The sequence below is a fragment of the Ylistrum balloti genome, unplaced genomic scaffold (assembly GCF_031769215.1).
Source record: "Ylistrum balloti isolate Yb309-2 unplaced genomic scaffold, AGI_CSIRO_Ybal_v1 Utg370248, whole genome shotgun sequence".
Classification (NCBI taxonomy): Eukaryota; Metazoa; Mollusca; class Bivalvia; order Pectinida; family Pectinidae; genus Ylistrum; species Ylistrum balloti.
In genome coordinates, this window is record NW_026782199.1 from 1,342,964 (window position 1) to 1,579,823 (window position 236,860).

A 236,860-nucleotide genomic window follows, 5' to 3' on the forward strand; every position below is an offset into this window, starting at 1 on the left:
AATGTACTGATACAGATCGTCCATCTCGTCCATAAGGACATCCTCGCGACTCTTCGAACGTTTCACGAGTGATTTGGCATTGTTTTTTCTGTTAATGGTGTTGTTTTGTTGTGTGAGAGAGTTGAGATCTTGGGTCTTCTTCCGTTTGACAGAGTCAGGTACAGCTACAATCAAGTGTATCGTGTTGTTGTAATTTGCAATCATTTTGTTACACTTTGTCATCATGTCCTTGAAAGACTGACTCTCCTTAATTTCTTCCATGTTTTGGACTGAGTTGAGTTTGAGGGGAACCTCTGTAGGTACCGGAGTGATTCGTATATTGTGTTTATCTAAAGGACACAGGAATGCCGTTTCGTCGGTATAAGCCCAATTCAGTCTCATGTACCCTGTGAACTTTGACGTGTCCACTTTCGGCCACACGCCCATGACAAGTTTCACTGTTAATGGAAGACGGAACATTTTAACGATGTCTTTGAACATGAACACACCTGACACATCACCGGGGTTGGCTATTGGTGTAAAAGTCCCTTGTTGGTCAAAACTAAGGTACAGAACTACGCCCTTTGAGTCCGTACACCGGAGAAACTTTGTCCGATCTCCTGGGCCGTTGACTGTTCCCGAGAGAGAGAGTTGTTCACCAGCTGGAATCACTTTAGATTTATCGAAAGTTAATTTACCATCTTCATTAGTCATATAACCTTTAAGATTTTGTCTGACTAAACACTTACTTGGAAACTCCCTGGCTAGTCTATAAACACTGTCTATTGGCCTCGCGGACCGTCCGTCCTCGGACAGCAGCTCGAACCATCCGTTGTAGGTGATGGGGATGCTGAGTCGTTGGTCAAGGGGTACAACCTTACTCGTTCTGCCGTCTCGAGCCTCGAAGCGAGTCAGACTATGCGCTAGCACTTTCACGCCTGTCTTTATAGAATGAACAACAACCTCCTGGTGAAATTTTCTCAGTGGTATTTTAGATACGCCTAAATTGTGGAATTGTCCCTTTGTAATTTTCGCTACCACCGGTACATCACACTGCATAAGTACATCCTTGAGAGGAACTTGGGTGGAGTCCCAAACAGGGGCCGGGAACCCCGCCATGTCCGTCGCCGTAGCCATCTCCAGCGTACTCTGGTAGATCGATTTGTCCACCTCGTACGTGTTGCCGTGTCTATACTTAGACGTTTTCAGTTTACCTGTATGCATGGCGCTGTCAGTCAGTGTGTTTACGTGTCGGTGTACTGCCCAGATATTTGCATACCTGTTGGACGGGTTTGTGTCAGACAGCGTGTGGTAATAGAACTAAGAACGGGACTTTGGCTTTAAGGCTTTTATAGTGAGCCGACATTGGTTCCCTCAACCGTATCGTGTAAACTTACGTATATGAGTCATTGTGTATTGTAACGCCTCTGTAAATGTTTGAAAACGTGTGGGGTGTATTTTATTCCTTACATTGAGTCAGGTAATTGGACAAATTAGGGCACATATGACAATAATAGTTTGCGCCACGCGGTTTTTCCTGAAGAATTAAGCTCTTACAAATGGTTGAAGTTACGATGTGGTTTGTCGATCGTTGTAATATTTCAGTCTAATACCATAATATAACGAGTTTTTTTATTTTGCTTATTGTTTGTGGCCCACCCCATTGTGTAATTTGATGTGTATATCTTATCATAAATCAAAACATTGTCGTCTTCATGTCTAAAAATATCACCCGAGTCTGGTGAAGAGTATAAAGGGCCATATACAAGAAAAACTATCATTGAATTTTATTAAATAAAGACAAGTGATATGACGACACACTGAGAAATCGTAATCATAGACACTATAGAACCATACAGATACATAATATTGATACATGCTACGATAAATTAGAAAATCTGTTACCACATACATAGATAACACGTGTTATATACGTATCTAATGTTACTCAGCGCATTGAAAACAAACTTTGCTTTTCTCCCTGTAAATGTCAGTTGATGCCTTTTCTGTTTTTCTCATAAAACAAACAAAACACAGCGACTTAAAGCGTAAACATGTTTTAGCTTGCGTAGTATTAATCCGTAAGTACGGGACATCTACTAATTGATGATTAGAATTTACTAATTAGTTCTTTATAACTGTCGTTTGTACAGTCTGGCCTTTACCACGTGATCTGGTGTCCTACACTGACCTACTTTATTATCGAATTAGCATGACTGTTCAACATTGTTCTACTGAACCATGTCATGGTGATCTGTTAGGACCTATATCTGCTCAAGCCTGCATGAGTTCTGACCTTTGTGATCCGACCTGTGGTAGCTCGAACCTCTGTATTAACTCAAATCTACACGCGTTTTGACCTTTGTGATCCGACCTGTAGTAGCTCGAGCTTCTTTATTGACTCAAATCTACATGAGTTCTGACCTTTGTGATACGACCTGTAGTATCTCCAGCCCCTGTACTGACTCAAATCTACACACGTACTGACCTTTGTGTGTTCGGACCTTCAATGTTTATGTGATATGACTTGTAATTTTGAACTTTCATGAGTTATGATCTATGAGTTTCGACCTATATCAGTTATTTCTGACCTATGACCATGACCTGTGGCCCATGACCTATTGAACTTGGATGAATTATGACAGGCTATGCAAGCTATGACCTACGAGTGAAGAATTATATTAGTTTTGATGTGTAGTTGGAGTCTGTGAAGGGTTTTACTGACTATTGATATAATTTGAGATGGAAGCTCTATAAAAATATATGTAAAGACATTACATAGTGAGTGAAAAAGAAAATATATCATGATACAACATACAAGTTAGATTTTCAAAACGTTATTTTAAAACAGTTGATACATCGCATATACAATTTTACAGAAATTAAGCAATTCGTTTTTTAACTTAAAAGGAAGATGTCCCACGTTCTAAGTGCAAATCGCCAGAGGGGAGAGATTTGGTCGTAAAACTTTGTGACAGTCTGACCTCACACCTCCACAAAGATCGATCAGTGGCTCGCGTGATGTTATAACGGCCCGGGGGGAAGGGGTATATCGTCAACGAACGTCTTTATATCTAGAATCTGGATCTGAGATACGACCAAGATGGTTTCCATATCGTGTTTTCCGTGTTATTGTTGTTTTTTAATCCTGTTGGAGCCCGAAGTGATACATGATTTGGTTAATATGTTACAAATCATTGTTGTCTCGGGAAGGTGACACTGTTCTTCCTGTTCAAATCACGTGTTCTCCGGACCGCCATTTACTTATAGGTAAAGTTAAAGAGGGGTTTGAAATAATATATGTATACAAATTTATCATCGACCGCCAGTGGTGATATAAGAGAGTTTTCTCATTTACAATAGCAGCTGTAAAACAACTCATAAAAGCAATGAACACTTCGTTTATTTTGCCAAACAGCTAAAATTGATTTTGTAATTTGTTTCCAGGCGTGTTTCTATCTAAAAGTGCTCTCGGATTTGTCGATATACTCAAAACTTCGATACCGAGATCGTTGATGTCCATTTGTGACCAGCACGTATTGTTTGTTACGGTTAAAACGACCATTCGTCGGTATTCTGAACGGTTCGATGTTAGGACTGTAAAGATAAAGTGTTTTGGTGTGATAAATTACTCTCGCTTTGTCGTATGGTGTTTTGGATACCAAACGGGTTCAACAGAGAACCGCGCAATATTCTGATATATGTACAGTACAGTAAAATCTTTGAATGCATACACTATGGTTCATTACGTGCCTGGACACATAACCTGTCTAGAGCATGTCAGGGTCCTACAACCGCGTGCGAAACTGCCAAGGCACAACATGTGGTCTTAATACTGTAAGGGTCCCAGTAAAACAAGTGTGACCACAACGTCCTATCAACAGTCACGAGAATGCAAGAACTGATGGACTGTCTCTAGAGATTGAAGATTTTTACAAATGTAAAAAAGTGCAAGATCCTATAATTGATTCTACAGACAGTAGCAAGATTGAAAAGGTATCGGCCTGTAAGGATCGCTTAAGCGGCCTCGTGTCTGCAAGGGCACCACAGGCGACCGCGAGTCTGCAAGGGCACCACAAGCGATCGCGGGTCTACAAGGGCACCACAAGCGATCACGAGTCTGCAAGGGCACTACAGGCGATCGCGAGTCTGCAAGGGCACTACAGGCGATCGCGAGTCTGCAAGGGCACCACAAGCGATCACGAGTCTGCAAGGGTACCACAGGCGATCGCAAGTCTGCAAGGGCACCACAGGCGACCGCGAGTCTGCAAGGGCACCACAAGCGATCGCGGGTCTGCAAGGGCACCACAAGCGATCACGAGTCTGCAAGGGCACTACAGGCGATCGCGAGTCTGCAAGGGCACTACAGGCGATCGCGAGTCTGCAAGGGCACCACAAGCGATCACGAGTCTGCAAGGGTACCACAGGCGATCGCAAGTCTGCAAGGGCACTACAGGCGATCGCGAGTCTGCAAGGGCACCACAAGCAGCCGCGAGTCTGCAAGGGCACCACAGGCGATCGCGAGTCTGCAAGGGCACCACAAGCGGCCGCGAGTCTGAAAGGGCACCACAGGCGATCGCGAGTCTGGAAGGGCGCCACAAGCGGCCGCGTGTCTGCAAGGGCACCACAGGCGATCGCGAGTCTGGAAGGGCGCCACAGGCGATCGCGAGTCTGGAAGGGCGCCACAAGCGGCCGCGAGTCTGCAAGGGCACCGCCACAAGCGGCCGCGAGTCTGCAAGGGCACCGCAAACAACCAAGACTACAGGGGTGCCAATCCGCATGAGTACTACATAAGTTGCCTTATATAATGCGAATGAACATGGACATATTGTTAGTGTATTACAATACTACAAAGAGTAAGGAATGTAGTAAGATTGTTATCACATATAATGTACAGGTAACTGTATTGTTGATATGTAATAATTATCATATCTCATGTACAATTAATAATTAAGTAATGAATGTAGATATCGTTTATTATGGTCAAATTCTCCATCCTACGTAACGTTACGCCTCGTATTGTCCGAAGTGGTCAGTCCGGAGGCCCTGTCTGACTGGACATTATTCTTAGGTATTGGAAAGTCCCTTGCTGATCTAAATGTGATAATTCAAATACTTGCTTTCATTCGGTATTGATAAAGATCATTAACGCGCCGCCTTCGTCTGTAGACTGTTTATACAGGGCTACAGGGTCTGACGCTCTCCCAGCAACAAATCATACATATTTAATACGACATCTATGAGACGAGGTTACGTGACTCCCTACGGAAAACAAACCATCAAACATTACGGTTTAGTGTCTCTGGTATATAATCACGACAAGGATTACAATTACAGACAATAACACATGTCTACAAGCACACTGTATCTTCCTGGACGCCACAATGTCGGGCAGACGCATGCTCAACTAGGTTGACGGCAATTTATATTTTTAACGCTACTTTTATAATGGAATTATAATTAATTTAGACAGATACATGACTCGGTATATATAGAAGTCAGTACCAACAAAACTAAGGATGGTGACAAAGATAACCTGCTCACACTTAAACATGTATGAAGTTATATCAAATTGTCTGTCAGAATGGCATCAACAAGGGAACTTCGTTAAACAGGCTTAAACATGTCTAAGCAAACACATCCTTCATGTATGTGTTACTTCGGGATCACATTATTCTAACTAATCTTTGTTCTCAATGCCTTGTTGTCGTCTGTTGGTGTTAACACTTTAAATGGCCTGTGCACCCTTTGATGTTTATTAGCAATGAAATCTTTTCTGCATGTCGTCGCTATTTTGCATGCAGTTTTAATGCTGTCGTGATGCTTGGGTCTGACACAGTGATATCAACCCTATGTATCCATAATAATACGGTCATATACCTTGTACGATGAGGCTTGTGATAGGTACGCTATATCTATACATGTATGTTAGGAACACTGTCGCACTAAAGCAATATTTCAGTGATGTTTTCCTAGAAAATGTTGATGTACGACACGCATGAGTGGTGTTTGTAACCCGTCATGTGACCTTTGTATCAATGTGTGAAATGTGTGTTGATATGTGACTTTGTTTTGGTAACTTACCTGTATGACAGTATGTGACCTGTATTTTGGTATGTTACCTGTTTGACAGCATGTGACCTGTAATTTGGTATGTTACCTGTATGACAGAATGTGACCTGTATTCTGGTATGTTACCTGTATGACAGTATGTGACGTGTATTTTGGTTTGTTACCTGTATGGCAGAATGTGACCTGTATTTTGGTATGTTACCTGTATGGCAGCATATGACATGTATGCCAATATCTGACCTGTATGTCAGTATGTGACCTGTTTGTCAGTATGTGACCTGTATGTCGGTATATTACCTGTATGTCAGTATATGAGCTGTATGTCGGTATATGACCTGTATGTCGGTATACGAGTTGTATGTCGGTATATGACCTGTATGTCGGTATATGACCTGTATGTCGGTATATGACCTGTATGTCGGTATATGACCTGTATGTCGGTATGTGACCTGTATGTCAGTATGTGACCTGTATGTCAGTATGTGACCTGTATGACAGTATTTGACCTGTATTTTGGTATGTTACCTGTTTGACAGCATGTGACCTGTAATTTGGTATGTTACCTGTATGACAGAATATGACCTGTATTTTGGTATGTTACCTGTATGACAGCATGTGACCTGTAATTTGGTATGTTACCTGTATGGCAGTAGGTGACCTGTATTTTGGTTTGTTACCTGTATGGCAGAATGTGACCTGTATTTTGGTATGTTACCTGTATGGCAGCATATGACGTGTATGTCAATATGTGACCTGTATGTCAGTATGTGACCTGTATGTCGGTATATTACCTGTATGTCAGTATATGAGCTGTATGTCGGTATATGACCTGTATGTCGGTATATGAGTTGTATGTCGGTATATGACCTGTATGTCAGTATATGACTTGTATGTCAGTATGTGAGCTGTATGTCGGTATATGAGCTGTATGTCAGTATATGACCTGTATGTCAGTATGTGACCTGTATATCAGTATATGAGCTGTATGTCAGTATGTGACCTGTATGTCAGTATGTGAGCTGTATGTCGGTATATGAGCTGTATGTCGGTATATGACCTGTATGTCAGTATGTGACCTGCATATCAGTATATGAGCTGTATGTCAGTATGTGACCTGTATGTCAGTATGTGAGCTGTATGTCGGTATATGAGCTGTATGTCAGTATGTGACCTGTATATCAGTATATGAGCTGTATGTCGGTATATGAGCTGTATGTCAGTATGTGACCTGTATATAAGTATATGACCTGTATATCAGTATATGAGCTGTATGTCGGTATATGACCTGTATGTCAGTATGTGACCTGTATGTCGGTATATGACCTGTATGTCAGTATGTGACCTGTCTGTCGGTATATGACCTGTATGTCAGTATGTGACCTGTATGTCGGTATATGACCTGTATGTCAGTATGTGAGCTGTATGTCGGTATATGACCTGTAGGTCAGTATGTGACCTGTATGTCAGTATGTGACCTGTATGTCGGTATATGACCTGTATGTCAGTATGTGACCTGTATGTCAGTGTGTGACCTGTATGTCGGTATATGACCTGTATGTCGGTATATGACCTGTAGGTCAGTATGTGACCTGTATGTCAGTATGTGACCTGTATGTCGGTATATGAGCTGTATGTCAGTATATGACCTGTATGTCGGTATATGACCTGTAGGTCAGTATGTGACCTGTATGTCAGTATATGAGCTGTATGTCGGTATATGACCTGTATGTCGGTATATGAGTTGTATGTCGGTATATGACCTGTATGTCAGTATGTGACCTGTATGTCGGTATATGACCTGTATGTCAGTATGTGACCTGTATGTCAGTATGTGACCTGTATGTCGGTATATGACCTGTATGTCGGTATATGACCTGTAGGTCAGTATGTGACCTGTATGTCAGTATATGAGCTGTATGTCGGTATATGAGCTGTATGTCGGTATATGAGCTGTATGTCGGTCGGGATGTGTATGAGATCTGTGTGTCGGTATATGACGTGTATTTTGGAATATATCGTTACTGAACGTGGATGTTGATGGAAGATAATTAAAGGCTTATTTATCATCATTATTTACAACAAATACAACACTCTTAAAAAATCCAAAGTTTCAATAATTTGTTGAACACAGAACACAATCGTTTTCTCTCTCATATTTAGGCTTTGCTTTTCATTCATATTTTAATATAGAACAGTAATTTGTCAGGACAAGTTTCTCCCTAACCTACAGCGGACAAAGTGTCTAATACCCATTTACACGTCTGGTATAACTCTACCCAGGGTTTATAAAATACCATCACTGCTAATGGGCCTCACTTAGTCGATAAGTGTGATGTTAGAAGTAGAGTTGAAGCATGGCTGAGGGCAGTATACTTCATAAGGCAGACACAAACGAAACAGAATCAGCTAGATCTGTTTAAACAAGAAACGTTCCATTTTACTGCGTAACATTAAACAGCTAACCTGAGGTAAACTCGATTGGTTTGTGACATTTCCAAAATATTCGTCATCAAACAGAGTAATATTAACATACGGGTTCACCCTATAGTTAGTTTGTCTGGAGAAAAGTTTGACTTTATTACTTAACGGAAGTTCTTTTAAATCGCCTTTTAGTGATTACCGTGGTTGATTGAGGTTATTTGATTAATCTTAAAGTCACCCTAGAGGGCATGTTTTAATTGATTCTTTTCACACAGATTTTCTAAATAGTAGTAATATTTACTATTGAAAACACTGTTCTAACTTAACATGATCGGCGGAAATCCTTACCAGAGCGGTTCAGCAGTGGTTTTGAGGATAGTGTATAATATAGACTTGAGATTATTGTCGCTTGTTATTTTTCAGTGTAATACGTATTAATGGTAGTTGAACGAAGGCACACCTTAATGGTAGACTTACAACAGAACAACAACATATACATTTATTGTTTACTATCAATACACAGTTATTTATCTCTGATAAAGTTACGTCAGCTTTATACACTACAACCTTTGTTTAAGGTATGTAGTTTAAGGATAATTGATACTTTTTTGTTAGAATTAAATGCTAATTAAGATCGTAAGCATGTGTATGAATGTGTGTGAATAAATGGTTTGAAAACAAAAACCCGGGAAAAAGACTGTAGAACTATGAATGCGATGGTTAGACTTAACAGTCTTGTCTAAACCTGCTTCCTACAATGACAAAGTACTAACTGTCACGGTTCTAACCTCACTTGCGCCTGGTCAGCTTATCGTGAATAAATTTTGTGAAGTCTTATTGGCAATTTGCTATGATTTGTAGATTACAGCTTATGGCTGTTTGATAATCGACATACTTGTTTGAATTAGCCATATATATATATAGATACACAAGTTTACAACTGGTCATCGAGACCTAGTGAATGGTTTCATATCGTCTCCCACGTCCTCACCCAGATAGCTGTCCCCATTGTTATCATCTGTTGTTGTACACTTTACAAGTGTCAGGTAGTGGGTGGAGGTTATAACAATGTCTATTGTCTGTTGTTTTGGAACATTAACAAACACATACTAAAGGGATTTCAGTAAGATTATCTTAAATTGTAACAGCATCATATCCTTACTAAGTCGTGGATTCTAAATTTATTACATAATATTTTACAACAACAATATAATATTCACCTTTTTATACAAAATATATTTCTTATCACATACACAATAGCAGCGGTACGACAGACTTCCCTACACGGACAGTAATTTCACTACCTTGAGACTGTAGGTTACCGATATGCTCAGATCATTACTGACTACATTGCGGTACTTCATTCTAGTCAAAAACGCGTTCTTTCTAGAAAATATTAACTAAGCAGGATACTTGTTACTAGTTTGTACTATTTCCTTATTGTTGTCTTCCTTTTAAGTATAACGCAAAATTTAAGAGTTTATTTATCACGAAGTGTTAAATATATCGAGGCGAAAATGTCATTTATTCTGCTTTGTCGTTTTTCATCAATATCATTTATTGTTTTTTCTTACACATATGTTAACAAGGGAAAAAGAATCTAATTATAACAATATAATACGATAAGATACGGTACGATGCGATGCGATACGACACGATATAATACATGTATTTTCAGGAACATATTTAGGTCCATATGGAGCAACAAAGTCTACATGTACACATTAATATAGAGAAGGGTAGCGAAAAAGAGAGGTGGACGGAGACATGGTTACTGAAAATTATATATATATCACAAACACGTGTACATTCTTTACCACAAACACGTGTGCATTCTTTACCACAAACACGTGTACATTCTTTACCACAAACACGTGTACATTCTTTACCACTAACACGTGTACATCCGTTACCACAAACACGTGTACATTCTTTACCACTAACACGTGTGCATTCTTTACCACAAACACATGTACATTCTTTACCACAAACACATGTACATTCTTTATACTAAAACTGACTGCATTAGTTATGTCGGCGAATTTGTACATGCATTTGTTTTTTTTTCAAAAATGAAACAGCTTTATAGTATCTGAGTTAGGTTACATGTGTCGTTGTTGTGATTGCAAATAAAACACAAGGCATCAAAATAACCGAATCATGCTAAATCATCAAATCACTGTCTGGTCCATTAAAACCAGATGTTATTGTAATCCTCACTTCAGGCAGACATCGCCTCAGATTTCATCATTTCTGAATCAAATAAATGCATGTATCAAAATATTTACTGATTAGATCGATTGGTCATTGTTACATTGTTTAAACTCACCTATTTTTACAAAACGATTCTAATCATATCGGGATATGGTTTTTGATGTAAACGTATTATTATTTATTTCACACAATACTTTGGACCAATATATAAAACTAATTGTCATCGTGTAATGAAATGTGTATAGACCTGACACAGATATATCACATTAACTTGTATATTGCTGAACCTTGTCACGGACAATGGAGGACTCCACCCCGCTTTGTGGAGTATATCTACCTGGTGGCAGATCCGATCACCCTTCCGATGTTATCAGCCTCGCCCCTTAGTGTCCATGTCGGTATTAAATACTACGGACACACGACATAGGCTATCATCAGAATCCGATACCTATAACGTACCTGGTAGGGTAGGGTCAGCAGCCGTCACGCGCTCTCTAAAACAGGTACAAGTGTACTTACATAACGTTTTATTCATGTTAACAAATTTCCAAACAAAGTAAATGTATTGGACAATCTGACGATTCCTGGATCATAGTTCATACAAAAAACCCTGGGTCATAGTTCATACAAAAAACCCTGGGTCATAGTTCATACAAAAAACCCTGGGTCATAGTTCACACAAAAAACCCTGGGTTATAGTTCACACAAAAACCTATCTGAATGAAATTATAACGATGGCCAATCGTGTTTTCTGATTGGAATTTAATGACATTAATGATGATAATAATAATAATAATAAATTTACAATCATACGTTATCAACTTTTTGGTTGGCAGTTAAGCTATTGAACTATTTCTAATTTTCCGATTCTCATCATTAGCACATCAAATTCGAACCAATACCCACCAACCCAATGTTGCAAACGTAAAACAAGTCCTGCATTGAATGTTTCACGGCACGACATTTGTATGTGTTATTGGCTTATTATCTTCCATAGTTTGACTTACAGTCTTGTGTCTCCATTAGACAATGAATGTCAGTCTAAAATACTGAAATTTTCACTACACGTTTTCAGCGTTGATGTTTTTAACTTCGGTCTTTCTGACAGGTATAACCGCACATCCCCTCGTTATTTAAGTCAATGTCGCGCGCTTTGTTCTGTTGCACATGACAGCGTTGAGATCTACTATGGTATAAACAGATGTATATGAAAATTATTTGTCGTAACATATCCTTGTATACCTCTATAGTTACATGTCCCTGTATACCTCTATAGTTACATGTCCCTGTATACCTCTATAGTTACATGTCCTTGTATACCTCTATAGTTACATGTCCCTGTATACCTCTATAGTTACATGTCCCTGTATACCTCTATAGTTCCATGTCCCTGTATACCTCTATAGTTACATGTCCCTGTATACCTCTATAGTTACATGTCCCTGTATACCTCTATAGTTACATGTCCTTGTATACCTCTATAGTTACATGTCCTTGTATACCTCTATAGTTACATGTCCTTGTATACCTCTATAGTTACATGTCCCTGTATACCTCTATAGTTCCATGTCCTTGTATACCTCTATAGTTACATGTCCCTGTATACCTCTATAGTTCCATGTCCTTGTATACCTCTATAGTTCCTTGTCTTTGTATACCTCTATAGTTCCATGTCCTTGTATACCTCTATAGTTCCGTGTCCCTGTATACCTCTATAGTTCCTTGTCTCAGTGTTCCTCTATAGTTTCATGTCCTTGTATACCTCTATAGTTCCATGTCTTTGTATACCTCTATAGTTCCATGTCCTTGTATACCTCTATAGTTCCATGTCATTGTATACCTCTATAGTTCCACGTCCTTGTATACCTCAATAGTTCCATGTCCTTGTATACCTCTATAGTTCCATGTCCTTGTATACCTCTATAGTTCCACGTCCTTGTATACCTCTATAGTTCCATGTCTTTGTATACCTCTATAGTTCCACGTCCTTGTATACCTCTATAGTTCCACGTCCTTGTATACCTCAATAGTTCCATGTCCTTGTATACCTCTATAGTTCCATGTCCTTGTATACCTCTATAGTTCCACGTCCTTGTATACCTCTATAGTTCCATGTCTTTGTATACCTCTATAGTTCCATGTCCTTGTATACCTCTATAGTTCCATGTCCTTGTATACCTCTATAGTTCCACGTCCTTGTATACCTCAATAGTTCCATGTTCTTGTATACCTCTATAGTTCCATGTCCTTGTATACCTCTATAATTTCATGTCATTGTATACCTCTATAATTTCATGTCATTGTACACCTCTATAGTTCCATGTCCCTGTGTACCTCTATAGTTCCATGTCCTTGTATACCTCAATAGTTCCATGTTCTTGTATACCTCTATAGTTCCATGTCCTTGTATACCTCTATAATTTCATGTCATTGTATACCTCTATAATTTCATGTCATTGTACACCTCTATAGTTCCACGTCCTTGTATACCTCTATAGTTCCATGTCCTTGTATACCTCTATAGTTCCATGTCCTTGTATACCTCTATAGTTCCATGTCCTTGTATACCTCTATAGTTCCATGTCCTTGTATACCTCTGTAGTTCCATGTCCCTGTATACTTGTAATCGACATTGATCGACATGACCGTTGTCTATGAAGCCCAAGATGCTTAACACTGTACCTAGTTCTCCTGGTCTTTTTCTGTGATCTTTGCGTGCATATTTCTTTTTAATTTTCATATTTGGCGTTGAATGAATCTATGTTGAGTTAGACTGTTGCCTCTCTTTACACTTCACTATTCTTTGTTTTTTTTCATCTTTCCATCCCGTAGAATCACTTCATGATAAATAACTATGCCATTACTTCGTTTCTGAGTGACATTACACGCGTTACATTTGACCTGACTACAGGAATGCTCAGAAAACACAATGTAAAAACTGCAAACATTTGACCTGACTACAGGAATGCTCAGAAAACACAATGTAAAAACTGCAAACATTTGACCTGACTACAGGAATGCTCAGAAAACACAATGTAAAAACTGCAAACATTTGACCTGACTACAGGAATGCTCAGAAAACACAATGAAAAAACTGCAAACATTTGACCTGACTACAGGAATGCTCAGAAAACACAATGTAAAAACTGCAAACATTTGACCTGACTACAGGAATGCTCAGAAAACACAATGTAAAAACTGCAAACATTTGACCTGACTACAGGAATGCTCAGAAAACACAATGAAAAAACTGCAAACATTTGACCTGACTACAGGAATGCTCAGAAAACACAATGTAAAAACTGCAAACATTTGACCTGACTACAGGAATGCTCAGAAAACACAATGTAAAAACTGCAAACATTTGACCTGACTACAGGAATGCTCAGAAAACACAATGTAAAAACTGCAAACATTTGACCTGACTACAGGAATGCTCAGAAAACACAATGAAAAAACTGCAAACATTTGACCTGACTACAGGAATGCTCAGAAAACACAATGAAAAAACTGCAAACATTTGACCTGACTACAGGAATGCTCAGAAAACACAATGTAAAAACTGCAAACATTTGACCTGACTACAGGAATGCTCAGAAAACACAATGTAAAAACTGCAAACATTTGACCTGACTACAGGAATGCTCAGAAAACACAATGTAAAAACTGCAAACATTTGACCTGACTACAGGAATGCTCAGAAAACACAATGAAAAAATTGCAAACATTTGACCTGACTACAGGAATGCTCAGAAAACACAATGTAAAAACTGCAAACATTTGACCTGACTACAGGAATGCTCAGAAAACACAATGTAAAAACTGCAAACATTTGACCTGACTACAGGAATGCTCAGAAAACACAATGAAAAAACTGCAAACATTTGACCTGACTACAGGAATGCTCAGAAAACACAATGTAAAAACTGCAAACATTTGACCTGACTACAGGAATGCTCAGAAAACACAATGTAAAAACTGCAAACATTTGACCTGACTACAGGAATGCTCAGAAAACACAATGTAAAAACTGCAAACATTTGACCTGACTACAGGAATGCTCAGAAAACACAATGAAAAAACTGCAAACATTTGACCTGACTACAGGAATGCTCAGAAAACACAATGAAAAAACTGCAAACATTTGACCTGACTACAGGAATGCTCAGAAAACACAATGAAAAAACTGCAAACATTTGACCTGACTACAGGAATGCTCAGAAAACACAATGTAAAAACTGCAAACATTTGACCTGACTACAGGAATGCTCAGAAAACACAATGAAAAAACTGCAAACATTTGACCTGACTACAGGAATGCTCAGAAAACACAATGAAAAAACTGCAAACATTTGACCTGACTACAGGAATGCTCAGAAAACACAATGAAAAAACTGCAAACATTTGACCTGACTACAGGAATGCTCAGAAAACACAATGTAAAAACTGCAAACATTTGACCTGACTACAGGAATGCTCAGAAAACACAATGTAAAAACTGCAAACATTTGACCTGACTACAGGAATGCTCAGAAAACACAATGTAAAAACTGCAAACATTTGACCTGACTACAGGAATGCTCAGAAAACACAATGTAAAAACTGCAAACATTTGACCTGACTACAGGAATGCTCAGAAAACACAATGTAAAAACTGCAAACATTTGACCTGACTACAGGAATGCTCAGAAAACACAATGTAAAAACTGCAAACATTTGACCTGACTACAGGAATGCTCAGAAAACACAATGTAAAAACTGCAAACATTTGACCTGACTACAGGAATGCTCAGAAAACACAATGTAAAAACTGCAAACATTTGAAAGGCGGAATAAGTTTATTTAACTTTTGCAAAGTAGAGGAATATCCTGGTAGTGATACAGCAATGTTACCACCAGGTAAACCATTCACTGCAGGGACGGTTGTTACATTATTGCTAGTTGAAATTGGAACCCTTGAACAGATGTGATGTTTGGGGGGGACAAAGAGAACGTTGTCCTGAAGTAGATAATATCGTTACTGTGGTTTGTACTTACTTCAGATCATTATACGGTAACAGGTCTTATCTGTAGATATAATATTACTTACTTTGAAATGCAGAAGAACATTTTGGTAACAGGAGATGTTATGTTTCGGCATGGCTGCATAATTTCTCTAGCTACAATATTGGATGGAGAGGTTGTAATGAATATGTTCTGTATTTTGATCGGCAAAAATTTGATACACCAAATAGATTTTTCTGAACCTCTACCAAACGGAAATGTTTAAAACTGGGCGTAATGTCACTCAGAATCGAAGTAATGCCAGTTATTTATCATGAAGTGATCCTACGAGATGGAAATATAAAAAAAAAAATAATGAAGTGTTTTAATCTTAATTGCAGATAGGTTAGTGATGTTGAGGTGATGCTGAATTGGGATCTATAACCTGTATTGATCGACATTTTTTTATATTGATTAACGTTTTGGCGTAATGCAACCGATACATCTATTGATAATCACCATAGGTTTAGCAGTTTCTTATTTTTCACAAGTGAGACCTTCTCCACGGTTAAATTGATAAAACATGTGCTTGTAATTTGAATTGCCTCGTGCTAAAATGTGGATTGAAACATCACAGTAAGACATAAGGTTCTCGTGTATTGTTATGGACTGGAGGGTTAATGTAAGCAGTTGACGACAAAAATAACTATTATGACACATAATTATATACAAACAAAATCAGAAATTGCAAATTAACTGGTATTAAATGTAGATTGACCCTCCCTGTCTTTCCTGTAATACATATATAGGGTTATACACAGATCAAGGTAAATGCCCGCTTGGTAATGGCTGTGTTACGGCCGTAACAGTGGAATACATTACTTGACAACTAGTTGTTAGTCATTGATGTTGTATAATTAAGCTATTGGCCGATCAAATGATGACCTGCTCGTCACTCACGCCCCCCTCCCGTCTCCTTCCCCCTCCACAACCCTGTTGTGATATTACAATACACTCACTTTGGCTTTAAACATCAAGTTTGAATTTTATTGTTTAAGCGGATAAGTGTCTTTTGTCCATACTAACATTAAGTTACTTCCTCTAGGGTACAATACTTTAACATACCTGTGAACCAGCTAAGTAGGTCACCTGACCAGGTTACCCTATAAAGGTGTGTCAGTGAATGGGTATCTATTTAAATGAAGATGAAATTGACACTACATTATGTGGTAATGTATGTAAATAGTCCGTGCTAGTAAACCTCTTACTTACGTAACGACATTGTGACTTTTCACCTCGTTTATAACAAAAGTTTGTTAATTGTTGTAACGATGTAATATGTAGACAAGATAAGTAAAGATAACAAGACGTACCATTCAGCCAGTGGTACATGGTCAAGGAATTAATGCCAAGATTAACACTGTTTTATGTTACTGACAGTGTAATGACAAGCGATACAATGACGAACCTTTCTGGAGACTTGATGTTCCTGTTCGCACGTCTTACAACTTGCGTCATTTGGTTTTTGCCCAAAGTGGCTTTCTTGTGCTTGTAAAAAATGTTATTTCAATAATTATGTCCATCAGCCTGGCTTTTCTACCACTCTACCCCATGTGTTTTTTCTGTCCCTTGTGGACCGAAATTTGTTAATAAAGAAAATGAAAAGAATAGAGTATAATGGAGAATCTGTAACAAATACGCATTACCTCAGTACAACAGAAACACAATATAGACCACGATGTTTGTCAGTTCGACAGGATGAAAACACTAAACATACCCACCAAGTACACAATCACGTGGTCTAATACACCACAATAAAGAAATTCTGTGGGTATATGTTTACTTTAATTGGATGTGTAAAATTTCTTGTTAGATATGACAGTTCACTATTCTGTTTAAACATTTCTACATAAAGGTGTGGAGTTGGACGGTGACATCGGTAGTAGCTAGTCATTGTTGGGTACTGTATCGACCTTAGTACAAGTTATACCAGGTAGCACCGTTCTAATGCTAGACAAGTCGTAATTACTTCCCGATGACGACCAGTCTAAAAACAGCTTCAATGGGAATTCCAGACATTTTGGAAAGCCCGTAATTTGTATTTAATTACGAGACAAAAGTAATTGTTGAAATAACAATAGGGTATACTATATTGTATAAGAGTTGATTTCAGACCAAGTATGATGTCCATGTGAGGCGGACAGGTTCTCTATAGTGTTCAGTGTGCAGACTGGGTTTACAATAGGACGGGCGACATAAGAGACAATGCATGTGGTCACATATCAATACGTTATGGCCTTCGATCTATAGGTAAATAATCGATTACTGATCATTGTCCAATCAATAACTAATCTACAGGTAGCGTGCTTTTGGTATGTGAAACATTCAGTGGGAGTTATATTTGTGTCAGTGTGAACACGCTTTAGTAGGTACTACGCTGGACTGTTAATACCGCTGAGTATGCTATACTTAACTGTGATGTTTGTACATTATTTGTCAATAACAGGTTTATCTTGATCAGAATTACTTCGACTTTACAGTGATTGTAGAAAACGCGAACTGTTTTGTATGAATAGACACAAAAACATAATAATGTAAACAGAAAATAAACTACTTTCAAGCTTGGTGCCGTATTTTTCAAAACAAAAAAATATTAACAATACTTTAATACATGTATTACGATAAACTATTACACACCTGTATACTGTATATGACGTTCAAATGATACTTATTTATTATTTACATCACGGTAAATTTATTTATTATTTACACCACTGTAAATGTTGGGAACTATTTATTATTTACACTACTGTAAATGTTGGGAGTTATTTATTATTTACACCACTGTAAATGTTGGGTGTTCTTTATTATTTACACCACTGTAAATGTTGGGAGTTATTTATCGTTTACACTACCATAAATGTTGGGAGTTATTTATTATTTACAACACTGTAAATGATGGGAATTATTTATCGTTTACACTACCATAAATGTTGGGAGCTATTTATTATTTACAACACTGTAAATGATGGGAATTATTAATTGTTTACACCACTGTAAATGTTGGAGTTATTTATTATTTACACCACTGTAAATGTTGGGAGTTATTTATCGTTTACACTACCATAAATGTTGGGAGTTATTTATTATTTACACCACTGTAAATTATGGGAATTATTTATTATTTACACTACTGTAAATGTTGGGAGTTATTTATTATTTACACCACTGTAAATGACGGGAATTATTTATTATTTACACTACTGTAAATGATGTGAATTATTTATTATTTACACTACTGTAAATGTTGAGAGTTATTTATTATTTACAACACTGTAAATGATGGGAGTTATTTATTATTTACAACACTGTAAATGATGGGAGTTATTTATTATTTACAACACTGTAAATGTTGGGAGTTATTTATTATTTACACCACTGTAAATGTTGGGAGTTATTTATTATTTACACCACTGTAAATGTTGGGAGCTATTTATTATTTACAACACTGTAAATGATGGGAATTATTTATTATTTACACTACTGTAAATGTTGGGAGTTCTTCGTTATTTACACCACTGTAAATGTTGGGAGTTCTTCGTTATTTACACCACTGTAAATGTTTACATCTCATACTTCCTTATATTGATGTCACAAGTCTGCATCATCTAACTAGTGAATTATTAACAACATCAATTTATGAACATCGCATGCACGCGCAGATTATTAGCTAGGCTGGTCTTCTTAATTCAATAAGAGGTAATTTTACAAAAGATGTCGAGCAATTAAGTTAACTTTTTATTTTAATTCTTGCTGATTGAGAAAAAAAGTGTATTTCTTTGAAGTGGAAGATGATCGATTCTGTCGAATATTTCTTCTCTGTAGAATATATCGAAGAAATATTAAGGAAACAGTAATAGATACGTTTCGGTTCCTTACAAATTCGTCCTTGTTTGCGCAAATGTTTCTTTTGAACTCTTTGGTTCGATATCGCCAATAGACATTGTGACTTATCAGTGTTATAAGCTGTCATTGATTGTCTTGAGATGCGCTGGTCTGGATGAGGCACTGACGATAATAGAATTGATTTACAATTAGTGCATATATAGTTCTGGAATAGCATGGAGCATGCTCGGATCCAGCATGACTTTGAGTATGCCAATTAATTTTGGATAATCTTTGTGAACACAGGCTGGCACTACATACAACTTATACTCGTCAAACAATATCGGATTTTCATAATACCACAATCCTATAATAATAATTGACTAAATTGTTTGTAATTCACACGCTCGACCACTCTAACAAGCTGTTGACCAGATATGTATTGACCCAACTAGCCACAAAAGTGGCGAATAGTTTTGATCAATGAATGGATGCCAAGAATGAGCGTGAGAGAGCTTACAATGGTGTCACGTGATAAGGTTTAGTATGAGACTTCCATCGATTGTGGATTTGTACGATTTCACGAAGAAGACAACGGAAGAAAGCAATATTTTGTTTACATGTATTTTCCTGTTACCATGGTAACTGAACCTGATTTATAGCTACAACCATTATACGGTACTTAGGACCGTACAGAACCTGAACAGGTTTTGATTATGTTATGGTGAATGAAAGACGTAATTTCCTATCGTATCTGTCCCGTATTTATTTTGTTTTAAATGTATAAGATTAGTATCCAGATCTCCGATATGAAATACAACCCGTGAGTTATGTAATTCTTTTATGTGTTATATCGTTTTTCACTTCGATTACGTCGAGCTGTTTCACCACGACATTTAGACATCTCATTAGCGGATTGTTTTGACGCAATAAGCAACATTGTAAATATATTTTCTTGACGTGTTTGTGCCATATATAGCGAATACCAGACTAGTACAGGTCAAAAGTCAATATAACCCGTTGCACATCCAGATCTCATCACGAGGTATCATATTAAATAGTGTATATACAGTTGTCAGATTTCAACTATTTGTTATAATTGTACTTTGTCATATATATATATATATACACATATATATTGGTACATTTTTCAGACTTACTAATTCCGAGTGATAAAACATCCAGTGTTTGTAAAATAAAAGTTCTGTTAAAATAGGTTTAATACTACAGTATAGTATAGGTAGGAAGAAATTCCTCAAGGTATTTATCATACTGTAGCTATACGTTTGTAACCGGTGCATCATGTATCCGAATTTAATAACTTAATCGACAAGTAGCGTTCAGATATTCTGGGTATTTGTTATAAAATTATAGGACGCATGTTGCAAAGTATTTCTGTAAATGGTTTTCTGTCAAGAGTCTTACAAACACGGCCTACGCATTACTCCACCTACAGCCGAGACCGAGATTCTGGAATACAATGGCTCATTTGGCCGCGGACGTATGGGAACCAGTTCGGTGCCAAATCTAGATAACTGGTGTGACTAATGCATTCAGTATTATACCCTTTGTTAATACGATTAAAAATAATAATAGACAATACGTAAAATATGTCCTTAAATGGCTAAGATACTTAAAACGTACGAGCAGTGATATCATGATGGCCCTAATACACAAAAGCAGGAAATTTGATTCGTAGTCAAACATCTCTCTTCCAATTATCGCAACAATTTCCAGCTTGACAAAAATGTCCAGGTGTAAATGTTTAATGATCGTTAATTATATTTAAAATGATTTGTGAAAAACCGTTTATTTCATGCTTAAATAAATCGAGAATTACTTTAATAACTGGACAAATGGATCGTTAACCTTCTGGGGTTGTTTCATAGCATAGATTATAATCAGAGGCGTTTACTCGTAAATTTCCTATTTTAGAAACAAATACAACGAAGTAATACTTAAACACCTTTTGTCGATGATAAAACATTTGATACTTTACATCATATCTTCATCTTGTTCACAGTGTAACACACAACAATAAGGAGAGAAAGATGGGTTAGATTTACACGTTACCTCATTAAGTCACTAAATTTATATCAACTTAACTTAAAAGTTTAAATTAGAAGGTATGCTATGTGTTTATGAATCAATTGCTGATATTACAAATAATGTTAAGTATACGGGTTGAATTTACCAATAAGAAAACACACCCTATCACCATACACAAGTTAGAATCAATTTACTGCCGATCACCGGATGTTAATGTTCTGCAAGGAAATACTAAAACTTATGACAATTGATAAGTTATTCTTTAAAAATGTCCTTTTTATTCGCCTCTATGAATTGGCATCCTTTAACAACATATGTCAATAGGACACTAACCAATATAAAACCAAACTTCTATAAATTATACCCCACTTATATATATATACTGACTGGGGGTCTATATCACATCTACTCAAAGAGTACAATCATTTTCGTCTATTGGCAGCAGTATCGAGGATGTTTTGGTGAGACACAAGATAAACGTGGGTTTTGTGAGAGACTAAAATACTGAATAGGATTCACAGTGTTTCAATCGATCAGCTGCATGGTTCCGTGGTAATTAACACCTTGAAGTACAAATGAATGCATTCTTTAATCCAGTGTCTACACCAGTCTCAATTACCTGTTATTAGATGTATCCTTGACGAAGTGTGCTTGATAACCAAAGATAATATCCCTAACTTAAAATTTCAGAATTTTAGTAGAAAAGACACCCCTAAACTCGCTTCTATTTACAAGTAAATAACAGCTAAACATGATAATCAAGATCTACAGTTGTGTCATATTTCAGTCCTATTTCACTAATATCCTGTTATCCACAATTTTGTCAATTGCCTTTTTCCAAAGCTCTTACAACATTAATCACGGCACTATCACCTGACAAAATGGAATTATCATATAAAAGGATTTCTGAAGTTAAAACCCCTCTTTTTTGTTAATTTAAACATTTCTCTTTTTCTTTTATTACAAGACCTGTTTTTTTAAAGTTGGCTTTCTTATCAAAACAGGATGAATGATGGTACAAGTCTGTGATTACTAAGCTCTTGTATTGTCGTAACACAGAATGTTTAATACTTTTTTGCCGTTTCCCGATATGTATGTTGATAATAAATTATCCTATTATGCGAAGTCAATTATTTACCAAGTCTACCACATGTAGTCGGCCTAACTTGTACCTAATTATATAGGGACATACCCTTCTACAAAATGTTTATCAGTCTCTAATCAAAAGCGAGCATTTTTTTTTTCAAATCGTTAACTTTCTCTTTATCAACAGTAACATGCCTGATTTCATGTCTAAGTTACAACATGATGCGGCTAAATTGGTATTCAAATTCATGCGTTGTATATCTCTGTTTAATATATATAAATAAATTGCCGACAAATCCTTGTGATAATTCGTATGATGCACACTAAATATAATTCTAGCTGATCCAAGATCAGAATTGATTGAAGTTTACACGTGTTTTTCATTATATCTTATCTGTAGAATAAAATACAACTCATAACCTAGTTTCTGAAAACTCTAGATCTGCCCTACCAAAATCCTCCACTTTTATCGAATTTAACATTATCAACCATTGTTTCAGTGACTAGTTGTGTATTTACATGTATTTCAGATCACGTTTTATCACATATCAAGTTTAAATCTAGGGTGTAAGGAAACATCCTAGACGAAACACGACTTTGCTTCACAAAGGGGTAAAGTATCCGTATTTCAATTTGCTCAAAGTTGTCACCTGTAATGAAAGTTCGCAAATGAGACTTGTGTTAGAAGACAATGGAACTGACGAGGCATGAAAATCATTGAACCGTGCATCTGAACTACATCCGTCAGAAGACAGTAACATAACTTTCGCACTTGTATTGTTATTAAATAAAAACTTGAACGTTTCTCAAATCAATTTCATCCACCACGTTTCAAAGATTTTTTTTTCAAAGTGAACTGCACAAAAATATACAATTCGTCACGACAATGTTTAAATAAGTTTATGTGATATTTCATGTTGTTTCTGACAGTAACAGTCCCGTAGTGACGACAGCATTTGTCTATTCGTATTCGTTATTACTAGACATGTAAAGATGCCCAATTCAAGTATTTTTATTACATCAGAAATGTATATATGCGATACACGAACAAGGTTTCCTCCGTTAATTGGACATAAAAAATGATGGTAATAGAAAGAAAGGAAATGGATAAAGGCGTCACATTGGAAGGAGTTGATACATAAATTGTAACTGTGTTAAAAAATCTTCATCACCAGAATACCAACCTATCTACATGTAACCAGTGACATTCGTTAATGTTTTACCACTGTTTAGAACAGATAGGCTTTTGTGTATTGGCCACCCACAGTTGTTCTGCGAAGAGACTTAATGATATCTTATTAGTAACATCAATCAGTAAATCTGCCATTAACAACATAATTTTCTGAGCCAGTGCCCTCATAATGAATATCATTGTATTGTGGTTATGTAACGATATCAATTTTAGCTATAAATAACTAGTCATTATCCTAATGTCTTCTTTTTTCAATAAGATTTAATTAAATAGTTTAAACAAGAAAAATCAATATATTTTAACCTCATTTTCTGCGCGACTGCCCTCACAATGAATATCATAGGATTGTGGTAACAATGTCATTTTTAGCCATAAATAACAAGTCATTATCCTATTTTCTTTTTTGCAGTAAAATTTAATTAGTTAGAACAAGAAAAAATAACTTAATAGATAAGTATAATAGAAAATTGTCCTGTTCTCACGACTGAATCATTTCCATCACCACTGCATCAACAAGTGATTGGACCCTAACCTAATCGGCTAAAAACCACTTTCCTTATATGTTGTTATGTAAGCTGTCTTAATTCCAGGTAGACAGATTCAGTATACCTGCTGTTCGTGACGCAAATGAAGAGTACCAAAAGCACATCCTATAAATAAAACTGTTCTCGAGACGGCGAACCTTACCGAAACATGTGTTAATATATGTATATCTTTGCTTTAACTGACGCACTTCGTGCCTCTGGTGTCACCTGTAACACCCAGTCTAATCTAAACCGCGAGTTATATAGACACACATCCTAAAACGTGTTTACTACTCATCTTTTATTGAATAGCCTTTGGTCACACTGGCGCATTTTTTTTCATTCTGTGGCAAGAAATATACTTGCACAGTGAAAATTTCGTGATTTAAAAGTTATGACTAACAGTATGCACTAAAAGTTGGTGTATGAAATGTAACTCCCAAGTTTTATTTTTTTTTTTCATAATTTTTGAATTGACAACATTAACAAAGCATACACATTGATATGAGTCATACCGGCAACTTAATTGAGACTTAGAATTCATAAAACTAATTAGATTTTATTTTTTTTTGATAATGGACGCTTCGTCGTGATTTTGATTTAGGTTACGTGCTTTGATCTACTTACGATAAATTCAGAGAACTATCTATATAGTTTGAATTGATCATGGCAAGGGTCTTAACGCAGAACTACTTTTAAATAATTGCACCAATTTGACTGACGATTGGAAATAGGTCAACCGTAAACTCGTTATATATGTCACTATGCGTATCGCCTTCTCACATAAAATCGATTCCCTGACAAGTCTGTTGTAGTAAGTGTAGTAAGTGGCAAGACAGCTGTGATACTGCACACATTATTATCATAAAATTTAACGAGGTACGTCTCCACGTTTCAAATAAACAAGATGTTCACATGTCCGTATCAAAATTGGTAAATATCAGATAAGAATTTAAAAATTTATAGGTACATATATTTCATCTGGCTAATTTGATGATTAATGAGAGAGGAATAATGACAGAGAATATGTTTTGAACACAAAGAAAATTACGTCTGAATGTCACATGTCTGTTTCTCTGTGTGTCTATACATCTGTATTAAACACGATCACAATAAGTTGTGCGTATATGATATAGTTATCCAAGTAAAAACCACGAAACCTTGTGCTTTACATATAGTCAGAATTACGAAACTCAATCGTGCTGATCACTGGACATCAGCAATATATACTTTATTATGCTAGTTACACTTTGAAAAATTCTTATAGTACGATTGTGGATCATGTCCGCCTTGATCAGTAGACAGCTATGAACAAGTATGATTGTAAACAGTCCTCGTAAATAATGAAGCATTATTTCCCTGTCCTTTCTCTACTCTTTGATCTTTCGTCTTGTTTTTCCTTTTGACAAGGCCATATTTCCACGAAATTATAAGGTATTCTACTATTTAAATTCCGAATGTTATTCTGAACGACTATCTTGTACTTAAAACGTTTTCTACAATGCCTATTCAAACTATAAATTAAAAAGGTAAGTCAAGACTTTCCAGGTCGACCGATCTTATCAATACTAGTTCTTGTCAGCACTTCGTATAAATCGTTCTAAATTCCTGGTCATCTTCCACGCCAGCTGTTGAAGTTGGAAGAATGTAATTCAGTCAGGTTACAACATAAAAGAACGTCTAAATCCCTACTGTGAATTTTGCATTCCTGGATAGCAACATCCCTGCATCCCTAACCTATGGTGTTTACATATCGCAGTTGATTCGATATTTAAGGGCATGTTCCCATTAGCAAGATTTCCGTGCACAAAGTCGTCAACTTACAGACATACTCGAAACATAGGGTTTCGAAAAATGTAGGTTGATGAAATTATGGAGAAGTTTTGCGGTCGTCATAGCGATCTCTTTGTGAAATATTCTGTTTATTTATGCGATATCAATATGGACGTGTTCGATGCTCTTTAGTTTGCCAGTTGGTTCCGTTGTTGTATAGCTTGCTCTCATTTCAGAACGTGACTTTACTTACTTTGATTGACCAAAGTTTACATGGTGGATGTCTTCGATGAAGCAGAAGACGCTTACTCCTCCGAAACACCTGGTCATATTCTCCTTGTAATTTTCATAAGTGCCAATGCAAATCTTTCTATTGTTCATGACTTGCCTTAGTTTAATGGTATTTTTATCTTGGGTTGTAATGATGTTGACATATTGGAATTTTCTTGTAACACACCTGGTTCTAGTCTAAACAAGTGAACAAACTGTTTTGCCATCAGAAGTGAATTAAGTTTTGAATGTTGTCCACTACCCCCTGTCGTACAGGGCATACGATACTATTTAATACAGTGTTACCAAGGGACCCACACATACTGACCGTTGCAATTCCTTGTTCTCGTGGAAAGAACGTTAGTTAATATTACCAGCAAAGAAACAAAACCTCGGAACGTAAACTCACAAAGAACATTGAAAGTATGAGACATATGTTTGGAGACAGAAGTAACGGAAAACAAACTGTAGACTAAGCAAGGTATATAACACTTGTTAAGGCTGGAAGCCAATAATTTCGGTTTCATCAAGCAATGACTTGGAGTACAGCTTACCCAGATCTTAACATGTCGGATCTCATTTGTACATTATTTGAAGTGCTTACGCACAGTTCACAACACCAGACTAAACACGCGCATAAATATTCACCACTTAATGAGTTCATTCATTGATTTCTTGTTCAGTTGCATAATTAATAATCTGGCTTGTCATCAGTTACATTGCTTTGTCATCAAGCCATATAGGTGTAGATAATTCTGTCATCATGTTGCCCCGCCTTCTCACCAGGAAATTTAAGATGGTCACTTTTTGTGATTGCGGCTAGTATTTTTATAAGAGGATTAAAAAAAAAATTCGTTGGAATTCGACAACCGCTCCTCTTATCGTGTATTCTTGCCTGGTTACAGATAGCCGTGAGAAAATGTTTTAGGTAGTAATGGTCACTGAATATTTACAGAAAACTATTACAACATGTTTTCTCAAAAGTGTGCTAATCTTTGTCGAAATAGAGATAAAGACGGTTTATTTTTTCCTGTCTAGTTTACAGAATTATTGTAGGAAATGATTTAAAATGTCTAAAAATACACAATTTGATGTAGGAGGTCACAACTTGCTGATGATCCCAGTTTCTTTTTGACAAGATGTTCTCATACAATGTACCTTCACAAAGCTCGACATCAAATGCAATAGTGAAACAAAGCGTGTTCAATTACTTATATACAAAGGATTTTTTCAGACAAAATGATTCTGCTCTTATCTGGAAGGGCATGAACAGATCTCGTCTCTTTCTCACGTTTGTCAATGTGTAGTCTCGGCTTGAAGTTTCAGTATCCTTAAAAATTGTATGTCTCCGTCATGAGTATACACATTTGTTTTCTTGTTAATTAAATCACTTTATGAAGTCGTCAAGATTTTTTTAATACGCATCATTACACAATATGTGCTTACGCATCATTACACAATATGTGCCTGTTGAACAAGTGTTTTTGAATGATGTAGCAGTATTATTTGTCTGTTGGTGTTCGGTATTGTCGCTAAGGTGTTTGTTATCTATGTATCTTGTAACACCACACAAAAGAAATATCTATAATTAGGGACGTTACCGCGTGTTGTTTAGATAAGTACAGTTCTAATTATGTACAGGTAAGGTAAAAAGTGCACCTCACTGACTGACTCGTGGAAACAAAGTGAAAAGTCAGTCACAGATACGGGTGTTTGTTCAGATTTTTTCAGTTGTACGTGTATTTTTGTATATTTAGTATCAGTATGACTAGATGTGTTAGTTCTGGCTCCTGTGCTTGTGTAAAGTGGCGGGGTGACTAGCTTACCTGTTCTGTGCATCAAAGTCTTCATAAGCTACCCACTAACGCAGTCTCATTCTTTCTTGTCCACCGTTGGGCTATCAAATTAAGCTGGCTGATGAACAATACAAACCTTTACGTCAGGCAAATGGTATGCTTTTCTTATTTCAACCGGATTGTGACATGTAAAATATCTTAATTCATATACAGAAGTAACAGACTTAATATAGACTGTAGGCTGGTTGCATTGTCTGTATACAATAAACATCTTTTTGCCAAAAATCAAACTGAGTTTGACAAAACTTGTAAATGTACTAGGTTCTGAACCTATGGACCTTTTCGGATTGCATTTTATAAGGTCGTCCGTCCCACAAAAGTTAGGAGTCTAGTGTACAGTATCCTGCGTGAACCCAATATATATGTTTTCAACAACAGTTGTCACAATGGTCGTGAATTCTTGGGGGAAATAATAGCAGAATCGTAACACTCTCGTGTACACACCTTATACAAAATGTTTATCTATGGGTTTTAAGTTTACAGCCTAAATCAGTACTCGTGGGTCAGAGTGACAGGTCACAATCTGGCTTAGAGAAGAATAGTAAACCGTCTTGTTATAAAGGAGCGCCACACAAGACCAAACATTCAGATTATAACGGACACTAATACACAAAAATACCGTTTATTCTTGTCTTTATCCTGTGTTCTTTTGTCCTTTATAGATACTTAAGGGTGAGATTAATTTGTTTTCTTTTTGGATGCGCAGAACCACATTATGACAGGAAGTTACTTGTTTACTTTAAAATTTTATTATCAGTACACAATGTCGAAATAGGAACCAGTTTGACAGGCGCTATTTTTTTCTTAAATTGACCAGGAATTTAAAACGATTAACTTAGTACCATTTACAGTACAAACCCTAATTATATCATATTCTTTGTGTTCAAAAATACGAAAAAAAATTGTATCAACTTGCTATTAATACGTTTGTGTTAAGTTACAAAAGTTACCATTCATGCATTAGCCCTGAAAAACCAAGCCTATGTAACCCATATACGTTTCTATTGTTTTTTTCTCTCTAAAATTCAAGTATTAAAAACAAGATTAAAATAGTTAACATTGTTCAGTTGTCGTGAAACGACCTGATTTTGCTGTCAATCACAATTTTGATTGTCTGAGAATACGACGTCATTTGAAGTCTGTTGCACTAGAATACCCAGCTGTATAAACAATATTCGACTGTACCCGAGAGTTCCGCATCAGTCTTCACTACCCGTGTCAGTGTCACTATGACCATAGATATATTTATATATACATTATTGTATATATATATATATATATACCCGGGCGGTGTGTACTGTCAATGTTGACATCTCACCTGTAAACAAATTGTAAACAATACCTGTGATATGTATCAGGTAATGTTTTAGATACACACCTGTTGACCCCTTTCCGGGTTACGACACAGAAGAATATATATATGAACAATAAGTATAGCATCGATCTGTTTTCACCAGTACTACACTGTATAGAGGAGTGTGTTAAGGACACAGGGGGTTGGGCCCAGGAACAACAGATTGCGTGACCATAACTGCGTACCTGAATTTAATCTCTTAAACTTTAAAGTAACTCCAATATCACTTGGACTTAACGTGTTATTTCAAATAAAAAAACAATGTTACGAAACTATGGCAACAGGATTCTCAATTCACCTTTGTACTTCCGGCCATTGTTGTAAACGTTCCATGGGGTACTGAGAAAGTCAATCCTTCTCTGTTCTATCACTTTTTAATGTGGGTTTGGGAACGATAGAAATTTTAATGGGAAATTGACATTTATTCATGGAAGTAATGCTGCCCCAGTGAGATTTTATCATTTATCAAACAGGTTTTAACTGATATAACATTGAATTTCTTTGGATATTATTATGTCGCAAAATGGCCGATAACCTGGGATAACTATGTCAGACGAGACATGTGTCCACAGCGGTCAGAGAATATTGTCCGGAACTCAACTGTCTATACTGCGTCCAAATACATGTTATAAAAGGACATCTTTTTCTTTATCATTCGACGCTGAAACAAACATGATACCTGTTCATCGAACTCTTTCATAAAGCACTAGGTTTGCTATATAACAACCAAAGAACTTTTACTAATAAATCATGATATGTTTCTGTTTTGATAAAAAAAATACATTCTTGACAATGTTGTAATGACTTAAATAATTCTTCTTCGAGTTAAGTGACTCACGTTGCTGACGACAACACTCGTGCTGATCACAAACAGCACCACGTATTTTTAAAGCTGGTTGCAAAAAGTAATAATGTGAAATGATACGCCTGTGAAAAATTCGTTGTTTGTATTTAGCGTTTTGGTGTGTAATCGACCTGGGTAGATACATCTATCTCTCCATACCCGTGTTAAAATTTCAAAGCCGTACTTTTAACCCCCATGGATGCACGTGTTTAGGAACCGTCAGTAACAGGTGCAAACCTCTTTGTAAATCACGTTTGTTAGTAAAATCTAGGAAACATGACTCAGAAATCCGTTTATGTCTCACGGAACAAATTCAATGTTTTTATTCTATCTCTATTCCACCTACTCGAAACCTGTCCATGTATCTGTGTGAATAGTTGTATAACCGGTAAAAATAATATTGACATTCAATTAAATATTGTCAAGACAGAAGACGTTTCAACAAGTTTATGAGAAACAGATAAAAGACAAAAATGTGTCAGTTACAGATAAACCGAAATGTTCAACACAAATCGTTATATCCGTCCTCGTGTTTACTATCTCTACTTCTCAACAATAATCTCCGAGCTATTTATCAGTGAGGAACATACCTCTTTACATATCGTTTTAATATGGGGCTAACTCAGTTCTCTGTCTTTTCAAATTTCTGACCACGCCTCACTGCTGTCCGGAAACACTGACACCACCTCACTACTTATCTGAACTATTGTCTGTATTAACTGTTTAAGTTATCAACTTAAAATTGTTTCTTTATACACAGTTGATCAATGTAATCACAATTCTGACTTGTTTCTCCAAACGCAATTTTCACATCGAAAAGTTTACATCCAATTTCAATGTACTAGGAGTAAATCGTATCTATTTATTATATAAATTGCCAGATAATTATATATATATTTATATATGTATGTATATTGTAAATTTTGGCCCTTGTTACCTTTTATGTGTTGATGGGCCATTAAGAGAGTTATGATAATAATATTGTAAATTAAATGAACCAGTTGCCAATGACTATATAGGAGGATCTTTCTCGGAAACAGCAATGTTTTATACATTTATCATGTGGAGGTACTATGTGTATTTTGTAGAGTTTTTTTGCCACGATCAATAGAATTAAACAGGATGTTTGGGCTCCGACTAGTAAACATCCATTATCCGTCTCTGTTGATACACCAACTTGACTCCTCGGTGGCCCGGACACACTTCCTGTTGATAGTGTCCTACCTTACCTTGACATACAATAACTATTCAACTCGAAGAAATGATATTTCAAAATATTATCTAAATTTCACAAATATATTCAGATCACAGATAAGGGTTTAAAAGTCCAGGTTCGAGGAGAGTGTAGGTAATCCCTTTACCCGTACGAAACCCCACAGCTGATTTCCACATTAGTTTACCATTAGAGGCATTGGCCCGTTAACTCAACATTCAATGTTTCGTTCTCTATTCTTGAAATAAAGATGTTGGATTATGTAGACCGGAGTGTTTGAATAGGCCGACTGGTTTCTTTGGGAGAGAGATTTAACAGCCTAAATTGTTGCACACGAATCCGTTTTTGCGCCGATAAAATCACATGCAAAAATATTACGCTTGATAAGTCCAAGATGAACGAAACAACCGTATGACGCAGAATAATTCACTTGTTTAACCCTACTGTATATAACTTATACAGAATGTATTGAAAGGTGTCTTTTTTACAATATTTTTATAAAGTAATCATTGCAGTATGAATATCAATGACAGTCATGGTATCTTAACATCCGGAAACAAGTAATCCTGGCAATTGTAATCTGAACCACAATGCAGGAGAAAAGCTGTATGTAGAATTATTGATGTCTTACCAAGTATGTTACTACTAAAGCTTTTACAATTGTGATCCTATATGTCACACACTGGCACTAGTAGATCCTTGTTCAAATTCATTTTCTGTAAATCTGAACTCTCACTTTCCTAAAATGTAAAAGTATGCATGTTTATAAAAGATCATAATAATAATAACCACAAGTGATTTAAAGGACTTGTATATATAATCCGTGGTATTGTCGAACAGTTAAGCTTAAATGTACAAATGTGCTTCTAAAAGAAAACAAATCAAATAAATTTTATTTAATAAATTTATTTAATAAAATAACCATAAAAATATTAATATTGCATAATTCAAATTTTTTCTACTTTAATTCTATAACATGAAATAGTTATAAACTAAGGTGACACTTCTACAATAACTAGGGATAATATCTTTAAACTTCATACTCGTAGATATCAAATTATTTTGAAATGTACAAAAAACATTGATATTAAACATTAGAAGAGCCACGCCCCCTACAGCATCTGCCACTTTTTGAAAGTCTTTGTGTTGTGAAGAACATTCTTTGTGCAATAGCTGATATATAAAAAATGAAAGTTTCGAATGTTCCCTATCTAAAATCAATCATTACCCGTCCTACCTGTTACATGAAGTTCCCGTGGAAGCGGTATATAGTAGGAAGTAAAATGAGTGTTCTCTGGGTATGAAAAACGACACCTCTACAAAAAGCTAATACGAAATAAAGCTGACGTAAACATGGTCATTTGGTCAATGTAAAGTGTTCATTAAAAAAGGTTCATACTTGGGCCTAGCAATATTATTACGATATCATACTTCTCACGTGTATTTGTCGGCACACGGCATTTTGCCTTTGCTATCAAATCGTTAGTTCTTGTTATATTTAAAGAACTGAAGCATTAAAAAATGATTTTTTTTATAACAAAACCATTTCTGTATAACATTTTACTACAATAGAGACAAGGAATTAGATATGCAGCATCAACAGCCGATATCCAGATCAAGTGGGTAAAAGAATAGTGGTAACTCTGGAATGTTGATTGTATCACTAACAACAAGACTGCCTCTAAACTGACAACTTAAGGTTGTCAGAGTTACGCCCCTTACCGAATCAAAAATTCTCTGGACTAGCGCTGACTAGAACCCTGCAATCCACTTTCTTAAAAGAAACCAATTTTGTGGCAAGATTATCCTGCAGTTAAAATCTAATCTAAACATGTTTTCATCTTAATCTTAATTAAATCACAAATATAAAAGCATTCATAGTTTAATTTCATGAAAGAAATTAACAGAAATTTCACAAAAGAACAGAATTACCACATTATCAAGCTTGACTGACAATAAAAATATTTCAATAAAATCTTGATTCTGGAGGAAAGATTATACATATCTGGTAAAAAATGCTGAACTAAAACATACTAGGTATTAACACAGCCATTCTTTATTTCTGTATTCTTTTTTTTTAATTTCTTTTGATAATTGAAAATAAATCTGACCCATCTTCATTTCTATACTTACTTTAACCGTGTTTAACATACATCTAATAAACCCCATAATTCTGTTATGAACTGCCAGAGCAATAATATCACATATCATTTACATCATATTTTGATTTTCATATTGCGCGTAAAAGTTGCATAGATTCACAAAATAAAAAACGGCTCCATGTAATTTCTATTTCACAAATTAGTGTTATTTGTTGTGTTCTGATGTATTGTACCAGTACTGTTGAGTTGTATACATGATATGTCTTTGAGGCCTCATACAACAATATCATACACATAGAAAAAAAAATTACAAAGAAAAGACATGCAAAGTCCAAACCATGTGACAATGCCAATAACACAAATATTACACAACCAGGACAATTCACATTTAACTTTGACAATTACAACATATATATTTCACCATGGGAACAATGTCATCACTGTTGGCAGAAAGGACTAACACACATCTTATTGTTAGTTGTGACCAGATTACTAAAAACAGATCCAGATATAAACGTCTACAAAATAACAGTTAACTTTCCAGGCACCTTCTTTGATTTTAAAATTCTTTCGTTAAGTCAGGAGCAAGAAATTTAACCGAGGACACGGGGCCCTGACATTAATGTGTACACAGGATATTTTTTACAGAGGCATTCATTAGTACAGAGTAGAAAGAAGGCACTTTTTGTAAATCCTAACCTATCTATAATCATGTTTTGTGTGGCTGACTTGTAAAGTTACTACCACTAACCTTACCTGTATGTTATCAATGTTAAAGGGGCCCTTAATTTTCTACCTTCTGTTAATATCCAATCAGAATAACCTGTAACATTCACCTTTTGTTATCATACTGGGTACAGAAAAGTCTACACACCAATACCATGTGGGCGTGTTTTTTAACTCTGGTACAAGTATACTTAAACAAAATACATTCAACTAGGGAGACATTACTAGTTTCTATCGAGAAACATTTTATGCCTTTACAATATGAAAGATACAAATAATGTAACCAAAACATTTACAATATTAAAATAATTAAGTGACAAAATCTTCAGTGATTTATGAAATCAATTATATGTTTATGTAAATATTGCACAGTATATTTAGGACAACTGCTACACAAAACATTAAATGTATGAGGTCAATGAAGTGAAAAAGTAAAATCAAACTTATATCTTCTAATGATAATTATGATCTGCCCAATTTTCCTACCCAAGTTCCCAAAAAGTTATTTGTCCTGCCCCATCTTTGATGCTGGGTTAAATACATGCTAGAAATATAAAGTTATTGAAAATTAATTCATTTAAAACGTAAGTATAAAATACAGTATGATAGGAGGAACATCAAAAGGTTAATTATTTTATCTGCATGAGATAAACTATTTTACAGTCATAATAACCTACCTTATTCTCTACTAATAGGTAGCTAATAGACCTAACCCAGGGAAATCCAAAAAAGGCAATGACATAGACGTCTGTGGTAGTGAATATCTATGTTAGTTACTTCCTAAGCACTTAACAGAGCATGCATCACGCCAGCAGATTTTCATATATCATTTTTTGATGGAAGAAACAAATTCAAGATATTGGCGTTCAACTTTCTGAAAATAATTTTTACAAATAAATCAACTAAATGGCACAAGCAAAACTAACCTTATTGTGATTGTATACTTCAGTGCCCTGTGATCATATCACTGAGATCAGGTTGTTAGAAAAGTGGTGAATTTTCGAACAGTTATTGACAGATGCGTAATGGGAACATTTTGATTACCCTGATAGGGATGAATCTGATGAAAAATTGAGCCTTTCAATGTTATCCTTTTCTTCATGCAAGTCTTCCAATCGACTTAGAAATGAAGTTCTTATAACACAACCAGTAGAAGATTAGAGTGTGACATTTAAATGACTACACAGTCACCTTCATTAGAAAATGACCAGTGTGGAGCATACTAGAACTGATGTAACAGTGTATTTGATGGTAAAGAATTGACAACAGTTTTTGGCACCAGTTCGAAGCTTTGATAACCTGGTTCAGCAACAAAACTTCACCAGACAAAAACAGTACACAAACTTATATTAAGTAACCTGTCACTTCAGTGAATATTCAAATAGACAAAACATATGGCACTGATTTTATCTACAAATACATATCTCCAGACCATATGGAGTTTTGATTGAAGCATGTCTCCTGATTATATCGATTTTTAAACATGTATGTAACACTTGTTACATGTTATGAGATTCACTATAAAGTCTGTACTTGTTTTGGGGACTAAAACAAGGAGAGAAAAGAGATTAATATAATGATAAACTACTATAGCAGGACTATTCAAGCTTGTAACGTAAGGGATTGGAAGCAGAGAGATGCAGTGGGTCTCCTACAAACAGAACACTGCAATACATAGTTGCTAAATATACATCACGATAAATATGTTTTACTACACACGGGAACAAAAATAAGAGAAAAGTGAATAAACGCAAGGTATGTGTTTATAACTTCAGTGAAAAAGAGTTGAAAACATGGAGTTATGCTCAACACTTCTGCACTCAAATACCGATCTTAAGTTTCATCAGTAATCCCTAAACACACCAACACCAAATTAATTACATAGTTACATAAAAACAAGGGTCTACCTGAGAACCATGTAGTCTTATATAAATAACATAAATGTGACTATACGTTATCCGTAACAGGTATTCTCTGAAACATTCAACAACATCAGGCCTACCAGATGCACTCCAAATTTCCATTCAGTGATATCACACATGACAGATAAGCTCATAACTTTTGTTTGCTGACATAACATCTACCATGTAAACTCAAAACTATGTCTTCAGTTTCCATTCTCTGACAACACCTAGCAGTGACTCTCAACTGATATCTTACTTACTGGTATTTACATAACTTACTGAAGAATAGCCCTAATACTTTCTGAAAAAGCTACCTTTCATGTGTTGTAAAGTAAGTATCCCAAATCTAACCTTAACACACACACTTTTTCAAATCACCAATGACAGCCATCCCCACGCTGAGAGCAGCTTTACTTAACACACTAACAGAGTATTGGGTCCCAGAAACTCAGCACAGATTAGCATTTAACTGTCAAGTTAGGAATCTACACCAATAATATCTCAAGTAAAATGTATCCTTTTAAGGATATACAACAAAAATATGTTTGATCCTTGGAATGTTCCTGACTTTGATGATGAGATTGCCAAGATATATGACTCTTTTCAACCCAAAACTATGACTTCCTCATTGATAAACTGTACAATGATTTTCATACACGATTACAATTTTAAAGTAAAAGACTGAATGACTATCAAAATACAAAACTTTAAACTTATTCATCATTAAAACCTATTACAGACAAAACACAATATGTTATATATAATCTTTTAAATCGGATATAAGAAAGCTTCTGAACATAATGGCTAGATATTGAACATAAGCACAAACCTATTCCAGATAGGCAGACAGTATCTACATCTGTACATAAAACAGTGTAAATGCAAGTAACTATTCGAGCTAGGTAACCAGGTATTTATTCAGGTAACTATTCGAGCTAGGTAACCGGGTATTTATTCAGGTAACTATTCCAGCTAGGTAACCAGGTATTTATTCAGGTAACTATTTGAGCTAGGTAACCAGGAATTTATTCAGGTAACTATTTGAGCTAGGTAACCAGGTATTTATTCAGGTAACTATGTTAGCTAGGTAACCAGGAATTTATTTAGGTAACTATACCAGTTAGGTAACCAGGAATTTATTCAGGTAACTATTTGAGCTAGGTAACCAGGTATTTATTCAGGTAACTATGTTAGCTAGGTAACCAGGAATTTATTTAGGTAACTATACCAGTTAGGTAACCAGGAATTTATTCAGGTAACTATACCAGTTAGGTAACCAGGTATTTATTCAGGTAACTATTTCAGCTAGGTTACAATGTATTTATTCAGGTAACTCTTTCAGCTAGGTAACCAGGTATTTATTCATGTAACTATTCTAGCTAGGCAACCAAGTATTTATTCCAAATACACAGACAAAATTTGTTTACAGTACCTAAATGTCATCCACACCCTTTAGGTCCCCTTTTGTTTTGTACAGTATGAAGAAATATCCACACAGATCTTAATTCATCACTGACATCCCAAACAAAATCTTTATGTATAAAAGATCTTCTACTCCAAAATCTTTTGGAGCCATAGTTTCAAAATTGTAATTACTTAAAACTTTCATAGCAATTTCTCCAGAATTTTTCATGAATATTCAACCTCACCATCAATATTAACTATGTTTTCTTGGGCGGTTCTGGAATGTAGAGAGGCTTTAAAGCTGCAGGCTTCAAGTGTCTGAAACAGAAAAAGAAACCAGTCATTACAATCTCTGTCCCACAAGTTAACAATCTATAAAGTTACAATACTGTACACAATATATGAATTTGTGTAAGGATAGCATAGATAATTTGTGCATTACAATACATGTTTATATAGGACCAATGGAGAATATGATGTGAGAGATTGTGTTAAAATCTAACCTAAGATGTTATATGGGAAGTCCATATTTCACTGTTATTTTCCTCCACCTGTCAATTTTCACCAAGAACAGCTTATTTTTTGTATGCTGATTTACTAACCTTAGATCATCAAACTGACTTAACCTAGTTCATCACAACTAGTTATAATCCAGTCATACAGGAGTAATACTCACGAATACGCTGATGCAGGAACTCCCACCACTATCACATGACTTCCCTTGATAAAAAGTCGCCACATACTCTGGAAAAACCCAACATGTTTATTGTAATTAGAAATATAGTAGTAAACTTACTTTCCTCTACCCTAAGAAAGTGCAGATTTTCTGACAAAAAACCCAGCAATATTTCAATAAATATTACTAAATAATTCAGAATTGATTACTAATTGGATAGCATCATTAACCATTTCTGTTCCCTTTCACCTGTAACATTAGACAAGTTAAACTGTTGACTTAATTATACTTGTGTACTGTTTTACTGTTTTTTCTTTATCACCAATAGATATATCCTACTACTACATCAATCCCTATGGATTACAGCTCTCACTGTATTTTCATTCATCACTTCTTGATGTGATTTCCTGATGTAATGGAAGGTAAACGCAGAGCAAACCTGTGTAACTTACTTTATGGAAGCCTCGTACATCCAAGTCCCATAAATGGTAGCACTGGAAAAGGTTGATAATTAATTTAGCTGCTGTTGAAAGGTTTTCAACTAAGAATACTGTGTTTATAATGCAGAGCCTTTTTCTTCCCTTAAACATGATTTCTTTATTTAAACACTTTTTGTTACTTACATAGAATATACAATCATTGTTTGAAAAGATATTTCTTAATCTTAACAACTTACATGTATGTACACAATATCTAAATAATCTGTAGTGCATGTTTATTAAGCGTTTCAGTGTAATAATACCTTAGCAAGTTGTTTCCAGGTAACAAAATCTGTCGTAGTGTTCATGGTTATATACATCACAAATGTTTCATCCTGAAAAGATATCAATCATAATAACGCTGATTATCTAATAAAAGCTGAAAATTCAGAGATTTCATTCAAATGTACTAACAGGTCTTTCAACATCAACTGCATCAAATAGAATTTTACTCACGCTGACTTTGGGTATAAAGTCTTCGGAACAAGGATCTTTGGAATGATCTAATGTCTTTGCAGACTTTATGATGTTTTTCACTAAATCTTCATATTCATCTCTTTTCATTCTGAAATTAATAACAATAGATTAAAAAAGACAGAATTATCAATTTTACTAGTTATTGGTGAAAGTTTGATCATGTGGAATTGTTCAAGTTTCAATATCAAACTTAAAACTGGAATAATCTGTAAGTTCTTATATCAACAATAAAATGCAGTAAGAAATCTTTATGACAAATATTCATTGCTATGTCTCAGTTTTACATTCTAAGCTGTAGAAAACTTTTTCAAATTTATTGGAAATACTTAAGAATGATGTAGCCAGCTGATTATATATATTAGTTTACTACCATGACAGGCACTCAGCAACAGAATACCATGAATGAAAGAAATAGCAAAGTTCTAGAAAATATAACTTACTTGTCTAAATCTTTTAACTTGACATTTGGGGTTTTTAAAAGTGAATGATTTTTGAAGTAAACATCCTGAAAGTATGGATTCATGTTGAGCCCTTTTGAGCCAAAGTGGTATGTCCGAGAGATGTCCGGTATGATGCATTCACGGTTCTTCCTTATATGGTTAGTCCTCAGCCACATGTCCCAGTCCCATAACTGAAATGATTAGAGTTTTATGTCCAGAGTTACTTCCCTTCATTTGACTGTGGAGAGTTGGGTGATAAGTCTGATGTAGCATATTTACTTCCCTTTGTTTGACTCTGGAACCTTAGGTGATAAGTCTGATGAACCATAATTACTTCCCTTCAGTACACTCTAGAGCCTGAGGTGATAATTATAATGTACCAGAGTTAATTCCCTTTGTTTGACTCTGGAACCTTAGGTGATAAGTCTGATGAACCATAATTACTTCCCTTCAGTACACTCTAGAGCCTGAGGTGATAATTATAATGTACCAGAGTTAATTCCCTTTGTTGGAATCTGGAACCTTAGGTGATAAGTCTGATGAACCATAATTACTTCCCTTCAGTACACTCTAGAGCCTGAGGTGATAATTATAATGTACCAGAGTTAATTCCCTTTGTTTGACTCTGGAACCTTAGGTGATAAGTCTGATGAACCATAATTACTTCCCTTCAGTACACTCTAGAGCCTGAGGTGATAATTATAATGTACCAGAGTTAATTCCCTTTGTTTGACTCTGGATCCTTAGGTGATAAGTCTGATGAACTATAATTACTTCCCTTCAGTACACTCTAGAGCCTGAGGTGATAATTATAATGTACCAGAGTTAATTCCCTTTGTTTGAATCTGGAACCTTAGGTGATAAGTCTGATGAACCATAATTACTTCCCTTCAGTACACTCTAGAGCATGAGGTGATAATTTTAATGTACCAGAGTTACATCCCTTTGTTTAGTTCTGGAACCATCTGAACATCAATAGCTTATGTAATCATAGTGTACATAATGCATATGGACCACTAACACCAGCCAATTTATGCAACCTGATAACTGCATTACATGCTTGCTAATGATGGACAAGTAGTAGAAAATTTAACAGTTTTTGGGTTTTTATTTTGTTTTGTTTTTTGTTTTTATTTGCAGGTTTAGTTAAATAGAACAACATGTATTCCTGAAGTTAGAAACATTTTCATAGTCCTTCCTAACCTCCCTGAACTTTTAATGCTCATTCAATACAGACTACACTAGACAATGAAGATACATGTAACTAAAATATAGAAACATTTCTTTCAATCTCCACTACTAAACCTCACCTTTTCTGGTGTCGGCCACTGGGATTCTAACTCTCCCTTGTATAGTTTTCGCTTCAGCAACCATCCAAGCCCAGGCATAGTCTCCACCCGGTACAATAGTGACGGGTCTTTACAGGAATGTTGATACCCCTTAAAATGATAAAGATTTGTTACAGATTCTATCACTACATACAACCAGGATGTGAATATTTTTACACAATATTGTAGGGCAGGACCTTACAGGGATGGTTATACCCTTCCTACAACAAGGATATCTACAGACACAGTACAGGTGGGAAGGTCCTTACAGGACTGGTTATACCCTACCTACAACAAGGATATCGACAGACACAGTACAGGTGGACAGGTCCTTACAGGACTGGTTATACCCTACCTACAACAAGGATATCTACAGACACAGTACAGGTGGGCAGGTCCTTACAGGACTGGTTATACCCTACCTACAACAAGGATATCTACACACACAGTACAGGTCCTTACAGGACTGGTTATACCCTACCTACAACAAGGATATCTACAGACACAGTACAGGTGGGCAGGTCCTTACAGGACTGGTTATACCCTACCTACAACAAGGATATCTACAGACACAGTACAGGTGGGCAGGTCCTTACAGACTGGTTATACCCTACCTACAACAAGGATATCTACAGACACAGTACAGGTCCTTACAGGACTGGTTATACCCTACCTACAACAAGGATATCTACATACACAGTACAGGTGGGCAGGTCCTTACAGGACTGGTTATACCCTACCTACAACAAGGATATCTACAGACACAGTACAGGTGGGCAGGTCCTTACAGGACTGGTTATACCCTACCTACAACAAGGATATCTACAGACACAGTACAGGTGGGCAGGTCCTTACAGGACTGGTTATACCCTACCTACAACAAGGATATCTCTACACACCCAGTACAGGTCCTTACAGGACTGGTTATACCCTACCTACAACAAGGATATCTACAGACACAGTACAGGTGGGCAGGTCCTTACAGGACTGGTTATACCCTACCTACAACAAGGATATCTACACACACAGTACAGGTGGGCAGGTCCTTACAGGACTGGTTATACCCTACCTACAACAAGGATATCTACACACACAGTACAGGTGGGCAGGTCCTTACAGGACTGGTTATACCCTACCTACAACAAGGATATCTACAGACACAGTACAGGTGGGCAGGTCCTTACAGGACTGGTTATACCCTACCTACAACAAGGATATCTACAGACACAGTACAGGTGGGCAGGTCCTTACAGGACTGGTTATACCCTACCTACAACAAGGATATCTACACACACAGTACAGGTGGGCAGGTCCTTACAGGACTGGTTATACCCTACCTACAACAAGGATATCTACACACACAGTACAGGTGGGCAGGTCCTTACAGGACTGGTTATACCCTACCTACAACAAGGATATCTACAGACACAGTACAGGTGGGCAGGTCCTTAAACAATAAGTACAACAAGGATATCTACACACACAGGTGGGCACAGGTATACCCTACCTACAACAAGGATATCTACAGACACAGTACAGGTGGGCAGGTCCTTACAGGATATACAACCTACACACACTACAACAAGGATATCTACACACACAGTACAGGTGGGCAGGTCCTTACAGGACTGGTTATACCCTACCTACAACAAGGATATCTACAGACACAGTACAGGTGGGCAGGTCCTTACAGGACTGGTTATACCCTACCTACAACAAGGATATCTACAGACTCAGTACAGGTGGGCAGGTCCTTACAGGACTGGTTATACCCTACCTACAACAAGGATATCTACACACACAGTACAGGTGGGCAGGTCCTTACAGGACTGGTTATACCCTACCTACAACAAGGATATCTACAGACACAGTACAGGTGGGTCCTTACAGGACTGGTACAACAAGGATATCTACACACACAGGACTGGTTATACCCTACCTACAACAAGGATATCTACACACACAGTACAGGTGGGCAGGTACACACCTTACAGGACTGGTTATACCCTACCTACAACAGGTGGGCAGGTCCTTAAGGATATCTACAGATATCTACACACACAGTACAGGTGACTGGTTATACCCTACCTACAACAAGGATATCTACACACACAGTATAGGTCCTTACAGGACTGGTTATACCCTACCTACAACAAGGATATCTACACACACAGTACAGGTGGGCAGGTCCTTACAGGACTGGTTATACCCTACCTACAACAAGGATATCTACAGACACAGTACAGGTGGGCAGGTCCTTACAGGACTGGTTATACCCTACCTACAACAAGGATATCTACAGACACAGTACAGGTGGGCAGGTCCTTACAGGACTGGTTATACCCTACCTACAACAAGGATATCTACAGACTCAGTACAGGTCCTTACAGGACTGGTTATACCATACTTACAACAAGGATATCTACACACACAGTACAGGTGGGCAGGTCCTTACAGGACTGGTTATACCCTACCTACAACAAGGATATCTACACACACAGTACAGGTGGGCAGGTCCTTACAGGACTGGTTATACCCTACCTACAACAAGGATATCTACAGACACAGTACAGGTGGGCAGGTCCTTACAGGACTGGTTATACCCTACCTACAACAAGGATATCTACACACACAGTACAGGTGGGCAGGTCCTTACAGGACTGGTTATACCCTACCTACAACAAGGATATCTACACACACAGTACAGGTGGGCAGGTCCTTACAGGACTGGTTATACCCTACCTACAACAAGGATATCTACACACACAGTACAGGTCCTTACAGGACTGGTTATACCATACTTACAACAAGGATATCTACACACACAGTACAGGTGGGCAGGTCCTTACAGGACTGGTTATACCCTACCTACAACAAGGATATCTACACACACAGTATAGGTCCTTACAGGACTGGTTATACCCTACCTACAACAAGGATATCTACACACACAGTACAGGTGGGCAGGTCCTTACAGGACTGGTTATACCCTACCTACAACAAGGATATCTACACACACAGTACAGGTGGGCAGGTCCTTACAGGACTGGTTATACCCTACCTACAACAAGGATATCTACAGACACAGTACAGGTGGGCAGGTCCTTACAGGACTGGTTATACCATACTTACAACAAGGATATCTACACACACAGTACAGGTGGGCAGGTCCTTACAGGACTGGTTATACCCTACCTACAATAAGGATATCTACAGACACAGTACAGGTGGGCAGGTCCTTACAGGACTGGTTATACCCTACCTACAACAAGGATATCTACACACACAGTACACACACAGGTGGGCAGGTCCTTACAGGACTGGTTATACCCTACCTACAACAAGGATATCTACAGACACAGTACAGGTGGGCAGGTCCTTACAGGACTGGTTATACCCTACCTACAACAAGGATATCTACAGACACAGTACAGGTGGGCAGGTCCTTACAGGACTGGTTATACCCTACCTACAACAAGGATATCTACACACACAGTACAGGTGGGCAGGTCCTTACAGGACTGGTTATACCCTACCTACAACAAGGATATCTACACACACAGTACAGGTGGGCAGGTCCTTACAGGACTGGTTATACCCTACCTACAACAAGGATATCTACAGACACAGTACAGGTGGGCAGGTCCTTACAGGACTGGTTATACCCTACCTACAACAAGGATATCTACACACACAGTACAGGTGGGCAGGTCCTTACAGGACTGGTTATACCCTACCTACAACAAGGATATCTACAGACACAGTACAGGTGGGCAGGTCCTTACAGGACTGGTTATACCCTACCTACAACAAGGATATCTACACACACAGTACAGGTGGGCAGGTCCTTACAGGACTGGTTATACCCTACCTACAACAAGGATATCTACAGACACAGTACAGGTGGGCAGGTCCTTACAGGACTGGTTATACCCTACCTACAACAAGGATATCTACACACACAGTACAGGTGGGCAGGTCCTTACAGGACTGGTTATACCCTACCTACAACAAGGATATCTACACACACAGTACAGGTGGGCAGGTCCTTACAGGACTGGTTATACCCTACCTACAACAAGGATATCTACAGACACAGTACAGGTGGGCAGGTCCTTACAGGACTGGTTATACCCTACCTACAACAAGGATATCTACACACACAGTACAGGTGGGCAGGTCCTTACAGGACTGGTTATACCCTACCTACAACAAGGATATCTACAGACACAGTACAGGTGGGCAGGTCCTTACAGGACTGGTTATACCCTACCTACAACAAGGATATCTACACACACAGTACAGGTGGGCAGGTCCTTACAGGACTGGTTATACCCTACCTACAACAAGGATATCTACAGACACAGTACAGGTGGGCAGGTCCTTACAGGACTGGTTATACCCTACCTACAACAAGGATATCTACACACACAGTACAGGTGGGCAGGTCCTTACAGGACTGGTTATACCCTACCTACAACAAGGATATCTACAGACACAGTACAGGTCCTTACAGGACTGGTTATACCCTACCTACAACAACAAGGATATCTACAGTACAGGTGGGCAGGTCCTTACAGGACTGGTTATACCCTACCTACAACAAGGATATCTAAAGACACAGAACATGTGGGCAGGACCAAACATGACAGGTAATACCCTACCTACAACAAGGATATCTACAGACACAGTACAGGTGGGCAGGTCCTTACAGGACTGGTTATACCCTACCTACAACAAGGATATCTACAGACACAGTACAGGTCCTTACAGGACTGGTTATACCCTACCTACAACAAGGATATCTACAGACACAGTACAGGTGGGCAGGTCCTTACAGGACTGGTTATACCCTACCTACAACAAGGATATCTACACACACAGTACTGGTCCTTACAGGATTGGTTATACCCTACCTACAACAAGGATATCTACAGACACAGTACAGGTGGGCAGGTCCTTACAGGACTGGTTATACCCTACCTACCTATTTTTTTATAATGTGTAGTGTATTTGTACCTTATGTCATGAGATTTATGAAGTCTTACCAATATTATTATTACTATCTAATATGCTTTACTGCCATACATTGTTCTCATTTTTTCCCATTCGTTTTTGTGAATATTTTGATTTTTCAATATAAAATCATGCCAATTCTATGAGAAACATTTGTACAGAGCCATATGTGTGACCATCCAACTAGGTTTGAAGAAGCAAATTCCCATCCTGTATTAATGATTCAATATTATTGAGAATCATTTGAGACTTAAAATGAAATCATTTGAGAAGGGAGCCTTTGTAAAATAAAAGTATATCAAACACAAATATTTGTATCACAGACAATTATCTTTTGTCTAAACCACACAGGTGTATCTCTATAGACTTGTCATGTATCTTATTGTATCTAATGGTCATTTGTAAATGTTTGTCATGTTTTAGTTGTATTTTATAGTCATTTGTACATGTTAACCCATTTTTTACTGATTTAGCAACAAGACAGCATCACACAGAATAGGAACCATCACCCTAACTTGAACATTGTGCTCAAAATCATAGATTTCAAAGCATTTTCATACAGTATCCTTAACAACAGTAGCACACTGCTTGAAAGTGAAAGTAGATTAAAATGTCTTTTACTCATATCAAATTATATCTAAAATAATCTAAGAACTGTATACTGTAAATTGTCTTTAATGAGGTAATAACTTTACTAAGCTCTGTTGTTTAATTTGTCATAGAAATATAAAAAAGATTAGTAGAATCTGTTGCTCATTTCCAGCACCTGCTGATTCCAGAAGGACAAGAGATGTATCAACACTGTGTTATATGTAAATACATTTGGAAACACCCCCTGGACTTACCTTGAATGAAATACATCCTTACCATTGGAAGAATATAATCACACCATAAGGCAGTGCAAACCTAGTGTTTTTACAATTTCATGTGTGTACTTTCAACCAGTGGCAAAAGACATATTTCAACGATCTACTTGTCAAAACAGCTCAGACGACAACATACCTGACTCCTTTAGTATATTGTAGACACACAAATGGATAGCACCTTGCAATAAAAAATTAGTTTGCTACAGAAGGACCAAATAATGAGTTAGTCTACATCATACAGATGTTTCATCTTTCTAGGACTTTTGATCACAAGGACCTAACGTGTTAAAGAGTAACTAGTTCAGAGGACTGTCTTCATAAAAAGTCAGGAACAGCTTTATAGACAGGGACTCAGTGTAATGAAGATGCTGATACCAGACAAGTAAGGAGCTGTTTATGGACTAATAATGTTAAGAAACCTTCATGACAATGAGAAGGATAACCAACAACATTTAACACCAACATAACCTGGGTCATACAAATTACCCATCTACCTGAATCAGATTTCGTAATGGATTTACCATAAGTGAATGGTTACCATATGGAGTCACAGATTGAGAACATTGAAACCGCATGTATAGCCTGGTAAGCATTAAATAAACTCAAAGTAACATGTAATATACTAAGTCATCTGTCCTGTAATAAAAGTAATAAATGTTAATTTAACTGCTGAGCATAATATCATATAAGTAAACATAGTTACAGCTACTTTCACTTTCAAACTACTGTGCTGCTGCTTAGTAAACTAGTTAAGTACTTTTAAGTACACATATCAGCTTAGATAACAAAAAAATTAGGACATGAAAAAAAAACATATTTTCCAAATACTTTCAGGTCTCTTGGTTGCATGTATGCAGACATATTATATATTATTCATATGGGCCTTTAAGCCTTCATGTTTATACATCCTTACTTTCTTTCCATATTCTTTTATTGGATTTTCTGTCTGTACTTCTATACAGTGTATTGCTATACTGTACTCACCATGATGATGCCACACCTAACACAAGCTATACTGTACTCACCATGATGATGCCACACCTAACACAAGCTATACTGTACTCACCATGATGATGCCACACCTAACACAAGCTATACTGTACTCACCATGATGATGCCACACCTAACACAAGCTATACTGTACTCACCATGATGATGTCACACCTAACACAAGCTATACTGTACTCACCATGATGATGCCACACCTAACACAAGCTATACTGTACTCACCATGATGATGCCACACCTAACACAAGCTATACTGTACTCACCATGATGATGCCACACCTAACACAAGCTATACTGTACTCATCATGATGATGCCACACCTAACACAAGCTATACTGTACTCACCATGATGATGCCACACCTAACACAAGCTATACTGTACTCACCATGATGATGCCACACCTAACACAAGCTATACTGTACTCACCATAATGATGCCACACCTAACACAAGCTATACTGTACTCACCATGACATATCACACCTTGTTACCTATCTTGACTTACCTGGTCATTCCATGCTGATATACAGTACACTGTGGGGTCCTACTTCTAACAGAAACTATACTGTTCTCACCATGATTATGCCACACCTTGTTACCTATCTTGGCTTACCTGGTCATTCCATGCTGATATACAGTACACTGTGGGGTCCTACTTCTAACAGAAACTATATTGTTCTCACCATGATGATGCCACACCTTGTTACCTATCTTGACTTACCTGGTCATTCCATGCTGATATACAGTACACTGTGGGGTCCTACTTCTAACAGAAACTATACTGTTCTCACCATGATGATGCCACACCTTGTTACCTATCTTGACTTACCTGGTCATTCCATGCTGATATACAGTACACTGTGGGGTCCTACTTCTAACAGAAACTATACTGTTCTCACCATGATGATGCCACACCTTGTTACCTATCTTGACTTACCTGGTCATTCCATGCTGATATACAGTACACTGTGGGGTCCTACTTCTAACAGAAACTATACTGTTCTCACCATGATGATGCCACACCTTGTTACCTATCTTGACTTACCTGGTCATTCCATGCTGATATACAGTACACTGTGGGGTCCTACTTCTAACAGAAACTATACTGTACTCACCATGATGATGCCACACCTTGTTACCTATCTTGACTTACCTGGTCATTCCATGCTGATATACAGTACACTGTGGGGTCCTACTTCTAACAGAAACTATACTGTACTCACCATGATGATGCTACACCTTGTTACCTATCTTGACTTACCTGGTCATTCCATGCTGATATACAGTACACTGTGGGGTCCTACTTCTAACAGAAACTATACTGTACTCACCATGATGATGCCACACCTTGTTACCTATCTTGACTTACCTGGTCATTCCATGCTGATATACAGTACACTGTGGGGTCCTCCTCCAGCAGAAACTTTGTCTGGCTGAAGTAACTGTAACAGTAACACATCAACAATTAGCTCTTCCTGTTTACTATAAGTAAAGTTTCATCCTGGTAATACATCATACTACCTTTCCCAAATCTCATATTGATATTGCTTCAGAAGTCTGTGCTGTAAATCTGACCTTTGTATTACAACAGGGACCACCACTGCTTGAAATTTTACTATGTAACAAATGTGTTAGAAGGATGAAGTTTCATAAAAGTGTACCAGAACTCAAATAAATATATGTGTATGTATGCAACAAGCCATCAGCTTATATTAATCACTTTCATTGTCCAAGATGAAAACACACGAGGATCTTACTGTGAGAGGAAACCAGAGTACCTACAGAAAACACACATGGTTGTGCAGGTGACCTCTATACCTTTGTCAGCTCAGAGAATCAAACCCCAGACCTATAGGTGAAAGGCATGCCTGTTATCACTATGCCATCTGTGGTTAAGTCAGAGGTCACTAAGGATTGATAACATGATCTCTTATTAGTGATCTGACACACACTTGCTTTATTACAGTTTTTGTCAACACATTTCTTCACAAATAACTTACTTGACTGGCTTTTTGAAAAATACCTACTTAAAGAAATCAGGGCTGACATCTAAATCTTCTTCTAAGACAATGGCATACTTTGAATCCTGAAAATAAAAGCATAGTTTTATAAATTATACAAAGAAACAAATTGTATTGCATTGATTTATTCTAAAACTAAAGCAGGTAGTCAGAAAGTGTACAGGTAATATTTTAAAGAGTTTCAAAAATTTCTGTACACTTGAAACATATGATTTTAAGATGTCTGTGTCCTTAAGAAGTAGAAGTTAACTTGGCTGTAGACTTACCATATAGAGGTTGAAGATTGCTGTGAGACTAGCTTTGTAGTGCTGTGATATCCTAGCTGCCTTTATACCTAAAGGTGTGTGTTGTATTCCTTTGAGGCCCAGCAGTGTGGTTACAGCCAATGGTTCCTGTGATAAAGTAAACAGAGGTGTATATCATTGAAAAGGTAACTAGTAACATAGTGACAGTGTAATTACAGCCAATGGTTCCTGTGATAAACAGAGGTGTATCTCACTGAAAAGGTAACTAGTAACATAGTGACAGTGTGGTTACAGCCAATGGTTCCTGTGATAAACAGAGGTGTATCTCACTGAAAAGGTAACTAGTAACATAGTGACAGTGTGGTTACAGCCAATGGTTCCTGTGATAAATTAAACAGAGGTGTATATCACTGAAAAGGTAACTAGTAACATAGTGACAGTGTGGTTACAGCCAATGGTTCCTGTGATAAATTAAACAGAGGTGTATATCACTGAAAAGGTAACTAGTAACATAGTGACAGTGTGGTTATAGTCAATGGTTCCTGTGATAAATTAAACAGAGGTGTATCTCACTGAAAAGGTAACTAGTAACATAGTGACAGTGTGGTTATAGTCAATGGTTCCTGTGATAAATTAAACAGAGGTGTATCTCACTGAAAAGGTAACTAGTAACATAGTGACAGTGTGGTTACAGCCAATGGTTCCTGTGATAAACAGAGGTGTATCTCACTGAAAAGGTAACTAGTAACATAGTGACAGTGTGGTTACAGCTAATGGTTCCTGTGATAAATTAAACAGAGGTGTACAATGGTTCCTGTGATAAATTAAACAGAGGTGTATCTCACTGAAAAGGTAACTAGTAACATAGTGACAGTGTGGTTACAGCCAATGGTTCCTGTGATAAATTAAACAGAGGTGTATATCACTGAAAAGGTAACTAGTAACATAGTGACAGTGTGGTTAAATGATAAACAGAGGTGTATCTCACTGAAAAGGTAACTAGTAACATAGTGACAGTGTGGTTACAGCTAATGGTTCCTGTGTGAAAAGGTAACTAGTAACATAGTGACAGTGTGGTTACAGCTAATGGTTCCTGTGATAAATTAAACAGAGGTGTATCTCACTGAAAAGGTAACTAGTAACATAGTGACAGTGTGGTTACAGCTAATGGTTCCTGTGATAAATTAAACAGAGGTGTATCTCACTGAAAAGGTAACTAGTAACATAGTGACAGTGTGGTTACAGCTAATGGTTCCTGTGATAAATTAAACAGAGGTGTATATCACTGAAAAGGTAACTAGTAACATAGTGACAGTGTGGTTACAGCTAATGGTTCCTGTGATAAATTAAACAGAGGTGTATCTCACTGAAAAGGTAACTAGTAACATAGTGACAGTGTGGTTATAGTAAGTTCCTGTGATAAATTGGTTCCTGTGATAAATTAAACAGAGGTGTATCTCACTGAAAAGGTAACTAGTAACATAGTGACAGTGTGGTTACAGCTAATGGTTCCTGTGATAAATTAAACAGAGGTGTATATCACTGAAAAGGTAACTAGTAACATAGTGACAGTGTGGTTACAGCTAATGGTTCCTGTGATAAATTAAACAGAGGTGTATCTCACTGAAAAGGTAACTAGTAACATAGTGACAGTGTGGTTACAGCTAATGGTTCCTGTGATAAATTAAACAGAGGTGTATCTCACTGAAAAGGTAACTAGTAACATAGTGACAGTGTGGTTACAGCTAATGGTTCCTGTGATAAATTAATGAAAAGGTAACTAGTCATAGTGACAGTGTGTTGATAAATTAAACAGAGGTGTATATCACTGAAAAGGTAACTAGTAACATAGTGACAGTGTGGTTACAGCTAATGGTTCCTGTGATAAATTAAACAGAGGTGTATCTCACTGAAAAGGTAACTAGTAACATAGTGACATTCAATGGTTTGTTATCAATTGTTTGTAACATTGACAGTGTGGAATTACTTATCAGGGTATATTGAAAAGGTAACTAGTAACATAGTGACAGTGTGGTTTCTCTCCTGTGATAAATTAAACAGAGGTGTATCTCACTGAAAAGGTAACTAGTAACATAGTGACAGTGTGGTTACAGCCAATGGTTCCTGTGATAAACAGAGGTGTATATCACTGAAAAGGTGACTGGTAACATAGTGACAGCTACCATTAGATGATGTCTGTTGTTGATATACATTATCATGTATTCTTGAATTCTAAATTATTTCTTTTCGACAGGATTTCCATTAATGTCATTCTTGTTATCAATTGTTTGTTTTGGAATTACTTATCAGGGTTTGTATACAGGATTGTTCTCTCCTTACAGCTTTTCCATCCTAACTTTCAAGCTTGTTTATAAATAAACAACAACATCAATTTCAGCTAGGAGAGCTGGAAAATCATCTGTCATTTTGTAACTAATCTAAATTTTGCTACGATGAATTCAAATGTCTTGTATATTTTGTCATGCTGTTTTCATATTATTTCAAATAACTCATACTATAACAAGTATGAAATACATAACCAGAATCTGTTGATATTATTGGTCTGTACTTGTCCTTCATTGATATATTGCACTACAAGATGAGAACATGATATCATGATCATATAAGAATAAGCTTTGGGTAAGTAGTATGTGTTTTCCTTAAAATCATCATATTTAGATTGATGAACAGTATGATTTTCTCCTTTGGTTGATAGTACAACAAATATTAACAGATTGACAATATAGTTAATTATAAAAGTATCATCATTAACCTGCTTTCTTCACATTTGACCATTTTTACGACGGGGCTCACACTGAAATATTCTTTTGAAAATAAAATTGTTTTCTGTTTTTTCTCAAATGTGCAAATAAAACATCAAACTATAGATGTGATATTTTCATCTAGGATTTCTTTTTATTGCGCTCCTCAAAACTTTTTTTCATTTTTGAAAGGAGTTACTTCCCTTCCACCACTAACCTTTTTTTGCCTGTCAATTTTATTTGATATTTAATAGATGGACAATTCACTATGATATGCAGAATGAAGGAAATTATCTGAATGTACCAAAATATGAATGTAAAAGTAAAAAAAAACAGTATTATGAACAACAGATTTTTGAAGCATTACACTACTCAAACATTGATTTAAAGCTGTATTGTTAACCTAATCACCACCAATAAAACAAGGCAGAGTCTCAAACATATGTTTTATATCACTGATAACAAATTGTCTGTAACATGGCCAGAAACTTAAAGCTGCACTTTATCAAATCATTGTAGAATTTAATGCCTATGAGTTTAATACTGAAAACAACTAACAGAAGATAAACAGCACACTATTAACACAGAATTAGGAGCCCAGGTGGCACAGAGTTTGGGAGATGAATCATGGAAAATTAAAAGAGTTATTTCCTCAAATTATCGAATATACATACTGTTACAACTAGTGCAATGCTAATATCTTAGACTGATTTCACACTATAAATATCACATCTAATCCATACATTACTAACGATAATATGTGAAAAAAAATGATTAAGTAACTCAGGTTTCCTTCCTTTATATCAGCGTGAGCCCTGGCACGGTTCTCGATACGGGAGGCCTCCTCGTGGCGAGAACTGGACAGTCACATTAATCATCTAATGGTGATGTGACTGACTAACATCCCGACTCATTTACACTTTCAGTTGTTTTAAGTGTATCAGGTATTTAAAAGTGGTCTTACATGTAAATTTTACCCTTGAATCCTATTTACATCTACTGATAATTCTCAATCTTTGAAAAATTTGAAAAACTGTACATGAAATTCTTACATCACATTTTACCTCTCAGTCTTGTTTATTTCTCAATCCTTGAAATATTTTTCTCTGTTCCAATACTATTTTGAGCTTACAGTTTGCTGTACATCAAATACCTAATATCACATTTTACCTCATAGTATCCATCGATGAACACAGTCACCATATTAGGATCAGCACCAGGAGTAGACAGCAGGGTGCGTAGCATTCTGAGGGAAAAAAGTTTTAACATATATAAGGTGGTTCATGAAATTTCTCATAACACATGACAAACCAGGTATTTATACAGTAAAACATTTCTACATGCAGTTTACCAACGATCCTATATGTAGGTACTTGTGTGTAAGAAATATGTATTTTTCCTTTTCACTTGAGACAGATTAAAGACTGAATGTTAAATTTTATACCTGTATATAAATTACTATGATGTACTTGTTTATTTTAATATCTTACCTGTACAAGTAATATGGTTGATAATATACCTGACAAGTAATATGGTTGATAATATACCTGACAAGTAATATGGTTGATAATTAACCTGTACAAGTAATATGGTTGATAATTAACCTGTACAAGTAATATGGTTGATAAAATACCTGTACAAATAATGTGGTTGAAAACTTACCTGTACAATTAATATGTTGGATTACTTACCTGTACAAATAATTTGGTCGATTGCTGGCGATCACCACCACAGGCACATCAGCTATATTGTTGTTTTCCAACTAAAAAGTTTGAAGTGAGTTTATTATAATGATATTTTTAGAAAAAATCTCGATTTTTCAATCAATGAACAAAGAGCAACTTAAAATCCAATCATTTTTTTTTAATACATGTACAAATGTATTCAATAACAGTGATTTTCATGTTAAGTTAACAAATCATTCTCTGTGCCATCAAATAGATTCACACATCGTTATCAAATCCATTTGCTCATATACTAACATGGTAAGGTAAGAAGGAGATGGACTCCGGGTCTGTACAGCTACAGGTAGGTCCATAGCCCTCAAACTTGTTACAAAATGTCTGCCTTCTCTTGTTTTCTGGAGTGTCTGGCCAAGGGCATTCACTTTCTGTAAACATGTAAATCACATACCATATCAGGTGTCTACTTTCTGTTTACATATACAGTTCATTATGTAGCACTTACTTTTTGTTTACATATAAAATACACGAGCATACATACCGAGGTTTTCTAAATGCTTCTACCAATTTATTGGACATCATGTACTGAATACAGGGTAGATTTAATGCAGTTTAAATTGTGCCTGTTTTGCTCCATACAAAGCATATACAAGTGAAATTACACCCAAAGAGCAAATATTTTGTTTGGTAAAATTGTCAGTGTATGCAGTATAAATGCTGCCTGTTTCAGTGTAGAAATTGTTCACACTGTAGATGTCTTCATTTACCATTTTCTTAACAAACTTTATACAATTGTAAAGCTTTGGTTAAAATTGTTTATTTCTATCTATATCACCATACCTTTCAATGCCACCAGAGGGATCTTGGTTTGGATAGAGACTTTTTCTGCCCAGGTAGAAAAGTCTGGAGCCTTAGCATGTGTCTCACCTATCACTTTTCCTGTAATACAAATATAACAAGTAAAATCTGCCCACAAATGTGTCAACAAAACCAAACATATTTACCTTTTTTTTCTCATTTTAAACATAGAGTAAAACACAGATAAGTCAAAGTCGATGGGACCAAATGAGATGTTTGACTTATCCAATGGTTCTCTGAATGGAGATGTTGTACATCGAAGATTGGTCCTATTTTCATTGTTTGTTTACCGGATTGTGTCTCAGAGCATGTAGTGACAGTAATGAATAAGTTATAAATAAATAAAAACATTTTGTAATTTTATACACTAACAATATCCTTTATTTCAATAAACAGATATAAGTATGAATATCAAATGATAAATGTAATGTAAAACGCGTGGATACCACTCTCACACATATAACTTACCAAGTATGGTTTTTTTTCATGAATGAAAATATTTTAAGATAAAAATGCATCCTTTCATTTAAACTTGTGTTTTGGTATTTGTTGTGTTTGTTCAGGTAGAAATATTGTGTCAACAACATTACATAGTCAATATAACCCACCACGCATGATTTGAAGTCTTAATGTATCCAAGTTTATTTGGTAGTCCCTTGAACTTCGAAACATATAAGTTTGACTGTATATACAAAATGTATGAATGAATACATGTGTTGATAAGTAGTAATTGTTTAACTGAATCATAAAATTAATTAGTAACAGCTTATTATTTTCAGGAGTGACAAAACTGGTCCTTGACCTTCTTAAAGAAATGGAAAAGACCTTGACCTTTGACAAGAGTTTTTTTCACCCCTGCTGCTTGACTTCACTAGACATACTTAACCTTTGTCCATAACAAAACATCACACTGAATTTTGTCTCCTGCAGAAATCTTCATCCTACATTTGCAAATCCTAATTTTACTGGACCTTACCTTTGCCCTTGACTGTTACAAAGCACCAGGTATCCCTGTAGCCTAAGAACTCTATCTTCTCACTCCCCATAGCACCCAGGTATTCACGGGCAGGTTTTTTCAGGGACAGAGACCCCTCATCCTAAGCAAGGGAAGAGAGCATTGATTCATGATTTGTTTCTGAATATTTTAAATAAATAAGCACATAATGAATACAAGGATTTGTAATTATTGCTATAAAAAATGTAATAATAACATAAAAAACTGTAATTAGCACAATCATATTTTAGTACAATACCTTCATCACAAAAGTGCTAAAATAAGATTATTCCTAATTCATGTTTGCTGAGTTTTAGTGTAACAATTATGGGAGTGGCCCTACACTTCAAATCTCATCAGAAAGAGCTATTTACATAGACTTATAACAAGACAGTTGTTAAAAATTAAAGACAGCATTGTAATTACTACAATGTATTCATTGAAAGTCTGCTCAAGTACCTTGATTGTAAATATTAAGATGCGCCCTTTTCTGATGCTGGTCAAGTAATTGATCATTGCCACATCCTCATGAGCACTGTATGTATCAAAAAATGTCCTGGACATCACACTTCCCTTTAAATAAAACATCAGTAAGGTATTCAATATTTCTAGGTGCCAAAACAAAAAGTATGAAAACATTTGCATCCTGCTTTAAAATGAAATATTTATTTCGGTCACAGTTTTCTCTACTTCATAACATTTTGGGATTATCACTATCAGAGTTGCTAAAAAACAAGTGATATGTGTATTTTAAGTTTTCAAATTCATGGATTCATTCAAATATATGAGAATAAGGTTTACAGTTTCACAGGTGACACTTTTGTTCAGAAGCATCTGTGATCTTTTTGAAAAATAAACTTTACCGTAGCCTGGTTAAGGACAGCAATGTGGATTCCCCGAGACTTGTCAGGTTCATCATCCTGTAAAACCTAAAACACAAAATATAACACTGTACAGGTTCTCTTATCACTGATATGTTCTCTAACTAATAAGATGTTCTTTAATTAACTACAAGTTCACTTATTGATGACAAGTTTTCTTATTAATGACATACAGGTATTCTGTTATCAAGAACATGTTCTCTCATAGATAACATAATCAGACCTTGGTAGGGTAATGCTAAGTTATGAATATGAACTAAATCTGCCCCCAGGTTAATGAGATATCTTAATCACAACATTATCATGGATGTATACACAAAGGACGTATAGACATACAGACAAAGTTATTACTATAGAGACCCGCCCTTCACCTTACCTAAGTAGGGAGCGGTATAATTAATAGCAGGTCCTCGTGCATCATACTAAGTGCTTGCCTCTTTATTATGCTGATGGTAGTGACTCTATACAGAGTCACATTGATACTTAACAACATGTATTTGGATGAGTAAGAGTAGATTGTTTTGTGGGTACTGTAGCCATGGCGATATTTTTAAGAATGTTTTTAAATAGTTTCGACAACTAATCATCATTGTCCAAAGAAAGTATAAATATACTGTGTCTGGGGAACTGTAACTAGGGTGATATCATGGGGTCACATGATCACATTATTCATAGAGTATTGCAATATATGTGACGAAAATACATCAGAAAAAATTCAGATAACACATATTACATGTTTTTTTCTGAGTACACATTTTCTCAGTAGTTATTCAACAGATATAATGACAAAACAGTACAGAACAAAAACTTGATAAAAGGCCTTACGGTTATAATACAAATTGTGTACAAATGTAGAGTGGAAAAATCTGCGAATATCAACATACTAACATCCAGTTGGCTGAAGAGATAAAATATGTCTACATTTATTGCAATCAACTGACCGTTGTGCCATCCACCGAGATGAAGGCCGAAGTCTTGCTGGACATAACCTCAATGGTCAGAGTACTTGGCACGGACGTCTCCACCACTTTTTCCTTATTCCCAACAGCAACCTCATCATAGTCATTTGTGCCAATTTGATCTGTTAAAATCAAATTCTTTGTATAATACTAAAACCACACATAACAGGCTGAGCTGTCTATAAATCATAAATGAAACACTATACAAGGAAACGTTTGGCCACGCTTGTTCTGCCCTCGCATAAAACTATCCGTTTCTTCCCCTAAAGAATATGTGAAAACATATATTTTAATTTTGACTTTAACCTTTGAACACAATTTTATATACCCTCTATTAGCAAAAGTTTACAGCTGACGAAAGTTTAACTACAACAAATGTTTCTCTGAATACAGTATGTATAATACATATATACATAGCTCTCTATATATTGGTAATTGAAACTCCTAAAACGTTTTTAACCGTCATACTGTATAATCTCATTATATGTTGATGTTTTTAATTCTTTTGTTAGCAAAGCAATACTAGTCTTAAGCTGATAGTGTAAATAAGTTTTAGGTAAGTACAAGTATGGTTCATCCTGTGTGGCTGTGTCTAGCTGTACAATAAACAGATGCCATTATAACATGCAACATCAGCTTTCAATATCATGTGCAGTGTTACTTAGATAAATATACCTACAAATATGCTTTTACATGCATGTTTCATTCCCCAAGAATTTTAAATGATCACCATTATCCTATTTTCATATTTTTTAAATTGTCTTCATGAACACCTAAGTAACTCCAGAATCCAACTGGTTTCATATAAACATACAGTAGGTGAGGTCAGGCCTTTACAGAAAGATTCATGTACTTTTCATTAAATATCTACAGATGAAGAAGGCCAGTATGTCACTAGATATATATAGAAGCCTGTATGCCACAGAATACCTACACGAGGCCTGTATGCCACAGGACTGGTCTAAACAGTACTGTTGAAACCCTTTCACTTCTCCAGGTTGGACAAGCAGGCAGACCAGGATACATACCACCAGTACAACACACATCCTCATAAGACATTTCCATGCTCCCTCATTACTGAATCCTTGATTTTTTCTAAATAACAGGTGTTTTTCTTTTTGTTTTTTTGCAGTAGCTATCCTATCAAGTCTACATATCTCATCCAGTACATCAGTAAATCCTATGGCATCAAGCTGTAATTTGTTACTGATGATGAAATTCCTTTCGGCAAAGTCACATCTTTACAAAATATATTTATTTAAATATCTATCAGTTATTGATCAGGATAATTTCATCTTCTTGATGCAGAGGTTAAATAGAATTCCTGACCTTTGACCCTAATGCAGGAATATTTATAAAAATAAACCAGTCATGAATAAGAACTTCACTTCACTGATGTAATCAATATCTTCCACTTATGTTTGATGTTGAAGACCATCACTGAGAATTTGCCACATCATCAACATCTGCCAAGGTGTGAGCAGCATTGCCATAGAATATACATCCGCAACATGACAGACATGCCAACAAACTCAGAATGACATCCCAGAAAATTTAGCTGGTTTACAGCCTAACACTATCATAAGAAGTTCACATGTGGTACAGCATATATTTCCTGAGGACACAGTCTCCTCAGCACCCCCCTAACATGTATATATTTAGTCTGTAGGAGGTCACTATATTAGCCTGGTAGACACATTTACTGGTAAACTGCTTTCTCCACAGCAGGCCTTGAACCTATCAGCAGCAATTTTGTAAACACAACAGATTGATATGAATTTAAAGATTCATATGTAGATACAAATGTATTACATGGATGGTCATTTTACACTTTGCTGTCTCTCATCTCAACCTCACAAATTAATCTTTATACTATATACACAGCTGCAAATCGATACCCAAATCCTCCATCTGACTTGTAGGTAAACTTCCTATCTAATTTCAGGGTGAACTGAATCTACACCAGTGAGATATTGTATATATAAGTGTCTGAAGCTTTAAAGTCCAGAAATCTACTCTATGATAAGTTCTGCACAATAAACTTAACAACCTGTTACCACTCATTTGTATGAAAGATTAAATGTGTGGCCTGTCTTTTGTGCCACGTGGCCATACTGTTATATTGATAAATCAGTAAAGTGATATCAGTGAACTGCCTACCCAATCTAACATCCACTGGTACAGTCAAGGTCTGCTTACATCTTTTATTATGGCCACAATTTGTTTGAAACTAATAATTCAATCAAAATCACATCATTTTATTTTGTTTTTCACAAGGTGGTCATTATACACAGGCATGTTTTCACAGATGGTCTTTATATATAATGTAATCACCAGACATCTGACAGGCAGCTGACAAGAGAGAGAGAATAAAGACGATGTAAAGAATCAATGCTGTATATAGCACATAATATTGTGGCAGATGACACAGTCATCAATACCTGTTGTCCTATTGACAATACTTATGATTTTTGTGGAAAAACCCGAGGCATTGCAGTTGATTAGCATGAAATTAACTGGACATCACTTTTGTTTTTCACCTCATGCTACACAAAATATGTTTTCCTTTTTAGTTGAGTATTCACTTGGGAAAAACACTGCTGCTAGGTAGAAATCTAGAAATTATAGATAATGTTCAGGTCACACAATCCCTTCCTTTTTCTTCTTTCATCTAACTTGGTTTTTCTACGAAATTTGAGAATACCTCTGAAGATATAGTGATGTTAAATCAAACCCAAAATGGACAATGTACCATCAAATTAGCTAGAAGGGCCAGGTGAATTATACAAACCCCCAAAATGACAATTAAAATACAAGAAACCAGGGAGACCTACGTATAAAATCAGAGAATGATCTACTGACTACTTCTCGAGAATTAGTGATAACAAACTTCAATTATCATATCAAGGATGGTCACGGTCAACCATTTTGTTTATCTGATCATTCTCAAAACTGAAAGTACACAATTAGTGACCTAGGAGAACATACATATAAAATTTGTGAAAGATTGCCACTTTTCAGTCATTTTGTTGTTTCTAATCCACCCTAAACTCAACAGAGCATAACTAAAGGTACCAAATGGAACCTTTACATGAAATTTCAGAAAGATCCATCCAAGTCTTCTCAAGAAATAGCAAAATAAAACTTGCTAAACGACAGACAATGGACAATACATTCCACCATCTGACGACAATACACTTACAAAAAATATTAGTGTCTAAGGTATTGAGATCAGAACAATGTTATTTCTGCCTTCTTGTGGAACAAGTTATCAATTCTGAAGATAATACAATCCCACAGGCAACCTGGCTATACTGATTGAACATGCCAAGGCTAGGTAAATTGGGGGAAATCCTAAGTACTGCAGCACTAAGTATGAACTAAGGAGAAACGCTGCCAACAGAGGGAATGAGTTAGAGACTTAAAGACAAAATGTTTTAACAGTGAAATGTAGGAAAGAGGCCCTATAAGGGGGATACATGAGTTCAGAGAAACATCATAACATTTGTATGTAACAAAGAGGCCTAAAAGGGGAAATAGTAGAGTAAGGCACCAGGAGACAATACTGTTTATTATAGAAGTCATAAGTAACAAAGAGGCCAAATAGGGGGAATACACATACATGTATGTAAGGCATCATAGAGAGGGCATTAAAACAGTCATGTGAAACAAAGAGGCCTTATATGGAGGAAGGGGAGTGAGGGTCTCTAGACAGGATATTGTAACAGTCACATGTAACAATGCGACCCTATAGGGGGAATTCAGGAGAGGGGGTCTCTAGACAGGATATTGTAACAGTCACATGTAACAAAGAGACCATATAGGGGAATACAGGAGTGGGGGTCTCTAGACAGGGTGTTGTAACAGTCACATGTAACATAGAGGTCCAACAGGGGGAATACAGGAGTGGGGGTCTCTAGACAGGATATTATAACAGTCACATGTAACAATGCAACCCTATAGGGGGAATTCAGGAGTGGGTGTCTCTAGAAAGGCTATTGTAACAGTCACATGTAACAAAGAGACCATATAGGGGAATACAGGAGTGGGGGTCTCTAGACAGGATATTACAACAGTCAAATGTAACAATGCGACCCTATAGGGGGAATTCAGGAGTGGGGGGTCTCTAGACAGGATATTGTAGCAGTCACATGTAACAATGCGACCCTATAGAGAAAATTCAGGAGTGGGAGTCTCTAGACAGGATACTGTAACAGTCACATGTAACAATGTGACCCTATAGGTAGAATACAGGAGTGGGGGTCTCTAGACAGGATATTGTAACAGTCACATGTAACAATGCGACCCTATAGGTAAAATAGAGGAGTGGGGGTCTCTAGACAGGATATTGTAAAAGTCACATGTAACAATGCGACCCTATAGGTAGAATACAGGGGTGGGGGTCTCTAGACAGGATATTGTGACAGTCACATATAACAATGAGGTCCTATAGGGGAATAGAGGAGTGGGGGTCTCTAGGCAGGATACTGTAAAAGTCACATGTAACAAAGAGACCATATAGGTAGAATACAGGACTTGGGGTCTCTAGACAGGATATTATAACAGTCACATGTAACAATGCAACCCTATAGGGGAATACAGAAGTGGGGGTCTCTAGACAGGATATTGTTACAGTCACATGTAACAAAGAGACCATATTGGGGAATACAGGAGTGGGGGTCTCTAGACAGGATATTGTTACAGTCACATGTAACAAAGAGACCATATTGGGGAATACAGGAGTGGGGGTCTCTAGACAGGATATTATAACAGTCACATGTAACAATGCGACCATATAGGGGAATACAGGAGTGGGGGTCTCTAAACAGGATATTGTAACAGTCACAGGTAACAAAGAGGTCCAACAGGGGGAATACAGGAGTGGGGGTCTCTAGACAGGATATTGTAACAGTCACAGGTAACAATGCGACCCTATAGGGGGATTCAGGAGTGGGGGTCTCTAGACAGGATATTGTAACAGTCACATGTAACAATACGACCCTATAGGGGGAATTCAGGAGTGGGGGTCTCTAGACAGGATATTGTAACAGTCACATGTATCAATGCGACCCTATAGGTAGAATACAGGGGTGGGGGTCTCTAGACAGGATATTATAACAGTCACATGTAACAATGCAGCCCTATAGGGGGAATTCAGGAGTGGGGGTCTCTAGACAGGATATTGTAAAAGTCACATGTAACAATGCGACCCTATAGGTAGAATACAGGGGTGGGGGTCTCTAGACAGGATATTATAACAGTCACATGTAACAATGCGGCCCTATAGGGGGAATTCAGGAGTGGGGGTCTCTAGACAGGATATTGTAAAAGTCACATGTAACAATGCGACCCTATAGGTAGAATACAGGGGTGGGGGTCTCTAGACAGGATATTATAACAGTCACATGTAACAATGCGGCCCTATAGGGGGAATTCAGGAGTGGGGGTCTCTAGACAGGATATTGTAACAGTCACATGTAACAATGCGACCCTATAGGTAGAATACAGGGGTGGGGGTCTCTAGACAGGATACTGTAACAGTCACATGTAACAAAAAGACTCTATAGGTAGAATACAGGAGTGTGGGTCTCTAGACAGGATATTGTGACAGTCACATATAACAATGAGGTCCTATAGGGGAATACAGGAGTGGGGGTCTCTAGACAGGATACTGTAACAGTCACATGTAACAAAGAGGTCCAACAGGGGGAATACAGGAATGGGGGTCTCTAGACAGGATATTGTAATGAGTCAAATATTACAAAGAGGTCCTACAGGCGGAATACAGGAGGTGGGATATACTGATAGGATATTGTAACAGGCCAATATGCAGAATACATGCACATGAGTTAGGCATCATAGAAAGGGCATCATAACTTTCACATGTTACAAAGTGGCCTAAGAGAGGAATACAGGAACTGAGAACATATCACCAGGATGTTATATGTCATAAGTAACAAAGAAGCCCAACAGGAGAAATGCATGAGTAATGGGTCAAAAGTGCAGATATTCATTAAGTTTGTAATAAATACATGTAATAATGCCAGGTAAACAATGTATGTGTCATGTCATTTGTCTGGTAAAAGTGACCATGTTGTCATCAAAATGTCATAATCAAATCTTCTACTGGTTGTGTTTTAAGAATTTTATACATATGTATATAAATTTTTATTTACAAGCTGACCTTTGACACTTTAGCCACTAAAGACATCTTAATGAAACACATTACAAAAACAAATTAAGATTAAAAATGTGTATTTTTTAACATGTTGTGTTGTCTAGTCTTAATTACTTTCACTTAAATATCACTGACAGTTTAAATCTCTGTTATATCATATCACGATACACCTATAGGGATGACTGCTTGTCCACACCTAGGGCTGACTGCTTGTCCATACATCTTATGTAAAGGAGTCACCCAGGTTTCCCTCCCCTTGGTCACACTGTGTCGTCAATCTGCACCAACAAATAGCTTCAAGCATCACATAAAACATGGAGCAAGCCTTGACTTCAATGATCTCCGGACCTACCATTTATCTACATACAGTAGAGTTATTTCCCTTGAGGCAAAAACCTTGTAAATTCATTGTTAAATACAAGCACAGAAACACCTGTTGGTACAAACAGGAACACTGCAGTTTGGACTGGTGCCCATTCCTCTGCTTCTTTCACAGATATTAATATTATCTCAGAGAAAACAGTTCTTACATATTTACATAAAAATGACATTGTGTGATTACCAGTTGTCTGATATACAGTGTTTTGTCTTAGAACAACTAATCAAATCGCATGTAACTTGTTAACATTTTCACAGGCATTTATCAACGGCATAAGAAGTTATGCCAAAATTACATAAACAATACAATAACTGGCATAGGACTTTGTAAGAACATTAACAGAAAAAAAATAAATCTCTCGATCTGTGAAAGATAAAGAAGAAGAATAAAGCCAGAATTTAGGAACCTTTCAAAATGATTAACTCTCGAGATGAAATATATTCAATAAAGCAAAATGTTCACCACAAGTTATTTATTTCATATGAATACAAAACCTCACAATTCTCCTTTTTGTCTGTGAAATTTTGCATTTCATTTCATGGTAATTACAGGTTAATTCAAAACTTTTTGTCATAAACCAGAGCTTTATCACCTTGAGACTCACAACATCATCAGCAAATTCAATTAAATACTACATCTATTATTTGATCTGTTTATTTTGTGCCTTATTACAAGAATAGTACCAGGTAATAATATACAATATAATAAAAAACAAAATATAAAAATATTTATGTACTCACAGGAATAACTTTAAATTAATGAACATTGCATGCTACAGCAAGTACATACCTTTATCATCACCACTTTAAACTTAACTTTAAAATATGTACATTATTAAAATACTGTGTATGGCGTTTAGGACAATTTAAAATAATAAATATATAAAACTTCAATTCGAGATGATTCATATATGAATTCTCAATATTTATTTTTCTACCTGCTTGAAATCACTTGAGGATAAATGTATGTATGGCAAACAGGAACTTGGCAGCACAAATTCCCAACCCTAGAATCATACCCATGTATTATAAAGTTACCAGGGATGTAACTCCTGACAAGGGAAAAATAAACATGTTTTTTTTTCAAATTATGATTTTTGATATTCTAGGGGCCATAGATCTCAGTTCCACATACATTGCCTTTACCAGAAATGTTTTATCTTTTTGTTGAAATTTCGAGATTTACCAAGATAGGATCTGACAACTTCGGAAATATACCTATGTAGAAATGACCAGGTAGCAATTTTCCTGTCCAGTTAAAACATAGTCTCTTCTCTCATGTGTACGTCAGTGAAATGTCTACCTGGCCATTTTTAAATATGTTTCCAAATTTGTCAGATCATAACTTGCGCCAAGTCCCTGTGGTATGGCATTCCATTAATGATGTGCATGGAAGATCAGTGGATTTCAATAAGTTTTTCAAACACTTGAACAAAAGATAATGTCCTCTTTAAATAGAAATTTTAATTTGAAAATCACTCAGACAAAATCATGTTGTGTTTTCCATTTTTTTTACTTTAATATTATATACTTTTATTAAATTTTGAATTATGATGACTATAACCTGAATCAAGTAATTAAAATATTCACTAGTGAAGTATATAAAGACTTTTATAATGTTACTTTATATATGCCATTCAATAAAACTATTTTTAGCTATGCAGTCAAACTATTTTTAAATCACAATAACTTGAATTCAAATTAAATCTATTTTCATTTTGATGTATTGACATGTTCAACCTTGTCTTCATCTTGAATTGATTCCAATTCTCATTTTGTATTTGCAACATATTAGACAATTTCATAGTTATTGTTTCAGCAAAATGAAAAAAAAAATATGAAAAATTCCTGAAAGAGAGGAATCCACACCAGAACAGTATGTAACAAAACCGCTGGTCATCGGGGTTAAAATCCTAAAAGCTGAATCCTATTAGTATTTAAGTGTTTAACATGCAATTGTGTTCCATGTGAAGTTGTTACAGTGTTATACTGATGTACCTGAAACGCACACATGCATACTGTTAGTTTGTAAAGACAATACCTCTAAACTGTGGGTCCTTCAGTTTCTTGCTTGTTTCCATGATAAACATGATGTTGATGACAACGGTAAACAGGAGGACCACCACCAGTCCACCCTATAATACAAAATCGCATTGTTATATTACTGCAAGGCAAAGTAATTGGACAAAGCTGATAGATATGAAATTTTTCATCTTCTACAATTATCACACAGTTTATAAGTAAAACATTTTTGTGATATATTCACTCTAGCACCAAGGGTCAAATCAGTCGTTGGCCATTTTGTTTTTCTGATCATCATCAAAACTAAAAGGGCACCATTACAGACAAAGAGGAACCTTCATATGAAGTTTGAGAAATATCCCTCCAGTACTTCTTAAGAAATAGTGATGACAAGGATTGTTCCTGAAAGCACAGTAAATAAACAGACAACAGACCATTGATGAGGGGTGACTTGAAAAGCCCAGCATCTGTTAATGGTGACTTTATTATAAATGATAAAAACAAACCTGGAAAGCTTTGACAACACATTTTCTTGTGGAGAATCCTCTCTTGTTGCTGCCTGGTTGCCAACCATGGCGGTATTTCTTGGGTATATATGGCCTGGCGTTGGGATTGGGCACCCAAGTATCCATCCAACACCCTTTGTCCTATGTATACATGTATCTGCAAGGCGAAGCATTGGAACTTAGTGTTTATGGTATGTGAATCCCCCTAATAATATATCAATGAAAATCCTATGAATACGGTCTTAAAGTAAATTGCCAATTGGGGCACATGACCATTTAGGTATGCAACACAGGTAATGAGCCTGGAAAATTGGTTTTCAAGACAAATGCTTTACAAAATGAGCCTAGATTATCCAAAAACAAGTTAGAAGGATGAGTTTTGTCCTGGTTTTACAATGTTGTACTGTAGCATTTTTGTCCTCCAATAACCCCAGAGGGCCAATGCCCTGTCTCAAAGTCAGAGGATGGGCTTATTACAGGACAATTAAATAACAATAGGCTTATCACCACATATAGGCTTATTGCCCAATAAATACAGTATTCTTACCTGAGGGAAGCAGCAAATACATCACATGTTCTGATTTCTAAGTGATGTATTTAGGTACTAGTACCTCAGGAATAGTTTTCAAATGGCCTAGAAAGGTAGAGTGCTTCAAGAAATATATCTTCATATGGAGCTAATGGAAGGTATAGTATCTGAGAGAACAGTTCTAATATATTGTCTGGAGAGGTATTGTGATTAAGGTTATTGTAGTCATTAGTGCTTGGTGGTCTCAGCAGGTACTAAACAAAATTAGGTCATCTGAATGAATCTTAATGTTTTGTTCTGACTGACTACTGGTATGTAACCTGGCCATTGGTAGCAACATACCTGCTGGTTTTTTCCATTCCTTCCAGCTCCCTTTTCTAGCTACATTATATATCTATATACTACAAGGAAATGAATCAGAGATGGATCTGAAACCTACAAGAACTTCAGATTAACAGATTCTGGCCAGGTGCTGCCCTAATTTACTCTGCTACTTTGGCAATATAATAGTCTTCTCTTCATAAGGGGTATATTGAAGCAGATTAGATGTTATATCTACCGGTAGTTCTAAGTCTGTATTTTTCATTTGGCTGTCTTATCAGGACTTTTCACCATCTGCTGAAATGACCTTTTGTAATTATGTTTCTTATTCTTCTTATTATTATTCTGAAATTTTTGAACTCCAAATTCTTTATTGTTAAGATATGCAATTATAGTATATTGTAGGTATGTATCTAAAGGTCTCAATGCCTCTTTGATTGTACAGAGTTTGTGCATTTACATTATTTGTTGATACTTACCATACTTTTGCCTGTTACATGCTAATACAAAATATATCAAATAAAAAAGCTTGCTGTTGGGTCAAAGTTCACAAATTTTATTTATTAAAATTTTTTCTAATTTCTTTTGAAAATTTCAGATTGATGGAGAATGTCATTCCAATTAATTTTTTGTCTTCAGTTTTTCTTTAGCATTTACCATAAATGTTGGATGCCATTTTGAAAACTTCTTTGATCAGCCGACAATTTTTTTTAGATCTATATCAATTTCTTTTATTTTATTTAATTGTTATGGGAAAAGTTTCCCCAGATGTCCTCTACCATTTAGTGATAGTTTCAAATTCATCATGAAAACATAATGGCTGTTATGATGTAATATCAGATTTTATCTTTAATTGCCATATCTCATTAATGGCTTAATGTATTGAATTCATCTCTGGATATGGTACGTAAAATAACAAATAAATAACATTTCTAAGGAAACATTTTTTGTAAAATATCAACTTTTGGTTTTCGGTAGGGGAACAAAGTTCAAATAGAAAATTTTATGAAACAAGTTTAAAAAAAAATTCTACCATGCCAAGAGGCTAGATATTTTAGAATGAAAATTTCCAGACGATTGGCTATCAATTGTAATGATATAAATGACCTTAAGCTACTTTCAAGGTCTCTAGATTCATTTATGTCAAAATATTTTGTTATCACTTTCTCAATAAAGATAATGAAATTTTTTCAGTAGCATACTGTGACAAAATCCTCTTGAATGTAGTTATAAATTTTGTCTAAATCTTCAACTCACTCTTCTTGATACACTGCAGTATTAACTATAGTGCATTAGTTGAATCTAGGAGTAAAAACGTAGGTATAAAACTTTACAGTATGTTGTATATTATCAATACTACGGATACTATATCAATGTTGATTTGTATGCATGTATCAGTTAGTATTTTGATATATGTTGGAATTATATACCTAAACATTGAATTACAAGAAGCTTAATTATTTAAACAAAGCAATATGCAATGACTGTGACACCGCGTCATTAGGTGGAATAGCCTTAAGAGCAGAGATTTGATCATCAGAGACAGGCAGGAGTACACAGTATGATGTAATAAGGGACATGTAAACCAAAGCAAATGAGTGTGTTCTCTTCCCCCCCCCCACTCCTAGTCTGTTACTTGTTAAGAGCCAAGAAGGTATGAACTTTGCAAAGACTGTCATATTGGTGTAACCAGAGTAGGATGGGAGGCTCCCTATTTGCTTACTTTTTACATGACAAAGAATGATATTCATTTATACGACAAAAGCAAAATAATTAGTCATTTCCATACCAACAATATATTTCACCTGAGTTCCTTTACCTGTGTTTTTTACCTGTTTCATGTATTACCAAAGATATTAATCTAGATACTATAACTCATATGTTTTAAGTTAATTCTTTTAAATGAATAAAACAGCACAATACAGTGTCAAATTACCTGATATGAAATACATCCAATAATTTTCATGATACACATAACATATATTTTTACATTATTTTAATGCACATAAAATGTATGTTGGTTTGGACGCCTCAACCTGTATAGACAAATGTGGTAGTCACTGCATGATATTACGTGTCACACATAAATAGCCACGCCCACACAACATGATATATCAGTATTTGGTATTTTGTCTAAGTATGAATGAAATAGGACCAATAGTCCATGATCAAAATACTTTCTGTGCAAGTATAAAGATGGTCCACTCCAGTATGGGTATAGCATCAAAACAAAGAGATCTCCCACATTACTAACTACATTTTTGACAGGTTTTGAAAGAATTAAAAAAATAAAAAAAAAAAAAAAAAAATACTGTAACTGTGCATGGATGAAGATGTTCAAGCAACCATGAAGAGATATGGCCTGTCAATAAACTTAATGTAGATGGACACAATGGTTGTTGTTGTTTTGTTGTTGGTTGCTATCAGTGTGTGAGATGTGAGAAAAATTCAGATTTTTGACACATGTTTATGAAACTATGGTGATATATAAACCGTGACTTTGGTAATATATGCCTTTTAACACAATGATTGTCATAGTTTTGTCCCCAAGTACTTTCAGCAAAAGCAGTGATGCAAGAAACATGGCGATATCAACATCACTGAAGCATGGTCTTTTTCAAATTATCTTAAATTTTGATAGGACACAAAGCAACATAGCCACATATACCTATGGACTTTTATCTACTTCTGTGGTGTCATCATCATCTTATGCACAACAATCATGTCCTACACTGGTACTAATGTTACGAAAATTGCTGAATGTTGTGGCTAGAATATATAACTATTTACATAAATAGGATGCATGATTCTGTTATTTTTTTTTTTATTTTTCCAGCTTCTTCCCCAAGTTCACAAATTTATTCATAAGCGTCTCCTCTTTACTACAAGTTTGGACCTTATAATGAGCAAGCATGAAACACCTATATTAATGAGTTAATATGTATTAACTAGTGCAAGTTGAGTACAGACGTGGTTTTATATGCATAATAAAATGATGGTCAAATTTATCGCATCTCCTGAAATGTTGAATGGGCAAAAGGCTGGAATAGTGGACATTAAGCCTGTTAAATAAATCAATAAAGTCAACTTTATATATTGAATGTTGTTTTTAGTGATATTTACAAAAATGAATGTTTATTTTTGAAAAAATTGTATGATCGACAGCTGAAGCTTATTGGTTTAGAATTACAACAAAATCCCATAAAGCGTTGGCTGAGCTTTGGTCCCCCACTAGTTGATGTTACACAAACATCAGAAAGCCCTCACAAAAAAAAATGTTCATAGTACATATGGAGTAGGTGCGTTTACATGTATAGAGTGATATCACAAGTGCTGCATGTTTTGCCAACATCATATCACAGGAAGAATGTAGTTGTATAATGATTTAAGGGCTCCCTGTGTAGTCTGAATTGGACATACATTAAACTGTTAATGTGTCATCTCACAGAAATGTCTCAAGTATTTTCTCACTTTGATTTGGCAACAATTTTACATGGAGGCATGTTTACAAAAAGTGAATTTCAACCGCTTCTGTATTAATATAGATCCACTGTGTACATGCATAAGATTTTAGATATTTGGTATCTGTGCATTGGAAAAAAATTGCCTTGTATTTTCAACTCACAAAACCGTAAGAAATATTTACCAATCAACATTTACTATGAGCAAAGAATTGTTCAGCATTTTCTCCAAATTTATGAGATATAATCAGTAGATCAGTACCTTCACAGATAAGGAAGATAGGATGGTTTTCCCACCACTGTTTTATTCTGTTATATATCCAAACATGAAATTTTAAAATAGATACATCATGTGGTACAAAATTATTTATTTCGTAGTACACAACAACCGAAATAATGGTACACACCAACATTCGTTTCTGATACAAAATAACTTATATATGGTATGAATTGACTTGTACAGACCAGTTGTGGTACCAAACTAGAACTGGCACTGAATTTCCTTTTTCAGTCAAGCAGTGGAGTGTCCAGCTCAAGATATATGGTTGCTAGTTTGAGCCCTAGCATATATGATATTGTGTATGGTCCCTATTACACTTAAGTGATGACAGGTTTGTAGGCCCTACCATAACAGTTAGGTCCTAACTTAGGATATTTAATGAGGGATTAAGTCTGCTGGTAAAGCAATTTTTTAGTATTATTACATCTATTTATGATAACCTACGAACATAGGAGGGTTTCTAAGTTTCTCTCACTATATCTGACTGAATTTCTTATTCATTTCACTTAGATGTTAGGCACTAGTAGATCTATTGTTTCAAATAATGAATGGGTTAAAGGACGCTTGCTTGAAGCCTCGGATTTCAAACAAAGTCTTTTTTTTCAATCACTGATTCCATAATTGAAGAATCATCATTTCTTGACTTACTTACCTAGTTAAAGGCCTAGTTACGAAATGTCGTGAAGCTACCTGCCGAGTGGATATCGATATTGGACGATGTTTACATTACTCCAATCATCATATACCTATGTGCTGCTAGTCACCAACAATTTCAAGTGATCAACAGTTTGGAAAACTACTGAAAGTGAAAATCAACAAAATTGATAACAAAAACTTAATTACCCTTAGTGCCTTAAGATCGACTGTTGTTATCCTCTTTAAGACGCGCTGACATCCGCAGTTCGATCTCAGAAGATATCAATCGAAGCAATGCTCAGCAGCAAGGTGCGCCCCTCGCGGCTGCGAGTAAAGGGAGATAACCATGGAAATTAACACGTATTTCAAACAACTAGTCTCACCGATATAATCAATACACTTTGTGGTACAGTTTGATCCTACTGTACTGTACCTTATTCTAAATGTGCTATTAATGTGTATTTTGATAAATTATTTAAACATGCAGGTTTACCACAAAATTTAATATCAATTCAAAACTTTTTTTTTCTCTATTATTAGGAATTTATTAAAAGAATCTTTAAAATTTGAGTTTTGTAAATATATACCAATATTCCTTCAATTAAAGCATTACAATGAATCTGTTTAGGTTAAAGATAACTACAGACAAACGATTTTCTCAATACACCCCCTATTAAGATATTTCCGTGCTACAAATCTAGTGTTCAAGTTGATGTAAACCCTGGTAAAATACTAGTCGCAGTATATTGTGTGGCTAGAGAGAACTTCTCTTTAGCTCAATCAGTTGAGCATCGGGCTAGAAAACCTTAGCAGAAGCATTGAAATAGATTACTACCTGTTACACCGGCGCTCATGTAGGGACTCAGGAATAATATGTAGCTTTACTTTCACCCCTGGAATCTCGAGGACAAGTTATTTACTGGATGGGGAGTATGTAACCCTGGTAAATACTGGCTGCAATTAACCACTTCACTAGAGAGAACTTCCCTTTAGCTTGATAGGTGGTGCTTCAGACCTGCAAGCCAGAGGTCCTTGGTTTGAACCCTATCTGAAGCATTGAAATCAATAATGACCTCTGTTACATAGACAAAGAACATCTAGTGAGAACCTACATACCCCTGGAAAGCCTCATCCTACGAACGAAAGAAGACTATTATTTTTTTTTTTTTGTGTGGTTTTTTTTTTCTCTTTTTTTTTTGTTTGTTTAGTTTTTTTTGTTTTTGTTTTTGCTTTGATCTTTAATAACCTATCTGAAATGGATCATATTATATCAATTGAACCTATCTATATTTAAAAATAAACGAGTTATACAAATAAGTAAAAGTAAAATGTCATACTGTAAAAATTATCAAACAATCACTACCAGGATCACTTACTGTCTATACAATACTTTTTGGATTATCTCCCTTCTCCATCAAATTTTACCTTGCTTTGTTCAACAGTCTTTAATCTAATAACCTATCTCAAATGGATAATATTATCAAATTAAACCCATCTGTATGCTGTTAATTATGAGGCTATGGGGACAAGAACCTTTGGATTGATCACTAATCATCTGCTTTCTTTGACAGTCACCAACAAATATCATGGAGGTGGAATTAAATTTTTGTGCTATAATTTCTATCAATAGATAGAAAGTTTCACTCAATTTAGTCAAAGATTAATATTAATCATTTCTTATTTTTTTTACACTACGAAGATAATCAAAATACCAAAAAAAACCGGTGTACTTTTGATAAACATACAGCAAGGAAATTTAGGATATGGATATACAATTTAGTATTTAAAGAAATACCGATTACAAACTAAAACTGTTGGAACCAAACATGGCCATCTCTCAGCCATTATGTTTTATCCAATCATACAACCCCAAATTTGGAATAGGGAGTCTACATATGAAATTTGGAAATAATCCAATTCTTCACAAGAAATAGCAATAACAAACTTTCATTAACAGCCATGATCGTTATTTGATTAGTCTTGAAAGGGTATCAGTATGGACAAAGGGGAACCTACAGATGTGATTTAACACGACAGTCATTCAACAGTCCTCTAGAAGTAAAGCAATAACAAACTTTCATTGTTAAAATCAAAGATGGTCGCATGTCATTCATTTTGTTTTTCTGATCAGTCTCAAGGTCTTCAGGAGGGAATTGGGAAACATTCAAAAGAAAGTTGAGAAAGAAATAGTTAAAAAAAAAAACAATTGTTGCAGGACTGAAGACACAGAGTTCAGTCGCAGGGCAATTTGAATATTCTTTTTTAAACACTAATATTTTTCAATCAGTCATGAATGCTATGGCAAAACTACAGCATTTTAAGTTATCCTGTTACGACATGAAGATTTAGGAAAATATAACCACTTGATTCAAACAAGATTAAATCATTCAGTATTCACAACTAAATGCTAGATAACTTTGTTTGCTTATTAAGATGATTTAGTGGATACTGGAAGAAACAAGGAGAAAGACTTTTATAAGGCATGACATTTTATGCTTTGGTGAATGTATTTTCTCAACTGAATAAATTGCTCAAGTTTTTTTTTTTGCTCCAACAGAGAATCAGGCAGCAACTTTTATAGGAAAAAAACTGTTTCAGGATTTACAGAAATTGTTGATAAACATGGAAAACAGTCAAATTCATAATATTATATAAATGTTGTTAAATTTAGATCAAAGTAAGAATGAAGAAATGAATATCCAGCAATCATGGATAAAGTCTTGAAACTCTGTTAACATTATTTCTTTAAATGTGAAAAAGTTGGTGAAACTTGGTAGGCATAATCCTCACTATCTTTTCTTAGGCATTCTGTTGAGGTAACAAGATATATATATATAAGTAAGCAGCAGTCACTCAGGGTTACCTCCCTTGCATCAGCATTCCATGTGTACCGTTCCAAGTCTTTGGGTTTGATAGGTGCTTGTGGTCTGTAGATGATGTAGTTTTGTATGTTGTTGTTGTTTTTTTTAAAGAAAATCACAATACCACTTTTATCTTTTTCCTCAAAATTTCAAGAAAAACAAAAAAAAAAAACCTAAATATTCATTGACAGGTGTTCGTGGTCTACAGATGTTGTTTTTTTGTTACTTTGTTCAAAGAAAATCACAATGTCATTTTTCATGGTTTTCCTCAAAATTTCAGCAACAGGAAAAAAAGAAACAACAGCAACACAAAATTCCCGTGTACATTTTGACAATAAACAGAAATTATATAAAGCCGATACATGTAAAACATCATGCTGGTTCCAAAAAAATTCAAACATCTCAAAAGAATGAAAACAAAATAAAACAAAAAAGTAAATCTACATTTTTTTTATCTTGTTTATTGAAAGGAATTTCATGATGTACACAACAAACTTTCCAGAATAAACTTGACCATCAGGGAAAATAGACACACCTCTTTTTCAGTCTAATTATTTACTCTGGTATACACATGCAGTCAGGATTGAAGACAGTCAATATACAAGACAGTATTACAACCTACAAGTAACAATCAACTACACAATGGTCATCTACTGAAATAAACATTACATAGGATTGATGCTATGTATATCAAATTTCATAGGTTCAGAAGCTAATGACCACTATCAGTGATAAACTATTAACACTGCATAGGGTCATCAACCATGGTCAACCATACATAGGGTCATCAACAATGGTCAACCACACATAGGGTCATCAAGCAGGGTCAACCATACATAGGGTCATCAACCATGGTCAACCACACATAGGGTCATCAACCATGGTCAACCAGACATAGGGTCATCAACAATGGTCAACCACACATAGGGTCATCAACCATGGTCAACCAGACATAGACGGTCGTCAATCATGGTCAACACCACATAGGGTCATCAACCATGGTCAACCACACAGACGGTCGTCAACCGTGGTCAACACCACATAGGGACATCAACCATGGTCAACACCACATAGGGGCATCAAGCAGGGTCAACATCACATATAGGGTCATCAACCATTGTCAAAACCACATAGGGTCATCAACCATTGTCAAAACCACATAGGGTCATCAACTATGGTCAACACCACATAAGTTCATCAACCATGGTCAACACCACATAGGGTCATCAACCATTGTCAACACCACATAGGGTCATCAACCATTGTCAACACCACATAGGGTCATCAACCATGGTCAACAGCACATAGGGTCATCAACCATGGTCAACACCACAAAGGGTCATCAACCATGGTCAACACCACATAAGTTCATTAACTATGGCCAACATCACATATCGGGTCATAAACTATGGTCAACATCACATGGTCTTCAGCCATGGTCAACATAAAATAGAGTTCTCAAAAGTTTATGGCAAATTTCTTATCAGCTCATGACGAACTAAATAATCATAGACAAAAGGCACCGGCGAAATAAAAAATTCCATCTTATGACATGACTTAGATATAACATTTTTATATCATACCCAATTATGATAAAGTATGCAATTTTCTGAATACTCATAAACTTGTTGATAAACAAATACAAAGAAAATAAGGCTGTATACTGGAACACAATATTAAATAACCTTGGTTGGATTTATTACAGCTCTATTTAGTCAATTAAAGTTCTTGGAGTATTAAGCATTTCACTTCTTTTATATTTTAAAAGTTTTTCACAGATGATTATTCACTTCTATATGCATACTGAAAAGAAATTTTTTTCAAAACGTTTTGAAAATCATCACTGACTAGATTCTAGGAATTAACCCAAACATACAAAATATATTGCCACAATTTTATAAAACAAACAAAATTGCACAAATTTTTTGGAGGAAATTTGCAAAGAATATCATTTCTTTCAAATGATTATAGATGTAAACCAATGTTCACAGCAAGAAAAACAATAACTATATAATCCTTTACACTAGATGAAAATTTACATGGATGCAAAAGTACAAAAAAAGAGACTCACATAAAATGCACAAACTTCATTCTGAAAAGTTGAGTCTGTGTTTCACACAAACTAAATGACACAACTACATGTGTATGTCTGATGACCAAAAGCACTTTTCCTAGTTTCTATGACACAAATAAAATCTAGCCATTAATTAAGGCTGTAGAGTTAACCAATCCCTACTTTCTGCTTGGATCAGGCCCTGAAAATGTTTCTTTGATTTTAATTCTTAAACCACATTTCCTAATTTAAAGGTTGTTTTTATGCAAAGATGTACTAATATAAAGATCTGAAATGTATTATCTATGAGCTTTTGGCCATAAGCAACAGATGAAATTCCAGAATATATAAGCCTGAAACATTTGAAGAAAAAAAAATTCAGAGACAGTTGTATGATACTAGGGCCTGAAGGCAGTAAAGTACAAGAATTGAGGATGGCACATTTGACATTAAAAAACATTCATATTACATCCTCATTTACTAACATTCACACAATATTGATTGTATACATCAGAAAAACATGTACATCAGACATACTCACCAACTATACACTGTAACAACTGATGACAGTACTATATATCATTTCAAAAGAATTTATGAAATAAAGAATATGACTGATTCAAAACATGCTGAACAAATTCTGACAAACAAATTCAATAATATCTTTTGAAATGTAAATACCTCAGTAACCCTTTACAAAAAATTTAGATATACATGAAGTAACTTTTATCCAAATACATGTATATTAAATTGATGTTGACTGATTTTTGTAATCTATTCTCAAATAAAACAGAATCTAAATGTTGATGCTGGACTTCGCATGTCCACAACTTCAGAATGACACACACCATTTCAACTTGTAAAATAGAGAAGCCATAAGCTCTACCAATCTCTGGTATAGATGTATTTTTAATGGATTACTATCTAGTACCCATTTTAGAATCAACTTTGATAGGTAGCATGATATTACATTAGTGAAATCTAATGAAAAATCCTATCCTGCAGCCTAAAATTACTGCTTTATAATTTGACAATCATGTCAATTTTATCAGATTGTTAGAATATACAAATTCTTGCGACACATTACACCCAACTTTGTCTACATGAGACAAGGTGAAGGTTAAGCTGTGGGATCTATGGGAATGTTTAATGACTAATATATTTTGCGATATCTGGGAGTAAACAGTATGGATTGAAAAGTCACCTATAATAATTGACATATATACCAGGGTACATGTAGCCTTTGATCCTGATGTAGGTATAATATTCTCCAAATTTGAGAATATGATTGAAATTTTTTTTTGACATTTGACATAGGAATCGAAGTCAAAGAATTTCAGGTATAATTGCCTCAGATTATATTCATTGAACAAAGAATAGCCTCAGATCTTGTTCATAATATAAAGATGATATTGATATTGTCTTGAGGACTTGCTTATGCTGAATAGCTTGATAATTTTAATTATACATTATAATCCTACCTCTTGGTTTTATAAACAAGTTGTGGAGAGTAGTTAATTGTGATCTTTGATGGTTGGCTTATAAAAAATATATCTATTTGATAATTGAGTTGATCAATAGTTACACCCTTTCTATAACAATGGCAGATCTGATGTGTGGCACATGTACCAACATATATACAAATAATAACTTTTGATTTTTGCAAATTAAAGAACTCATTAATGCTCTTTAGTTTTAAGAATAATAAAATAGTTCTTTAGATCTATTTGTTTTCATATAATATGTTCACTAAAATTAAAATTCAGACTTAAGAATAAAGATTAATTTATGCAAAAAGAATGATCACATCAAACTTTCAATTCCACCAAAAAAAAGGTGGTGCTAGAATATGTCTATTCTTATTAACATAAATGATGCAACTAGATAATTCATGTCTTCTATCAAAAGAATGTATAAATACTGACAACCATTATTCATGACATATGCTTCTAAAAAAAATCCTTCGTCACAAAAGGGAGTACTTGTGAGGGAACCTTTCTATCTCTGACACTAATGCTGTATTTCTTCTCAATCTGTGACCATCCTTGTGGAAAATAAATGCAAGGATATTGATAAAAAAATTCACAGATAAGAAAGGTATGACAAATTACCTAAAGACAGTACACTGCATTTAACAAAATACAGTATGTAGTCCTCAACTTTCCCCCGTATCAATTGATTAATTCCCTTTTGCAGGCCCTTTTTTACACACAAAATCTTATTTTAGAAAATCATTTCCTCATAAGCTATAAAAAATTCAATTGATACTCTTATATTCATCATTTTTAGCCAGAGAGTTTAATCCTTTTTCTTGTCCTCTTTACTCTTGACTGGTATGTCATTCTTATTTTCTTTGTCTTCCTCCTTCTTCTCTGGTGTGACTGCTCTCCTCATGGCATCCCACATACCTCCCATAAATATAGCACAGAAGAGGTTCTCAAATGGTGCAAATGGATCGTGAATGCCTAAGAGCAGGGCTGACAGTTTGAAGTACACAAAGAAGATGACGATGCCGAAGTAGATAAGAGGATGAGGTGCAGTGATGTAGTTGAGTCGCTCAAGCAAGAATACACATGATGCCACAATACAAGCTTTGGTAACGCTGAAAAAATATATAATTGACACCAATTCATAAAAATATATTTGATTTACACCTCAACATGATAAAATTTAAAACTAGAAAATGTCTGTAAGACAAGAATACCCACGTCAGATTCAATTACATTATTTAAGAAATTCCTATCAATAGAAAGGAGACTAATGGTATTCCAATAACAATGTATGAACTTTGTCTTTGCATTCAAATTCTGAAGCATGATTTCTGATTAACTGTCATTGTTGACCTTTGTACAATGTTTGTTGTAAATTCCTGAAAATCAAAGATATTAGGAATATGGACATCAATTAAAAATGTGATGTGATATGACCTGCTGGAACAGGATGGGACATTATGGATAACACTTCATGCCCTGTAAAATCATTAATTTTTGTTGGGGAATGTATTTTACAGTACCATCCACACACCCCATAAAGTTAATAAAGATAACCTAGAGTTTCATGAACTAAAAAAAAAGGAACCCTTGCCAGGTCAGGAATAATAGGCGTTTTTGGTTGAGGAAGAACAACGGTAATATTCTTTATTAAGTAGATTATTACAGAGCAACTATCAAGAAGTTTTACCTTCCAAAGACTTTGAGTGTTTATTTTTATATACAACTAAAGTGGTCTGCTGTGGTTCTCTTTATTAACTCTAACAAATTATATTTCCATTGATTACTTGGAGACAAGAAAAGATTAGGGAGTAAATGACAGTGCTAGTTGTAAATAGTCTACATCATTATCTACAGGCTGAAACAGTGGGATGTTAGATCAATAGTCATTGTTACAATCAGCTGATTTTTGTCCAGGTTAAAAAGAGTGCAGATTCTTGTGTGAGGTATGAGTCCTTTGAATTGTACAATCATGTAGTTGGACTGCTTTACATTTTACATTTATCCTTTAATTTAACAGAAATTACAATTTTATGTTCGTATCATCTTGAATCTAATGTCACGAATACAATTTAAAACAAATATAATTATCTGACAAGAATCTAGTATAAAAAATATTTTGAAATGCAAAATAAAATCAGTAAAATATACGAAAAGTTGGATTGAAACCTTGAATTATCATTTCTTTTACACACTGGATTAAACTCTGATACACTGTAAACATTTATCGTGATTACAGATTGTATCACTTTCTATAAACCAATGTTACAAGCTTTGTATGCTTAAATCATGGTGACAGCTTATGGATATTTTACAATCTCTTTATATCGAAACAGATTTTATTTACAGAACACAAAAAAGAAAAGGGGTAAACACTGGAAAACACTTATAAATCCTTGATACTTACAAAGATGGTTGCAAAAGTTCATTGGTGCCTGGGATCCACAAACCTCGCACCAGCCGTTCAAAGTTCTTCATAAAACCACTTCCAGCACCTGTGTTTTTAAAAACGGTAAAAAGGTACAATGGTAAGTACATGCTTTAACAAATGTGATGTTATAAATAATCCCAGAAGTGTTACAATTGGTAAAACAATTGAAACATAAAGCTGTGAGGAGGGATTCACAGATGTACCTGCATCCGTGCTCTTTTGATTTCAAAAGTGGTTTGGCGTATCATTTAACCCATTAACAATGACCAATGACAAGTGGTCAAGTGTGACCTTTTCCCTTTTAAACTTGATGAAAGCCATCAAAATCTAAGCAAGTGAAAAGCTTGATGTTATTTAAATATGGTGTCATTAAAAAACAAATCAAATGATGGGATACTAAGACATAATATGTTAAAGAATGGTCAAATTTGAACTTTAATTCTTTAACCCTGACCATTGATCATAGTTTCAAAATTCAGGTGTAGACTTTGTGACCATACCTACCTTTTACAGTTCCTATGATAATAATTACGAAGTAGGCATTGGGGTAGAGCTTGGCCGTATGGATGACAGCATGGTAGACTTTGTGTGCTCTTTGACATTCCTTCAGTGCTGCTACAACTAACTTACAGGGGAGGAACCGTCCAATCTTGTAAACAATGTCAAATGGAGAATAGAAGATAAGGTACCTGAAACAAAAAGAGAAGATTCTAGAAAATCATTATCATCAACATACACACTACAAAATTTACATTTACACAGACTCACTCAAAGTATCTATATGAAACAGTCGTATATTTTGTACAATGAATTTTTGCACATGAATATCTAATCAGGAACTTTGTATACCATGCCATTAATAGACAATGAAGATAATCATATTTTAACATAAACCATAGAATTCATAACTGGTGCCTGATTGAAATGACAACAACTAGACAAAGGTCACACTAAAATCAAAAGCATGAAAAGATTGGGTTTTTTTGTTTGTTGTTCTTGGATATTCAACGTACATTATGACGTACCTGGAGAAAACAATTGTTATGCCCTGGAAATATGTTCTTGACAATTTGATGCAAAGATCTGGACAAAAAACAACACCTCAAGGTGTTCACAGTCAATCTTTTGCCACTGAAGAGGATTAATGTTTTTTTCATGCAGTTGTAATTGGGTTATTGGTGAACCAGTGTCCTACAGATTGACAAAGTACGATAAGACTACAGTCCTAAAACACAGCATATAAAACCAACATTAAAAACTTCACTTTCATGTTTGCTGGGTTTATCAACAACTATATGGTCATTTTAAGACAGGTTCAGCTTGTAGTGCAAAAAATGGAGCTGGTGAGTGTGACTATAGTAAACAACATACTGGAGACCTGTTGTGTATACCATCCAAAGCAATTAGTGTCTAGTTAAGCAAGTACACAATTACTACAGTATAGACTGTCCATTTCTCAGATACCTTACTAGGGACCACTATAGTATAGGACAGTCCATTTCTCAGATACCTTACTAGGTACCACTATAGTATAGGACAGTCCATTTCTCATTAGTAGGGACCACTATAGTATAGGACAGTCCATTTCTCATTACTAGGGACCACTATAGTATAGAACAGTCCATTTCTCAGATACCTTACTAGGTACCACTATAGTATAGGACAGTCCATTTCTCATTACTAGGGACCACTATAGTATAGGACAGTCCATGTCTCATTAGTAGGGACCACTATAGTATAGGACAGTCCATTTCTCATTAGTAGGGACCACTATAGTATAGGACAGTCCATTTCTCATTACTTGGGACCACTATAGTACAGAACAGTCCATTTCTCATTACTAGGGACCACTATAGTACAGAACAGTCCATTTCTCATTACTAGGGACCACTATAGTACAGAACAGTCCATTTCTCATTACTAGGGACCACTATAGTACAGAACAGTCCATTTCTCATTACTAGGGACCACTATAGTACAGAACAGTCCATTTCTCATTACTAGGGACCACTATAGTATAGAACAGTCCATTTCTCATTATTGGGGACCACTATAGTACAGAACAGTCCATTTCTCATTACTAGGGACCACTATAGTACAGAACAGTCCATTTCTCATTACTAGGGACCACTATAGTATAGAACAGTCCATTTCTCATTATTGGGGACCACTATAGTATAGGACAGTCCATTTCTCTTTTGTCTTATAAGGGATCAACAAACTATATATCTTGGATTTTGATTGAGGTTTAAAATTCCAATGCTATACAAAAACTAGCAAAAGCTCTAACCACATGATAATGTAAATTTCAAGATTCAAGGACATAACTGTAGGATAGTCAGTGTGTCTTAAGCAGACAATAACTATTTCAGGAATAGTCGGACAAACATTTTAACTCATTTTAACTCTTTTCTAAAGACCAAATAAAACCCCCCAACCCCCTCTCTTCCCCATCATTTTACAAGATATTTTTTCATATATTGAGATCAAGGTGACTGACATGACCTTTTATATGGTACACTATCTACTTAATGTGGAAGTTATGACCTTGTATTTTGTATCTGTCTGTTTCTCTGGCAGTGTCAACATCAGGTGTTTCACATCCTTATCTCTGTGTGCCAGAGACAACCTTCAACTAGCCAGTACATCTTACTGTACAGCTGACAATATAGATCTCAGTTATATACACAGTACTTGAGTGTGCAGTCCTTGTCCTAGATACCAGTATACAATACACAAGACAAAGACTACATTAATGCATGTGCAGCAGTTTGAAGACAGTACATACATAATTAGTATTTTACTATCTACTGGTATTCTTTGTTGGCATGGTCTATTGTGCACCATATTTAACACACACTTGTACAGACAGCACATCCAATAATGACTGATCTACAGAGTAGACCACACATACATTCTTTTCATATTACTTCAATTCTTGTACAATATAACAGTATTTAGAACAAGAGGCCCACTGGTCTTAATGGTCATTTCACTATAAAGACCTATATATGAAAGATGCCACATAGGCCTAAAATAAATTGCTGAACTACTCTACAGCTTACAAAGAAGACATTGCTGGTTCATAAAAACATTTTCTTGAATCATATTCTTTATACATGCTACTACACAAATGCCACTATTGTGAACCTATTGCTTGTAGAAAAAGAAAATCCATTTTTTTTTTATAAAAAAAGGTCAATTATTTGAACAAATCAGTAGCCCTTAATCCACTTATATTAAAAACCCAATATCAACAGCCTGGACCTTTTTGTTATTGAGAAGAAGTTGTTTGAAGATTTTAACACATTTGACCACTGTTACCTTGAAATTAAGTCAAGGTCATTTACTTCAACAAACTTGATAACCCTTCACCCTATCATGCTACAGGCCCAATATCAGCACCCTGGGCCTTTTGTTTTATTGAGAAGAAGTCATTTGAATAGAAAGTTTACATATAGCGGACAACGACAATGTTTTCTTCTATGAGTTTGTTCTTGGTTTTCCTTCAGAATCATCAGGAAGTTGCTGATTTCTGCTGTTGTCAGTGTGCTACATCTTGCAAATGATTGACTCATTCTTTCTTTCCTACCTTTATTTTCCTTGATCCTGAATACAACATTATTTTTTTCTTCTTATTTTCTTTGACTTCTCTAACCATTCTTAAATAAGTTCTGTTTAAATTTGAATTTTAGAATCCAAGACCTGCATAGGAGGTAGCTGGGTTTTTTCTTCTTTATTTCTGCTGTTACTATATTCCTCATATGATCTTTTGCTATGATCATTTTGTGAGAGGGGGGGGTTAGGTGGTTCTTTCCTTACCACAGATTTAAGGAAACCAATACAATAAGCTGACAAAGAAATCAGCTTATCATTATGACCAGATAGACCTTCAGGTCAGGTAACTAGGAATTCGTGTTTACCTATTTAGATTAGGAGTGGTGCTTGGCCACAGGAGGTAATATACAAATGATAGGAGCCATTTGTGTACCTTGATAAATATATTTGCTAACAGAAAATATTATCTTATTGACATTCTCTTATTGGAAACCAACATCCAAATCCATTTGTCTAACATAACCAACATTCCTGTACATAGACCTTGTGTAGTATTGGAGCCTGCTCATTATATCTGTATGTAACCCACTAATGGTGCCATATATACATGTTTGATAACTTCAAACATTTAATCAAGATTCATCAAAAACTTGTAAAAATATTATTACATCAAGAGTTCTACATGAAAAGTTTGCAGGAACCTTACACATCACAGCTTCTATCATCATGGGTGTATCTAACTAGACATTATGTATACTAATGAGCCATATGAAGAAAAACATCATGTTTCCAAACATCTGGAAACTTGTTGAATATACATTGTATAAAGAAAGTATATGAAGCAGATTTACTGAACTCAAAGTACTAAGTTTTCATTACTTTTACATGCAAGAGAAATAGTATGGCAATTTCTACTGTGTTCACCACTGGCTGATCCATCAACTTCAGTCATTAGGCAGCCTCTGTACTCTGATAACACCACATATGTTTAGTATTGAATAAGAGATACCACAACATGTATCTCAGCTCGGAACTTCTATTTTTATTCACAGATAAACTACAATTAAAGCATTTTGATGAGGTCAATATTGTGTTTTATCTATCTGAACATATATTTTTGAACAATTGAAGATGTGAAATAATCCCATTCCAGACATATATAAATTATGACCTTGGATTTTTAACTCTATGCTAAGGTGAAAGATATAAATAATATGCGAGTATGCAAAGTCAAACCAAAGCATTATACACTCTTGAATGGATGGTGAGAATTAATTCTGCCCTTGGCCTTTTCTTAACAGGAATAAAAAGGCAAGCCAATCATCTAAATTTACATCAGTATAAAAAGGCAAAATAATACTTATTTTGTGCAAGCAGTATTGGGATAAATGAGACTTATTCCTGTTCCGTTTCTGTAAAATGATTAAGACCAGATGCAGCCACAGGAACCCTAAGTAAGACTGACATTGTGTATAAACCTAGGCTGTAAGGTTGTGTGTCAGACAGTGTTTGGTACATGGTTAACTTCTAACACCATCATCATCACAATCCTTAAACTTACCAGCATTTTGATAGCACCATGACTAAGTGAATAAAGGATTTTTCCTTTCCCGTCCTAAAGCAATTACAATTGACAATACAAATTTCAATACTGTAGTAATTCTTAAAAACACAAAACAAAAAATCTTAATAATGTTATGTTGTAAAGTACCTGTTGGTAGTAATAAATTTTCCTTTGTAGACATAGACAACTGTTTTTTGTTAAGAGGTTCTAAATCTCAACAGAATAAAAAAAATAGACAACAGACTCAATATCGTGACAATACAATTTGAGTCAGCTTTGTTTCTGTGAATAAATTCAATGTAGATTATATATGCATATCTGTGTAGAGTAAATGACATACATATTCAACGTGAAAATTTATTTCAATATGTCTGCTATTAATTAAGTTTTAATTTCATTATAATGTACATCGGTATAATGAAAACCATACAAGTATGACTCTGATCACATCTCTATGACTCAAAGTGTTAATTAACTGAGGAGAAAAACTAAGTTGACAGCCAGGCAGTTGTGAAGACACTCAACTGTGAAGATGAATGGATACCATACTTAATCAGGTTTATCTGGGTGTTGGCCACCAGAGTTCTTATAACTCCTGTACCCTGACAAATGAGTGCGGCACTCTTTTGGAATCAATACCTTTGCCAATTCTGATGTGTTGAGGTGTCTTACTTGAAGCAGTAATTATATTCAGATGGCAAGACAAAACAAATTTCAAGCACATAGCATAGGATAGAACAACACCTTCCTGTAACTTATAGCCTTTGAAAGATTTTTTGGTATCAATGTCAGTCTGACAGTTCTCTACTTAGAGGGGAAAGGATTATCAATTAACATTCTCTTTCCAAAAGACTCCCAAAGACACCACTTATGGCTCTCTCGCTCTCTTTCTTTCCTCCAACTCCCTCACACTCTGAGCAAATAATCCAGTTGGATAAAACAATGCCATCATTACAATAATAATTATTTCGATGCGAGTTACATGTATTTTGAAATCAATCAATGTAAGTTTGAACAAGGTCTGGTAGGAATACATAAAGGGCTATAACTCTGTATCCAAAGGGGGATATGTACAAGAGAGAAATATATTTGATACATTTTGTAATTTCCAGATGCATCTTCATGTTAATCAATTGTCAGTGTTGTGGTATAAAACAGAGTAAAGTATGGTTAACAGGGGACACACAAGTAAGGTTGTATCTGGAAGACAAGGTTTCAAACACGTCATCATGTGATATGCTACCATCATATAAGATATTTCCATTGGAAATTATCCAGGTACTGCAATCTTACTGAGTCATGTTCATTTGTCAGTTAAAAAAATACTACCTATCAAATATAAGTAGGAGTTACTTACACTGAAAAAATGTCTAGGTACTGCAATAATACAAAAATACCCATCAAGAATATGCATTACAGGAATTGTATGTACTTACCAGACTGCTGTTGCTGTAAGGATGCTTCGGTGATCTTTGAAGGGTGACAACATACTCTCCCCTAGCAACATATTAGCTATTATACTACCTCCAAAACAAAGCAGCATACTGGAAAGCCAACAAGATAGAGGATGTTTTCTGGAAAATGGTGACCCTGAAAAACACCAAAAACAGATTTTTTTATTTTTTTGTTTTTAATACATGATTTCAATGTACAGTGTATGTTGTCTTCACAAAATATACATCAAGCAATTTCTCGAAATTAGCTGGATGAGAAAATTTGGAAATGAACATGTTTCAGTTTTCATATTTATTTTGAAAACCTACAGAGGCTAAATCACACAGAATATTTTCATTCGCAGGCAAATCTAGGTTTAAGATAAGAAAAGTGTAGCTGATCAAAAAACATACTGAGGTAATTCTAATACACTGTAAACAAAAAAGTTAGCCCTATAAAAAACATGATTTTACACTTATTATAAACCTCAAGCTAATTGCTGTCTGCTTGTCTGCTTTCACCTGTCAAGGCAACAGGTAATATATATAAAGAGAGTTAGTATACTTTGTATATTTATGATATTTATAACAAGCACCTGATATCATGTCAATTTACATTCACAGTTCAATAATCTAGAATATTGATATCTATTTCAGTTTCTTTTTAAACAGTGTAAAATAATATGTTATTGAAATTGGCCAAATGTCAAAAGAAACATTGTAAAATAAATTATGTTATTGATCCACTGTATAAGGCCATACTAATAATAAAATTTCCTGTGGAAATTTAATTTCTGATGGAGTGTTAAGCACTGAACAGCCATTATAATGCAGAATTACACGTGTATTGGATCCTCCATACCGGTAAGCATGGAGTTGTCAATACCCTTGAGATGTGAATTATCCCATAACTTTATCAATAACATCAGATACAGTAGCTTGAGCATTGAGAGAAAATTTGATCATTTTCTGACGATGAACAAAAACAAGAGGTCCATAGTGCCTATCCCTCATTTGGATCTTAAAGTCCAGCAATGCTATACATACCTATAGGTTGGGTATTTCAAATATTTCCAAATCAAAGCGCATTCACTAAACCATGTTGATGGGGAAAAACAATGGGTAAATTCTTAAATAATGACTGTCTTTATCTCTTGATACCCTATAAGAGTTTATATGGTTATCAGGTTGGTATCTTAATTACATCAAAAATATTACCTAGAAATAATGTCCCTAGAGGTGTGCCAAACCCAAAAGTCAATTCTTATATAAAGAATGTGTTTATCTCTTGATGCCAAGAAGTTATATATATGGTTATGGGGTGGGCATTTCAACTGTTTCAAAGATATAACATATTTTTCCTTTTGAGGCCTTTCCCTTCTGCCCAAGGGGACAAAGACCTATCATTTATACAAAACTAATTCCTATTTCATCCAAACATGGGCCTGTTCTTACATCATGAATGTGTTTCTCTCCTGATGCCCAGCATTGCTATATATGGTTTAGGAGTAGGAATCTCAACTCTTTCAAAAATATTACCATGAAAGTGAGTCCCTAGGAGTTGGGCCAACCCAGGGTCAATTCTTACATCATGATTGTGTTTATCTTTTGGTGCCCAGCATGTTATCTATGGTTATGGGTTGGGGATCTCAACTGCTTCTAGGATATAACCTAGAAACTATGTATTAAGGGATGGGGCCAGACCCAAGGGTCAATTCTTACATTGTAATCATGTTCATCTCTTGATCCCAAACATGCTATATATATTGGTTATGGGGTGGGGATCTCAGCAGCTTCAAAGACATAAAAATGAAACTAAGTCCCTAGAGAGGGGGACACTCTTGGCCAATTTTTAAATCATGATTGAATTTATCTCTTGATGCCTAGCAATGCTATAACATATGGTTATGGGGTGAGGATCTCAACTATTTCAAAGATATAACACATTTCTCCTATCAAGTCCTTCCCCTCCAGTCCAAGGAGGCCAAGAGTCATCATTTACACAAAAATAATTCCCCTTTCACCCAAACATGCTATAGACAAAATCTAATCATTCCTATAGGAGGAGTATATTTTCAAAGAATTAGTTCGACTTCCCCTAGTGGGCCCATCCCCACCCCTCTCGTCTCATGGGACAGAGACCCATCATCTATACAAAATTGATTTTCTTCACCAAAAGATGCTTCTGACCAAATTTGGGACTTTACAATAAAGAGTACATTAAATTCTTACAGCAGATCTTGCAATGAAAATCTCAGCCTATTGGGTTCCAAGACTTTTGATAGTTGATAAAAACACATCAGGCAGTATTTGTTTGTGAGGTTTGTGACTATGGATGAAACATGGGTCCATCATTTCACCACAGATGCCAAACAACATTCTAAACAATTAAAGCAAACTGGCTCACCCACCCTCCCCACCCTCCCAAACAGGGCAAAGACTATTCCATCCGCTGGAAAGGTTATGGGACGCTGATGGTATTCTGATGATAGATTATTTGCAAAAAGGACAAACAATCAATGGCATCATTTCTCAGGCAGTTAAAGTAAAAATTAAACTCAAGTGCTGCGGAAAAGGTGTTGTTCCACCAAGACAATGCCCCTGTTCACAAGCCTATTGCCATGATATGGCTGCCATTAACATTTATCACTTTGAACTGACTGAGCATCTGCCTTATTTGCCTGATCTTGCACCATCAGACTTTTATCTATTTTTAAAATCGAAAAAGGCAATTTTCAGTACCTACATTTGTCAGATAATTATGTCATACATGCAGTGGAGGACTTTCTGAACAGTCAAGAAAAGGACTTTAAGAGTAGAATTGAGGCCCTTAACATCGCTGGCAAAAGCGTATACAGGTACTGACAACTATGTTGAAAAATAATGCAATATGTCCGCCAAAAGTCACACCCTTAAATATGAGACTCACAGCTTATCAATCAGCCCTCATACATATCCAAATATTTAGTGTCTACCCAAAGCATTCTCATGCAATTTTCAAAGAAGCGTTGTTAAAGTCAAGATATTTCTCCTATATAAATCATACATCATGATTTGCTAAAATAAAACCTTTGGTCTACTTCCATCCACTAAATTTGTCCATCATATTTTTTGTCAGGCCTGTTTTACTTATTGAATGACAATAAAAAGCTATATATGTGTATTTATATGTAAACAGTATCTGTACATTTTTGGTACATCTCTACTTTATCCAGGAATGAAATCTGCTGATTTTTCAGCTATCTAAGAAAGGAACTTATGCAACTACCAAATGTTATCTTTTATAGATCTCCACCCGGGATCCAGTCCAAATCCTTGGCCTTGGTTGTTTGACTCTACGCAATTTAAGCTGAATGGATAATTTCCCTGCAGACTGAGTGAGAAGGGTCCATTTCTTAACCGGTATTACAATGTTTACAGTGCATGCTTGCATGAATACACCAGCAACTAGAAAAGTATTTCTGCTGTTTCATTTTTTACTATTGACATTGTAGCCATTTTTACAAGACAAAAGCTGAAAGAGTATCATTAGATCATTAATCATTCTATACTTATATTTCATTTTTTTGCATTCAGTATTTTGAGAAAGTAAATAGGGTCAACTATTTTTCCAAATATGTGATAAGGAACAGCCACATGCCAACTGATTTGTATTTCATAAGTGAAATTCCACTTGATATATGCATTGTTGTGATGCATGCTTCTTACTAATATGTTACCCGCAGCTAAACATATAAATCAGTCCCAATGATTGGTAATTATATAAGCAATTGACTGTTTATTTAGGCATTTATCACGGAGACCACAGGATCGGGCATGGTTATACTGTACATGTACATAAACAACAGATGGTTTTGGTACATACCACTACACTTGTAGGGTCCAACTGATCATAGTGTTACATATGTACACTAGACAAGAGCTCTGAGGTAGATATATTTACCAGTCCCAGGCAAATGTTTGGTTTCTTAGATACTAGCTGACAAAGTAATGCCAGTACCAGAAGATTGTGTTTATAAATAATAGTTGGTACATAAAGTACAAATTCCTTAGAATCCAAGCAGGCAGGTGACATTATAATGGGGATAGGATATTGTATGAAATTATCTTAAAGACTACACAGCAGTTTCATCAGGACTGATGATATAGAAGTAAACTGCAAAACTCTTTACAGCAGTATTCATGCAGTTTGAATACTGTAAACTGATTCTACAGAGGCTTACAAATTAGTACAGTAAATATGACCAGTGACCTTAGTCCTATCTAATGAGCTCTAAATCTGTTAGAGCTATTTGTATGATTTATTAATCACTCCAATGTAATTGATTTACAACTTACCGGTAATCATTAATTGATTATGGAATGTTTCATTATTACCATGTTTTATTCATTAGAATAATAACAATGTTCCATATCTAACCAATTCTGCATACTTCCCTTCTTTATCATCAACACTACCAACACAATACATAAAACGTTATATATTTAACCAAGTAAATAATGTGTATCATCATTATCTTAATTACCCAGGATTGTCGTTCAGAGATGTGCAATGTATATGATTCTGTAAATTTCTTCAAAGTCTCTATCTTCTTTTTAAATTATTAACATAAGTCTCAATTCAATCATGCTTCACGGAACAAAACTAAAATGCTCAAATTTGTGAGCTATGACTGCCCTTTCAAGATGTTAGACAATATTTCTAATCTTGTTTTTATATTATCTGATTCCATTTAAATTTTGCAGTAAATAATCCTTTTCATTCATAAATCAGCATGGTCCAAACAGCTTGACTAGATTTGCTTGATGATGATGCTGCAACGATGGTCCTAGTGATTAAATTTTTCTTTCATTCATTAATTGTAACAGAGATTCCGGCCAATATGTTACCTTTAGCATGTCAATCATGGTTTATACCAAAATTCTTAAACTTAAAAAAAAAAAAAAAAATATATATCATTTTCTGTAGTCTGCAACTGTTGGAACTTATTACACTGACAATCTTTGAAATTAAAAACAAAGATTTTAGTCATCATTAACATTAACCCAAAACAACCTAAACAGTTAATCTAGGGCTCAGTACACATGCTATTAACCAACAATGAAAATATTTGCATTAACAAATTTCAAGGTCAAAATTATCTCCCTTGGGTCAACTGATATTTTGAGTCTGTAAAATTGGAACCAAAACTTGCTGCCTCTTCAATCAAAGGTACTTGTAAAAGGAAGTGTTTAAACTTCAATTTTATAGTTGATAATTAAAAAACTAATAAGTATTTATTCATTCAAACATTTTAATAAGATGATGATGATGATGATGATGATGATGATGATGATGATGATGATGATGATGATGATGATGATGATGATGATGATGATACAATTCTGTAAGAAAATATTATTCATGATAACCAAATCACTTATTAGTATGATTAACATATGTTGTATATTACATCTATAAAACCATCAAGATCTCAGTCTTAATGAGATTGAGCAGTAAGGCTCTAATGACTTGTTAGCTTCTGATAAGGATCTAAAATAAACAATGTCTGACTACAGTTATCACAAAGAAAACACCGGCATGACATAAACGTTACTAATAGATAATTGGTGTTTATATCATTTCAAGTGTCTTTATTGTAATATAACATGCGAAAACACTGCACCTGCTGCTGATCTGTTTATATCTATAACCCTACCTAACACTAATAATGGTATCACCCATCAGGAATAGAACTGGATCTCCATATAATTTGATAGGGACCATATCATATGGGTTCGGTTTTTAGGTGTGAACAAGTCCTTGTAGTGTACAGTACTGCAGCAGTAAGCGTAGATATAAGTCAAAAGTAACAGTTTCCCTTTTCAAATATTTCTACATCACCTTCGGAATTTCCACCGATACGGTAAACGAGAGAAACGTGTTGCTTTATTAAAATGGTCTGGTTTCGTTTTCTGATCAGATAATATGATCTCGCTGCTAACGGCATTGAACGGCCTAACACTGTAAACTCCACACCAATCAGAAAAGAACAACTCAGCACCGGCATCATCATGGCTTTACTTAGGCATGCTGACCGATCTATTTATAGATACAGTGAAAGTTCAATAAAACATATTAAAAATATCTGTATTTTTTATAACACAGAAAAAAATCGTACACATTAATTATTTATCTAACAAAAGTATCAAATGAGAGTGAAGCTGAAATGGCTGTCCTTACCTGAACTGGTTTGTGGAATATCCTCTCTCACCGCCATGCACATCAATGTGTAATGTGCTATATCGAAAAACGGATACATCTTTAGTTTTGTGACCTTAGTGGCAATGTCTAGAAATGTTTGTGGATCCATGTTTGTTTAAACTTAGTGGTGTCCCTTCTTGGGCCTAGAGGAAGGATGCTTGCTGGTGCCGGTGCGACGATGTGGCCACCTATGTAGACCGATTCCGAGATAAGGGGACACAACTCATAAAATTTTATCTTACGATAAACTAGGTGTCAGTAGCAATAAAACAGATCCATTCAGAATAATCTTATAATAAAATCGATTGAATTTGATTTTATCCGTACAGATGTCACTCTTAAACATGAAAACAGTGTTTTTATTTTCCATCAATTATGAAATATTTAATAAAGTATCTGAAAACCTAAGATTGTGAATCTCATTGATTTTCATTTAATATCATTGAGCGATTTGATAAATGCAGGCTAAAATCCTCTATATCCATATGATAATTATATTCAACATAGTATCAATGACTTAACTTATGAAATGTAAATATAATTTTAATTAAAAATAAATTATGTTCAAATGTCGCACATTTTTTTGCCTTTACGACATGAACAGGTAGATTATTACATACGTCTACAACTCTAAACGTGAAATAATTTCGCCTGTGTTCTGTACTATATTGGTTTTTGTACAAAAATAATGCCATCGAGTTCTTTCATAGCAGGCTTTAAGGTAACACTTTCATCAAAATGTTTGAAAATCATCTTATAGGCAGTTATCAAGTCTTCTCTCATTCTTCTATACTTCAGAGTGGGAAACTGTAGCTTCTCTTGTCGCTCCGACCTCATATGATAATTCTTTAAATCTTTCTATAGTTTCCAAAGTTTAATCCATCATCAACCATCACACCCAGGTCTTTTTCAGTTCTAATACTTTCAAATGATATTTCCTTTCTTTTGCCCTGATTTCCTTATATATATAAATTTTAATTTATCAGGTTGAAATTTGAATAACCAACAATTTAACCATTTCTACAGTTGATCCAAATCCTGTGGTAGAATATACGGTATAATTTCATGTCAAAAGTTAAACAACGGGGCATGGTGATACCGTTGGTATAAATGACAAATATAATCGGCCACAGGACACTTCCTTGTGAAATTCCATTGCGTACCTAGTGATTTGTGATGATGAATAATTTATAACTACCCTTTGATGTCTATTATTCAAATTTTCAGTACTGTATACTGTATATGGTCTAATTCCATATTTGTGAAATTTGTGTATGAGGCAACGATGGGAAACATTATGAAAAACCTCCAGCAAGTCTATATATATAACATAGATTTTCCCTCATGAATCCAACATCTTAGTAAAAATTTTCAGAACCCTCAACATCTGTGTTGTTGATCTTCCAAGAATGAAACCGAATTGTTTGTTGCTGAACAGATTATTTTCCTGTATATGTAATACAATTTTATCTTAGATAAGCGTTTCACACACCTTTACTTAGATACCTGTGAGACTTACTGGGCTACATTCCCTGGGTCCACTTCGGGTTACTTTTTGTAAATGGCTGAGATATTAGCATCTTTCTTAGGTTGTGGTAATTTTCCTTCTTTCAATAGTTTATTAAATATCGTTTTCAGTGATTTGCTTAGGACGTCCGCAGGTTCTTTCAGTGCTTTTGGGTACATATCATCGAATTGTTGCTTTTCGGTTCTTTAAGGTGTGTATGTGTTTTTTTTGTTGTTGCACGTTAAAGTGTTTCCTGGAAATGTTAAATCAACTTTCTGTTTTAAAATTTTGGTATTTCGCTTATTGGTTCCACTGTTAAGACACTGGTGAAACTTTATCTGTACCGTTTGTAGCTACTTTGTGCCTCGTACCCGTTTGATCCTTTTGGGTCCCCCTATTCCTGACTTTGTTTTCCATTTTTAATTTCTGTATTGCCAGAAGTGCTTTAGCTGTTGTTTAATGTTGTTTGCTCTGTTTTTTAAAGTCCTTCCTTGTTTTCCGTATCTCCCATTTAACCTAATTTCTATACCTCAAGTATTCTTTATATATATTTGCAGGTTTGGTTTCCATATATCGAGTCCATGACCTGCGCTTTTTGTTAATTTTCTTGGTAACTTAATCACTTAATGAATTCTTGGGAGAACTTGTTTTCTTTGGTACATATCTATATGCTGATGTGTTAAGGATATTCAGGAAATTATCATATGCTTCCTCAAAGTCTTAATCAAATAGGAAGTTCCAGTTAACGTTTTGAAGATCCTGTTTCATCTCATTGTAATAATGTAAATTTGAAAGATAACACTAGATGGTCAGTGATACCGAATGGACATTCATACTCTATATTACGTACGTCTTCTCATTACTGAGGATATTTGACTTGCATCCTGACCTTATTCAAGTGTTTTCCTTAGTATGTTGTTACAAGGAGTTATCTCTCAGAAATTCCATAAAAGGGTCCCAGAGCAAATTTCTTTTTGATTGCCATGTATTCCAATTTATTTAAGGAAAATTGTAATAATAAAAGATCAGGATTTTTTGTAAGTTTAAATACTGATCACAAGATTGTACATATCTTCATTGTTCACATTATCAGAGTTGGGTTTTTGTATGTATAACCAGTAAGAATTTGTCCACTTGGTAAATATGTCTAAACCCAAATAATTACCTTGAAATTGCTTTCCATTGAAACTGCCACATGATTTAAGCTCTTTTTTTACAGATCTTCACCACAATATTGATTTGCATCATACACATTTTACAAACAGCTGGTATCCTAGGAATGAAGGACTGCTTTACTTGGCAGGTATCTGAAGATTTGGGGATAAATTTTGGTAATTCCTATTACATTGAACTTATATGTATCATTATGGATCTTGATTTCATTCCATCTAGTTTATTTAAAATGCTATCCGCATTTGTGTGTTAAGACTGTTAAGACTTTCTATTCCACCGATTGTTTGAAGTTTGGTGTCTCCGTTGTTTGATATTTTCCCCTTTGGTAACCAAATTATTTTTCTGTTTCATGGTGATCCTCTCATACTGTATATGCCTTCCCCAGAATTCATGTTGGGTTTCCTTTTAGCCTCCTCTTGTAGTTCCATATCCTTTTTCTTTCAGTCTTTGTTAATTGATTCCACATCTGTATTAAATCATTCCGCCATTTCAGTTCCTTTATATTCTTTTTCTCCTCCACTGTAGAAAAGGACACCAAATCTAGTCTTTGATTTGATAGTTCCCTTTGGTTTTATCAAATTTCCAAGTACTTTTGTGATGTTACAAATATATCCAATGGTAGTTTGCATGCGTCCAGCATTGCCTTCTCATCCCTCTCTTTTTGCTCACTTCCTTCTCTGCTAGCCTATTCCTAAATGCCAAAAACCATAATATTAAGTTTCTCTCCATTCTCTGTCTTCTAGTTCTGTTAGAACCTGTTGTGTACCAGTACATGGGGTTGTGTGCTGGATCACCATGGATGTGTCGGATGAGTGGGCAAGCTCTTCTATAGTCGTCTACCTGACAGTACTTTTATCACATTTCTTCTGAAAGTTCATCCTCCATTTGTTGGATCCTAATTTCATATCTTTCCATTATTTCATTACATTTCTGTTCAACTTGGAGTTCATGGAGGAATTTTTTTCCACCATGACATTACATGGCACTCAAAACCACACTGAATCTGAACAGGACAGGATCCTGTACTCCATGTCAACTTTATGGAGACCTTTTGTGCCATATTGCTAATGGCATCTCTTGTACGTGTATTCCAACATTTCTACATACTGATATTAAAATATCTTGCAGCACAAATCCATGCTTCCTCACTCCATGGTGTTGTATAGGATCTGTCAGAGGCTTTATATCTTTCTAAATAATTGAAATTAAAATTTTTTAAAAAATGTATATACCAGTATATTTACCAGAGAAGAGTGTGGTTATTGATATTTAACTTAGTACTAGAACAAGGAATATCTTCTTTGTTGAGTACCTATTTTTACATAATCTGAAACATGACAATTGTGGTTTTTCCTATTCTTTTGTTATAACTTTTTAATGCTTTTGCTTTTAACTCTTGTAAGAACATGACAAGGGATAGATTTCTACTTTACCCTTGTTTCTCTAAATTAAATTGTAAGTGAAAACTGCTAATCTTATTTTGGGATTCAGGTACTAGTATATCTAATTAAGTTTTATTTTTCATTTTCTCCAAAGTAAAACTGCTTCCTGAATCTAAACAAGACAATAAAGGTTAATCTCCACACATTAACATACAATTCTTTGCTGTATGGTCTTATTAATTCCATGTTTCTCTTTAAAATCTATTAACATGCTCCATATACCTGACAATACATAAAAATCTTTTAATGTAATGTGTACATTGGTTTGGCTGTCACAATAAATACAGTAGAGTTGCTGCTGTAAAATAACTGCACAATATTTTCAAATTCACATTATTTTTCTGTTGAGTAATGAAAATAAAATGAAGTAATGAATATGTTTGTATGAAGTAAACTGCCTTCAAGTTCAATGCTGCAAATAGACATAGAAAATAATAAAAGTCTTATTTTTCGATTTTATTCTGTCCACTCAAATATTCAGGATGGCACACTGGGTAATCACTTTGACATACTTCAGTGAGAGATGTATCATCACACTGTATACAATCACCTGGTGAGGGGTGTATCATTACACTGTATACAATCACCTGGTGAGGGGTGTATCATTACACTGTATACAATCACCTGGTGAGTGGTGTATCATTACACTGTATACAATCACCTGGTGAGTGGTGTATCATTACACTGTATACAATCACCTGTTGAGGGGTGTATCATTACACTGTATACAATCACCTGGTTAGGGGTGTGTCATTACACTGTATACAATCACCTGGTGAGGGGTGTATCGTTACACTGTATACAATCACCTGGTGAGGGGTGTATCATTACACTGTATACAATCACCTGGTGAGGGGTGTGTCATTACACTGTATACAATCACCTGGTGAGGGGTGTGTCATTACACTGTATACAATCACCTGGTGAGAGATGTATCATTACAGTGTATACAATCACCTGGTGAGGGGTGTATCATTACACAGTATACACTCACCTGGTGAGGGGTGTATCATTACACTGTATACACTCACCTGTTGAACAGTGTATTATTACACTGTATACAATCACCTGGTGAGGGGTGTATCATTACACTGTATACAATCACTTGGTGAGGGGTTTATCATTACACTGTATACAATCACCTGGTGAGGGGTGTATCATTACACTGTATACAATCACTTGGTGAGGGGTGTATCATTACACTGTATACAATCACCTGTTGAATGGTGTGTTATTACTCTGTATACAATTACCTATATGATGTGTAATTATTTACACTGTATACACATGGTGAGAGATGCATCGTTTAACTATATACATCACTTTTTTGAACAGGACATGTACAAGTCATTCTATTGCTATGGAGCATTATTCAATACTTAAAGATTTTTAATCAGTATAATTTAGATAACAAATGTATATAACTATGCATGATCTCTAATTAGATAAACACATACTGATAATTCAAGGAAAAGTTCATAAATCTCTCATATGAACATAATTTTTAGGCAATGATTTGGGATTGGAATTTGATTGATCATTGGAAGCTTTTGTTTTCAGTTTTGCTGTTCCTGTATGGGTGAACATTTTCTTATGTGAATTCAAAGGCTTTGAAGTTGACACATTTTCCTCATTTTCAATATCTTCATTGTCAGAATATTCTTTAATCACAACACTAGATTCTGATTCTTTCTGAGCCATTAAGGTTTTCACAGAGTCTGTATGCTTCTTCCATAACTCAGCAGCCCACCACAAATCATCCTTCCAGAGTTCTGGGTTTGCTGGATTTAAATGAACAGCACGAGAAAAACTTTTTAAAGCCTGAAAAGAAATGATCACTGACTGAAATTTCATATAACTTACATACTTTGGTGATTATGAAATTATTCGTAATTATGTGTTTTGCTCATACTGCTTTGTCCCTCATATTTAGTACACTTAAGTTTCAATGAAATACTTCTGAAGACACTATACAAGTGAAACAAAAACAACAGCACATCATATTGTGTGTTAGTTATATCATATCTATAACAAATGAAGGGAGATATACAATACCTCAACATGTATTACTGGTATGTTCATAAAATTTTCCTTTTTCTTTCTTTTGCTGTATTTTCATTTTTTTCAGTTTTAGAGAAACATTCTGTTGAAGATATGGTTTTCAAATAGATGAAAATTACCTTAATACTGATTCCAAAATATTTGAATCAACAAGTTTGTAATTAAATGACAGCCATTAAGCTGTAGCTGTACAAGATACAACAATTGGATCAACTTGGTTGAATCAAGAGATACCAAGTTTGTGTGTGACTGTGAATAATAATGTCTAAAGAGGTATCAAACCCTTACCATTCTGACCTCGCCCAAGCCCAAGCATGCTCTGCCTAAGGTCTGATGAGCCACCCACCATGTTGGCTTCAATTCAACAGCTCTTTCACCCATATGTACAGCTGGGTATACTTCACACAGGATTAGCAACACCTTTAAAATACAATATTGATAACAAATTGTTGGATGAAGTAACATTGTTTATACGAACAGCATGCCTTTTGAAGCGAATAAATGAAATACATGTTTTCATGAAACAAATATCTGTGCAGAGAACATAATAATATGTACGTTGATTACCTGTGATTTCATTTCATACAATGTTTCATCTGTTGGATTCAGTTTAATGGCTTCATCCCATTTTCTTACTGCCTCCCAATATCTGAAACATATTTGGGAGAAATATGTGGGTCAGGTTGATTTACAGGTTTAAAAGTAAAAAATGACAACATATACCTTTTAGTATAAGTTAAAAGGAGATAAAATTCAAAACAACAAAATAAGACCACAACAGCATGCACACTCACAAATGGAATTAAATATTCAGTCTGTACACCTGAGCAAGGCGACTGAGCATCAGACCATTGCTTCAGTTAAAAAAAATAGCGAAGAAATTACATTGATAATCAGGTACAGATTTTGGCTTGCTGGGGCAATAACCTGCTGTCAAATTAATATATATATTATGTTGATACCAATTTTGTCATTGGCATAATTACAAATATGGCGAAAATATTCAATCTGACCTTTAATGAATGTTGATTCAGAACAATATTTATCAATACTCTTACATTTATAATCTTTCAAATGCTAAAATTTGCATATCTTCATACCAACACTAAATCTTGTAAATTGAACAAAATCACACTGAAAACATGGGTTTATAAGCGTATAACTAAAATAAAGACTATTTTGTTCAAATTCAAGTCATTGAATTTTACTAAAAGAACATGGCAGTCACATAAAAAAGTAACATTTGTAAATGTTGTGTATTGTAGGTTTAAAGTCTATAACTTAAAGTTATAAAATTTAAGACTTAAAACATTTTACTAACTTTTCAGAACTTGACAAGAATAACTGCACACATGATTTCAATTGATGATCATATAAAACCACACCTCTCAGAATCTGCTAAGACTGTTCCTTCCTGCTTCAATCTGTTGCTTTTTGCAAAGGAATCTTCTAAGCAGATTATTTTCTTTTGTGGAACTAATGTAAGCCAGTCCACATCTACGTCTTCAGGGTTAACTTCATCTTTTGCATCTTTTTCAAAGGCTACAGACGCTTTTCTAGCAACCTTTTCCCCAGCTTTTCGCTTCCAACCAAATGCAGTCATTTTCTGAAATAATACACAAAATTTCTTAAATATATCATGAATAACAGATCTTTCAAATGGCAAGGACAATGGATGTGCATTAGCATGCCATAAAATGTAAAAATTCTGAGTAAAAAGCAGTAAAATAGGTTGGGAATAACACAGCATATGTGTAATATTCCTGCATTTGAGGATGGTTCAGTTAGTTACTCAAGTGCAGCATCATTTTGAATCGGAAACACAATTAATTCATATTTTTAACATTTCCCAATAGCCAATGAGACAATGAATTTAATAGTATACAAAACATCCATTTTTATTATCCAACTTTGTGTCAAAATGACAATTAATACCACTGGTTTCGTTCTACTGTTGACTACAATGTATTGGCAATTGGAGTATTCAAACTTAGTGTCAATGTCGTCAGTTTACCTGTTTACCTATCTTAACCACACAGTATAAGCAGTTGATAACCAATAGGAGTTATAAAGTTTGATTTTTTTCAAAAACAAAAAGGGAGAGAGACAATAATTCACTTTTTGTGTGTAAACTTGTACAAATTGTTGCTTTGATAACTGGGCAATGTAAAAAAATATATAACCTTTTTTGTTGTAAATGTTTAAAACTGCTTCTTGTGTTTTATTTCAACATGACAATGTATTTCAGCAACTCCAAACTATCCCTTAATTGCAGCTAGCACCAATCTGTAAAAAGGGCCAATAACTGTTTATAGCAGTGCATTTTAAATCCTTTGTCTTACACCAGCGCATATTTAGATACTTTAACATATCCATGTAACTGCATTCAGATGATGTAATATAAATGTGTGCTTGTTTCTATATCACTGTCATGAGACTTTATCAACTGATAACTGCCACGGCACTGGCATTGACTGAGTAACTGACAAATTGACTACCAAACAAGGCAACACCGACCGTCGGCGTCGTAAAAAACTGTTGAGATATTCGATGTCCCTAATGCAAAACAAAATACAAAAAATGGTTATCAATTAACAATCCTAAGGCGTGCAAGACATTTTTTCTGTGTGTATTAATCAGAAGAATTACAATACCTATATTTTTCTAGTTCATCTTCGCGTATTTTTGTCAGTCGGAAGCCATGACAGTTCATCTCATATGTGTAACTGATTGTCATTGGCTAATTGGTGTAACAGCGTTTTCTATTGGTTCGCAATTAGATGAGCCTCGTTTTCGATCTGGCACTAATTTCAAAGTTGACAAGTCGCACCAGCTGATTAACAGGTGACTGATTGATATATTGATTGATTGAAGCGTTTACTGTGTCACAATCTAAGAGTTTGTGTTACTACTGTATAAAATTAGGTCTGTTTCTAATTCATCATTGCCAGGTCACCAGTAGCGTTATTTTCTTTCCGCTGATGAAAAAGAACTATGAGAATGTAAACATCAGGCAGCAATACATTTCCAATCGTATAGTTTCAAGATGACTTATGGCATAACTTGGGGTATTAACTTCTATATAATAGTAATTCTCTCTCATACGATGATAACAACACAATTTACTGCTATTACAAAAGGTATTTTCCCTTCTCTATGTCTCTATTTATACGCATGTAGACCAATGTACTAGTTTCGTCTGTCCACTCATAGTTATTCGTGTGAGTCGTCTGTCCACTCATAGTTTTTCGTATGAGTGTCTTGACAGACGAGACTGGTACCTGTGACGAAGACTCTCTTATACGGCTGTTTCAGACACTGCCGAATACAAATTTACCGATAGCACACAAATATACCTTTTCGTTTGTAACGAGCCCTTTTAAACAAAATGAAGTGTTTTGTAGGTTCCCAATCATAAATATTCTTTAGCTGCTAACATAATGTAATTTTCTTTCTTTCCCCTCTAGATAAACAGAAATGGAGTTAAACACGCTTGTGTGTACAGTATGGATGGAAGTCATTGGATCAGCTGGTGATGTACAGAAGCGCACGCAGCATAAAAACATGACTCTCACTCTTGGCAGGAATGAGTTTAGAGATGTTGTACTGAAAATTGACTTTGCCAAAAGAGACATGAAATTTGCTTTGAAAGAATTAACAATTCACAAAAAGTTTGTAAAAGATGGAAAAGCAACCATCAAAATTCCTGACAGGAATATTCAATTTTTGTTATCAAATTGTCCTCCAGATAAACTCATCATGTTTCTAAAGACCATGCACACTAAACTTGAATGTCACAAACAAAAACCTCCAGTTCATGATCGGAAGCGTTTGTTGTCAGATTTACCAAGAACCTTTGAGGACATAAGCCCTCTTACTCTGAAAGATCTTCAGACAGTTCACGAAATGAGAGCCAAAAAGCTTGAAAATAAACTGGATGTGTTCACACCAAAGGGTAAAGGGAAACGAAAGAGAGAAAATGAGGAGAAAGAAAACGTTCCACCTCAGGGTGTTAAAATGGCTCGCAAGCTCATGTCTAGCTGTAGTCCTTTTAAACCTGTGTTGAACCCAGTGAAGCTGAACAAGGGACAAACTTCTGTACTGGATGCTGTTGTCAGTAGGAAAAATGTTTTCTTTACAGGTAGTGCAGGCACAGGCAAATCCTTCCTATTGCGGAGAATTATTGGTAAATATAAACATCCAAAATATGGTTCATTTTGGTCACTCTGCATTTGCTGGCATTTTAGGCAATATGATAATTGGTCATCCTTTGTATCATTTACTGACAAATGTTCACCTATACAGGTACAGTTCAGTACATAATGGATTGTGTTGCTTATACACCTGTATTAATTAACTAATGTCATATTTTCCCTATATGATAACAATTTACAGTGTCATTTGGTAGAATGTATAGATGTGATTGTACACTTAGCAGTAAATCACTTTAAAAGTCTCTTTTTTGAACAGGTGCCTTGCCACCCCAACATACTTATGCAACAGCAAGCACAGGAGTAGCCGCCTGTCACATAGGGGGGATAACTCTACATTCTTTTGCTGGTAAGAAGTTTTAAAATGTAACCATTCTTGCTAAGTGAGTATAGCAATGCCACCTCATGTTCCTAATAATATTCTAATGCTTTAAAGATAACCAACAAGATTGTCAAACAAGTATATGAAATAACATTTTGAGGAAACAAAGTTTCACAAGTTGCATGTGATGCTTGATATACTTCCCAAATTGTTTCAGTTAAAAAAAATTGTTTATAATTGATTAAGTGAGTGTCGGATATATTTATTATAAATTTTGTTCTTGACATTTTAATGCATTCCAGTTGTGGCATATGTTTTATGAATGTACTCTGATCATGCAGCCCAGATAGATGATGGGGAGGGGGATTCTTCTATGCCAAAGCTTTCACTGTCAGATAAGGATATTAAACCCCAGCCATCTATATGAAATGGAAACACAGCACATATTTCTAGTCCACCCTCAAACTACCCCCCATTTATGTACCGAACATCCTTCATTTCCTTGACAGGTATAGGTTCAGGTCGAGCAGATCTTCAGCAGTGTGTAGAGCTGGCTTCACGACCACTTGTTATACAGCAGTGGAAGAAATGTCATCATCTCATCATTGATGAAATCTCCATGGTGGATGGTGACTTCTTTGATAAATTGGAAACAGTAGCAAGGTTTGTTTAATGTTGTGGTGGAATAGTAATGTGTTCCCAGTGAAAGTCTGAATGTTGGACATTGTAATATAAAATACTAACTGCCATAAGGGATAACACTTAATGCTGTGGACTTTGACAGTTGCTATAATATTATCAGCTATATAAATATTGATCAGCAACAGTATCTTTTGGGGACCTAGCAGGTTTAAAGAGGTTACTTTTAATATCCTTATTTAGAATAATACTAAGAAAGCCTTTTCCTTAGCTTTCTAACAATAAAATTCCTAATTATAAGCATTAATAGTTCATCTGCAATACTCCTGGGGGTTACAATCACACCTGCACTCCTAGAACATTTCATGGCAAAATTGAAGGCAAAAGCAAACTAACTCCACGATACACTCCTTCGAAGATTTCAAAGGAGAAACACCCAGCTTCAAAGTCAGTACAACATACTCTTATGGGGCTTGAGGTTCGTTTGATATACATCAAAGGATCAAACAAGTTTTCTCATTATTTCTGCAATGTGTCGCACACAGAGCCTTCAATTTTGCCATGAAATGTTCCAGGTGTGCAGAGATAAAAGTGATCATAACCAATGAAGTATTCTAAGATGTTGATAGCTTTACTACTTTTTAATATCAAGTGTTTTGCAATGTTAATAGTTGGCATAAAATTTGTGTTTCTCTGTTACCAAACAATACTTACGATTCTATTAATCCTGTATTAAGAAATAACTATTTGAGGTGTCTTGATCCAGACATCAAGCTTTCTCCATACTGTATTTCCTCAAATTTAACTTGTTATGATATAACATATTTTTAATAAGATATTTTGAGCTACATGAAAAGTCCTGAATTTTGTTTTTCTAGAGAATTATGGTAAAGGCTATGGAAAAGAATTTTAATACAATTGTTTATAAATTTGGGGCAACATCTGCATTTTGAAGAGTATTATATATAGATGTTGTTAAAAATAACAAAAAGAAGAAAACCCGTGGGAAAGAGTTTTTTTTCTGTGACATTTACATATTTCAAAAAGAAAACAAGACTATGCAAATGGATTTGACAATAAAGAGTGTTGTCCTTTTGATTGTTGATTAAAGCACAAATGAATGCCTCAAGCGTGATCATGACATCAAGCAATTCTAAATATTCATCTAATACTTTGACAGAGTAGTTAAACAGAATGATCTCCCCTTTGGAGGAATCCAGCTGATTCTTTGTGGGGATTTCCTACAGTTACCACCAGTAACCAAAGGCACTGATAAAAGGAAATTTTGCTTCCAGGTAAATTTTTATGTAAAGTTTTAGCCTTGTTGGCTTTATTCCAATTGTCTTCAGTCTGTGGTCAGTTGGCCATCCATCTGTCTTTTTAACAAATCTTGTTATTATGATTTGTTGAAAAGTCATGGATAGTTCTTTCTCAAATATTTTATTTCATAATCTCCTTAGTCCTGGTAGAGGTATAGCAAAACTTCACTACACGACTGAAATACTGATTTTACTTCATGTATCTCCCTATCAAAGTGACTACAAGGACATGTGATAAAGAAATATTCCATACCTTTAGATATAATTGACCTAACAAAAGGAATGAAAAATACTTTTAGAATTGAATTTACAATCACATAAAATTATAGGCAAAGTCTTGGCCAAAATGTGTCCAGTTGAACATGGAGCTGACAGAGGTGAAACGACAATCAGATAGCAACTTCATCAACGTCTTACAGAACGTCAGACTCGGCAGGTCAGTCTTGATGTATTGTGAGGAATTTAATTATTCTCCTTTACAGTTAATCGTTATTTTGAGTAAACACACATGTCTATAGTACCAAGATATATTAACAAAAGTAGGCATTTCAGCATAAATGTAAGAGACAAACTTGGCTATTTGGTATACAAAAGAAATGCTGGCATGTACTAATTGAGTAGGCATTTTCACATAAATAGGAACGATAGAATAAAGAAATTAAGTATGTGTTCTAAAACATATAGAATAGACATACTGTTCTATATATCATACAGTAAGAATGGGAGATATATTATACAATATATATGTTCTAGAACATCAGAGAAAAGGTATAAATCAAACTACCTATCTTTGCTCCAGTGTACACATTGCTACTATCTGAAAAAGAAATTTCTAGTAGCTGGAAAGACAATCTATAACTTTTACATACACACCTGATGTGATTTACCATCAGTTCATTAGCTACATAGGTTATATATAGTGCTTGAGAACATTTGTTTATATTAACTGACAAGTATTTCTTATACAGATGTCCTGACTTTGTTGAAACAACACTTCGAGCAACATCCAAACATAATATTCAGAAAAATGGTATCTTAGCAACGCGACTTTGTACACACAAAGAGGATGTGGATGAGATCAACAAGTACCAGATGGGAAAGCTCAATGGTATAGTTTGTTTGGTCATTGATTTTTGGGGTATAGATCTCCTAAGCTTGAAATAGTCACACCATTTGTTAAAACTAATGAAAAATAGTTACATCGCCATGACTTCTTAATCTGTTCTAATGTCACATTGGTTAGGTTTTGTGTTTAGCTCTGTCACTATACTGCTCTGCTAATCAGCTATGAAGTTATTTTAGAAAATAATTCTTTGTCCACTATGCAGTATCACAAGAGAAAAATATTAAGATCAGCATCAAAATAAGAATAAATATGATGATTTGGATTTATTTTCAGCTACACCTAAAGTATTCATATCAACAGACAATGATACTGCCTACTCTAAACAAATAGATGGCCTTTGTCCTGTCCCACACAAACTGGAGCTTAAAGTGGGTGCACAGGTAAATCACTCCTTCAGGATTATATATCAATGACAAGAAGGGTCATCATGTGTCCATATAACCATCCACTAACTTTCCTTGTCCATGCTCTCCTCTATATCTGTCCATTAACTTTCCTTGTTCTAAGTCTCCTATATATCCATCCACTAACTTTCCTTATCCATGATCTCCCTCATATCTGCCACTAACTTTCCTTGCCCATGCTCTCCCTCATATCTGCCACTAACTTTCCTTGTCCATGCTCTCCCTCATATCTGCCACTTGTTCATGCTTTCCTTAATATTTGCCCACTAAATTTCCTTATCCATGCTCTCATTTTATTTGTCCTCTAACTTTCCTTATCTATGCTCTTATTTATTTGTCCACTAACTTTATTTATCCAAGCTCTCCTCTATATCTGTCCACTAACTTTCCTTATCCATGCTCTCCTCTATATCTGTCCACTAACTTTCCTTATCCATGCTCTCCTCTATATTTGTCCACTAACTTTCCTTATCCATGCTCTCCTCTATATCTGTCCACTAACTTTCCTTGTCCATGCTTTCCTTAATATTTATCCACTAACTTTCCTTATCCATGCTCTCATTTTATTTGTCCTCTGATTTTCCTTGTCTATGCTTTCCTTTATATTTTTCCTTTAATTTTCCTTATCCATGCTCTCATTTTATTTGTCCTCTGATTTTCCATGTCTATGCTTTCCTTTATATTTTTCCTCTAATTTTCCTTGTCCATGCTTTCCTTTATATTTTTCCTCTAATTTTCCTTGTCTATGCTTTCCTTTATATTTTTCCTCTAATTTTCCTTGTCTATGCTTTCCTTTATATTTTTCCTCTAATTTTCCTTGTCTATGCTTTCCTTTATATTTTTCCTCTAATTTTCCTTGTCTATGCTTTCCTTTATATTTTTCCTCTAATTTTCCTTGTCTATGCTTTCCTTTATATTTTCCACACACTTTCCTTTTCCTTGCTCTACTTTAGTGTATATTGTATCCGTGGTAATGAAATAAGCTACACTACTTAACTACCTTCACTTTACCACACCCTTCTGATTGATGTCCTGTGTCTTAATTTATTTTCAATTGATGATTTTGTGAAAGAAATCATTATCAGTACCTTAGCATCTTAGTAGGATAGTGCACATAATATCAATCTGTGGTAACTGATGTCAAACCCAACCGGTGTTGATACAGATATTCTTTCACATTTCTAATCATCTTTTTGTGTTGTGTTTGTGCTATGTATTATTGAATTAAAACACACTTTTCAAACTGAGATAAATTTTTACCACACCAATAATATCGCTTTTGACAAAGATTTCATTGTGACATTTCAAGAAAAGGTGGTTATAATCAAATAAAAACACTGGGTTTCTGGTTTAAGAATGATATGTGTATAATCAGTTAAAATCACAAGGTCAATGATCACTGTTAAATTATCTTTCCTTGAACTGTTACGTTATGTTATGAACTTCAGAAACCAAATTGATAAGGTTCTATGGAGGACTGGCATGATAAGTCAAAAGACAAAGATAAACTCTTATTACTTCTTGGACTAGAGAATTCTTCTATGGTGTTGTAAAGTAAAGTTTAGCAGGACTAAAAAATTTTTGATTACATAATTTTCGTTTTCAACAAATATGTATACTTTGATGAAGTGTGCAATGTTATAATATTTTCTAAGTAAATATGATTTTGTTGACCGTGTCATTTATATCCAATAAAATCTAACCACCACATAATACTGTTCACTGTCATTTTAACACAGGTAATGCTGGCTAAGAACCTAGAAGTACATCGAGGTCTAGTCAATGGAGCCAGAGGATTGGTCACTGGATTTGAGAAGGGAAGCGAAGGTATTTCATGTACACAGAATAAGCCTTGCTTCATTATATTTTTATTATTTCTAGAATATATCCAGAGTACTCCTTATCATACAATAATGGATATTCCTGATATCTGGGGTAAGTAAGGATCACTTCCAAATTAAAGAAAAGATATATTGTCTTTGTTTCTTAGTTTAATGATCTTATTAAGTACCAGTTTTCTCTATGTGCATCTGATAGAAAGTCTCAATTTTGATTATACTTGTGATTCCATTTTAACAGGTTTACCAATCGTGAAATTTCTGTCTGGAGTAGAAGAGGTCATCAAACCAGCAAGGTGGACATTTAAAGCTGCAGGGGCTGTATACCTAACAAGGAAACAGATCCCTCTCAAACTGGCCTGGGCAATCTCCATACACAAGAGTCAGGTCAGTCACAGACAAGCAGCTATGTACATAGCACTATAAATGATGTTCTCTCATGTCACAAACCACATATTAAGGCTAGTAAACGAGAAAAAATATAATTATTTTTATGCCCCCGATCGAAAAATCAGGGCATATTGTTTTTGTGCTGTTTGTTTGTCTGTTGTCATTTTTAACCTTGCCATAACTATTGTACTGTAAGAGGTAGGGATTTCATATCTGGCTTTCGTGTTCCCTGTGACAAGACCTTTCCGATGGTACAAAAAGCACTTTTTGTCAGGGTCTCGATTTGAAGTAAGGGGCTCTTTTATAGTGGGTTTGATTACAAGTGTGAAAATTAATATTCATGTCATTGAAATTTGTTGTCAAATATTTTACAGGGAATGACACTGGATTGTGTGGAGATCACAGTATCCAAAGTGTTTGAATCTGGCCAGGCCTATGTAGCTTTGTCACGTGCCAAGAGTTTGGAAGGATTGCGGGTATTAGACTTTGACAGAGGGTGTGTGCGTGCTAACCCAGATGTACTGAAGTTCTATCACAAACTGGACTTGACTCGAAGAATGTTGCAAACAAACATGGAGGAATACTCTTGATGTTTATGATATGTAGGGACAAATGTCACAAACTGGACTTGACTCGAAGAATGTTGCAAACAAACATGGAGGAATACTCTTGATGTTTATGATATGTAGGGACAAATGTCTTAGGAAAAAGACTAATTACTTCTTCTGGACAATGTGATTCGTCATTCTAGTTGACTCGTGGTAAGCTGCCTCAAATAATTTATGGAAGTGCAATATACTATGTAATTGATATTTGATGTTTTGGAGGCATTTCACAGTCCATAATTCAGTTATATGTCTCCTCAAATCTTATTTAATGTATTATTTATATAACTTTATTGGAAAATTTACAGTTACCTATTAAAGTTATGGTAAATACTCACTTTATCTGGAGCATCAGATAAAAGTTACAATCATGTTTTTAATCAATTAAAAAATAAAACTTGTGACATTGATATTGTGATATGACAAATCTCAGATTATTGTTTATCCATGAAATGATATATATATCAGTGTGATGTAAACTACCTGTATAATTATCATTTGTATTACATTGTTTACACATGCCATACATACCTGGTAAATATATAAACTGATCTCATTTTGATATCATTATTCTCCGAATGACAACTCATTCCATTTTCAATTTTGTTTTCATGTTAGATTTTAACTTGTAACAGATGTACAGGCATTGTTTTATTGTCTTAAGAGTCACAGGTACTGGTAACTATTTATTTTCAATGGTTGGCTCATATCTATGTCTATATAGCATCCTCTGACAGGAAAGTTATGACAGGTGTTTGATGTTCAATGGGTAGTCTGAGTAGATTAATGGAATAATAGCTTGTAGTTTAATTGACAACTGTTTAACAGGTAACCTAGGCTTCGATTGATGGAATGATTAGAGTTATTTGACAATGGCCGATTAATTTCTGCTTTTGACCAAAACGGTGATTGAAATTTAACTTTGTTATTAAAGAAAGTGTGTGATGTATTCTAAACACATACAAGATTGATGTGACTAATCATAGCTTATAGAATTACTTATTCGTAACTGTTTTAGTCCTTGCTGCCCATTCCCCATAGCTATGTCTTCCATATGATTATGTCTCATTCACCGAAAAGAAATAACAAGATTTCAAACTTTATATCTAGATATTGTTCTTTGTTTCTTGACGAATGACAGTTATATTTTCTCAAGTGGGGCGGAAACTTTAAGATGAGTGGAGTTTCCACTCCATGACTTTGCCTGAGATGAAATGTATCTGTTTTTTATTAACACAAAATCATCTATTTACTGTATTACATTCTATCTACTTCTCTGTTATCATTACACTGCTAGATAATATACAGTAGTTTCACATCAAAAACACAAGTCTTCAAATTATTTATTATGAATTAAGTAAATGCAACATGAAACACTCTGATGATCAGACTCAGACTAGTATCAGTGCATCACAATAAATTTACAGCTCCTGCAATTTTACACTACCAGTCCCACAATGCACTATGTGAAAATACATATATTTATATATGATCTGATTAGTCAAAAATGAGTGAAAACATCACAACTGGTTTACTCAGTAATATTTTCACAATTAAAAGCTTATACTTTACTTTAAGAAATGTAATGAAATATATATTATAGCTGACAGTGAGTGTATGATAATGTAAAATTATGTGATGTATGTATGTAATGGTGAAAGTTAATTTAACTTGTATTAAGGTTGTAAGATGTTTTTAATATTGGCACTGAATGACTTCTGTAAGTATTGGAGTATCAGAAATATCATAAATGTGTCTTTTTGAAGTGATGTTTTTTATACATTGTTGTGGGCAAACTTCATATACCAGTATGTTGATTTAGACAGGCATAGACCTAATATGTTCATCTAATATACAATTTTGTTTTGTTTGTTTAAATTAATTTCAACAACTTTTACAGTAAATATTACATCATGAGTTTACCACTAAATTCTTCAATACTCATTTTGCTTTAGAACCAAAGATTGGGAAAAAGATGAAAGTATGAACTTAAAGATCTATATATGCCTGTCTGATAAATCAATAGATTTTGTGATCCATGTTTTTATCTGTCTCAGTATTTGGGAGATGTTGTGGCTTAAAACATTAGGCTCTGTTTATGTGTCTCACTTTTGTTGAAAACAATTTGTTTTAGCTTGAGTTATTTTTATTGATTACTTTGAATAAATTGGTTTATATTTTGCTTTGTGTTTTATTCTTAACTCTTAAATAACAGAGTTAGATAAACAACCATTGTACACTAATCTAGGTCAATATAGACACTAAATATTCAATAGATGATAAAAGTAACCTAAATACATACACATGTACAGTACACAGATAACAATAGTGCATAATTGCACTACAGGCTACTAGAATATATAGGAGATAAAAATAGAAGTTTCCATTAGTAGCTGTATTCCTACTCCAAATCTAGTATACATTTGTAACCTTCACCTCCACATCAAGCTGTAGCGTCTGTATTTCTGTTGTATCTTTACTCCCAACTGTGTCTGATTTGGTCTGTCCGTCTTTCATTTTCACAAATTGATGATTAACCACCATTTCCCCAAGGGTCTGTCTGGGTATAAGTAGTTTGTTGGATAACTTCCCAAAACTTTGCTCCTAAAGGCGTTATGAGAAGAGTAGGTTTTTTAAGTCTTTATGCTGGGGAATTCAGGTTCCAGATTTAAATGATATATTGTGATTTTAACAGTATGTAACCTGTCTTTATACCAGCTTGTGATCCAGGACAGTTTTAATGGTTGGGATGTTGCTTGTATACAAAAATCTTCATATTCACTTTAAATGTCTTTGAAAATGCGATGCTTGTTTTATATATTGTTGTTTACATAGACATGTGCACCTACCAGAATCATACAGTATCATTGGCCATGTTTCACTCAGTTGCCTCCTACATTTCAAATATTTAGGTCATTAGCATCACTGACTAGACCTATAAGGACGAAACAGTCTATAAGGCACTTTAATACATTAGTGTACTGTATGATTTAGTATTTCAAGGTACTATTCACTTTGGTTCTATAATCTTTTCACTGAAAACTCAAAACTTACCCACACGTTATTTGCCATTGTCGAACAGCAAACCTTTGATTACAAGAATCTAAGGCCTATATAGGAATATATAAAACTTTTCTCCTGTAGTTGACAAACTTGCCAAAACCCTTAAATTTTACGTTCAGAAATATTCACATCCTTTTTATAACAAGAAATTCATTATGTCACCAGAATTAGAGAACAAGGAGACAGAAAATCCTTTCTACGTTAGCCACTTCAGTCGGTCTTCAAAACGAAACCAACAAGGACATTTCGGCATCAAATTGTATAAGTGTGACAATTTCGGATTTCCTGACGTGAATTTTCCATTTCTATGTGGTAATATATATCACTGCTTCTTCCACTTGTGGTATTAACATGTGCCAGTTGATTCGATATGAAGGGCTTGGTCTCGTGTCAGGATTTCCGTGAAAGACAGCGACATATCACAGATAACTCGCCACAGGGTTTCTAGATATACAGACCGATGATAAATTCTGGTAAGGTATAGTCTCCATCATGATCTCAGTTGGAAATATTTATGAAATGAAATATGCTCAATGTATATAGGAGAAATTGTTATGTCTGGAGGTTTCAATTGATGTTAATCCTTGTTCGTTCTCGTTTGATAATGTGATACTACTTTTTCTGTATATCTGCGGATGTCGTCGGTGAGGCAGAGAACGATTACACTTCCGGTAAAAAATGTCCGTGTTCTCCTTAGTTTTGTTTTTCAGGAGACTTTGTATGAATGCTTATTTCAGTCTTTATTTTTTTAAGTTTGAAATAAAATTCTTTAGACATGTTGATATACTCTTGCTTAACTACACTTGCATGGATTTAATAGGCATCTAAAAACATGAAACACAAGCAATTCGCCTATGCTGAAACGTAATAATTCTGTCGACAATAAATGCTCCAGGATGTCTGATGGTAAAACTCTTCAAAATGTTGCGATCCACTCTCTTATGCCTGTGAGATTTAATTTGTACCATTCGAGAGATTTCACTTGGTCACTAACGATATTGCTCACGAGTCAAACTCGCAGGCAAGGGCATCTCAAAGCTCTTCCTATTTTCCCATTTTTTTCATTGAGCTTATCAATTTGCAAAGGAATTTTAATCTTCACAAACTATGCCTCGAAATAGCGCCACAGGAAAAAAGAAGATATGTAATGCTTGATCAATCTCGTTTTCTACAACATAGAGACAGGCGTGTCCAGCATCAAAATCGATACATTTACAAACGAGAAAATGTTTTGGTTGAAAATAAGTATATACTCTAAAATACGGACAGGAGTAAAATCCAAATCGGCGTTTTATAGGCTGTCTTTGAAAGGGCAAGACAAGAAACAGAAAAAAATATAAAGTGTTGCAACGAGATTTTAATGGTATCTGAGCAATAAGAAAACACGAGTCTTCGAAGAGGAGGAATCAGACATGAAATCAACATTGTTATGGAAATATTGGGTTGTTATTTTTATATTCAGGTTGACGTCGCTTGTAAAACAAACATAAATTCCAACACAAGGACAATTGTAATGTAATTACAATGTATGTTGACCCGGCAGCTTCAAACTATATATCAATGCGTTATTGCAGCTTCTATGGAGAAAACGTTTTTAGTTACTCAAAAAGAGAAAAATCCCTATATTTCATCCTCTCCTGTGCTTCTCATTAATTCTTCTCCCTCTGGTCCCTGTGAGCCCAGTGCTGCCATCTCCACGGGGATCCTCATTGTAGATTTCTTGCAAGTGATGGGACAAAGTCTGCAGCAGCAACAGCAACAAGTCTTAAATTTTGGCGCCAGTTTCGTCCTGACGGCAGTGGTATATATACAAAAGATAATGGCATTAGCCAGTCCCTGGCTGTGGTTTCCAATCTCCTGAAAAAAACAAAAGTCTTCTTATTAATATACATCCTTTTAGTTGAAATTGTGAGTCTTGGAAGCTAGTCCGAAAGAAAACAAAACCAGCGTAAAATCTTAAAGAGAACCATTTCTACAGCGATGCCTAGCATGCATTTAAATGAAAAATGTACACAATCATACCGACAAGTAGAAGATTTTCTGGTTGGGTTATTGGAATACAAAGACATTTTAGCAAACCGAAGGGCGTCACAAGATATGTAAACAAAACAAATATATATATATATATATATATATACATATATACAAGGTTAGATATCCACGAGTAAGGCTGTTTTGGGAGTTGATAATAGTATGCAGAATGGTACCTGAAGAAAGACGAGCCAGACAGGACTGGGGCTGTGCAGGGACACTAGAAAACTCCAAGTACCCCAGACTTGAAGGAGGATGAAAACGATGAGAATTTGGCGAAGGCGGGAGTTGGCAGACGTGATGATGCTGAACAGGTTCTCTGTCGACTCGCCAACATCCTCAGCATGCGGCGGCTTCTGCAATCGAGTCAGGACCATTAACTCTCTCAAACCTGCCGACCACTTTAAGAAGGAAAGGGTTACGCTTTTACCAAAAACATTTCGCTTAGTTAGAATAATATAGCTTAAATGAGGTACGATGATTATATACCTCTCCAAACCTCAATGCCTTGCGAGACAGATGGTGTAGTATTGCTAATTTTCACGGTGCTTTTCTTCTCAAAGGTGGAAAACGAACATTTCTAAATCCTACATCAATCACTTCAGTGTTCGTCGTCGTCAAGGGCCGAACGAAAGGAATTTCCTTCTCCACTGATGTTTGACCTCAGCGTTCACTTACCTTGACCAGTGAGTGCCATTGCAAAACGGTGTAGCAACAGGCACACACAACAATAGTACCCATCTGCCATCCTGGACCTGTCAGGAAAGCCCACGTGACGTAATCCGGGGCATGGTGGTCGATCCAGCACCAGGGAGGACGGTTTTGATTGGTCAAAGGTTGGGAATCGAACCCAACTACATCTGACACCAGGACCGCAATCGTTATACCAACTACAAGTTATCAGAAATGATATACTAATTGTAAGGTAACATATTTGCTTTTAAAAACATATCCAGCATACCTCTTGTAAAGAATGAACAACTCATTGTTGAATTAGAAGCTAGTTTCTCAAGATTGATTTGCCTCCAAACTTGCTTAAGACAAATCAGAAATTTGTTATGCTTAATATGATATGAAAATATTTCGATTCCTGCAAAAAATCTGTTGAAAATTACGGTATCGAAATGCAAAAACAAATGTATTAATCTAGCCAAAATTAAAGAGGTATGGCGCTTTAACCTGACAGAGCACCTTTTTCAGTTCATCGGCTTGGTCGTTCTAAAAATACATGACTAATGATGACAGGTAAACGTGCATTCTGAGTCACCGTGTCTAAATATAGAACATGTACGTCCGGAAAGTGATCTGTTTATGGGTAAGTCGTTGGTGACAGTATGATTAAAGCTGGGAAATGTGCAGGGAAAGACAAACCAAAAGATATATTCAATATGTGACCTTTTGTAATTCTGAAGATACATTGAACATTGAGATGACATTATATCATGTCTCCAACACTATGAAGTACGATACTATGTCACTAGCATTATCATGTAATTCAATGGCTGTATTCAGTATAACCAAAGCTACCATGGTCAGTAATTGCCGCAATCTTATTGTGAATAATTGCATTAAATGACGCTACCCGCGAGAATTATTTTGTTAAAAACGTTATTGAAAAATCGCCGAAATCGCACTTAAAACTTCATGAAAATTCTACTAACGTGTTAGTAACGTCTTGCCATCTCTGTTCGCACAGATGTAAAACTAATTGAAATTTTATTGGTAAATTCAATGCTGCAGTCATAATCAATTGACAATTTTGGTCCGATATAATTTTTCAGCTTTTCGGTATCAGCGCACGCTTGTACCGATTTTCAAGGATGTGATTTAAGTTGCATTTGATAACACTGGATTAGGTTCAGCTACCTGAAAGTTGGTACATGTGTGCACTTTGAGTCAAAATAGGATTTGACGTCGGGGAAACATCCATGTTTTAGTGCGTATTTCTCCAGGTAGCAACTTTGACAATCTGTAAAAAAAATATAGCACACGACACATTCCAGGATATTGTTTCTCATGATTGGTATCTGTATATATCTAATTGAAACTACCTATCCAAATTCATTGAAATAGAAAAATCGTGTTTTTTTTTTTATTTTATTGTTGGTAACATTTGGGTCGAATATGGCGGTTACGCGCCATATATCTTTTATGAAATGTGGATCACAGGGACGAAAGTTTGTGATAGTCTATGCTAATGTATACTGCAAAAAGCACTCAGCAGGACACTCTGACGGGTCACATTATAATGACTTCGTTACAATACCACAATGTTGAACGTTAAGCAATCCTCGAGTAGTAACTACCATTTTAAGGACCCTTGACAAGTTTTGACCAAGGATATAAGACTTTTCTCACATGAGCCAACGCTCGATTAAAGGTCAAACGCGAAACAATGTCAGGAAAGACACTTAAAAATATTAGTGGTTTCGAAAGAAGAGAAACAATACACTCCAAAACGAAGTCGCCTCTTACGAAGCCACAGTTTTTATGTACCCTACACACAGGGTCGCTCAGGCAATAAGAACGCAACTACAGTAATACGTACGTTTGTCCATATAAAATTATTGCAGAAAATTCATATACCATTCTAACGGTATCCACCAAGCTCAATCTTAACCTGGTTGATGTCCTATCTGTGTATCGTTGTAACTTCAGATGGATGCATCAAGGAAAAGGTGGAGTAGTTTCATAGAATGTTGATCGGTTCTAATGCGATCCTATATGCAACAAGTGTTAGGTAAAACTGCCATCTCTCTACGCCAGGTGATAACTACATTAGGGTAGGTCTATGCATACATACTGTAACCAATACGAAGGTTCTTGTGGTAGGAAAGGTATAACTAGGGATGTCCAGCGGTGAAGTATGGACGGCAGTGGGTCGGACAACTTCTGAAAATTGTGACGTGGTTCTGCCTGTGTGGGAGTGAATGTTGTTGCGTCAGTAAGCAGTGGACAGTAATTACGTAAACGATGTGAAGTCTAACGAAAGAGTGTGAAACGTAATGGAATGTAACTTTATAGGTAATTATTTAATGAACGTAACATTGAAGGCTTTCTATGTAAAACAGAATGACATAATGTATCTCGTCAGTTCTCCTTATGACCAGTGTAAGCAAAGAACGCAGTAGATGCTTTGGCGTGTTCGCCATTTTTGTGGAGGTAAGGGTGTGGGAGGAGGGCATGCAGAGATGATACTCGAATTCATAATAAATTTCAGCGCAGTGAAGAATTAAACACTGGGGGATTCGTGTACTCATGAATAACTCATGATTTAATACACAAAATATACAATGCAATATTCCGAGCGAAATGGAATTTTGCATGCCGAAAATTATTTTTGCATTCCAGTATACTCCGTCTGTGGCCCAAAGTAAAAGGAAAGGGAATTCTAGTGCTTTAGCTTATGGTGTAACAGTATCATACTTGGTATACTCCAACAGACCAAATGGAACGGTCCCATCAAGGCTTTGCCGAATTGCATTCGTTTCCACGACATGCTAACGCACAGGAAAAGACCTAACGCGCATGTCCAAAGGTAACTTCCAAGGCGGAAACATATGGTGAATGCACTTGAAACAGCACACGGTGTAAATGAAACGAATGCTGTTTTCTCGTCATACCCGATGATAGTGGCGGCACCTATTATATGTCCCACACAAGCACCAATATTGCATATGGTGATATATACTAGTATCTTTCTACCAGTTCCACGTAAATTCCGAAAACAAAGATATGTTCCAAGTATCAATGCGCAACCGCAGAGGGACATGCATGACGTCAGCAATCCCACGGCGATGTAGGTGTTGTTGAGTGTAAAGTAAGATGTGATGTTGTTAAGGTTTATATCAATCATGATGGAATGGTGTTGAAGTGGACGGGTTACCCAATTACTCTCGTGGCCCCCAGATAGAATAGATGAACTGGTCAATAACGATCAGGATACCAACACACTAGAATTAGAGATTCTTCATAAATAAACATCTGAAATTAAAAAGAAATTAATTAGAATTAACTTGGGTTGTATGTGGCCACCAATTAATATAATACACTTAACTTCATCGCTAACATATATGCAGTATGACAACACTGTATAATAAGAGACGAATTTTCGCTGCGTTTATTTATTCTCCTGCATGTACGAATCATGCATGGAAATTTAATCTGTATGTAAACTATATGTACAAATTTATGACAAACACCACTGTAGTACATGTGTATCGCAGCGTCACTCTTTTTGTGTATGTCCCATCTAGGGATGAAAATAAAATATCGCTAAAAATGTACTTCAACGGTATAAAACGGGAAGTCCACACCCCCGGGATCTCGGAACGTTTGAGGTGTTATTCACGAACAAGTGATACTCTATTGTGAGATCATTAAAATGGGTTTCTCAAGTCCCTGTGGTTCATACATGTTTAAGCATGCTGTGTAGTGTGTTCGTGCGTTTAACAGTTAATTGTACAGATTTCAAGGGACTACGTCTAGTTTCAGGTTTTCTGTCACTTTTATGTTAAAAATCAATCGGCTATATTAATGATAAACAAACATCACACAGAAGGAAGATGTGAAATATTAACACGATGACCTTTGACCTTTCAGCCTGTACCGGTATAGTACAGAAGTGCATACCTGTATAAAAATATTTTGATGACAGATCTACATGTTTTTCTGTAAATGTTACTTATGTAGGATTTCAAATCTTACCTGGCGATCAATCACATTTGTTAGTCTGGGAGAGCCGAGTCGTTTGATCAGCAGCCATGTTGTAAAGAATTGCAGTCGTTGACAGATAAAGATGTGACGAGACTGTCGTGGGTCGAACTTTGGCTTCTGATAAATGCTAGTGAATCACTGATCAGAGTACTGTACATACGTATGTACTGTTATATCCCCAGGTTTTATCTCTTAAACAAAATATACCGTAGTCTATGCTGGTTTATGACATATAATTTCACATTAGGTTGGCGATCGTATTTTGTCGACTTGTCTTATATTAGATACATCATTTAATTCATTGATTGATTAATTAATTAATTACAAAATACTGCTGTAGGTTCCTTTCAAAATAAACAAGAACTTGATACACGATATTATTCGTTGAAAAGGAGAAAGTAAACAAGTAATACTGTGAAAAAAAAAGACCTAAAATTATGACTAAGGTCGGACAGCAGCTGTGTTCTATAAGCTGCTTTAACGATCGTTTTAACTCTACTTTCCAGTTATTTGATATTTATCATAGTCTTAATCGTCATAGATTTCGCTGTCTTTGTAACAAACTGGGAAATATGTCGCGCAGGCATCGGGTACATTTTTTTTTCAATTCATATCAGTTTGTTGCATTTTACATCGATAAATGTACATTTCTAACGACAAACAAAAAGAATAGACCAGTCAAACATACTAGTACAATTTTTGTCTAAAACAATTATCAAATAAATATGATGTCAGGTTCTGCGGCATCCAAATGTTTGCTTTCAGTAAGCATCGGACAAGGATATGGAAGTGTGGCGCAGATTTTCTAGACATATTACTGTTAAATACCAGTATATCTAGAAAGACGAGGTCAGGTTCATATACATCAAAAGAGAAGAAAATTTGAACTGAGAGAGACATGTACTATCGAAGTATGATACCGGTTATATTAATCCTAAATTTACAGGTTACACAGGAAGGAACCGAACTCGACATTAAAAGACAACCACAATACATTCAGACGGATTTTTTAAAGGTCAACTATCTGAAGAAATCTTCACCTGAAGCCTGGTGTATAAGAGAGGTCCTAGGCAACAAAATCTTACATTTTCTCTCGTTAGCCTACATTTCAGTGTCTGTGTCCGTGTCTCCTGTGTCTGTCCTCCTCAGCAGGAATGTGCTGTAATTATGTAATTATCGGATCTTGTACAGTAGTTCTCATTGATACCTCTATCTATCTAGATAGCCGTTCTCGGCATTACGCAAGAACTCTTTGGTAAAGAATATGTTGATATAGTTAGACACCAGTGTAATAAACTGAGCTTGGGCCAAAATAGAAGGTAAAATCGAATAGACACGTCAGTCTAGGTTAAGAACAGGTTTATATGCTATGTTTAGACAGGAGAAGTGTAGACATGTCAGTCTGGGTTAACAATATGTAATATCCATGTTTAGACAGGGCAAGAGCAGACATATGCTATGGTTAGACGGGGAGAGTAGACATCTACTTTGTTTAGACAGGGTTAGTGTAGACACGTCAGTCCGGCTTAACAATAGGCAATATACTATGTTTAGACAGATAAAATGTAGACATGTCAGTCTGGCTTAACAATAGGCAATATACTATGTTTAGACAGAGGAAGTGTAGACACGTCATTCTGGTTTAACAATTGGTAATACACATGCTTAGACAGGGTTAGTGTAGACATGTCATTTTGGCTTAACAATAGGCAATATACTATGTTTAGACAGGGGAAGAGTAGACATATACTTTGTTTAGACAGAGTAAGTGTAGACATATGCTTTGTTTAGACAGGGTAAGTGTAGACATGTCATTCTGGGTTAACAATAGGCAATATACTATGTTTAGACAGGGGAAGAGTAGACATATACTTTGTTTAGACAGAGTAAGTGTAGACATATACTTTGTTTAGACAGGGGAAGAGTAGACATATACTTTGTTTAGACAGAGTAAGTGTAGTCATGTCATTCTGGGTTAACAATAGGTACTATGCTATGTTACGACAAACCTCAGCAATGTAATGTTATAAAATGTCAACTTGAGTGGTCAATGGCTTACATTGTAGTTTTAATCAGATAAACATTTCTGAATCACCACTTAATCAATGCCTTCAATAAATCACTAATCACTTGTAATTTCCTGGGAGTTTTGTGGCGGTTTAATCCCCAATCTGTACCGGTATGAACATTTAATCTAGTTGTTTTTGATGACTCCTTGACAATCTTAATCATTACATCATATCAGTAGAATTTAGCAAATGATAAGTTATCTCCCCTGAAAATAATATTACCCAAACATACATGTATGTACGTACATCGACACTACTAAGTCTATTTATTTTTTCTGTTATTGGAATCACCTATATCATGTCGGAATAAACCATCATTGGCGTATGTAATTGGGAACACGTGCTTATGTCGTCTCAAATAAACGTCGCCGCAGATTATAACACGTGTAATGTTTGCTATGGAACTGCGTCAAGCTAACCAGGCTTCACTCGGGTATGGTGTCCCATGATGCGTGTGTTATCATCGTAAACCATTTCCGGTAGTAACATGGATCACATATTGTCAGCTTTAAAACTTGGTTCTGTCACATAAAATCGATATTGGATATAACATAAGAGACGTTGCTGCTTTATTTTAAGCTATTCACGAGGTATGCATCTAATTAAATTGATTTCTTTAAATCACATTTAGATTATGAACTTAATAAGAATTACAGACTTAAATTCCATGTAAGCTTGCAAAAGTTTGAGTGAAACCTTAGAGCAGGGACGTATATTAACGATGATATATACGTCCCTGCTTAGAGCATTACTGCGAACCTGCGGAACTGTTGTGACCAAAGGCACGTTAATCCACTTATTCTTCGAACTATTTACTCCAATACAAACAGAATCGTCGGGCTTGAATAAAAGGAGATATTGGACATCACAGGTCGTCCATTGGGGATTAAATTGACGTCTTTATCTTCAGACTAGGTAAACACACCTGTGTAATAAAATATAAACAAATCGTGGACCTTATGCTGTAGATTCATACGATATATACAACCGTGTTGGGAAGCTTTCGGACATCGTACAGTCTCACACCCTCCCCGCCACCTACAGTTACGTCATGTCATCTTATACAGTCCAATACTCTTGTGCTGTTCATATTGCGTACCAGGACAGAGACCCCCTCCTCCCACTTTGCATCTAAAAAAATATATGTCAGATAGAAGAGCTATATAACAAGATTTGTCAAATGATTTAAATGTAACACCTTGTTGACAAAATGCGTCCGGCTAAGCACGAACCTAGATGATTCTATTTATAGTAACGGCGACCTAAATATTGATTTTAAGTGCGTAAGATTTCTTTAAACTGAAATACATTTTAATTTTAATGGTGAGTGAGTACATTAAACCACGGGTACATCTAAGATGTTTCTGGGTAGTATACCATCATGTTTACTATAACTTATCGATGGTACACAAGTCCCTTCGTCCAGAAACATTGTTAAATGTCCTTGTGCTTCCCCAGGAACAGTGTTACACGCGCCTGTGTATAACTATTATGAACAGAGCCATGGGAGCGAGGTGTGAGATTTCTGGTCACGTTGACACATGGTGTCAATTTCGGCCTCGGGACACTTTTTTATCTCTGTCCCGATATCTAACTTTGTTATAGACATATTGTGTTGTGTATCTAAACCTAAAACACTGAGTTTTGCGTAGAGTTTGGACAAAAGTTTTATGTGTCTTGGTGAGGGTTCGGGCCAAACATCGGTGATAAGTAAGGACACACATTCCGGTCGGGCTACCCAAATCTTGGAAGCATGCTTTCTGAGCTGGGTGTACACACATTGATTTCAGCAGAGCAGATTTCTTTGTAGATAAAAACTGGAATGACAGACGTGTCATCCTAAACATCCGCTTCACAACTTAAAATGTCCAAATAAAAGTTACGGATAAAGTAGTGACCTTGAAGGTTCAATGTCATAGTGTCAACATTTCTCCTGAACATCCTAGTAAGATGCATCATGCAATCACGTGATATCACAGACAGCTTACGAAATACATTAACATAAACAACAGTTGGAGAAACCGAAGACCTGAATGACCATAGCCAGGCCAGAGTGACCGGACGACAGGAATTACGTCGGGCTTGTCATGGTCAGCTATCGGAATGCAGAAATTGTCAACTGACGTGTCACATAATGTCTGTTTATACGTTTTAGCTGACCACTTGAATGTAACAAGATGGACATTGTTACATTTTTATGAGACCTCACATTCCCCAGTGATGGCCAGTGATGGTCAGCCACCTGCCGGCCCCTACTTCTACGTAACGTGTTTATCCGGACGTCGCTGTTTGTACCTAAGAGAATACAAAAGGCTCGGGAGTGACTGTTCCATAAGAAAGTTAGAATTAGATACAGCAAAATAATGATTTAAGAAATTCGTTATACAGCAGTAATCATGAAAGCGTCGGAGGAAAATCAAAATTGTTGACAAGAAACATTAAAAACCATATTTGGGGTCTGAGGGGTGGGTGTTAAGGGGTTGGGGGATGGGGTAGGATGTACTAACCACAAAATATGTAACGCCATGTTTTTGGTAAGATACTAAAAACATTTATCACTTCTGTCAAAAGTACATCTGGTGACATCTTATGACCAGCACCATGTAGGATGTGATTTTATCAACACTTCTATCGGTATCGCACCATAACACAAGCGCCCTGTCCTTGTGGTCAGTGTCGTTTTTAACATTCTCTGTTATTTCGCATCATTTTCTCGCCAATTGAATTAAATTAACACTTGCATAATTAATTTCTAACACAAAATTTCGTAAAGACATGTTTGCTATCATGCGCAATATTTGTGGTCCATAATATAAATGAGTTTTAAATAATACCAGACTCACAAAAATGACCTCCTCCCTTTTTCTACTTGTAAAACTTACTAACAAGATAATATATATATAACACGTTTATCAATTTGATTTTTGATACGAGATTATTTCCTGTGTTATCATAATTTTTAATTGAAATCTTGACGTACTAGTGTAAGTCTTAAATTGACTGAAGATACCTTGAATCGCGTTACAAAGAATCGAACTATATTTACTTATTTACAAATCTTCTCAACACGTATTGGCATTTAAAACTTCTTGTATAACTGAAAATATGAAATTATGTATATTTGGTCTTCGTTTTAGAGATGTTCATAACCGAGAGAAACTTCGTTAAGGAGAACAAAAATGAAACCAAAATAATTTGTGATAAATATAACTCGCCATTGATCGAAAAGTGTTGTTACAATCATAATACACTCACAATTTATGTAAAAGCAAAACATGTTGGAAATTCGATATCCATCCGTCTTTTTAAACTGTTCAAAGGTCGGTGTTAGGGACAGAGGAAGCTGTGTTCAGAGTATCTGGTATTATGCTTAATATAATTATCCGTTGAATATACTATTATCTATTACAATTAAACACTCATCTAAATATAAACTACATCGATTAACCGTAGATAGGAGGTCAGGTATGAAATAAAACGTGATATAGATACCCTATTTATTGTCATTACCTCAGGTCCGGATATAGATATAAATCAATCAGCTGTGTCCTATAAATGGGCTTATCTCTGGCGACTATTAGCTGGATAATAATATCGTCATAATTGAATGAATCACTGGTTTTACGGTAGTGGGCGACCTGCTTGTTGAGCTAACTTTCCTACTTGACTGACCGCCACTTACGGCCACAGTAGCTGCACAGCGTGTATTCGTTGTAATTGTGCTGACGCGCTTCACTGACTCCGCTCTACCTGTGTACTGTCTATAAATGGAATCGCCCGATGAGCCGGTGCATAGATTTCTCGCCCAGGTGAAAAAAAGGATTTCACAGTCAGAAAATGGAGGATAGTGGACACACTGGTCACATGTGAGGTTGTAAGTTGCCTTATATATGTATATTACTATCAGCAGCATTTTAAATTAGGTCCACATCCCGGGAACTCTACATACCTGTGTGTATTGACTTTGCAATTTACCTGTGGGAACATTACGAAGGTAGGGAGACCGTCGTTCAGGTAGAACGCTACGTAAATGTGTATAGAGCTATATGTAGTACTGTTTATACTAGAGTTCGGAAAGAAGAGAGTCTTCCAAAGTATGGTCTGGTGTCTTAGTGTATATGAAAGCAGTGCTTTACGACGTACAGAAATATACATGTGAATCTACATTAGGATTATAGTCCCACATATTGCTTGTGTATTTGTGAATACGATTTGTTTAGATAAGAAATAATGGCGACTGCCTCCGACGACAGGCGTGCTGCGGAGAGAGGGTACCAGAGTCTCTCGTCTCTGTTCCGACCCCTCCCTGACAGTTCCAACGACTGCTATAGATGCAGCAGAAAGGTCTACATGCAAGAGAAAATTGGTCCCGTTCACGATGTAGTGTTTCATAAAAATTGTTTCAAATGTTTCGTGTGTGGCCAGTTTCTAAACATCCGGAGTTACTGGTCCAATGCCACAGATTCAGGAGACAAGGAGGTGTATTGTAACACCCATGCTCCCAGGATCGGAGCACCAAAGTTGGGACCAGGGGCCCTCGGGATTAAAAACGCAATGGATGCCCAAAAGGGTTACCAGAAAATGTCTAAAAAGTTGAAGCCCGAGGTCCGGGAAGCTGGAACATTACGTATCCCCAGTTACGGGATGCAGGCTGTTGAGGTCCAAAGGGCCGTTTCTGTACCAAAAACGCAAAAAGTCACGTCGCCTGACCAGTCCGGCCCACAGTTCGGCAAAGACGCTCTCCACATCAAAGGGCCTATCGACGCTCAGTTACTGATGAAGGGTAACCAGCTGCTTCACGAAAAACATCACTACCCTCCCAACATAGTAAGTATCTTAACAATGTACACTGGTGAACAACCCCCCACCCCCACCCCCACCCCCATCCCCCCACCTACACACAGTGTAGTAGGTATTTTAATCATATGAACATCAACCCCAATATAGTAAGTATCTTAACGGACACTGGTGATTACCTCCCCCCACCCCACCCCCACCCTCACAGTGTAGTAGGTATCTTAACCATGTATACTGGTGAACAACCACCCCCCCTCCCCAGTAAAGTAGGTATCTGCACATTTACACTGATGAACAGTAACCCCCTCCCAATACCGTAAGTATTCAACTACGTACACTGATGTACTCCAACCCCTACCAACATAGTATCTCATCAACGTACATTAGTGAACACCAGCCCCCTCCCGACATAGTAAATATATTAACTTTGAAAAAAGAAATCAGTGTAATTAATGTACTATGTTCCTATATATACGGTCATAAAGACGGATATTGATATCACATTGTATTTTTTGACTTCGCAGTATAGTATTTTCCTGTCTTGTGAACCAGATCTTGGCCGAAATCGGATACATGAAGAACGCCACCAATACTTTTCAATCCTTTATAGTTTAGTGCATATGTGGTTTTCATGTACCGTAAATACATCACCAAGAATCGTACAATTGGAGCGTGTCGGCATGATCACGGGTGGAGAACGTTGAATCATGTCCATTATACAATGTAAAAATCTATATTTATAAAACTTGTTCTACTGCCTGTTTTTAACGGCCAAGACTTCAGTACAAGTGTGTTGTATTCAATTTCGTATGTAAACAGTAATACAGGGGTTTGCACTGAACTCTAACGAACCTACATAAACCAAAGGTGTTGTGTTATGATCGTTATTTTTGTGTATTACGGAGACAATAACAGTTAAAACGACACCCTCGAGGACTGTCCACGTAATCTCCAATCGAGAGTACGTGTGCCATCACCATCAAATATTTGATTACGAACGACTTGACCCATGGCTATGTAAGTGGGTATTTAAAAGTGTATGATTACCATAACTCGACATTTTAACACCCGTCTATATTGACCAATACATCCGTGAAGGTTTTACCAGGTATTCAACACCCACGCTTCTATAAACCTGTATTAATCACCTAACTAATGCTGCTGGCACATACGTGTAAGGTAATAGGAATACATTATTTGTTGTTAACCAACAACAATAAAGGTTTTGGAGTCTTTGTACTCCATATTCATAACCATGTAATAATGATTAGTCACGAACTGCTACCAATGCCCATGACATTTGAACCTTTGAACCCAATGTAAGACACATATACCTAACGAACACTGTTTTGACTTGTGAACACTTGCTTGAATCTTAAAACATAGATTGGACATATTGACAAAACAAACTACGCGTGTTAACGTATTAAACATATAATAGACAGCTATTCTATAATCACTGGGATTTAAAGATCGGTGACCTTGACACCCAATCACATGAACTTGCGATAGATTATCTCGCACAAAAACTGCCGCGAGTTTTATATTTTCTTATTTTCGGAATCGGAGGGGGGCCAGGAGAAATAATTGAAGGTGACAATATTTCAAAAATTGACTTTATGACGTAGTACACATCATTTGTGTATCTTGTGTTGTCATGTTTTATTCATCCATGTAGATTATCGATCGTATTCCATGCATACACACGTTTACAACTGGCGGGTAGGTGGCTGATTTAGAGTTAAACAAAACCCAAGGAAATAAAGAAGACAAACCTGTTCGTACCTATACCTCACGTCTGGCGTGAAAAGCATAGAGCACTTAAATGTCTCGGCTAGATCTTTTCTATGGAAAAGCTCATTATCATACAAGTAGGAGATAACTTCGACACATTTGTGTAAACAATGATAATGCATATGTTACGGTAATAAATACACGTGTCTAGATGTAAAAGATACAATTTATAGACACGTATAGTGGTAAATGCACGTATAGCTTCAGTAGATACACGTATAGTGGTAAATACACGCATAAGTTCAATAGTTATACGCATAGTGATAAATACACGCATAACTTCGATACACGTATAGTGGTAAATACACGCATATCTTCAATAGATACACGTATAGTGGTAAACACACGTATAGCTTCAATAGATACACGTATAGTGATAAATACACACATAGCTTCAATAGATACACATAAAGTGGTGAATACACGCATAGCTTCAATAGATACACGTAGAGTGGTAAAAAACATAAAGCTTCAGTCGATACACGTATAGTGGTAAGTCGCACTTACAACTTCAATAGATACATGTGTAGTGGTAATATTTATACACAAAGATAATAGATACACGTGTTGTGGTAAGATTCACTAAGTTTCATTAGATACACGTGTTGTGGTAAGATTCACTTACAGCTTCATTAGATACACGTGTTGTGGTAAGATTCACTTACAGCTTCATTAGATACACGTGTTGTGGTAAGATTCACTTACAGCTTCATTAGATACACGTGTTGTGGTAAGATTCACTAAGTTTCATTAGATACACGTGTTGTGGTAAGATTCACTTACAGCTTCATTAGATACGTGTTGTGGTAAGATTCACTTACAGCTTCATTAGATACACGTGTTGTGGTAAGATTCACTTACAGTTTCATTAGATACACGTGTTGTGGTAAGATTCACTTACAGTTTCATTAGATACACGTGTTGTGGTAAGATTCACTTACAGCTTCATTAGATACACGTGTTGTGGCAAGATTCACTTACAGCTTCATTAGATACGTGTTGTGGTAAGATTCACTTACAGTTACATTAGATACACGTGTTGTGGTAAGGTGCATCTATAGCTTTAACACAATCACATGTAGTGGTAATAGATACAGTGATATATATATACACACGTGACAAGACAAATTTGTAGAAGCAACATATACACGGGTAATGGTATTCCGACAACAATGGTAGGATATACCATTGTTTTACACTTATATCCTGGTTGAGTGCTCAATTATAATTGGCTGATATGGCTAATGGGTTCGAAAAAAATATATACTCATTCATTATTTCAAAATGTTCCCAACCATGATTTTAACATCCTGATCCGTGATTCAGTAACTCCATCCCACTCAATCATGTACCTCGTGTAACACGCGCATAGTTTGTCCTTAACATTCTCTATATTCCGTTTCCACATATTTCACAGAAAAAAGACCGCGTTCGCTGCAAATGAATGATAATTAGAAAATCGCCATTTCGCGTCGTGGAGTGAGATTATTTTGTTCTGTCTCTACAAAAAGACGACAATTATAGCCCATTTCCCTCGAAATAATGAAATGACAAATGGCAGTCACCGAACCTTAGTGACGTCAGTCCAATAGAGACGTTACCATGGTCGCAACATATTTCAATATTTATCACGATTTCGGTCCATTTCACCATAACTTTGACTATAATCGCTCGCTCCGAATTTTTTGTTGTAAACTGCGACCAACCAACATTTTAGATCTTGCTATAACTGGTAAGTTTTAGCGGATTGTGCCTGTAGTTACCTCCCTGGTAGTCCATATCTGATCTTAGTCAGCATACAATTATATCTGCAAAAAACCAGCAGATCAGCCTCATTTCAATTTAGATACAAAACATCACCGATACATTTGAGCATTTTCTATACCGGGTAAGACTACGTGGTGTGTGAAATAGTAGTGTAAAATAGCTGATTGTCAACGACTGTTTAAAGTATACTCACAAAAATGTACGGACTAGAAAATAGAACGAAACAGCAAAATCATCTTGTTAATAATTACTTTAATTTGATTTAGATATGGTGTAGGATAATCGTACATTAGCCATAGTCCATGAGATGACTATTAAACTATAATCCAAGATTACCCAGATATATTTTACTTTCAGTAAGATTTGATGATAAATGTCACAAACCCAGTTACTCTTACTAACATGTCCTCGAATGCTGTTTGCTTACGTCATGTTACCCGTGGCCTTACCCAAACCTAAGTACCCTTATCTCTTTAATGTTGTCCTCGATATACTCTGTCCACATTACGCCGACCTGTCCGGTATCTAGGCAGACCCATATATCGATGTAAGGGATCGCACAACCAGTAGACAGGACCGCTATCTTGTAAACTTTTCATTTCGAAATCGATCATACTTAAACTACCATTATCTGTCCATTTCTCTGAACTCACTGAAATTTCACCACGCGGTAAATGATTGAATTAGAGATCGAATAATTTAATTTCGATCTGCAACATCAACAGGTACGCAAACTATTTTTGCAATTACATAAGTAAGGTCTATCTCGTTAGTGGGAACGTTAATGTCGAAACTGGAAAAAGTACAAAATATAGATGTGTATATATATATATATATATATAGTTCACGTACTACGGATATCGGTTTTAATCCAAAAAGTTTGTCATTTTAAATCACCGTTCATATGCTTACATTCCTCAAAATTAACATAACCATCTGTAGAGTTCTGAGTAGCCGTGTTGGAATTGACCTACACTTTATAGTATGTCTGATTATATGAAGTACATGTTTATAATACTCCTTTACTTTGTTCTATTCTTTTTCGTCGTCTAGAACACGTGTTGCGTTGTTGTCTTCTGATACAGGCGAGACTATAAAAGGAACCAAAGACGGTGTAACTTTACAACATTACGTGGATTTATATAAAGTAAACACAAGGTCTTACAGCCCCTAAATTAATGTGACAAAATGCAAATTACATCAGAATACGATACGTTAATGGTCTTGGTTGGTAACAACTTCATTTATTTGTGGGTTAATGTCTTGTGTATAATAAGCATTCGGGGTCAAGTATGTCGCATTGTCTCCATAATGAATGCTGCGTGGATTAGATTTTGTGTTTGGAGAATGTTTAGTTGACGTAAATGAGGTAAAGGTTGTTGCGTTGATTATTAGCATTCGTGGTTTAAGTAAAATATTCTTTGAAGGCATGCATGAATTTAAACGTAATAAATAATGCATAACGGAATGTAAAAATCCGGAACTTACAAGTACATGTTCAATTAAAGCCATCCTCATGTTCATTTGTAGATATGCATCTATGACTGAAAAATGCTTTCGAACAGTTTTACGTTGGACGTTAACACGAAATGAAATCTGATATCTCGACGGTGACTTATAGTCTCGTTAAACCTTGTCGTTCTCTCCAATTGTTCTTTCATCAAGTCGTCTTGGTTTCTTCGGCTCCCGAGGTTATGTAGACTCAACTGATTCATTTACAAGCTTATGACGCACTCTTTGAGAATTGATTTGAAAATTCCTCCTAAATCGGCATTCTAGCGTGAGAACAAAGACAAAGAAAATTGCTACATTTTCACAGAATCTTAATTCAATCAAAAACTCGAGAAACTTTGTCCAAATAAGAAAAAAAGGAAAACTTACACGGAGATTGATAGAAAATACAAGAATCGCGGTAGTCCGGAAGGGTAAGCGTTTTGTAGCCAAAATAGATAAATACAGCTTTGTTGTTTTTTATTGTTTAAAATCAAAATCAGACAAACGTTGGAGAGGAAATCGTGACTACGATTGTTTTTATTACCAGGACATAAATCAAGTTTAACAAAGGCCCAAATTTCTTTACGTTTCTTGACAACAAATTACACGGAGAAGTTAATGCATTGATATTAGTGACACGTGTAACTGAACGTGTGCAAATTACCTAACACCTGTGTATATAGAAAGGGCGTGTTCTGTATGTCATGGTCTACGGGATGGATATACCTATATCTACATACCAAATGACTGTAATCCAAAAATATCATGCTTCCGTGGAATTTAGACATCATATATGATATTTTTATTTGAATATACTAGTTACGACACTGCTTGGTTACCAAGGCTCATTTGGATGTTAACGAAGAGAAAATACCATATTGAATAGTAAATTATGAAATGCACATTTGTAATTCATTGTGTTATGATATAATGAAACCGGAGTTTAACTGATGTTTTCAAAGAAGTCAATTGTAGGCAATATAAACCACAGGGATGTTGGTATGAAGAACATTCATTTCAGGATATGATGTAATACGACAAGTTACAAGAATATATATAAAATGGGCTTATACATGTAATGTGCCCATGTGTCCGGACTCATTTTGACGAAGCAGGACGGGTTTTGATCTAGACATTGCTTTTTACATGGCACTATCCGGTCTATGTACACGCGTTTGTACATCGCAGGAAGGTACATTAATGTTTCAGTGTAAGCTTCTGCAACCTGTCATGTTCATTTTCAAGAGAAGGCGATTCAACTGAATACAATTATCAGTTACGTCATATTGTGTTGACAGCTTACGTCATAATTTACATCTACACCGATGTCTCGCACGTGTCCACGAGATACAGGTACAATGGTCTAACAGTGGTCAGGAAGGACATTGTAAATATGAAGTATCACTGCTGTTTATATGTCTGGGAATAATTGTACCAAAAGGCACACGGGACTTGTATCGGGTAAAACAAATAATAAATAGAACAGTATCGTACATTTGTTTAGTTCTTCAATGACCAATCAGTGATGCTAAAGTGTTGAAGTAAAGGAGGCGACTGAGGATAATATGAATTGGTAGCAAGGTATCAAAATCTAGACTAGGCGGTGGACTTGCCGCCATATTCAATTTCATCTGATTTTCAAATATAGGATTATAACTCCTAAATCGTATGATAGTTTTGTTGAGAAATTAGGTCACCAGTTTACTTCTTACAGTCTTTTATCTAATTGCAAAACGGCAAGTTTTATTTCATGTCAAACTGTTGCAGTTGTGTGAATTGATGTTGTCGATAGACAGCACCAGGTGCTTCAACTCGCGTGCAATCCAGTACGTCTACACATGCTATAACTTACCAACCCTACACATGTAGGTATTAAACGTCATTTCAGATGAAATACTATTCGATGTAAAACTGAGGCGTTGATTGATTTTAAGTTATTGATTTCTGAAACCTGACAAGATGCATACCATTCCATATTAGTAATTATATCGTCGTAAAAGTCCGCATATGAGAAATATGGCCTTGACAACATAGTCGCTCGATATACTTTCGGTGACAATTACTTGAATAATTCATTGCCACATCGTGTGATGATAGGAAAGAAACTTTCCCTACATATTCGTCTGTATGTAGTTGCTTTTACGTCGACGGGTTTATGTGCCTCAAACAGGCCCTTGTTCTATATATTCCAATCAGTACATATTCTAATTTCATCTGTTCGATATTCCTTTACCACTGTCTCGGTTAATACCGCTAGGAATACTAACTGGAACCATCGCGTCTAATTCTTATGAATGTTTTTTCCAGTTCCAAAGTTTCACAAATTGATGCAAATATGAGTTTTGTGTACCTATTTCAATATTTCCTGATTTCTATTTCCTTTCTATCCCTTCTGTATGTGTGATTCTGTTTAATTTTCCCGGCAACATTCTACACACACTTCCGGTTGTTGGTAAATAGGTGTTAAAATACTTATGATTGTTGCATGCTAGTCTTTAGACACGATCTGTTATTTCAGAGTACCTACCAGTCTGGTTGCTATACAGTTGCTCACATTCTCTTCCGGTTGTTATTATATTGACTTGCAAACGCTTCCGGTTGATATTATATTGACTTACAAACGCTTCCGGTTGTTACATAGTAGTTTACACCTCTTCCGGTTGCTATGTAGTAGCTTATTTTTACATTTTTATTCTGTTGTTTTGGAGGTGAAAGGCGGTTAATCAAGAACGTAGTAATTAAGTCGACTAGTCTGTGAAGGTCACCTTTGCCCAGATTGCGTGTTAAAAGCAGTCTGATATTGGTCCCGATCCAAATTTGGAAACAAAGGATTGGGAGGCTCCTCGGATAACTATCCGTTAGTGAATGCATTACATTTGAAATATGTCCTGAATGTGTCGGTTTCCAACACAACTACCTTCGTACAACGCGGTACGTTATATATATTGACTCGGGTTTGTGTGGTTACGTATTTTTACAAGAGGTTGGATAAAGAGATGTTTAGAATCACCGACTAGGTGGTAATGTGTCTATAACGTGCAGTTTGACCTTCATGCAAACAACTTTACAAACCTGTCAGACAAGTTTAGATGTTGCTCGTTTTATTTCCATTGACATACCGAGTTATTAGTGGTGGTGCGCTTTGACATTTATTCTTAAAACGTTTGGGCTCCGAAGGGAAATTGAAGTCAATGTCGATTCAGGATTACCGTAAGCAAAGTCTGAGTTTAGTTTAAATTTGACTTAAGTAAGTGTTAAATACGTACTTTATATAATATTGCACTTCATAACCCTACATTGTTAAGAGAATAATTTTTATCCATAATTGTGTTTTGTTTTTGTTTTTTTTTTACACGTATTGTAAAGGAAGTGAACGACTTCCGGTTTACTATTTTTGTTTTGTTGATGATGGTTCTTACTATGGAATGTCGATACAAGTTTTCATATCATGTTGTTTTTCTGATCTCGCCCGCACTGTTTTATCAAAATGTCGAACCTGGTGTGTTTGGAACTCATTAATATTCGTAAGATTAGTGTTAAAAGATATTTGCAAAAAACTGTCCTTTGATAACACTGGCGTACGGTAAACTTGATCAACTATGCACCGTTACCTCTCACTAAACACAGGTATCATAGATAAACTGTCTCTGCAATATACAAACCAGGTAGTTTTAAGTTAACGCTTCAAAAGTGAGAGTTAAACAAAAAAAATACATTGTGGATTTTTTTTGTGAACTGTGACCCGATCTGACAATCTATCTGTGGTAACGACTCGGCTGTCAATCAACATTCCTAACTGGGAACCCATTGGCGGTGTACGGTCCGGCGATTATTACGTCCCTGGCTGGTTGTGATCTGACCTAGACTGACATAATGTTGTCGTTCTCCGTCACTTTGGAGCAGTACACCTCTATAAATCGATAAATCTGCCTTATTTGGACTTGTGAATTACATTAAAACTTTGTCCTCTTTTAAACGTTTTTTTACACTTAAATAGATTTTACAAATGTGATACTTTCTAAATATATTAACTTACCACTATATACCTTAATGGTGGAGCGGTAGGACATCAGAACGGCGAATGAGCGGTCAAATACTGCACCACATGTCAAGTTGAAAAAAAAATTAGGGAACCAATGTCTATTGTAGGTGATTGGGCGAACACATCAAAATGATGAGTAGGCGAAAGGATAGGTGGATTGACGAATACATTAAGAGGATGAGTAGGCTACATGATGGGTGGATTGGAAGAATACATTAAGTTGATGAGTAAGCTACAGGATGGGTGGATTGACGAATATATTAAGAGGATGAGTAGGTTACACGACGGGTAGGCTACAGGTGAGGTTACACGACGGGTGGTGGAATATATTAAGAGGACGAGTAGGCTACAGGATGGGTGGATTGGACGAATACATTAAGAGGACGAGTAGGTTACAGTATGGGTGGATTGGACGAATACATTAAGAGGATGAGTAGGCTACAGGATGGGTGGATTGGACGAATACATTAAGAGGACGAGTAGGTTACACGACGGGTGGATTGGACGAATACATTAAGAGGACGAGTAGGCGACAGAATGAGTGGATTGGACGAATACATCAAACTGATGAGTAGGTTACACGACGGGTGGATTGGACGAATACATTAAGAGGTCGAGTAGGTTACACGACGGGTGGATTGGACGAATATATTAAGAGGATGAGTAGGTTACAGGATGGGTGGATTGACGAATACATTAAGAGGATGAGTAGGTTACAGGATGGGTGGATTGACGAATACATTAAGTGAATGAGTAGGCGGCAGGATGGCTGGATTGGACGAATACATTAAGAGGACGAGTAGGCTACAGGATGAGTGGATTGGACGAATACATCAAACTGATGAGTAGGTTACAAGATAGATGGATAGTTAGAGTATATCTATAAAGGCGAATAACCAGTAGCTCTGAAGGTAGATAACTATGATCGGTGACAGGATATTGGTTAGAGATCTCGACAAGTGGAAAATTGGGGTTTATTGATCAGGAAATTTTACAGATCATTCTTCAGAATGAACTCATAGATCGGAATCAATGGTTCGATACCTCACTAGTTTTGGCTGAATAGGTTAACTATCCGCCTGATCAAGGGCATTGTGTGTCTGCTGATTCTGCGATCGCCATGAAACCACACAAACAGAAGTTGATCAGACGACAGGTCCCCAACAGCATAAACAATCGATAATTAACCGAGCGGAACGTTAAATATGTACGAGTATCAACTAATTATGATAAGCGACTGTGGTAAGATCAAAATAGCGCATCACACGGACAGAGAATTTCATATTTTAAAATGGTTTCGCTTTGATAAACATACCGTGTCGATGGGAGCGTAAAAATACGTTAAACATATCTGAAACACTCAAAATAGAAGTTACTTTCAGTTGATATTGGTGTGACAGATCAAATCATACCTGATATAGTGAATAAAAAGAAACCCCTTAATATATTAAATCGTCATTTCAGTATAGTCATGATGAAACGTTATTCTGTGTGTAAGCTTTAAAACGAGTGTCAAGCTTAAAAATACCAGGGATAGTTTAATGTTGGTTTCACTTTCGATTAGAAAGAGAAGGTCGTTTTCTCATTTGCAGTCTGATTATTTCTATCAAATTTCATTTCAAGTCCATAATTCTGGAGAGTTCGTGTACTGGATATTTCTGATGCCAAGGAAACGATGTGTATTCGAACGGTTGCAAGTTTGTACCCCATGGAAACCAGGTTCATTCTAACGACAAGGGTTAACCTTTCGCTGCACAGTTCTATTTTTCAACTAATCTGAGCCAGTTCCGTGTTTTCTTACATACCAATGGGGGGTAAAATCGCACCTTAATTCTTCATTAATCTGACTCGCAGAGCCTGCCATCTCTCCCCACCTAGAAACGCCAGCGTTTTAGAGAATTTGTTAATGCGTGCTGCACATCTTCTGAAGTATTTCGTCGCCATCTTTCCTGACAATTGACAAGCCATCAATTTAGATGAACCGCGGACTTGTAATTCATTGTTCTAATGTTTCACCGACCTATTATTGTAACGTGTCCCTGTGTCTTAAACAGTCGCTGTTTAAGTCGATTCTCACACACAGGTACTTACATATAATTCATTGTTTGATTATTAAGGTGCCTGTGGTCGTGGTACTGTGGAAGTCTGGGAGTAAGCATCATGGTAGTCAGATCGAGGACGTCCTAGCTTTAATTTGGTGGTGTACTTCACCGTATCTCTGTATAACATAACAACTTATTAACTGTCTGACGTTCTGCATCACACAGAAATGTGTTAATCATCTATCTTGTCTAGATTTCACACACAAAACTTCAAAGGACCGTAAAGCCGCCCGTAGGCTTTTCTCCACGTAGATGTAGGGACAGAGATTATGTGTTCTAAGTAACCTCGTACGAACAACGAATACTTAAAAGTGTAACGTCTGTGTAAAATAATCCCGGATGTTTTTATTTTTTTCATTTTCGAATCATCAGTTTTACTACGAAACTTAGACTTCACTTTGTACCAGACCAACCTGTTTGGTGCTACTTTTAAGTTATTTTTGTTGTAACTTGTTGATACACGTTGCACAGTACTTATCACAGTTCTCTCAAACTTGGCCAGTGGGAGAGTGACACAGCTGTCAAGTCAGAAGAAAATGACCAATTTTGACACAGTGCCATGGCGATTTCACGATTTATAACCAGAAATAAACCACCTGGCACATTATAGCAGGATAGGTCGGGGAATGTTGTGTCGTATGACAGAATAATACACTTTCACATCATTGCCCCTTTGGTGTTTGTCAACAGAAAATTTTGTTTATGGTAAATATACTGTGTAGTTATGGTGTCAGTGACCACTAGATAAACCAAAGGAAATCTTTTGTCGAGGAATGGCCTATGTATATAGTGTAAATATCAGTGATGGGGTTTGTAAATAGCCCTTCACCATGTCATAGTCTCAAGCCTTTGATCACTTTAGTCAGGCTTTGGTCATTTCTGTGGACCACTGCCCACTTTGGTATTTATGTCCAGCAACATTTATAGTGACAGGATGAAAAACAACATCAGTGATGTAACTGTAGACTGGTGATCTGTAAGGCAGGTTTAGCTGGTTATATATAGGTGTTAACTGTAGACTGGTGATCTGTAAGGCAGGTTTAACTGGTTTTATATAGGTGGTAACTAGACTGGTGATTTCTAAGGCAGGTTTAACTGGTTATATATAGGTGGTAACTAGACTGGTGATCTCTAGGGCAGGTTTAACTGGTTATATATAGGTGGTAACTAGACTGGTGATCTCTAAGGCAGGTTTGACTGGTTATATATAGGTGGTAACTAGACTGGTGATTTCTAAGGCATGTTTAACTGGTTATATATAGGTGTTAACTGTATACTGTGATCTCTGAGGCAGGTTTCACTGTTTATATATAGGTGGTAACTACACTGGTGATCTGTAAGGCAGGTTTAACTGGTTATATATAGGTGGTAACTAGACTGGTGATTTCTAAGGCAGGTTTGACTGGTTATATATAGGTGTTAACTGTAGACTGGTGATTTCTAAGGCAGGTTTAACTGGTTATATATAGGTGTTAACTGTAGACTGGTGATCTCTGAGGCAGGTTTAACTGGTTTTATATAGGTGGTAACTGAGACTGGTGATCTCTGAGGCAGGTTTAACTGGTTATATATAGGTGTTAACTGTAGACTGGTGATCTGTAAGGCAGGTTTAACTGGTTATATATAGGTGGTAACTGAGACTGGTGATCTCTGAGGCAGGTTTAACTGGTTATATTTAGGTGTTAACTGTAGACTGGTGATCTGTAAGGCAGGTTTAACTGGTTTTATATAGGTGGTAACTAGACTGGTGATTTCTAAGGCAGTTTTAAATGGTTATATATAGGTGGTAACTGTAGACTGTGATCTCTAAGGTAGGTTTAACCTGTTATATATAGGTGTTACATTTAGACAGGTGATTTCAGCACAGCTTTGCATTGCTGGGTCGTTATTAGTGAGTTTTGGCTGTAGACAGGTTTGTATTCATACATTTCCCTCTGCAGTCTATATTTGTTAAACAAATACACGGTTGTCATTTCTACAAATAGAACATATATATCTCAGGACCATGTGAATTATCATGTACATTCTATCTCAAAGATCGTTTGGAGTAGACACAAATATTGACTGACATTTTGAACACTGTAATGGCTATTTGATCCAAGTACTCCAAATATTTAGATAAAAGGGTAAAAATCTGACCTATTTCTGTTATGCTACAAGTAAATAATAAAGACTTGTGACCTTTAGTGTAGAAGGTGTTATACATTGTGTAAGCATAGAGGTTACATACTTGACAATCACCATAGCAATATTCTTCTTTCTTAATCAATGTAGGAATATATGAAATTCCTTCAAAAGTTTCATTGAATATGATATTTAGTTATTCTAAATGAATTCAGACACATTTCTTATAATTTTCTATACTTGTCAGGACATTTTTGTTGTATGATAGACGAGGTAGTAAAATGTTTGTTTTGATATATAAGGTTATGGATTCAATTCTTTTGCCCACAAGTTGTATAACATATTTTGACATAATGAACTTATTTGGTTCTGTAATTTGTACTACCATATTGCTGTTTGACTTAGGAAGGCATTTAATGCCAATCAGGTAATGAAAACTAAATCAGTGTAAAAGAATAATGATGGAGATTACTCGTATTTTACTGACAAATTTCTGCTGTTCAGAAATTTACAGGTTTTACAGAGAATATCTTATTTCTCTTTGTGGAATGTTACGTTTTATTTAAATGTTTCCATATGTACAGAACCAAAATATAAACACAATGAACTTCTGGTAATAGATACAGAGGTTTGTGGTAAGGGATACAGAGGTTTGTGGTAAGAGATACAGAGGTTTGTGGTAAGAGATACAGAGGTTTGTGGTGAGAGATACAGAGGTTTGTGGTAATAGATACAGAGGTTTGTGGTAAGAGATACAGAGGTTTGTGGTAATAGATACAGAGGTTTGTGGTAAGAGATACAGAGGTTTGTGTTAAGAGATACAGAGGTTTGTGGTAAGAGATACAGAGGTTTGTGGTAAGAGATACAGAGGTTTGTGGTAAGAGATACAGAGGTTTGTGGTAAGAGATCCAGAGTTCGTGGTAGGTTTGTGGTAAGAGATACAGAGGTTTGTGATGAGAGATACAGAGGTTTGTGGTAAGAGATACAGAGGTTTGTGGTAAGAGATACAGAGGTTTGTGGTAAGAGATACAGAGGTTTGTGATGAGAGATACAGAGGTTTGTGGTAAGGGATACAGAGGTTTGTGATGAGAGATACACAGAGGTTTGTGGTAAGAGATACAGAGGTTTGTGTTAAGGGATACAGAGGTTTGTGGTAAGGGATACAGAGGTTTGTGGTAATAGATACAGAGGTTTGTGGTAAGGGATACAGAGGTTTGTGGTAATAGATACAGAGGTTTGTGTTAAGAGATACAGAGGTTTGTGGTCAGAGATACAGAGGTTTGTGATGAGAGATACAGAGGTTTGTGATGAGAGATACACAGAGGTTTGTGTTAAGAGATCCAGAGTTCGTGGTAAGAGATACAGAGGTTTGTGGTAAGAGATACAGAGGTTTGTGTTAAGAGATACAGAGGTTTGTGTTAAGAGATACAGAGGTTTGTGGTAATAGATACAGAGGTTTGTGGTAAGAGATACAGAGGTTTGTGTTAAGAGATACAGAGGTTTGTGTTAAGAGATACAGGGGTTTGTGGTAATAGATACAGAGGTTTGTGTTAAGAGATACAGAGGTTTGTGGTAATAGATACAGAGGTTTGTGGTAAGAGATACAGAGGTTTGTGTTAAGAGATACAGAGGTTTGTGTTAAGAGATACAGAGGTTTGTGGTAAGAGATACAGAGGTTTGTGGTAAGAGATACAGAGGTTTGTGGTAAGAGATACAGAGGTTTGTGGTAAGAGATACAGAGGTTTGTGGTAAGAGATACAGAGGTTTGTGTTAAGAGATACAGAGGTTTGTGTTAAGAGATACACAGAGGTTTGTGGTAAGAGATACAGGGGTTTGTGGTCAGAGATACAGAGGTTTGTGGTAAGAGACGCAGGTTTGTGATGAGAGATATAGAGGTTTGTGGTAAGGGATACAGAAGTTTATAAAAATAGAACTGAAGCTTAGTTATAGTGATGGAGTTTTTGGATTGTATATAGATTGGGATATCACAATGTGGTCACAAGAATTGCTGTACACCTTCGTTTAAATTTGCAATGGAAATATTTTTTTTCTTTGAGAAATAAATATAATTGAATAATATTGTCCCAAACTAGCATCCTTTCTGTTACTTAACACATAAATTGAGAATAATTTTTGACAGAAAATCATACGGAATGTGGAAAATTGGACAAACCTGTATCATATGGATTTGAGAATTTGAGACATATTTTATCTTCCTGTTGTCCAATGTGTCATCCGTGATTGATGATTCAGCCACTTTGTAGGGTGCTGGCAGCAATACAAAGCTGTGACATCAACCGTTGTAATTTTTGTACTTGCCAAAAACATTGATTTATATGTAATATGTACAATATCCCTTTGTGAGCCCCATATAGATTTAATTACTCATTTTTCTTAATTACTGTTTGGTCTTGTTTCACAGGTGGCTGTCTATAGGTGTTTCAATATATATTATCCATTATGTCTAGCGGAACAAACAAAATCTCAATACCTTAGGACATACATGTACAAAACATCTACATACATATACATACATATGACACCTGTGTTACAATGTGTGTACTCTGCATATGTACCTTAATCCCAGGGTTATCTAGTTCAGTTTGCATAAGATTTTAATAACCAGTTTTAGCTGTCTATAAAATCATCTTAAAATGACATAGGAATAAAAATAAGGTAGAGATGACTAAGGAATGAGAATAAGGTGGTTGGGGTGGGGGTAGGGTAGGAGGTGGGTGGTGGGTGGATGGAGTTGGTTGACTGAGTGAAATTGTGTGAATGGATAGATGTTGGGACGAGTGGATCAAGTTTTCAAGGGGAGTTTGATGTAGTATGAAGAGTGGGTAGAGCTCTCAAATTGAGTGTCGGGAGTGGATGAAGTTGGTAGACTAATTGTTTAAGTATTAATAGAATCTTCCCTTACCCTGAGGGTGTGATAGAGAAATCTCCAACCCGAGGGGTGATTTTTGTTGTTGTCTAACCCGAGTCTCTCCCACCCCATTATTTCTGCCACGACGTCAAAAAAAAAAAAAAAAATCCCATGGTACAAGTGTCTGAATGGCGCATGAATATCTCCATTCACGTTTCCAAAATTCTACATTCTTCCATGAGAGCAAAATGACAAACTATAAACGCAATATGAATAACCATTAGAAATATTAATTTTGTGGAAATTAAATATTTTAATTAGAGATAGATACATGGAAATACTTGTATTGAAAAACATTTAACTCTGTATCATTTATTAAGGTAGGGTAGGCTTGCCGCGATGTCATGGACAAAAAAGGGATTTCCCAGTTTATAATGACGTCAATTGTTGATGCGCGCGAAAAATTGCAATGGTGTGTGAGTGTCACGTGTGTGTTCATTCAGAATCAGAGTCATAGATGATCCTCCGACGTTTATTTGTGTTCACTTGACAAGGATTGTTATAGTTAATGTTAACTGTGATGTTACAGTCGCGCATTACGGAACCTGCAAACAAGGCATCCACTCGTCGGTTTGAGTAAGTTGTGATAGCCGACTGAGGTCACCGAGTGCAGTCATGTGGGATAGATTTATCCTCCATGGGTGTTCCACATGGGACATGTCTATCCTACATGGGCAGAGGTGGGAGAAACAGCATTTCCCTCATATTCATGACAGATATGCATACAAAGTTATTGATATGAAATTTCTAATTTGTATTAATGATTAACTGTTGTTTACCTGTGTTTCAGTACAAGAAGCGTAAGAATGTGTTGCTGGATGCTCAAAAGCGATTGGAAGAGGAACATCGTAGGGAGGAGGATTTGCTGCTCGAACAGATTACTCAGAATCGTCGTCAGGAGATCCGCAGAATCTCGGACGAACTCAACATGGAATGGCAAGTCAAACTCAAGGATCTTACTGAGAAATTTGAACGAGAAATGGACAAGAAGAAAAAGAAAATAAAGGACAGTGAAAAAAAGGTAAAAAAAAATTGTAGAATATGAAGTTTTAAGGTTATAACCTTGGCTTTGAAGGCAGTAAAGTTTGTTTTATAGAGTCTGATACTTTGTATCAGTAGAACATCATTATGTCTTATGACTATGAGTGTTAAAATCTCTTCATCAACAGGAGAAAATGGAAAAGAAGGGCAGGCCATTACTGATAACTGTTGAAAAGTTCAAAATAATCAAATTTAGATAAACAGGGTTGGTACTTTCGGTGTAGATAAATAGCTGGTCATATTCATGGCAGATTTAATTATGCTTAGTTCACAGTCATTAGAGATAATGTGAAATTAGATACCATGCAATTAAGTTTATATTCAAATATCAGAAAATGTGTCCAATATATGGACATGCTTTCCTGTTATCCCTGCAATTGAGATCAGAAGGGGAAAATGTAACACCATATAATTGTTTTCTAATACCTAAGTGTCACATCTAAACACATGGAAACTATATATAACCTGTATATAGTTTTATTAAGCACAGCTCTTTTGTGTTTCCTTTAAGCACACAGAGCTCTTATTACATGGTATATTGATGAAATGAAATTGATATGAGGTGTTGATTCACTCAAACAGATCCAAAATCATTGGACTTGCACATACACAAATGCTTTAACAGTTAATGTAAGATTTACATTAAACAGATCTTGTTGATCACCAACAAATGAGCTCCATGAACTGTTTCATATAGATTTTCTCCCGCAGTAGAATCAGGAAATTGAAAGAATCTTTGACCTTATTTAGCTGAAAATAAATAAACCTTCTGGCTACTGTACAACTGTCACACCATGTAGTAATCAATGTCCATATGGACCTGAACTTAGAAAACAGTTTGGGTTTGTACGTTAACACAAGATGGATGGTATTTGGGTAGTACTAGACCGAACACATGTGTCTATAAAAGTGTTTATTAAAAGGATACGTGAGTGAATTAATGTTTAAATCAATAAGCATAATACATAAAATTGTACATGAAAACTAGACTGTAGTGAAACAGGTATTAGATCTATGAGAATGTGTACTAAACTACAATATATATTCATCAACAAGCCCATGCTTGGTAATAAGCCCGTCCTTGTCTATTGCTGATCCGTAGAGTTCAAGACCTGCTTTTCATTGTTCTGCAATAAGTCCATCCCCTAAACTTAAACTTGAACTATGATATGTATGTTGGTCACCTGGGTTTTTTTTATGATAATACGGAACAAGACTTTCTACCTAGACATCTGAGAGGAAATTAGAAAAATTCAGATGGAAGACATGAACGGACACCGACAAACAATCTGTATAAAGAAGTTCAGGAGGTCATGCTTAGCCAATGATGTTGGTCGATGTATTTTCATTCTTGTAGATAATTTTCCTGGACTCATATTTATGACAGTATTAAGTTGAGTGATTGACAAACATTTTTTGGTAACATTTATATATATTTTACTTTCAGTAACACAATAGACTTTGAGTATCAAAATTTAGCAAACAAAATTGTTCAATATGCAGTGTAGATGGGACGATGAGCAGATGTAACCAATTATCTTATTGTTTAATCTCATCTGATGTGATGATCCATTGTAATTTTTCATAATCGATCATTGGTATTTTGATATTTTCTTAAATTTTAGTAAAAGTAAAATTCATATTATGCAAAATAAAGATGTCAGTTGCCAATGATATTCATTCTTAATTCAAGGCAAGTGAAATATTTCATGTTAAAGTTACAAATTTATCCACACAAAGTAGATTAATTTTGTATGAATATTGAACACACAGCCAGCCAATTATCTAATCAATTAACTACATTGTAAAGCCTATCTGATTTTAATTGATAGTTGATTCTAGATTTTAATTGATTTCCCATCACTATTATGCAGTAATATTCTTCATATCCTGAAATTAGATTTGCACAGACATGGTCCAGCCATTCACTTCTGCTAAACTGAATCCTCGGTTTACATACAGTATATCACACGGAATGAAATTACTCATGGTTGTATCTATGATTAAAACTGATCTAGTAGCTTTGGTAAACTGGTACAGCCTTCACATGCTAAATCCCAGTGGTCAGGGTGGCTCCATCATTGAGCTAATAAAGGAATACTCATTCAGTATTGATGGACCAGCTGGTAGGGTGGATACTCAAACTGTACAGGAAATAAGTGTTATCTGTTTGTCTCATCTAAAAAACAAAATGGAGATCATTGATCATAATAATAACGGTGATGTAATGAAAACAGTTTATCAATCTCTATGTCATACAGGTGTTAATTTCATCTCTTTCGATATTAATAGCTATGATTATTTTGCCTTCTGGACATTATTGGTGTAACACACCATAGCAAATCACTTAACAACATACAGTGGTAAATGTGTAATTAGACAGACACAAAAGACCCAAGATACTGATAGCTAAACTTACAGATGGGCCAATGATGAATAAGATATTTTTACCATTTTACAAAGGGACCACATGTCCCATCCTCAATCATACCTTTTAATCTTTCTACAAAATTAGTTTTCTTGATAATTATTATTTAAAAGCTGAGGGCAAATTATACACACAACCATGGCAAACTTATTGGTATTGTAAAAATATGGTAGGTGCTTACCAGTCAGAGTGTCTTAATGATCATTCATGTATGACAGGTATATGCGTAATATATTAACACAGGTGTGAAGTTGCAAAGGTTATTATTATTGTAATAGTTCCTATATTTGTCTGCCTGAAGGTAAAAGTACATATGGTTGGAAGAAGTAGTAAGTTAGACTGTACATATATATAGACATGACTAATGGAGGATGTGGGGAATGGTACATCATTCAGGTGGATTGTACCATCTGATATTAGATAGGGGTAAAAAACCTGGAAACAGGTAATCCTGGTCAGATGAAAGCTTGTCTGATGTATGGAAATGTCTGCACCTGGAAATAGACAGCAACAATCTCACAAAAAATGTCAAATATGGTCATTGAAATTTATTATACAAAGAACAAAGCTTTTTTGTTTTTGGTTTGTTTTTTGTTTTTTTGCATGCTTTATTTTTATCTGAAGAATTTGATTACATTTTTATTAGCAATATTTATGATACAAGCTACTTAGTATAATTAATTGTATACATGAGTTATCATTGGCACTGAAGGCTGATGTTTTTACTTCATGAAAACATATCTTTGTTCACTGTCATATACTTCTGTAATTGAATAGTAAAGTCTGTTATTTGCTCAGCCATGAAATGTGGTACTTTGGGCCTGGAATTCCTGAAAAATGTTTCTTATCATACAATTGTATATGAAATGAATTCCCATCAATGCCAAAGTCCAGCAGGTGTAACTTAGATATCAATTTCATTTTGTAATTTAACACGCTTTTTAAAAACGATTTTTATTAAATTTTGATTTATAATTGCAAATTAAATCTTAAATGTTATTCAGGGATTTAGAAGAAAACAGCCTGTAGTTACAATGTCTACTTTGTTAATTACAGATTTCTTACGAATGTTTGTTAAATTGAAATTTCTATAAAGATGTGGTCCAGTATTACTGTATTTATCCTACAATAAGACCAGGGGGCCAATATACGAATCCTAACTCAGTCAAGGGGTGGGCTTATTGTAGGATAATAAGCTCATGGGGGGGGGGGAAGGAAGGGGGGGGGCAACATACAAATCCTGACTTAAAGAGTGTGGGCTAACTGCATTACTGAAAATACCATTTTTTATATATGGATGGGCATGTCAGTTTTAAAAAGCTTAAAGCCTTGAATACTTCTAGATATATTTTCTTACTTAAAATGATGGAAGAACTTGCTGGAAATGGATCTCCAAGTCTATTTGAATGTTTGTGTTAAGAGAAAGTAAGATGGGCTTTCTATAGGGTTTGGTGTTTTATCTTCCTGTAACTTGTTGATCAAAGAGAAATTAGTCAACTAGATAAATAAAAGTTTGATAAAATTTCTTTCAAATATTTTGCTGTGGTTGTTGTTAAAGAAATGGATATCAAAATGACTAGTTAAAATCCTTAGTGTGCACTGTACCATATTTGAATTTCAAATTTCAGATAGTTCTATACAATATAATTATACACAAAGGTGCCCAGGAGTTTGGAAGTACAGTTGAAACGTATCTGTTTCCTCAAGAAAATCTTGTATAAATATCAAGTGTTATTACATATATCGAGCCCTAATGAAACTGTTTAAGAACATTCAATATATCTACATAGTATTGATAGTAATGAATGGAACTATTTTATAATATTGTTCAAATATAGGGGTGTACATAACTGCCATATCAGACTGATGCATGTATGATTGGTTAATATATAAATGGTAGTTCTGTTTTGTTGTACAGGTGATAGAATACTCTTGAGTGCCTGTGCTAGACCTCTTTGAAATGTCATATAGATTAGAGTTAATTTGAAGAAATGGTGTTTACTGACACAAGTGTATACTTATTGTATTATAACTTTAGAAAACAGGTTACAACGTGAGATCCAGCTTGAATGGGTCTATTTTCAGCCTTGTGTGTTTTGAGATTTCTGTGTTTAAGCTGGCTTTTTCTGTGTGGAATGACTAGATTACATCGGTATTTTAGTGTTGAACAGTGAACATGTGACCGCTCATACAGAAAAGTAACCCCATAACTACACATACACATTTTTTTTGTAAACAATAACATACTGTTAACCACTACATATGCTTTAACAGTCTGAACTGAAATATTTGAGTTTAGTATTACTCAAATATTTCCTTTGTTTTAGGTCACCTGAGACAGGCTTAATTAACCTAGTGATATTGCATTTTGTCTGTCATCATTTGTCATATTGTAAACAATTTACATTTTTGACTTCTCAATAATTGATAGTCATAGAGGTCTGATGTTAGGCCTGTAGCATGTTGGGATGAAGATCTACCAAGTTTGTTCAACTGAATGACCTTGACACACTATCAAGGTCACAGGGGTCAAATGTTTGAGCATTTGTATTCATTATAAGTTGGGATTACATAACACTTTGGAATTTCATTGTCAAGAAGTCTTAATGTTTTGAAAACTTCAGTGCAGGGCCCTAAGAGTTGGATTTGTTCAAATTTCTGCAGTATACTTTAAATCCACACTTGCCACAAACAATAACTCAGGATTTAATCTGTATGCTTGATATTGGATAAGGCAGTTTTGTTAAGTTTGTATTCATCATTTGTTTAAAGTAAAAATTCAACTCGGACGACCTGCATAAGCGAATGGGCCTCTTGTTTTAAGATATAGCTCAACAAGTACCACACTTTTCATTATAAACTAGCCTTTTGGTGTGTCTTGTGAGGTCTTACTTTTTAATATGCTCCAATGTTGATGTGATTTCATTGATTCTCAAAAACCTGTCATTCAAGAAATTCAATTAATACAAACAACATTTTACCATCAACTTCTACAAATTTTGAGGCTTTCAAGTCTGTTTAAATCTGAGAGATAAATAATCACACAACTTTAAAAATCACACAACTGTTGGAATAAAAAGCATATATAAAATATCTCAAGAATCAGTCTATGTTTTTCTTTTATATCGATATGATTATTGTATCACAGCATAAAGTTCTGCACAACCAGCTCAACTTTTAGATGGAGGTCAAAGTTTAAGGTTCTGTATTGGACAAGGTGTAGGGTAATGGGTGAGGGGGAGGTCTGTCCTGGCAGAACACATCTGGTAATTGAACTCCTAATCACAAAGTCTAATTTGATTACTACAAAATCGTCATTGTTGACTAATTATTTCCAGCAAATGACGATGCACTTTGAAAACCAGAGGAAGGACTTGGAGGTGACCATTAATGAGAAAAGAAACAGGAAACGTGAGTCCATGACAATGAGGATTCGGGAGAAGGAACAGAAGGTCACATCAACAATGGTGGCCCGACAAAGTAAACAGATGTTACAGTTACTGGCTGCCAAAAAGGAAGAAATCAAACAAGAAATTGTGGAAGAGATTGCACAGGAAACGGTAAGTGAACTTCATTTTTATCATAAAATAGATCTTGGAAGTGCTTTTTCAGTATCATAGTTCACTGTAATACTGGTCAAATATAATGGAATTGCTTTGGATTATAACAGTATAATTATGTATCAAATATTTTGGGATATTTTCTTCAGGTTATGTGTTTGTGTTATGAAATGTGTGTAGGTATGTTGTCAAGGAAATCTGACTTGTTGTAGAATAGGTGTAGCTGCTTGTCAAAGAAATCTGATGTGTAGTAGAATGTGTGTATGTATGGTTGTCAAGGAAATCTGACTTGTTGTAGAATATGTGTAGTTGGTTGCCAAGGAAATCTGTGTGGTAGATGTATGGTTGTTTAAGAAATCTAATTTTGTTGTAGAACGGTGTTAATGGACATGACGAACAAGAGGAGCTTGTAGAGGAGGTAATTGAAGCTTTAGGTCTCCCTGCCACAGATCTTCCCCCTCCGAATCCTCCATCATGTCGCAAAAAAGAACTCTACGAGGATGTCGGCATCTTCAATGAACTAGATGAAGACGTTATCAAGGTACATACATTTCCTGTTCTTGTTCATAAAAATGCACATTTCAGTATCATGAAATGAAAATGAAGTATTTATATTTTATATAATTACCAATCTGTTTGTATCACCGGGTGTACCTGTATCACCGGATGTACCTGTATCACCGGGTGTACCTGTATCACCGAGTGTACCTGTCTGATAATTATACATAAAGCCATTCACACTTTGAATTAAAACTTTGAATGAATATCTATATATTTCAGGTGCAATATGATGATAAATGGAAATTGATTTAGATCATTGATTGATTAGTTCAAATGAATTGACCATTCATTGATTGGTTGAGATAATTTAGACAATTCATTGATTGGTTGAGATAATTTAGACAATTCATTGATTGGTTGAGATAATTTAGAAATCATTGATTGGTTAAGATAATTAATTCATTGATTGGTTAAGATAATTTAGACCATTTATTGATTGATAGTGGAGATAATTATTTCTATAGATTTTTGTTATGATACCAAACTCTTAAGTCATTTGTTCCTCTTTCAGGTTGCTGAAAATGAGCAGTGCACATACACAGAGTTGGTTCAGCAGCTGACAGAGAATCTGAAGACAGACCTTGAAAAAGTCAGGTGTGTAACAGTAATTACTACACTTTATTGATTCTATAAATAACTTCAGTTACAGCTCATCTGATAATTTTAATTTTCAGCACAAATGACTCCAACATTTTTTAACAGTTAAAAATTGTCTTTCTCTGTCTTAATTTTGAAAATGTAATTATTTTCTCCAAGTTTCAAACACAGATCTCATAAATATTCCCTTTAGTGTTAGTAATACATATCAAACTTTCATGCATTAATCATAAATCTGTGGATATACATTCTGTTCATCAGTCAGCACTTTGTATACAGATTTTTAATTTCTCATCTGACACAAAATTATGTATATATATTTCCAGTAGTTAAACTTCCAATAGTTGACAACCAGTATTGTTAATAAATATTCTCTCGGGTAGTTAGCAGTTCAAACAAACCAACAAAGATAGTTAACAAGTGATGTATTATTGTAACAGCTTTTATGATATGTTTCCTAACAATATTGATTTGTTGTGCAGAGCTCTGTATCGATGGGTGACTGTGAAAGACCTTAACATAATAGACTTTGAAGAAACTTTGGGCACTGACAACCCCATGGGCCTTTTACGTGGGATCAAATTTGGCACAGAAACCTATCATGTACTATTCATGAGGCTATGCAGGTAGAGTATCGTGTTTTATGAGATGTGTTTTGTGGCTGTCAGTAGCTGTTGTCGTATTTTCCTGTCCAATAAATTGAAAAAATCTGATAAATGTTTGATGTCATTATATTGATTAGTGGAGCGAAAACTATTTTTCATGTCATGTGTCTGCATAATTTTTCTTCATGAAAGAAAAAAGAAAAAAAAAAGTCAAACTATACACCATACATTTTGAATTTGAATGAATGAATAGAGACAGGACAAGATAAATAGGGTGTGTGATCTTCTCATTCCAAGGATGTTTCAATGGCCGTTTTTAATTAGTTTTTAAATGTATTTGAATATAGAACTTTGTCAGCAAAGTAGTTAAACATTTTAGTATGTATACAATAAGGTGTCATAACTGAACAACTCATACTTAAACATCTCAAGTATGGTTCTGTAATGATAAGGAAGGGTCAATATAGAACTGTTGTAATGTAGTCTTGTATAAGTTGTATTATAATGATATTCAGGGTCAGTTTGGACAGGTTTGTAGGGTCTGTTTGGACATGTTTGTAGGGTCTGTTTGGACAGGTTTGTAGGGTCTGTTTGGACAGGTTTGTAGGGTCTGTTTGGACAGGTTTGTAGGGTCTGTTTGGACAGGTTATACAATAAAATTGCAATACAAGGTCAATTTAGAAAGGTTACACAATAATGTTATACATGGTCATTATGGACAGGTTATTCTGAAATGTTATACATGGTCAGTTTGGACAGGTTATTCTGTAATGTTATCCATGGTCAGTTTGGACAGGTTATACTGTAATGTTATACATGGTCAGTTTGGACAGGTTATTCTGTAATGTTATACATGGTCAGTTTGGACAGGTTATACTGTAATGTTATACATGGTCAGTTTGGACAGGTTATACTGTAATGTTATACATGGTCAGTTTGGACAGGTTATTCTGTAATGTTATGCATGGTCAGTTTGGACAGGTTATACTGTAATGTTATACATGGTCAGTTTGGACAGGTTATTCTGTAATGTTATACATGGTCATTTTGGCAGGTTATACTGTAATGTTATACATGGTCAGTTTGGACAGGTTATTCTGTAATGTTATACATGGTCAGTTTGGACAGGTTATTCTGTAATGTTATACATGGTCAGTTTGGACAGGTTATACTGTAATGTTATACATGGTCAGTTTGGACAGGTTATTCTGTAATGTGATACATGGTCAGTTTGGACAGGTTATTCTGTAATGTTATCCATGGTCAGTTTGGACAAGTTATACTGTAATGTTATCCATGGTCAGTTTGGACAGGTTGTTCTGTAATGTTATACATGGTCAGTTTACACAGGTTATTCTGTAATGTGATACATGGTCAGTTTGGACAGGTTGTTCTGTAATGTTATACATGGTCAGTTTGGACAGGTTGTTCTGTAATGTTATACATGGTCAGTTTACACAGGTTGTTCTGTAATGTTATACATGGTCAGTTTGGCAGGTTATACTGTAATGTTATACATGGTCAGTTTGGACAGGTTATTCTGTAATGTTATACATGGTCAGTTTATACAGGTTATTCTGTAATGTTATACATGGTCAGTTTGGACAGGTTATTCTGAAATGTTATACATGGTCAGTTTACACAGGTTATTCTGTAATGTGATACATGGTCAGTTTGGACAGGTTGTTCTGTAATGTTATCCATGGTCAGTTTGGACAGGTTGTTCTGTAATGTTATACATGGTCAGTTTACACAGGTTATTCTGTAATGTTATACATGGTCAGTTTGGCAGGTTATACTGTAATGTTATACATGGTCAGTTTGGACAGGTTATACTGTAATGTTATACATGGTCAGTTTATACAGGTTATTCTGTAATGTTATACATGGTCAGTTTACACAGGTTATTCTGTAATGTGATACATGGTCAGTTTGGACAGGTTGTTCTGTAATGTTATCCATGGTCAGTTTGGACAGGTTGTTCTGTAATGTTATACATGGTCAGTTTACACAGGTTATTCTGTAATGTTATACATGGTCAGTTTGGCAGGTTATACTGTAATGTTATACATGGTCAGTTTGGACAGGTTATTCTGTAATGTTATACATGGTCAGTTTATACAGGTTATTCTGTAATGTTATACATGGTCAGTTTGGACAGGTTGTTCTGTAATGTTATACATGGTCACTTTGGACAGGTTATACTGTAATGTATTATACATGGTCAGTTTACACAGGTTATTCTGTAATGTTATACATGGTCAGTTTACACAAGTTATTCTGTAATGTGATACATGGTCAGTTTGGACAGGTTATTCTGTAATGTGATACATGGTCAGTTTGGACAGGTTATTCTGTAATGTGATACACGGTCAGTTTACACAGGTTATTCTGTAATGTGATACATGGTCAGTTTACACAGGTTATACTGTAATGTGATACATGGTCAGTTTACACAGGTTATTCTGTAATGTGATACACGGTCACTTTGGATAGGTTATACTGATTTATACAGAATCACTTTGGACAGGTTATACTGATTTATACAGAATCACTTTGGACAGGTTACATTGTGATGTAAAACAGAGTCAGTTTAGACATATTGTTCTTAAATAATTTAATGTGATTGGCGGAATTTCGCCTTTTTCATGACAAATTTGGTCATTTTTGAGATCGATGCAAATCCGGCGAGAAAATTTCCGGGGGGGGGGGGGAGGGGGGGTTAGGTATGTCTTGCATTTTATTTTTAAACAATCTTTATCAACTCTGTTCTTAAATCCTTTGATTTATATTCCCTTATAAACTGTAAAATTAAACATCGAGCAGTTACGAGCATCGAGTTTCCGGTATTGTCAAATCGATAATACGAAGGAAGATAACTCTTACATCAGTCGAACATTTGAAAGCTATAGTTGAATTACAACAGAGATGAAAAATTTCCACCGATAGGCAGATTTCCGCCTTTTCCAATGCCAGCCACTTTCATCCCTGATAAATAAATTGAATTAGTCAGATGATGAAAACAGAGGAAATGCTACGCAAATGAAATGTTTATGTCAAATCTGATTTTTCACAGCTATGCTGGTTTGCATTGTGTTGAGATCAAAGGTCACTCTAAAAGTGTGGGGTATGAACCTGGGATGAAGATCCAGCCAGACACCTTCCAGAACACATGGAACGCTGTGCTTATAGATGGAGACTGGCGCCTCATTCAGTGTAACTGGGGTGCAAGGTAAATATTGTACAGTTTATTGAACTGTAGATCATATATCGGAGATGGAACGTTGGTGTAATTTGTGTAACTGGGACAAAATATAAAAACATTTTGAAAAAGTATAGTCATATTACAGTAGGGACTTGAGGCATAAATGGGACACCAGGTAAACAGTGTTTAGTAAGACTGGTGGCTCATATAATGTAATTAGAGCTTAAGGTAAATGCTAAAAGCTGTACAGACACAGGCTGATACAGTGTAACCTGGATGTAAGGTAAATGTTGAACAGTGTACAGACACAGGCTGATACAGTGTAACCTGGATGTAAGGTAAATGCTAAAAGCTGTACAGACACAGGCTGATACAGTGTAACCTGGATGTAAGGTAAATGCTAAAAGCTGTACAGACACAGGCTGATACAGTGTAACCTGGATGTAAGGTAAATGTTGAACAGTGTACAGACACAGGCTGATACAGTGTAACCTGGATGTAAGGTAAATGTTGAACAGTGTACAGACACAGGCTGATACAGTGTAACCTGGATGTAAGGTAAATGCTAAAAGCTGTACAGACACAGGCTGATACAGTGTAACCTGGATGTAAGGTAAATGTTGAACAGTGTACAGACACAGGCTGATACAGTGTAACCTGGATGTAAGGTAAATGTTGAACAGTGTACAGACACAGGCTGATACAGTGTAACCTGGATGTAAGGTAAATGCTAAAAGCTGTACAGACACAGGCTGATACAGTGTAACCTGGATGTAAGGTAAATGCTAAAAGCTGTACAGACACAGGCTGATACAGTGTAACCTGGATGTAAGGTAAATGTTGAACAGTGTACAGACACATACAGTGTAACCTGGATGTAAGGTAAATGCTAAAAGCTGTACAGACACAGGCTGATACAGTGTAACCTGGATGTAAGGTAAATGCTAAAAGCTGTACAGACACAGGCATACAGTGTAACTGATGGGTAAATGTTGAACAGTGTACAGACACACTGTACAGTGTAACCTGGATGTAAGGTAAATGCTAAAAGCTGTACAGACACAGGCTGATACAGTGTAACCTGGATGTAAGGTAAATGTTGAACAGTGTACAGACACAGTGTAACTGGGGTGTAATGTACTGTTGAACAGAATACGAACACATACAGTGTAACTGGGGTGTAATTTACTGTTGAACAGTATACGAACACATACAGTGTAACTGGGGTGTAATGTACTGTTGAACAGTATACGAACACATACAGTGTAACTGGGGTGTAATGTACTGTTGAACAGAATACGAACACATACAGTGTAACTGGGGTGTAATGTACTGTTGAACAGAATACGAACACATACAGTGTAACTGGGGTGTAATGTACTGTTGAACAGAATACAAACACATGCAGTGTAGCTGAGGTGTAATTTACTGTTGAACAGTGTACAGACACAGTGTAACTGGAGTGTAATGTACTGCTGAACAGTGTACAGACACGGTGTAACTGGAGTGTAATGTACTGTTGAACGGTGTACAGACACAGTGTAACTGGAGTGTAATGTACTGCTGAGCTGTGTACAGACCAGTGTGACATTCAGCAGTTGTTTTGCTGTATATAAAACAAAGTACACACACCTGTATATTGTCTTTGACTTTAGTGATCTTATTTTACAGGCACCTGGTGTTGAACAAAGACAAGAATAAGGCAAAAGAAAAATCTTCCTCCAAGGATCAGATTCGATACCAATATGATGAGCACTACTTTTTAACTGATCCAGATGAGTTCATCCAGGAATTCTGGTCGAGGGAGCCAGAATGGCAGTTGCTTGAAAACCCAATCACTTTGGAAGAATTTGAAGCACTTCCATTTGTACGTTCTGTTTTCTTTCATTTTGGAATGCGTTTTGATCATGGGATGACTGCTGTTCTAGATGCCTCTGCTAAAGGTGGATGTGACATCAAACTCAAGATTCCAGAGAGTTTAGAAAACGACTTGGTGTTCTACTATCAGTTACGATTTGCAGAAAAGGAAAAGAGAATGGAGGCAACCTATAGAGGTTCCAGCTTAGAACGTTTTGTCTTCCAGACAATGATCCACAACACGGTTATGTTTAGTATACACCTTCCAACCACCGGAGATTTCTTCTTTGAAATATTTGCGAACAAAATTGAAGAGAGCAACAGATTTGGAAATTCTGAAGATTCAGGTTCTGGTATATCACCATTCCGATTGAAATGTGCATGCAAATTCAAAGTGAGCTGTCCACAGTTGTCGGGCAAGATGCATCCACTTCCCGATTGTGCCTCAGGAGAATGGGGCCCATTGAAGGGAAAGAGACATTTTGGTATCCATATGAAGCAGTTGAGACATCTTGGTAAAACAGTTCCAGAAAATTCCACAGTCAACGACAATTCCGACAAACTTTCTGACAGTGGCAGTTCAGAAAGTGGGCTTGGTGACGCTCCCGATAACCCCAAGGCAGGCATCATCAATGTGGAAGATGGTATCGAACTATATGCCAAGATTCCTAGACCTCTTCATTTTGTCGCCAAACTGAAATCAAATGTTTATGAAAGCAAGGTATTGGACCCTTTTGTGCATTCTTCAGTGGAAGGGGATACTTTGAAGGTGCGAGTTAGCCCTCCTCAGACTGGTCAGTTTGGTCTGGATGTCTATGCTCGACCAAAGGAGGCTAGTGAATCAACTACCTTATCACATGCCTTTAAATTCCTCTTAAACTGTGTGAAGGTTTCCAAGCCTGTTGATCTTCCTAGAATGCAACCAAAGCAAGTTGCTAAGAAAGAAAAATGGGGGCCTACAGCTCAGTTTGAAGAGTTTGGCTTGAAGGTTTTGTCACACAAGGAACCAAAGATTTATTGTTCAGAAACAAACCAGTGCACCATCGACATATTGGTACCAAGTAAAGTCACGATGTCATTTCAGTTCCTGAAGGAGCCAGATGAGGAAAAGAATGAATTGGTATCCATGGTGAAGGATGATGCTGATCCACAAAAGACTCGGTTCTTTGTGAATGCCCCAGTCCCTGGTAACTATATGCTATCTCTGTTCGCCACCAAGAAGGGCATCAATGACCAGTCCTTTCCAAATGTGTACAACTTCTTGGTAGTTCACAAGAAAAGCCCGAAAGAATTGAATGGTACTGCAAAACCAGAGGAAAGGAAACCATCTTCAATTTTTCGAAAAAATCTCTTCAAGAAATCAGACAAAGATAAAAATAAATAAAAACAATTGATTGTGTATGTAAGATATCTTGGTACTCTCCTTACTCTTGGACTTAAACTTTGCTGGGATTCAAAGTCATTAGAACAGTGACACAACAAATATTTCTATCTGGACGTCTCTGTCAGGGCGATGTTTTCTGAATGTCTGTATGAATGTGATTTGTATAATTTGTCAGGGTACTTGTGTATTCTAACAGGAAATTTATGTGGTAATTTGTGCATGATACCTTTATAGAAATCAATTGATTCAATTATGTGTAATTTCGTACACAAATCTGTCTACCTTCTCGGGTAAAACAAAATGCTAATGTTTTTTTCCCCTTTGTCATGGCATGTAATCAAAAGTAGAATTTTACTTCAAAACTTTTATTTCTTTAAAATTTTTTGAAAATTTGAAAATAACTGGTGAACAGATTTTGCTTTCCAAGTTAACATTACATTATTTCAAACTTTATCTATTTACCTAGAAATATTAGGAACTTTTCCAGAGCTTAATAGAATTCTCCGATTTCTCTTACATATAAATGCTATACACTGCTGCTTATGGAAAACTGGTATATCAACATCTGACTAAATAGAAATGTACAGGGCCCTGTATGTCATGTTGACAAGTTTATTATTAAGTTGATGAATTCCTTTAACTTGTTTTTGTACTTTTGTATTATTAAGACTGATATTACAATAACAGTCAGTTGTATAATGCTTTATATGTGTTGTTTATATTATTTGTTTATTTACTACAGTGTTTCAGTAAAATCTTTATTATATTCCTCCGATAAACAGAATGAACAGAACAGTTTGCTTCCATTTTTTTAAAAGAAATAACCAAAGAAGATAATATGAATTTGAAATTAAGAAATATTTCATGTTATTGGAGAAGATATGGTTGCTGTAGTTACTAGGAGGAATTGTACGAGTGCCAAGATCAATTGTTATCATACCAAATATATGATATTTAAAACAGATATTCATTATTTCAAAAAGGGTATTTGCTTCTTATACTTCAATCTTTGACAGACATTAACACTAACACATTTTCCAGATTATGATGAGGTTTTGATACATCGTCAATAATCCATAATCTACATTCTTCCAAAAAAAGAAGGAAGAAAGAAAAAGAGAAAATCAGTAACATTTTTTGAGAAATACATCCTCTTGAAAATTAATTGCTTAATGTCTTTCTTTTGCAATGTTGGGAGAAGTGTATTGTACAATAACAGGTATATTAAAGGTGATGCATGTCTGGTGAAACCTGTCTAAAATAGACACTTAAGCTAAACTGGTAGACACCTTATTTGCTAAGCCTTTCTAAAAAGGTGAACACTTGGCTTACTAGACCTCTGGTTTCCTAAACCTGTAAAAAAAGGACACCTGAAAACACCTGTTAAGATACAGGTGCATTTTCTGATGTGTTAAAAGATGGATTCTTGTTTGTACAGGTATACAGTTAATACAGGGTACAGTTTAGAAACTAACATATTACTGTGATAGCAATATATATATATATATAGACTAGCTACAACATCGTAACTAAATTGTTAATGTTTTACTTGTAATAGTCTGCATTGTGTTATTTGGGCCATTAAGTGTATTGTTTTGTTTGTGTTATATTTATATAATTATTGATTTGTAACTTGAAGCAGGCTATGTTGACGCAAACTTGAAGCTGTTTACACATGTGAAGAACATGTACATTGTGAAGTCTTGTATAAAAAAATTGTTATATATATTTTTTGTATGGATATCATTCTATCATGTCTACAACTGGACTAGGTAATTAAGATTACAATGATAAAACCACACGATATTAATTGTTGATATTATAGGATAATTTTATAGTTAGGATAGACGTAGGATCTTCATCAAGAATTCCTAACATAACACATAATATGTCTGAAACTACTAGGATTATCACTGTCCCAGGTTCTTATTGACATACATGTACAATACCTGTGCTGCAGGGTTGATTGTACAGAGACTTATGAAATCAAGGGTTTCAATTTTGCTACCCTTGTTTTTACATCGTCGGAAGTTCTGTATGTGTCACCTTATGGATGGTATATGTATTTGTACGTAGTCTAAAACTGTTAAGGAGCCTTTGCATAACTGATCATTGATTAATCAGAATTTTAATTATGCAACAGCAAATATGTGATATTAATTGGTTTATTACAAGGTCAGGAGTTGTGCCAGATGGTCACCTGAACCGTAACAATGGGAAACAACTGTGTTATATAAGTGCTTGTTCAGATATTATGGTCAGTTTTCATTGAAAGTGCATAATTAAATTTTGTAATGTTTTAATGGAAATATATTGATTCAGTATCATGCTGTGTTCTACCTATAATATACATATATGATAAAACACCTTCTCCCATATATCAAACAGCAGTTCTATTTGACTTTGAAAACTTCACCTGAGATTGCACTGCCAGGTGATAACTTTATACATGTATTGTGTAAATCTCCTTTTTGCAATGGTATTGTTATTATTAACACTTGTATAAAAAATTCTGTTTTTTTTAAGTTATATATCAGTAATGCCATTCACCCTGTATGGTGTATGACTGTTAACATCCAATGTTATCACTAATGTAATGTAATCAGAACAGGATATAAGCCCTCGATCAACTTAAGAATAGCGGGTACCAGGTGCCTTCTGTTGAGATGAAACTTTACTGAATATATGATGGCCGAAATTTGTTTTCTTTTACACACGACATATTCTGTATGGCAGCTACAATCACGTATGTTAGCTTCTCAAGCTGAAGCAATCCAGTTACTGCATTGCCATTGTAATCCATCATGGTTTCAAAATTTTGACACCTAGCAGTAGCTTTTCCAATAAAATCACCACAATGTGACATTTCCACCTAGGGCTAGTTTCTCCAATAATTTTCCAACTGTTAGCCAACTAGAGTTAGCTTCTCAAATGTAATCCACCATGGTGTGAAGTCTACCTTGGCTTAGCTGCTTGTGTTATCCACCATGGTGTGAAGTCTACCTTGGCTTAGCTGCTTGTGTTATCCACCATGGTGTGAAGTCTACCTTGGCTTAGCTGCTTGTGTTATCCACCATGGTGTGAAGTCTACCTTGGCTTAGCTGCTTGTGTTATCCACCATGGTGTGAAGTCTACCTTGGCTTAGCTGCTTGTGTTATCCACCATGGTGTGAAGTCTACCTTGGCTTAGCTGCTTGTGTTATCCACCATGGTGTGAAGTCTACCTTGGCTTAGCTGCTTGTGTTATCCACCATGGTGTGAAGTCTACCTTGGCTTAGCTGCTTGTGTTATCCACCATGGTGTGAATTCTACCTTGGCTTAGCTGCTTGTGTTATCCACCATGGTGTGAAGTCTACCTTGGCTTAGCTGCTTGTGTTATCCACCATGGTGTGAAGTCTACCTTGGCTTAGCTGCTTGTGTTATCCACCATGGTGTGAATTCTACCTTGGCTTAGCTGCTTGTGTTATCCACCATGGTGTGAAGTCTACCTTGGCTTAGCTGCTTGTGTTATCCACCATGGTGTGAAGTCTACCTTGGCTTAGCTGCTTGTGTTATCCACCATGGTGTGAATTCTACCTTGGCTTAGCTGCTTGTGTTATCCACCATGGTGTGAAGTCTACCTTGGCTTAGCTGCTTGTGTTATCCACCATGGTGTGAATTCTACCTTGGCTTAGCTGCTTGTGTTATCCACCATGGTGTGAAGTCTACCTTGGCTTAGCTGCTTGTGTTATCCACCATGGTGTGAATTCTACCTTGGCTTAGCTGCTTGTGTTATCCACCATGGTGTGAATTCTACCTTGGCTTAGCTGCTTGTGTTATCCACCATGGTGTGAAGTCTACCTTGGCTTAGCTGCTTGTGTTATCCACCATGGTGTGAAGTCTACCTTGGCTTAGCTGCTTGTGTTATCCACCATGGTGTGAATTCTACCTTGGCTTAGCTGCTTGTGTTATCCACCATGGTGTGAATTCTACCTTGGCTTAGCTGCTTGTGTAATCCACCATGGTGTGAAGTCTACCTTGGCTTAGCTGCTTGTGTTATCCACCATGGTGTGAAGTCTACCTTGGCTTAGCTGCTTGTGTTATCCACCATGGTGTGAATTCTACCTTGGCTTAGCTGCTTGTGTAATCCACCATGGTGTGAAGTCTACCTTGGCTTAGCTGCTTGTGTTATCCACCATGGTGTGAAGTCTACCTTGGCTTAGCTTATTGTGTTATCCACCATGGTGTGAATTCTACCTTGGCTTAGCTGCTTGTGTAATCCACCATGGTGTGAAGTCTACCTTGGCTTAGCTGCTTGTGTTATCCACCATGGTGTGAAGTCTACCTTGGCTTAGCTGCTTGTGTTATCCACCATGGTGTGAAGTCTACCTTGGCTTAGCTGCTTGTGTTATCCACCATGGTGTGAAGTCTACCTTGGCTTAGCTGCTTGTGTTATCCACCATGGTGTGAATTCTACCTTGGCTTAGCTGCTTGTGTTATCCACCATGGTGTGAAGTCTACCTTGGCTTAGCTGCTTGTGTTATCCACCATGGTGTGAAGTCTACCTTGGCTTAGCTGCTTGTGTTATCCACCATGGTGTGAAGTCTACCTTGGCTTAGCTGCTTGTGTTATCCACCATGGTGTGAATTCTACCTTGGCTTAGCTGCTTGTGTAATCCACCATGGTGTGAAGTCTACCTTGGCTTAGCTGCTTGTGTTATCCACCATGGTGTGAAGTCTACCTTGGCTTAGCTGCTTGTGTTATCCACCATGGTGTGAAGTCTACCTTGGCTTAGCTGCTTGTGTTATCCACCATGGTGTGAAGTCTACCTTGGCTTAGCTGCTTGTGTTATCCACCATGGTGTGAATTCTACCTTGGCTTAGCTGCTTGTGTTATCCACCATGGTGTGAAGTCTACCTTGGCTTAGCTGCTTGTGTTATCCACCATGGTGTGAAGTCTACCTTGGCTTAGCTGCTTGTGTTATCCACCATGGTGTGAAGTCTACCTTGGCTTAGCTGCTTGTGTTATCCACCATGGTGTGAAGTCTACCTTGGCTTAGCTGCTTGTGTTATCCACCATGGTGTGAAGTCTACCTTGGCTTAGCTGCTTGTGTTATCCACCATGGTGTGAATTCTACCTTGGCTTAGCTGCTTGTGTTATCCACCATGGTGTGAATTCTACCTTGGCTTAGCTGCTTGTGTTATCCACCATGGTGTGAAGTCTACCTTGGCTTAGCTGCTTGTGTTATCCACCATGGTGTGAATTCTACCTTGGCTTAGCTGCTTGTGTTATCCACCATGGTGTGAAGTCTACCTTGGCTTAGCTGCTTGTGTTATCCACCATGGTGTGAAGTCTACCTTGGCTTAGCTGCTTGTGTTATCCACCATGGTGTGAAGTCTACCTTGGCTTAGCTGCTTGTGTTATCCACCATGGTGTGAAGTCTACCTTGGCTTAGCTGCTTGTGTTATCCACCATGGTGTGAAGTCTTCAGCTTATGGTGAACTTGGGTTGGCTTCAGAGTGATTCATTACATCAGCTTGAAGCCATCCAGACATCAATTTGGGATCAATCCATATTTCCATTATTTCACGACTTGATTTTTCTATGAAGGTTTTTTAATTTTCAATGTATAACATAAAAATCCTTCAAAATCAATGGAAGTCATAACCATTTTCATCAAATTTTAAAACCATTTTGATTCAATTGGAGTTATTGTAGTGGGCATTAGTGAGAATACCCTGTATTGATATTATTTCTCCTGACATACCTATTACTATCACAGTTAAATCCACAATTACTTCAGCTGAGAGTTTCCTTAGTCAGCTGAGTGAGCCTTATCAAGAAAAATGATATCAAGGCTGTATTTATTGTTCAAATGATCGTGGGTTTACTCAAAGTCTTCACAAGAAGGGATGTATTTTTCATGGAAATAACAGATTATGTTCCTTTCAAAAATTTATTAAATCCTCCAATAGGGGAAAATAAAACCTGAAAATAATAAAATAAAACCTGACTGTAATATGTACATTATGTACAGCTTTCTGTCTATTTAGCTTTACTGGGTATGACAAACATATGTACTACTTTCTGTCTAGTAAGCTTTACCGGGTATGGCAGTAATTCTGCTTTCTGTTTAATAAGCTTTAATACTACTTTTGTATATTTAGTAAGCATTCATTACATGTGATCAGCTTTTCAGACAATCTGAAGAAATTTAGCGTTTTCCATCTCATTTTTCTATCAGACCTCAAACTTTAAGCTGTCTCTCAGGTAAAATTCAAACTTGTCATAGATTGAATAGTTTCTTTCTATTTAAGATGGACTTTTCTTGGTCCATTATTACTATTGTGCTATGTTGATCATATTGTGCCATCTTCCAACGGTGTGCTGTCCTACAACGAAACTGTGGAGTTTCAGTGTTTAACACTTGATTCAGAGTGCTTTATATAAGTGTTGTGCAAGACTTGTTAATTACATTCATCATGTTTTAAAGATCAAAGTCACCTTGATGTAGGTCAAGCCATCAAATCTGTAACACAGATATGTGCTCTTTCAGGATTATTTGAAAAATACTAGGAAATTGGTTTCCATTATGATAAGATATTGTACATATATTCTAATTTCGTTAAAAAATGTGTATAGAACGAGAGCTCATAAATTAAAAAAAAAAAAAAAAAAGAAAAATTTAAGATATCTGCTTAACAAAATGAAGCCACCTTATGTAGTATTTTCCTTTCTCATGTTTTTCTTTCTTTTTGAAGTACAAGTGTAGACTTCATGTGTTCATCAGATTTGCTAATTAAAATGATTTCTATATCAACTTGTTGCAAGTCTTTATCCTTTCTTGGTATGGTATACAGAATGAAATATAGAAATGATATCAGAAGGTATTTTATAGGCAAAGATTCCCGACTGACTACACTGTTAAAAAATGACACAACTATGATGTAATGAAGGTCATGATATACGTTAATGTCTGTTGGCCCCCGAGACGTCTGGCTTCACAGTTGAGACCAAATCTACTACATCTATGTGTAACAGTATGTGTTGACTATTTTTTAGTTGATTTCTCATTGAAAACCAATCATCTTGACTTCATCGCAAAATGTGTACCAGCTTAATTATACAAAATGTAACCTTGACGTCTGACCTGAATCTGGTATGATTAGTTTGACCAACATTTTTTCTGCAATACCAGTTACAACATACAAAATCATACCTTGACCTTTTTCTTAAAGGCTTAATACAAATGTACCTAATTTGATTATAACTAACTTAAATTCTAGCCATAGAATTTCTCTTTTACTAGTAAAAGAAACCCTGAAAATGGTGTACAGAAAACTAAGTCATTCAAACATTAAATTTAGGTCAGATGTAGACCCTAGAACTTTGGGAGGAGCTAAAACTGCAATTATTGCCATCATAACTGAATGAATTGTCTTCAACTCAAAATTTCAATCATCACTATCGCATTGACAAGGTAAATAACATTTCTCTAAATCAAACTATTTGAAATTAGGGGCAAATAATAGTTTACAAAGATAATTCTACTAATATATCCTTATATGAATTTTCAATATGCAAATGTAGGACGTTAAACTAACCAGTGGCTCACAGATCCATTTAAAACTAAATGCAGTTATGTACGATCTTGAGTTTATCCGAATCAGAATTGAAGTGCTTTTACTCTACTGAACTGGTGGAAGGTAGCTGTAGTTACTCACTACCGAGATAGCTGATGCTCATCCAGGTAAGAAAAAAAAAGTCTGTTCTAATATTTATATGGCTGTACTGACAGTGCCATTTGGCACAAAGTTCCTACTATAATGTTCGACACTTCTGAACTCTGGCGTGTAGCTTAAAGTATCTATTCAAGGACATGACCCATGCAAATGTGAGCATGTCTTTGTTAACTGAACACAATTTGGAAGTGAATGCAGGCATTTACCATAATTTTTTTTGTGGTAAATTATTTTGCTTAATGTAGTATGTTTAATTATGCACTACACTTCAATATACGAGTTGATAGCAAAATGGTACATAAGGGATAGGTAACAAACACTATCAATATCTTTAGGTATGAAAAACAGACCGCTTTTGCTTACCTGAATCACTGATGGCCAGGTTGGCTGTGGGTAACTACAGTTACCTATCAGGAGTTTGGTGCAATGATATTTATCATGACTACAAATTGTAAAGGGAAACTTTTTCTTGATAAAAATGTGCTTCATTTAATCTGTTTTTATCATACTTGTTTTCATAGGTGCCAACTGAATGCAACTGAATACATATAGCCTAGACAACAGAATGAAATTGACATGATCAATTTTGAAGTCTAGAAGCTATTTCAACTTCTGTGACCAGTCTTGAATAGGACCAATACAATATGACTTGGCTACCTCATTATGTTTGGTAAGATCGCAGAGTGCATGATTGATGAAAAACATTTGTTTTAAACAAAACAGCAAACACGTGCCATCCAAAAATTTAATCCTGAAAATCTATAAAATATAGGAATATTTTTTACCTTCGAAATACAGCTGTAAATGACAATTAGCTGATGGCAAAACTAGTTTCATTTCAAGCAAGCAAATGATGAGTAATTTGATTATGATCACAACATGTTGAATTGTTGCTTAAGGACTGCCTTATAAGTCATCCAACAGGAATGTAAGGATCAACCTCTATAAACAAACAGGCTCAGTTACAGCAACTAGTTAGTTACAACCATAATCCAAGCTAATCTGTATATAATATGGGTGGGAGGCTTAGTAACCTTGTTTTAAGAAATGAATGGTAGGTAGGGAACTTCATTTTACACGTGTTTGGTGTAGTTAGAGAGATTATTTCAGCTACAGCTTGACCAGTAGGACCAGGTTTTGTTTATTTATGAAGGATGGAGCTATTGAAATTATACTTTCTAACCAGCTTCCACTGATCCTTATACAATCTGTATCTACAGTTGCAAGTCGATCTTGTTTTATTCCTGAAATGATGCATGTAAAGTGCCAACAAACTACTAGTTAACATTAATAAACAGACCCTGGTTTGTAGTTTCGTTCACTAATCCTATATAATAATATAAATCAGAACAGCACTTATCCATCTCCTTTACAGATAACATAGCAATGCATCTTTTATACATATTATTAGCTTCCACTAAATCTATAACGCTCTGTAGAGATGTCTGTGTCCGACAAAGTTTAGTCCAGTCATCAACTGATATGATCTAGATAACAAATCACCACCTATTATGGTTGTGCTGGTACCTTTAGAAGCTGACTGTACAAATAAAAGGTAAGGAGTTGAAGTTGTTCTGACCATCATATTGTATTTCTTTTGTTTCTCTTACCTTCTCTACCACTGTCTGCTCGATCTCACACAAGTAAGCCTACACTTACTTTAATTGATGACAGAACTAGGCCCTAATGTATCTGTTTATAAATTAATAGTAAATGGTCATTATTTACATTCTGATTTGAGAACACATAGTTATACACATTAAATTCTGACTTCCAAACACTGACACACATTAAATTCTGACTTCCAAACACTGACACACATTAAATTCTGAATTCCAAACACTGACACACATTAAATTCTGACTTCCAAACACTGACACACATCAAATTCTGACTTACAAACACATACATACATAAATTCTGACTTCCAAACAAAAACATATATTAAATTTTGACTTCCAAACACCTATATACATTAAATTCTTACTTCCAAACACTTACACATATTACATTCTTACTTCCAAACACCAAGACACATTAAATTCTGACTTCCAAACACATACACACAATACATTGTGACTTCCAAACACATACATACATTACACTAGAATTCCAAACACCTTCACACATTACATTTTGACTTCCAAACACTTACACATATCAAATTCTGACTTCCAAATGCCTTCACACATAACATTCTGATTTTCAAACATATACACACATTCTTATCAATTCATTGATTTGCATAACAACACAATACCAGGTACATATCATTAGCACTTGAATCACATACAATGTATATACATATTCTTATCAGTAACAGATTTGTTTAACATATAGAATGACATTTAAACACATTTGAACAACAATCTTACTGTTGGCAAGAGAAACTTTAAGAATGATAAAAAGTTAAGTAAAAGAAACGATTGAAATTCTCTATGGATAATGAGATTTCAACATCAATGTAACACTACAGAAGTTGAATCTTAGAGAACTAATTTGAGTTTTCAGATGAACTTTTTGACCAGAATGCTGAACAAATCAATATATAGAACAAGAAAGGACCAGGAACTGAACTTTTATGTCCAGAGTTCATCCTATGTTAAGGATATAAGCTACCTCTGTGACACATGCCCTCTTACCAAAGAATTCCATACCAGTAAATTTGACATGTTATACTTTGCTGGAAATTCTTAATTAGAAAAATAGCATATGAAAAAAATAGAAAGAACAATTATTTTCATATATACCTAGTATATTTTAAACAAATGGTTTTTTTAAGGTTTACTTGCTGATGTTAACTTAAACATTGGACAATGTATGGTAAAGCCATGTTGACTCAACAATTAGTATAATTCACACATGGAGTATATAAGGTATTTTTCTTGCCTGCATCTTAATATGGAATGCTCAGACTTCCTTAAAAATGGATCAATAAACCTATCTTCTATATTTACTTTCAACTTCTCTTGCCTTCATGACTTAAATTATAATTAATGTATTCTTTTACCTTATGTTCATATTAATGAATTTTTTATTTTTTTTTTCATTCAATTTGTTCTTAATAAGATTTTAAAAACTTGCTTATTGTAATTGTAGATCAACTTCATGTAAACAAACAATATACCCGGTATATTTTAAGGACTTTTTGAATTCAAAATAAAATCCAAACAAATTATATTTATAAGGTTACAGCTAAAATCATTACATACTGTTGAAGCTTTTACTTTCTTCAATCTAGATTCAATTCAATAAGATTTCAAAATTCTATCTTATTTAAATACTGCACAATATCAATTACATTCATTCACAATGCCTTCACTCACTCTCAAAAACATCATACATGTGGAATCTTTGGCAAATACATGAACATTTCTCCTTCAACAAATTAAACAAAAATCCTAGATAATACAACAGCCCTGCTGTCTTAAAAAACATGGAAAGACTATTACACCCCCCATATAAATAGGCATCTTAGATGAATGAAACCACAGAAGCATGAATCAAAGTTTCACAGAATGAAGCATTAACACAATAAACTATAATCTTGTTCAACCTGTAGCAGCTCCTTCCATAGCAGAATGGTTTGAATCAATTTTTTGAGACTCTACATTAGAATCAATGTGTCCTATATTTGATGCAGGAAGTCCACTTTTTGCATTATCACAATGTTGTTGGGATGAAGGTGGGTTATCTCCCTCTGATCTAGTGGATACAGAATGGGTAGTCTCCCCTGATTTTTCATTTGTTATATGACCACCTGTGTCATTTGTTTGAACACTACTAGAAGCACCAGTTATATCACCTGATAAGGTGGACGGACTATTTCTGTCCAAAGTTCTGTTATTTAGATCATTACTTATATCAATCATTTCATTATTTTCTAAATTGTTGCTTGCATAAACTTGACCCGTATCATCTGAATTATTTGAATCAATTCTTTCCTCTGACTGGCTGCCAGCAGATGATGGATGAACTGCTGACATATCTGAAAGGTTGTTACTAATCTCTTGACCTGGCGTCTGATTGGCTGATTGATACATTGCACCTGTAGCGTTGTTAGACCCTGTAGGGAGTTCAGATGGTTGAGGGACATCCACATTGGCCCCTGGCGTCTGTCCATTAGGAGTGACCTGCTCCCCCGTCGGATGGACGTTAGGAACAGGGTCGGCATTAGTTTGTTGCTGATTCTGGTTAACAATTTGCTGTATACGTGCTTGCTGAAGAATGGCTGGCAGTTCATAGTGGTGGAAAAAGTAGATCATGGAGTGCTGCAACATAAATTCCTTAATTCAACACTGATCCAGTCATCATTTCAAATTCTAATTTGGAAGGAAATCCATCAATGGTTTCCCTTACATAATATTCACCTGCTAGAAATGGCAACCACAGAATAAACAACAATTACTAGTTTACCATTTGGTTAAATAGTATAAAATTTGACCATAAACAGTTAAAACTTTATCTTTATCCTAAGAAAGCTACATGGATAAATAAAATTTTAAAAATTGCTACTGCCAACAGTGAGGGACATATAGTTGACAAGTTACAATTCTATAGATTATCACTGGGTTGACTTTGATAAACCTAAATCTAATTTCCATGTAATATATGCTTTTATAGTGAATGAGTTAGCTGGAGGAAAGACCTCATCTTTAAATTAGTAAAGAAGAGAAATCTCAAGGAATCATGTTGCTTTCTGTAGTTGGAAAACCATTTGGAAGGATTGTCAATAATCGCGTAAAAGAGGAAATTGATAGAAGACTGAGGAAAGAACAAGCAGAATATAGGAAAGGAAGGGGTGCGACAGAGCAAGTCTTTATACTTCTAAACATCAAAAAGCAAGTAAATGAGTGGCAGGCAACATTATATCTTCACTTCATAGACTCTGAAAAGGCTTTTGATTCCATCCACTGTGAAAGCTAATGGATCATCATGAGGAAATATGGAATACCAGACAAAATTATAAGGATATTAAAATTATTTCATGCTAATTTCCAGTGTGCTATGCAACACCAAGGAGAAATGAATGAGTGATTCAACATCAAGACAGGAGTGAAACAAGGATGTAATATGTCCAGGTTTGTATTTTTAGTTGTTTTGAATTGGGTGATGTGAAGAGCAGTTGGAAGTAGTAAGAATGGCATAACATGGTAATTAACAAAAATGGACGATCAAGATTTTGCAGAAGATATTTCACTACTCTTCTAAACCAAAGAACAGATACAAGATAAAACATCAAGACTAGATAAAGAAGCCAGTAGGGTAGGACTCAAGATCAACATCAATAAAATGAAAGTGATGAGGATAAATGCAAGAAATCAGGACACCATCAAGGTAAGAGGTTAAGATATAGAGAAAGCGGAACATTTAACATACCTAGGATCAACAGTGTGTAAAGAAGGTAGTGGTATGAAAGACACCAAGAACAGACTATCAAAAGCTAGAGGTGTTTATATATGACTGAAACATATTTGGAAATCAAATAACATCTTGAGGGGAACAAAACTGAGGCTATACAAAGCATTAGTAATACAAGTTTTATTATACAGATGTGAGACTGGAATTTGCATTAACATGGGCTCCATAAGGAAAATGGAAAAGAGGACAACTCAAAATGATATGGAGAAGAAAGAGTGAGGTGAAGCAGACTAGAGATCTTGGAATGAAGTATGAACAGTGGCAGCAGACAGGGAGAGATGAAAAGGATCTGTCAAGGCCTTATATGCCACAAGGCACAAAGTGGATAGGTAACAGGTAACAGTGAATGAGAACTGTTTGACTTACCTGTATAAACAGCCATGAGGTAAACAGTGCTAAGCCACTGTACTGCCCATTAAAGCGATAATGGTAGGCGTAGAATGCAAAATGGTAAAGGTAAAAAAATCTGAAAAGTAAGATACGTAGATATTTTTAAAGAGCTCAAGTTCTTTACAGGTCACATTTCAACCTCTTCACATAATGTTACTCTACATTGAGATTACATTGATCCACATATCCCCAACCTTGCTCAGTATTCATCCTTAACCATATAAATATTGTACTTACATTGAACCATAGAGACTTGGCACGAATCCCAAACTCCTAGTGCCATTCAGTGCACTTACATCATAGATATTGTATTTATATTGACACACATGGACTTGACATAGGTTTCCTTCCCCAATACTACAGTGAATATACAGGGGTTTAAACTGAAGTGTTTACCTTAACCAGTGCCGTTTACTGATGTCTGTGTGACAGCATATAGCATCATACTGATCAGCTATCCATACAATTAGGATGATATAGAATGCAGTAGTTGTATCATTAAAAAACTCAGACATAATGGCCTCCATACCTGTTAGAAAGCATAGAAAAAAATACCATTAAAGTTAAAAGATAATGATGTCTGTGAATTGATGAATGCTTACCGGTACATATTAAGTATATCTTCAGGAATTTTGAAGAAAAATGTTTTGAGTACTCACAAAAAAAACAAGGACCACCAACCCCTCCCTCCCCTTTAAAAAAGGAACTATAAGTAACTACAAGTCTCTCCTATCTCATTTCATCTATTTCTGCTTGATAGATATAATCATATAGAGGAGAGGAAAGCCACTCTATGATATATCAAAACATATTTCAAAGTGACTATAAATTTAGTTGGGAATGAAATGAACCAGACAACCAGACTTTACAGAAAACGATCAAAATTTGACTTTTCAGTGAAGCGAGAGTTTCATCAAATTTGGGTTGAATGAAATTTCCTGTCAAAATGTCAGCACTGTTTTTGTTGTTTTTCTACAGGACTTAAAACTAACTCAAGTAAATTTTGAAAAGTCATAAAGATCATATAGCAGTTTCTAAAATCAGAAGTTTTTACCCTGAAAACAAGCACAGAAAAAAACCAAGATTCATATAATGCATCCTGAATGAAAGCCGTTTTTCTTTTTTCATCAAGACTGAATCACAGTGTTATATGAGTTTAAACTTACCAACAAGTGCTAGTATAACAGTTAAAAGAGGAGCAGCAGGGAACGCAACAGTAACATTCATCTCCAGCATTTGTAATAAATCAACTGAAAAATACAAAATTGATACTTGTTATTTAAATTTTCTGTTAAATACTAATGTAAATATGAGACTAAATAGTAATGAAAGTATACATAGAGATCAACAGAAGAAGTTTAACAATAAAAGCAGTCCAGGTTACAATCAATGAGTGACCATATTTTTCACCACTTTCTTGGTTGGATATAAACATTTTTCTACACCATTTATTTTCATAATGCAATGTCTCATATTTTGAATGAAACGATGGTACTTTGGCTAAACACTCTCCAAATATTAAATCATATGTTAAAAAAACACTTAGAACCCTTGCCCAAAGTAAGATGTTTTAATGACTTAGAAGTTTAGAGTCCTGACAAAATTTGCTTTGATATAGTTCAAAGGTCAAAATGTACGTCAGTGATCTACTATTGATACATGACACACCACCTCAGCTAGGAAATCTCATACCCCAAGTATGAAGTTTCAGTTACAAGAAGTGTAGGAAATATAGTCCGGCAAGATTCCAGAAGGATGGACGGAAGAACAGAGGAACAGAAATACGGAAGTATGGAAGGACGGCAAGACACAACATAGGTTCCAGGTGGAGGACCAATAAAGTATACACACCTCTGGTATCTATTCAGCTCATTAATGAAAGTTTTTTACTCACCTATGAAAATGAAAATCTGATGATGAGAATATCTCAGTAGAGTTGAAACTGATAATGTCTGGAACAAACAGAAAGATATGAAACATCAAAAGACTTCCAGGTATGATTCTAAACATTAATTTGCACACTCGAATATACTTTCAAACATACATTTACATTTTTTGTCAATTTGTGAAAGGGAATTTGTATTTAGATTGTAAGAAAATTGATCAACATGGTAAGATATCTTCAATAAACTACAAATTATTGAAATAAGGCATAAATATAATGTCATTTCATAATGAAAGTCGGTCTAGTTTTTGAACCAAAGACCATTGAAACTGCCCAGTTGTCCCTGTATCAACTCTTCATATGACTAACTTCAAACATTATGAATCACAGATATAAATCAATTGTACTTACAAAGACTAACATAATGAAGGCTGCAGCCAGGTATGAGCTCCTGGCCATCCACATACTGACGAAACGATAGTGTTCACCGGTCACAACATTCCGAAGGTAACCTATTAGTGAAAATTTAGTCATTTACAGCTTTCTGAACAATGAACATCAATAATACTAATTATAGATTAAAACCTAATTGGCAGCATTGTCTTATACTCAGTAACTTATATAAGATGAGAACATGTAAATTGTAAATACAGTTCTACCATCAAATGCATCTTATTCACTTTCAAAGAAAAATTCATGGCACAATGTTTAAATTTAACATAAGAGCAAATCTTACAAAACAGATAATTTGTTGTAAATTCTCATGATTATTACAAAAAAGAGATATATAATATTACAGCCCTGCTAAACCAACAGACAAAATTATGATAATCACCTTTGTTGTCTTCATGCTCTGCCAACTGTTTTATACTTGACATCAATATGTCATCATATCCTAGGAACTCGTCTAGTAAAAACCGACTGATGCTGTCACCAAAACATTCATCCTTAATTGGATCTGTAAAAATTATCTTTCTTTAACAACTGAATCCATAAGTGCATGCTTCTGTTATGAAGCAACCCCAGTTATAAACAGATATAAATACACCTTGTTTGTAAATACATACAACTACTCATGAAAAAGAGGTAGAAATATACATATAAACTTAATTAGAGGGGTTGGGAGGTGGGGGTTGTATTTGTATATTTGTTATCTTGTCACTTTTCATACACTGTTGGTGATATATGCTGACAGATAAAAGTAAAAGTATTCTATATTTTATAAATAATACATCTCATTGTTTTTACATGGTTTAAGTAAAGCATTTATCTAAGGTATACAAAGATATTTTACTAACCCAATGTAACCAGCATAACTGTTATATTCAGTCTCTGTCTTGTTTTGGGGGAAAGCCTCAAGAATCCATACTCCAGTGCATATTCCACAATGTATTTCTCTTCTGGCCATACTGCAAAGGAACCTTCATAATGTAAATGGTGACGATAAGCTCCAACAAAAGTACCAAACAAATAGTGAAAAATAAAATCAAGAGGCCCATAGGCCTTAATAGTCATCTGACTACAAAAACTTTCAGCAGGGAGAAGGGTTACTTTTTCTACTTTTAATGAAATCTTACTAAGAAGCTGTTTTCCATGATGCCGATGGTAGTTTTGGTGAGGAGTAACTGTTACAAATGTTATCTTTTTCTTTACTGTAAAGTTGGAGCTCAATCAAACTGGCGAAACCTGAGAAGAAGTTTGAAATTGGTGTTGCACAGGAAAACCATGGCACCAAAGGAACTGGAGAAGAAGTTTAAAAAACGTTTTTCAAGATGGTGGCCATCTTGGATTTCAGACATATATGAAATAGGGTGTTGCACAGGAAACCATGATTTCGCAATTATGTTACAAATGGCCTCCCTGGCTGTCCTATTGAAGTTTTGACAAAGTTAAAAAATAACAACACTTTGTTGGCTACCTTTCCTTAACAATCCCACCAATTTTTAGCTCAATGGTACCAGTGGAACTGGAGAAGTTTAAAATATGTTTTTCAAGATGGCAGCCATCTTGGATTTCAGACATACCCAAAAAATAACAACACTTGGTCAGGACCATCTCAGAATCATTTCATGCAAGTTTGAGCTCAATCGCAATGGTGGAGCTTGAGAAGGACAGCACTTGGCAGACGGCAGATGACGACGGACAAAGCATGATGGCTACAGGTCATCGTGACCCTTTGGGTCAAATGACCCAAAAACCTTTCATTAATACAGTATTTGTATATAAGGCTGCCAGTCTAGAAAAGAATATTTTTTCAACCCCTGCTTGCTATCAAAATCATTCACTTTGAAGTCCAAACATGTCGTAAATAAAGACTTTGCCACAATTTTGTCAAGAAAATGAAGAATTAAATTAAAATAAAAAATCATATAACATTCCTTACCCACTTTAGCCAACATTTCTATTTCTGACAAGGGGTAGGAATCAGTAAACGCTTCATAGCCAGTGTCTGTAACAGTATTGCTATTCTGGCTAATCTTTGTCACATTTCCCTCATGTTCTTCCGTGTCAGGACTTTCTGTCTCGGTTTCAACATCACTTTCCACATTTCCACCAGGATCCTCTACAGGCAGTGACTCCCTCTTCACCTCTCCTGTATCAATGACATCTAATATAGACTCATTTCCTCCTTCTAATATAGAAGAATTGATAAACTGCCCATTACTGGGGTAGATATCTTCAGTTTTTGAATCATCAATTTCATCCTCCTCCAGTTCTTGTTCTTCCTGTGCATGATCATTGAACAAATGTAAACTGAAATCAGAGTACTCTTTTTCATAAGAGTTGATTAAGCTGTAGTTCTCCGACGCATTTTGTACAATCTCAACACGCAGGATTCCATGTCTAGGCCAAGTCTTCTGAATGCTTGATAGACAGTTGATAGGTGTTCGTGCAAACACAATATGGATGTATGCCAAGATGGCAAGAACACATAAAGCCTGTTCAAAAGACAAAAATTCAAACTGAGAAACTGACTCAATTAACACAACGTTCACAAAGATATTTTAATACCTATACATAAACTATTTATATCAAAGTTACGCAGTTACCAGTTCAAATAGCATGTAATCAAAATCAAACTGAAAAACCGATATCAGAAAGCATCCTCTGGAAAAATTCTTTTGATGGAATCCTAGAATATTTGATAATTTTATTTTTCAAAGAAACGAGAATGCAACTTTACAGTGGAAATATTCTTTTACAAATCTGCATCAAAAGAACAAAATAAAATCACCTTATTATGCTGATGAAAGAAGACAAAAAACAATATTTAAAGGCACCAGCATTTATCCTTTCTCTCAGTTCCATTTACAATTCTACATATATTTCTACATAATATTTGATAAATTTTACATTTTTCACAAAAACTCTGAATTTACACTTTCAATTCTTATTTTTCAGTTCAAGAAGGAGCAGGTGCTTAAACTTTTCTTGACACCAATGACTACACTGTATAATTCAAAGTTAACTAAATTACCTTCAAAAGTACAGCAAATTCCAAAATTCTTCTGACAGGTTTGGGGAAAGTTCTGGCATAAGTCAGTGCTATTCTGTAGAAGAGGGCATGAAACAGCCTGTCACGCACATTTAATAATGGATTCTGTGGTCCTCGTCCCTGATTGTTGTTACGCCGCCCATCATTATTGTTGTTGTTCTCAAGGTCTGGATTATTCATAGCCCCTTGTCAGTCCTGCAGGAGCAAATCTCCTGTAAATATAACAAAAAGAATACAAGTAGACGCAAAGAAATTATTTCATTTGATCTGTCTTTTTTTAGCAATTCTAAAGACATACATTTACTAGTAGTATACATCTCATCACATTGTTCTTGCAATCTTCTTTTTTGTAATAGTTTTAAGCAAAGCAAGAACAAGAAAATGGAAATAAAAAAAAAATGAAAGGAACAATTGGACATCCATTATAAAGGGAATCTGTAGATTATGAGGCCTTACAAGATTCACACACAGTGACATCTAGGGCCAGCTGTAGATGCTAAACAAATTGCATCCAACTGATGTCTGTTAATTGAATCAATTGTCATCTATATGGTAAGTATTTCATTTCATTTTATCCAATTATACCACAAAACACGATCATTGAACTACAATCTTAAACATTTTACCTTCAATATAGGCATATGTTACGACCGTTATACCTGTAACTCCGCTCAAATCATTTTAATTGCTAACAGGTATGTCAGAGAATATAGTAATATATACCTAGTCTTATCATTCAGGGAATTTGATCCGATTTACTATTGTCTATTAAAACTGAATACCTTTTTACTATGTTTATCAAACTGACAATAGTTTAAGTATCATTACACTACAATTAAATGAATTATGATTACACGCAGTGCTTGCATGAAACCATATTCAGGCTCCAAAAGTGACAGAACGACTTATATAATTTCATCGAAGCATCACCTTCCTGTTTAAGTCTAAAAGTGATAAAGTTTAGTATACTTTGATTTTATAACAGCGGACGTAGTTTAAAAGCGAAACATGTCTCAAATTAACCTCTATTATATATCCCGTCCTTTTTCTCTTCCAATCTATTACTGGGTCGCGGCCATGACACTTGCCTCAATTATTAATCTCGAACAAAACGTACTTAGTCATTGATCACATCATTGAATAAGAATGAAACAAAAATACACTAATTATAGATTATATAATAAGTTTGAATATTAAGATCGATTGAATTGTTACCAAATATAGTTACATGATAAATAATAAACAATGTAGAGAGTATAATACAAAAAGAAATGATGGAGGAAAGAGGCCGCTCAGAAGAGGAAACCGGCTAGGTGATTTATATGGCTGGCACTTGTACTGTCTACAATGGAGACAGGTAGCCCTTCTGAAAACACAGACTGTTCATCGCGAACTCCATTTCAAGAATATGATATAACAGAAAACCCACTCTTAGCAGACGATATTCAAAACGATGCACTGCTTTCATATCCTACCAAAACACAACACAAGGGAGGTAATTCAGAATCATCATCAGAACAGCAGAATCAACCTTTACTAGATCTGCAGACTAATCAGGACAACAAGGATTCAGATTCTAGTCAGGATGATTTACTCGAACTGACATGTCCCAGAGTCAACTGCCCGGAGAAAATTGTAAGAGTCTAAATTCTTGTAGAGTTAAATAAAGTCAACTTGGTCTTTCCTTAAAAAAATAAAACAAAAGTCCAGTGAGGAACAAAGAAAAATTCCATTTGATATTTCCAAATTTACAATCATAAGAATAAACAGGAGTCATTTTTCTTACAGTGGAGTCTTGTCTGGTCTGCTAGCTTTTCAATTGTAATTTACATTATCTTTTAATGTATAGACCAGTATGTATATACTGCAGAGCATAGACCAATAGGCATTATTATTATTAAAAGCAACATCACGGTGAAATTTCTAACTTATTTATCTATTGCATATATATCAAGTATGCCACCTTATGAACACAGCAATTGATTTTCATTGAAATATGCACATAAAGAGGTTCATTAATGATAATAAAAAGGAAATCCTTATCTGTTGATCACCAGCCTGGATATGTTAATTTTTGCATCATATATGATAATGAATATGTACAAAACACTGTGGCTGTTAAAAAAAAAGCTTCCTGTCTGAATCAGTCATAATAATGTTGGCGATTAATGTCACTAATTTTATAATTCTGAATTGACTTGAAACATTTGCCACACCCATATCGAAATCTCGTGCTGAAAAAACAGAATGACTTACTATGTCACTACCATTATTTCTGCCCACCATTGTGTATTTGTATTTACAAAATGAACTGCCTTGTTTTTAAAACTGTTACATAACGTTATCAGTGCTAAATTTGAGAGGGGTTTTCTGAAGGAGTAGTCAAGCTGGACATTGGATATTGACTGAATATTGGTATAGCATAGAAATGTAACTAAATTATAAAATACATGTACAATCAATAACACAATGTCTTTACCATGATATCCCTTTTAAGGTATTGTTAAAACTTGATTATATTGAAGATACCATTAGTTTTGCTGCTTAAAATTGCTTCCCTATTTCTAATTTGGATAGTTAATAGGTGCTGACACACTTTCATAAATTTGAGAATTTCTTGAAATTTTTAAGACCTCGTACAATTTTTTTTTATAGAGTATATTTCATTGATATTGGTACCTCTTTTTATTATTAGTTTTACATGCTAAAACTGTGAATTCGAATTTATCAACAATTGGAGAGTAGTATGAGTTTGTTAAGCCTTTCATACTGTTACATATTTAAGTAGTTTTGGCAGCTGCCTTACTTTACTTTCCATGTCAGAATGGTTATAGGATTGTTTACTTATTAGAACTGGTAATTATATATAAGAATTAATGATAATATTTACCTCCTATGGACAGGTCAGGGTTGAACCAGGTAATGGGAGGATTCTTCATAACTTTGCTGGTTAAGTATAGAATATCAAATGTTTTAATATGAAAGTAATTTAATAGTTTTCCTTGTACATATGATTTGTTATTTCGTAAATTTGATTTTTGTCCTTAGATAATATGCCTGGATTTGAGTGCTGAAATGGATAAAGTGACCTTTAGGTCTAGATCAGGGTAAGCATATCCATACAATTTGTAATACCTTGTATTGCTGTATAATAAGATGGCATCACTCTATCTGAAATTGAAATTACTAATATAACTATCAAGGATCACTTGAAAACAATGAAAAATACAAATACCTAGTAAAAATTATCTGCTTCTTTTGTTTAAAATGCAAATATAAAGTTGACACTTTGTTAAATAATAATATTGGTTTCTACATAGTACATATATTTACTACACTTTAATTAACCTCACAGAGAACTTATACTAGAGTTGGGGGAATTTTTAATTTCATCTGCACTTTATCTTGTTTGGGCTCTATATCCTACACTATTGGCAACTGGAACTGTATACATGTGGCATGGCTCACCTAGGTGAGGTGGTGTGTTTATGAAAAGTATGTCACTCTGACCTACATTTTGACCTTGAATTCATCATCTGTGCATTCTAGGCATACACTTGGTTGATGGCTTTGATTTGCCAAATTATCTTGTTTTATTTATTATGGGTAAGAATTAATTCATAATAATGAATTTTCTCAGGGAAGATAAATGACATGAAAAGTAAATAGGCACCTATCTTTGAGTTTGAAGTTCTCTACTGGCTGTAGTCATTGATGATGATCTTAGGAAAAGATTCAATTTGATTTATGATGTATCACATCCCACTTTTAAGGCATTTTATTTACTTATTTATCTTTATTTTAGAGATAAATGGACTCCATTGAAGTTGATAAAAAGAGCATTGAGATTATTCTTGCAAAGTAAGAGCAGAATTAACAAAAAACATCAATATGCTTTAGTCATCCTACAGGAAAATGCTGTATGGGTAAGTATACAAGAATGAGACATTGACTGACATATTGGATACATATCTGCTACGTGGTACATGGTACTTTTGTAATATCAGAACAACATATGGAGTATCGGAAAAATTGGGATAGGTTATATATATGTAAAAAATAAAAAAAGGCAACAAGCAATTACTTTAACAGTAAGCAAATATCCTAGATTGATGTCTATAATTCATATCAACTTAGAAGTTATGAATAAAGAGCAAACCACAAAGAAATATCCCCACGCCCACTTAACATTAGATTCAAAACTTAGTTAAATAGACATTAATATCAATATAAAACATGGATGATGGTAAAAGACCGTGTAGTTAAATATGATTACTAAGTAGATTTGATCTCCTTTATATTTTGACAGGTTCGAGACTTCAGCTCCAATCCAAGGGAGATAATAAATTTGCTGGATGACCTTGAGGACACCAGTCAGTGTGAGACACTAGATATTGGGTCCATATTTGATATCATGTAAGTAAATTTTGACTTTGAGGCTTTATCAGAGGACATGTGTATTTCAATAATGAGTATTTACATGGCAAAAATATACAATACCTCTCGGCCACTATTTGCTATTTCATACATTTTGCCACCTGTATAAACCATGAATAAAGAATTTTTAATGCATTTTCATGAATGTAACTATCATTTAACAAGGGAAGTCAAGCAAAAAGAATGATAGATACACATTTTCAAATGAAAAAATCTAATTGTTAAGTGGTACCTGTTTAGGCAAATGACATGGAAATCAGTATGAGCTGAAGATGGGTAGTAGTAGTATACATTTTTTAGAATCTCCTCCTCCATGTTGTCTTTCTCCTACAACTAGATTTGGAAAATGAGTATGGCAAAAACTCTCCTCTTCTTGTGATGAATTCTCTGACTCCAACTCTGTCAATGGCATTTGCATAGACACAGATTATTTAAATACAGCCTCTGATTGCAGGTCAGATTTTCACTTAATTTTTTAATTACTTGCATGTAGGTTTATTGCAAAACAAACTCCATTATGACATCCATTTGCAGCAGTTGCCAATGTCAGGACAGTTTTTGGACTTACATTTCACTGAGATTTAAAATTAGGATTTTCCCACACGTTCATTATTTGTTTTTGTATTATTTTTCTCAGAAATTCACGAGTAGAGTTGCCACAAGTGTCCGGTGATCCTACTATACTGCCACCCCCATACATTGTGAGAACCATGCTGCTACTGGGACGATCTCAAGGAACCATCAACATGTCTGACAAAGAGGTACTTAGTGCAGTCACAGTGTTCAATTATGTATCAATCACATCCTTTCCATTCTGTCAGAGACCTGTATTTAAGACGAGAGTTGATATTGCTTGAATATTTTCACGATATTTCAGTAGGCTCAATCCAGATTTACTCAAGTCATTCACACAGTGACCGCATCTCTTGTGTTTGGGTAACATGTTGAATGCATATCCTGATACATATTTTAACAGGTGTATTGTTAAGAAACTAGTCAAAGCCAGAAAATTTGTTTTTGATTCCAATATCCTGTTCAGTGGAAAGGGCATATCGTGCGACTCATATATGTCTGATGCACCCTCATTATGTCAGATCTCGAATCAATTTCATTACTCTAGTAACTTAAGTGCATTTAGTGATTACAGATGATACAATGGCCCAAAATGAGGTAATAGTTGATTTTTTGTTTCAGACTTCCAAGATAGAAAAATTGAACATGTTTTACCAAGCTTAAGTATTAGCTACACAAAAACTAATTATGAAATACTTAAAAACTTTTCCTGGTTTCAGACCTTCCGGTTACTAGATTCTTCTCCATATTTTTTTGTTGATGCCCTGTATGTTCATGAGCCTCCCTCTGAAGACAACAAATGTGAGGTAAGTGAAGACTTAATTTGCAGTGACACAAAGGCATTGATGAGTTTGAAGTGCAAGGCCCATAATCATAACAAAGTTAAGGATGTGATTTGGATGGTGTCTAAATTTTTCAGTAGTATTTCCTTACATAAATAACTTCTTGTATTTACATTGACATCCAGAATATCTGATAATGAAACTAGGTATTGTGACTTTAGACACTGTCAAGATATGGTCTTTTACTTATTTTGGATACCAAACTTGTCTGAAGGTGGCAAGCTCTGGATATGTTAAAACTATTCAAACTGTTATGCTGTATTATCTTATGAAATGTAACTTAAATGATACACTTCATATCTATTATGTTTTGAATTTATTTAAGACTATATTAAGATTATAAATTAATTTTTCATCACTTTTCAGGAAATATTTGACTGTATTTGTGACTTGGATGAAAAAGGACTGAGCTATATCTTTGAAGCCGCTAGAAATCCAACAAAGTTATATGATCAAATGGCACAGCTGTTAGCTCATCCCTTACAAAGACCTCTACAACGGGATATTGCTTACAGACTGCTAAACATGGCTGACATGGAAGTATCCTCATAACTTGTGACTTTGTGAATGGGTTTTGATTTCTCAAGAATGGATCATGGTGGGCTGTACTGAAAAATTATCTTTGTTGTTTACTTTTAGTAATGTACTTTACAGAATGAATTTATTTATATTTTGTTTATAGTAAAATTTCTTTTTTATTGTATGAAGAAAAGCAAAATGAGCTATTTTTCTAGGTCAAATTAAAAAAGGTTAATTTCTCAAAAAAATTTGTTTTCAAGGAATTTTGACACTAATTACATTATCTCTATAAAGCTATAAAACTTAAAAGTGACTTGTACAAATAAACATTTGTGCTTATAAGGTATTTAAAAACAAACTTTTTGCTTAGATCAGCTTTTGCTACGAAGTGATATTGCACTATCGTATTCACCTCTCTACCTATATTGCATAACATGGTCACACATTGTACTCTCAGTTTTTACTTGAAGAGAAATCACCTAGATTAGTAAAATCTATTGATATCATACAGTAAGACTGGTGAGTATCATCTACGAATCCTGATTGAGAATCTATTTAAAATGATGCATTAATGATTCTCATATTTCTATGAAGTTTAGCTGGTGATGATATAGAAAGTATGACCTTGCTTTTAAGTGATAATATCCTACCATTAAGGAGGTTCTTGAACTGTCAGATATCAAATGTGAACTCCGAATTTCATACAAAATAAGCTCTTATATTTGATTTAGCTTTGACAGTTTCAATAATTTTCATATATTATATATATACATGTAATGACTGAAGTTTTTGTTCTTTAATGAATAAATAATGTAAAAGCCATTTTGGAATGTGATTTTATTTTCATTTCCTTACATTTGTAAGGCTTTAGATGAGTTTTAGACAGAGATCTGTGATTTAACTAGCATCATCATTAAAGCTGAAATAATTGACAGTTTGTCAGTATAGTGGCTCAACAAAGAACAAGAAGTCAAACATACATATGTGTAGCTTATGGATGCTCCAATTGAGATGCTTATGGATGTTTAAATTGAGATGTATTGTAGATCTATTTAGCACCACTGTTGACTGTAAAGTATTTATTGCTGTGTGGGGTCTAGGGACTTCACAGGTGCCTACAGTATAGGTTAACAGGCCAAATTGTATTATGTAGCCAGTGATAAACCCTTTTGAGGTGATAAACCAAACCATATATTTTTGTTGTTGTTCAGGTAGACTTTATCACTTCCAGGAAAATTTAAACGATCACTTAAAATATGATAAAAGTAATATTACAAATATTTCATCAAGGCTCATTCAATAGTTTGTACCTGTTCCATACTAACGAGCATCACAATCGGAAGTATGTGTAAACTAGAGATGTTTGAAGTATGTTAATTATTATTTCCCAATGTAATATTTTACTTATCATATATAGATATGCATCACCAGTAAAACTCGACTTGTGACAGCATAATCATTATATACCACTGCAAATTTGAAAACTCAGTAGATTTATCGTAAGTAAGATTTAACTATAAATTCAACACAGTACAACATTTGTTTAGAAAGACATTTATTATGTACAAATAAATAAGTACATCATAGGTCTTGCTTGTAACAAAACAAAAGCAAAATAACAATGGCAAAAATATGACAAATAATATCTAGATCCAGTTAAATAAAATGTGCAGGTCACCTTATCCTGAGGAGACCAATTAACTCTGACTGGATCTGTATGTACAATTTATAGTATATATTTACTGCAAATCATTTATAGTAAATCTTTCCTTTCCCTCATATTATTAATGATCATAGATTTCATATCAAAATTATTTCAAATATATCGACATACTTGCTAATGCTTCCTATTTTGACAGGAGACTCCTACCTTTTTTTGGTCAAATCGAAATTCAATCAAAGTTAGTTTGGATTAAAGCCAGCATTTTCAATTATTGTGTTATATTAATTGGTTTTTCGAGGATTTTCTATAAATCAATAGTTTAAAAGCTGGAAATTTGAATTGTAAAAAAATCTCCTTCAATGAAACACTAAAATTTTGCAAGTACCCAAATTTTGAATTTTCTTTTTCATTTCAATACGTCCCAAAACTGGTATTTAAGGGGAAAAGAACCATCACAATTACAATACTGACAGGGCAAATGCATTCACTATCATGCTACAGAATAGGATGAATCTAATACAGATGTGGTGATAAAATTTAATGTTTAAAACAAAGAAATAGCAATAACATTGGTAGTACTACTAGTAAAATGGTTTGTTAAGGGTTTTGAAATTAGTAAGGTCATAGGTCATGCAATGATCTTGTCTAGATCTGGTTAATCATGGTTGCCTGAAAGTGCCATTCAGTGTTATACACATGTATAATGGACACCTCAACAAGCCAAAAACTTTTGAAACAGGACTCGAAACTGAAAGGTGCATCAAGGAAGTCATAAGGTACACCAGGTCAAAAGTTGTTATATTTAAAAGCAACTCTCTTAATCTATATACCTAATCATTCTCTGTATGCCTCTCTCAGACCCCAACTCCCCCTAAACTATTCACATCTATACACTCACATCCCATTCCCCCTATAACATATATATTAAAAAAGATCTGTGTGTAATTTGATAGCACACAAATAAGTTTCTTGTCATTTTAAAGAGTGTTCATGGGTTAACAATCAGGTAGTAATATATCTGACTTGTTGTGAAAATAAAAATGGGTCACAACTCTTGTTGTAGTGGAACAGAGAACTGAGGTACTCACATGGAAAATTTGGCAATTGCAAGGTAAAGAATACAGAAGATATATCCTTCAGACTGGCACATAGATTAAGTACAAACCTATAACTTCTGTAGAAATACCAGCAGGGAGGTTAAATATACAAACACTGATTCAAAGATAATTACCTAACTTAAGCACATCACCTTCATGATGATGGGTATTAGCACTCATAATTAAATGACGATTATTGCAGTGTCTACAAGTATTTAATTGCTGGCAATCAATCTGATCACAACTCTTGTGCTTCTAGATTCTCTTCATATATAAAAAGTGAAAATGTTATTATTGACAGTTAAAGAATACATACCCCCGGTATGTGTGGCTAATTGTTTATCTCAGAATATAACTTTGTCAACAGTAAGTCCAAAATTAATCCAGTAGAACATCAATCAGTAAAGATCAAAATAATAAATTATAGTTTCAGTTTCCCAAAAAACCTTTTTTTTTTTTGGGAATCTATTTTCAAATGTAATGACATTACATTGATAACTGTCTTAGAATTGTATAAAGGTTTTACAACACTACAGACTAACATGTTATGAGAATATGATTACACTTGTAATAAGCACAAGTTTAGATAACATATCTAAAGATGAAGAGTCGTGTGTGTCCCACAAATTGGTACAAACCCAGAAAGATAATGATATTTCACTGACTTTAAAGAAGCCTTAAGAAAAATATATCATTTTCACTGATTTTAACATTATGCCTCTTGAGATGAACTTACAAACCATCCCTATTGAAGAGGGATATTTCCCTTTTCTGACCCTAAAATTGTATATTTAGACATGAACTATTATTAAATATAAGCCCAACACCTAGTGTTTCAATCAGGTATTTTAGCTATCTATGAAATTTGTGTTTTTTCAAGAAGGATGGTATTTCACATGTGAAACGGTGGGAAAATGTTTCTGCCCCCTCTTCCCTTTTTTTTCTCCCCAAAATCCCAAATCCGCTGCTAAAATCCGATGATCAAGAATAAAACTAGTCAACAATACACAGACAACTATGCTTACTTTGTGTAAAAGGTAAAAACACAGTAAGAAAAAGTAACCAGTTATGTAGATACACACAAATAACTAAGTATTTCTTAGTCTCAATTATTATATTTACTTTTTGTTTTTATATTATTCTGGTCCAGAATAATTCAGAAAAAGTATTTGATAACTAGAATCTGATACATGTTGTGCAAAAATGCACATAGATATTGTATAACATGAAATATTTTAGGTACTATATCTTGGTTGTTATGGAACCACACGAAATAAATACAAATTTACATTATGTACAATGAACTTGACTGTTGTTTTAGATCCCCAAAATATTGCATCATGAAATAATCAAAATGATTTCAAATCACTTCAGAAAAAAAACCTGCTTGTATTTCATGTATTTTTAATATCTCTGTGATACAGAAGTTGTGCCTCAATATCACTTTATACACTCAGTCATATTTTGATAGTGAGACATTGCATTATTAATTTTAGCATAACTTGTTCTACATAAAAATGTATTAATATTGTGAGGTGATTTCCTATCAATATTGTGCTGTGATTTCACTAGTATTAATAACAATGTCCATTAATTGAAAAAAATTGCAAGATAAAGTTCTTCTCCATATTTTAGATGGCAACAGAACGGAACCAACAACACTGACTCACATTTCAAATAAAATATGTTACTGAAGTACTGCAAAGCCTTTTTTTTGGAAAAAAAGTTATCAGTATTCTGCTAACCATAAAAAGATTTCCATTGTAAACTCATCCTTGTTTCTCCAGGGGTTACAATCACAATTGTTTTCTGCATCCCTGCAATATTTCATGGCAAAATTTAACATTCCACAGGCAACACCTCATAGATAAGACAAGAAGATCCTTTGATGTACATTGAACAAATCTTGAGGTCATCTAACAGTATGTTGTACTGCCGTTTGGGTGTTTCTTCTTTGTAATCTTCAAAGAAGTACACCAGTCTGTTCCCCCCCCCCCATCCAATTCTTCCTGAAACCTGTTCTTGAACAGTTAAATTGCTCCACTTGTGTCTTCAATTTTGCCAGGAAATGTTCATTGTTGTAGAAAGAGAAAATGATCATAACTCCCTAGAGAATCGAGTATGTGGTAAACTGTACTTTAAAAAGCAACGGATGGTATATTTGTCACTGGTATTAATTTGTGTCTCATATACGAAGATGGCAGAATTGACACTATGTACAGTTATATTCTATTATACAGTATGTAAGTATAAATATAAATTTATAAAAAACTTTTGTTCTTTGACATTTAAGGACATTTTCACATGATGTACAAAGACACAAACTTACAGACTATATAATATGTACAAAATATTTTGATTTTAAAACTGCTGAATTTAACACATCATTTCCTTTCAACTTACAGTTGGCATTTCAGCATTTCTTATGCTACCGGTATTTGAAATTTTCTTTAGGTGACATTCATACTATTTTTCTAATCATCTGAACATCTCTTCATAATTCTTCTTTATAAAACCTTATACAAGTCTATTCCACAGAATTATGTTTTGCTGTTCATGCTCAAAAGACAGAAAAAATCAGAAAAAGGTTTTGAAAACTTTTAACACCTTAGTCACGTCACTGTGTTTTGTCACAATAACAGACAATGATAAGATGTTTTCTAGGTCACTGTGATAAAATAGTGATGTGGTAGCACTACCTGAATACCAATATTCACAAAAAATTGAGAGTTCAGTACAATCATACTAGTGTTGTTACTTAGTGTCAGGTATGTGCTACATCATACTACACAAATGTAATATAGGTAAATATCAAAGCACTAAGACATTTCTGTAATATGTGCCAAAATACATAACCAAAATATATCAGTATGTAGATTATGACTGCTTCATGTCATAATGGTAACACATGTACGATAATATAATCCTGCTAAAACTATATACCCACAGAACAGTATGAACAATGTCATTAGATACTTCTATAGACTACACTGACAAATCACTGACACAAGCATTGCATTCTAAACAATTTTACAGGTCTTATCCTGTCCATGTCAGCAAAACAACACTCAACTGATGATACATCTACGTAATCTGAAAAGAAATTCATCATTTATGCACTTTAGGTATTTCTGAATACAAAGATTTTTTTTTTTTTTTTAAACAAATCTGAGTTCAGCTTAAACAATATTAACGCTCTAGCCTTAGACAGGTAACAAATATGTGCAGTACACATACAATATTGTTAATAGAGCGAAAATAAGACATCTGAAAAACAGAACTATAATTACTTACTCTACTATTGATACTGCATCATAAATACACATAACAGATACATACTAGGCTTTAAACACACAGTAAATGTAAACATAATTAATGGTATAATTAATAATACATTGTAAGTATTATATGGTAAACATTAACACCGTACAAATGCATTACTCAGGTGAGCTGTTCAATCCTTATCACATGTTCAGGACGGTTTACTCAGAAGCTGAGATCATGGATCATCCTGTGCTGTTAAAGTTGTGTCCATGGGCAAGACACGTTTCTCTATTTATTTTGTATAACATGTGACAAGCCTTCCGCAGGATTTTTGGAGAAGATGTTGCCACCAGCTACTATAAGGAGTCCTCACCTTAAAATAAGTCAGACTGTTGACAAACACTGTACAGAAATTATAGCACATGAAAGTACCTGTAAATACAGTCGTTGTGAGCAGTAGAGTACATACTACACAGTCAAGGAAAATATTACATATACTAAAGAGCATTCAGTAGAGCCTTGAAAGTATGTTTTCATTTCCAAAAATGAGATTTGACACTTGGAGTTTTGTCTATTTCACATGTTTTTACCATTCAGATACCTTTGGTATATGATTTGACTTCTGAAATTCCCCAGTGTCAAGGGTCAGCTGAATGCCTGTAGTATATGTAAGTATATGTACTATCAATACAGCAAATCAAGGGGAGGTAAACTGTATACAAGAACTGTAAATATAAATACTGCGCAACCATTGTATTTACTCAGTTTCTATACAATAGATATCACCACTGTACAGTAGTCTAAGTACCATACCATTAATACCTATACCATATCATCAAAACATGTATTATATACAACACATTAAGTATATTACTATGCAGTAAGAACATAGGACAGATAGTATATCGATCTTAAATCCAAAAGTTCAAACAATGATAAAACACAAAATATCATTACAGAAATAGTTGTTTTCACAAGAGCTGACAGTACTGACTATTAAAGAACTACATGTAAAAGTAATGCTCAACTTATAACACTGTTTGCTACATCAACTGATCTTGACTTTATCAAAGTTATAAAAACTTTTTGCCTCTTTTTATACTAGAAATACATAATTGATATTGCTGATGTCAGAGAGATTCTCGTTTGATTATTTTTTTCTCTGGCAACATTCCACTGACCACATGAGACCATACAATCCTCAGGACCACATGTCTGTAATGATTTGTAGAGAAAACGGCTTGGAAAAAACTTAACAATGTCCAGCTGTGTGCTGAATGTTGACAATTTCATCCTGTGAGGTTTTCATCATACACTGAGTTATTTACCACATTGAATAGTCTAGGTCGTCATTGTCGAATACATAGAAGTAGCCAAGAATTGTCAAAAATACTACTGTGTTAGCTGCCAGTACCAACCCACATGCTCCCCATTGGATCTGAAAGACAAAATATGTGTTAGATTACCAAAGATTAAGTCTCATGTGATTATTATTACCATAGTAATTACACTGTGTCATTCTTTAACTGAACAATCAGAAAATATAAAATAAAAAAAATGTCTGCGGACGATTTTACTGATAACTGAGAAAAGAGGTATATCAGAAGTCTAGAATGAAAATTGAATTCAAAATACCACAAATATGTTCTCATCTTAAAGTTAAAACTTATGTAAACAGATTTACTGAAAATTAAAAGGTGTGATCCGTACATTTTGAAATGTTTGACTGGCTCTTGTGATTTCTTGAGTTACTCATCAATTTTCTGATAATTTTATAAGAACAGTTTATACAGCATTGTTCTATTCCTTGTCTCGAAGTTCAAAAAGTAATTTCTGTCACTGCTGCCTATTCTGAAAACTTACTTTTAAGTGATATTGGTCAATAACATCTGAAATCCAGGATGACCATAATACTAATGATTGTAAGTACAGATAGTACTTATAATGAATAAAAAGGAAAATCCAATGTCATACCACAAAACTGCAAACAACATCTGTTGTAAGATTTATACACTAGTAAAGATGAGAAAATACACTGATGGCAGTAATATTTCATATCTTTTGTAAGAACCTATTCCGTAATCACTGTACGTACAACAGAACACTTTCAAACTTTTGTAAATAGATCCTTTTCTTGCATCTAGATGATGACAAAAAGTTCTATGTTAATCAATGCCAATCTCATCCAAGCATTGATCAAATTTTGTTGTTATCATTATTATTTAGTTAATAATAATAATAATGATAATAATAGTCTTTATTTATACTTGATAACAAATTTGAGTCAATGACTCGTATTACAATTTGGTCAAGTGTTTACTAAAAAATATACAATATTTAGTTAGTTACTCATTCTAGTTACTAATTGAATGAAGAACTTTTCCATGATAAGCACATTTTGTCAAATTTAGTTAACAGTGGCTTAAGCAGTACAGATGATACATGACTATTTAACATCAGTAGATAATATATACATACCACACTGACATGAGCCAGTACTATTGGTAAACCCATTGATGACACAACCACCCCTGTAGTAAGGAAGATGGCAATTTCTAAGCAGGCACTACTGGTGGAGTCAAACGAGTTCATACAGCGCTTGGAGAGGGTAATTGGCAGAGGAGCCAGGATATAGAAAAACAGCACAAACAAAGGCCACCAGTTGCTGTAAGGATATCAAAACAGTTTTCATTGATATTATAGAATATTTTTGATTGTATTATTTTGAAAGTTATTGTTTAAATCAGATATAGACATTAACAATTAAAATTTATAAATGTTTGCATGCATTTTATTACCACATATTTCTAACAGTTATATTTGATGTATGTACATGTATATATAAAGGTAATATTAAAGCAGAAGTTATAAGAAATGTAAACTGTGGTTTTGTATTAACTATGAACAGTTACCTCTTTTCTTGTCAAGTATCAAAATCCATGACTAATTACAAATTGACAAATTTCACAAAAATTGTTACAGTTATTTATCATACTCACTTGAACTGAGGAAGAGCACATCCTAACACCAAAAATGTTATACCTATCGCTGCTGCAAAGGCAAGGCTTACCAACCTGGAAATCAATCATGCATGAAGGTCTTATAATTACACCCATTAAATATCCCGTTACACAATTCTAAGCTATTTCAATTATTATTGAAAAGTTGTTTATCAAATCCATGGAGTCAAAGTTGTATGTATGACCTTAATCTAATTTTTCTTAATCTATAAACTTTACCAATATATGTACCAAGATTAAAGCCTCTTATCAAAATTTAATAAATTCAATTGTACATATGTACTCAGTTACTGTCAGATACCGTCATCACCACAGTCTTCATGCATTCTTTTAAAATAACTCAATTTAATCTGAAAAAGGACCCCATTTTTTCTTTATTCCAAACCAAAACAAGTTAGGGGAAGGGGGAGGTCTATACAGGAACCAATGCATCTGTCTGTCCATCTGTCCTTATAAACCCACCACATGATACAGACGAAAGACTAACATTTATATACAGCAAACAGTATAGAAATCCTGATGGATTGCTATTCAACATGATAAACATCTCATGATACACATTAGAGGCCATTTATACATTGATATGCACCTGACGCATGAGTATAAAACATTTCCAAACCAATATGCTATACTTTAAAGGGTCAAAAATAATTAAACAAGAAAAAAAAGTAATGATGATAATACTAATTCAAAATCTTACCAACCAACCTAAATTTTTTCCAGGCAGAAATGGAAACACAGATATATATTTTTTTGACCTTATCTAAAGTAAGAGCCATTAAAAACACAAATGAAAATCAAAACAATTTCCTTTAGAAAACTAAAAGGAATGTTAACATGAGTTAGCATGATCAGAATAAAAGATAATAAATACTTACGCTGTTTGTTATCAGGATGAGACGGAGTTGAATGAAAATTGAAAACAAAAAACACATTAGCAGCTTATTTAAATTAACAAACATTTTGAATATTATTATTGTTCATATCCAACGTAACAAATACAAAACACTACAAATCATAGACTCTGGGCAATATATACACCAATTCTCATTTTAAAAATTGCAAAAATCTCAACAATACATGCACCAATTCCCTCATTTTATGAATCGCAAAACCCTGTATTGCACATCTGTTGCAAGGTTGTGCAGCATTACTTCTTCAAAATAGTCTGTAGTGTTATCAATAGGGATACACTGTGCTATATACTGGAATTCATTAAGTATTGACAAAACGTCTGCATGTGTTCAATAAAACCTAATGATGAGGAGGCCATATTATTTAATACGATGAGAGTTATATTGGTCTCTTAACTTAAATGGCACTATAACTTTTAACGGGTAAAATGCCCATACCACGCTGAAAACCATGCATGTCCATAACGTATACAAACACTTTTTATCACATCCATACAACTAGCCTATGGGGGAAACTATTTTATGACTAATCCCCTCATGTGACTGACAGCACAGGTAGTTATATTACTGTAGCAATTTCATATACCTGTCATCCGGCTAGTTGGAAAACCAACATGAAATACATCAACAGTTTTCTAAAACTATCATCAAAATCTACAAATATCGAATATTTAAAACTAATAGCGACTAACAAAAAGTATATGCGTCTAAAACGGACACGTTTGCAACGTTAAACATTAATTGATAATATAAGACGGAGCACTTGCTGTTTACCTCTGATGCCGGCCATGTTGAATATGTGATGTCAAGACAGTTTCGTATCTATAAAATAAATATTAATGTTAAAATAAATGACAGGTAGCGATTTTCTCATAAAAATGTCATTAACAATTTTGATAAAGATTTTCGACATCAACTATAGTTTAATGTAAATATGCTTCGAAACTAAATTAATTACTTCTAAACTACGAACCAAATAACGGAGAATTCGGATACATTTGACTGAAACGTTACGTGAATAGATAGCAATGATAGAGCGAATGCAAGTCCTTTGTCCTTTATGAGATTAATGTTGATTTGCTTTGTTTAAAATTTGTAAGTTGGTTCACCGAATTCTGCCTTACGATCGGTGCATTCTATTTGCATTGAGACAGAATCCAGCCTCCTGTTTCTGCTCAAGTAGATTATAGAAATTTTATTGGGAAAATTGTTAAAATCCTAATTTTCAAATTACTTTCTACTTTTCGCAGAGAGGAACCCATCTATAAACTTCTCTTTCTTATCAGTACCAATGTTCATTTTCTCGATTTCTCAAGCTATTGAAAATTAATTTAACTAAAAACCCGATTATCGCGAATCAATTTATATGATTAAAAAAAAATATAAAGATTACATTGTCCTGCTCATTCAAGGTCAGTTTTGATCAATCGTATTGTAGAGCTATTATAATATACGATAATCCGGCCTGGTTTGAGTTAATTGACAAGCACTCAGTTCCAATGTTTGGCCTGAAACAATTCCTTTCAATATCATAAATCAAATTCATATCTACGTTTCTGATTAGATATGAAAAAAGCCCACTGTCTTTTTTTAGAGGAAAAAGAAATAAAACTGGAATAAATAAAATGGATATGAAAAAAATTAACGTCTAATATCTTGTCAATTGGTTCCTTGTTTTTGACGTATAAGAGATAGTTTAAACGTTAGAAGTTGAGGGCCTTGTAGACGATAAGTCTTGTACTAGACATATTCATTTGATGCTATTTTTAAAATGCGAAACATAATACTACTGTATCCATAAAACAATGATGGACAGGGTGTGATTTTTTTCTCGATTTCAATTGGGTGTTGGTAATATTTATTATCGGTGTTTACATCAGTCGCAATTTGTGAATGTCCCCATGTTTTACTGTAGGTGTCGATCTGAGACATGTTAGTTGTGGCCCAATGGACATGGAATTGACTAATATCCTGTATAAATCTGAACACAAGCCATTACATTGGTGTCTATTGCGGCCATTTTTAAAATTAATATAATTTTTAGTTTATATCATTGTAACTTCTGTTCGTCCTTTATAGTTTCGTATCGCCTGCAAATATTGAAGATTTGGATTGTGGAATATTCGGTAAATAATAAAATAATGACTATTTTCGACCTTACTGAATGTACATAGGATGACGGTACCAGCCGAAAAAGTTGGTCGATTCCTTACCATCTCGTGCACTACTTATGTCAGTGCTAGTACGCTCCACACAGGTTTTTTGCCTGATAAAAGTGACCGTATAATCATCGAAACGTCACACTCTAATCGCCTCCTGGTTTTGTTATAAGAACTTCTATTCTATCAATATTTATTAATTTTGAATAGCCGGGTTGATTAATATTTATCGTAAAATTCCATCAAATATTTCATGTATAATAATACATGATAATATGATATTTTGTTTACCCTTAATGAGAGATCTTATTCATTATTATATATGTTTCAAGCTTTTAATAATATATCTTGTAATGAATAGTATATATGACATCCACAGAAGATTAAGATATTAAGATATATATGATATATAAGACCGAACAGATCACCATCATTTAAAGTCTGCTAATACTGGAGATATTGGTAAACAATATATTTTCCCCTTTACATATTTTTTTTTTTTGGGGGGGTGGGGGGGGGGTGGGGGGTTGTTTTTGTTTTTGTTTGATTTCTTCATTAAATAGGACGACTGTCTTTCCGGATACTAGATTCCGTTGAACGATTTATTAATTACGACAAACTTACGGCCATTTTTGACTGAAGAGGACGTGGACCTCGCGTGAATATTATATTGAAAAAATATAGCGATGGCAGAAGGAACAAAGTGAGTATCGATTTTGAATCCAATCAAGAAGTGTATAAACTACATGTTTCTCAAAAATTGTGTTTACATTGGCTTTACTTTTAAAGTTACATCGCTTAAGGTTGTTCAATTTCCCTGCGTCATGACCGGTTTCGCAATGAGAATGGAAAACCGGGTGAAAACGGAAATCATATTATGTATGATAGCATTTTATCTAATTAAAGAACCAAACATTTGATGTTATGTTTATTCAAAAATTTTACCCAAACGAAAATTTAGGTAAATGCCTGAAAAAAAATACAAACTCTCTGTTCGGCTTTGTTCTGTCCAGGCAAGTTTTCATTTGGATCAGATCTTCGCAGTATCGATTTGCAGACGATCAAAGTCAGCTGTTTTTCATTGTCGGTTGTTGAACAGCATGATAATTATTTGAAATAACACCTGTTGTTTTATGTTTCGTTTTTGAAATTTGCTTTAATTAGGCATGATTTTAAAATTACGTTTTAATCTATAAATATATATTATCACATAGGTTTTCTTTGTTTATTTCGTACAGTGACGTCATTTACAATTTCGACTGCTCAAAGTAAACGTGTCGTCACGACTTAAACGAGATTTATATTCAATTCCGCTTTGTCATCTGTTACTATATAAGTGGTGATCACTGAATCATCTTTCATTACATATACTGCAGGTTTAGTATATAGTTGTATGTCTAGAGATTTTTGTGAGTAACACATCATATAGAGATGCCTCCAAGATTTGAAAACAAACCTTCTGACAATCTTGAAAGGTAAATTTTGTTCATGAAATGTTTTTTTTTCTTTTTCCTGCAGATTTATTGAAAAATTGTTTTTATGTAGACCAATAAATCTAGGTTAATAGTTATATTTACCAGAAATTGATCCCACAGATGCAGACTTTTATTAAGTCTGTGATGCCACAATGAGAAATCTGAATAATCTTTTTCCAGTTACTAGCATATAAGATGAGAGGGATATTCACATGAATGGTACCAAACTTGAGTTATAATTTTTAGTTGTGAGTTTGAAACAGACTTTGATATTTTCATTTCTAGTGATGACTTGGCAACAGCTATCCTTAAGCCAAAGGAGCGGCCAAACAGGCTTCTTGTGGAAGAAGCTATCAATGAAGACAACTCTGTTGTATCACTTTCGCAGGTTTGTATAAAATTAATTCCATTAACTTCATCTTACCCAAAGAATCTTTACTCTGGTTTCAAACAATCAATAATTTGAGAAAGAATAGATCTGTTGTCTGACTACAAAATAAATGCTGGAATTGCCATTCTTTTCAGTTACTTCATGAGGCTAACAAAATTGTGTAGGTGTATCAGAAGAGAATCCAGCAAATATTTAAATGATTGGTAACCTTTTATTTTTAAAAACAAAAATGTCAAGTTATCTTCTATTTATTTCTATTCTAGTACTAAATTTCTATTTTTATGAGCCGATGGTGTCAAAACACATTTTGGTTCAATAAAGATCAAAATATAATGTGCAATTTAGATAACTAGATCATAACAAAACCAAAATTCATGTAGCAAAATTGTGAAAGACAATGTGATCATGTTATTTTGCAGACTAAAATGGATGAGCTCCAGCTGTTCCGTGGAGACACAGTCCTTCTGAAGGGCAAGAGACGTAAGGAAACTGTATGCATTGTGTTATCAGATGATACAGTTACTGATGACAAAATCAGAATCAACAGATGTGTCAGAAACAACTTGAGAGTTCGTTTGGGAGATGTTGTGAGGTAAAGGAACTGTTTCGAAGAGATGCAAGGGCTCAAAAGCTTCAGTGACACCCCTTGAGATTTCAATGTAATTGCTAAAAAATTGAGAGACAAGGAATAAAGGCTTTAAAGTCCAGTATAATATAACATTATGTTGTTAAAATATCATTAACATAAACCCCTTGTATTTGCAGTGGAACAAAAGTGAAATTTCATCAAATAACATAAGCTTTCATAGTCAGCATTGTTAAACAAACAAACAAAAACAAAAATAATAACAAAGACAAAACAAAACAATGAATGAATGGCTGGCTTTGGTTTATTCCCAAAACCAATCTAATAAATTCATGATTATGGTCGGTTTGGAATTCTGGACATTTAAAGTGACTCATTATCAGGTGTTGGTCAGGTTGCAGGGATCAAGTGCCAGGTGCAAAAAATTCAAACTCAGTCATAACCTTCTTATTCATAGTTATTATTGTATATGTTTTTTTGTGATGATTGATAAAATATCATTTTTGGCTGAAATAAGAAGTAGTCATTTCATGGTGATACAATTTGACAATAATTATATATGACTGACTACAACTTTCACTTGTAATAAGCTATGATATAAAGGCAAAGTAATATGCTATAATATTAAGGCAGACTTAGAAAAAAAAACTTTTCTTTTTAGCATCCAAGCCTGCCCAGATGTAAAATATGGAAAGAGGATCCATGTTCTACCAATTGATGACACAGTGGAAGGACTCACTGGGTAAGTTAACATCACATTTTATATGAGGGTAATCAATATTTATTTTATCAATGCTCACCATAAAAGAACTTTTTAACATTTGAGAAAAAATTGTGATAGAAGTATTCTATTTCAGATTACATTCATTTTTCTTGTTGCAATGAACAGGTTATAAACTAGCTGCCCATTTATCATTTTCAAAAAGGCTTGTTCCTTAAAATATGCACTGTCTGATGACATTCCTGTATATAATTTGAACATTTTCAAATATGAATTTCATATTATGCGTACTCACCCTTAAACTTATCACTAGTCTTGGGTGAAGGACTTGCTGTACATCAGTTTGGAATAATAGAATCTCACCATCTCTGGTGTGAGATAGGGGGATATCAACCAGAGTCGGAGATGATTAAGTTGTCAAACACAAGACTGACAAAGACCAAGTGCAAGACAAAACATATTTTGTGTAAACAACACTTGGGCAGTGTATGAACAAGACCAACTCTTGTGCCTCGGACGCTTCACACATTTTGATTTAATTTTACGTATAATATGATTCAAGTGTGGAAGTCCCATATAATGATTCATAACCTATCTTATTTCAGCAGTGATGGTACACTGTTGTGAAGGGAAATTATAAAACAAGTGAAAATTCATAGATTATTTATGCAAACTTCTTAAATAAAAAATGATATAGTAATGTGAAATACAAAATGATATGGTAATGTGAAACCAATCACGTATGAGGCAAATCAATCGAAAGAACTCTTCAATATCTGCCCAACATGATAACTGGAAGACACATATCAATTTCAGCAGGTACTGACATACCTTGCATATCATACATATATCTGGATGGATGCCTTTACACACCTGGGCATGAATGTATGTGCAGGGTCACTACTTGGTCTCCAGATATGTTATCTGTACATTTTCATACAGACTAAGCAGGCTTAAAAGGTGGATATTGAACCATTGTTATAAACCATAATGATAACTATTATATATATCAGAATATGAATGAACATTTATTATTACATCTCAAAATTAAGACAGGATCATTAAATAAATATTCTTTCAAATAAACATTTACTTATTTCTTTATTATAGTACATGATAAAAAGTTGAAACATATTGCAAAATAGCACAAAATATCACATTTTGGGATAAACTGGCATTTAAAAAAATGAGTTTAGACAAAAAGCGAGTTTGGTAATGTTTTGGTGACAAAAAATAATCACTAATTATTTTGATATTCCTTATTAAATTTGAGTCAGGGGTTCATTCCTTTATGTAATACAGGAAAAATTGGATGTCTTGATGCTTTATCCATGTGAACTCACAGTCCAATGAACTAATTAGTGTCCTGTCATAACCACTGATTCCCTGTGATGAGCAGGTTCCAGGAGAAAGATATTTGGGATGAACAATGTGATGAATATATCATTTAACATTTATTTTTAGATTAAAACAATTTCTATTATTTTTAAAACATAATTTGGAGAGCAGTGAAAAACAATTTCCCATCAATAAAGACATTACAAAGAAAGATCAGAAAACGATCAAAATGATATTGCCTTTGGCTACTGGAAAGTTGTCCCTTAAATGTAAATAAAGGTGAGCAGTAAAGAAATAGAAGTCAAAATGACTTAAATTTGCCTTACCATCCATCAAAATACCATATGCCTGATTTTGTTTATATTATTGTTGCCTGCTTAGCTAAAACACAGTTCATCGCCTGGATCATGATTTACAGGCCATTGTATAGCTATCTAAACCGTAGCTGATTTTCGTCTTTGAAAAATAGAAAGTAAGTGATTATTAGCAATAATTTCTGTTCATTTCAGAAATATTTTCGAGGTGTACCTCAAGCCATACTTCATGGAAGCATACAGGCCCATAAAAAAAGGAGACATATTCCTTATCCGTGGAGGGATGAGAGGTGTGGAGTTCAAAGTGATTGCAACAGACCCTGATCCATACTGTATTGTAGCACCAGAGACTGTTATCCATTGTGAAGGGGAACCAGTCAAGAGAGAGGTAAAGTTTCGTTAAAATCATCATAGAATTTCAACATGATAGCCTTTTCATGGATGCTACCAATAGCTTCAAAGTAATTTTAGATTAATTATGATAGCACATTTATTACAAGATAATTTGAATTATATACATTTCTAATGTATCTTATAATGGTCTCCATAGTTGCTTTCATAAGATAATGTATGTTGGCTGTTTAAGATAATTTGAACTTGGAACATCCATTGGGAAGAGTAACCAGTAAAGAGAGCAGTAATTTTTTTGGACATTTTAATGCAGTGTTCACATTAATTATGGGCTGATAAAAAACCCAGTTTTCTTCAGTCTCTGTACCTACCTGCATGGAATTCACTGAACTGTGTGGGTTTCTCAACTGAGTAATTTTGCAGAATTTTCTATCTTCAAGTTTACACATTTGGATTTCATGACTTTGCCACCCATAAATTAAAAAAAAGTAAACTATGGCTTAAAGTGAAAAAAACTTTAGGATATTTTACTTTATATATCTGTTTTAATTATTCCTTGCTCAGCACAGATGGCAGTGGGTACAAACTATTGGGACTTTCTATTTCTTAAAAAGGTTTATGTTTTAAAAAAATATGTAATTATGTTTGACCAATTGAACAAATGGCTTAATGTTGTTGCTAGGGTAGTATTACTGAATTCATGTTTTGGGGCCGAAAGTCATCAACATTGTTATATTTTGTATGATTGGTCTTACAGGAGGAGGAAGAAGCTCTAAATGAGGTTGGCTATGATGACATTGGAGGATGCAGAAAACAACTTGCTCAGATTAAAGAAATGGTAGAGTTACCCCTGCGACATCCACAGCTCTTTAAAGCTATTGGTGTGAAGGTATGTATGAATTTGAAGAGATATTTCTCAATGGAGAGGGGTTTAACAGGTTATAAAGATGAGTAAAAAATGAATTAAAATTACTGTCAGATAAATTAATTTGGATGCCATTGCTGTTCAATGCCTCAATTGATCAAATATCAGGTTATCAGAAGTCAGAAATGAAACATGAAGTAACTTCACATATTGGTAGTTAGTTTATCTAACATAATCACATAACATCATCAGACGTCAAAACTGCAAATTTTTAGCTTACAAGTTATTTAGAGAAAACATAAATTGTCATTTATATTGTATGTAAATATTTGTAAATTTCAACAAAATCAATATACCAAACAAATATGTCACTTGAAAGATGTCAAGGAATACATATTTAGAGTTGTGTTTGTAGCCCCCTCGAGGTATCCTGCTGTACGGACCACCAGGAACTGGTAAAACTCTCATTGCTAGAGCTGTGGCTAATGAAACGGGTGCCTTCTTCTTTCTCATAAATGGTAAGAAACATAAAAATGTGGAAGTGCATTTGTTTGTAAACAATTTATCCTCTCTTTTTCTCCTAATTATGCAAGAAAGTTATCTTTTGTTTATATTTATGTTTGGTATCCACATTGACAAATTGCTTATCTTCAACAAATATATTCACGTATTATACAGTTCAACTTTGCATTTAAGACACTATTTTGGGTCAAAAATGATGTAAATTAACATGTTACTTTTATTTACAATCTACAGGTCCTGAAATTATGAGTAAGTTAGCTGGAGAATCTGAAAGCAACCTTCGGAAAGCCTTTGAAGAGGCAGAGAAAAATGCACCAGCCATCATCTTTATTGATGAGTTGGATGCAATCGCACCAAAGAGAGAAAAGGTTTGTACAGAAGTGCTTAAGTGTATTTTCTTTAATCAAGTAAATAATGCTTTTTTGCAATATTAATTTTGACTATAGGTATAAGTTTTGATCAACTAATTTCAAAGTTGTATAAAATTAGACAATACTTAGACACAAATTGATTGGAAAATGGAGTAACAATATTATAGCATATTACTTGATAATTTTAATCTCCATTTTCTGGAATAAAAAAGTTATAGTTATGAAATAAGTGGAAACAAATCTGTTAACTCTCTAACAATGTCTGATTTCTTCAAATATTTTTTATTTTGTAGACGCACGGAGAGGTAGAAAGAAGAATTGTATCACAACTTCTCACACTCATGGATGGTTTGAAACAGAGATCCCATGTCATTGTTATGGCAGCCACTAACAGACCTAACAGCATTGATACAGCTTTGAGAAGATTTGGTATGTTCCTTTTATATTAATATCTTTTTGAACATGGTTACTATCACATGTATGATTTTTTATGTGGTGTATTTATAGAAATTTTCCAGGGATTCTGACTGATAATGATATATATAGTACCACTTATTATCCCTAGTTATTTGGTTATTGAAAAAATCAATGTCATGATAAATCTTTTGTCTCTAGGACGATTCGACAGGGAAGTTGACATTGGTATCCCTGATGCCACTGGACGTTTGGAAATCCTACGCATTCACACAAAGAACATGAAACTTGGTGATGATGTAGATCTGGAACAGGTTGCCTCAGAGACCCATGGACATGTTGGTGCAGATTTGGCTGCTCTTTGTTCAGAGGCTGCTCTTCAGCAAATTCGAGAAAAGATGGATCTCATTGACTTAGAAGATGACACGATAGACGCTGAAGTACTTGACTCTTTAGCTGTGACCATGGAAGATTTCAGGGTAAGAAGAAAGATTTTTCATGCTGATAATTTTGTAAAATTATTTTCTAAAGGACAAGTGTACTATATTAAATTATGCACAAGACAATTATTGAATTTTGATGAACTTAAATAATTGAAAACTTTGCTTACAGTGGGCTTTGGGAAAGAGCAACCCAAGTGCTCTCAGGGAAACTGCCGTAGAGGTGCCAAGTGTCACATGGGATGATGTTGGTGGTTTGGAAAATGTCAAAAAGGAACTCCAGGAATTAGTTCAGGTAAGCCAACACTGAAAATATAGCAAGTGAATCAATCTTCATATTAAGAATAGAAGTTGAATTCAGATATGTATTATTGTTTATGCTTCACCATAATAAATTATATGATTACAAACAGAAATTCAAGTTGTAATGTGATATAGGTATATCAGTTACATTAAATTTCTGTCACACACACTTGATGTCTAGTGTAATATAATTGTGCTTTCTTGTTTTAGTATCCAGTAGAACATCCAGAGAAATTCATGAAGTTTGGAATGACACCCTCAAAAGGTGTTCTGTTCTATGGTCCACCTGGATGTGGTAAAACTTTGCTGGCTAAGGCCATTGCTAATGAATGCCAAGCCAACTTTATCTCAATCAAAGGTCCAGAACTGTTAACCATGTGGTTTGGAGAGTCAGAAGCCAATGTCAGAGACATTTTTGATAAGGTAAGTAGTGTTACTCTAGGTATATGGTTCCTGTACCAAGCATAAATCTATGACTCTTTAGGTACCCATGCTATTGATAAAATCAAGGTTGAAAAGAATAAGGACAATTTTCAGTTTAGAAAGAAATTGACTTAATTTGATTATCTTTGTATGAATATACTTAAAACCTTTTTGATGCAGTTGTTGGTGAGGTTATGGTGATAAGTTGACAAGCCATCAACAAGATATGTCCAGATAAAATTGCTGAAAACAAATTGCTAGGGGACCAAGGTTGGTCGAAGTAGTAGAATATTCCCAATATCTGTTACAACTTTGATTGTCAGTATCATAAAATACATCACACACAATAACACTGATAGTCATGGTTACAAGAACAGATAACTAATTGACAGGGAGGTTTATCTATTTGTTTACAAAAATAGATATTTATGTTTACCTTACATTTCAGGCTCGATCTGCTGCACCTTGTGTCCTGTTCTTCGATGAGTTAGATTCCATAGCAAAAGCCAGAGGTGGAAATGCAGGAGATGGAGGTAAGCGTGATTATGAAGAAAAGTTTTCATACTTGTGCCATTTAGAGGGATACGTTGTGTTACCTAAGTATGTCCTGTCTCTGTCCAACAGTTTTCATGTATATCTTGTCTCACACGGATGTTTTTATACCATCATTCATTTGAGGGGCATATGGTGTAAACCATTTTCTTCGAATTGGTGATGACTAATTACTTTAGTGACCTAAGTTTTTTAGGAACTTTTGACAAAATCTTACACAAATTTTAACTACAACATTACATTGATTTTAAGGTCAGTATTGCTCTTAAACTGTATATTTTTGAAAACATTGATACTTATTTGCTTGGAACAGAAGCATTCATGTCTTACAATATTTATGATTTTTATTAATTTAAGTTCATTTTAACATAGAAGTAAATTTTGATTAATTTGTTCAATTTACCAGTTTTATATTTTCACTGCTATTAAAGGTATTTCTACCAATCAGCAGACAGTTACTGGACATCCTGTGCATTTATATCCAAGCTATGATGCTTATTAACTCTTTTCTTGAAATTAATAAACCTAGCAACAAATAATCACTGTTGAATTTGGATGTCACCTGTTTTGCTTGCTTACACTAGTATCCATGACGTCACAATACACTGCCTAGAGCTTTTGTTCTGACGACGGCTCACCTACAGCCAAAAAATTTTAACAACGCTCCACAATAAACATCAAGTATGCAGAAGAACTATCATGTTGGACTCCCTCTCTAGCAACAAATAGATTTTACCATGTTAATGATTTGCGCATTTCTTGTGCAGTTGTAAAATGAAAACAGCTACAACACTGCTTTGAATGTCACTTGCTTCTTTGTTTGAACAGGTGGTGCTGCAGACAGAGTTATCAACCAGCTGCTTACAGAGATGGATGGTATGAGTGCAAAGAAAAATGTTTTCATCATTGGAGCCACAAACAGGTGTGTTGCATTTTGTTTTGCTGTAGATGCAGCAAGTTTGGCTGTTAAAAATATCTTTCATTTTTTACTGGAGTGATTCTGAGAGTATCTCAATGATTCAATACAAAATATGTGCCAATGTATCTTATTGAGGTGTTAAGATGCTCATAGAATTTTACGCAGCATGACCAGTGCCACTGGAACCTAATCAAACTAAATTTAGCCTAAGTGAGGAGATATTTTATTGAAAAATTTAAGGCATTTCTAACTGAGATTAACTTTATGTAACATATGATGTGTCTTGGAAATATACCTCGGTGAACTGTGTAGAGAATATTTAATTAATTGAAATTTGTTTATTTATAGACCAGATATCATTGATCCAGCCATTCTGCGACCTGGTCGTCTTGACCAACTGATCTACATTCCTCTTCCTGACAGCAAATCTAGAGTTTCTATTCTCAAGGCCAACCTCAGGAAATCACCTGTTTCTAAGGTATATAAAAATAATACATCAGAAGAAACAATTACAAACTGTAAAAAGATACCATAGAAGCTTTGAGGTTTTGTTTATTGGCTTAGTTCTTTGTCATGTAAAATTAATGGTCATGAAAATTTCTTGGTTCAAGGTCATGGTAAGACAGCCGAGAACTGTACAATAATTTTCTGAATTTATTTGGCATATCCTTTCCTTTCCTGAATGTCTTCCATCCTGTAAAAAATCTGATTGAAAACAGCAGTTTACATCACCATTAATTATTTTTTATTCCAACTTGCATATCAACGTTTTTGTTCAGAAGTTGATAGTGACATCATATGTTTTTGCTTTCAATTTTATTTATTTGTCATGCTGTTGGTGATGACCAGACTTCAGCAGATAAAATGGGAGAATGGTTGAGCTTCCCAATCTTTAATAAAAGATGTCTATATTATCAAAGTAGAAGTTATTTTGAATTCTTTGCCAACACATATTTTTGTTGTGACATGCCTATTATAACAAGGGTATGTAATGATTTGTCCAGGATGTTGATGTGGAATACCTAGCTAAGGTCACACAGGGCTTCAGTGGTGCTGATCTAACTGAGATCTGTCAGAGGGCATGTAAACTGGCCATCCGACAGTCTATAGAGGCAGAAATTAGGATGGAGAGGGAACGTGCCAACAACCCTGATGCAGATATGGTAAGGGAATCTTCTTAATGCTAATCTTGTATACGAGTGTAGTGTGCCCTTTATTATCCTTTGATAGGGCATGGAATAGCAGGATTGATGTATTTCACTTTTCAAACATGACACGCATCGTAGTATTTCATGTATCCTTCTTAAAAATTCAAACACATATTTTTGCTGCAAAATTATAATATTGTAAAAGTAATTAATTTTGTGCAATCAAATTTTAGTGTATAGGGGCTCATCCAAGATTAAATGTGAAGTGGTGATGTGGAAGGTGGGGGGGTGGAGGTGTCAGGAGGCACTTATTTCTTACCCCAACCACCCATACAATAAAATTTATTTAATGTCCAAGCATGTATACAATAGAGTTTCTGTCACTTTGTTACATAAGCAACCCCCAGAGAATTTTATTTTCAATGTTAACATTACACCCACAAAATATCATTCTGTTCCTCTTTTTTCACAGCCAAATAAATGTTACTTCCTTGAGCAAAAAAAAAATGCTGGTTTTCTTAAAAATTGATATAAAAAAATGTCAGTTGATTTTCCCAAAATGTATTAAAAACATGCTGAATATTTTCTATATCTGCATGCATAAACACTATAAATTTAGATTTTTCAAAACAGAAAAAAAATAATCAATAGGTCACCATGTATTTCAAACTGGGAAATTTGTCAATTTTCAATCTACCTTATTGTACAAATACTGGAAGTTTTCAAGGAATGAGTGTTTGGAAGTACTCATTATATGCTGTCTTTACTTTATTTATTATGCTGCCTGAAGGGAGAGCATAAAATCACTGCTTTGTCCATTTGTCCGTCCTTTCGTTTGTCCATCATAGTTTTGTCCGGAGCATAACACAAAATCAATAAGAGGTATCAACATAAAACTTCATAGGTAGATAGATCACAGCCAGGAGAGAACCATCACTCTCTTTTTCATAATTAAGGCTATATTGTTATTTTTCATACTTTAATTTTGTCCCAATCAGGGAGCATAAGTTGTCTCTGACGGCCCTTGTTTCACATGTTGTTATTATATTTTCTTGTCTTGTCAAATCCATGCAAAAAATTAAGCTTGCTTGTGGCTGGTACGCTACAATGTATTGAAGTGATATTGTATTACGAACATGCCATGAGTCAGCTTGATTAAAATCAACAAAAATGCTTACTAATGAATGGCCTCATTAAGGATTCCTGACCATTTTGGCTAAGCTGTGTGGCTACCTCATGTATATTCTAGTTTTCCTTTGCCAATTTTTCGAAGTTGTGTTAGTATTCATATCCCACGAGTTTAAAAAACAGCACAAGTTATCTCCCTTGAGCTTTTGAATTTTGAGCAAACATGCATTTGGAAGAATAAATTGACAATTTGATTTTGATCTCTTTAATAATCAAAACATTTGCATTGTTTAACCCATAAAATCTTATTTTTCTTTATCCCCACAACTTGAGTTTGTGAGTTTGTAATTGCACCAATCACACATAAAATGCATTTTAGTGTTTTCCCAACCACCAACCAAAAATTACATTTAAGCACTTAAAACACTTTTAGGACTTTTTGTGCCAAAATTATTGCAAAATGAGCATGTGTTAATTACATGCTGTTGATCTTGGTTATTTTCACTTTAGGTAAAGTGGACAGTGGTCATCATTTGATGCTACTCTACTAATCTTGAATTCATATTACTTTACAATATGCCTGTGTTTTGCCTCCAGGAAACAGAGGACTATGACCCTGTACCAGAAATATCAAGAGCTCACTTTGAGGAGTCAATGAAATTTGCCAGGAGATCAGTCAATGACAATGACATCAGGAAATACGAAATGTTTGCACAGACCTTGCAACAGAGTAGAGGATTTGGAGGAAACTTCAGGTAAATACTGAGCTCTCTTTGACGGCATGACGTTTATAATTAAAGGCTAATGAAACAGTCATTATTTAAAAAAAGATATGATTTGCAAGGTTAGTTGTTATTTAAAAAGATCAATACATACAGACATTGCAGCAACTTAAAGGAGTTATTCTGACTCTGATTTATCACCCATATCAAGATATAGTCATCTTCTGTTTGCTGCTATGAATTTACAACTCCTGAAAGGCAAGATGGTGGAATATAATGTAGGGGTGTGAGATCAATAATTTATCTGTAGTTTTCATTTTTAACCCCTTTTTTGTAATTCAGAATTATTAAACAAAGATCTTCCTTGGTAATTAATGTATTGCAACGCTTCCTATTTATTGTAATACTTTGCAAAGCTCTATTAAACCCAAGTATTTCATAGAGGTGACATTTGAAATATGATATCACTCAACTAAACTTTGTATAGCATTCTTAGCAATTTGTTGTAAAAATGTCCTTATTTATTTGTTAGAAATGCTTACTGGTAATAGTTTTAAAATAACCACTGCGAATCTCATAGATTTTGGAGCAATACTTGCTTTGTCAAGTTAGAGTTTATGTTCATATTCGTTGTATGGCTGTATAAATATATCATTAACAATCACTGTTTTCTCTTAAAGATTCCCAGGACAAAGTGAAGGCAGAAATGAGCCAAGGCAAGGTGGAAATTCTGGAGGAAACTTCAATGAACAAGATGATGATGACCTCTACAGTTAAACATAGATTTCTTCATAACCAGGATATCCCAATTCATACTCGGATAACAACATCTCTTTAATGTGACATTATATGAAATGCATCACTAACATCAATGTAAGTTGTGAAGATTTCCTGTGTCGTCTTCTTCGCAGCATGAGTTGTTGAGCATACTTTTTTCATTCATACAGACTTGGGATTATACTGCCATGATGTCTTCGATGTTATTTATTCACCTTTATAAATCATTTTATGTGCATAGTAAGTTTTTGTCAGAAAAATAATCATTGAGTTCCTAACACTGCATTGTTTGTTCTTAATCTTGATTCATAATTGTGTTCTCAATTAGCTGTTTTTAAGGAGTGTACAGTTATTGTTGCAACACCATCATAACAGTATGCTTTGTGTAATTGAAATGGAGGCAAGTGATTGGAATATTCTTCTCACAAAAATTGACTCTGCAGAACACAAGTTGAATAGAAGATCCAACTCTGAAAATAACATTTTGGATTGAAGATTCAACGAGGCACAAATGGATGATTCATGTTCTTTGTTGGTTAGTATAAGTTTTTATAGAAGTATCATTTAACAGGTATTTTTGTTTCTGTAAATGGATTACCTCCCTTTAAACCTTAAAGTACAGGTTATACGTCTCTTGGGCTTAATTTATTGTACTATTATTTTTCCATTTTATATATCCAGTGTATATAGATTCAATTAAGTTGTCCTGACTGATCAGATAGCCACCATTGGCTATATCTGGTGTTTGAAACAAATATATTAGATGCACGAAAATGATGATTTTGATGAATGCTTTTGTTGATACCGTAGCTTTTTTGAAGGTGAATGCACACATTTATATATAATTCCAGTGATGATATCTGGGGTCATTGATGCTTTGTCTTGTGATGTCAGTAGTGCTATGTAAGAAGAGAGTAAAGGACAAATCTTGTCATTGATCACAGATGGTCTGAAATGTGATTGAAAAAAAAATGAATAAAAAGTTCCTGAAAATATTTACAACATTTGTTTCCTTTGTAAGAACATGTGTCTTTTCTGTGCTAAAGTATTAGTGGTATTATCCCACTATTTTAGACTTCAAGCTATGACAGGATGTTTATTGTAAGGCATTGTCTGGCTAATTGGACATACATAATTTGTCAAGCCCATTTCATTGCTGTTTCATCTACTGTCAACAAAACACTATTTTTCTTGCGGGCCATTTCTAAATCAAGATGGGTCAATGTACTTAAATCAAGCCTGACAGATTTGATATTGTCATTTTGAAATTTGTTAAGGAATTTTGAGAAGTTATGGTAAAGCTGAATAGCTATGTTGATGAATTTCTGTCTGTGTATCTACCATACAAAAATGTGTATCTTTACCACTCACGTTCATGTTTTTGTAATTATTGATGTTCAGTCAGTTCACACCAGTATAACATGGATCAAGAGTGCACATCTTTGTGTCTTAACCAACCCATAAACCTGTAATAACTTGTATGTATTTAACCAACCTGTATGTCTTAAGCCACTCCAAACAGTTTTTAGGTGTTTTCAACCAATAAACACTTATCCACTTAACCAATCTATGTGTTTAACCACTCTCAAACAACCTGTGCGTTTTTGGCCACTCTCAACCATTCTACATATTTAGCAACTTTCAAACAATCTGTACATGTTCAGTCACTCTAAAAAATCTGAAGGTGTTTCACCATTCAAACAGTCTGTAGGTGTTTAACCTTTCAAACAATCTGAACGTATTTAACCTCTCCAACAATCTGTAGGTGTTTAACCACTCAAACAATCTACATGTTAGCTTTTCTCAACCGTCCTATGTGTTAACCTCTCTTAATCCATCCACGGCCCCAGGTGAAAATCACCTTGTCGCTTATTCAACCATTGTTCTAACCAATCAACATGTTTAACAGCTCTCAACTAATCTGCATGTGTGTAACATTTCTCCACCAGCTTGAATGTGTTTATAACCACTTTCATTTCTTGTCCATGATACGGTATGCATGTATACATTTTATCAGTACCAACTCGTATATTCACACTGTTTATATTCATATCTTAATAGCAGTCAATTATTAAATATTTTACCATTCTCCAACCGTTAATGCCACAGTTCTGGGAAAACGAGAATGCTGACATGTCAACAAAGTCAAAACTCAAAATCTGTAAAATATCAGAAAAATATACAGAGATTCCCAGAAATTCCGGCTGGAGTCATCGGCATCTTCTGTTGATCAACAACGCCCGTCATGTAAATGTTGGGTAATCCTATATTGTCACACTATCAAAAGGAGCAATAGAGATAGAACAACGAAATATCTGTGTATTTTGATGAACATAGAACACATCCAATATCAGATTCTATTTTAACTGGGATCATAATGGCGACCACGAAAGTTTCCAGTGTGTCAATAGTCTGTTGAAAGATCTTGTGATCATTTTTACGGTTTCCATATGTTTCATATTGGCCTTGGGGAAGTTTTTACGAAATACATACTCTAAGATTTAACAATCACATTCTAATATCGCGTCCAGCTTTCTTTAAAATAAGTGCTTATAACCAGAATAAATGCACTCCTTAAGTTTGGAATTTGGTATTGGAGATCATGGAGTAAAAAGCATTAACCAGGAAAAGAAGACCTTTATCTGGAGTAGATAATCCATAATACATGAAGTCCATTTCTAGAGAATAGTGTTTTACAATTAAATTCTAACCCTGATTGGTAGCACAATGGCAAACGTTTACACGAACTAGCATTAGCCGTTAATAGGAAAATTTGTTACAATGAAGAATAATTGGCCACTATTTCGTCTTTGGATAATGAATACATACGAATTTCCTGGCTATCAAACAAGTACAGTTTGTTTTGTAGGCAGGAAATATAAAAGTGCTTTACAGATTGTTAAAATCATCTGTAGATACAGATATTTTAATGCAAATCGCCTGGAATATCTCCACATTTGGACCAAAAAAGCTTGTATCTCCACATTTGGACCAAAAAAGCTTGTACCGTGTTTTACTTTCATTTAGGTTTTACACTGCATAATATACTCTGATAATGAATCCAACACACCATACTCTTGTTTCATCCACTCTTTTGTATAGCTTTCTCTGGGACCCATACGTATCCTAAATATCACATTCCAATTAATGGGAAAAGTCTAGATTTTTCAGACCCTTCCGGAAAAAAATGAAATAAAAATAGTAGCTAAAAAATTTAAAATAATAATTAGATCGGCAGTAACTACGTGTCCATCTTGTTTTTAGTTGTGAGGATAGATGGAACACGGACAAGCTGAAGGGGAGTGATTCTATGTTAGAAGTACAGCGGGAGATATTAGCCTCGAAAAAGGGAACCAGGCTTCAATGTTGCTGCCTTAAAGTGATAATTTTAGAAATGGTTTTTACTCGTAATGAATGTTACTCAGTTTTCAAATTGTGCAAGAAGTCCAACATGTGCATACAGGAAACGAAGCTACATTTTCTCGATTATGTTTGTCATTGTGGAAAAGAGCAAAATATAGTAAAATTAAAGCAAGATAACATAATTATCTCTGGTTTAACAGTTGATGTGTTCTAATAATGAAACTCCCAATATTCATGTATTTATAATTAAATGTGCAAGGCACAATTATTTCGCCACTTGACTTAAATATGTTCATAACGTGAACAGCGAGTGTAAATTAGTTAACAGATTATCGTTAGATCTAGCCAGTCGGCCTTGGAATGAAGCCAGCTTCCCCTGTCCTAGTAACAAATTATAATTACAAAATAAGTACGCCAGTAAACGCCGGATTCTTGAGATTCCTTTTAGTAAGTTGAGTTAAAAAAATCAAAGATATGCGGTAGAACGTAGAGAAAGAGAACATAATTTATTCAAATGCATATACACTTTCTAATACGTAAACAGAAACAAATCATTTCTAAAGATTAAGTCCGTAAAATTATTTATTGATTTCTGATAAATTATCCATCAGTGTCACTTGTCATGTTACAATTATAGAAAGTTTATTTTTTTATTATTTTTTTTTCATGAACTGTTCACAGAAATACGTAAATGTTCCATGTTAAGCTGTTCACGTGTCAAGAATAATGCCTCTTCGTAGAACAAGACGTGTCAACCTTACGTGAATCAGTGTGACAGTGATGTATATTACATACGCAGGTTTATCATTATAAAATTTACAAGGTCATCGTATGGGAAAAAATTACAGAATTGAACGTCACATATTAAAAGAACAATTCAGAATCTAAGTACCAAATACCACCACAATAGATTATACACATTGATGTATCTAAGTTATTCTGTAAAAATACACATATAAACAATGTTTGATGTTTTCTGAAATGTATTCTTGTTAAAATTTAATCTGTCTTAAATTACTCATATATTATTATCTGTGTAACCACATGGTCTATAGAATAGACTTAACATTTTCCCGCGTGGTCTACTGTAATCGCGATGTGAATTACCATGTTTGTTTTACTGGGAAATCTCAGAAATCATACCATTCATATAGCACATTTGCGCCAGTTTGACACTTGTCCGGTTCCTAAGAAAGTATTTTTCAAACAACATGAGCCCGGGTACTTTATCTTAGTGTTTAGCGATAATCTATACGGATTTTCTCTGATAGAGAGAGAGAGTGTGTGTGTGGAGGTAGTGTGTGTGTTTTTTTACCGTCTGTGTTAAAACAACATTGGTATTATTACATTGACTCTCATTTTAAAATGTGGAATTGATGAATCTGGCCGACATGGAGGCTGTCGCCGATATAGCAGAATGTGAGATCTCATTCAGAATACATAGTCGTAGTTTGGTGATATAATAGATACCTCATTATTTTTTTAATGTAAGCACATTCAAGTGCAAATATAACGACTGTTAATTTCTATTTAGGAAACAACATCTAAAACGCAGATCTTTGGAGGCAATGAACACCATTTAGGTGTGAAAGGAAATAAACAAAACATTGACCTGATGTCTCTTTACAGCGATTTACATGTATTTACTAATTACAGAACCGTTTTCAGCATTACTCAATATGACACAGGTTTAATAGCACCCTTTATTTGTTTAGATATCTTGTCATCGCGTTCCTTTCGAACCTTTTTGACCTTGGTCCCATGTAAAGTAATTAAGTATTTTCATTTCAAAACACGTACGTTTGTATTTAACAGAAAATGGTGCTAAATGGACAACATCGGCCAGCCAAGATTTCTTAGAAGCCAAACAAATACCCATTTCCTCTCTTGACAATTTGATTTTTTGGTCAAGGTGTATGTAGCCAAGATTATCTGTAGATAGTGTGTGAGGTACCGCACAACCATTGAATTTTAAATTTATACTAACTCACTGAGATTAGACGCTATACCGTCAGTCTTTCAAATGTTTACGTCACCAAAGCAAAAGACAAGGAGAAAACGTCTCGAGAATGCCGTGGGACACAACAAGTATATTCAAGATGGATCTGTTGAATAATCCTCTATGAAGAGTATATCTGGTGTCTTTTTTCCGATGTCGTAAAACCATTACTTTTCGTAGGGAATTCCACGAATCAATCTACAATGAAAGTATTTGCAGATACTTTTACCTACTCAGCAACGAGACCAGAGTCCACGAAATACTTTTAAATGCACGAAATTTGGGACCCCGAAATATGTTACAGAGTGTGTTTGTTTTGTTGAATTTTGTAGTGGTATAGACTACACTTTAATAGAGTAAAGCTGTGAAGCGAGAAAAATACAAAGGTGAATAAAAAGTTACCTACGGATGAATATTTGAAGCATCTGTGCCCTCATCCATGTCACCAGCCTCAGATGTGACAGACAATGCTCATGATATATCGAATGTCAGCCAGCTACATCGCTTCTCCAGTGAATGTCACATTACGGACAACAAAGTTGGCATACTATGATTAATAACCTATTAGATATTTTAAGTTATCTTTCAAGTGCATTTCAAAATCTTATCTAGGACTTTAATACTTTTGTTATACAATGTGTGTCATTGTTGTATGTAAGCATATGTAAGGTGAAATTTTTATATACAATATATCAGACATACAGAATATTGTAGCTCGTGTACTGTGTCGTTACACATTTTCAGTTAAGAAAATCATGTTGATTCATTCTAATATATCCATAATACTACACTATTCAAAAGATTTCGAGCTTCACTTCCCAAGGACGTGACGTTTAAGTATATAATTTCATTAGCTGTAGAGGAGGAAACACTCTTTGATTGAATTAAATGGTTTATATTTTAATTTATGTTATGTATGTTAACATATAGACAAAAATCTGCGATAATATACAGGACAATACATATATTTTATATATCATACAGTGTGACCTGACATTACAGTGTGACCTGACATTACAGTGTGACCTTACATTACAACGTGACCTTACCTTACAGCATGGCCTTACCTTACAGCATGACCTTACATTACAACGTGACCTTACCTTACAGCATGACCTTACCTTACAGCATGACCTTACATTACCACGTGACCTTACATTACAGCATGACATGACTTTACAGTGTGACCTTACCTTACAGCATGACCTTACATTACAGCGTGATCTTACATTACAGTATGACCTTACATTACAGCGTGACCTGATATTACAGCATGACCTTACATTACAGCATGTACCTTACCTTACAGCATGACCTTACATTACAGAATGACCTTACATTACAGTGTGACCTTACATTACAGCATGACCTTACATTACAACGTGACCTTACATTACAGCATGACCTGACATTACAGTGTGACCTTACCTTACAGCATGACCTTACATTACAGCGTGACCTTACATTACAGCATGACCTTACATTACAGCGTGACCTGATATTACAGCATGACCTTACATTACAGCATGACCTTACCTTACAGCATGACCTTACATTACAGCATGACCTTACCTTACAGTGTGACCTTACATTACAGCATGACCTTACATTACAACGTGACCTTACATTACAGCATGACCTGACATTACAGTGTGACCTTACATTACAGCATGACCTTACATTACAACATGACCTTACATTACAGCGTGACCTGATATTACAGCATGACCTTACCTTACAGCATGACCTTACATTACAGTGTGACCTGATATTACAGCATGACCTTACATTACAGCATGACCTTACATTACAGCATGACCTTACATTACAGTGTGACCTTACATTACAGCGTGACCTTACATTACAGCATGACCTGACATTACAGTGTGACCTTACCTTACAGCATGACCTCACATTACAGCGTGACCTTACATTACAGCATGACCTTACATTATATCGTGACCTGATATTACAGCATGACCTTATATTACAGCATGATCTTACCTTACAGCATGACCTTACATTACAGCATGACCTTACATTACAGCATGACCTTACCTTACAGCATGACCTTACATTACAGTGTGACCTTACATTACAGCGTGACCTGATATTACAGCGTGACCTGATATTACAGTGTGACCTTACATTACAGCATGACCTTACATTACAGCATGACCTTACCTTACAGCATGACCTTACATTACAGTGTGACCTTACATTACAGTGTGACCTTACATTACAGCGTGACCTGATATTACAGTGTGACCTTACATTACAGCATGACCTTACATTACAACGTGACCTTACATTACAGCATGACCTGACATTACAGTGTGATCTTACCTTACAGCATGACCTTACATTACAGCGTGACCTGATATTACAGCATGACCTTACATTACAGCATGACCTTACATTACAGTGTGACCTGATATTACAGCATGACCTTACATTACAGCATGACCTTACCTTACAGCATGACCTTACATTACAGCGTGACCTTACATTACAGCGTGACCTTACATTACAGCATGACCTTACATTACAGCATGACCTTACATTACAGCATGACCTTACATTACAGCGTGACCTTACATTACTGAATGGTGCAATGTTATACCTCAATGGTTAGCAATCGTTGGGTCAGACTTGTTTTGTGAAAAACACATTTGTTTCATTTCCATTTTACAAGGAAATGTGCAAAAAGTCAAGTATTGAGCAAGCGTGGTTTAAAACAAAAAGTAAACAAAAATATTAATGTTTTATACATTTGTTGAAGAACCTACCTGGGTACAGAAGTTAATTATTATCAGTTAAATTTTAAATATGAATTTATTGTTTTATTTAGTTATATGCAAGAACGTTAAGTTGCAATGTCAAGACGAAGAGTGGGATCGCGTTGATGATTTCGACAAAGGCTAATTACAGAAGCAATATAAGTTTATTGAATTTTATATGGTGGTATATATTATGTTTTATATTTAATATGGTGGTATATATTATGTTTTGTATTTTAATATGGTGGTATATATTATGTTTTGTATTTTAATAAGGTGGTATATATTATGTTTTTATTTAATATGGTGGTATATATTATATTTTATATTTAATATGTTGGTATATATTATGTTTTGTATTTTAATATGGTGGTATATATTATGTTTTATATTTAATATGATGGTGTATATATTGTGTTTTTCATTTAATATGGTGGTATATGTTATGTTCTTATATACGTCACTTTTTATCAATATGTAACAAAAAAGTGAAGGAATGCGAACATAATGCATAATGCTTTTCCAGTGACTTATATTATTCTATTCAAATCTTAATTTAAATCATTTAACATTCATCATGGAAATGAAAAAAAGAATTAAAAACGGCGTTTCAAGTTGTTTTTAATATTGATTCTATAAAGCAAAGAAATTTGTTCAAACATTAAATGACGAAATAGGAGTGGAACTTCTTTATGGAGTCATATACTTGCGTAATCAATATTAACTAATATGGTTATAAATTGAATCTATTGATTACGATAACTGATATGTAGTGATGACGTAGAAATGACCGATCTGATGACGTCATTTCAAGTTCTAGTTTCGATTTAATCTTTTTAAGCATAAAGAGAACATTGGTGGACTGTTATCGTCCAGAGTGGAAAAAAACATGTGCCTTGTGGTGTATTTGGTGGGACTAATAGATATAATATTGTATCAAAAGTAATAGTTAAGAAATAAAGGAATTTAAGAACAGATCACACAAACAAACAATATCAGAAAGAAAGAAATCTGACAGAAAATGATTATATCTAACTGACAAAAGACACCCTTGTGTAGTGAACCATGCCTTTATATCTAACTGACAACAGACACACTGGTGTAGTGAACCGTGACTTTATATCTAACTGACAATAGACACACTGGTGTAGTGAACCGTGACTTTATATCTAACTGACAATAGACACCCCGATGTAGTGAACCGTGACTTTATATCTAACTGACAATAGACACCCTGGTGTAGTGAACCGTGACTCTATATCTAACTGACAACAGACATACTGGTGCAGTGAACCATGACTTTAAATCTGACAATAGACACACTGGTGTAGTGAACCGTGACTTTATATCTGACAACAGACACCCTGGTGTAGGGAACCATGACTTTATCTCTAACTGACAAGAGACACACTGGTGTAGGGAACTATGACTTTATATGTAACTGACAACAGACACCCTGGTGTAGGGAACAGGGACTTTATATCTAACTGACAATACACACAATGGTGTAGGGAACCCTGACTTGATATCTAACTGACAACAGACACCCTGGTGTAGGGAGCCGTGACTTTATATGTAACTGACAACAGACACCCTGGTGTAGGGAACAGGGACTTAATATCTAACTGACAACAGACACCCTGGTGTAGGGAACAGAGACTTAATATCTAACTGACAACAGACATCCTGGTGTAGGGAACCGTGGCTTTATATCTGACAACAGACACTGGTGCAGTGAACCGTGACTTTATATCTAACTGACAATTGACACACTGGTGTAGGAAGCCATGACTTTATATCTAACTGACAATAGACACATTGGTGCAATGAACCATGACTTTATATCTAACTGAAAATAGACACGCTGGTGTAGGGAGCCGTGACTTTATAGCTAACTGACAATAGACATACTGGTGCAGTGAACCATGACTTTATATATATCTGACAACAGTCACCGTGGTGTAGTGAACCATGACTTTATATCTAACTGACAATAGACACCCTGGTGTAGGGAACCATGACTTTATATCTAACTGACAATAGACACATTGGTGTAGTGAATCATGACTTTTTATCTAACTGACAATAGACACCCTGGTGTAGGGAACCATGACTTTATATCTAACTGACAATAGACACCCTTGTGTAGAACCGTGACTTTATATCTAACTGACAACGGACACACTAGTTTAGGGAAACATGCACGTGTGGATGGAAGCACAAAGAGATTAGATTACTATATACTCTCATCCCTTACCTGATTGATATCAGACGATCAATGTTGATGATGGATGAAAATCGATGATTATGATAATAGATATTTTGAATACAATTGATGAAACGCGTTTATCAAGTGGTATAGGAAAAGCTTTCTATATTGGAACACAAGGTTTCTCCATTCCATTCATCTTCACCTTTAGATGATCGTTTCCTTTTCGTTAATGTGTGTATACGTTGAAGTACATTTTTAATTTTATTTTTATACGACTTCCGACTATTAAACAGTATGTGAATTTTTATACATTGTTCTGGCCTAGTTTTGAAAGAGGAGCGGTTTTGTATGTCAATGTTGACAGATAAACATATGGTTTCCATCCCAATCTATTAATACTAAACATTAATGCCATAAAGTTTCAGTTTATGTCACTTACTTGTTACGCAAACGAATGTAGAAAACAGTTCAACTCTAAAAAAATTGCTCGTTATTTGAGTTTAATGTCTTTCTTGATATGTTTTGCGCTTGCTTTCAAGACATTTGGCTTTGCTGAGTTACCTGTGTATCATATTGGACGAAAAATGGATGGAATTAGATTATAATTGCACCAGATGCACATGAGTACGCAGGTGAAGTTCCACATAAAGATTAGATATGAATATGTATTTGTATCTCCTTTGAGATGAATTATCTAACTATCAATCATGAAAACACGAAAAAAGATTGAAAGGTCTCGTGCACTTTGAGTGACTTTTACTACCAGCTGTGTTAATCCGTTGGCATTAGTCGGCTGAATTTTGTGATAAACACTATAAAACATAGCGGGAATCTTGCTACCATTTATTGCTTTGTTCTTATTTCATCTGAATTTTAATATGCTTTTTACTTGATTCTGGATGTAATCAACAGCCTTTCCGTGACATAATCAATGACGTAATACACAACAGATGGCATTTTTTTACCAAGAAGTGGTAGTATTTCATAATTAATTTTGTCCTGAAGAACGGATAGCGATTTTAAGATTTTTTTTTGCAAATGTCTGGCTTTAAGAATTCTGTATACCGGTAGGACATATTAATTCGTATTTCCAACATAATTTCTTACAATCTATTTTACGTTTAACGAAAGTACAATTCATTTATTTAAAAATAACACACATTCAAAATTACATTTGAGATAGGATAACAAACTAAGTTTATATTAAAACCTTTCCGGACATGTTTGCACATTAACAACTTAATATATCTGTCTTTCGGATAGATACAATTTTTTTAAAGATGTTATTTGAATTTTAATAAAAAAAAAAACAAATAATGGAAATAAAAAAAAAAGATAATTGTCTATTTCAGTTTTCCATCAATTTATCGATTCGATTCTTGCAGTATTGTGTGGGTATATATTAAATATGTTTTTTCATTATTATCATCATTATTAATGCCATGTTTCCAAACATTCAGTCAATGACAAGCAAAACCTCACATTTTATATGATTTCATTATTACTCTGATATTACAAATACTATATTCTCTAACATCCGTTTTTTTCTGTTGGTATATTTGCTGCTATCAATAAAAAACAAAGTTTGCTGTATATTGCATGTTGCGTTTCAACTTATTCGAATAATGGTACTGCTCAGAATTTACACATACGGTATACCTGACGTTCTTTTGGAATTTATGAGATGTATGAAAATCAAGAAATTTATTTAATTATTGAGTTAGGACATCTTTCCAACTCAATTTATTTGATCTCTTTTGATTTTTCTCAGTCGCCTCTTAAGTTTCGAAATTTAGGCCCCTAGCATCACTGCCAAGTCATAGAAGTATAAAACATCTGTTTGATAGTCAGTCTAACTCATTATTGCGCTCTACTGTATCTTATTCTAAATTTTGTTATAAAAAGATACTATGACATCTTTGTAGCATCTTTAAAATGTTTTGCCCAAATATTAACATAATGAAGACATTTATTTACTTGACCTGCGTGTTAGAGCATACACAGTGTCAATAAAGCTTGTGTCAGATACCAACACGTTTACATAAAAAAAAAAAACACGAAAATAGTATGTGGAAAGTGTCAGTGGGCTGCAAAATATTTCCGAGTCACTACATCTATCATTAAGATCTCAAACGTGTAAACATGCAATACTATTCCAGCTTAACAATTTGGTATTATAGAAAAAACAATCGATGGACAACATCTAACAGGAAATAAATCAGACGACTAGAAGAAGCACCTGTTTCCTCCAAACGGACTCATTACCTGAATATTTCTCAGAAATCTGTATTAACCTATGAATATATGCGATACAGTGTATGACAGACGTGACAACAAGAATCACGAGTATGTGTTACTACTAGTTAATACTATCATGTTACTGAACATGAAGCAGGGCAGAATTTACATATTTTAACCTTAACTTATTTTACGCGTCAAGACCGATTTTATCCTCCTTTGAAAACTGTACACATGTATTCCTGTATTTTATCATTAAACAATTCAAGACATCATTAAGTTTACAGTTTAGCCGTCTTTTCTCTTGCTTGCACATTTTTTAACATGACATGACATCATATCTGTACAACAAAATCAACCTTAATGTCAAAAATACCATGGGTCTAGTCTCACTCAATATATATTTTCTGTTTAAGATCCTTGATTCTACCTGGTATACAAACTTTGGCGTATCGATGACATCTATTACATGGAACACTGGCTTAAATGATAGTCTGCTTGAAATTTAAAAGATTTGAACTTAAAATTAAAACCAAGAACACAGGTTGGGGCCAAATCGCGAGGCTTTTAATTCAGATGAATCTACCACCTGCAACAATCAGATTTTAAACGTTGACGTTAAGGGCCAGCTATCAGAGTTTTTTCTGACTGATTATCGTGAACATTTACTATCGGTTCTGACAAATTGCTACGTGGTGGCGTCGGGCCACCCAGAAGGAGTTTCTAACCCTCACATTCGTGGCGCTGACTACTACGTTGGTCGTACCATCCTTGTCTAAATATTTATATAATGTATTGTGCCCTAAGTTGATCAGTGGGCGCCATTTCTGGATTTCTCGTTGAGAAAAAAAAACTGTTTTTTCTTCCAAATGTTGAAGTTGTTAAAGACGTGCGAGCAGACGACATGTTGAATATCTGCCAGTAGCATGTGTGATTTACAGCCATATTTGAAAATGAAGATATCCGCTCTGGACACGGTAAGTGTTGAATATTTTCGCCTATTAAGAGTTATTGTTGCTTCAGACTATAAATCTTTTACACCATCAATAATTTGTCATTATCTTTTTTAAAGTACGACCTATTTGTGAATGAATACTAGTTTTCTATTTTTTTGTATTTTTTTCTATCAAATTTGCCTTCCTGACTAGATGTTTTCATCATAATAAATTTAAGCATTAATACATTTTGAAGCATCGAAATTGCAATTAAGATAATATATACCGCATTTTAATATATACTGAATGTAAGATATGCATATTATCGTAAAACACCTCCATTCATTTAGGCTTGATTACACAATTCATACTACTAATATTAATGCATATGCAATCAAAATATGTTAATTTTTACTATCTTAATATTCTTTAGACTTGCAAATATAATCAATAATTATCATTTATTATGATTATTATATCAATATAACTAATATATACAATAACATTTATTGTATCGATAGATTTTAGAATATAACTTCAACTTAAGGTTAACACTACTCAATGAAAAAATTATCTTAATACGTGCGAAATAAAGTTTAAACTATTAAACTTTCAAATGTGTGATCTATCTGTATTGTAGGCAAAGAAATGATTCAGATAGGTTGCCTATACTTTGTACCGCCCGGTATGTCCCTACATAGTGTACATCGTGTGTGGTCTACATTAGACCAATTCTGTAGCGTAAGACCGGAGTGGTCGGTAACAAGTATATTAAAATGTTTATCCTTGTCTAGATAGATAACTGGGTGGTATAAGGTAGTCCTCAGTTATTTAGAATGTATGGATATAAACCTATTCATTTATTTAATAGCTTCGATGCAATTGAAATAGTTTATTGTTTGCATTTATCGTAAACAGGAAATAGAGCGAGATAAAATAAAAGGCATTTTAATGTACAAATATTATGTAGTCGGATTTGTTTTAGAATAGAAATGCCTATTCTGTGTGGTTGAAATATGGTAAGATATTTAATAATTACCAATTTGAGTTTAAAATAATATTTTTGTTGCAACAAAATGCCGTTTACAATGATGAAAACAATTATATGTATACATAAAACCAACACTAATGTTAACATTAATGCAATGTCTTATTTCTCCGGCTGTGATATCAGTTGTTAGCGTTTTATCTCTTGCAGTTTGCTACTGCAAAATGCATCAGATTCTTAATAATCAAAATCATTGCCCGTAAAACAGTTTGCCACCCACAAAATGTACATTTAATATCATTATAACATATTCTCTTGTAGCGTCAATACCTTCTTTCATGTTGACTTCCAAACAGCATGAAGAGGTCACGTCATTTTTTTCATATTTTATTATCTATGTCTCCTTGCATGCATTAGTCAGATTAACAACTAGAAAACTACGAACATTTATAACGAGAAAATAGGACGCAGTAGAAGGCCAAGACTTATACAGTCCGTTGTAAAGTCAACACTGATTCAGAAGTTCCTCTTGTAATTCAACACTTTCCTGAAGTTCCACTATTGCGGCAACAATAATCCAACAGCTCCATGGATAAGTCAACACTTATCCCGATATTGAACTACTGAGCCACACTAATCCAGAAGTTCGACTCCTCAGTCAACACTTACCCCGAAGTTTAACTAGCAAGCCAACACCAATCCCTATGTACCATTAGTAAGCCAATATCAATTCCGATGTTTGACAACTAAGCCAACACTTCCACAAACGTTCCACTACTGAGCCAACACTAATCCCGATGTTCAACTACTAAGTGAAAACTTATCCAGAAGTTCCATTATTAAGTCATCTCTTTTGTTCGATTGTGGAGACGTAACAATGTTTTAATCCTCCACAAACTTCTTCCCGATATTTAGTATGCGTTTGAAATTCTTTGAAAATCTTCTTTTGAACATTTAATTAACTAATGCCTATTGGTATCCATTACAATAAAACAATGGACTGTATTGGACTGTTGGGAGGACGAGGACGGCCAGTGCATGCTGGTAGTTGGATGGGTACGGCTGCTGACTGATATGTGACACCACGATGTATTGATGCCTTAATTAGGTGGCTACAATGTCAAAGTCAGACTATACTGTAGAGTCGGTGATTAAGAAAGTAAAATTGTATTGGTGGCTGATTTAGCGAGGCCACTATGCATTGGTGGCTTATTTAGTGAGTCCACCATGTATTGACTTGGTAAATTAGACAACACTGCATTGGTGATCGGTTTAGCGAGGCCACACTGTATTGGTGACTATTTCAGTAAAGCAACTCCGTGTTGGTGGCTTTATTTGTGAGGCCACACTAGGTTGGTTGACTTTAATTCAAACTAAGAGATCATTGGCTCCTCGCACAATTTGCATCCTATTAGGATGAAAGATAATCATATGACGCACGTTTCGATTTTTAAAATTGATAATTTGATGTAAAAGCGTGACAATAGTTCTTATTCATACCGACAATAATCTAGAGTACAGCTTTGCAATATGTAAACAGCAACTGAATCCCATGGAATGTGTTATCTGCACATGTGATTCAGGATTTCACTAATCTGATATAAAAAAAACCCTGTATAACCTGTTTGATATCAGGCCTAGTCATTTGTGGTCAATTCCAAGTAATCGTTCATGGCGAGAAGCTCGTTTGGAAGGAGGTAATAAATAATTGAGACATACATCCTTAACATGAATATGAACGCCAACGTTACAATTATTTGTTAGACATGTAAATTGGTTATGAAATATCCTGGACAAGAAGTATTGACTTTCTAAACGATAAATCATGTGCGGTTAACCTCAAACTTAATTTTTATGTGATTTTCCGTGCGTAGCCGATCACACGATAGTAAAAGTATATGGCTGAAAACCAACTGTAAAATGATTGAAAACATAAAATAAAGTGAATGTTGAATGAACGTTGTCACTTAAATTTAAATGAAATGGAAGTGATAATAACTAGATTGTAGGGGATGTATGGGAAATTGATTCGTTTTGTGTACCCATCACCCCAAGGGAAAATCGTGTACTTTCGCAAAGGAACAATAAATTAAGGGAAATTTCCTCTTCGACGGTGGCCTTAACATACAAAGTGACATGTCGGCCAATTTAGTTTGTAGATATCATTCTCTTTTCCCTGTGTGAACTTTGACGAGATAGAACCATCACAGGGAACAATCTCCATCACGATAAAATGACAGTTACCTTACATGTACCTGGCTCTAAATTGTCTTTATTCTGCCTTTCAAAAAACCAATAAAAATCCACCATTGAGAGCTATGCTATCCATTTGTTGATTGACAGCTCCCCCGTACGTTATAGACCGATGGACACAGGGAGTCTCTGCATACAGGTATACATGTAATGAAATTAATATGTTTACTGAAAGCAAAAATCGCGAATACCACCCACATGTAGCTTGATCTATATACACTGTGAGAGCAAATACATTTTTCTTTTGTAAACGATCCTGTTCTCTATTTTTTTATTTCTTAACAAATGAATGTTACGATTAACCTTCTAGTCCCAGTGACGAGTTGTTTGTGCGTTGTGGCGTTCTTTATTGTATATCACTTAAGGTCGAGGTAGTCTCACAATTGACAAATTGCACAATTTTATTTTATATCTTTCCTCTCTTTTGGCTTGTTGTGAAATTAAAGATTGTTCAAAATGAGGCAAAAACTGATGTGTTAGAAGTTTATAAACCGTTTTAATGGGAGGGAAAAAGACTTCTATCTGGAAATTCTATTTGCAGAAGCAGTAAATCTTACATAAATTTTAATTATAATTGCTTCATGTTGGCTTAACATCGTGGGTGGTCTACCGCTCCGTGTAGTGAAGATTTATAGCGACTCCCTTGTAAGACTGCTGCACACTGTCGTGGAGATATCCCGTATTATCTTAATACTAATCTTATACAGAAGATCTGACAGTGTAGTCCCAGTCTGACAGGGACTCTTCACAAACACTCGCGCATTTAAACCTAGGCCAGTCCAACATAACGTCTGTTTGTCATATGGAAGATTTACCACACAGGATATCGACACTTTTATTAGCGCCTTCTGAACTTAATCACATCACGAAAACATGTGCTACATTCAAATTTGGTTCAAATGTATAATGATTTTGATTGTACAAGAGAATAAGATTTAAATCCAATCTATCATTTTGTCAAGAAAGATGGAAATTAAATGTTAATTCAAACGCAAATAGTCCACTATACATACAGTGAGGCCATTGCGGAATGTATGCAGCTGTTTACTTGTGTTTTATTGTCATTGATTTCTGAGGGACCCTAAATCCGCGAATGTATATGTCAACAAATTGTTAAATTAAGCAGACTTAGAATTAGACCATGAGAGGAAATCGTTGTGAATTCAAACACATAACATTCTTCTTATTCCAGTGAAAGTTATGAATGCAAATAGTTTCATGAAGACGTTATATTGTAAAGAGATTTACAAACACATTGAAATATAAACACATAAATAATAATAAATAATATATCTGCAGTGTGGATACTGATTGGTTTAGATCGTTCCTTCCAACAGATTCATATATCACGTATATCGTTTATCAAATACAAAACAAAAAAAAACACAAAACCGGTTGAAGAATGTCGAAACTTGGTGTACAGGTAACGCACCATTTTTCAGGTGAGCCCTGAGAAATCTTCCTTCACCAAATGCCATATTGTCGAGGTAGGATCTGTTAGCCTTTGAAGTCGTACGGAATTTGTTACTTATCAGCAATGGGAAGGACATTAACTGTTACCTCGGCGCACACTTCATTTAATACTTATTCAATGCATGACATATTACAATGCATCGCTTTATCGAGAATGAAATAAAGATCATCTTGAACGTCTAAAACAAAGATTGCTATCTTGCTATGACATGGCTTAAAGCTCTCAAACATTTCTGGTGTTCCATACGATGGCGCCATACTTATGTATACTTGTTCAATGCAAGTATAAAGACGTTTTCATTAAAAACTTGCTCAACCGAGAATCATCAGAAAAGACAAGATACATATTAAAGATACAACACATTTTGAAGCATTTGAAGGCAATCATCAATGACATAGTTAGAATGCAGAGATCTGTGATTATTTGAAAATTGAATTATAACATATAAATGTACAGTAAGTGCAATATTTGTGGGGTTCTATTTGATGTCATCATAACACATAATTTGATTATGCCTCGACATGAATGAGCGTTTGTACCTTACGGAAGTGGGTAATTGACGAATTACATGGATTCTTCAGGTGTGGCTAATCCGGATCGGCTTAAAATCTGTGTGTGGCGTGAAAATCACATGCAGTGCATATTAGTTCTTCTGACAATCTGGTACATTTTACTATGCCAACTGCATATAAGTCTAAAGCTAGAACCTTGCGAATTCTTTCTAGATGTTTTTTGTGCCTAAGAAGCAGAAATGGTCTTTTTTCGCTGGCGTGGTCGTGACTGATACGAGCGATATAACTTCCTTAAGTAGGGTGTAAAAAAGAATATGTCGCTTGTTAGAAGGTTGATAAGCCAAACCAGAAAATTAGTTATCGACTTGTCAACAGAATCCGATATCAATGTAACTATGGCAGAATATGAGAAAAAGGAAATTTTACATGTAGACCGTTGAAATAGTATAAGGAGAATAAGACTAAGTGTTCCGAAAAGGTTAGCGCCTTCTGCTTCATGAATAAAAAACGCCATGTAATGATCGGTCTATCAATTAAATGAGGTCATATCCCCTGATGAGAACAAGGTTAAAACAATGGAACAACCAATCATACCATTCGGCATCAGAAATACCATCAAACACGTCAAAAACGAGGACCTCGTTTTCTTTCCTTATGACTGAGAGTTTGAAGATCGAATACGATGGCAAACTTAGAATGTGAATGTGATAAGCTGAATATCAGTGTGAGATGAGTTAGATGTTGGGATAAACTACGTTATAATGTTTGCTTTTAACAAAATAAAAACATGTAGTAAGACTGCAAGATTGACAAAAAAGATGAAATGTTGACATCCATTTTGAGGATATGCTAAATCTACTGTTCGCAGTAAAAATCACAATATGATGTCCATGATGATTAAAAAAACACATAGCTATGTCTCCATTAACGATGTAATGACAATATAAAAGCGCTGTCACACAGAAGCTGGTATTTAAAGAAGATCACACAGAACGTATGTTTCCTGAGTAATTTTTTAAAGATGCATATGACAAAAGAATTTAACTCTTTTTCTAAACGGTTTTATGTGATTCTTTAAAATTAATTCCATAAAAAATGCTAAGAAACGATGATTATATCTCTGTCGTAGTGAAATATCCATTTCTATTTAATTGTACTGAAGTAATGGCCAACCCACGTGAGTTGCATAAGCACTAATTTGGCTTTGAAATGTGACATTAAACAAGGCTGTTAACCACAAAGACAGAAGTAAACTCATTTTTGCTTTGTATCATGTTATATAACTTGTAGTAATTGTCTAGTAGTTGTTGATGAGTTTCAGTCCCGGGTATTTCTAACTTGATATCACCAAGCGTGATTTAATTAATAGGAGCAAAGTGGTATTGTTAACATTGACATAGGTTTGTAACGTCAAGTGTACTTTCACGTGTACTTTTATATCGGTCCTGTCTGCACGCCATTGTATACTAGCAGAATTAGAAGATTCTTGAAGGTTTCAGGTTATCAAAGTTTGTTGTTTCATGATTATTTTAAAATATTGAATGATGGATAAATAAAAAGAATGTTTCTTATTCCCCGGAATAGGTGCCACATTAAGTCTCTAAATACACATATCTAATGCTATTTCTATCTATAACTTTAATTTTACAGTAATACAGAACTGTATATTAGTGTTTTGACGTCTGTAACTTGTCCCAGCGTGTTAATATGCTTATTGTTATTGACGAGGAATAAATTACTGGTTGATTCATGGAATGTTGTTATGATTCAATATAAAACATTTGAATTAACATACCATTGACCCTTTTCATAACAGCAGTCGTCGTTTTGTTTCATTTACGTTTATCTTAACATAAATTCGAAATTATCCTTTTTTCTAGTTATTCTTGCAGAGAACAATATTTTTTTTTACAATTTTATGACATTGTACGATTATATAACCACTTATATTCTAATTTAGTAAAAAGACATCTATTTTTTTTTTGAAAGATTGCACAGAAAATAAAGTTAATAATGTATCCACTATCAGGGTCACTTGTGAGGTATATACTATTCTGATTTTATTTGGACCTCCAAAATAGCGGAAATTAGAATACCTCGAATATAACATCCCTTGCTATACACTTTTTGCTCTTTTAATCCAAACAGTTACATTGTTGAAGAACCGGTGTAACTATTGTTAAGTATAGCTGATTGTGTAAAAAAAAAAAAAAAAAAAATTCAATTTTATATGATGCGTGATAAAACCAATTTTTGTTTTAAACAAGTTAGCAACAGTGGTTTTGATTGGTGTATATATTAAGTTAGCCTACCTTTTGACAACAAACACATAAATGTCATACAATCCATTAAGCTTCTTCTTTATTAACAATACGTTTCGGTGTTTTTCTGACCTAATAGGAAGAACATACAATGTCTTTTAATATGATGCACATGTTACCATTTTAACATGTACATCAACGATGTATACTCTGTTTTTTTAATGTTTTCGTTTCAGAAATATAAATTTTGGCATTATTTATCAAAAGATTTAATCTTATATCACATAAGAGCGACATGACTATCATAAATGATATGATGCTATTTAATAACACATGTTGATGAATTAATCTGGGGGATTAAATGCCTAACGAAGTATAAACATTAATTTTTGTCTTCATTCTGCTTTTAATGTCACAGTTTCAGGCGACACCTGTATCACTGTTACGTAATGACAAATTCGTTAAGATACATTAGTGTAGAATTGTCCTGTATAATACATGTACATTACAATCGTTCAAAGTTCCCTTGGCGTTGAAAGATACAAAGTTTTTAACGATTTTCTTAATATTAGTAAACAAATCTATGCTCAGTGTCAATATTTTAGTTTTTGAATTTCGTGATTATTTGCGTAGTTATATGAAGATAGTTCATTCGACATTTTCTTTTTATTTCTAAATGTTTGCCACAGTAGCAAATATACTCTGAGTGGTCCAATGTTTTTATATCTTGTCATGCATTGTTTGCATAAGGTGTATTGCAATTTTGTGTGGACGTTTTGGAAATGAAAATCAAACCTATGGATTATCGATATTCTAACGTCAGATTATAGTTTAAATAATGTTTTATTCGATAATAATGATATTACACATACCTACAAAGTATTGTTAAGTTAAGGCTTATATTAATTAATTTCCCATTAATCTCGATTCGCGTTCGCCACATTCCATAATAGATACATATCAATATGCCTACCTGTCTTTTGATTTGTTATTAGGATGTTGTTGTAATCACATAGTTACAAAAAATACCCGATTAAAAAGAACTTTTTCTGGGTTTTAGGTTGTTTTTTTTACTTTTGTGTTTTGGTTTATTTTTGATACTTAAGGAAATTTAAACATGTTATATATTTGCGTTTAAAGTCAAGTATATCAACATGTAATTGCTTCCTTATTTTGATTGGTATTATTCATCGTTTTGCTATTTAATAAAGTTCAATGCTTCTTCGTAAATGCAACTACAAATCTTTTTTGACACTATATTTTTTTCACTCTCTTTTATCCATTTATCCAATGCTTTTAACTACATATGTAGTGTCCATACCCTCGATGTTATGATGTACGTGGTATTTTCAGATTGAAGAAAACATTAGCGACCATAAACCCTACAACTGTCATTCAGGTTTTTGTGACAGTATGAAGTTGAATGCGCTGTTGAATTGAAAGCATTACTTAATTTTTAGTTTCGTATCAACAAGCAGGTGCTTTTTGACATTATGACATATTTTACTTAAAATTGTGATTAGCATTACATGCATCATGTCCTATATCAATTAACAGCACGTAAGATAAAACATGTGTACAGTCCTTACAGACATTCGTGAGAATACATATGTAGATAAATCTTGCTTTCCGACCCCTTGTTAGGGATCGTGGACAGATGTTCGTTTTGTTCACAATACTTAAAATTCCCTCTGGTTAATTTGAAAATATACATTTTATGAGAAGACAAATTATTGTGTCGCATTAGTACCAAATACCTGGATATATCAAATTATCGGTAAGTTTTAATTAGATCTTTGTATTTGGCGGGTTGGCCTATTTTTTTTATTCTGATAGTACGATCGCTTGTCTGTTCAATAATACCAGGCGTTGTTTTTGTCCATCAACATGGTTCCAAGACCTTTCTTATTTGTTTCTTTCTTTTTTGTTTAATATTATATTTTTTCACCTCTACAAAGCTTCCAAAACATAAAGTTATGAAAGCATGTCATGAATACCTCCAAGGGAAACCGACACCCTTCGCAATATGAGCAGCATGAATGATGGCAGATAAATATAATGCCCAAGTCTTTGAAAGTAATTTGAAGGGATTTCTATCTACATCATTGGCTGGTAATAGCAAGAAGACTACCACACCAAAAATCAGAGTCTAAAATGTTACAGAGAATGTATTTGTCATTTAAAGTGTTTATATAGATAATGAAGACTGAAACGCAAATGGTTGAAGCCTTGTCAATAGTCCTTGACGTTCATGTAATGAAGAAGATGAGACCAATGAACATTTTCATTAACATTAGATGATCAGTTTATTAAAATGTCGGCTCTTTTCCAACCTTCTATACGTTATTTTGGTCCATTAGATAACCCTATCTCAATTGAAATATTACTCTTCGGAACCATGAACTAACAAATAATGCAAATTCTCTTATCTTTTCTCGTGTACAAAACATTGTTATCAATTCTTAGAGATTCGAATGATTTTTCTTTCTTTTTCCTTTAAATATTTTTAATAGTACTTTTTCCAATACACAATTGTTTATGACCATGATGCAGCAATGTCCTGCCATCAAAATTAGGCATGGCTTAGGCAACATTCCTGTCTTGTTCCTTACTTCCCGTTCTTATTGCTTTCTCCATTTCATGCATCAACAATTAACTTTATATCAAATGTAAGTACTTAAATGTGAATGTAAAAAATCTTTATAAGGATTTCAAGAAAAATATTAACATCAAAACGTTACAATAAATTTTGAGACGTTTGTTATGAAACCCGCAATTTTCTCGCATATTAGATGATGTGTTAATGTATCGAAGTGCACGTTTCATTTTTTTAATTGAATAACACTTCTCATTTAAGATAATTTGTAAGCAGAAAATTTCTGTATTTGACATCTCTGTCACCCCAATTATCGCATTGGTAAACATAATACATACTTTCATTTCCTATCTTTCATTTTTTTAAAGTCCATTTAAAGTTGTGTTAATATTATCTGAGTACACTGACTTTTTCAAACTGAACAGTTTAAGAAGGTGTTGACGATATCGCGTTGCGCGAGTTATCTACCTTAGTACAACGCTCAAGGTTTGATTACATATTGTAGTCGTATCCATTTAACAGATTTTTCTGTTCAATAAAAATGTCAAGGCCTTTTGTTTTTTCTAGAATAGTTCATCTTAGATATACTTGGACATGCTTGAAGAGTTCAAGTGTCAAAGGGAGATTAAAAAACAGATGATCCTGTACTGCCTCCGCCGCTCTGTTTGTTATACCACACAGAGAGATGGTGTAGTCCTACTTCTGGTATATATAGTGAACGGTCAGATAGCTCGACGAACATGTGGCCCGGCCGAAAAAAGGGCGCAAAAGTCACTGCCACGTGTCAGAAATGTCACCCACGTGATTGATTTGTACAGAACACGCCAGATACGTACTACTGTTGTTCACTAAGAACACGGTATCTATTTCTCCCTGGAATGTCACACCATTGTTCCTCCATCACTTTAACCTGTATTAGTTCGAAAACTGTTATTACCTCGCTAACAGGTCAGTGTGTGGCTAATTATAATATCAATTAAAACTAACTTATCATGGCATTTTAAATCTGACACACAATGGTGATAGTCGATTTCGATAAAGCATCTTACCGAATAGAATTATCAATGAGGATTTTTTCCTTCTTTCTTTTAAAACATTAAGTCAATATACAATCAATTCAATCGTTGTTGACTTGATCTGGGTATTCAATTACGCCCGCTCGATCGCTGACAACTACCTCCCACAGAACTGAGCAATGGTGGTCTAGATGTGACGAACGCAAGTATATACAAGTTCTAAAAGGATAAATAAATGATAGAAACAAGGTTTTGTTAGAGAACGTTAACGTTCCATCTGTTTACCAACTTGGGAGGTATATCCTGGGTCAGCTTAACGTAATCTCACAAGTGTCGCTTTGGAATGGCTTATTTTGCAAGACTCTTGTTTAAATTCGTGCCGAATTTTAAAACAAATCCAATACTTACGGCACGTAAAACATCTTCGAAGCTTTACTTGCGTTTGCAGAGAGTGAGAAAAAACCCAGATTATCAGAACTGTTTACCGTTGAGTGGCTTTATACTCATCTATTATTATATTTTCTATTATAGCTTTAATATGTATATATGTAAACTTCATTCGAAATTTTCTGAACACGCGTATGAAAGTAAGGATATTGTTTCCAAAGGAACGAAAAACGGACAGATCTCACTGTTTAATGGGTGTTTGAGACAATTTAAGTATCCGCGGGTTAGTTTTCTTTTTTGGATTTAATTCTCATAATAATGATTATCTAACGAACGCCTTTGTTTGGTCACCATTAACTTTGATCAGTGACCCCGATTCCATCCAAGTATTAAGTGTCAAATGTGTTTCGCAATCTCAGAACTATTCTTGTTCCTAGCTCTTTTAAGGGTGTTTGTGATTTTATCTCGTGTTCGGAATTCTTTTAAACTGCTTTTCTTGTTGTCGACGATAATGTAGCTTTCGTTATTCACGTTAAATGGACACAACATAAAGTACACGAAGAATGCAATCAAAAGCGCCAGTTGCATGTAGTATGTTGGCGGCGTGTGTGGTAAAGGCTGGTATCGCTCCTGATCCACAACTTTTCATTTGGCGTTAGTTGTTAATATCAGTGGAAACAATGTTGTTTGATAAACATATTCTCTTTGTCGCTGTAGACTCATATTTTTTTCGATCCGAAATTACTGACAAGTTCTTTTCATTTGTTTGTGATAAGAAACTATAGGTTCGTTAGAAAAACTAGTGGAATATTTGCTACATTCTCAAAGCGGTTCTGGACTGAATATCATTTCGGTAGCCAAAAACAATTCATATGTGATCTTGTTCTAAATTTTGAATCTTGGTGTAGACGTCCGTGTGAACCACTGTTTCGTTTCTATTTTTCGCCGTAGATGTATTGGATTTGAGCTTGGATAATGAATATTTTTGATATGTT

General features: G+C 35.0%; 12 protein-coding genes across 15 annotated transcripts in view; 5 read left to right on the plus strand and 7 right to left on the minus strand.

Annotated features, from left to right (window-relative positions):
- LOC132552479 (uncharacterized) overlaps window positions 1-1,203 on the minus strand; it is a 1,764-nt gene extending 561 nt beyond the window's left edge. Inside the window, exon 1 of the mRNA XM_060216654.1 lies at window positions 1-1,203. This exon is cut by the window's left edge and continues 561 nt beyond it. Coding sequence (XP_060072637.1) covers window positions 1-1,203 — 1,203 coding nt within the window.
- Window positions 1,204-2,191: 988 nt separating this feature from the next.
- Window positions 2,192-4,773, plus strand: LOC132552444 (uncharacterized). The gene is made up of 2 exons (XM_060216610.1): window positions 2,192-2,294; window positions 3,956-4,773. The coding sequence occupies exons 1-2, from the start codon at window positions 2,192-2,194 to the stop codon at window positions 4,771-4,773; spliced, it is 921 nt and encodes a 306-aa protein (XP_060072593.1).
- A 33,283-nt stretch (window positions 4,774-38,056) lies between these two features.
- LOC132552449 (protein O-linked-mannose beta-1,2-N-acetylglucosaminyltransferase 1-like) lies at window positions 38,057-73,144 on the minus strand. Of its 2 annotated transcripts, XM_060216616.1 has the most exons (21): window positions 73,062-73,144; window positions 67,628-67,784; window positions 67,141-67,234; window positions 58,526-58,665; window positions 57,567-57,632; window positions 57,163-57,276; window positions 56,686-56,806; window positions 55,692-55,790; window positions 55,152-55,279; window positions 54,861-54,931; window positions 54,340-54,415; window positions 50,429-50,554; window positions 50,169-50,227; window positions 49,511-49,583; window positions 41,234-41,362; window positions 39,924-40,114; window positions 39,463-39,571; window positions 39,270-39,341; window positions 38,980-39,021; window positions 38,528-38,595; window positions 38,057-38,169 (listed from the first exon to the last, which is right to left on the minus strand). In XM_060216616.1, the coding sequence occupies exons 2-21, from the start codon at window positions 67,751-67,753 to the stop codon at window positions 38,109-38,111; spliced, it is 1,965 nt and encodes a 654-aa protein (XP_060072599.1). In that variant the 5' UTR covers window positions 67,754-67,784; window positions 73,062-73,144; the 3' UTR covers window positions 38,057-38,108. The 2 variants fall into 2 exon arrangements, with proteins under 2 accessions (XP_060072599.1, XP_060072600.1); XM_060216617.1 differs by lacking the exons at window positions 67,141-67,234; window positions 67,628-67,784; window positions 73,062-73,144 and adding an exon at window positions 59,478-60,065.
- A 3,012-nt stretch (window positions 73,145-76,156) lies between these two features.
- On the minus strand, window positions 76,157-94,677 carry LOC132552455 (trimeric intracellular cation channel type 1B.1-like). Its single transcript, XM_060216621.1, has 5 exons — window positions 94,468-94,677; window positions 88,248-88,401; window positions 82,194-82,378; window positions 81,666-81,753; window positions 76,157-80,370 (listed from the first exon to the last, which is right to left on the minus strand). Exons 1-5 carry the CDS (start codon window positions 94,595-94,597, stop codon window positions 80,067-80,069), a joined length of 861 nt encoding a protein of 286 aa, XP_060072604.1. The 5' UTR covers window positions 94,598-94,677; the 3' UTR covers window positions 76,157-80,066.
- A 4,374-nt stretch (window positions 94,678-99,051) lies between these two features.
- On the minus strand, window positions 99,052-103,388 carry LOC132552421 (tetratricopeptide repeat protein 33-like). Of its 2 annotated transcripts, none has more exons than XM_060216590.1 (5): window positions 103,326-103,388; window positions 102,057-102,277; window positions 101,239-101,320; window positions 100,960-101,091; window positions 99,052-100,431 (listed from the first exon to the last, which is right to left on the minus strand). In XM_060216590.1, exons 2-5 carry the CDS (start codon window positions 102,272-102,274, stop codon window positions 100,087-100,089), a joined length of 777 nt encoding a protein of 258 aa, XP_060072573.1. In that variant the 5' UTR covers window positions 102,275-102,277; window positions 103,326-103,388; the 3' UTR covers window positions 99,052-100,086. The 2 variants fall into 2 exon arrangements, with proteins under 2 accessions (XP_060072573.1, XP_060072572.1); XM_060216589.1 differs by lacking the exon at window positions 103,326-103,388 and adding an exon at window positions 102,855-102,946.
- Window positions 103,389-104,148: 760 nt separating this feature from the next.
- Window positions 104,149-111,510, plus strand: LOC132552477 (ATP-dependent DNA helicase PIF1-like). Its single transcript, XM_060216652.1, has 10 exons — window positions 104,149-104,857; window positions 105,142-105,231; window positions 105,714-105,867; window positions 107,024-107,138; window positions 107,492-107,598; window positions 108,131-108,270; window positions 108,562-108,668; window positions 110,432-110,519; window positions 110,772-110,917; window positions 111,295-111,510. Exons 1-10 carry the CDS (start codon window positions 104,149-104,151, stop codon window positions 111,508-111,510), a joined length of 1,872 nt encoding a protein of 623 aa, XP_060072635.1.
- A 4,698-nt stretch (window positions 111,511-116,208) lies between these two features.
- LOC132552445 (G-protein coupled receptor 157-like) lies at window positions 116,209-120,475 on the minus strand. Its single transcript, XM_060216611.1, has 4 exons — window positions 120,046-120,475; window positions 117,298-117,509; window positions 116,796-116,975; window positions 116,209-116,445 (listed from the first exon to the last, which is right to left on the minus strand). The coding sequence occupies exons 1-4, from the start codon at window positions 120,473-120,475 to the stop codon at window positions 116,209-116,211; spliced, it is 1,059 nt and encodes a 352-aa protein (XP_060072594.1).
- A 7,159-nt stretch (window positions 120,476-127,634) lies between these two features.
- LOC132552482 (hillarin-like) lies at window positions 127,635-159,691 on the plus strand. Its single transcript, XM_060216658.1, has 8 exons — window positions 127,635-128,231; window positions 145,244-145,474; window positions 151,261-151,482; window positions 151,856-152,023; window positions 152,555-152,637; window positions 153,123-153,266; window positions 156,322-156,477; window positions 158,122-159,691. The coding sequence occupies exons 1-8, from the start codon at window positions 127,635-127,637 to the stop codon at window positions 159,689-159,691; spliced, it is 3,171 nt and encodes a 1,056-aa protein (XP_060072641.1).
- Window positions 159,692-168,142: 8,451 nt separating this feature from the next.
- LOC132552416 (membralin-like) lies at window positions 168,143-179,690 on the minus strand. Of its 2 annotated transcripts, none has more exons than XM_060216584.1 (11): window positions 179,627-179,690; window positions 178,586-178,815; window positions 177,491-178,046; window positions 176,406-176,516; window positions 175,943-176,065; window positions 175,519-175,619; window positions 175,117-175,174; window positions 174,389-174,472; window positions 173,619-173,751; window positions 173,199-173,298; window positions 168,143-171,682 (listed from the first exon to the last, which is right to left on the minus strand). In XM_060216584.1, the coding sequence occupies exons 2-11, from the start codon at window positions 178,781-178,783 to the stop codon at window positions 170,963-170,965; spliced, it is 2,184 nt and encodes a 727-aa protein (XP_060072567.1). In that variant the 5' UTR covers window positions 178,784-178,815; window positions 179,627-179,690; the 3' UTR covers window positions 168,143-170,962. The 2 variants fall into 2 exon arrangements, with proteins under 2 accessions (XP_060072567.1, XP_060072568.1); XM_060216585.1 differs by lacking the exon at window positions 179,627-179,690 and adding an exon at window positions 179,573-179,595.
- Window positions 179,691-179,884: 194 nt separating this feature from the next.
- On the plus strand, window positions 179,885-185,796 carry LOC132552460 (BRISC and BRCA1-A complex member 1-like). Its single transcript, XM_060216630.1, has 7 exons — window positions 179,885-180,238; window positions 181,652-181,710; window positions 182,409-182,529; window positions 182,913-183,019; window positions 183,678-183,801; window positions 184,333-184,419; window positions 184,822-185,796. Exons 1-7 carry the CDS (start codon window positions 179,951-179,953, stop codon window positions 185,005-185,007), a joined length of 972 nt encoding a protein of 323 aa, XP_060072613.1. The 5' UTR covers window positions 179,885-179,950; the 3' UTR covers window positions 185,008-185,796.
- A 716-nt stretch (window positions 185,797-186,512) lies between these two features.
- On the minus strand, window positions 186,513-196,231 carry LOC132552446 (leptin receptor overlapping transcript-like 1). Its single transcript, XM_060216612.1, has 4 exons — window positions 196,167-196,231; window positions 193,998-194,072; window positions 193,477-193,663; window positions 186,513-192,436 (listed from the first exon to the last, which is right to left on the minus strand). The coding sequence occupies exons 1-4, from the start codon at window positions 196,229-196,231 to the stop codon at window positions 192,323-192,325; spliced, it is 441 nt and encodes a 146-aa protein (XP_060072595.1). The 3' UTR covers window positions 186,513-192,322.
- A 1,480-nt stretch (window positions 196,232-197,711) lies between these two features.
- Window positions 197,712-211,846, plus strand: LOC132552452 (transitional endoplasmic reticulum ATPase). The gene is made up of 18 exons (XM_060216619.1): window positions 197,712-197,794; window positions 198,852-198,954; window positions 199,377-199,549; window positions 200,205-200,285; window positions 202,112-202,304; window positions 203,025-203,156; window positions 203,548-203,650; window positions 203,889-204,022; window positions 204,319-204,454; window positions 204,641-204,918; window positions 205,052-205,174; window positions 205,393-205,605; window positions 206,054-206,138; window positions 206,986-207,079; window positions 207,425-207,554; window positions 208,081-208,239; window positions 209,950-210,107; window positions 210,755-211,846. The coding sequence occupies exons 1-18, from the start codon at window positions 197,778-197,780 to the stop codon at window positions 210,849-210,851; spliced, it is 2,409 nt and encodes an 802-aa protein (XP_060072602.1). The 5' UTR covers window positions 197,712-197,777; the 3' UTR covers window positions 210,852-211,846.
- Window positions 211,847-236,860: the final 25,014 nt, after the last annotated feature.

Coding starts and splice junctions, on each gene's coding strand:
- LOC132552444 (XM_060216610.1), top strand. CDS start 2,192: ATGACTGTTCAACATTGTTCTACTGAACCATGTCATGGTGATCTGTTA. Junction 2,295..3,955: donor CCTTTGTGATCCGACCTGTG/GTAGCTCGAACC, acceptor TTGATTCTACAG/ACAGTAGCAAGATTGAAAAG.
- LOC132552449 (XM_060216616.1), bottom strand. CDS start 67,753: ATGGATACTTGGGTGCCCAATCCCAACGCCAGGCCATATATACCCAAG. Junction 56,807..57,162: donor TCTTAATATTTACAATCAAG/GTACTTGAGCAG, acceptor TCCCTTGCTTAG/GATGAGGGGTCTCTGTCCCT. Junction 39,572..39,923: donor AAGTTAAAAGATTTAGACAA/GTAAGTTATATT, acceptor TATTAATTTCAG/AATGAAAAGAGATGAATATG.
- LOC132552455 (XM_060216621.1), bottom strand. CDS start 94,597: ATGGATCCACAAACATTTCTAGACATTGCCACTAAGGTCACAAAACTA. Junction 88,402..94,467: donor TATTCCACAAACCAGTTCAG/GTAAGGACAGCC, acceptor GGTGTTTTTCAG/GGTCACCATTTTCCAGAAAA. Junction 80,371..81,665: donor GAACTTTTGCAACCATCTTT/GTAAGTATCAAG, acceptor ATATTTTTTCAG/CGTTACCAAAGCTTGTATTG.
- LOC132552421 (XM_060216590.1), bottom strand. CDS start 102,274: ATGACTGCATTTGGTTGGAAGCGAAAAGCTGGGGAAAAGGTTGCTAGA. Junction 101,321..102,056: donor GTCTTAGCAGATTCTGAGAG/GTGTGGTTTTAT, acceptor AATATGTTTCAG/ATATTGGGAGGCAGTAAGAA. Junction 101,092..101,238: donor TGTATGAAATGAAATCACAG/GTAATCAACGTA, acceptor TGTATTTTAAAG/GTGTTGCTAATCCTGTGTGA.
- LOC132552477 (XM_060216652.1), top strand. CDS start 104,149: ATGGAGTTAAACACGCTTGTGTGTACAGTATGGATGGAAGTCATTGGA. Junction 107,599..108,130: donor CAGAACGTCAGACTCGGCAG/GTCAGTCTTGAT, acceptor TTTCTTATACAG/ATGTCCTGACTTTGTTGAAA. Junction 110,520..110,771: donor ATTTGAGAAGGGAAGCGAAG/GTATTTCATGTA, acceptor CCATTTTAACAG/GTTTACCAATCGTGAAATTT.
- LOC132552445 (XM_060216611.1), bottom strand. CDS start 120,475: ATGATTGATATAAACCTTAACAACATCACATCTTACTTTACACTCAAC. Junction 116,976..117,297: donor AATGGCACTCACTGGTCAAG/GTAAGTGAACGC, acceptor ACTCGATTGCAG/AAGCCGCCGCATGCTGAGGA. Junction 116,446..116,795: donor TCTGGCTCGTCTTTCTTCAG/GTACCATTCTGC, acceptor TGTTTTTTTCAG/GAGATTGGAAACCACAGCCA.
- LOC132552482 (XM_060216658.1), top strand. CDS start 127,635: ATGGCGACTGCCTCCGACGACAGGCGTGCTGCGGAGAGAGGGTACCAG. Junction 151,483..151,855: donor AAGAGATTGCACAGGAAACG/GTAAGTGAACTT, acceptor ATTTTGTTGTAG/AACGGTGTTAATGGACATGA. Junction 152,024..152,554: donor TAGATGAAGACGTTATCAAG/GTACATACATTT, acceptor TTCCTCTTTCAG/GTTGCTGAAAATGAGCAGTG.
- LOC132552416 (XM_060216584.1), bottom strand. CDS start 178,783: ATGAATAATCCAGACCTTGAGAACAACAACAATAATGATGGGCGGCGT. Junction 175,175..175,518: donor CCTTCATTATGTTAGTCTTT/GTAAGTACAATT, acceptor TGTTTGTTCCAG/ACATTATCAGTTTCAACTCT. Junction 171,683..173,198: donor CCTCATGGCTGTTTATACAG/GTAAGTCAAACA, acceptor TTTATGTTGCAG/CACTCCATGATCTACTTTTT.
- LOC132552460 (XM_060216630.1), top strand. CDS start 179,951: ATGGAGACAGGTAGCCCTTCTGAAAACACAGACTGTTCATCGCGAACT. Junction 183,020..183,677: donor GGGTCCATATTTGATATCAT/GTAAGTAAATTT, acceptor TATTTTTCTCAG/AAATTCACGAGTAGAGTTGC. Junction 184,420..184,821: donor CTGAAGACAACAAATGTGAG/GTAAGTGAAGAC, acceptor ATCACTTTTCAG/GAAATATTTGACTGTATTTG.
- LOC132552446 (XM_060216612.1), bottom strand. CDS start 196,231: ATGAACATTGGTACTGATAAGAAAGAGAAGTTTATAGATGGGTTCCTC. Junction 194,073..196,166: donor CTCTCTGCGAAAAGTAGAAA/GTAATTTGAAAA, acceptor ATTGATTTCCAG/GTTGGTAAGCCTTGCCTTTG. Junction 192,437..193,476: donor TACTGGCTCATGTCAGTGTG/GTATGTATATAT, acceptor TTTGTCTTTCAG/ATCCAATGGGGAGCATGTGG.
- LOC132552452 (XM_060216619.1), top strand. Junction 207,555..208,080: donor GGAAATCACCTGTTTCTAAG/GTATATAAAAAT, acceptor TGATTTGTCCAG/GATGTTGATGTGGAATACCT. Junction 208,240..209,949: donor ACAACCCTGATGCAGATATG/GTAAGGGAATCT, acceptor TTTTGCCTCCAG/GAAACAGAGGACTATGACCC.